The sequence below is a fragment of the Harpia harpyja genome, chromosome 4 (genome assembly GCF_026419915.1).
Source record: "Harpia harpyja isolate bHarHar1 chromosome 4, bHarHar1 primary haplotype, whole genome shotgun sequence".
NCBI lineage: Eukaryota > Metazoa > Chordata > Aves > Accipitriformes > Accipitridae > Harpia > Harpia harpyja.
In genome coordinates this window covers 45,223,748-45,507,210 of record NC_068943.1, presented here as the reverse complement: position 1 = coordinate 45,507,210, position 283,463 = coordinate 45,223,748, and the positions used below count along the sequence as shown (strand labels likewise).

Below are 283,463 nucleotides of genomic sequence, written 5' to 3'. Positions count from 1 at the left end.
TAACATCACCACCCACCTGGCTGACTCATTGGGCACATGATCTGCTTTGACCCCACTGCTCCCCTGCTCAGTTACTTGTTCTACTTCTGGCAATTCAGCACTTTTCCTTCTTCAATTAGTCTACATTTTCTCCTAGAGTATCCTCCAGTTTATCACAACTAGTTTGAATTCTGACCTTCTCCCTGATGTGTTTGCAGCTGCTCTGCAATTCACCTGTTCCCTCTACACACTTTCCAGTCCATTATCAAGGCTACCGATGAAAACATTGGCTAACGTCAGCCCTGCAGAACTGCTTTTACAGGAAACTGTTGATGATTGCTCTCAGGCACAAACCATTTTTGCATACCTCTGCACAGTTTTGTTTGGACCATATTTCTAACAGCAGCTAATAAAAATGTCATGCCAAGTATAAGGCACACTGAATTCAAGAGCTACGAATACCCGAGTGTCCTCCCTAGTACAGAAGGCCTGCTACCCCACAAGGAAGCAGACTGAATGGGTCTGACATGGTCCACTCTTGATAAACTTATGTTAGCTTTACTTATCTCCTCTTCCTCTTTTAAAAACTTGCAATGAGCTTGAGCAGGAAACAGTTCTGTTGCCTTTTTTCTGTCTATATTGTGAACCCCCAGGGCTCAGAGTAGCCTTCAGGGGCATTTTATGCCTAGGCATTACTGGAATATAAATAACATCCCAATAATAAAAACATGGGTTGGTCTGAACCTAGCACACTAGTTAGTTTGCCTGGAAAAAGACACAGACTTTTGGAGGAAATATGCCATTAAGTGGACTTCCAAGTTGTTAAAAGTAAAAAAAAAAAAAAACACACCACAAAAACCACCCACCAAACCCACAACTGTTCTTTAATTTAGGGCCAGTGTGACCTGGCAATTAGTCATAGGACAGGCTCCAGCTGAATTAAGACAAACAGCCCAGTGTAATGGAAATGGTAGTGTGACCAACAGGAGCAACCTGAGTTATAGTCTCAATTTTCTCCATGCCTGATGGATTTGAAGTAAGTTCAAAGAAGGTCAAGTGGCTGACTTTTCATTTGCTGATCTCACACAAAGTTTTTCTATCAGTTTCTCTCTCCTTGTGAACTCTCTGGACTTGTCATCATTGTTCTATCTCCCAGGGCCAAAGTCCCACCCCGGCTGTATCTATGCTATGAAGGAGGTCCATAACCGAATCTAAGGGAGGGTGACCTGCAAACTTTGAGAGCAGTCCAAGGAAGTGTCATTTCCCATTCTCTCTGCAGGTTATCTTCTGCCTGGTGTTTCTCAGACTTTTTCCTTTCACATTAATCAGCTCAGACTTGAAAAGGGAGCAAAAAGGAAAGCCCAGCCCTTGCTGATAGTCTTTGCAACTCTGACTACCCAGCACAATGCAAAATGGACCACAAAGCAGGGTCTAAAGCCACCTCAATGCACCCAAGAATGCAAGGGAGGTTTGGGATTCATCTGCCTCCTGTTCTTAAGCCTTCCTCTGTAAGCTTGAGGGGTGGCCAATCGCACCTTTGTCAAATGCAGGCTGGGAAAATGGCACAGTGTCCTGTTTCATAAGAAATGTGCCCAAGCTGAAGGATTTGTGTGCCATTCCCTGCTGGAGAACACTTACCGTTACATGCAATGCCTCTTTAAATTAATAACAGAAGGAACCAGCCATAGTGACAGGAGAAAGCCAGCATGAGTGCCATTTCAAAAACCTCTGTCCCTGGAACCAGTCCCTTTTTACCTCCCAGATCAACGCAGCCCCGTCAATATTTGTGCAAGGCAACAGTGCCACACAGCGGTTGCCGGTTCTGAGCCCAAGGCCCCCCCCCGGGGGGCAGAGCAGTTCTATTTCCCATCTGCTCCAAGTCAGAAATCAGTTATCACAATGGCTGTCCATTGCTGCAGAGCTGAGTGAGCAAGTGGTTGGGCATTGGCACAGACAGCTGTTATTGCAATAACTTTGTGTTCTCCATCAACACTTACTTTTGTTGCCTGCTCAGTATCCCTGAAATTACACAGTTGAATTTGGGAAGCTTTACAAGGCAACAATGCAAAGGGATCTCTTGCCATACATAGTAGCATGGCAAGGGCTAATTTTGCAAATGCATGTTTCAGCCATCCAGATTGCACTTGCTAAGTGTCACAGGCAATTAACCCTTTTGCCAGCTTGACCTTCCCCTTGCCTTTAACATGCTCATTGCAGCAGTTCATGGGCAGCCCATCCCCTGCACAGCTCTCCTGCAGTAGCAAAGGTCTCCACAGCTTCTGTACAGACCTGCTGTGGCATGCTATGGCTTATCTTTTGATTTTAGTTTTAACAACCTTTTCCCCGGTTTTAGATCTGAATTCTTTGGTTCCCAAGGCAGGAATTTCTGAAATTGGCCCCCTGATCTTTCACTGCCTTATTAGCTCTGCTGCTAATATCAGTGAATCAAAGCTTCATTTCTCCAGAATCAAACAGTTATCTATTTATCCAGGGCCTCAGTGGCAAGCAGGTTGCAGCCTTTTCAGTCCACACCTTAAGGATGCTTGACTTTAAAGGAAGTAACCACTTCCTTCTCATTCTGCCCAGGATTCTCAAAGACTGCCAAACCTGAGGCATTGCCTTCCTCTGCATTGGGCTCACAGAAATGCCATCTTCATTTTACATAGAGCCAACCAGAATTTTGGTTGTATTGTAGAGACCACCAATCACAGCAGTATTTAAATTCAAATTGAGAGAGTGCTGTCATTTTATACCAGGTCTGAAGAAAAACTGTTTCACGTTGGATAAACCAGATGCTCTCTAGGATATTACATGAGAATTTTATGTTACTCAAGTGGGTTGTTGGTCACACAGGAGACAGTTCTTAATAAGCAATGATGGTAGGCCTTGGAGCTGTTTAGGGAAAATAGAACTAGAAGGTATCTCAGTTATTTGGCATAGGATACCAGGTTGCTCCTGGATCAGATAGAATATGAAGCAGTAGCTGGACAGCAGAATTACACAAGCTTAGAAGAGAATAAGGCACCCATTTTTACAATGAGGGCAGTCAGCCGGTGGAACAGGCTGCCCAAAGTAGTAAGCGAAGAGTTCTGTTGCTGCTGAGATCCTGGAGTCAAGGTCCTGTGTACCTTCTTGGAAGACACCTGCACTGAGATCAAAGCAGGGCTCCTCAGATAGCCTGTGACAGAACAGTCTAGATGATGTAACAGTCTTTTCAGACATTAAAATGGATTAATCTGTGCTAATAGTTATCTTTGCTGTTTCCTTTTAATCACTTTGTTCCATTATTCCTCTTTAAAATCTTGCTCCCCTGTCCTGTGACTCATCAGGCACAGCTCTTCTACCTCATTAGTGTCTTCACTTTTCCAGTGTCCATGAATCTTCCATTTCTGTCACTCCTGTAAATATTCCTGTTCTTTTTCTACCCAGATGTTCAGGCAAAAGCCCTTAAAATTCAGAAGTCAGCCACAATGAGATGCTGTCCCAGTACACACTTTGACTTTCCAGGCTCAGCTCATTCCTTTACTATACACTTCTAAGATTTGGCCCAAAGGCTCAGCCCTGCAAAAGCCAAGAACTTCTTTAGAGAGTACAATCAGCAATAGCAACTTATCTTAACCCCACATAATCCAAACAGAGGGACTTTCAACTCCAAAGCAGTTCTTCCCAAATGGGCTAGAACTAATAAACAGTTCAGTAGGTTCCACCCAATTGATGCACAAAACCTGGCTTTGTCCTAATCTGACTTCAGACATCCAGTTGCAGCTTGTGATGTTTTGTGTAGTGAAACTTTTAGGGACAGATTCTTGGCTTATCTTAGACTTGACAAACTTCTTTGCCTTAGGATGATGCACATGTCCCTGGTCTGTGAAGCCCTGAGGCTCAAGGAAAGGCTTGCCTCATTGTATTTTCCCCTCACTACCTCCAGTTCACTCTTCGTACTTTAATCTCTTCCCAAGCATTTGCCATCAGGAACTAGGAGTCAGAGAAGCTGGGTCTGCAGGGCAAAGCTGGCTTTCCCACAGCTTGCAACAATCTAGCCAAGTCCAAGCACTCAGCACAACAGCAAAAAAGGAAAGATTTTCCAACAGGTCTGTAATGCCTGTTCCTGCATATAACAGTAGTGGCTGGCAGCAGAGGCAAGTGTTCTAGCTCCTCCATAGCTTCAGTTTGTAGCTATTTCAAGACCTCCCTCCTTTCCTGTCCCCTCTTTGGTCACCTCAGGCAACCAACAAAAGACCTAGTCTTACACCAACCAGCAAACTCATAGGGTCTCCAGTTCATACCATGGGTGATGAAGCTGGACCAGGCAGAGACCACCACAGACACTAGGCACAGCCAAGACCTTCCCTCACACTTACTGCTCTGCAGGGAGGCATTAAAGGAACAGAAGAAAACACAGGGAAGTGTATTTGGCAAAGCCCATGCCACACAACACAGATGTGCTGCTGTGGGCATTTAGCTAAAAGCCAGGTGTGAACTGCTGTCTCTGGACTGGACTCACTTGTCATCCCCTAGTATGCATGCCACATTCATTCATTGGGGCAGAGCTGCCTCTTTTTCCTCAGCACAACAGGGTCCTTGTCCACAAGTGTCAGGCTCTCAGGTGCTGCTGCTCTGAAATAGCAATAGAGCATGCTGAAAATCAGCCCAGATTACCACTGAAACCCATGATGTCTCCTTTCATCAAGGAAGTCTGCTCCTCACAGGTGCTGATACTCCCCCATGGAGAGGGTTTCTCCCCCCCTCCTCCCCACAGCAAGGATGTGCACTCAATGGACTGCTCTCAATATCTATGCTGGGGTACAGTCATCCCTGAAAAGTGTCTTTCAGTTTAAATCCATATCACTAGCTGAGAGCTGTATATTTAATAGAGTTGCAGTGAAGTAAATGGAAAGCGGAGGTCAGCAAGAGACAAGTGCACCACAGATGTGCATCAGTTACCCTTCTGCAAGTTTGGACCAAGAACTCATCCCAGCCATAAGCAAGGAGGTTTAAGTGCTGCTGTTGCAAACACAGAGCCAGAGCACCCTTCCCCTGGAAGAAATCAGGCCCCAACAGAGCCTTCTGCTACATACAATGACACCTATTTCCTAGTGCTCAGTTTGTATATTCTCATGTAAGAGATTTTAATCTGTTTTCCCTTCTCATGAAGGTGCACTTGTCCCTGGCTTTTCTTTTGCCTCCAGCCAAACACACTGAAGGGCCTATAGAGAATTATAACAGAGCCCCTCTCCCCTCTTGCTGCCTACCAACCAGCCTTGGCTTTTTAGCCTCTTTCCTACTTTGTTTCCCACATGATAACTATCCCCCCCCTCCCTGTTCCAGCCTTCAGTGGCATTGAGGTTGTGTTATCTGGAAGACAACTGCAAAGGCTACAGAAAACATTCTCTCTTTAATCCCCCTCTCTCAGAACTGAGATACCTCAATTGAAAATAAACTCCCTCCTCATCTCTATTTCTCTTTCAAAGGAGAGTAAACTAAGAGATGTGTTTACAGCATCTACTACAGGCATCTGCCTGCCTAAAATATCCAGTTAGGTAACACATGCCCTTCTGCACAGCTTTTCAGTATGTGAAAAGGAAGCTCCAAAAGTTTCAGCCAGTAGAAGCTCCCACACATGGTGAAATCTGTTCATATCTTAGCAGTAGCCAGCAAACATCACATCATTCAGTAGCCAGAGACAGCTCCTTAGCATCATGCAATAGCTTGGAAATTTGTAAGAAAACTGCTCCTCCCACATACTCCATGCAAAACATAAGACAGCCATTTCACCTGCCCCAATTTCTTTAGTTGCAAAGCATGTTGTCCCACAAGGCTTTAAAAATGAAAGAAATCACTTAAGTGCCCTACCCCACAGAGAGCTCTGTGCTGAATCTGGGCAGCAGCAAGCAGCCCCCCAAAGTAGGTAAAAAGTCAACTCGCTCTTATGCACACACAGAGCGTCCTTACTAACAGGTGAGGAGGGTTTGTGGATTGTTTTGATCTTTTGGTCAAGACAGCAATTTTCCTGATGCTGTTCAATTACAATATAAAATCGGTCACATTAGGCCAAGAATCCCAAAAGCTATTAATTCTTGAGAAAAGGATAATGAATCCAATAAAATTAGATTTTCCTGTTCCCAGAAGGCCACTGTGAGTTATATACAAGGTATAGACTGCCATGGTCCCATTTAATTGCATCATGTAGGCCTGGGGCTGATAGCAAATAGTTTGTCTCGGGGATTGTTAGTAGAAAGTATTCCATTTGTTCACACAACATTGTTTTTGAACTAGCCACAGAGCAAGCATTTGTAATGGTGAGGCAATCACAAAGAAAGGACTTTACATGAGAGTCCCTGAGACTAAGACTTATCTTTAAATCAGAGTGAGTTCAACCTTTTGCAGTCTCTAACTGCTTCAACCCATCTACCTGCTGCTATCATGGCATTTGGAAACTAGTTAAAACTCACCAGTAGAGCTGAGCCTTTTATGTAGCCATGCCTAGTGCTGACAAGCATGTGAAAAGCAATGCAGGAAGGGTCCCAGGCTGCAGCCCTGCTCAGAGGTACAACTAGCAGAAACGCTAGCACTGAAGATCAGGTAGCAGAGAGATACAGAGACTCGAACTCTCTCCAGAGCTGTGGAAGCTGTCCCAACATCATGTCCTTCCTGAGTGTTTATTGTCTCTGTTTTCTTCTCTGAAATAGGCAGGACAAGAGCCAGCAAGAAGGAATCTCCCAAGACAAACGTGGTACAATCCAGTTCCTATCACTATTGGCCTCAGATCGAAGTGAATTTCATTTGTTCCCACCCACAGGGGATGCAAAGCCTTAAAAGACTGAGAAGTGCACTGAATTCTGCAGCTGGGAGAGACAGGAGCACTGTCAAGATGTTTAATTCTTCGCACATCCTGCTTGTTTTGTCCTCTGCTCTAGCATCAAAGCTCCCTTTTGCTGTGGGCAGGAGGAAGAAAAAACCCTATGTCTGAGAATTTCAATTCAGGAGCTGCTTTTTTTAAAAAGTTTCCTGCCAAAATCCTTCTACCTGATGGATTTTACAATGTCACAGACAATGCTGCATACTCGGCTCCCAAGGCTTTATATGTGAACCACTGAATATCTGTTTAAAAATGAAGACGTTAAAGTGCCCCACTTACGAAAATCAATTCTGTGGATGTCAGCATATGATGCCATCTTATCTCTCCTGGAGGACATACCCTCTTCTGTCTGACTTCCTCCAGTCCTTTGTAGCCCAAAAGGTCCTTTCCTATTTAGGTAAGAGCACTTTCTTGATGCAGGGAAAGGCTTATGTTATCTATCTGCCCATTCACTGAGATTTGTAGGGTTGAACAGAAATGGCCATGGATGACAGAAGACAGGATGAAGCCATTTTTGCATCCTGAGAAACAATATGAAATGAGTCCTTCCAACTCTTCTGCCCAGAGAATGACTGCTGTCAAGGCAGAGACCTGGAGGCTTATACAGCCCAGAGTATGTGCTGACCCTATGCAGAAAAGGGGCTGAAATGTTTCCACCTTCAAAAACTGGAAAGTGAAAAGCTGAGACTTGGTTGTAATGGCATTCTCCAAGACTGAGGTTCTCTGATAATAATTTATGTGGAAAAAAAGATCCTACCAAAAATTCCATTTTCATCCAGAAGTCAGTTTTCATCTCCAAAGTATCTTAGTAAAATGCCTTTTACCAGCATCACCCAGTGAGAAAGCTTCTGTACCTTCCCCACTTTGCAGCTTGTCTCTTTAAACACAATCTAGTCCTAGACATTGTTTCCCATACGCTACAAACAGATGATCTCTTGAAGGCTCAAGAATTTGTTTTGGGGAGAAATTTTCCTTCAAGAAAAAGGGCTGAAGTCCCAGTTCCAGTCTTATTTACTTCCTTGTGCTATGCAAAACACACACAGCAGTGCCATGTGAATGTGAAGGTGTGCTCACATGCCCTCCAGGCTCACCTCACACCACCCATTGCTGATAGTCTGCAAAATGGCTGACAAGGGTGCTGTTAATATCAAATGGCAACCCATCTGCTAAGCTGATTCACCCTGATTTCAAAGAAAAGCTGAGTCAAGCAGGACTAGTGCCAAATGAAAGATTTCCCTGCTAATAACAATGAGTGACTAATTAATAATCAATAATTCCAATAAAAATAGACATTAAATTCCATAACGGGCACTGTGCCAATAGCTGATCATTTGTGCTAAAGAAGCAAGAAAGCCTTGCTGGGTACAGACAGAAGCATGTGAGCCAGTTCGGACTGAGATGATACAATTTGAACAGTCACCCAAAGACGAGATGGAAGCTAACCTGGGGCTTCCTTTACCACTGATGTTTCAAAACATTTGGGGTTTCACACACACTTTCACTCTTTGCAGCCTTCACAAGCTCAAGATGCAGGTAGCAACATGAAACATCAGCCCACACTTTACAGTTAGCCTGAGCTCACAGTCTCTTCTGGACTTGAAAATAGAAGAGCATTAAGCCACCTGTCCAACCACAGGAGGCCCCAGATAACCCAGGGCACCATTGTTTGTGGCATCTCAGTCATCATTGATAATACAAGCAGCACATAGAACTGTTCCAGCCTCAGTGTGTTCACACACAGCCCACAGGAGACCACCCCAGTTCCCAGAGAGGCCCCAAGTACAAAACTGAACAGGTAGCAGCAAAGCAGCACACTATTCCCTGCTACATCTCAAAACTGAATAAGCTGTCTGTCCACTGCTAAATGAAGCTCCTCAAAGTTCAGTTACCAGCCCTCCTTTATAAGCCAGCCTGCTTGCAGGTGAAGCAGAAGCCTAGGAAACACTTAATCAGCTTGCAGCTTGTCTTTAAAATGCAAATAGCAGAAGGAAGAGCATAACAGACAATAGTTAAGGCATTGTCAGTACCAGTTCCTTGCTCTATAGCATAGAACATGAACATGGAAGAGCCATGATGCAGCAAGCAGAGGGACCTGACAGAATATTTGTGAAGATTGACCATAAGTTCTTGGAGAAGAACTGTGATTGTCCTTCGGCTCAGTGTAACACTTGGTGCTCCTGCACTAAAAATAATAGCCATCATCATTATCCGGATAAGCAAATCACTGCATCTTACTGACTCAAGAAATGCAGCAATTATGGCAATGGCTTTCTTGGCTCCATTTTAACCTAGTCACTAATCTCTTTGCATCAAAGTGATGGACAGCTCAGCTCCTCACAGCAAGAACATCCTGCGATTTCTCAAAGCCTTTATTCAGGGACAGACATCAGATCTCATAGGAACTCAAAAGGCACTTTTCTGCACTGCCCTCTCTGCTGCAGACTCAGAACCACACTCCTTCCTTAGCTGTACCAGGAGAGTGTGCATTTTTCCTGCCTGCCCAAAACCCTGAAGTTCGTGTTGAGATGCCATCCATTACAGATGACCTACAGTCAGGAATAAAGCAGGCAACCAGAAGGAAAACCCACCAAAGGCCTGGCACAGCCCCATGGCCCCAGCTCCAGCTGTCTTTTAGTTTTAACAGCAAAGGTTTTGGAAGGGCCTGCCTCAAACCTCTGCAGGAAATGTCCATGACAAGAATTTGCAAGCAGTGAAACTGGTGGGGTAGCTCCATCCTCCTAAAGGAACAGACTGGAAGCAGCTTCTATCAGCGCTACAGGGATGGAAAGGAGGTTTGCATTCCAACCTTGGCAGCCTGAAGGCTCAGTTTCCTCCCTTGAGATAATGCTGCTATTTGGGCCAAGGCAGGGATTGATCACTTGAATCCTCTTCCCTACAGAAACAGTGCCTACTCCCACCCTCTCTCCACACTGCTATGCTACCTTACTTGGGTAGAGTAAATCATGGGGCCAGCACCTAAGAGGACTGACAGCATCCTTCTCTCCATAGAAGAGCCATTTGTAACCAACTTCATTAGCAGCAGTCCCTCTTGAATCCAGACTTTGTACCAAGCACAAGCAAGAGTTGGGGCTCTGGGTCAGGTTATTCAGACAGGTGCAAGGCACTCGCTTGACAGCCTGCACTACTAAACTCTTGAGCATGGTCAGCTATGTAAAATTGACTGTTACACATCCAATGCAAGAAAACAGCAAAGGAAAAAACAAATACTCATGCCTCTGTAATCAAAACCTTTAACACACCCAAGCTAACTTTACAGTTTGAAGCAACCATCAAGTTTAGAGTCAGAAGTCTGTTAATTTCTTACACAGCATCTATGTCAGGGAAGCCAGTAATGGGACAGGAACTTGTGCCAGAGCAAAATAAATTTGATCAGAATGAGAAAATGAATGGAAAGGGCAAGCAGCTGGCTCCAGTTAGGGCCTTATTTTTAGAAAACATCTGTCAAGGGATTCGAAGTAGAATGGCAAGCTCCCTTGAGCACAGATGAGCCCAAGTGCAAACACTAGTTTGCATTATTTAAGAGATGTGCGATTTGCCATTAGGGGGCTGTTGGCACATGCAGAGTACAGCTTGCCCCTTGCAGATGCTGCAGGCACAGAGAGCCACATCAGATGCCTCTGTGGGACAAGCCCTTCGTGGGAGAGAGGTACTGCACCAGCAGGATCTCAGATCCCCAGGAGACAGGGCTAAGAGGGATTACTGAAGTCAGTTAGACCACCATCATGCCACCAGACTAAAGAGGAAGAGCATCTGGGACATGAATGGAAAAAGGCACAAGGACTAGAACTTCCTGCAGTTCCTTTTGATACCATCTGTGCTTGCCTTGGTTTCACTGAGCCTGAGCACCGAATATCCTGGAATGCTGGAGAGGGGGAAACTCACACTTGCCACTCCTCTAACCAGGTTTTAGCATGGCAGACTCTCCTGCCCTGGTATGCCACCATTGCAGCATGGCTGCACATGGCACTGCCCACTGCTCATTCCAGTAGCTTTGTGATAGGAACATGAAGACTCTTGTGAATAGAGCATGGCTGGGGGGGTCTGGAAGCTCCAGAAAGCACAAACAGCAACAACAGTGCTCTGAGACTGGCATGTGTCAGTGGCACCCTGATTAACCTGGTACGAGGATCCAGCATACATCCATGTGCAGCTTTCCCAGGTTACCCACATTGGGGAACAAAGCACAACCTAAAAGCAAAGGGTAGCCTATGTTCTAGACTTTATGAAGGAGGGAATGGTGTTATCCTTCCCATACAGATGAAGAAACCAATACCTTGAGTGAGGAAGTCCCCTCAAAGACTTTGCCAATTGGAGCTGGGAATTAAGCCCAGGTTTCCTGACCTGGCAGCCACATCTGTTTTACCTACTTGCCTATTATGCTTCTCAGCCACAGCCTGCACCTCTCTGCTGCTAGCCATGACAACTGGTTTCCCAGGAGACCTGGTAGCATCCAACTGGAAAACGGTACATAACTGTCACAGATACTGTCTTCCACCTTGAATGCTGATGGCCTCTGCAAGATTCAGACATCTGGAGAGACATTTGATGAAATGTTTGGGCCAACAGCAGAGAAGGTACAAGGAAATAAGGGCAGTGAGTGCACACTAAGCCCCTTTCCTCCTGCTTGGGGTGGAGGGGAAGGGGGAGAGGGACAAAAGTATCACAAAGCAAAGTGACTCATTAAGAAGTATCAGGATTTATTTACCTCCAGCAGCATAAAACAGTGCAGTGATAAGGACTATTTAACTTCACACTCCAGCTGGCCTCCATGGGACTCCTGAGGTTAATGCCTCCATTTAAATGGAAATTGAGTGCCAAATTATTAGCACCTGTTTGCAAAAAAGGTCCCAACAAATTATAAAGAATCTTTGTCAGTACAGTAGTTTCCAGCAAGTGTTCCAGTTACTGCATCTCAACAGGCCAGACCTGACTGAAGGTCAGTCCCAGTCAGCAGAAGGACTGCTCTCCAACAAGCTGAACATCTCTGCATGAGTAGTGTCCCCATTAGATTTCACCTGGGCACAGAGGATAAACTCTGGAGGAAGAAGCCAATTCAGAGAGATGAGGTCAGCCCCTGAGCTGGGTAGGCAGTAAGTCAGCCAAGAGAAATGGGTTATATGCAAGTAGGGACAAGCCAAACTGAAAAGACTCTTAAAGCAGTTTAGTGCTGCCTAGAAGGAAAAAAAGTCTGAGCTGAGATTATTACACTAAAAACATTCTTAAAGGAAGAGGCAGATGAAAAATTAGCAGTTTACACATTGATTAAATACCCAGTTACCTCTGATGGAATCACACATGGATGGGTATACTCTTCACTGGGTAAAAAACTGGCTGGTTGACTGAGCCTAAAGAGTGGTGGTGAATGGAGTTAAACCCAGTTGGCAGCCAGTCACAAGTGGTATTCCCCAGGGCTCAGTATTGGGGCCAGTTCTGTTTAGCATCTTTGTCTATGATCTGGACCAGGGGATTGAGTGCACCCTCAATAAGTTTGCAAATGACACCAAGTTGGGCCAGAGTGTTGATCTGCTTGAGGGTAGGAAGGCCCTGCAGAAGAATCTGGACCAGCTGGATTGATGGGCCAAGGCCAATTGTATGAGGTTCAACAAGGCTAAGTGCCTGGTCCTGCACTTGGGTCACAACAATCCCATGCAACACTACAGGCTTGGGAAAGAGCAGCTAGAAAGCTGCCTGGCAGAAAAGGACCTGGGGGTGTTGGTCAACAGCCAGCTGAATATGAGCCAGCGGTGTGCCAAGTTGGCCAATAAGGCCAATAGCATCCTGGCTTGTATCAGAAACAGTGTGGCCAGCAGAACTAGGGAAGTGATTGTCCCCCTGTACTCGCACTGGTGAGGTCACTCCTTGAATATTGTGTTCAGTTTTTGGGCCCCTCACTACAAGACAGACATTGAGGTGCTGGAGTGTGTCCAAAGAAGGGCAACAAAGCTGGTGAGGGGCCTGGAGCACAGGTCTTTTGAGGAGCGGCTGAGGGAACTGGTGTTGTTTAGCCTGGAGAAAAGGAGGCTCAGGGGCGACCTTATCACTCTCTACAATTACCTGAAAGGAGGTTGTAGCGAGGTGGGTGTCAGTCTCTTCTCCCAAGTAATAAGCAATAGGAGAAGAAGAAACCACCTCAAGTTGCACCAGGGAAGGTTTAGATTGGATATTAGGAAAAATTTTTTCACCAAAAGCATTGTCATTGTCAAGCTTTGGAACAGGCTGCCCAGGGAAGTGGTTGAGTCACCATCCCTGGAGGTGTTTAAAAGACATGTAGATGTGGCACTTAGGGACATGGTTTAGTGGTGGACTTGACAGTGCTAGTTAACAGTTGGACTCAATGATCTTAAAGGTCTTTTCCAACCTAAATTATTCTATGATCCAATATTGTAGGAGAGGTGGACTCTGGCTGGCCATAAAACTGTGTCAGAGCCATTGGCTATCCCCAGGCTGGATCCAAGCAACACTGCTCATACGAACACAGCTGGCAAGGTCTGACTGCAGCCTGTCAAACTCAGTGGGTCTCTGATACTCTCCCATGTTGCAGCAAAGGGTATAACCAAAGAGAATATTGACCCAAAGCTTTTCTTCAAATTCTTTTGAAATAAATCTGGTTAGAAAGTAGGAAGAATCATAATGCCACAGAACACTGATACTTTGTATCAAAAAAATGCAGAATTAGTGGTTTTTCTGCTTTGACCTGGAATTCAGTAGTTGAATATGATGAAAATTCAAAATCAACAATAGGATGCAAATATTTGTCACACAATACAGCCAATGGAAAATCCATTCATTAAAAAACCCAGACAATTAAAGTTTAGCAATCATTTACACATAAAGGGAGTTAATTTTACAGAGAAGAAACAAATAACTCAATATGTATTATAGCCATGTTTCATCTGTCTTTAAAAACTCCCCAAAATCTTCAGTAGGTAGATCTGGAGGGACTGTTATCCCATGTTAAATCATAGTGAAGCGAGGCAAAATTTTTAAGGAATTGTGCAGTGGGTTGCAAGACCCATGTCTATGACACTAACAAATCTTTTTATAAGAAATGGTATAAAAACCTAATTTGACAGTTTACTTTTAACAGTCATCTAAAATCAAGCTATTAAGGCCTTTTTTTTTTTTAAAAAGGACACATAATTAATAGCTAATAAGTTCAAAGAAAACATTTTTCTCAAGTACAAGCCAGAAACATTAAGAAAGCAGTAGGGTCTGGGGTTCCTTCTGTTAGGCCCTACTAAAACAACACTTCATCTGTTCCACCAGGTGAGACCTTTGCCCAGCATTGATCAAGTTACTCACTGCAAGCAAATGACATGCCAGAATTAGTCATTTGTCTTTTTTTAAACTCACTCTTAAGACCTGTGAGATTCCTGCCAGTGTGGTTCCTAATTAATTTTATTCCTCATAATGAGAAATCTTTGCATATTGCTTTGGACTTCTGTTGTTTCTCACTGTTCACAAGGAACATCTCTGCTACTCAGAGCCAGTGGGCACTCCAGCCCTGTGGTAGGGTTATTCTTTAGACAATCTAAACTTTTACTGACAAGAGCTGATGCTTGAGGCAGTTACTGGCACACTGGACCTTTCAGCAGGAGGGAAAGCATGCTAGAGCAATTTTTTTCCAGCCATCTCATGTACAACAATGAGCATCATATCTAACCACATACACAGACCCCAGATGTGCAAACAGCTGGGAGCCTTCCTGACTTGGAGGAGAAATACAAGCCAAACTTCTAAGCTCCCTAGCTGGCTTACATTCATCTTGTCTGTCACCTTCCCAGCAAGTCACTGGTTTGTGGTACAAATTTCTTCCATGAGTTTACAGCTAGAGCAGTCTGAAATAGGGACTAAAGGAAAGGTTTTAACCACAGTTTACTGACCAGAAACTGAGGCACAGATTGATCCAAGTGATTTGCCCAGACTTGAATAGGCATCCCTGGTGGCGATACATGCTATGACAAGGTCAGGGCTGGTGCAGAGCCTCCTGCCGTAGCTTCTTCACCACCTCCTCTCCTGAGCACAAGAGGCTAAGCCTTGCACCACAGCCTGAAGTTATATGGCCTTGGGGACAGCATCATCTGAGAACTTGATCCTCCACAACCTTAAATCCTATCTGCAGCTCAGCCAGCTGAGAACAACGAGAAAGCATGCAAAAAACAACAACACTGCCTCCTGTCCAGAATATACTTACAGCTTCCAGTAACCAGGGACCTTGCATGTATGAGAGAAATTTAAGGCTGGAATCAAACATGTCCCTAAAGGCATCACACAACTCCCCTCCTGGCTCTGGTCTCAAGCTTCCCTCTAACCTGTTTTTGTCAAAGTGCTGAGTACAGGGGGAAACACCCTGGGTTTTGCCAACAGAGAAGACCAAAACCACACCAGCGACTGCATAGAAGAGGAATTTGGGTAGAGAAGGAGCCTTAAAAGGGAAATACTTGGAAATGCTACTGCCAGGAGAAAAGTATAAAATAGTTAGATCATTTTAGAAATATTTACAGCTTCACTGCATTGCTGCAGAAAAAGCTCATGCTGCCATGTTTAATTTATTTCAGACTTGGAAGAATAAATCTCATTAAGGGCTAGTACTTTCTTTTCACAAGGAGAAAGCATGTGTTCACACTTAAGATAATTGCAAACATCCATGGCTTTAAAAATAAACCCTTGCACATCAGCACGAGCTCTGAATCCATGCCTGCAAGTGGCTCCAGTTCAAGCAACCCTACAAGGATGCTGTTAAAGGCAGCAAGAGGGGCCCAAACTGAGGACCAAGTACAGGCAGGAGGAAGCAACCTTCTTAAAGGGAGAAATTGCTCCCTGTAAGCATGGGCACTACTGAAGCAGAAACTAGAGAGGATATTGTCCCCCACTTTGACACCACCTGGCAAAACAGAACTACACATTGTTCAGTGCCTGGTTGTCAGCGTCTCATATTCAGCTCCCACTGCACTGAGCCCTTAGAGAATCTTAAAACCCCTGTACATATACATCTCCACATCCTAGAAACAAAAGCACTACATGGTCTTTTTCAAGATACTGCTTTCCTGAAAATAGGGTTAATCCTCTACGGCTGCTATAAAGGAAGCATTAGATCAGGCCTGAAATTATTACACTGTCAGTTCTAAAGAGAAAGAAATCACTACATGTTCAAAACATTGCATGCAGCACTGCTCTTCCCAAATCATTCATATACCCTATTCTTCCTGCTTGTCTGCCCCCATCTGTTTTCCTCTGTGGACTCTGCAGGCATTTGCAAAGGGTCTCTATGCTACATGCAAGAATTAGTTGGCCAAAAGCATGGATTATTACTCCAGAGTTTGTTAGCAATTTTGAAATTGTGATGAACAATGCAATGTATCCTGATCTGGAAATAAAAGACCAATTTTAAATGTGTCCAAAGAATCAGAAGTTAATGAAAAAAATCACTTGGCTGTGTCTGTTTTGTAAGGTGTGGTACTTTTGATCATTAAGCTTTTTGTTACCTTGCAGAAATAAAGTTACACAGAATTTTGAGACCAATTCATTTGAAAATGAAAGTTAAACATTTCAGTAACAGAATATTGAAAATAACCATTGTGCTTTATTTAGGGATACACACAAATTCTGACAAAAAATTATGAACTTTATGTCTGGAAGTATTTCAGTACCAAATATGCATCTCAGGAAAAAAGCTTACTGACTCCCTCAGCTGAGCAGTATCCCAGAGAACCCAGAGTTCAGGATTATCCCTGCTAGAACTGCCTGCAAAGAGACTGAGGGGAAAAATGCCATGCCAGGAAGCAGCTGATTTAACATAATGATCACTTTTTTGTCTGTGGGGCTTATATCTCACCTGCCTCTGTTCTCTGTAAGCATAGCAAGTTTATAACTTCATCTTAGATTTTGCTCCACTCCAAAAGGAGTGCTGCTTTCTCAGCCTTCACATTCTAAGTTTCTTTTCCCCAGATTAAATAGAACAGAAGGTAAGATGCAAAGAAAGGTGGATGCCAGGTAGCACAGTCAATGCAGAGGCAGTACCCTCTGATCTGTCACCTGAGTGTGATATTCTTCCTTCAGTTTTCAGAATGCCCCTTTTATCATACGTTTTAACTCCTGCAGAAAGCTGACTTGCCACTGATGACTGAAGGAAGCAATATGAAAAGAGAACACAGAGGTGTAACAAGAACTTTTTTCTCTTGAGAAAGTTCTTTGTAGATCCCCTGTTTGGTCCAATTCTAGGATCTTCAGCCCTTTGAGCCATGAGAGAAAACATGTCAGCAAGTAATGATAGGAGGTTGTCATCAGGCGAGTTAGAGTGAATGCGATATACCCAAAGCAAGTATGCGTTGCCGTGTTTTGCCAACACACTTGGCTGTGTACTTCACACTAAGGTAAGTCTGTAGCAGAGGTTGCCATGTGATAGATAAACTTAATGAAGAAGCTTTTGCAAGGAACCTTTTAGAGATCAAAAGCTTTCTCAGAATTGCATCAATGTTTGCAACCCAGCTATCACTCAAGGTCATTAAGCCTGTGATGTCTTTATTGAAGTAACATCAAGTAAGCATTTGCAACTTTACCAGGGGGTTTTTTGTCCTCCAGAGATCAGAGCCAGAAATCAGGACAATTGCCATCTCAGACCTGCTTCTTGGCCAGATTATCAACCTCAACACTGGCATATATCCCCTAATTAGAATAAGCATAGAATAGAATCTTTCAGTTGGAAGGTACCTACAATGGTCATCTAGTCCAACTGCCTGACCACTTCAGGGCTGACCAAGTTAAAGCATGTTATTTAGGGCATTGTCCAAATGCCTCAAACACTGACAGGTTTGGGGCATTGACCACCTCTCTAGGAAGCCTGTTCCAGTGTTTGACCACCCTCTCAGTAAAGAAATGTTTCCTAATGTCCAGTCTAAACCTCCCCAGCACAGCTTTGAACAATTTCCATGCATCCTATCACTGGATCCCAGGGAGAAGAGATCAGCACCTCCCTTTCCACTTCCCCTCCTCAGGAAGCTGTAGAGACTTGCTTGCCTGACTTACAACACAGTCAAACTGCCTGCTCCTGTGCTTCTAAAAGGTGGTTCTTAAAGACTGACCAGCACTTGTGGACTCCTAAACCCTCAAAAGCAGATTCCCAGGGTACTCTGTTAAATAGCTCAAAGTTTGCTCTCCTGAAGTCCAGGGTAGCAACTCTGCTGTCCTTTTTTCTTATTACACCGAAAATTTTAAACTCAACTATTTCATGATCACTGTGGCCAAGACAGCCACCTACCATCACATCCCTCACAAGTCTTTCTCTATTCACAACTAGCAAGTCTAGGAGGGCATCTTGCCTAGTCAGCTCACTGAGTACTTGTGACAGGAAGTTATCTCCTATAAGCCTCAAGAATTTCCAAGACCTGCTCATCACAGCAGTATGATATTCCCAGTTGATGTCTGGGAAGTTGAAATCTCCTGTGAGAAGGGCTACTGATCCAGAAATTTCTCCTAATTGCCTATAGAACTCATCAGTGCTTACATCCCAGCTGGGCTATCAGTAGTAGACACCCACTACCACATCTCCTTTGCGTTCCATCCCCCTAATCCTCACCCAGAGACTCTCAACCACATCATCACTAACTGTAAGGGCTGTACAATCAAACCTCTCCCTTACATATAGTGTGACACCTCCACCGCACCTGCCTTGCCTATCCCTCCTGAGCAGCCTGTAGCCTACCACCCCAGCATTCCCATCGCTGGACTCATTCCACCAAGTTTCACTAATGCCAATGATATCATAGCTCTAGGAGCTGACCCAACACTTCCAGTTCATCCTGTTTGTTTTTCATACTGCATATGTTGGTGTACAAGCATTTCAGATATTCCTGAGCCCTCTATGCTCCCAGAAGCAGTGTAAATGTTCCCACTAGCATTGCCATGCCAGCCCTTGGCTTACCTACTGCAATCCTGTTGGTATCCCCTTCCCCTGTCAACTCTAGTTTAAAGCTCTCTCAATCAGTCCTGTCAGCTTATGCCCAAAGATGCATTTTCCCCATCAGGACAGGTAGACCCCATCAGGCCCAAGCATACCTTGTACCTCAAAGGCTCTTCCATGGTTTAGAAACCCAAGGTTTTGGCAGAGGCACCAGTCCTAGAGCCAGATGTTGATATCCTGGGCTCATCTATTTCTTCTAAAGTTTCCCCCCACTACCAGGAGGATTGAGGAAAACATTATGTGTGCTCCCAAATTTTTTAGCATTCTTCCCAGAGCTTTGAAATCTGTTTTGATTGACCTCAGACTTTTTGTTGCAACATCATTAGTACCCATGTAAAAGTGCAGGAATGGATAGTAGTCTGAAGGTTGTACTTCTGGCAGTTTGGTGCTGCTTTTGCAATCCACAGGGCAATGTGCTCCTCCATGCTCTTCTGCAAATGCTACTTTAAGACTTGAACACTAAATTAAGCAGCAATTAAACTTATTCTCCTTTACTGATTGCATCTGTTTCAAAACAGTTATCAGTGCTGAGTTATCAAGAAGCATCCAAAAACATATCAACTTTTGCCCGCAGCTCTTGTGAAGCACCTGATTAGTCTCATAAGTCAGTTACATAATTTCTATACTCAGCAGGTGCCACAAATCACTTTGCACTCTGGCTCCCAAAGAGTAAATGCTAGAAGAGCAAATCTCCTCTTACCTATAGGATATGTTACCCACAAAAGGAAACATGACATTCACCATTAGGTCAAACTTCTTAAACTAAATAGGACTAAATTTAAGTGGGATGAGTAAACTGGATATTATTGATGGTATTACCTCACTTTAATACTACAGCAGCACCAAGGCAGCCTGCATTATGTTGGGTGCCATACAGAGATAGAGACAGTTCATTCTCAAAAAAATTAGTTACTATTGCATAATCTCACAGAAGAAACTAGACCTCCTACTAAAGACAACTTCACACACCACAGACAAGTATTTTAAGGCATGAGCAGAGAAGTCAAACTCCATTTAAAGGGTTCTGGCTACCAAAGTTCCATTACTTGAGCAGGATGCTTTTCCCCCAGTGGAGAAGAAATTTGCCTCCTTAGAAGTCTCCACTTCAGAGAAGTCAGTCACAGTCGCAGTTAATGTAAAACTGCAACTATGGCATAATTTGGCATACACTTTCAGCCTAGTCAATGTGAATAACAGCAAAGACAGGGTGTCACACACTGTGTTAGCAATCCAAGTATAGCCTGCCCAAGGATCCCACTTTCACCATCTCATTGCTCACTGTCCTGGTTTCAGCTGGGATAGAGTTAACTGTCTTCCTAGTAGCTGGTACAGTGCTATGTTTTGAGTTCAGTATGCGAAGAATGTTGATAACACTGACGTTTTCAGTTGTTGCTCAGTAGTGTTTAGACTAATGTCAAGGATTTTTCAGCTTCTCATGCCCAGCCAGTGAGAAAGCTGGAGGGGCACAAGAAGCTGGCACAGGACACAGCCAGGGCACCTGACCCAAACTGGCCAACAGGGTATTCCATACCATGGGACGTCCCATCTAGTATAGGAACGGGGAGGTGGGGACAGGGATTCACCGCTCGGGGACTGGCTGGGTGTCGGTCAGCGGGTGGTGAGCGATTGCACTGCGCATCATTTGTACATTCCAATCCTTTCATTATTGCTGTTGTCATTTTATTAGTGTTATCATTATTAGTTTCTTCTTTTCTGTTCTATTAAACCGTTCTTATCTCAACCCACGGGTTTTGCTTCTTTTCCCGATTTTCTCCCCCATCCCACTGGGTGGGGGGGAGTGAGTGAGCGGCTGCGTGGTGTTTAGTTGCTGGCTGGGGTTAAACCACGATACTCACCCACACCTAGCCCTGTGCTGTTGCATCCACACTGCCAATATTACCTGTGCGGGCTCCATTAAGCTCATGTTCTACAAATATCATCTTCTTCTGCACTAACACATCCACAGTGATCCCATCTCTGCCCTAAATTATACTGGCAAAATCTAGGGCAATATTAAGCACAAGGCCACAAAGCATCCTTACATATGCTGACAACTTCAGAAGCAGAGAAAACCCAAGTTTCTTTTAAGTGAGCTCACACTGCTTTTTTTTTTTACTGCACATTCACCTGAGTTATATATTTTACTGTTTAAACACGTGCAGTTCAAGCCACAGAAGTACTTTCTATGACTGGAACCAAGAAACCATACCCATTTCATGGCTCTGTTCAAGATTTTTACTGCAGAGAAAGTCCCTGTCTACCTATATACATATAAAGGCCTCAGACCAACAGTCCAAGGCACAGATGTTGTCTTTAGCAATAGAACTGAGGTAACAGAGAATGAGAGGGGAAACTTCATACACACACAGAAGATATATATTATGAGGAGACCTATCTGAGAAGCTGATGCCTGCCTTGCTTTGAAGAGGGCTAACACATAACATGCACTGTGGCTCACAATGCCTCTAAAATTATTATGTAAACTGCCTCTTAATGGAGAGTCTCAGTAGGAGGAGAAATCACTCATGCAGTAATGAACTCTCTGCAACACAGCTCTGGCAGCAAGAAAGTTCATTAGGAATGTGAATCTGTTGTGCCAGGAGCAGGAGGGGTATAGGTTTCTTTTAAGTACCCTCACTGCAAACCATTTGGAATGGAAAACAGTGACAGTGGCTACTTCAGTTTGAGAGGAGCTGAGGAGACAAGAATTTCCTGCCTTGGCAAGAGTCCTATCCCAACCTGGCATAAGAGCATACTGCACCAAGGCAACATGGGCCCAAACACTTAAACGCAGTTGGTTATTGATATCACTGACAGATAAACCAAGTCACCCACTTAAATTGCTCCATGCACATGGCTTGTGAATGTCAGATGGGACAGAATATGACAAGGAAACATTTCTGTTACACAAAGCAGCCTCATCTCCCTCTCCAAACACCCCTGACAAACTTGTGACTGATGATCCTCGTAATTCTGGCCCATTTCTGTTTATCACTGCTTTAACTGTGCCTCCATTTGAACACTGAAGACAAAGCCTATGTTCCCTTTAACCTGACATTGAGTGTTAAGCTTGTTTTTAATTGTTATTCTAGTTTTGACAGATTAGTACATTGAAAAATATGGAGGCTGCTCATCTTTATTTTGAGGTCTATCCCCAACTTCATAAAGACAGTTGCAATCTGGTTTTGTCCCCTTCCTACCTGGCAGCTAGTCCATCTCTGATGAAAACATCAAAAGTGTGACTGAAAGCTATTCTCCTTGTTCTGTGCTAAGTGCTTCTCCAGCAATTTAAGTGCTTGCAAGAGAGATAATTACAAGCAAGGAATATTACAGGGAGTGAAAAGTGATGTGTTCAGAGTTTTGTTTTGTATCTTTAACAGATCATCAAAACCAAGTAATTGCTAGGGAGAGAAGTCTCCACATGCCACCTTCCTGCTTCAGTGAGCGCTACTTATGTGTGGCTGTATTAAAGCAGCTGAATGTATGTATTTTTTAATGCTCCAGAACTCAGATCTCCTAGAATCACAACTAGCCACCCTGCAGACTCAATCTCCTGGTCACTGATGGTGCCTCAGTGTAGATTTGACATCCTATTGCAGCATCACTGGAGAGGGGAGAGCCACAGAAGCCTCAGTTTAAGGAGTGCAGCAAGGAGCTCAGCTGCACCATGCTGGGGTAGAATTAAGCCACATATCCTGCACCAGCAAGCTGATCCCCCACTGCCTACCAAGCCAAAGGAAGGTTTTACTTCAAGGCCACTGTTGTGCCTACCTCTTCATTCCTGCACCCATGCATAAGCCATGAGTAATTTCACAGTAAGCAACAGTTTCACTAATGTGAAAGCAGCTTGAACCAGCACCAGTGTTTTCCTGCATTCTCTTACTGCCTCTCTAGCTCATAAAACACACCGCTCAAAAATGGGATTTTGGTTTTTTTTCCACACTGCCAGGCCTACCTGATTGCCACCCAGGGATTTTTGGTTTCTCTTCCTCCTAAGTTTGCTCCTTTAAGTACATTACAGCTCTTAGAATATCTTCTTGCCAATTACTTCTGCACATGTGAAAACATCTACACATTTTCCTTTCCTACTTGTCTGCCTGCTGATGGATCTGTCTCTCCGGCACAATAGAAAAAGCCATTTGTGGTTTCCTTGACAAAAAATAAGAGCTGAATTTAACCAGCCACCTATGTTGAGTCAAATACCAGCCTGCATCACTGCAAACTGTAGATACAAGTTTCCCTAAGATGGTGTCCGTGCTTAGTGCAGAAGACATCAGAACAAGAAATATTAAGGATAACTTTTCAATCTGTTCTCCTCAAATAGGTACACACACAGCCAAAGCAGTAAACTGTTGCTCAAAGGAACATCAGTGTAGCCAGGGAACGGGGTTATTGCCAAAGAACAGGCTAAAGCATGGAATTTTACATGAGCTATGGTCCAAGACCCTGCATGCTGCATATTTCCTGGTAAGTCAATCCCACTTACCTTATAATTCTTCACTGAACATATCACTGGGTCCTTCTTGGCAAAGTCCTACAGCCAGCTTGGCTCAATCCTCTGACATCAATGCATACAAACAGATACCTGTTGAAGGTCTCAGGCAAAGGTTACCCAGTCATCCACACACACTATACAGTGGCTGTGGATAAATTTGGCTGGGACAGCAAAAACCTACAGCTATTTAACACAATAGCTGATTTAAATGAGAAACCATGCATCTGAGAAAGAGGCATATCCCTGTAGTTTTAACATCTCTTCAATTCTCACTTACACAAACGGCTTTTACTGTCTTGTGGTAAACCCCCAGACATGTAACAGAATAAGGATAGAAAGCAGCAGCACATCACTTCCAGGTCAACTCATGGCAACTTCAGTGAATACCAAAATGTGATGACCATCTACACCAGTGACAGTTTGGCCCCCAAATTCCCCACAATCCTACAAGACATTTCCCAGGTTCATTGTAAACTTTGGAAGTGACACCAGTTACTAAGTTCTCTGCATTCCTCAAGGTGCAGAACAAGCTTGATGCACAGGCTGTACCACTTAGCTCTGAAAAGTGCTTGTACACAGCTATTTCCTCATTCCAGCAATAGAGGCTCTGCTGCTTTGGCAAAGGAAGGTATCTCCACAGGCAGGAATTTAAATATGAATGGAAAGGACAAGCAATTCCACATCACAGAAAAACTCAGTGTGCTCAAACAGATGGATTTTACAGCTTGAATTATTGCATTTCATTGTCTTGTGCTGGCAAAGCCCAAGCTTCATTATGATACAAAAACAACCATTGGTTGCTGACAGGCTGTTATTTTGCAAGAGAAAAGCAAGTGGGCAACCACAACATGGGGCATTCTGTTCAACCCAGAGGACAATGCTCTAAGGTCAGCCTGGGGCCCAGACTAGTCAAAATGTTACATTTTGCCCACGAGAGATGCTTTCAATGAAAAACTTAACATTTCCCACAGGGAAAAAAATGAGAAGACCCAATCAAAATTCTGAAGAGAAAGCATTGTGTCACTTTTGTTTTGACTTCAGGTAGTAGCTCTGTCACATTTTAGCACCTTGCTGCCTTTTCAATTCTTCCATGCATGGCTTTGGAGGACCTGGAGCCCATCTGTTTTTTTTTTACTTACTCTCCCCTCATTGAAGTGGAAAAACAAGTTCCAAAACATTTCAGAATATGCCTTCAGCCTTGTTCTTGTTTATTCACCCTTTGTGCTTCAGGGCAGAGGCTGCTTCATCTTTTTGCTCCTGCCACCTGCCCTGCACTGGAAAAGCAAGGTGGTAAGCCTGGAAGCAATGCAGTAACCATTTTCTGTGCTGGACTAGCTGCCTTGGGATACTGTCAGACTTCCAAGAAACAGAGATATACTTGTCAAGGGTGACCCAGGGGAAAGCTGCCTAGACCAGCAGGAGGGACTCAAAGCTCTCACAGTATCAAATAGACCCAATTTTTATGGTACTTTCAGGCAAAAATTAACAAGAGACCCCCAAAACAGAGAAGGGCTGAGAGGGGTATAAAAGCAACTGGCTTGTAGTATCTTCAGTACAAGCTATGAGAGGCCTATGTCCTGACCCTAGCTGGTTTTCCACATCATGGAACACCAAAGTTTTGACACCCAGGGTAGACACAGCCTGCAAGCAACTTTTCCTGCCCTTTGTGGTCCCCTTCTGTTCTCCCTCTCTCCCACTTGCTCCCAGAGGAACAAGGGCAATCTCCAGTATACAACCAAGTGCCAGTACCTGGGAGCTGCTGTTTGCCCCTTCCTCCCTCCCTACAATACCACCAGCCTGTTTGGCAGCAAGCAGGCTTCCTCCAGCAGACACGCTCCCTATCCGTGAACTAACAGACAAATACTGCTGTTCTGTGGCTGAGCAGCAGAGCCATTCTTTGGGACAGTGCCAGCACTTCACATACTCCTTTTATTTATAGCTTCTGTGACAATTTGTCTTCCTAAAACTGCCACTGTATTATATCTATTATTTAATGTTTTGTCTCAATGATAGTCTGTAATTTATACCAGGTCTTAATAACACATTAAAGCCTTGTGCTGTTTTCTTCACCATTGTGCTTTCCAAGAGCATGAGTACAAAGCCACAGCTTCAGAGCATCCCTGGTATGTCTAGTCTGGAGTATTTGCTCTCCTGACAGTTAAAAGCACTGGTGCTCTGCAGTGGAAGAATTCCTGCTCTGTCATGGCTAGAGGAACAGAAGTAGATTAATTTCTCCCCCCTATAAATGAAGTTAAAGGCACAAGCAGTGGGCAGGCCCTCTGTGGCAGGACATGACAGTCTCAGTAGCAACAGAATACTTTACTCTCCTTAAGTGTCAAGCCTTTCTGATTTTCAGCATTGGATACACCACTGACTTTAGGATTTAAAAGCAAGCAGAGTCCCGAGGCATTTAAAAAATGAAATAGTTGTTTTTCCAAACCAAGAAGAAACAAAGTATTGAGAAATGGCAGCTTTTTCACTGAATGAAGCCTCTTGGAAATATTTGTTCCCATTAAAGTGAAATAAAAAATGCTGCTGTTCCTCTAAAACCTGAAGGCTTGAAAGCCTTCCAAACATGGATCAAGAAGATTATGTATTTCCCTTATCAAAGTCCCTTGATAAACACATTCTTTTATAAGGGATCTCTTCACAGTCCTTGCTAATTCAGTCATCACAACTTCCAGCCTTACCTGGAACCCAGCTGAATTTCTTGATCCCAAAAAATCCCCATAATATCAGTGTCTCAGAACTTCTGATGGTTAGAAACTGCCTTTGAGTTTATAGACCAAGTTTATTCCTGGCCCATTTATCTTCATTCAAAACAGTATTTGTTAGACACTCCACAGAAGATATCGCAGGTACCTCTGTGTTACTGGAGCTTGATACACTACCTACACACTACAAATACAACCCTTTATTTGCCCCATACACTCCCATTGGATTTTATTTTTTTGGAAACTGTTTAAAATTTCTTTCCCCATATCTTAGGCTCCATCCTCCTATGGGAAAAAGCATACTGCTGTGGTCCCAATTGTCGTGGTTTAACCCCAGCCAGCAACTAAACACCACGCAGCCGCTCACTCACTCCCCCCCACCCAGTGGGATGGGGGAGAAAATCAGGAAAAGAAGCAAAACCCGTGGGTTGAGATAAGAACGGTTTAATAGAACAGAAAAGAAGAAACTAATAATGATAATGATAACACTAATAAAATGACAACAGCAATAATGAAAGGATTGGAATGTACAAATGATGCGCAGTGCAATTGCTCACCACCCGCTGACCGACACCCAGCCAGTCCCCCCAGGCGGCAATATCCCTGCCCCCACTTCCCCGTTCCTATACTAGATGGGACGTCACATGGTATGGAATACACCGTTGGCCAGTTTGGGTCAGCTGCCCTGGTTGTGTCCTGTGCCAACTTCTTGTGCCCCTCCAGCTTTCTCACTGGCTGGGCATGAGAAGCTGAAAAATCCTTGACATTAGTCTAAACACTACTGAGCAACAACTGAAAACGTCAGTGTTATCAACATTCTTCGCATACTGAACTCAAAACATAGCACTGTACCAGCTACTAGGAAGACAGTTAACTCTATCCCAGCTGAAACCAGGACACCAGTCCTCAACTCAGAGTTTATTAATCCCAAGCACAAATAAAGCCCAACATAAGCATGCAAAGGCAGATGAGAGAGTTTAAACATGTTCAGCACAGCTCTACCATAACAGGAATAGCAATTGCTCCCACAATCCACTAGCAAACATCTGGAACCCAAAGAGATTCCTGCGTGTCAGTTTTCCTTGAAACATAGAAACATGCAAGATCCAATCCATTCCCTCCAATCCCAATCAGTAAAGTTGCTCCTGAACATCTCATTATCCAGTGCTCTATTCTTCCCACCCTCAACCCTTTCCTCTCTACAGAAGATCATTATTTCTTCTTATTCTTCATTATTTCTTCTCCAACTCTGACACCACAGCACCATCCATGGATACCCTCCTCCAAGTGTGAGGAGGGGAGAACAGGACTGTTCAAACCAGGTGCCAGGGCAGAGATGCTAGGATCATAGGAAATTTGTCTACTCCATCTGAATTCAGTTCTAATGAGAGGTATCCATTCATCTGAGACAAATTATGTCCATTTACATATGATTAAGTCCACATGGAAAAAGGTAACAGTGAGCCACAAGATGCAAACTCCTTTCCTTCACAATATCCTGGACTGACCCCGAGACATTGGGTTGCCCTGCTAGAGCCTTGCTCAACTAATTGTGGCTACACTGAGGCCAGTCAAAAAAACACTGGAAAAGGGCAGTTTCCCTACTGAGTGACTAACTTTACGGCTCAGAAAATGTTTGTTTATGAACCAATAATATTCCTCCTAGGCCCAGTCTAGCGGGTAGCAAATCCCTGTAATACAGCAACAGCACTACTACAGCTATCTGGTCAAGGCTAGAGGAGACCATAGCAATGTATCAGGAGACTGAGACAAGAGCATACAAGTCCCTCTCCTATCAGCTGGGACACATTTCATTAGGGAGAACTCTTAAGGATGTCAAGTTATTATAGCACAAAACACTGGGACACATCCCAGGCACCCTAGACACACCTGCCCAAACACCACACAAGCATATAGACAATATACAATACAGGAAGAGCTTTGCAATCTGACTACCCACCGTCTGCAACACTTTAGATACATACTACTCCAAGTTTAATCCCCACACTCTTCACATCTTGGAGCATAGCTGCGCACCAACCAACATGCTTGAACAACACAGATACCAAAGACATTACTTCATAGGTAACACAAACATAAAACAAGCACTTCAGTCCTACCTTGCACAGACCTTCTCCTGATACAGTGAAGACATCAAGTCCCAAACAGCCAGCCTACTTACAAACAGAATGAAGCAGCATAGCAAACACCCTTGGGAGTGGTTCCTTATAAAGGTCTCGGGAAGGCTAAAGACAATTATCTATACCTCTCTCACCTACACCTCCCACCAGCCTTCAGTTCTTTTCTGAAATGGTGAAAGTGCTTGACATAATTAGCTCTTAATTGTTAGCAGCTGTACCCATTATCAGTTTAATTCCTAATTAATTGTTACAATTAATGTTGCATTGCCTACCCTGTCTTAAGAAGTGTTTGTTAGGGAGGGAAATCTTACATGTTAATTAACTTGCTACCAAATTTTAGCATTTAATTAAATATTCTAAATCTGTTGCTATTTCCCCCTGTAAGCAATTAATGAGGCAGGGGTCAATTAAATGTGAGTTAACCTGCATCCTAGTCTGCTAGCATGACAAGGCAGAGACCTTTATTATATCAGCAGGAAATTTGAAGTTGCTTCTCATGCTCAAAAAGATGCCTGCAGCAAAAGTGCTATGAACACATTTTTGACTAGTAGTAGCTGACCATCCTTTCCCTTAATCTACCATTGCCTGTAGCATACAGGCCCAAACTCACTGCATTTGTAGTATTTAAGCAAGCAAGTCAGTAATAGGAAGGGACTCTAGGGTATCCCAGTCTGTTTTAAGAGTCAGCACAGCTACTCTGCCATTGCTGATGGCACCTGGTGCTGGAAAAGGGGCAGGATCAGACAGCTGAGGCTTAGCAGGGATTTGCAGCACACTGCCATGTTACAAAGGCCCTGCTTGGCTTCAGGTTGATGACAGAGCCTGTTCCCACACCAGCTACATGAAAAATCTAAGGACTTGTTAGTGAGCCTCAGGGTGCTTCTACAGTCTTGGCTGAAAATGGATCTGGGAACTTGCACTGTCAAATAGAATGTGTGAAGGAGGGACATGTCTCCCTTTCTCTGACTCTCCCTGCTCTTTTTGTCAGGTCTTCAGTGGTTATTCAAGTGGAAACACCACCAAAGCATGGGGCTATAAACAGGCTGGGGCTTATGCAAGTCTGCTGCTGAGGGCTCTCGTGCCATTAGAAATACCACTCACTGCGGCCATGAGGGTGGTGTATAGGCCAGCACTGCACTAGGCAAGGCCAGAGTTAGAGCAACAAGAGAGAGAAGATATATCAGGTGGCCTGTGGATTCTGTTTGTTTGTTTTATTAGCGTTCTCATGCTCCAATTTTCTCATGGAATTCTGATGAAAAAAATATACCATTGTTTGCTCTAAGCTTTTGTATAAAAGTAAAATGCATTTCTCAGTCAGGTTACCCATCTCCCTACAGCGCTGCCTGTGCATCTCAGAGCAGGATACGGAATGAGCTTTCACTGCAGCAGCCAGGAATTAACACATTGTCTCACAGAATCACGTAACTACACCCACTGTAACACAGGTATGTAAAATTCTGGGTACACTGCAACACGCAACACACAGAGCCCTTCCTTCTCTGGCGTTCATGCCAGCGTCACATGCCAGACTTGGACACTCACTTGCCTTCTCTCCGCTAAGTCTTGCTGCTTGCTGCTGTCACAATCAGTTCATCCCTGAAAAGGATACCTCTATACCACCCAGCTGACTTGACTTCATTTCTCTGAATGTTATTGTCTTAACCAAGAAGTTGGTTCTCTGCTGCCTCACCATCCTCCCACCAACTCAGCCCACAGAAGTGATTAGCTGCTGCTGTGTTTTTCACTGACCCTGGCAGCCAAAGCACTCTGTTTCTCTCATTTACCCTGGTTAGTTCCCAAAAGATCATTTACTGCCACAGCACGGAACAAATCAATTACCAGACCAGGTCACTAGCTATGTGTGGGATCTTAAACAAGCTTAAGAAATTTGTTCTCTGAGCTTGGTTTAAACTGCAAAAGTAATTTAACAGGTGCTGTGCTTGGCAGAATCACATGGAACCACAAGATTTAACCCTCCAATGTGTCTGTTTTCTCATGTGTAACAGCACCTCTCACCTGCTTGTTGTGCTAGAGAAAGCCCTTATTTTCAAGGGTGTAGCCTCCATGTGCACACCAGCAAGTGTGTGACTGCTCTCACGTTCAGACATGTCACTTTATGCAGGCATGTGCATTCTTGTTTTCAGACTAACATGATTTCATCTCTCTTGAAGTCTGTCCCTACAACAGCGCTGCTCTTTCTGAGCAGGGGACTTCACTTCCAATGCAGGAAGACACTGGTGATGAATATTAATTGCTTTAACATCTTGTTGTGATAAGGCCAAGCACATTTCTGTGCTTTGGCTCGTTGCTAGGGAACTGAGAATAGCAAGTCATGGATTTCATTTGCTTCAGGGCCCACTTGGGTTGCAAAACAGTGTTAAGCCACAGAGCAGGATTCGCCTGTTAATTATTTAGAGTCTAATAAAAGAAAGGGGAAAAAATATTCAGTGTTTTTTCTCTCTCCTCCCAATTTGGCTTTCAGACTACATAGGGTCATTAATCCCCAGGGCCAGACAGCTTTTTGGTCACACATGATACCTTCCCCTGGAGCAGGACAAGAACGCCCCTGCTTGTTTAACAGAGCTCTGCTGAACTGCACCTTGCAGAACACCACAGCAAATGACTATATTTAAATTTAATTGTCCGGAAATTGTAAGCATAATATTCTCTCATTTCATTCTAATTTTAGATGTAAACAAGCTGGCAAGTCAAGCTCATCCTGTCGCTTCCACCTGCAAGCAGCACTGCTGGCAGAGCTGCTTCCCTGAGCAGGGATTGTGCCTGCTGCCGTGTACATCCTCCTGCCACTGGCTTCGCAGCACAGCCATGTTGGAGGTCAGCTGGAGATCAGCATCCTACTGGGTCTGTGTTTACTGCTTTTCCTCTGCCACTGCAAATAGCATTTGGGCTACTCTAGCTCTACAGCTTTAGGATTGCTGTTCTTATAGTGGGGATGTCCCATGTGGGAATCAGCACACTCCCAGCGAGTGTGATGCTATGAGGGATTGTCAGGTTTAGTCTCTGTCAGAAAATTGGTCTGCACATGGTGAAGAACTGAAGAGGAATTGAGGCACCGGTACGTCTAGGTGTGCACGTGTGCTCTGCTTTCTGCAAGGATGCCAGGGAAGCAGAGCTTTGCAAAGGACTGTTGTGTGTGCAGCATGGAGATGTTCATTCTCAGCCCAGCTGTCCCTTTCTCCTCCACCTTCACACCCACTCAAGATGTTTGGCAGGTCATTGGCAATAGCACAATGTCTAGCTGGGCACACACTAGTGACTAGCTGACTGCCCCCAAGGAGAGCACAAAGGAGGGGCTGCCCCAGACAGCTGCCTTGCCTGGGGACCACCACCAAGAAGTGGCAGGCAAGCAATTAAAAGAAACATCAGAGGCAGAAAGCAATGATGCATTTGTGAGCAGGAACAGTGTTTCACACCCAGGGTGTGCTCCAGGGAACCATCCTGATGTGTTTGTTAAATCTCCCAAACATAAAAGTTCCCTCAGCATCACACCATGTTGAAATGTCTCCCTCATGCCTTCCATTTGTCCTGCAGCATTCACAGATTTATGTACTTGCTTCTTACTGGAGCTGAGCAAGTGATGAAGGTAATTTATTCATCCGATTGTTTCTTTTAAAATCTGCTGTGGAATCCATCTGATTAGCTGTTCCCCAAATGCCGTCCCGTCAGAATCCATACCTTTTCGGGACATCAGAGTGATCCATCTGCCCCATGGCCACCCTCCTTCCTCAGAGCACAAAAGTCGTTTTACATGACTGCAAATCTACAGCAACTCCCATTGCTGCAGCATCCTTGAAAAGCAAGACATCTGAGGTTTATCATCCTTGCAGTTGATCCTCACCCATTTGAGGGGTTTTCTTTAGCTAAGGCTAGGCAGGGTGCCCCTCTGAAACACACCTCACCCTCAGCCAGGTTCATAGCTTGCAAATGTGACCTCTCATTTTATCAGAGAGTATTTCTACTTATGTAGTCTCATGCTCCTTTTTACTTACATTCAGACTGAAAACCTCCAACTCCTTAGCCGGGCTTCTCAGGAGATTGGTTTTTTCCAGGGATTGGTTAATTACTAGGAGACAATCAGAGATAATGGCTCAAGATTGCTGTATCACAGCCCCTCTTGGAAATGGTGCTCTCCTCCTTCACTACAGGTTGCTATGCAGTGTGAAGGTGACTCTCAAAACAAAAATTACAATAAAATGCAAAGCTCCCCAAAATGGACTGTGCGTTCACGGTGCAATACAGATTCTCACTTTCTCTCACTGAAGGCAAAAAGGTTTGCAACACAGAAGAGATATGAGTTGCTTTAGCCATACAAGAAGCATAGTTTGAATTAGTATGATTATTACTGAGAGGAAATGATAACACATGGGAATGGAAATCAAGGGAAGTGAATTCTGTTTTCTATCTCCGACCAAGGGGTTAGTGTGTAAGGCTATTTGTCTCAACCTCTCTGCATATGTACTGATAAAATGGCTCCACCTCTGCAAAACATGATGATGTCCACAGCTGGAAAGGTCTATGCAAATGCTAATTACTACTATGGTTTTTGTTCTATTGGATGTTGCTTTTATAGCTACGAGGCTGTTTTAAATGTGCTTTCCAAGCTTCCACAGGTGAGGGAAAATAATGATCAACCACAATAATACATGTAGTGCTCTGTGAGCTGTTGCACCTGGTCTGCTCCTAGCCCGGGTCTGACAAATCACAGCACATGATGGTCATCTTTGCATAAGTAGCAGCTGCTTGAGATGCAGTTATGTACTCAGGAATAAGGGTTACTGGCCACTATGGGAGAAGAGCAAGGAGAAACAGCAGACCTGATCTTTGCCATATAGGCTTCTATGGTACCACTGTCTGATTGTCACAACAAAGAAAGCCCAGGCAGGTAAAGCAGAAGTGCATTTGAAACCCGCAAAGGCACTTACATAAAGCCTTTAAAGGACACTAAAGGGTAAACTGTCTGCTTGCACAGTGTGCCATAAATATCAGCCAGATATCAGCAAGGCAGAGCAGAGGAATCCAGGATTGCTCTACATATTTTCTGTGGCTCTACCGACTGGAGTACTTTCTCCGCTGCCTTTCCCTTTGCATGCCAGTCATCAATCACTGCCTTGGTTGAAGCAGGGAGTGAGAGCACTTGCCTTCGGGAAAGGCTGCTGCAACTAGCTGTGCAATAGAGGAGGGGAAAAGGGCTGCCCTTGGGAACAGATGGCTGCAAGAACTGGCAGTGCTTAAATACACAGTTTCATGTCTCTGGAGCCTCAAAACAGAAGATCCATCCCCATCCTAATAAAGCTAGCAATGCATGTTGCATCATGCATCCAGGTGTTTCTGGGTGACAGAGGCACGAGGAGGTTGGACCTCATTTAAGCTTGCATCTTGGTCTACTTCTCAGCCCTGGAAAATTCAGGTTACATCTGGCTCCTACTCTAGGCTACTCCACACCAAATCCATCCCCAGGCTGCAGCAACACCCTAGCACTGTCTGCTGATGCCATGGTCCACACCACAGGCTTTAAAGGAGGGCAAATGGGCAAGTGTGGGGTTCTTTCTTTCCCTCCCTCATCATGCTGGAAGGGCACAGGAATGAGAGCAGGAATTCTTTCTAACAGCTGGTTGAATGTTGTGTAAACAGGTGCGCCTGGTTAAGCACCACTTCCATGGATCCCACACACAGCCAGTGTCGCAAATAACAGCATTTTGTCAGTGAGGCAGCTGGCTGCTGCCAGCAGGAGACTCAGAAATGCCAATTGTAATTACAGCTTTTATTTTGAAATACAGTCCAGACCTCATTCCCAATGAAATGCATCGTGCTGCTAACCATGTGAGCCTTACCTGAGCCAAGTGCAAACTCACTTGACTTTGAGAAACACAAGGTAGCCTATTCCTTCATCTGCAAGTGATTGCTTGCATCCACCATCACAGTACAGAGCACACACAAGCTATGCTACAGACTCTGAATCAAGCTTGGGAAGGGGTCGGAAATCTCACCAATATTCAAACAGCACATGAAGAAATAGGCTATTTCCAAAGTATTGATTGTCTCTCTTCTGCTTCTATTAGTTCAGACAAGGAATGAGTCTCAGCAGAAAATCACAGCCCTAGCAAGAGTTCCAGTCGGCTGAAGAAAATGAAGTGCCAGCTCACTCCCAACAATAAGTAAACTGAGTTTCTGTACGCACTGGATAGATGCATCTGTTCACCTCTGTCTTTTGGTTTTAACTTCTGTAGGCATGAGTGGGCCCGACATGAATGACATGTCCACAGCAGTAAAGCTCACCTAGCTAGAGGAGTCCAGAAATCAAAGCAAAACCACCACAAATTGAGCCAAAGAGAGATAATTTCACAGCCACCCAGCCCCCATTCTGAGGTTCGGGATGGAGTCTCAGGGGCCAGAGCCTAAGCCAGCATTACCTAGCATTGGCCCATCAAGTGCAGTCCCGAGCTGCTCTGCTGTTGTAAACCAGGGCACTCTGGTGAATCCAAAGGAGGTGAGCTGATTTGCTACAGCACAGACCTGGCTTCAAGTAGCTTTTGTGACAGGCATTGTGGGAGCTATTGCTATGTCCAATCAGCATATATAAATTCATCTATGGATCTACCTGAGTAAGTATTTCCAAGCTTAGGGAAGCCAATAGACAAGATAAATCACAAAGCCTAAGAAACCAGTACTGACAAAACAGAGAGATCTCTTGTGTTCTTTGTCTCAGTTTCATCACACACTGGAACTGAACTCTGCTTGCAGAAAGCGTTGTGGTGCCAGTTCAAGGCATTGCAAGAAGCAAGTGTCGAGGCACACCAAGAAGCTGCCTGCCACCCAGCACCAAATGAAGAATCTGTGCACAACAGCCTGGAGTGGAAAGTTTGCTCTGAAGTTCTGTAGGTTTGGGGGATTTTTTTACAACTGAAAACCTTGTAAGAGAAAGTGTCCTCAGCCCAGAAACGCTATTCTCATTTTGCTTTGCTCTCAGCACCCATGCATTACCCTGTGTACTAATAAGCACAAAGTATTAAGCACAGAGAAGCAGCAGATGGAAATGATGACTCACATGACCCCAACCTCCTGTGCTACCCATTGTCTCACTGGAGAAATTGGGATGGACTGAGTGTAACCTGTGGTGAAAACTTGGTACTAAAGCATGGAGAAGAGAGTTATTTGGTTTAAGTTGACCCTGGAAAAGGGGAAGGAGAGGTGTTTACTTAGGTATTTGTTTAATTGTTTTCTTTTTTCTTAATACCCAAATCACTTATTAGAAGTTTGTGTTAATTGGCAATAAATTAAATTAAGTAAAACTTTCAGGAGTCAAAACTGTTCTGGCCACAACAAACCGCTGTCAGATTCTCTCTCGCATCTTCTCCCTAACCCATTTTGGAAGGTAACTCAAACTCTAATGGGATCAACTGAGAACCTGTCAAAAAATCAAATCATTTGCAAAGCAAGCATATGAAATTAATTAAGGGAAAGTATATGGACTACTCTGGGCATAGGAACATAGATCAGTAAATTCTGAAAGTTCATTCAGGGAACGTGACATTAACCATGTGGGAACTAATTGTGTTGATGAAAAGAAGCCAATGTAATGAACTAGTGCAAGTGGAGTTACATGTACTTGTTTGATACACTTTGCAAACATTATCTAATGAATTCTTCATGAAGCAGAGAAATTGCTTCCAATTTTGCAATGGAATTGCTATGCCAAGTTTCAAGGGGTGAGACAGAGAGGTCAAATGGCTTGCCCAATTTCACAAAATAGAGCAGCAGTAAAATGGGGCTACACCTGATATTTGTGCTAAAGAAGTTGCAGTGTGGTGCTTTGGTGGTAATTAATGAGATGGGTGAGTAATGAGCATATGACTATGACAAGCCCTTATCTCTTAGTGGGTTAACAAATATCAGATGTAAAAGCTTGGGGAGGGAGACGTGTCTCGCTCAGGCTGCTACCAGCAGCATACCAGGAAACTTCCCTGAAGAGCTCCTAACTTAAATAGCTGGATCACACAAAGGGCTGTGGAGGAAAGAGAGGCACAGAAAGTTTTGCTGGAGATGAACTCATATTCTAGATCAGTGGCAGAATTAGGAGTGAAACCTGTCTTTCAAAATCCTCATTTCATGTGCTAACCTCTAGATGAAATTTCCTTCCCAGTGATTCCCATTGACCCCGTTACCTTATTCTACATAAAACAATGTTTTAAGCATATATTGTTGGTATTTCTGTAACATGTTCAATATTGAACTAGTTTTATAAGACCATCTCCTATTTCTCACAGTAAGGTTAAATTTGTAGAAGAGGAGAAGAATCATTCACATCAATAACATGCCTTTGACAAGGGTGTCCAGTTCCGGGGCAGATAGCAATAGAAGGAACACAAAGCAATTAAAATACATGCAAGTTTGTGAGTACTATGCTCACAAATAGAAAGCCATGGAGAGAATCGGGCAAACTATAATCAGGAAATACATATTGCAAAGTCCAGTTAGCATCCCAGTGTCCAATTACAAGCTCATTGAAGCTAATGTGGGTGACAGCAACAGAAATTTTTTTTTGCCTACAATAGCAGTCTGTTTGGAGAAAGGATGCAAACTTCCTGAAAAACACATCTGTTTTGACATTAAAAGGAGCACAGTCTCCAGCAAAATAGCAAGGCTATTAGAGAGTGTCAGGACCTCACTGAATGTCGCCTAGGATTGGTTGTGCTTCACAGTTCATGCCAAATTTCAAGGAGTAAAGACTTCTATTTCCTTTCAAGGCAGGGAAGACTGTTAACAACTTGTCTAAGCTACCTACTTCATCAGCTATGCTCCTTCACCAAGGGAGAGGAGGAGCGTAGCAACATCTATTGTGGTGCTCAGGGTCCACGGTTCTCACGCATCCCATGTCTGCTGAGTGAGATATGTTACACAACACATTGGCAGGTAGTCTGCATAGTAGGCCTTGCCGATATGTCTGCTCACGTGGGCTCTGCACGCCATTGCTCTGTCCTGGAAGAGGCAGACTCAGTTTGCTGGGGACAGCTGTATGAATTTGTATGTTTAACACATACATGCTATCTTAAGTTCTAGGCACAGCCCAAGGAGCCAGCTTTGAAATGATCTTGCATTCTGGGGATAGAAGAGGAGAAACAAACTTCTTTTCTCCCAATGGCTGTTAAACTATAGCTAGAAACCTGACATTTTGAAAAAAAAATAAGGAGACAGGCCCTTTTGCATCTGTGTCTGTGTGGTGGCCAAGCTGCCCATGGATGTATTACAAGAGATTGTGAGCCATGCAATGCCCTCAGCAATATCCAGAGCTGATTTGTTTGGTTTGGTGAAGGTTCAGAGGCTTGCACACTTCACTGTCATGATAGATGTAAATATAAACAGTCTTTTAATATGTATATAATGTGTCATTAGTCATTGTCATTCTGTGCCACTTATAGTAATATTTATCCTATTGACATAAGTTATTTTGCACCTACTTGCTGAGAATTGGTTTTACAGGGATCCTTGTGCTTTGGCAACGAGTAGATTGATCATAGTTATTACTTTAATAGTTAGAAAAATGAATTTTATAACAAACAGTGTGTTGGTGCTCCATGCTGACTTGCCATGTGCTTTCACTCACAGTCATTAGACAGAACTGTGCATTTAATGGTGGAACCATTTAGCTCCCAAAGCCATGTTAAGGAACGCACTGTGTTCTCTAAATTGCTAGAGTATACCTGTTGCCTCCATTCACCACACATTGTCAGTAACACTGCAGTGGAGAAAGAGAATAGGGCAGGAAAGAGATGCTGGTCCATTCGCTCAGGTAACATCAGAAGATGGCTAGAGGATCTCCTCTCTCTGTCCTCAGCATCACGAAAGCAAAGCCGCTTGCACGTCAGGCAGCTTTCATTTATTGCTTTGAAACAGCTTGCTTACCACAAGCACTGCACACAACAGCGCATTTGGGAAGCCCAAGTCTCAACTACCCTTCTACCTTTGGTTTGATCGCAATGTTTCATTTAACCTCCACATCTGATGGACTTCATCCCATGCCCACGAAGTGAGAGAAGACGTAGCACAATTAATAGTGAAGAGTCTGAGGGCATCAAAGCCTGATGCTCTGTTCTACCATAGCCCCCACACCGGTGAAGACAAATCTTTTATAGACTAATTCTAATACCGGATTCTTCCATTCATCATCAGCAAAGAAAAAACTGACAGAAAACTGGGTCAAATAAAATATTTTCAATCTGGAAACATATGCTTAATTTTTCAGGGCTTTTTTTTTTTAAATACAACTGAAATTAACTTTAAAATGCAGTGATTAATTTTTTAAAAAGATGAAACAATGTACTTTTATTTTTATGATGCTTTATGAAATAAATAGATGAAATTTACATACATTTCCAAAACACACCAATAAATCCAAACAGTAGTCTTCAGCCAAGAAAAAATTTGATCAAAATTTCCCACCACCTCATGTTTTGTCTCTTTGTGTCTCAATTCTGTGTTTGTAAAATATGGCTATTTTTGATTCTCTGAAGTCTTAAAAGTTTCTGTCTGCATTTTGCCCATGAAGGAGGGAGATGTCTCTCGCAGACCTCAGGACTGCTAAGCGTAATAGTAATATGTTAATACAATAACAAATAACATCTGTTTGGCAGTGATTTCAAGGGCACCTGATTTACAATGTAGGTATACAGATGGGTAAGGCTGATGTATTCCACTTTTTTTTCCTGATTTAGTGGGGAATTCTCTAAAATTCCATCATTACAATCCATGAGTGAACTCCTGCCACCTTCTCGGCAGTGGGATTTCTATGTTGGCATGCTATTAGCAGAAATGGCCTCCAAGCTTTTTAATTGACTCCTGGTGCTCCTTTCTTACAGTCATTGTTCTCCAGACCTGCCTGCAATTTTGGTCTGAAAAATAATCAAATTGCATGCGGCTTCAATTAGGGAACAAAGTATCTATCTATCTGGGGCTCTGTGTATTTTTCGCACCTGAAAATACTTGGTAAATGGCAGTAAGCAAATTCAAGGGACATAGAAGCTAAGAGGAAGCCTCTGTAATTGAGGAGCAGTGTAATAGGAAGAGGCTGAATAATAACATCCATTAATAACGAGACTGTAATTAGAGGTCAATTGGAGAAAGGCTCAGTGTGTTCCACTGACTGGCTTCAAGGCATGCAGAAAAACAGCCCTGGAGGTTTACCACAGAGTAAGATGTGCTGTGAACACCTTGTTTATCCAAAACACCATGCTGCTACACCATTAATTACCAACAGCACTCTGGCAGACAGTAGGTTTCAAAAAGCAGCATTGGCTAATGCTCCACTGGGATATTGGGTCTGGCAGCGGGGCTGATCTAACTGGATCCATCTATCAACAAGGGGGATGTGTGGGTCTCTGTGCTATTGCTGATTTGCCAGAGGTTATGTAAAAAGAGACATGTTGAGCCCTTTGAGAGCAGGAACTGGACTATTTTCTGTCCATGGTGGGAGCAATGGAGCTGCATCCCCGTGCTCAGTGATGTTGGCACATGCTGAGATACCCAAGAGACTGCACTTGCCCAGTCATCCAGAACAACAGCCAGAGTGAAATTTGGAGTTGGAATGAGTGCAGCCCCATCCTCTCTGGAGTGATGCATGGATAGGACTTACCTCTGGAGTTATTAATTGTGCACTTATGAAGCTACCCTGCTCGCGGTTCTGCCACCAGCTCAGCTTTGCAGGCCTCTGATGGCTCATCTGCAAACTAAGTTACTTGTTCTTGCTTTCTGTGCCTTGTCACCATGGTTTGCACAAACACTTCAGGGAGGGGTCATCTCTGGATAGATGTGCACGCAGCAGCTAAAACAAGAAGGACCACTCTGTCCATTCTGTGATACTACCAAAAAGAAGAAATCTTTCATCCTAAACAATTATCTCAGTGGCTATTTGGCTAGAAATAATAGAAGAGTGCTATTCATGTGCAGAGTCAGCAGTACAAATGTTGAAGTCACTAATATCCCGAATAAGAAATTAAAGCTTTCTGAACAGTGACCCCATGCTCAGCTAAACCTCTTATGAGGAAATAGCTAACACAAGTCTCTGTCCTTATCCAGAGGCCTGAGAAGAATACATGTTAGTATTCTTTTCTCCAAATCAATAACACTTCAATAAGGGGATTATTAGAAACACAATATCATATTTTCCAGAAAGCTCATTATGAAACACAAACAGCTTGGTAACATATTTAAAATGTTCATTACCAAGAGTTGCCTTGGGATTGTAATAGATTTTTCATTTTTTTCCCCAGAACAGAATCAGATGAGGATGATTAATTGTTTTTCCCACAACAGCCAGGCAGCAGGGCAAAAGAATCACCATGGTTTTGCTAGTGCCTATGCTTAGACTAGGGCTTGTGGAAAGATAAATCCTTTTTCTCCTTTCTACCATATCTTCCAGTCAACTGCTTGGAAATACAGGCCCATCAGCATGTGTTTTTCTCTACCTGCCCTTCAGGACCAGAATGCTTCAGTAGCATCACTGACAAGAGGTTACTTTTATTACTGAGCCACTGTTGGGGTCATTCATATCGCTGAGGCCCAAGCTCTGTGTGCCACCCAAGGCAGCTCCTACACTAGCAGAGAACTGTGACTTGTCTGGAGTGAAAATCACCATAAAGCAATTTAATACCACGTAGGAAGAAGGGCAACTCTGGAAACTCTGAAAAGTCAACTGCAAGCCTAGTTACCCATTTTATGTGAAAGTGGCTTCAAAACCACAATGCTGGGCAACAGTTAAGATCCTAAGACTACAGATTTCTTCCCCACATTTCACAGAAATCACTACTCTTACAGACAAAGGGCAGTGTTAAAGAGACTGCTCTACCCAAGGGAGTGGGCCCCTGCCAGATTCCTTGCAGACAAATAATAGACTAGTAAGAAACAAAGTAACAAAGTCCAGCACTGTCTTCTACATCAGTACTAGGGGAGGAGAATAACCAGGATGAATTTCTGATGAACCATCCCCGTCTTGCACTGTCACTCCTCCTTAGGAAAGCACTTGTTTTATGCAGATATAGATAGATAGGAGACATAAAACACTAAAGATTTCAGCCAGCTATTCAGCAGAGAAACACACTAATTTATTAATGTGGCCATGGTTCATAATGAAAAATATTCCTCTGTTTCTGTCTGTTTCAGAGGACTGTGAGGTTCTCTTTCTGTGTCACAAGAAACAAGTCAGAGCTGAGGCGGAATTTCACCCAACACAGGGTGTGGACAAGTGTACTGGGGCATATAGAGGTTCTTATTGCTGTCTGTGAAGGGGGTTTGCAGATTGGGACACTGAAAACAAGCCAGTTAAGTATTTGTGTACTGTACTCCCACCAGTTCTACTGGAGTTTGCAGAAATAAAGTGTTTAACACCCTTCCTGAGGGCTCTGCTGCATTGCTCCCTTTTTCTCTCATCAATAATAGAAGAGCCGGTCAGCCTTTCCTGCTGAGTTCAGAATGGGCAGATGATTTTTTAGTGATAGCTTTTTCAAGTTATTTTTTTTCAGAGCCATTATAAAATACACAACCAACACAGCCAAATCTCATTGCAAGTTGAACTCACCACCCTGAAATCAAATTCTCATGGAAATTAAATGGCTGACCCAAAATCTCCAGAACATTGGATGAGCCCACATGATAAACAACTTTTAATGGCTCTGCTGGCACCACTGAGTCTGTTAAATGTCACTGCTTTCCTAAACACCTTTGGGGGGATGACTGCTTTATCTGTATACTGCATTTTCCCCCTCTTATTATCAGTGTCTGCAAAGATGCCATCCTGGAAGCCATTGTGTAGGGACTGCAGATCCCCTCACGCTCATTTTCCTCTCTGTTCACATCATCTATTCCTCAAAATCCAAATAGAATTTTTGCTTGGGACAATTTTAAAGCAAGCTGCCTGTTGCATGGCAGGCTGAGCTGGCACAGACACCACATTCCTCCTCTGGAAAAACAAGACACATCCTCATGGAGACGCATCTGCTGATCCCTGCTGACAAGCCTGATTAATGTCAACCCTAATCCAGATTTGTTTTATAGTAAAATACAAGTCACCACCATCAACAACCTCTCCCTAATTCCCTTTTGGGACTACTTCTTGCTTTCTTTTAAGTCAACAGAATATTTGCACTACCCTCATGCTTTTATTACACAGGTCTGTATTTGAGGTGGTGAAAACAACTTGAATTGTTAGTGAAAGCAATAAAGGTAATGCCAGACTCATTGCTTTGTTAAACCACATGAGCAGCACCAAGCAGATAACCCAGCCCAGCAGTATATTCACTGTGACATAGCAAACCCTGCATTGTTCTCTCTAAATGTTGCTACAGTCTGTAGAAACAGGTCTAAATACAATCAGGGAGCACTGAAAGTGAAAGATTGGGGCATTTGCATCCAGCTATTAGCCTGAAGCACAAACTGCTGTACGCAGAACTCAAGGGTTCAAGCATTGACCAAAATAGCAGTAATACAGAGTTTCACTGGGTTTTGCTTTGCGGTTGACTGCTTTCCATAGTTAGAAATTGTAGCTCATTACATTAACTGTACTTTTCTGGATTCTTTCATGGTGTGCATGGATGGCAAGAAATGGCTTGCAGAACAAAAAGCAGCATTGGAGCACGTTATGTTTTAACTGTCACTCTCACGGGAAAATGCTTGTATTTCCTATGAGTTTCTTTTTTTTAACCGTCTAGACTACATTTTCAGGATTTAGAAGAAAACTGGGTGCCTGGAATGGGAAAAGGTGAGAAGTTAGAAACTCTTGCACATTTGAAAAGGCAACACGTATCCCTAGATTCTGTCCTCCTAAGCAGTGGCCAGATAGCCAAAGCCATTAATGTCCCAGTTTTGCCTTTGATTACATCAGACTTTGCCAGGTGTGGAAGGATTTTAATTAGGGTGTAAAAGCAATATATGAAAGGTAGGAAACTCTGACAGTGTCATAGAACAAGTGGACGGTGGCGATCTATTCCTTTTGGTTCCACAATACAGTTTGAGCTTTGGCCTCATGCTGCCTTTCTCTGCAAGGAAAATGTCACCCTTAAGATACAGGCAGTCAGGAGTACTCCAAGATCCCAAGGAGATTTGGGGATGCACAGAAAGCTAGTATTGTGGGGGTCCAGAGGCTTCCCATTACTCTTCCTCCCTGTGGCAGCCCCCTCACCACTCCTCGTGAACACCCAACACCCTTTGCAAGTCTCTCGCAAGAGCTGATCAAACACTTCACCAGCATTAATTCCTTCCCAGCACCTGCCTTTGCAGGGATGGACCACGTGCTGTGCGGGCTCCTGCAGCCCCATGGCACACACACTGTTCCCTCTTATCAGCAGGTAGTGCAGCTTAAATTCCCTCTCTGAGAAGCCTCTGTTGTCACTTTGATGTTGCAAGTTTACGTTGTGTCCTTGTCACAGATAATATAGTTTCTTCTGTTTCTTTCTCTGTCACTGTCTCCCCCTCTGGCTCTTTTTCTAATTCACAGTTTTCTTTCTGCTTGCTATTGTGTGGATACAATAGCCACTCTCAGTTCTCCACAGACTACATTGTCCTGTAATTGCTCTCCTATCTCTAAGGAGGGGAAAATTCATTCTGATTTGATCACCTTATTTTTCTCTGTATAAATGATAAATGCTTCCATTAATCCATCTGTTTTCAGTGGTGTATCTGGGTGAGGCACGAATAAAACTTCTTACATAACAGCATGTCAAATTACAAATTTCCATGTAACCCATTCTCTTGGATACCATCGCTGTTAACACACCTACTTCCTTTATCTACTTAAACTAATTCTGATGCTAAGCCTTTGAGACCTCTTCCAGAGCAGGTCTGTCAGCTGGAAACAGGAGCAGAAAATGTGGAAGCAGCTGCTGAGCAGGCCATTCTCTCCTAGGTGAAAACCTCCTTTGAAGTCAGGGGAAAAATTTTCCTAATGCCTTCTGAGAATGTGAGTTTTCAGCACAGGTGAAGACAGTGTGACAGCAGGGGAAGAACCCCATTTCTGAATGCCACAGCAGTATCTGTCAGGTGTAGGTCTCTGGTCCCCCCATGATGGGGTGGTCACAAAACTGAGCAGCAGCAGACAGCTCTATCGTCTTGTCCCACTGCTTCACTTTGCGGAGGATTATTCAATGTTTCCCCAGCTACAAACCAGTCACAGTAAATTTCATAATAACAATATTTTTGCAGCAGAAATTGTATTACAATAGAATCACTGTCATTAGAGCTGTTATTATCCCACGATCACTACCATGATAAAGCTGTGCTCATTACACAAGCAGTAAACTCAGTCTGGGGAGAGCTTAGCATAAGCAGCCAAGACTAAATCTGCCCTGTGGGGATTGGAATTTCAGGTTCTTTCTCTCCCACTTGTTTTTCTTCTTTTTCTTAACAAGTAGAAGGAAACCACTGTTGTTGCTTGTCACCTCTTAGCTGGTATCAAAACTTCGCAGTGCTTCATCAAGCTGTGCGGTTGAGTGGATGAATGTAAGAATATAAACTAGGCCATATCAGTACAGACCAACCAACAGTCCATGTAGCTGCATACCTGCCTCTGTAGAAAGGGTCTCAGACTAGGGCAAACAGAGAGTGAGACTTTGCCCAGAGGCCAGCATCTCACTTCCTTTACTTCCTGCCTTCCAGGTGATATCTTTGCGTTGGACAGGTGAAGGGATTTTTGATGAGTCAGAAAATTATTAGACCTTGATGGGTTTTCCTGCCATTAGTTTGTCTCGGCACTCTTTACATCCACATAAGCAGCCCTCAAGGAGGACAACAAGGATGGTTCAGATATCAGAAAAGCTCATGCCAAGGGATGGTTTGGGATCCTGGGGAGAAAGGCTCAACAACAGGCACCTGTCAGCAATGCAGACCTACTGGGCCAGGCCTCCCCTTCACTCTGGTGCCTGCCTCCACCAGTTCCCATATAAAGCTAAAACGGCAGCACAATTTCAGCATCACAGATAAAACACTCTCAAGTTTTACAAGCAGAGAAAGTATTTTATTGGCGCAGACTCTTTTTTACTAACCTGGCATAAAAGCTATCAAACTGTATAAATAAACCTGGGGAATTATCTCCTCCCTCAGCCAGGACCCTCACTGGGCCCTGAATGGATTCATTTAAAATGGGTTATAAATTTCTGATAAAGGATATTTCAACTCCAAATTGCATATTTAACAATGCTTTCGCTGCAGTGCTCCTCCACCTCTACAGAGCAAGGCCAGATTCTCAACAGGGCCAAATCGGTTGAGCTCTGGCCTGGGCCACGCCACGTTAACCACCCTGCACCTCCAGTGTCCCTCTCTGCATCGCAGCAAGGTGCTGGGGAGCCTCAGCACTCTGCTAGAGCTGTACAGGTCTTGCTCACCATTCCTGCCCCGGTGGCAGACATGCACTGCAGTACCTGTTTCTCACCTGCCCCATGCGGGGTCTGCCCTGTTGATTTGAACAGTGAGGTGCCTGGGACCAGAACTAACCCAGACTCACATTTGCAAACTGTTCAGGTGGGCTGAAATGCTGATGAACTACGCTGTTCCCCAGGGACCACAGCAGTGACAGCTGTGCAGTGTGTGCATCTTGCACCAGAGCGGTGTCTAGGCTGCCTCTGGCCTGTGACCTTAGGAGACAGAATGCATCATACCGAGGCATGGGCTGCTACTGTACTGGGCACAGTTTCAGTTCCTACTTGCACTTTCCCACTTCATTTAAATGCAAATTCAGAAATGGAACATCATGAGGAGAAGGGAGGCAGAGGGAGAGACAGACAGACAGAAAAAAAGTTCTTGCTGTGCCTACACCTAGCAAATGAGAACACAAGGGGACCAAATAAATACAGGGCATTTTGGCAGGGAGAGAGCTACATAAGCTTTCAAAGCAAGATAAGTATCAGTGATGTAGGCAGCACGACTGATTGTAGCCATCACACCTCTCTCCAGCTCCTAATCTATTTTTTCCTGATCCTTTTTTCCTTTATGCAAAAGCTCTATTAAATGCTATAGAGGAGTAAAAATGGAACACAGTCAGAGGCAACATACAGGGAACTAACAACCATTGTCTGAATTCCCAGTTCAACTAAAAGGAAGATGGTGGGAGAGGGAGAAGTAATGTATATGGTACTGTGCAGAAGAATGGAGCCCTGAGCTGTGTGTTTCTCCTCAGGCAAAACAGAGGCAAAGCAACAGCAGTATACCTTTTGTGCCTTTGGGATGGGAGTTTGCTCCCAGCAGCAGAAGCAGCCTCAAATTCATGCTGGGGAGATTCCCAAGCAGATTCCCTGCAGCTTGTTGCAGGCTGCCACTGGCCTCACCTGCCTGGAACAGCAGCACTAAGGGCACTCTAAGGGCACATAACATCCCCTCTGTGTGCAAACCCTCTTTTGGATTTGCATTCAGAGGAGTTTCCCATTAGCACCTTTGTCTGCCAGGTACAGACCTTTCCCATTTTGGTTTTACAAGCAGCACTTTTTGTCTGCAGCAGGGAGAGTGGGAGCATGGAGGAGGGAGCTTGACCCCAGCGTTGGAGCGGAGTTCAGCCAAGGGCATTTGTTTTCCTGCGCTAATCAAGCACTTCCTCTTCCCACCCCTCCCTGTTGGCCATCAAGCTCCTGTTCCCCAAACCACAAACCACCACCTGCAGCTAGTTCAAGTGAGATGCACTCTTCTTCAAAAGACTTGGATTTAGTCTGGAGGACTGGGTTTCTTTGTTGTGACCACACACACTTACTAACATTCAATCTGCTGCTCTCTGCTGCAACTCTGGATAGGGGGGGATGTAAAAGACTGCTGAAGTCCTTTGCTTTAAATCCCTACCACTGTTCAGCAGGATGCTGATACTGATGCCTGATTTAAACCATTCCTTACTATACACTCTCTCTTGGCTGGGGTACCTGATCTAAAGCACAATCTAAGCAAGTCAGCCTCTTAGCAAAAATACCATTAGCCTCCAAGAACCCATTTGCTGGCCATCTTCTGAAAGTGAGTTTTGCAGATTGCTGAAGTGTTAATAATTTCCATGGCAGCAGGGGCAATGACAGAAATGGATTGGTCTTAGTAATAACACAGTGAAGGCAAAATCCAGATTTGATCCATCCCTTCTCCTCTGTTTCCCCAGCATCACTGTTTTAAGGGCCCACCTGGGGACCCTGACTATTTCTGTACAGCCCACATGGGAGTAAGTAACCCCTAAGTCTGATGTGGCACTGGGAGACAGTCAAATTGTTTTGAAAATATTGCATTAGTGTTAGTTGAGAATGGCTAGTGCAAGTACAGAAGCTTCTCACCCTTTGCTTCACAATATTTCTCTGACTAACGCAATACAACTGTTCTGCTGTTCAGCATCTTTTAGCTTAAAAATTCAGGCAGTGCTCTACATCTCCTGCTGGACACAGCCTTAGTCCAGGGGAAATTTTTATGGCCAAGTTATTCAGGCTGGACCTAAATATAACAAGAGAAAACCTGACAGCCCGTTAAATACAGAAGTAGTGCTAGGTAGGACTGAAACTCCAAAGTGCCTGCAGCAGTAAAAGTAGGAGGTGATCTCCAACCAAGGCCAAACCAGCAGTTTTTGTTATAAAAAGATTGAGGGAAGAAAAGGCTGAATTTCCCTCCAATTGCCTGTTTATTATTTTATGTGGCACTGTGGGTGGAGGTAACAGTTAAAGACATGTAAAATGACAGTCCCCACAATTAATAAATAACTAACATTGATAAGCTTTGACAGATATCAGGATAGCAAAGTTTTCTAGATAGTAATCCCTTCTAATGTTAACTTCATTGAGAATAAATGGGTATTACACATTTGGAATTGAGTTAGACTCATTCCGTATGTCAGGCCTGGCCCAAGGTACTTGGCACTGTGTGGTGCAGTGTGGGACAGGAATGGCCCAGGTACTGCGAGTCTTCCCCGCTCTGCTACAGACCCGCTGTTTATCCTTGGCCACTTCCATTTCTCACCCATTTTACCTGGTTTGTGAGATCTTCAGGGCACAGCTGCCTGCTGGGAACTCAACCCCTCAAGCCCAAATCAGCCTGATCGGAGCTTAGGGCACATAGATTGTACCACAGTGCAAATAGTACTTACATGTGGGTGTTGAAATGATCTTTCTGCGGCCTTAAAGAAGTCCTTGAGGGTCTGATTTTAAATCTAGTGCAGTCGCTGGGAAGAAATGCTTTTATCCCATGTCATGTTATCCCCTTTGCCTTCTGCTACCCACCGGTGATTTACTTCTCCTGGAGTGACTGACAAACGATGGCAATATATAATCACCCTTTAAGCACTTTGGCAGCTGTCAAGCCCGGAGAGATAGATGTGGCCTTCTGATCACAGTGGACGTTTGCTTTCAGAGGGCAGAGCCCTCAACTTAAAGAATGGAAACATGGTTCAAGAGAAATGATAGTCTCATACTTGTCTCCTGCAGGACTCTTTGCATGTATGCTTTCTTTTTATTTTCACTTCATTTTCACCATGTGTCAGTTGCCCACATTCCCCAAGGACCGTTCAATAACAAACAATACTAATAACATCCAGTTGTTTCAGCCCAGAAGGGAAACACTGGCACTCTCCAGAGAAATCCCATGTGCTTAGCCCTGGGCTGGCAGCGATTCTGGCCAGGAACTTCTGGCCGTGGTTAAGGCACCTACCTGGCACAGATGCTTCAGTCTTGGCTCTGCTGTGGAGCTGCTCTGTGAGCTTGGGGAAATCAAAAAAGGCAAGTACCAAATTTCCATCTTGCTATCTATATTCCTCATTCATTCCCATGGGAAGAGAAGACCCTAAATACCTTTGCAGGCAAAAAACCCTCTTCCTTTTACCCTTTTCTCCTTGCCCCTCCAAGTCAGTTGAGACTGTCAGCTTCTTGAGACAGATCCTCTGCCTAATGCTGGGCCACATTCAGCTCAGGCTATCATCACACAGATGATAAATACAGTTTGTAATGTTTGATGCTTCCCCGAATCAAACCCTGCTCCAAAGCTTGAGATTTCAGCCACCCCCTTGGGTTTCACTTGGGTGAGTCTCGAGTCCACTTGAGTCTTTACAGGAAAGTGTGAACCCACTGGGTTTAGCAGGATTTACTTTCAGAGCACCAATGAACTGGAGCCTGAGCTTGCAGTGTCCCTTTCCTTGCCCTCCTCAGCTTTCTGCATTGCTCATCTGCCTCCATCAGATACAGAACCCATTTGCAAGGATGTACACAAGCCATAGGATGGGCTCTGCTATCTGGTTTATTCTTCCCTCCTGGCCCCCTGAAATAATTTAACGTAAAAGTGATTGATGGCCTCCTTTATCACTGCTTGAATTATTAGGAAAATAACTATAGCGGTGGCAGCACCTGAAGGTCTCATGCATGCAGCCAAGATGCTCCATCCCCACACTGCAGGCTCTCTGGGAACTGGCAGGTGTTGCTGAGTCGGCTGCTGGCCAAGGCTGCAGAGCTAGACCAGGCTCTCTGGCATGGCCTTGAACTGTAGCCCAGAAAACAGGCAAAGGCACTCCGTGCAACGGTGATTTGGAAGGCTCTAAACCAGGTTTCAACCCTTCCCGGCTTTGTATGCCTGCCACTGTGAAGTTTAGGGATAAAATATTTCATCTTTAGCAGAACATGCCACCACGTGGTCACCACCACAATAATATGAAGATGCCCTACATATGGGCATCTATATACATAAGCATAGATGTAGTATATCTTATTGATCCTTTCATAAAGGTGTAGCTATCTTTACGCAGTCGAATTTCTACTGCTATAACTGTGTCTATGCTATGCAGGTCAAGAACAGCTTAAACAGATGGCAACCCTTGTATGTAGAGCAGCCTTTAAATTCATTGACAATGTTCTCCCAATGACTAAACCTGCCAAATAGCTCAGCATCTACATTTGGCTTTTGATTTTCCAACAAATTCAGTTGATACTTAGGCATGGAAATGCAATCTCTAGATTTTCCCGAGTATACTGCCTCCACCACTAGTACATCACCCTTATTGCCTGAGTGTCTAAAAAGGCTGGCTATATGAACTGAAGAGTGTCCCAAGTGATTTGACAGGCTGGTTTTCTTTTTAGCCATCACCATCCTTATCTGTCTTGCATTTTGCAGCAGTAGAATGTGGGAATCGAAGCTTGTAGTCAAGCTTCTAATAACAATAGATAAAAATAAAATAACCATAATAATGATTAGCTATATGCTCAGATATTGCAGTAGTGAGGAACAAAGGGAAGTCTATAAACAAATCAGTCCAGGGTTTTTCATCTTCAGAGTTCCCCAAGTGCCTTGATACAAATTCTTTTACCTTCAGGATTAGTAGCATGTGGTTTTGATTCAGATCCATGCTTCTTGTACTTTATACTGATTTTTAATTAGTCTATGCTACATGGGGAAGCAGAGCAGCCTCCCTATGAAAACAAAGTTGCCACATTTCCCTGTCATCTTCAGACAGGTTTTTGTTTGCATATGAACAGCCATTGTCAAGGATTAAGTCTGGCGTAAGTTTAGTAAATGTTGCCTTGTTGTTGACTGTCTGTCTTGAAGAGCAAATTTCTCAAATGCCAGAAGACCTGCACCAGAGACTGCAAGACTATCATGCCTGGAAGCCCCCATAACAAAAACTACGGGGGGGGGGGGGGGACGACACCAAAACCAGGTAAACTGGTTTTTAAAAATTCCAGGTTAAAGTCTATTGCTCAGTATATCCCTCAGTTTGGACGTGAAATGCCTGGGAATGTGAGGTTTTTTAATGGGCAGCAATCATTATCCACATTAGTTCATTAATTCCTCAATTTCCAAACTCATTAAGGTCTCTGAGATTTCCAAGAAAAGAATTTACCTTTTAGAAGTCCTGGAGTAAATATTTCTAAGGATAGAAGTTGTTAAAAATGATGGACGGTTCCTTGTTTGTCAGTGCAGAGGGCCATCTGGCATAGAGCCCCTCTCCCCTCTTAGGCAAGGAGCCCAGGGCACAGTTTGGAGGGTGTTACCAAAGGACAGAGCTCAGCTCTCTGCTGCTGGGAGCTGTACCATTTGGGCATCTGTGTCATGTTGGTGCTTTCCTTCCCTTGCCTGAGACCCCTCCAGCACAGGCATCCAAAGTCCCGTAGCAATTTTATACTCTGCACATGTGGACATATAGTCACACATGGTTCCAAGCAGCAGAGAAGCCACTATACCAAGCTGATTGGTCTCTTAGATCTACCTATTAGAAGGTGAAAAACTAGACTAATTCTGGTGCTCCAAGGGTCCAGCTCCCCAGACCTGCTTTGCAGCCTCACTTGTACTCCTGCCCAGCCAATGTAACAAAGCAAGGTCTGGATTGACAGCACTGTACCCATGCCTCACATATATACATGCTCTTACCACCTTTCTAGGAATGGTGTTTTGTGACACCATGATTTTGTCACAAGTGATGTTTTCCTTGAACTGCTAGTGAGTTTCTTTGATATACACAGTGTTGAATCTGTTTGCATTACTCTTGAGAACCATTATATAAGAAAAGCATATGCTAATGAGTGTTGTTGGTTCTGCAGTGTTTCAAATACATGTTTTTCCTTTTGGTCAAAAGGTTCTTTTAACCGCAAAATTTTCAGGTGCACTTTACTCATACTGGAAGATTTAACAAGATACACAATTTTATTAGCAGCCGCTCATGATTGGCTTTAACTGCCAAATTAAACAGCAGTCAGTATACTTCAGAAAAACTTGTAAGTGATCTGCTCCTTTCCCTCTAAGGATTGCCTGAGAGTAGCTGCTTATGTCATACAAAGTAGGGAAGAGGGTGAAGCTACCAAATTTCAGAAGCAGGGTATGGAAGCTTAACCATTTTTTAATCTAAAACATTGCTTTATAAAGGTTGGATCCAAAACACATTGAATTCAAAATCCCACTGGCCTTAAGACTGTGCTGCAAAGTGTTTTTTCATATGATATTCAGGATCTTTATAGTTTTGATCTAGCTAGAAACACCACTCGAAGCCAGAAGCTCTGCTTTTGATATTTTCCTACCATCTCATCAGAGAGCTCACAATATCCAGCTGCACTGGTGCACATACCTTCCAGATTGTTTTCGGTGGAAATTTTAACCTATAAACTGCTGAAGTGTTTTAAGGAAGTACGATATAGAGGAAGGATGGATGACCCATTAAGAGGCTGGCTGCACCCTGAGACTCAATTGCGTGCTTGGCACTGGTACGAGGGACAAGCTCTGAGCATGCCTCTTGCTGCTGAGCAATTGTGCATCCCCTCAGCCTGGGCAAAGACAAGACTGCTGAGCTCCCAGCACGCAGGGGCTGCTCAGGTCTATACTCAGCCAAGAAACAGCAAGGGCTGCCTGCCTCCCTGGGGCCAATTAATTTTCCAGCTGTGTGTGTGTCTCCAGCAGTCCCAGGCCATCTTTCACCAAAAGGCACTCAGCCCTTCAAACAAATCAAGTGTAACAGACCTGGGAGCACCCAGCCTTTATAAAAGGGTCTTCAAATGCTCCCTTGCTCCCATTCAACAGTCCTTTCCCCAGAGGCGGTAGCTAAAACACCCCTGGGTCTCCCTGCCTCCCTAACTTCCAAAAGCAGCTCTGCACTGCCTAGGAAAAGCAAAATCACAAGAGCTGTTCATTTGACAGAGAGCTTGCTTGAAACCGAACAGGGTGTTGCAGTTAGGAATTAATGTTTTGGAACACAATATTATTGTATTGATTTTAAATAGATGTTTCCCTTCTCATTTGTAATAAAGTAAATGGTGCTAAGAAAGCCAGAGGAAATTATATAAACCCAGCCTGCCAATTGCTTTGGAAGTGTCTTTAAATATTTCCCTCCCACAGTCAGTGCTGAGTTGTGAGTAGCAAATGACAGACAGAAGAGAGCAGATGAATATCTATTTATGCAGGAAAATGAAATGTATGCATAGTTATTTTGAGGACAAATGTATTTTGACAGGTATCTAATTTCATTCTGTTGATAAAATGTACTTTGTCAAGTACTTTCTTGCATTCTGGAGTTGATGGTTGTTTTTATTTTTTTTAGTTTGCAATCTTTCTCTGTGGGTAAAAAAAAACAAATGAAAAATTACATTTGTCAAACATCACAAAGCAATTTAATTTATTGTCATCACAAATGTGTTTAAAAGAAAAAAAAAAATCAAATATCCAGGCACTATTTATTCAGCACAAACCCCAAAATTAACAAGGAGTTGTGGTAAGGCACAAACATATAGGGAAGGACCCAACTGTAACCTGGCAATGAAAAAGAGTCCACAAATCTCTTCACAACTTTGCATTCAAAACAAAAGAGAGAAGAAACATGGATGTTGAGTGCTGCTGCCAGCCTCAAATAGCGGTAAAGCTAGAATCAGTGCTCAGCTCTGCTGTTGGCCTAGTGTACAGACTGGTATCTGCCTGCGTAACTGTTCTCCCTCCCCTCCTCTGCCTGCTGAGACTGTAGAATCTTGGGTGCTCTGACTGGGTCTTTTCATGCTAATATGCATCACTCCGCAGCATGGCACTCTCCACTAATACAAATAATTCCATAATGCAAATAACAGGGGCAGCTCAACTACCATTGTAATTGCTTTTATTACTGTTGTGCTTAAACTGAGAAAATGGTTTTCTGAGTGCATGGAATATTTTCTGTGTCTGCTTTCCTTTGAGAATTTTCTTTGAAGGGTATCACACACACACACACAGGTCAACTCACCTATATTTGGAGGACATGCACTGTTTCTCATCACTAACCAATTATAATGTCTGCGAAACACCAACATCCTTCAGCAAGAGCAGATAGGACACAGCTTCAGACCTCACTTTTACTAATAAACAACAGTGAACGGAACAATTGAGCAAACATGCTGAAGTCTTCTCCCCTGTGGGAACAGAAGATAGGAGGAAGGGACAATATTCTGTTGTTCAATGCACTGCTGGTGGGCACATACATATTCTGCTAATAGGTCTCAAGTAGAGCCCTAGATGAGGTAGATTCTGCCGGTCAATAACAGCAGTTTGCAACATTCAGCAGATGAGGCCACGAGCAGAGTCCCTGGGTGCTGCTGTCCTCCACAGCTAAGTCTGGACCACTGATGAAGAAGAGATTATTTTCTGCCACTCTCCCCAAGCTTGGAAGAAGCTCACAAATGTTACAGATAGTGGGCAAATACCAAAGGAAAAAAAAAAATCTGCTTCTTTTCTAACTTGTTCTCTGTAACAGTTAAGCTAGCACCTGTTCACTGAATGTTGCAAATCTCTTATTCCTCTGGTATCAATAACTGATTATCTTGATCCAAGCAACACAAATGTCTCAGACCGAATTTCAAACTCTGTTTAATACATCTCTCTACTGTGGTTATTTCACTGACAATGCACGGGAATTTCATGGCTTTTTAAAAGCAGGACAAGGTAGCATGGATGGATTTACTGCCAGTGAAATACTGGCATAAGGAAGTTCAATTTAGTGTGTGAGGCTGTGGGCTGCTGGTCTCGAACTCTGGAAGAATGATCACCTGGGAAACAGTTTTCCCTCAAAGTTAATAAAAAAATTATGATTGTAATAAAAGTTAATGACTAAATATCATCTGCCATAAAAAATGGCAGAAGTAGTGGTGGAAAACTCTGGTTTGGGGAAGGAAACTCAAAACTCGTATCTACCACAACAGAACTTCAAAGGAGAGAAAACATTTTGTCATGTATCAGCAGGAGACTGAGCTCTTGAACCTGGGCATCCCCAAGCACTTTTTTGTTTTGGTTGGCATTTCTACCCTGAGTCTTCAGATGGAGGAACAAGGCATGGAAGGACAAAGCACCTCATCAGAGGTTGCTTAACAGGTAAAACATAAGGCCTGTCGGGGGGTGAAAGCGTCCACATCTGCAGGACCTACCCAGCAGCACAGCTTCTCCTTGCATGTAAGACACAGGGCATGAACTGCAACATTTTTGCTGAAGAAAGGAGAGTGGGAGCCTGTCCCCTACTTATCCTCAACTGCAGATAAATATTAGCCCTCCCTGTTACAGGTTTGACCTATAAGTACAATCTTTGGTCAGAATCGATCTGCAGCTTATGACTCCAGAGGACAGTCTGAGGTAATTGCTGAGACTTTAGCTGCTTAAATTCCTCAGCTTCGAGAGAATATTGGATTACTGTGAATAGCCCTAGTATTTGGAAACAGTCCTGAGCAAATTAGCTGGCAGAAAAGGGGGGGGAGCAGAGGAGGTGCAAAAGAGGGAACGAGGGAAGGAGAATTTGCTTGCAGGCAGGTACCAGAACCAGCAGGAGCAGTCCTGCCACATAACCTCACAGCTGTCCTAAGCTGCCTTTTGTCTTGAACTCCATTCTTGTGATATAAAAGGGCTTGGATTTTTTGCTGAAGTCCACCCTTTACAACTCTGGGGCATTGTGGGCAGAGGATAATGCCTCCTCCACTCCTCCTTCAAGGCTGGCTTAGTGGGAACTTCATGAGTGCTCACAACAGCAATGCAAGTCACTGGCTTTTTCCTGCTCAGGGGTTGGGAAGCTTTATTCCCACCACTGTCAGGACTGTGGCTTTCACTGAACAGAAAGCCACCAAAGGGAAGTAATTTGCTGCTGACTCAACCCTTCCAGGTGACAAAGTGAAGGATGCCATAGGAGGACAATACCTGGGTGATGCTGCAGGGCAGTGCATTTGGGGCGCACACCTCACTATTCCCCCCAAGAGGCTCCTAGGAGAACCTGCTTCTAAGCCAGGGCTGCCCTGTATGTGACATACTAACAGGTTTTATGGATTAAAAGGCATTCAATGAACTATGAGAGCAGTTCATTGAGAAAGACAAAGGGGACTGCTTTCCAGATGCTGTCTGAATTTGTTCTAGCCTTTGCCCAGGAAAATCAATGGGTGCATTTTGCAGGCTCACCTCTAGCCAGCACCTTGCACCCAAGCTCACAGTCGTAGTGACTGCCCTGTTGCACCTCAGCAGCTTTTGCTTACCTCCCAGCCCGACCCTGTGCTTGCTTGCTTAGTTCTTAAGCACCTACAAACTACCCCAGCCCCAGAGCAGTTTCCCTGCTTGGGATTTCTCAAGCAGACAGAAGCTACCAGCGCTCAGCTGCCCATACCCGAGCAACAGCTCCTGCTTCAAACCTACCCCTGCACATTTCCCTGTGTCAACCGAGCGGGAGTGATGGGCACGGCTGGGGACGGACAGACGGACTTTGCCTGGGGAGAGAGGGAAGGCAGCTCCAGCAGGTGAGAGCATGGGATGGCTGCTGCATGATAATGGCGTTGCTTAGCAACCTCTGCACCTGCAGTTCATTTAATTAGGATGTTTCTGGGCCTCTGATGAGGCTGAGCTTGAAAGGGCTTCTGCCGGCAGAGAGTGACCATGCAGTGGTCCTGCTCAGGCACCAGCTCTACCCCATCAGCTTCAGGCTGCACAGTCAGAGGTGAAGCAGCGCAGGAACCAGCATACAGCTCCACTGCCCACATCTGGGCTCATGCAGAAGCAAAGCGCCTTGCCCCTATGGCTAGACAGCAGCCAAGGCCATTCGTCACTGCCTCCTGTTCAGCTCCACATCTGGAGAACCGCTTCAGGCTTTTTCTTTTCCCTGGAGGACAATTACTGCTCTCAACTACAGAGCTAACCTCCCACAATGACTTTTAAAGCAAAGCAGAATAAAATCTATGAGCTACTGTAAACCTAGCCAGCAAATCTGGCTAGTTAAACTAGCCCTATCGACCACTGTTCCTACCTTTCAACAGGTTTTGGGATCCCCTTAGAGGCTATGGCTGGAGGATGCACATCCTCATTTCAGCGTGCTATCAGCACATCTGCACTACCAACAGAAACATGCTCACTTCACCCACATACCCATGAAACACTCCAGATGGACAGCCAGTCACTCCTACTCCTCAGGAATGATCCGGATTACTCTCCCCTTCTGGGTTTAATGCTTAATCCCAAACATTTATCATATTCAACTCCAAGCCTCCTACTTCTGTGCATGTTCATTCTTCCTGAAAGCTGCTTTTTCTTTAAAATCTCTTTAATTATCTCTTCTGCAGTAGCATCTCCAGCTGGTATCTTCTGTTATGTTATCCTGTGGATTGTGCATTCCTCCAAGTAAAAGCATTAGACCTCTGGAGCAAGAACTCTCCCCTTCCTGGTGCAGTGAGAAAGGATAATTATGACATCCTCTAAACACAATGTGCCTCGAGCTGCATTCTGGCAGGTACCACATTTCAAAAAGATGCAAAGGAGACTTTTTTATTCCGAGCACGTAAGGGAGTTATCATGTGAAGAGCTGACTTAGCAACCCACCTTCCACCCCAGCCAAGCTTGCAAACTGGAGACCAGGAAAAGGAAGATCTGCTGGGACAGCCACCCATGGCTTCATATTTTGTGCTGGTTCAGGAAGACCTCATTTTGACCTCATTCCCATCTCTGATTTTCCACTATTTTCCTTCCTTTCATTTGGAGATTGCCTTTGGGGCCATTTCCCTGGGAGAAGCAATAAGAATCTGATACTGGTAAGACTACGGGATATTTATTTCTGACAGTTTCAATTGCTTTGACCCTGCAGGAACAGCTACAGTCTCATGAGAGCAGAGACATGCTTCTCTTTCCTTTACTAGGAATAGTAACACAGAACAAATTTGCTATTTTGCTTACAGGACAACATAGCTCCATGTAGCTACTGTCTGGTTGGGTTCCCAGCAGTTTTATTGCTGTTCTGTCCAGGGCCCCTTAATGCAAAGGCTTCCAGTCTGAAAAGCTGTGAAACCCAACCCTTTTGTGAAGCAATAACTGCAGAAAATAACCAGTCTTAGGAACACAAGCTGGAAAAGTGAACCCACAGGATACTGGAACAGATTTGGGCTACTAAGCCCATACTTGCCCTAGTGTGGAGAAGCACCCAGCATTTCTATTGCATTTTCTTTCCAGCCCGTATCAGAAGGTCTGTACAAGGTGCTTCTCTGGGAGTTGCTATGGTTACAGCACGATGTTGCATAGCAACAAGCTAAGCTGAACATCACCAAGGCATTTTTCCTTTCTAAATTCCTTCCCCTTGTGTATTCATCCAAATGAGTTAGATTTATCTCCAGCCCCAGCATAAACACACAGCAGGGAACATCTACCTATTGATTTTGTAGTAAGACCATCTCTATGAGTAGTGTGACAGAATGAGGTACGTGCTCCAGGCACTAGGAAAAGCACCGCTGCCTGCTGCCTCTGCCTAGGCACAGCACAGAGGCGGGTGGAAGAAGCTGGCACAGCCTCAGGATAATTTCATGGGGATGGCCACACTTCTGCAAATACAGATCGGAGATCCTGAGTGCAACACTGGGCTGTAACAGCCAGATCCCAGCTGAAGAACCACATCTACACCTCCAAGCAAATATTTAGGAGTCAGTTCTTGCCGTGCTCCCTGAGGCAGGGCTCGGGGGCTTGCTCAATTTCAGCAGCCTGCTGACACCAGGGGCCACGGGGGGGGGGGGGCACCCTGTGCAGAGCCAGGGAGGCAATGCTAACAGCCCCAGCACAAAAAGGCATCCGACACCTCCAAAGCACTTTCCTTCAAACCCTGACAATTTTTCCTTATGCCTTTCAGGCTGCAGAGCTTTTCAGCATTACCATTTCTGGCAAAGAAAACATCCATTCTCCTTCTGGTCCAGGAGGTAACTGGCAAGCGGGGCTGACATTCAGAAATGCAGTTCAGACTTCACTGTGCCAGGGGAGAAATTTGTTTTCTCACTAAGGCTTGTGCCCACACTGTTGCTTGCTCTGACATCCGTACACATCTGCACAGCTAGCCACACATGTTCAAACTCCCCCACACCTACGTACCACCCAGTCCCACGCGTTCCTGCTACTTCATATGTCCTCAAACACTCCCAGTACATCCATCAGTGTAATGGTATGCACATTTGCATTCCTGCAATCATAAGCACAAGCACGTATGCATTCCTGCCTGCATTTATTCATCTGTGTACACACCTCCTGTAGCCTTTCCCTGCAAGACTGCTGTCAACTACAAGTCCCTGCCATTCCCAGGATGACATAAACACTTTGGAAGCACGCTACAGAGGCGCATCCCAGCTCAGTCACTTGTTATCTTAGTCAAGAAGCTACTGTGGGAGGGATTTTTATTCCATTCTCCTGTTATTACTGCTTCTGTGAGGGGCTGCCTAACCAGATATAACTCAAGAATAATGGTGAGCCTAGCATTTATAGAGATTATTCCCTTTCCCATCCAAGAGCTCACCTCTGTTGACCTCCAGGCCTCTACCCTCCGCCAGCATTATGCTCCAGTTTCTCTGTATTGTCTGTTTACTATATTGACTCTTTCCATCTGCCTTCTGTTCTCTGAAAAAAAGAAGGATAAGGCTTTCTTCTGAAAGCCTGACATGCAGAATCGACTGTTTTTCTTCATGTGCTGTTCATGTGAGGGGGCCAGGCAGACGCTGAAGTTCTGGGCCCCTGTTCTTTACATGATTCATGTCCAGATAGAAACCACACCCTCCCAGGGAGGCACACGGCTGCCGCTGCTGCACATACCGAAGCAGGCATACTGGCTGTGCGTGGTACTGAAAGACTGTCAGCACAAAGCAGCCTGACCTTACAAGGTCCCTGAACAGTCAGGCATGAGGGGAAAAAAAAAAAAAAAAAAAAAAACAACAACAAGAAAACCTCACAAAGTCATTCAAGAAAGAAAAGTCCCCTTGCTGATTTACCTTCAGCTGCAGAGCAGAAACTTTTTTCCTCTTTCTTTTCTTATCAAACACAGAACTAAGGCAGAAAACAGCCTGGCTAGAAGTCCCTAAAGGAGCTTGTGAACTTTGGATAGCTCACACTCCTCTCTGGATCTCCAAAGGAAGTTCATATATTAAGACTTGAGTTCTTGGGGCACTCAGCACACTGGGCCAAGACTCCTGGTCTGTGCTGCAAAGACAAACACCAGAAAGGCTGGTGCATAAGACCTTGGGTTCAGCTGACCGAAAACGACAAAAGAGGTTTTGAGAGAGGGAAAGCATCAAAAAGGAATGAGGTAAAACAGGCTGGAGCAGGAGGGCTGAGGGATCCCATTGAGAATGGGTAAAATTAGATGTTTGGTTTTGGTAAGCACTCATGGTTTTAGAAGTGAAACATTCAGGTCTTTTGTGAGGTCAGCTCTTTCACTCACCCTCAAACAGGACACCCTGACTTCACAACCAAATAACACACCAAGCGCCACCAAAGAGTCAATTGCATTTCAGCAATGGTGAACATTCACACAGACACCTTTCTCCATCCACTACTGCAAACCCAGGCAGGCTGCTCACAAGCCCACAAACACCAGCGATGGCTGCTATCATCAGTTTCTCTGTGCCCAGAATTATTCAAATACTCAGATGAGTTGGATTATTTCTAATTATTGCTCTGCTGCTGTGACTAGTGTGCCTTAAAGATCACAATCTCTGTATGAGATGCTGTACAAACAGCCAAACAACAATCCTTGTGGAAGGGATAAGCAGAGTAAGGGCATCCTAGGTGACACTAAAGCAATTACAAACAGCAGAATAAGCTGTGACTGCAAGGCTGTGTATGTATTTCACTAGCATTTCCGCAATGGGGCGCGGGCAATTTGGAAAATCCAGCCTGATTTTCTTTGCGAAGCCTGAGGGGATCCTTGGCAGCATAACCTGCTGCCTGAGCAGTGGATACCGCTGTTACAATATGAGCTGTGCTAATGCAGCAGGCATGGCTGTATCGGACCCAACATTCATTGCTTCTGGTGTTATTTTTAACATGTATTCGTTATGCTTGCCTTTCTTGCGTGACAGCTCCTGACAGATCTGGTTTCTGTTGCACTGACCTAGCAGACAGGAAAGGAATCTCATCTCACTGGAAGCTGGCTGGAGGAACAGATTAATGAATACAGTTACCACACTTTGACTGGGTTAGGTGGTGAGCCAGCACCAGTCACAGCATGTGCTCCCCCTCTGTTTTAGTGCAGTGTCACTAGCACGTTTGGATGCTTTCCATAGAGAAAAGGAACATGTCAGGAGAGTTTAATAACATAGGGCTGCATCAATGTCAGCTATATCTGTGCAGTGCGCTTCCCATGTCTGCAGCTGCCACTCAAGTTGTTCCACCCTCAGAGGCTTGAAGATCATTTTGACACCATCTGGGAGCTGTTGTAATAGAGTTGGCACTGAACTTGCCTCTTGCAAGTAAGGCCAGCTACCCGCTAGTCCCTAGGACTGGAGGAGCCCCATGGCTTTTTTGTGGCCCTGATGACTGGATGGCTGGCACACGATCAGGCTGTTTGCCATGAGATGGGCAGAGAAGGGAGGCTGTGCCCTCCTGTGTCGTACTATCCCCTTGCATCTTCCTTCCCTTTATTTTGTTGTTGCTGAAGCTGGATGAAGACTCGAGGAAATCCCATTATACTAGCTGAGAAGCTGTGACCACTGAGGCTAGAAATGAGTGTGTTTCTAATTACTGGAGCTGAGAATTTCCCAAGAGCCTCTGTTTTGGCATCGCAAATCTGTTTGAGCAAGGACTGGGCTATGTGACTCCCAGCTGCCCCATCCCAAGCCCAGAGCTCATTCCAGAGAGGAGGCCACATGGTACCTCAAGTGTATCCCACTGTGTTTTGGCACAGAGGCTGAGAACAGGCACCTCCCAGAAGGGGACCTGTTCGTACACCAAGCCAGGATGCAGCCCCATTACAAGTGATCACAAAATCTCTCAGATAGGCCCTTTTCTGCCAGGAGTAGATGGGGTCAGAAATCTTGGTGGATAACTGGGACATATACCTAGACAAAGCAGGCTTACCTGTATCATCTCCAAAAGCTGATCTCAACTCTACTCCTGATGAAGTACAAAGACAGGTCTAAACCAGAAAAACAAGGAATTTCACAAAGAAAGCCTTACTCCAGCATGTGAGCCCTCAGCTGTGTCAGTGCCTTCTCTCCTGGCAGTGGAGGTGTTATCTGGTTTTAAATTATGCTATTTATTTTTAAGCAGTGAAAGGACACAGGAACTAATCAAGGGTGGAAGGAAAACACTTGAACATTTAGTGAGTGGTGATCTTGCTTGAGGGTTCATGTAAACAATAGCAAAGACTTACCAGTGATAACAATTCTGACATGTTCAAAACAACATGGACAAAAATACTTAGAGCTGACCCTCCCCTTAGCAGAGGAGCCTTTGATATCCTAAATTCCCTTCTTAGTGAGGGAATTCAGTTGCTTCTGGCAGCCCTGTGGCTCTGTGCAAGGATCACCCAAAGCACCAACTTCTATGCCAATGGCACCTCCATTGCTGGACAGATAGAACTACCCTGAACTTCAAGCCATAACTTAGCACCTGAGACAACAGTGTTTGCATTGTTCTTCCTCTGACAGATCATTTTCCATATTTACAAAAAAAAAAAAACCAAGATGACAAACAAATTATTATAATCCAACAAACAGGTGGCAAGGAAGCAGTTTGCATTAAATACTTATTTGTAACTAAGTAAATCTCCTGGGATTAGGGCTATTCTTGCAATATGAGAAGTTTATCTGTAATTTTCCATCCTCACAGGGGGTGAGCTGCATTAAGAACAAACTACAGTTATTGTTTAGTGCTTCAAGTCCCCCATCTTCACATTAAATCACAGTCTCTAGAAATCAGTAGTGCCTATCTCTCACAATGACACAGACTAGTTGAGATTTTGAGCAATGCACAAAGATCTGTGGTTATATTAGAGCCCTTGGATGTGCTTGGATTCAGTGGGCTATCATGAAGCTCCAGCCACACAGAGCCACTTGAGCAAAGCAAACAAACCACCATGCAATTCAGTTATAGCAGATTGCACAAGCAGCAGAAAAGGGCAAGCAAAAAAGAGCAAAAACCAAGCTGTCGTCTTCTGAGGGCTGTGGTAACACTCCAGTCTGAGTAGCCCAGCACAATCATTGCTTAAGTCACAATTAGTGTACTTTGGGGAAATGTTCAGAGAGTTCATTTTTAAGGGACTGCCTTGGATACTTATAGCAGGGGAGCACATCTCTAGCTTGAAGAGTAAGATACTGCCACTAGCAGAATGAGCCTTCCCTAGGGAAGTGGTGGAAATGAGTCTGTCTGGAAGCTGTCATATCACCTGCCTGAAAAGAAGGGGCTGGGGAAGGAGGGAGAGAGAGGAGAAAGCAAGAAGCCTCCCTTTCTGCTTACCTCCTGCCCAGTGAGTCCTGCCCAGTGACAACCACTTTCCTTCCAAATGCTGGCTACCTTCTCTTTTGATAAGATCTATGGTCCAACCAAAGGTGACCTCTTGGAAGCAGGTTTGCCAAACACATTCCCTCCCCAAGCCCCACATAGTGGTATTAACATTTCAAATGCGAATGTGAAGGCAGAGGCATCCAGGAAGCTTATTTCCTTGGGCAGTGCAGTTCTCCACAATGATCTCTAATAATAAGCCTGTGTGCTTTAGTGTTTGTCTCCAAAATGGACTAATTCAGGAAAAGTAAATATGCCAACTAAATTGCTAAGCATGTTAAATATCCAATGTCTTTTTAAGTTCGGGTATCACAACTGATATAAAACATGATGCATAATCCCCAGAGCCGAGCAGGATTTGTGAGACTGCAGAATGTCACATTAAACTCAAAGCTCCTGGGCCAATGATTGCAAGTCCATTTTGCAGTAATGAATTGTTTGTTATAGAACACGTCATAGAGCAGATGTCTCATCAGTCACTGCGCCAGAGACTACAGCACTCTGAGAGGCTCAAAAATCATTCCTGGATTATGGTACAAAATTATGAGAGATGCAAGTGTTCAATCTTAATAATAGCAATGTTTCTGTTCTGTTCCACGCGTTAATAGACAATGCTTATCCAGAAAGCAATTGGCACAGTTTTCACTGCCTTGTGCATTGGACTATAAACACTTTAGGCAAAGGCTTGGCTAAGTTAGAGCTCCGAGAGCCAGCCCCAGGGCTCAGAAAGACGAGAGAGGTGTTTGTCTTCAGCAAACAGGGTGTTTGCTGGAGACCATGCTCTCCTGGCCTTGTTCACATGATCACTCAGGGCTCCCACTGTGCCATAAGGAGGGACTGGTACAGATAGCAAGTGACAAAGCATTCACTTAGGAGCGGAGAGCCAAGATGAAATGAAGTAAACAGATGCAAAAGAGCTGGTGACATTTTCTTGCAAATTCACATGCTCCAGCTCCTTAATAATGTACACAGCTGCACACAAAGGATGCCTTTAATTAACACACTAGAGCAAACTAACAGTAACTGATACATGAGAATGAGCCATTAGTAATTCCTCCCTAAACAATCTTCTCATAGACTGCAGTGTTTTTTGCTTTATGATTTCCCCACTCCATGGGGAGTCCTGGAGGACTCCTGTCTTGCAGACCTTCCCAGGAATGTACTTGGCTGCTCCGAGCTCCCAGTACCACCTCCCCGCAGATGAACCCAGACTCCTCCTGTTTCAGCTACTTGTACAGCTCAGCTTCTCTTCTCCTCCTGCAGACTGAAATTCAGCTCCTTTCTTCTGCCTCTGCTCTTGGAGAGAGGGTGAGTGCAGCCTCACACATGCATTCAGACTACAGTAGGTGCAACAATGCTCAAGTGGGGCCAAACACGTATGCCCACCACACAGAGACCTGATGCCTGAGTGGAGAGCACTGGATTCACTTCTTACCTCCATCCTGGGCCTCCTGCATGACCTAAAGAATGCCATGCACATCCTAAAACCCCCAGCCCACTACCCCTTCCAGCTCTGCTCTGCCTTGTGGGCTCAGCCGGCACTTAACTCCACTGAGGTTACACATTCATATGCGTATTTACACTGCCCCACACAGGGATGACCCACATCTCAGCTGTGGTTTCTGAGCAATCCTGTCCTGGTTTTAAAAAAAAAAAAAAAAAATCAGTTCACAGCAGCCTTCTTCCAATAGCAGAGCATCAGGACAGCAATCATCTCTGGGGACCAGGGAGAGGAAGTCATTTGATCTTCTGCCTGATTTCTGGCACACATGTGGCTCTGGTATTAAGATGTATCCCCACCTCACAGCTTTAGGAGCATTAGGGGCTTGGCGGCGGGGGGGGGGGGTGTGAATAAAAATCAGGAGTCTAATATCTAGTTAAATCAGAAACAGTTAAAGGAGCCAGGAACTGTCTTTGATCCCCCACATAACACTTGGTTATTGTGCTGGTTTTGGCTGGGATAGAGTTAATTTTCTTCATAGTAGCTAGTATGGGGCTGTGTTTTGGATTTGTGCTGAAAACAGTGATGACACAGGGTTGTTTTCATTATCTCTGAGCAGTGCTTACACAGCGTCAAGGCCTTTTCTGCTTCTCACCCCACCCCACCGGCAAGGAGGCTGGGGGGGGCACAAGAAGTTGGGAGGGGACACAGCTGGGACAGCTGACCTCAACTGACCAAAGGGATATTCCATACCATATGACATCATCCTCAGCTGGAGGAAGGAGGTGGAAGGGGGGGAGTTTGGAGTGATGGCGTTTGTCTTCCCAAGTAACGGTTACACGTGATGGAGCCCTGCTCCTGGAGATGGCTGAACACCTGCCTGCCCATGGGAAGTGGGGAATGAATTCCTTGGTTTGCTTTGCTTATGTGCAGAGCTTTTGCTTTCCCTATTAAACTGTCTTTATCTCAACCCATGAGTTTTCTCACTTATACCCTCTTGATTTTCTCCCCCATCCCACCAGCGGGGAGTGAGCGAGCGGCTCTGTGGGGCTTAGTTGCCGGCTGGGGTTAAACCATGACAGTTATTTACTTCAGTCAGGATAGACTTTCACAGAAAAACTGCTTGGGGTGGTTTTGGTTTCGTTGTTGTTGTTTTTTTAAATGAAAATACTTTTTTATCAAATTCAACTTGAAAGTTATCTCCAATTTCCTGAGAGTTCAAAAGGAGAAGGCAGAGGGAGCACAAGGTACCTTCTGACATTCTTTAAGGTCAGAAAAATCTTGAAAGAAGGAAGAGGAGAATATGTCCACTGTGTACCAATACCAATTAAGTTCAAATTTAAGTCACCTAAGTAACTAGCCTAAATTTGGAGTCTGTTATGGTATTCGGGGGAGAGAAGGAATTGGCAGAAAGGTCAGATTTCCTAAATGCAGTCTTTTTTACCAATACAGAACACATAGTCAAACCAGAGAGGGTTTCCTTGCCCTGATCTCCATGTTTCCACATATCCAACCCCTAATGTCTTTTGCCAAGCTCTTTCCACACCACCACCCTACCCAAGCTCCTGTGGAAGGCTGGTTTTGAACACTTTTCTTGCCCAGGAATCCCTCTCCCTGCTCCTCTTCCTTATATCCACCCTGCCTGAAATGCAACATGCAGCAGAGCCCCTGGCTGGCAAAATTAACTCCTGAGCAGACCTATACGTCTTTCCTTGAGGTACACATATGTATCTGTGTATTCCAGCTGAGCCCCAAGGGATGACTTCTTTTGTACCTTGTCCCTCTGAGCCAGCCACTCTTCCACTCATGCCAGGAGTACCCAGAACAGGTTTTCAGATCAGCTTACCTGGCCTAGCACTACCGCCTCTGGATTAAGCAATGGAGAAACAAAACAAAACAAAAATCAGACCCTTAATCACCACTTCATTCTCAGCACTACAAAACAGTCATTATGGCTGGATTTTCCACTTCCTTCCACTTAGTGGCGATCAGCATTTTAATATACTTAAGGTTACCCACCAAGAGGCAAATTTGATAGAGTGTAATTGCACGTCTGGATATCAGCAGCCTGCCTCAGTGATGTCTTTCTCCTGCATCATCATATCAACAAATGGAGAATGTGACATAAAAACACAAGCCAAATAAGCCTGGATAACAGTCCTCCCAGGCCTGAGGAACCAGTGAGTCCTCTGGGAGAGAAAAGGGTCTGTCATCACTTGAATTCAGATAATGAAGTCAGTTCTGCAATGAAGTGAACAAATGCATGCACCAGTGATGTATGCTCATACCAAGGGATGCCCCTCCCCCCTACCATCATTGTCCTGGTTGGTTTCTCCTTTCTATTTTTAGTCTTTCTTCCTTCTTCCTCTGGGGTAAACTAAAGACAGCTTTTCTCAGCCTCCTCCCATCAGAGAGAACACCCAGCTCTGATATATATACTCACACTGCTCTGCAGATAAAGATGAAATTATATTGAGATGTGACACATGCCTACAGTCATCTCTCCACTATCTCCCCATCAGATATGTAGGGCAGAATCCCAGGTCTCTGATATCACACTCACCCATTGCCTTTCAGCTGGGCTGATTTGCTCCAGTTTTGGTGATGGCAGATAGGACCAGTGGCAGCACACAACTTCTTCCCCTGCAGCACATACTGGTCTGCTTGCAGATAACAGCATCCTTCAAGGCAGGACCTCTAAGGCCATTTCACGCTAAGTAGCGATAAAAGCTCTGTTTCCTGCAACTCTCACCTCTCCCTCTCTTGGTGTGATGGGTTAACCCTGGCTGGACGCCAGGTGCCCACCAGAGCTGTTCTATCACTCCCCCTCCTTCTCAACTGGACAGGGGAGAGAAAATATAACAAAGAGCTTGTGGGTCGAGATAAGGATAGGAGAGATCACTCACCAATTACCGTCACGGGCAAAACAGACTCAGTTTGGGGAAAAATTAACTTGATTTATTACAAATCAACCGGAGTAGGGTAATGGGAAATAAAACCAAATCTCAGAACACCTTCCCTCCACCCCTCCCTTCTTCCCGGGCACAACTTCACTCCCGGATTCTCTACCACCCCCCCCCAGCGGCACAGGGGGACGGGGATGGGGTTTACGGTCAGTTCATCACACGTTATTTTCTGCCGCTTCATCCCCCTCAGGGGAGGACTCATCACACTCTTCCCCTGCTCCAGCGTGGGGTCCCACCCACGGGAGACAGTCCTCCACGAACTTCTCCAACGTGGGTCCTTCCCACGGGCTGCAGTTCTTCACGAACTGCTCCAGCATGGGTCCTTTCCACGGTGTGCAGTCCTTCAGGCACAGACTGCTCCAGCGTGAGCCCCCCACGGGGTCACAAGTCCTGCCAGAAAACCTGCTCCGTGGGCTCCTCTCTCCACAGATCCGCAGGTCCTGCCAGGAACCTGCTCCAGCGCGGGGTTCCCACGGGGTCACAGCCTCCTTCGGGAACCCACCTGCTCCGGCGTGGGGTCCTCCACGGGCTGCAGGTGGATATCTGCTCCACCGTGGACCTCCATGGACTGCAGGGGGACAGCCTGCCTCACCATGGTCTTCACCACGGGCTGCAGGGGAATCTCTGCTCCGGCGCCTGGAGCATCTCCTCCCCCTCCTTCTTCACTGACCTTGGTGTCCGCAGAGTTGTTTCTCTTACATGTTCTCACTCCTCTCTCCGGCTGCCGAATACCGCCGTCCCAACTTTTTTCCCTTCTTAAAAATGTTATCACAGAGGCGTTACCACTATCGCTGATTGGCTCGGCCTTGGCCGGCGGCGGGTCTGTCTTAGAGCCGGCTGGTATGGGCTCTGTCGAACACAGGGGAAGCTTCCAGCAGCTTCTTACAGAAGCCACCCCTGTAACCCCACCCGCTACCAAAACCTTGCCACACAAAACCAATACACTTGGAAATCAGAAACTTCACTCAGACGATTGTCCATCGACCTGCTGGCTGTTACCACAAGGTGGTTTATCTGGCACTGTTCCTGACCTCACTGTATGAACTCAGCATAGGCCTTAAAGCATACATACCAGCAGTGGGACCGAGCATTTACCTTTCATAAATCCGCCACAGGATTATTGGTCTGATCTCCCTCCCATCCAGTGGTTGCACAAAGAGTGAATGATAAAACATTTATTGTAAACATTCACATATACCTATTAAAAATGAATGAGCTTTATACTGCACAGCTCTAGCATGCTTTGGCCTTGCTCCCATTATTAAGCACCTGCAAAGGTCTCCTTGATTTCAGCAATGCAAGACAAGATTCCAAACAATCCTGGGAGCCTCTGGCTAAAATGGGATTAGTTCCTTTAGCTCAAATGTTGCTGCATTCAGGCTTTTAAAGAGAAACTTTTCTACTACCATCTTCAACCTAAGGCAGCAAAATCTAATGCAGCTACAAGGAAGGATCAGCTAAGAGCAGGGGTCCTATTTTTTGCCAGCCAGTGGGAAAGAAAATGCAGGCAGACAGTGTGTGCCTGATTGGAAAAACCTTTACACTTTGTAGTGAAACTTATTCTGGAGCAAAGCAGGACTTCTTGAGGGAAGCTACATAATAGCTGACAAAGAAAAGCTTGGCCTTATTTCTTAGCCTGCGTGTAGTATCTTCTAGTAACAAGCTGTCACTGAATGCTGTCTAACACTGCCAAAAACATTTTAATTCTTACAGCTCCTCACTTTATCACATTATTAGGATATTATGCAAGTTTTAGGTTGGTTAGTTTCCATCGTTGGTTACTGGTGGTGCATAGCAAAGCAATAAAGTATATCCAGTGACAGGTTCCACCACTGGGCAACATTACAACATGAGAAAACTGATTAATCAGATTGCTGGACTAAGACAAATTATTGCTACATAAATGCATTAGAGATTACTGGAGCACTTGGCTAATTCTTTCATTTTTATCAACAGCCATTTCTCTTCCCTTCAAAAGCTCTTACAGGGGTTTACCCTCATGGAAACACTCTTTAATACTGTCATTGCATGCCTTTCCCACGTACTTAGTCATCAAATCAAATGGATTTTGTTAACTATTCTGTGTGTGTAGTAGACAAAACTCTAGAAGGTAGAGCTGTGCAAGCTCAATAGATCATTGATTTCTCATTGCTATGACCATTACTAGTCAGCAGACTCAAGTCAACGTTACAAATACTTGGACTGTTGGAGTACAGCAAAATTTGGAGCATAGTCAATGCACGTATCGAGAACCCAAAACTTAATTCCACTTAACAGCAGAAAGCCAAAATATTCTGTATACATCTATCCACATTTTACAACTAAGTTCCTGCTTATGTCTTATGTCATTTTAAGCAAAGCATTCCAACACCTCAGCAAGCTTGAAGACCTAACACTGCATCCCACAGCAGAGTGCATGCTATTCAGAAAAGCAATTGTTCATTTGAATCTGGTTTTCTTCTACCCCAGTCTCAGGATCATTGCAACTTTGATGAGATCAACATAGGCACAAAACATTGCAACTCTGATTCACACTTGCGTTTTGCAGGTTAAATTTCAAATAGGCCTTTCTTTCCTGTGATTGTATAAAAGTTAAATATTAATACATCAGCACATAACATTAAGCAGTGCAGCAGCATAAAGGATGTGCAGTGTAAATATGTCAACAGCTTAATTTTCTTTCACCCTTTACTTGCCACTGTAGAGTGCCAATAAGGAAGCCTTACTGCATAGCTGTTAAACAACTTACAATGCTTTAGCTCAGCAGTGGCTGCATTTTTTACTTCAGCCTGACACTTGGCTAACACAGGATGCACTTTAAAGGAGAAATGATTGTCTTATGATTAATCCACAAAAAGAACCCAGCAGTACTCAAGAGATCTTGTTTAATTTCTAAATTTTGCTGCAGGCTTCCTTAATTTCTCCCTACACAGTCTCTCAGAGATCATAACACTATTCCTTTCTCCCAGTCTCTGCACATGTAGTGCATTTAGTATATACCCTCCACTGAGCAGGGATTGTTCTTCAGTAGATGTCCATACAATAACTCCACAAATGAACCCTTTATGATCTCAGACATGGCTCTGGGTATACCTGCAGTGCCACTAATAGTCACTTTGGTGACTTCAGTGAGCTAGGCTTTTAAAAACAAGCAGCTGTAATAAGGGCTTAGTTCTTTCAGGTTTTTTATTCACAACTGATTGACCCGAATTTGTAATTCACCACACTGTTAAGATGGTCCCCATTTGACCTGCAGAAGTTCAGCAACACAGAAAGAAATCAGTTTTTTGGGCCAGCTTAGCTTTTACTGACTGAGTGTTGATGTTCCATACTTCTGTCACCCCTCCACATCTACCTCTGGAGATCTTCCTGGGGAGCCAGGCCAGACAGGTCCATCTTCCAAGATGCAGCTGCCACAGAAGGGGCACAGCTGTGCCGTGCACACCGCAGGAGGGAGGCAGGCAGGCAGGCCTGGGCTGCATCCTGGGACTGCTGTGCAAATACCAAGCCATTTTGTTCTATAACAAGTTGGAAACCCTGGAGACTTTCATCAGAAATGGCACTAATGTGACATTTATGCTTCACATTCTTGTTATTTACACAGAGATATCACTCAAGCAAACTGTCTCATATTTCTGTTTCAAATCCTTTCCCGCTCCTCAGACCTGGGGAGCTGGGCTTCATCCAGGTTTAGCAGGGACAAGAGGGAAAACACTACTCACTGTGTTTGCTTGATTTTGTCCTGTCTTACATTCCCAGCCTCACATTCCAAAGCCCAACAAGCACCTACATTAGACAGAGAGGAGGGCAAGGGAGATAGTTCATTCCAGAATTCCCCAAACCCCAGTTGGTGACTGCAGCATCCCAGAGCAGCTCACCATCCAAGGTGCTGTGGGTACAGCATCCTACAGCGCTAACCCCCCCATGCAGTTAACTCTTCCTTTGGACCACTGCAGAGCTCATCTCCGTGCTTTGCTCCAGCTATTTGCTTTCCTTTGGCTAAGTCAGGAGCAGGATAACAGCCTGGGTCCTCCACCCCTTAATCTATTTTGGGTGTTTCTGTGGCATCTTAATGCTGTTGCACAACAGCTGCTCTATTGCAAGTGTCTACCTGGGCTATTTTTAGCTATATTATAGCAAAAGGAAGCTTAAAGGAGGCAACTGTCTTCATTACAGTCTCAAGAGCAATTCCCAGACATTAGCCATTGCCTACATCAATTCTTTTATTAATTTGAGTGTAGTTTTCAGACCAGGGAATATGTATACATGCACTCTTAAGCTTCATGCTATCCTCAGCTTAGTTAGATCCATTTAATTACCTCCACTAATAAGCAATAAGGCTCTTAAGAGCAACAATTTCCTTCTGCTGATCATTTCTCAGGCTCCAAGACAGAAAATGCTGTCTTTTAACTGGTAGGACTGAGAGGGTAAAAAAAGCTTTCCAAAACTGTGGATCATGGAAGAAATGGCAAGCAACTTTAATGACTAGGATATTTTTAATGCAAATTCTGATGCACTTTGCTGTTTTAATTGCACTCGTTACTTAGAAGAAATTTACATAACCAAATTCACAGCCTGTTACTGTAGGCAATTTGTAACGAAGGATGACCGACATCACCACAGCATGTGCATCAATGCCACGAGTCCATGTCAACTATTGACAGAGAAGAAAAGGTATGGAGATGGGGTCTGTGGGACTGACAGTGAAGTCTCCCCAAAGCACAGGTCAGTCTTGGCATCAGTTTCCTCCTGGGCTGATTTAAAGGACAGGTAGCTCTGAAAAGCCCTGTCAAACATGTCTCAAACAGCAAGGCAAAAGTAGCTTTACAGGGATGCAATCAAGTGTTTTTTCTCTCTTAGATGTGCTCATTTTTGATTCTGTGATTTTATTTTTGTTCGCCTATTCTTTAGATAGAATTATATGCTGATAAATAGTACTAACCTGTTTGATATCCTGACTGATGAGTGAAGCCATACAGACAGCATAAAAACCCTAAACCATTCACTCACCATCCACATCTGTACTGCATACAGGGGATGATCTAGGCACCCTTAGATTCAACAGTCAGGTTTCCCAAGCAAAGCCAGAGCAGTGGCTCCCTAGCAATAAATGCAGATGCTGATCACTTCCAGCTGAGGCAAGGGTTGGGTTTGATGATGAAGGGTTTCAGCTGTTTTGAGGTCAGCCTTAGACACTAAATTAAAAAAAGAAAAAAAGAGGAAAAACCTTCCCATGCTTGTTTCACCAGGAAGAAACAAAGGAAGGTTTGGGGGTTTTTTTACACATCATACTAAGTGAGCTCTCAGGAGGCCAAACTATACACATATTTTGAAATGCAGATGTATTGATGAGAGAGCCTTGCAAGCTGCTGAGCTGGAGAAATGCACATACAATGCTGGGAGCAGGTGAGTTGCTAGAGTTGACTTTCCTCCCAGCTGCTGAGATGTGTTTTTACTCCTAAGGATCTAACATCAGGTATGTTGCAGAATCACTGACAGCATTGTAGATTTCCTACTTTTCCCTTTTTGCTACTGCTGGTTCCTTCTGCAGACATTTGCCTGCACCCTCTTCTTCCAGAGTACTTGAATGGGAGCTTAGTGCCTTTGCTATTCTTCTGCCACCTGTTAAATTAAGATCCCACTTCTTCAACTCTTCCATGCAGAGCAATCAAAGTCTGACTCAAATGTCTGGCACACAAGTCATAATAATACCCTGGGAGATTTTATCCACAGTACTAAAAACAGAAGGACCAAGATGCAAAATGCTACTGAAAATGTTTTGTAAGAAAAATTTGGCAAAAGAAAAATCCCATCCCGCTAGTTCAAACCTGGACAGACAAGCCTTTAGAGGATTCTTGTCAGAAGGAAGTTATCCAGGACATTTGCAATTACACAATATCTACTTGCTTTTAAATTCTAATGGTACCAGAAATGGTTGATCTACAGTCTAAACACTCTCTGGAAAATGTTTTTAATGTAACGAGACGAGAAATGTTTCAAGACGTTAGTGTAAAAGTAATCAGTATTTTTGTGGCACAGGCTGAGCAAAAAATAAAAGACTCCAATGGTCAATTTAAAAATATACCACTTTTCATAGCAAGAAGAGAGTTCCTGGCATGGAATCAGGAGTGAAGACTCACTCTCTGTGAGGGAGGCCATTTTAAACATGACCATAGAAACCCAGATAAGCCAGAACTGAAAATGCTTATATTAGAAAAGGGCACAATTCATCACTCTTCTGAAGCTAAGAAAACACAAAACATTGGACTCAGTTAGACTGCTAGGCCATGCTCTTGTCCATACAAATGCTGCTTAAAAAAGCAGGTAGTGCTGCTTCTCTGGTACCTGAAGGGTAACCTCAAGCGATCTCAAACTCCTGCTGAACACATGAGCACACACCACCAATACAAAACTTGTTTAAGAAACTGGAGTCTCCTGTGTGCCCCTGAAAGAGCATCAGGGCTCCTGGGTGAGTGAGTTTCCCTGGCAGAAAAGCTGCAGAGTCTGCCTTTGCTGATACATTCATGAGGAACAATGGTGGAGGCAATGCCATTTTCTGGATAACCCTGAAATACCAAAGCTGTGCATGTGGATAGCTGGGCTCCTGGGCCCACCTGTGTGTCAGCAAATTCAGAGTGGCTGTCAGGAGAAGGAAGACCCACTCTGCTTCAAGTAAGATTTTCAGAGACAAAACAATTGCAAGACTTAGGACTTTGTACCTCTTGCAACAAACATCATGGGAAAATGCATGTGCATGCTAGTCATTGGAAAAATTCACGCTCAGTTGCAAAGAGTTCATCAAAAGCTGCTGAAGCAATTGCTCCTTGATTTGTTGCCCTATGTTTTCATTTATTTTTCCCAACAACGGCAGCACTGAATATCAGAGTCACTGGCCCATGAAGAAACACCAAATAGTAAGGAAGAGAAGCAGAATATATTCCCCCAGCTAGTGGAGCTACTGAACTGAGAAACCCACACTGTGGGAGGTAAATGAGGGACAGTGTAAGAATGGATATGGTCTAATCACTAACATCACTGAGCAGCCCCATCCTTGCCTCTTCATATCCTACCTAAAATGCCCACTTCGAAAGCACTCCTGCTTTTGGCCACAGTTGCTGTTCATAAAGAACCCACAGCAGACTCAGTCAGCACTCCTTAGCACAGTGCCCTCTAAGTGGGCAGGGGCTGTACCTCTGCCCTGCAGTCAGAAAATGGAGGCAGACAAAGGCTAAGGGATTTGACCAGGTTCATGCAGGAAGTCTGTGTCGGAGCAAGTAACTGAAGTAATGGTCCCAAATTAGCACATTCCCCATCATACTAGCAATCCCCTCTTTCTTGACTGCCTATACCGAGGCTGTTCTTTCCCTAATGGTGAATTATATGCAGAAAGTTTGCTCAAACATCTGCAGACAACCCGACACTTTATTTTCCTTCTTTGCAACTTATTGATCTCAATTCTGTCCCTTTAAGTCTCCCGCCCAAAGCATATGAGTAAAGCAAAAAAATAACAGCATTTCTTCCCTTCATATTAATGTTTCAAAGCCAACTGACTTAGAATCACTGCAGCAAAGCTGTAAATTATGCATGGCAGACAACCCTTGCAGCCCACCCCCGATCAGAGCAGGAGGAGGTGGGGGAGTATGGCTTTGCCACTGCTGTTCAGCAGTCCTGCCTGCCCGCTTGCTTCTGCAAGGTCCAGTCTCACAAAAAAACATCCCACGCATCTCTCAGAGCCCCCTCTTTCCGATCTCCTTCTCGCTACTTGGGACCCACCAAATCCTTTGCTCAGGAGCTGCTAGAAGCTCCAGCTGTTGGGTCTGGGTTGTCATACGCTGGGAGGGTGGTTGGATTTACAGATGCACGGCAAGGAACACCTCTCTCATCCTCATGCGCTCCACATCGTGTAGACAGGGAAGAGGGTGGCAGGGAGAAGGGCTGCATTCCCCTCAACAGAGATAAGGAAGTGAGATGTAGGCTCGCCCCTGACCAATACTCCAAATGGAGCACGAAGGGGGCTTGCTTCAGCCGTCACGGTGAGGATGCCCAACTCCCGGCCCAGCAACTGGCTAAAACGCGCCGTTTCCTGGACTGATGGAGACGCAGCGAGCCTGAGCAGGGTCCCGATTTCGGCTGCCACGAAGCCGCCCTCCCTCCACCTTCCCCGCCCGCCGGCTACCCTGCCGGCTCCCTGCCCCTCCGCCCCGCGGCCTAGCAGGAACGGCCGCCCGGCAGCGCAGGCGGCCCCGCCGCCTGCCTTGCCCCCGCCCGGCTCTGAGAGCGGCCGGGCACTGCCTGCTCCGGGATTGCCATCTGCTGGCGCTGGGGGGAAAAGCCCGCGGCCCGGCCACCGCCCTCTGCCTGGGTCAGCGGGAGAAGACACGGCGCCCGGGCAGCAGAGCTGCGGGAAGGGAGGAAGCGTACGATCATCGAGTGGTTTGAGTTGGAAGTGACCGTCAAAGATCACCTAGTGCAACTCCCAGAGTGCTGGGATGGCAGAGCGACCCCCAGCTCTCCGGGCTCTTACCAGCCCTCAGGCAGCACTCCCATCGGGAGAGTGCCTGCACCCCAGCCCACGGCCAGCCTGCTCTCGCATCCTGGTACCTGGCCCATTACTATTATTTTTTTATTTACCTGGTGCTAGCCATTTGCCAGGTCTCCCTAGGACAATTGGTGCAGGCAGTAATTAATAGTGCACACTCCGAAGAGAAAAGATCAAAGAACTGACCAAGTGCAGCTGTATTTTAAGCGGAAACAGAGCAGATTGCAAATCAAGGAGGAAATGTGCACTGCAAAGCCTTTCAGCCACAGTCCAGGCTTAGGTTTCTATCGGTTTCTTTGATGCAGCGTGCCTAAGAAATGTAAATGCTGCCTGTAGCTGTTCATCACTTTCTCCTGGGTCAGGTAGGATGCTTTGTCTTCAACTGAAGTCTGTGCAGCTCCTTCCCCTCCAGGGGCTCTGTCCCCTGCCTGCACACCGCAGTTCCCCACTCCTCAAGCTTCAAGAGTGTCTGGGCACATAAACTTCCTTCTGCTTTAGCAAATTCCTCTCACTTTCCTCCCTCCGGCGATATTGCCGTACTTTCATGGTCATGCAGTGCCAACCAGAAGCCCAAGGCCTCTGCACATGAGAGCCTTTGCTGATACAAGCAAACTCGTAGGACCTGGGATGTCTGTGCTTCCTTCAGTAGGAGAAATTGGAGGGCCTTGAGCTCATACAGAATCAGTCCCATCCACAAAACTAGAGAGATGTAAACCACTTCTCCTTTCCATCAGTGGGTCCCAAAGCATTTGAGATGTCCAAGGGAGTTGGGTTCATCTCTATTTTACAAAAGGGGAAACTGAGGCCCCGAGTGAGGCACATTGCTCAGCTGGCCAGTCAGGGTGGACCTTGGAGCTGTTCCCAGCTCATATTGTAATACCAAGACCCCCTCATCCCCCACTGCTCTGAGCCTCTCTGGGCTCCTCACCCTGCAAACCATCAACTAGGAGGGCAGGAAACAGCCTGTGCTGTCTCCAGGCCCAGAGCTGTCTGTGAAACATCAGGCCCAAGGAAACACTGAATGTGCATGTTCACCCTGGTGAGCAAGTTGCCACGGTGATCCTTTGGTGATGTGTCATAGATACAGAGGGGCAGTGAAAATGACTGTAATTAATTTAAGGCATTAAGAACAATTAACTTTTATTAAATGAAGTTTATTGAAAGAAGCACAAAGCAAACAAACCAGATTCTTAACCCATAAAATAATGAAATCTGTTCTTCCTAATGCAGATAATGCTCAGTGGAGGAAATAGTCCACAGGAAGGATAAACTGTATTACCAACCATATACAAACAGCAAATCTCTTTCCTCAGCACAACAATTTATCGACCGTTCATCTGAAATGAAAACTATGGCCTGTTAATCCATTTCATCCAGAACAAGCATTTCTGAAGATTAAGAGGTTGAGAGGAGTAAGTTAGTTCCAGATAAAATGCCTTGGTTTATGGCCATCAGCAAAGATCACTCTGGTGAGGATTGATAAAGCATTACCAAAGAGCAGGAAATCCATCTGTCATTCTATCAGTCATCAGTAACTATTAAAGGTGATGGTCTAGAGGTGCCCTCCAGCACAAGAAGTCCTTAAGACACTAACAGTCTGACAGCAGCACTATATATACTCTATGCTCTTGCATTCATCCCTAAATATTCACTACTGCTATTGCCAAAAACAGTGTGTGAGACCCAGTACAGTAATTCTAAGCATTGTCTATCCATCCCCCTCTCTTGATGCTGGGTTTAACAGCATCATTTCTTTGCATAAGCTGTGATAGTGAAGTGTGTGTCATGCTCACTTTTAGTGGGTCACCTCAAAGAGATTGACAGTCTCCTCATGCTACAAGCACTCAGAATGGCTCCTGCTTAAACATGCTATTGATCTGTGCAAAGAGAAGGTCCAGCAGCCAGACCTGCTCTGCAGGGATCATTACATGACCATCAAACCGAACCCAATGCTTCAACCCAAAACCAGAGCTGGAATGGCTCATCTTCATTGCACTACACAAATGTGGTGGCTATAAAATCCACAGTCCTTGACAAGCCAGAGGGATAGACATTTCACAGGAAAGGGCTGTACTTTACACTGCAGTATATGATGTGCTCAGCTGAATAGCAGCTCTTCTTTGGAGCACTTTCCAGTGGACACATTTTTGCAGATGTTCCTAGCAAGCAAAGGGCCTTGAGCGTACAGCGGGCAGCAAACAACCTCTGCAATACTTTTGAAAATATTTGTCCTGCTTTATTCCCCAAATCCTCTTCCTGGGGGCCGCCCTGGGCTTCACAAAGGTCACTGGCAAGCATAGGGATATTTCTCCAATACTATGATCCCACAAAAGCAGAAATCCAAGTGTCCAGTCCCATCATGGGATGGTGTAAACTGGAATTTAATTAGGTCACTCCCTGGATACATTAAACACAGATGTCCAGATTCAGGAGATTACAGATTTATTGGGCATTGATTAAATGAAAAATCAAATAAGAGCTAGGAGAGTCACACATGACTGCTGCAGCCATTTGCCAGCTCTCCCTGCGGGCATCAGAGGCAGGCTATAATTAATATTACAGGCAAGATAAAAGTTCTGGCCAGGACGTAATTCAGCATCTATTTATTCTCCAGCATAATTTATTAACTTGAACAAACACAGTGCGGGCAGATTTGTAGCTAATATGTTATGATTTCTCTGTAAAGGGTGTCAGGAGCACACTCCGTGTGCTGCTGTTCTCTCCCCAGATATGGCAGAAAGCTCCACCGCAAACAAACAGAGCCTCCAGCTGAAAATCCAAGTCCGAAGAGAACTTCACAAACAGAGCTGCCAACTGTCCTCTGTGGGCAGGGAACACAGGCTTATGCCACTGCCTTCCCATCAATCCCTGGGAAGCTACACCAGCACCAAGCGCACTGCTGCAGCAGCAAACCTGGGCCATGCTGCTAAAATAAATGCTTTAGCAAACCCCTGCATTCACATGCTTAGATTAGTGCCTGCTTTTAACACTGTTAGTGACAGGAAATTCTGGCTCCAATTAAAGCAATGGCAAAAGTCCCATCGACTCCAATGAGCCAGAATTTCAGCCTCGTTCCCATAACCTCGTGCTGCAGCATATATAGGTCTGTCCAAAACCAGTTCTGTTGATCTCAGTACAGCCTTTGTGGATGGGTGAGTATGGGTGTCAGAGGCTGGCCTTTCAGAAAGCTGGTATAACTAACTAGCAATACCTAGTCATAGCTGTACAAGAAGGCGGCAGCAATTTCTAGCCAGCTTTCAGGTTCCAGCATTCCGCTTTCCTGTATATTTGAGACAGATACTATTTCTTCTGTGATGTTTGATCAGCCCATAGCATTAGAGAGGCATGAACTAGTCTGAGTCCTGCATTGACTGTCAAGTGCTTTCAAAAAATGAGAAGTTAGTGATGCACGTCCCCTGGGATTCATAGCTGCACACTTCCATTTGGTCAATATTTTCTCCTGAAGGAAGATAGGTGCGGCTTTACCAGAGGGGATGGAGTTTTTTCCTTTTAAAGCAGGCCTAGTTCCTTCTCTTCACTCCAAAGACATTACCAAAAATGGAGATAGCTGTGGAGGGAGCTGTAAGGAGGAGATTAAATTAGTGAAAAGCATGAAAAAATGAGGACTGGCATTGCCTGTGCCTGTGATGGCCACACGCTCTGTCTCCAACAGCCAAACAATATTTCAGTAGCAGCAACCACTGTAAAGCAGGGCTGTACTAATGTGGTTAATGGAGATGAAACAACTTGAGACTAGCAAGAGGTCAAGGAGCTACATTTTTGATTGATTGGTATCATATGAGTGACCCAGAAGTCACAGGGCACTGAAAGCCTGTGGTTGGCAGCAGCTGTCTTGTCCCAGATGAAGCAGACTGAAATATCCTAAATTAGTTCTACCAAAAAAAGGGGAGGGCAGTTTCTCAGGGGAGCTTGGGGGGTGAAAACATCCACTGGGAAGTAGAAAGAAATAACCTAAGATTTGGGTGTTATTTCTGAAAACCAGAATCTCCTCTTTCAGCAGAAAGATAAGTCACAAAAATCAGATTCTTCTAGCAAGAGTCATACAGTTAGTTGGGAGGGGAAAAAGAAACAAAACACAACACATCAAAAAAAACCCCAAACACACACACCCCCTAACCTAATGTCTGCTTTGCTTTTAGTTTCTTAAAACAATTCCTTATCTCTTCCTCCATCTCTACAAAAATACTCCCTACTTTCAGAGTCTCGACTGAGGTCCAGATTGCAGGCAGCCCCTACCCTGGGTTTCTCAGGTGGCTTGTTTCTGTTGTCATTGACAAGACCTTTCATAATCCTATTAATCAGGCTGTAGGCCATGCCAGGAGACACAGCAACTCTATTTTTTACTGTGTCTGTGGAAAGGTAATACCAGCTACACACAGAATACTGATTTGAGCAGCTTCTAATCTCTGAGTTGAAATGATCGCTAAGTTAAGCCTGTCTATTGAGTGTAGTGAAGCCAAACTTCAGAGCACTGGGCACTACCCTAGTGACAGCCTGACAGTTTAGCCTCCAAAACTTCTGGATCAGTTGTTAAACCTAGAGCCTGAAACTTGCATGTTTTGCAAGAAGAAGATAAAAGACATGTGGCCATGTCCATCCCTCAGCGATCTCTCCAGTCTGAAATCAGACACTCTGGAAAAGTTGGGGAGTTGGGAGGCGGAAGGTTTAATCACATAGAGTTTATGCAAGGCTGGCTGTGTCTTCCAGGTTGCAGGCAGGAGCAGCCACAAAGTTAGCAAACATCTCTCTCTTTTTCCACAATGAAACCCTGACTCCTGTAGTTTAGGGCTGTCTTGAAAATTTACATCAGACTGGAGCTGGCAACCCAGGTCCTGTCTCCAGGAATGAACACCAATAAAACCATCAGGGTGTTTACCACGCAGTTCTGAGGAAACCTAACTTTGTCAAAAGCTTTCTGTGTTGTATAATTTCCACCAGAAAACAGCTTGAACCAAGAGGAAGGTGCATCAGCATGGGCACTGTCAGGAAAAGGCTGCCACTGTGATGGCTGCCCTCCCAGAAAACAAACCTCAGGCTGAGCCAGACACTTCCAGAGCTTAAAAAAAAAAAAAAAACAAAAAAAACCCCACCAAGCTGAGCCAGGTGCAGCAGTGGAATTGAGCCTGCCAACCTGTGATTGGGGCACAAGACAGACCAGACCCACTCTCATCCATCCATCACAGACATAGCAGATAACAGAACTTGTTTCTCCCCTGTATTTAAGACTGCTGCTTAAAAATTACCCCCCTTTTTTCAGACACCATGGATTTTGTGCTGGTTGTTTCCTTTAACAATAGAAGTTGACATACTCAGCCACGGAAGAGTAAGTTCTTGTCTCCTCTTCCTTCTGGCCATGAAGCCAAGGAGACCACAGTGGGAAGAACTAATTGGGATGTTCACAGTGGATACTCAGTGGGTCTGGAGAAGAGAACAGCCTAGCAGTCTTCCATCAGCTTGGGACTCTGCAGGTCAGTTTTTCTGGCAGCTCCCCCCACAGACAATCCCTGAAGTCTGTCAATCTCCACACCACAATTCCTTCTCCTCCACAGCTTAAGAGAAGTAAAAGAAACCTCCCTTTGGCTAGAAGATCCTGAGGGAAAGTTCCATGCAATGTCATTTCATCTGCCTACATATCAGTCATCTCTCTCCTGTCTGCCCACACAGCTCCTCATCAGAGCATTTGAGGGGTGGAATGTATTGGGTTTGTGTGGCAAGGTTTTGGAGGCAGGGGGGGTTACAGGGGTGGCTTCTGTGAGAAGCTGCTGGAAGCTTCCCTCGTGTCTGACAGAGCCAATACCAGCCGGCTCTAAGACGGGCCCACTGCCAGCCAACGCCAAGCCAATCAGTGATAGTGGTAGCGCCTTTGTGATAACATATTTAAGAAGGAAAAAAAGTTTCAGGACACACAGAAACAGCAGCCAGAGAGAAGAGTGAGAACATGTAAGAGAAACAACCCTGCAGACCCCCAGGTCAGTGAAGAAGGAGGGGGAGGGAGGAGGTGCTCCAGATACCAGAGCAGAGATTCCCCTGCAGCCAGTGGGGAAGACCATGGTGAGGCAGGCTGTCCCCCTGCAGTCCATGGAGGTCCACAGTGGAGCAGATATCCACCTGCAGCCCATGGAGGACCCCACGCCAGAGCAGGTGGATGCCCGAAGGAGGCTGTGACCCTGTGGGAAGCCCACGCTGGAGCAGGCTCCTGGCAGGACCTGTGGATCTGCGGAGAGAGGAGCCCACAGAGCAGGTTTTCTGGCAGGACTTGTGACCCCACGGGGGACCCATGCTGGAGCAGTGTGCTCCTGAAGGACTGCACCCCATGGAAGGGACCCATGCTGGAGCAGCTCGTGAAGCACTGCAGCCCATGAGAGGGACCCACATTGGAGAAGTTTGTGGAGGACTGTCTCCCGTGGGAGGGACCCCATGCTGGAGCAGGGGAAGAGTGTGATGAGTCCTGCCCCCGAGGAGGACAAAGCAGCAGAAATAACATGTGATGAACTGACCATAACCCCCATTCCACGTCCCCCTGCGGCGCTGCAGGGGTAGGTAGAGAATCCAGGAGTGAAGTTGTGCCCGGGAAGAACGGCGGGGTGGAGGGAAGGTGTTTTGAGATCTGGTTTTATTTCTCATTACCCTACTCTGGTTGATTGGTAATAAATTGAGTTAATTTTTCCCAAGCTGAGTCTGTTTTGCCTGTGATAGTAATTGGTGAGTGATCTCTCCTGTCCTTATCTTGACCCACAAGCCCTTTGTTATATTTTCTCTCCCCTATCCAGCTGAGGAGGGGGAGTGATAGAACAGCTTTGGTGGGCACCTGGCATCCAGCCAGGGTCAACCCACCACAGAGACTATGCAGATAGAAAAGAGAATCACAAAAGAACTTCTTATCATGGTCAATTTAGGAAAGTGATTTCCTCTCCATTATCAAAAAATAATTGCCTACCACCCAAGCCACACAGTGCAGTTCCAGCTGTATCTTGCACAGAGAGGGCTTGAAAGGCAAGTTCATGTGTGATGCTCACCCACCAATCATTTCTGAAGGACATGCTTTTCTGCACTGAAGGTACATGGAAGCCAGTGCAGATGTATCCTCTCATTTGTGTGGTCTTCTCTTTGTATTTCCTCTTTCCCTGTCTCTGCACCAAACATACTTTCCATGAGGTGGACATGAAGCTGCCCTTAAAGAAACCCTGTCCGGTGTCTTAAAATCTAATTCCTCCCAGCTGGTACAGGCCAGGACCTGTGTCTCGGTGTCAGTCTCTCAGGTCAACCAGCTTCAGGTGAAGACCCCTCTAGTATCCTGGGGACTGCAGCACAATATGACCTCATATTGGGTCCTTGGGTTTACTATTAGACACAGAGCTGTATATCACAGTTGGACAGTTATTGGTTTTGCACTTCCTGCTCATGTTGTTTATCCAGTTCATTAACCATTTTCCTGAAAATACAATTATCCCTGCCATGTTCTTGGAAAGGTAGCAGGGACAATCCCCTATCAGTGAAGAGCAGCATCCCACAAGATGCAATCACTCATACAACTGCTGGTCCGGGATAGAAGACACTGCAATGCATATACTCAAGAGTAAGCCACTGGCCCAACACGAATGGAGCATGACACAGCCTAGCTCCTGAATTTGGCTGTGTATACACAACCATGTGCTCATTTTCCATAGAGGACTTGAGAAACCCTCTTGATGGAAGTTATTACAATAGATAAATTTCCAGAAAAAGCTTCTAGCACATAAAATTGATATTTACCAAGAAAAAAGCCAATTAGGGCTGAAAAATCCCCAAATGCTTCTGGCCCCTCTCTGGTCTTTTTAAGCACAGGTCTTCCTGCCTCCCTGATCTCATGATGAACACTTACTGTATAAAGTTACCACAGAGAAGACTTGGTTGAAGAACAAATGTTTGTTTTGTCTTTAGAACAAAAAAGGTATGTTTGACAGCTGTGATGAAAACATTTATCAGCAACCTACTTACCTGAGAACAGGGTAAATGTGTCTTCACATCACAGTAATATGTGAACACACAGACTGTGCCTCGCGTTTGGCAGGATTACAAGGCACGCAATTAGTCAGCAGCCAAAGATTGTTCCCCATGCCATTAAGTCCTTTGTGAGCTGATAAGAAAGAAATGCATGCCAAGGAGCAACAAAAAAGCTTGTTGAGACAGGACTAAATGAGGTCTCTAATGAAATCGGCTTTTGCCAGCATCCACGCCCTCAGGTTCTCAGTCAGATATACACTGCTTCAAGCTGCATCTGCAGATGAATGGGGCTGCCCAACTCAATAGGGACAGTGCTTACCATTTTTACTCATTTTTAAATGATGTGATTTATTTCAGTGACAAATGCCTGATAATTTCCAGCAGCTGAAGCACATTCTACCATCTCCCACAAAAGCAGCAGCCAAGCATCCCTGCACTGGGGCACTAGCACTCAACTGGCATGAAGGGAAACTCATGACAGCAGCCCAGGCAAAAAAGGCAGATAGGCTTGTCATGGACAGCTGACTCAAGATGGAGTTTTTGGACAGTCCAAAAGTGTCCACTGGGCTCACAGAGGATGTTTGCTCCTGACTTTGTCATTAGGAGGCTATGTTCAGGCTGTTCTTCATTATTGGATTTGAGTCCTCTTCCACTCACCTTTTCCACTGAGACTGCAAGGTCTCCAGGGCATAAAATTCCTCCTATGATGAGTTTATGCATGAATTAAAAAAACAAGCCAATGCCTTTCTTGACCTGGTACACAAAAGTAGATATCTTAACTAATAACAGTAAAGTTAATGTTCCTGGAGAAAGAAGGTGGTACCACACAAGAACACGAAGTCTGGCCCCAAGTACCAAAGGGATCTAATAGAGTATCAGTGTTTTGACATCCCCACGCTTCAACCTTCCCACTGTTCCCACAAGCTAAGCTGAACTGATCCTGATTATACCACTTAGCGGTAGGAGCAGTGTTGTACCTTTAGATTAGTCTATGTCTGGGGAGCTTAACCACCAGTTATGTGTGCTTCACTGCCATAGACCCGATGATAACAATTATTATCATTTATAGGGGTCTGTGCTCGTTTTGGCTGGGGTAGAGTTAATCTTCTTCACAGTAGCTAGTATGGGGCTATGTTTCAGATTTGTGCTGAAAACAGTGTTGATAACACAGGGATGCTTTCATTATTGCTGAGCAGTGCTTACACAGAACCAAGGCCTTTTCTGCTTCTCACCCCACCCCTCCAGCGAGTAGGCTGGGGGTGCACATGAAGCTGGGAGGAGACGCAGCTGGGACAGCTGACCCCAACTGACCAAAGGGATATTCCATACCATACGATGTCATGCTCAACATATAAAGCTGGGGGAAGAAGGAGGAAGGGGGGGACATTGAGTTACAACATTTTGTCTTCCCAAGTAATCATTATGCACGATGGAGCACTCCTTTCTTGGAGATGGCTGAACACCTGCCAATGGGAAGCAGTGAATGAATTCGATGTTTTGCTTTGCTTGCATGCACGGCTTTTGCCTTCCCTATTAAAGTGTCTTTATCTCAACCCATGGGTTTTCTCACTTTTACTCTTCTGATTCTCCCCCCATCCCACCGGGTGGAGTGAGCAAGCAGCTCTGTGGGGCTTAGTTGCCGGCTGGAGTTAAACCACAACAGGGTCTTTGCATTTTCAGAGCTCTCTGCAACCATTGACTAATTAACACCGTTAAAACTTTTGTTTAATTTAGAGCATCTTTAGATGGAGGTCATTCCTCCAGCACACAACTGCTAACATGAGATGTCTCTGAAAGCAGCTCTTTCATTTGATTTATATGCATGTGCATGTGTTCCCACCTTTTCATTCTGGAAGAGAAATTAAAAAGGTGGCAAACAGGTTCAGATACAGCTGAGACCATACACTGCCTTTTGATGTTTTTCTGTGGGCTCCTCTCTACTGCTTCATGCTCACTAACTATTAAGGTTCTTTGAGAGTAAATCTATGTTTCTGCAATGTATTTAGCTGAAGAAATCTCCCAAACAATTCCTTCTGAACCTGTTCCAAGAAACAGGAGCTAAGCCAGGCTGTTTTATGGGAATGTGGGTTGACTCACATCTCAGTACAAGTGCAGAAACATGCTGATTTCAGCCCTTTCCTGCATTAGGAAAGAGTCTTGAGCCAATGAAAAAAATATTTACATTCAAGCAGTATCTTCTGCTGTGCACAGGCCCTCCATGCACAAGCTCTCCTCATACTCCTCCTCTTCTACACTTATCACAAAGAGCCTATCAACAGTTTTATGCTTTCATCATGGCCTTCTGCACACAGGAAAAGCCCTACTTCTCTCATCTGGTAGCTCCTGAGAATACACAGCTTGGCATTCAATCTGCAGTGGCATCCCACAGCCAGAGCACCTGGCAGAAACCTACCTCTGCTTTCAGCCTGCCTGGATGTGCAAGAAGTGTGGACGAAGGAGTCACTGGATTTGCAAAGGACTTGAAGAGGAAGCTTGCCTTAGAAACCTTATATATAATCCAGGTAAATTTAGCATCTGTTCATGCCAAACAGCATTAGGGTAAGTCTTCCAACCGTTGCAAATAACAGGAGCTATGCCAGGTCCTGTATAGCTTAGCAGATAGTCCAGGACAGTATATAGGTATAAGAAATCATCTGCATAGTACAGATGGCTATATGGACAATAGATGAGGGAGCATGGCAGGAGAAATGGGATGGATGATCAAACTGAGTGGCTTGAAAATTAAGAGGTTTTCGAGAGAGAAAGGTACACAAATACAACATAGAGACTATACTGAAAACCCCTACAGAAGGAGAAGCAAGTGGCCTGGAGTTGGGTTACACGGGATGAGTATCATCTCCATTTCAGCCCAGATGGCCAACTGACAAGCATTTGAGTGGGACCAGCCATGTTTGTACAATTCCCAGAGAACTTCATCACACATGCACCACTGACTCTATGCCTTGTTTTCCTCCTGATCAGGGACCACACCAACTATTCCCTTCCACACATTCTCCCCTTTCTCTGTCCTGCATGATTTATACAGCATTTAAATAATAAATTGCATGAACATTGTGGAATTTATAGCAGAGTAGGTCATTAAATAAATCACTGTATCATTTATATGAATGAACCTGGATCTTGCAGTGGGAGGATTTAATTGGAAAAATCAATCCACAGAGTTTATAAAACTGAAAGTCAGGGATTTGCAACATTTAAATACTGTGTATATTTAGAGTAAGAATGTGAGAGTGATTTATGCAGGATGACACCTTGGTTTCCACTCACTCAGCTGGACATCTGGCTGTGTCGCCCAGCCTTGCCTCTGAAGGATTCTCATCTGGGGAAATGATTGCCCTCTGAGGGAAACAAACACTTCCTCCCTAAATCCTCCAGCAGGAATCTTACAGTAGCCCTTATTAGAGCTGTACAAAAACAGCAAGGCACAGTACATTAGTATTTCATTGGGTGTGACTTCGCTGTGAGCACATGGGCTGATAAGCTCCAGCAGAAAGTACTGGAAAGTCTCAATGCTCAAACAAACCCACTATCCTCAGAAAAGGGTCAGTACAAGAGCCAGGGTAGGCCACACCAGGAGGTAGAGACAAGTTGCCTCTAAGGACAGAGCAAAAGTCGTAGAGTACTCAGCACAGAAGTTGCACTTAAACAAAACTTCCAAGAAACAAGCTTGCATCTAGCAGCAGCTTAGTAATGAACACTGAAACATGAAGAAATAAAAAGAGCTAAAGTTTAAATAAGCATGTCTAGTAAGAAAGAACTGGTTTACCTGAAAATCCCTGGGCCAAAGCAAACAGTAAAGAAAACCTGGGACAAGGCGAGCTCTACTTTCCTCTAGGACATGATAGCAAGTCAGAAAGATTTGCATCCCAGGGAACTAACAGGATCCAGTACCTGCGCACTGAAAAACGAGGCTGTGAGAGGCTTAACTAAAGCCCTTCATGTTATATTAATGTAATTCTTGGTATATAATTAACTCTGGTCCCTCTTCACCTTTGATAAATTGAGCACTGGTGCCCACATGTGCTCTCCAAATAGCACCATTCATTAGTTTGTCATTCCTGGATGCTGATATTTCAGAGGAGATGCTAAATCTTACCCACAGGCAGAAGGATCAATCACAGCTAGCTCTGACTGGCCAGAGTGGCTGAACTGGAGCAAACAAACTGATCACACTGTGCCAGGCAAACAGCAGGAAAGAGACCAGGTCAAGTCTCTAAGCTGGGGAATCCCACAGGCCCCCAAAATCAGCGAAAGGCAGGAGTCCCTCCCCTAATTATTCACCAGGTTTCAAAGTGGCAAATGTATCCTTCTCACATGAGGTCAGCTCAGGTCCTTCTCTTGTGCAGAAAGTGGAGGTATTTGTTTATTGGCTTTATGCTCTCCGTTGTTCTTCCTGAGCCAGATATTCCTTTTATTCATGGTTGTTACCATTGAGGTTAACTGCCAGCTGCCTTTGGTGTGCTTAAAGTTGCTCAGAGCTTAGCTGAAAGTTGGCTGTGCAGTTAAAGCACAGGACTGGGAATTAGGAAGCAATTCTTGGCTCTGTTATAGACCCTCTTTATGGCCATGGCACATCACTTAATCCATCTGCCCCATGCTTCCACCTCTGCAAAAGGCGGCAAGAATAGAAATTTTCTCCTTCTTTCTATCTCTCATATCCAGATCAAAGCACCTAAATGAAAAGACAAGCCTTATTTCTCTCAGGACAGCAACTAACACGACTTCAGGAGAGAATTTTCATGTTTACTATAATATTACAAGTAGGTGATGATAAAGGGCAAACTGAGTAACTTCATTTTCCCTGGTTAGGACAAGGCAGCTGTGTTCTGTTTATTTCCTCAATTTGTATGCTGGCACTGGCACAACTCCGGGCATTTACAGAGCTCACAGAGCAGAATGCATTGATCTGGTGGGGGTTCTTGAATAAAAACATTTTTTTAAAAGTTTCTCCCTGACAGAGTAGATGTTCACAAAATCCACAAAGGCTACTTCTCAGAGTACATGCCATTTTAAGGAACATTAAATTTAAAGAGTTAAACCTAAATCACAGGTTAGGCTCTTTTGAAGCACTGCACTCTTGAAGTACAACATGGTGAAATGTCTCACAAGTGGTTCGCTTAATGAGGCTCAGTTTCATGCTGTGCATTGGTTGCCAGTAGAGCCAGGAAATTTTAGGAGTTCTGATCTCCCTAAAGGTCTGGGATACCATCCTCACTGTTAACCAGGTCAACCCAGAAGGAAATACACAGACAGATAAAATTTTTGTTCACAGTAGGAAGCTGAAATGTGAATCGAGCAAGATGTCCACTGTGCCTTCCTGTCACGTGGTGAAAAGCAAGCTCTATGCCCCCCTCCTTACATCTTCCACTCCAGTAAATTTCATCACTGCAATTTATGCCTGGATTTGCCCAGCTCAGTCTGTTGTGCCTGGAGTCCTCCTCCCTTGGAGGCCTGACAGGCTTCATGCTTCTTAAGAGCCCTGGCTTCTTCTCTGAAAATAGCAAAACTGTGGGCATAACTATTGCTCTGTGGATATAAACCTCCTCTCTACCCACCGTACACACTGGCTAGATCTAGGGAGCTCAGAGACCAGGGGTTCACCTACTGTAGCACATCATCTGCCTCTCACTGCTCATAACTGAGTATCAAGAAAGGCTTTTGGATTAATTCTCAGCTTCCCATGCTGCTTCTCTTCAACAGCACTGGACTGTGCTGGTAGATGAAGGGAGGGAAAGTGAATAAATGAATGCAGAGCAAGGTATTTGCTAAAGTACTGGCCCAGGCACAATGGTTAGTACTGACAAGAGCTTTGTCCTGTACCAATAGCCAACAAAACTGCTCCTCACCCCCATGGGTGCCCAATTTAAGTAAACACAGCAAGTAAAATAATAGAAGAGGGACAATAAGTGTTTTAGTCTGCCCTTACTGCATTTGTGTAACTTTGAAAGTATCACTGGAACACAGCAACTCTCGCAAATGAGCCTTCAAACATCATTGTTTAAAGCTAGTGAAAACAAAGCATCTTACTGATATTCACAGGGTGGTAAAGTATTTTTGGACCCTTTTTAATGTTAGCACCTAAGAAACAGCAGGTAATTTACATGTAATTTATCAACAATGAGCAGAGGTGTTCTCTGGTTGGAAAAGGGAGCACACATTGTTCTGCTCCAACAATTTACTCAATCAATATTGTCAATAGCTCTGCAGTCCCCAAGCAGGAAACAGAAGAGACTTGTGGAAGACAAGAGAGTTGAGAAATACTGCAGTGATATTGGTCCCCCATGCTGGGCTTTCCATTATTGAAGATTGATTTGCTGCTCATGGTTAAACTACAATTTAAAGAAACGACTGTACTTTCATCAGCTGAAATGTGTTTAGCCAAACCGTAAAAGAAGATATATTGTTGCAACTCATATTCCATCTTGCACTGCATTCAACCCAGAGACGGGCTATGGGTTTTCAGAAGGTAACTAGGCCTTGCTAACACTGCCTGGGATTGGGCTAATCAGGTTAAAGCTAGCTCTTTTATATCCTGAGGGGTTTATGCTGTTGTACACTACGAACAAGTGAACCCCATCCATGTCTTTATAATTGGGGTAGTCTATTAATATATTTGAGTAATCACTATGGTTGTTTTGGGACTCTCTAGCCCTGTACCAGAGCCACCCTAGAAGGCCAAACGGGAACAGAGATGGAGTGGATAGTCCATGCAGCATTTACGTGTGCTCAGTTGGCTATGTCCTGCCTTTCCTCCCTGGACCCAAATCTGACCTGGGGCTCCTCTTAACCCTCCACACCCTTCAGAGCTCCTGGTGCCAGCAGCAGAGAGCAGAGGTTTTTCTCTTTGTGGTACCACTGAGGGTATTTTTGTGATGAGCCAGCTCCCCCCAGTGCCAGCACCTCTCCAGCTTGCCCTGCAGCAGATGGGCAGCCCTAGAGGGTCAAACTTGCCCATGTGCCTACTCCCTGAAGAAATCCAATTACTCAACCTTTCCATACACCAATAACGACCCTGCCACATGGAGAGAGGAACATGCTAGCATTCCTCCAAAACACCATCAGTTACTGTAATCTGCACTTTGCTTCCTGCTGCCTTAGGGGAAAACTGCCTTTTTTTTCCCTGATCTGGAGAAGGGATGTGTTTCACATAGAGATGCTAGGAAATCCTGTGTCAAAGAGGGGATGAAGCAAGCAAGGATATGAATCTGCTGGATTTTTTCTGAAAAGAGTAAACATATCTCTTTAAATCAGAGCCCAAAAGATTACTGGGACAGCAGCTCAGGAAACAGATACATCCCTGGGGGAAGATGTCTCATATTGAACAGTCTGCTGTTGATCAATAGAGATTTACTGAAGACAAGAGCAGCTCTCTGATTTCCCCCTGCTGAGGGACTTCTTCCTATGGTGTCTCACCCACCCTTATGCCTACATCCATCACTGACAGCTCAGCAGATCTGCCCATACCATTAGCCTATTCCGCAGTCACACACATCATTCGTGCACGCTCCAGGCACTAAGACCCTGGTGAGGGAGAGCCTGCCCCAGACCTTACTGCGATCAGACAGGCTGAGATGGGAAAGGCTGACCAGGCTGCATGCAGTCAACACACCGCAGCCTTCTTGCTGCTACAGCCACAAGCACAGTACCCCTGTGAAATGCCCTGTGCTACATCTCACTGCAGCTCCTGCAGCCTTCTGAGTTTTTCCATGCTATTGTCGGACAAGGCAGTCATTGATGGATAGAGACTGCACTCACATTTTCCCATCCCCAGACTGTGAAAATACCCTTTAAACTCTGCACATAGCAAAGCAGATGGGAAGTCTGCATCCAAACCTGGCACAAGGCAAATAATCTAGCACCTTCTTGACTCAAGTCTGATCTAGTTGTAAGATTAGTTCCTTGTTCTCTACTTTCTTTTTTTCTCCCGCTACTCTTCTCCATCCTAACACAGTTTAAACTCCATCTGAATGATACTTAATCACAACTGATCGCAGCCCCAGCTCATGTAGGGACTAGGGACTGAAAGAGTAATTGTGCCTTGGAGGCACTGGAGGTATTTGGGTAACACTTCATATTGCACCATGCCAACATAATGCTGCAACCTTCCTTTAGAAATGTCACTGTCACTGGCTGTTCAAGCCTCATCTGCATGAGACCATTTGTGAATGGGCACTTGTTATGAAACAGGCTCCATTTTCTAAATAACTGGGTCATGTGCAAGGTGTTTGTTCAGAACTATTGAAGAGAGCAGGGTGTAAGGTTTCTCACAAAGTCTGTTATTTGAGCAGCCTTCTGACTAGTTCCAGAGCACTGCCCTTCTTCTATTAGGCTCCTGCTTCCCACACGTGTCCAGTTCAGCCTGCACCAATGCCACTGTAGTCCTGCTGGCAAATTGCCTGTAACCCCTCATCTCACTGACTTGGCTGTTCCTTGTCTCCCACTGCCTCAGCCAGCATCAGGGACATACAAACCACCTGGCAGAGGAAGTAGGTAGGGCTGTAAATGCTGATGACCCTTCCCTGTGAGCAAAATAGTATCCTAGGAAATCTGTTTTTTCTATGGCTTCATTCTTCCTGTTTTCTATTTGTATGTCCATCTGAGCAATTTCTCATCTGGTTTGACTTTAAGTTTAGTGACATTTTCATTAATACCTGTCACATGTGTTACTAGACCCAGACTTGCACAGACTCCAGGTCTTGTCTCAGACTTTTTTTTATCTATGCATCTGTAAATCCTCATCCTGGCCTCTTTTCTTCTTACAACTTTTTGAATATAAACACAGGCAAGACTCTGAACCCAGGCCTGTCTATAGCTTGATGAGTCTCATCTAAAAATCTATCTGGTTACATCAGAATAAATCACCAAAGTCTATATGATGATATGGACCAGTGAACAACACACATCTCGTAGGGATTTCTGCTATCTCAAGTGCTGTGTGTCTCTCTGCCTCCACCAGCTGTAAAAAGGAAGACTCATGCTCACTGCTTTGTAAAGCACCTTAAACTCTACAGATGAAAAGTATCACTGCAGTTCTGGGCAATATTATTACACCAATTAAGCAAATTAAATGAGGATTAAGCTTATTTAAGTGTTCCTAACAAAGACCAGCACTAAGGCGATTGCTGCATCCTTTGCGGCTGAAGCAGCATCCGCACATTTCTGTTCCCTCAGCTTGATTGCCCATGCTAGGGTCAGCTGAGACATCCACCTCAATGACCCCCAGCTCCTCATCATCTTTGGGAGTCCAAGGTCAGGGACAGGTGACTCCTCAAACAAGGGAGAGTCCTTGAGACCCACCAGAGCCCATCCTACTGCACACAGAGAAAATCAGGCTGCTTGTGCCAGTCTGTACAGACCATGGCTCCTGCTGACAATAAGTGTTTTGCCACTTCTGCTAAAATAGATTGACAGTGATTGTGCTTCCCGTTACAGCCAGCCCTGATCTCGATGTTCTCCAGTATCTGGGCAGATGTGTGTATGTGTATCAGTACATGTGTGTAAGCATAATCTGCATCCAAATATGCCCTCACCCACCTGTGGATTAGTTCTGTTGCTGGAGCATATTTGTACCTACACACAAACAGCTCCATGGCCAAGCAGTCTGCAGGACTGTGGGGAGGAAGGATGGAGGAGGAGGAGAAGCTAAGATTGAACAGTGATCTTTTAAGTGGGCTTTTGATGTATATTCTTATGTCAAGCAGCATGGTAAGCCTGGGTGTCCAGGAGCCCCTGGTGTGCTGCAGAGATCTGGGTGCCTTTATTCCAGCCATTTTAGAAAACATTTTATTTGCAATGCCAGCTTGCTTTCACAGCTGTGCTGCCTTCTCTGAGACTGAGGTCCTTGTCACTTTGAAGATCCTAGCTATTTGACTGCTTTGAATTCATCTGTTTAATGAACCTCAGGGGGCCAGTGCACTAAAGCATTCCCAAAGATGTTCAGCACTTTGCAGTTTCTCCACTAATTAGGGACTCCTTTGGGGCTAAACACAAGAGGTTCTGCTGCAGTGTTTGAAGACGGCAGAAAGCCAAGACAGTGCTGAATCTCCAATTCAAGCAAAGCATTTTTAATCTTTTTCCTCCTCTATTTTTCCTTCTCCCCAGTCAGTGCAAAGTTGCCAGCCACAAACACAAATGACTCAGGTGAAGGTGCTCTGAGACGAAGGGAAGCATTTTATCGAAGCATGAATAAAACAGCCAAGTTCTGCAGTGTGCTTTTTTGCACATGTGCACTTTTCTCAGTAGACATTACACAGTCCTCCCTCCCTTCCAGAAGCCCTTTCCTCTGTGCCTGTTAACCTACTTACTTACTATTAAAGGCTCCTAGCAGCTAAAACTGCAGATCAGATTGGTCATTAGTCACTATCCAGGAACATGCCAACCTCAATACTTGCAAGGTCATAGCATGGCCCAGCTGGCCAACCTTATGCAGCCAGGCACAGGCCACATGTTGCATTACTTACAGGGGCTTAGGGTGGGAAAACAGGAAAAATCTCCTTCTGAAGTGCCCCAAGGATGTGGGAGTGTCATGGCTGAGAGATGCAAAGCAAAATCCACTCACAGCAGCTTTTCTTAATGCAAGAGCTTTCTCTTTGCCTTACTTCCTTTGTAGTGCCTGGCCCTTTACAGCTTGCCTACCAAAAAGTGACACACACATCTCCTGGTTTAAAAAAAATATGGATTCATACTTGTCAGAGGGAACCAGGTATCTGGTTCCTTGGTATCTTGGTATATGTATTCTTTGGATCTTGGTTTCTTGGTATATTGGTATCTTTTGCAATTCATTACAGCAAACATATTATTCCTCAGAATTTCCCAAAGTAAGAAAGGTATGCTTAAAATCCACTCCACTGTGGTCAGGGAACCAAGAGCCCTGCAGAACTAATTGCCAGGAACATTAATTAATGATTAAATAGGAAGTCCCCAAATACCATTAGAAACTGATGATTAAACATGTACCACTGATTGGACACAGCCTCCCTCCCTTCTGGTCTCACTGTAAGTCACCTTCCTGTTGATAAAGTTCAGAAGGACAAATGTATAACAGGAAGCAGTAGTGGTAAATAAACACAGTCTTACCAGAGAGCTGGAAACCACCTTCCTAGGACAGAACTGCAGATACCTTATCCAGGACCCCACATACTGGCTGGAGTTGATCTGAAGCCAAGAAAATTGCTCATTGCCCACCCTCAATTTGGCAGCTGTATCAGTAGCATCAGGTATTCTTCCAGATGCTGTCTCCTGTCTCAGACAACAGCTTTTGATATAGTCTATCTGCCTTATCAAGTGTTACCTTTCCTGTCAGGTGAGGTAACAAGGCAAAAAAACCTCACAGGTTCTTAAAACGTCTGTGCCCGCAGAGGGCAAATCTAAAGCTGTGAATGGGCTCAGAGTTAAGGTTCATGTTTGGGAGAACAATTCCTGCCCCGAGAGCTCACTGTTAGAAGGGAAGGCAGAGCACAACCAAGTCAGGGACTTGTACTTGCTTACACAGCTCTTCCTAAAGAGAGATACAAGGGGATATAAGCAGGATCAGTGGTTTGTACTGGAGCTATTTAACTTGCTCCCCTCCGAAGTGGGGGATCAGGACCTCAGCAGGTGTTTTACATCCAAAAACACAAGGTTGAGCAATGCTCTCTGCAGCAGAGCTTCCTCAGGTCCAGACACTGCCCCCACACTCCTGCAGTCCTCCCCATCTCCCCATGCTAGCGATCGTGGCATTCCCACAGGCTGCAGGCTGCTGTCCCGCCTGGAAAACCTTTGCCAGCTGACAGGCAAAGGAGCACCAGCCACTGGAGGAAGGCTCTCCATCCAGCCACCATCTCCCAGGCTGAAGAGAGCAAGATTAGAAGCCGCCAGGGTGGATGGTAATCCTCACAGCTCTCACAAGAGGTCACTGCTGTCTAGGTAAAGCTATCAGTGCAACCATACTGCTAAATCCAAGCCTCAAAGCAGCCTCCCAGCTAGAGCCTGCAAGCCCTTGGACTAATCGTTGGTCCTACCAACTCCCGGGACCTACAACGTCTCCACAACTGGCTGCTGTGGCCAGAGCCATCTCCAGCACATTCTGACACTTCCTTACCACCTCCAGAAATAGCTCTTTCAACAGAAAAATGGCAGACGAACAGCTTCCCACACCATCCTGTCTCCCTGTGCATACACCCACCCTTCTTTGCTCCCTCCACCTGAAATTTGAGCATCAGAGAGGTTAAACTTGGGGATGCACCACTGGGAGGCAGGAAGGGACCACAGCAACTAGCAGAGATACCCTCCTCCCCAGCCTTTAAAGGCAAAGCTGGTTATGGCAGGAGTGGGGGAGTAAGCCAGACGAATTCCAGCCCAAGACTGCAGTCTCCAGACCACCACAGCCACATTCTCTCACTTAAAGCCCCTCTTGCTTCCTCCCTCTTCCTTCAGACCAGATTTCCCCCATACCTTTACCACGGCAACAGAGGAAACAGTACTTCTAACTCTCTCACAGGCATAGGAATAGCACAGCTCTGCCCCAGCCCCACTCATACTCTCAGCAGCACTCACACCTGTTGAAGTTCAGCCTCAGCCCTCTTAACCCTTTCAGCCCCTCACACAACCACAGCAGCCTTCAGAGTCTGCAATGAATAAGAAATAGAAATCCCCCTTCCCAACTACACCCTGCACTCCACTCAGCACCTCAGGCATTTGGCCATTGTTGGAAATGTGGATATAGATAAGGGCTATGGACTGCCCACATGAGGAGGAGAGTGCACGAGAAGCAGAGCTGGCTGAAGAGACATCCTCTCTTTCTCCTTTGCTCCTTCCCAAGGGTTGTTTGTGTGTGGTCATGGCTGGGCTCGTCAGAATCCCTGCCTCCTCCAGCCCAATGCTGCCTGCTCCTGCCACTGCGTGACAGGTTGTATGTAAAATGTAAATCAGGCCACAGTTGAAAGAGGTTTTCCAGGAGGCAGGAGGCACTGGGGCTGGATCAGAGCCATGGTGCCACCTGGCAGCCAGGTTCCCTGCAGCGTGCCCTGCCCTGCTCCCCACTGCCTGCCAGCACCCCAACTCCCCTTGGCATGGGGCAGAGAGGGAGCAGACAGTGTGTGGGGAGAAACCTGGGGGCTGGTGGGGTTTCCCCACACCCCCTCTCACTGAGCTGCATCAGAGACTTACTGTTGGGATTAGCATTTGACTTACCAAATTGCATGGGTTCCCACACAGCCACCAAGGAAAGAAAGATAGTTTCTAGAGTCAGCACCCACCTGATTCCCCACAGGACAGTGTGGCCCCCATTCCCAGGAGTGCTGGGCCTAGCTGGGGTGGTTGCTGAGCCCCTCTGCAGTGGGGCAGGCAGAGGAGGGCACGTTGTTACCTGCCTCTCTTCTTGGCCCTGTGCCAGCACACACCGGGACCAGGACAGCAAACCCAGGCCCAGCTGGTGGAAAGCTGCTGCCATCTCCTGGGCAGCCTGTCTCCACCCTGCACCCTTTCCCCATCAGCTGCTTTTCCCAAGGGCTACTGCTCCCTCCTGTCCCAAATCCCTACTCCCAGGACTACCTGCCTTCCCCTGTAGCGCACTCGCAGCACAGGAGCCTCTGACAGCTGCCTGTGCCTGCGGCACTGAGGCAGAAGCCATCACCCCTGCAAACAGGGGTGTACCCTCTGCCTTGCACGATAACGCTTCTGTATAAACACGCTTCCTTGCAAAGGCAAATAAACCATGTGACACGGTGACAGGGTGCCAGCTGAGATCCTGCTATGCTCTGTTTGGATGTGCACGGCTCAGATCCCACCTAGGCAAACTCTGTTCCCCAAGAAGGTGTCACAAGTACCTGCAACCCAGTGCTGATGTCTGTCCTCATACCAGACCCTCTAGAGACGGCACCAAAACACCTGCACTGCTCTGGAGAGATTTCTCTCCCTTTCCCGTGGACAGGTTTGGGGACAGAAGGGACTGTAGTGGAAACCCCAGGAAACCATCCAAATGCTGAAACAGGAAGGAGTGCAGTAGTGGCACCGGGACAGCCAACAAGGCTTTCTTTCCAGAAAGGCTCAGCAGACATAAAAAGAGGACAGGAATGACTATAGCAAGGGGTGGTGTCCTGGTTTCAGCTGGGATAGAGTTAATTTTCTTCCCAGTAGCTGGTATAGTGTTATGTTTTGGGTTCAGTATGAGAAGAACCTTGATAACACACTGATGTTTTCAGTTGTTGCTGATATGTTTAGTAATGTTTAGACTAAGTCAAGGATTTTTCAGCTTCTTATGCCCAGCCAGCAAGAAGGCTGGAGGGGCACAAGAAGTTGGGAGGGGACATAGCCAGGACAGCTGACCCAAACTGGCCAAAGGGATATTCCATACCATGTGACATCATGCCCAGTATATAAACTGGGGGGACTTGGCCTGGGAGGCAGACTGCTGCTCAGGAACTAACTGGGCATCAGTTGACGAGTGGTGAGCAACTGCACTGTGCGTCACTTGTTTTGTACATTCCAATTCTTTTATTATTATTGTTACTATTTTCTTCCTTTCTGTCCTATTAAACTGTCTTTATCTCAACCCACGAGTTTTACTTTTTTTCCTGATTCTCTTCCCCATCCCACTGGGTAGGGGGGAAGTGAGTGAGCAGCTGCATCGCTGGCTGGGGTTAAACCATAACAGGGGGTTTGTAGGTGACAACAGAGACCTCATCTCCATTTTGGGGAGAGAGAGGAGGTAAAGGAAGCAAGTAAACTCAGTCACTGTTCTGTAGACCTTCAAGTCACAGAGAGAGCAAGCTCCTAGCTGCTCTTTCCCTATCTCTTGTAATCAAGGATCGTTTGGAGACCAAACTTCTTGGGCTGTCCACAGTGCAAAATAAGAGATTTCCAGTGATCTCCGTGTACCTGCCAGGAGAGCTCCTGCACCAGGGCTGTCCCACCTTTCTGCCTTAGGCAGGTTTGCATGAGCAAACAGTGTCCATTTGCATAAGGATGTGACAAGCCTATTGCTCCAGAATGACGAGGCTCCATTTACCCAAGTGCTACACATACCCTTCAGCAACAGGCCCTGCCTTCCAGCACCACATGATGTAACTTCATGCACATTTTGTCTCATAGGTCGAGTTGTACTAAGGTCTGCCTACCTCTCCCTGCCTCCCCAGGCAATCCCATCCTTTATTGCCTCCCGAAGGAAGCACCTTGTGGGTTTAGGGCAAGAGCAAGGGGAGCTGGCTGAGGAGGTGGCGTGACGGGAAGCTGTACCTGTAAAACCCACTGCAGGAGGGGACAAATGGCTAGAAGTTTACATGAGAAAGTACAAAGAAGCAATGGAGGCAAAGCAGGAAAATTCCCTTGTTAAACCGCTCACTTTAGGGAAGTAACCTTTTGCAAAATGTTTGTCCTTCAAACCAGATTCCTCCCTTCCCAACTGCCAGTGCAAACGTGCCCTCCCTCTCCCTGCAGCCGACAGCCCTTCTGATGTAGATAACAAGGAGGCTTTTAGGACCTTATCCCTCAGAGGCAAATGCAGAAAACAATGCACCTTTTCTTATTCAAGACTGGATAAGGCCCCTTCAGGGCTCACAGACTAGGATAAAGCACCTTAAAGCCGAAGGTTCCTTCTGCTGTTTTTCTGTGGGAAATCCCAAGTCAGGAACACCCTGAGAGCCTAGCTGGCAGAGGACCAGGACTGAGGCATTTCCCTGCAGCAAACCTGGGACATGTGGGGGGACTGGAAGCCTCTCAGCTCCCTCCTGATGCAAAATGCATTCCTCATCTAATCTGCAACTCCAGCGAGCCACGAGGCGATGCCTGCCCTACTCCCTCCCCTCTCTGTTTTTCTCTCCTCTCCTGTATGGAGGCAGAGATGGTGTGTGGCAGGGTCCTCCATCTGCTTTCTAGAAGCTGCAGAGAACTGCTGTGACACTGGTAGCTCCAAAGCCCCTGTACAGATCAGAAGTACAGAGTCCATCCTGGCAGTGGTAACTCAACCCACACCATGAGCAGGACAAGGAGTCTTTTAAAGCCAGCTGAGCAGTCCAAGTAGTAAAAAACATGCTACATTTACAAAACAGAGTTTGCAGAACAGGCCAGTAAATCTCATTTGCCCGGAGTTCTTCACCCAGACCAAATAGTCCAATAAACCCTTTAGAGGAGGAGCTCAGAGCAAACATACCTCTCCTTGCCCTGAGCTAGGCATAGTCCCCTTCTGCCATGCAGGGCCAGCAGCCAGGTGGAGAGGATGTCTGAGCTGCACGACGGATTGTTGTCCTGGGGACAAGGCTGTGCTGCCCTGTTGTACAGGGTAATTGCAGCACAGACCAGACTGTTCCATCCAGCACTAGGACAGGGAATATAGAGGACTCTCCTGTGTTTGCTGTCTCTGTTCCTTTCCTCAGCACACTGCCCCGGCTGTAGCTTAGCCTCTGCTTGACCCAAAAGGTTTTGCTTGCTGCAACCACAGTGCCAGAAAGACAGCCTGATCCAGTTTAGCTGTGACTCACGTTTCCGTGCTCTGAAGCAGGTGGTTGCATCCAATTGTTTATTCTCTGCAAGACTGCTGCAGTTTTGCCAAAAAGACCCCCCCTCACTTGTCATCTCCCTGCCGGGTTGCATGTGGGAGGAGGTTTCGCTTTCCCGGCTTCTGATCTTCCCCAGACTATTAACTCTCAGCCAGTACACCGAAGGGTTTCACCTCCATTCACGAAGCAGAGCCCTGAATTCAAAGCGCTGCTGTTTGCCTGGGGGGCCCAGCCCTCCACCCACAAAAAGGAAGGTTCATTTAACTCTGGGGAAGACAAAAACGAGTGGATTTCCTGCAGGGAAAGGGAGCAGGGATCAGACACCCTCTGTGCCAGTCAGTACAGAAGGCTCTGAGCTGAGCCAAGTTGCAGTGCCTCCATCCCCATGCCCAGTGATGCTCAGCACCATGAAGCCCCACTGTTTGAATGAGATAGCATCAGGCTTCCAGCAGCTCCTGGTCTGCAGAGATGGAGCCATTTGCGAATCTCAAAGATTCTCTGTGTGGACATTCCCCAGGGACCAGCAGACCCAGCAGTCTGGTTGTACATGGCAAGGGAGCTGCTGAGACACCTCCCTTCCAACTCCTAGGAGCCAGATCGTCATCTCAGGCCTTCAGGAAGCCCCTGGAAGACATGAGCCATGGGGGCTGCCACCTCTGAGTTACTCCCTGGGTCACTCCCCTGGGGAATACAGAGAAATGCAATGCAGAGTCTGAGTCATCTGTGCTCATACTTGCTCCCTCAGCACGAGTGGTGCTGGGGAGTACTGTAGCCCAAGGTCTCCCTGCTGCTCCTGTCCACCTCCACCTCGCCCTGTGTGGCATCGACAGGAACATGTCTGTCGACAGGAAAATGGCTGTCCCTGCCGGTTCTGGGAGGCAGAAATCACCTGTTGCAAGGAAGCAGAGAATGGTGCAAGTTTTCTCAGAAATGGCCATGACTTGACCTTGAAAGAAGCTTGTGGAAATTGTAACTCTAGCTTAAGTTTTGCCCACAAATACACAAAAAGACAGGATAGGGAACCACACCACTTGTGCTAGCAAGGATAAAGACAGACAAGAGGATAATTTCTGTCTGCTTGCCAAGAGGGAATAAAACCCAAGTCATTCCATATGGCGTAATGCCTGTAGTGTGGGTGGGAGACAGGGAAACACCCCTAAATCATTTCCAAACCATCCTTGAGTTTACTGAGGAACCATGGATTAGAACTGTGGCTGGAGAGCCCAGTGGTTGCTTGTTACCCAGAGGCTGTATTTATTTTGGCATCTGAAAACCAGACTTTTGAGCTGCCAGCCCGGAAGGGGCCAGCTCCTGCTCTCCCCACCCTGTGTCTGTTTCTGTTACAGCCAGAGGAGCCACGAGGTGCGCTAGGCTCCAGCTGGCCCCAGTTGGGGTCCTGCAGCTCCTTGGGGGTGTTCTTCAATGCTACTCTGAGCACAGCTGAGCAGTCTAGGCCCTACCAGCTTCTGCTCGATCCGTCCTACTGCTCTGTCCAAATATTTTAGGCACTTTGGAAGCTCAGACTCCTTATGAGTCATGTGATTCAAACGCCTCTTTGTAACACGCATGAGAGTCTCCCATAGTAATTTCTACCCCCTGCCCTTCCTCCACTGGACTTCACACCCATTTGATTTGCTTCATTACATGGGCTTATCCCTGGCTAAATTAATGACTATGAAGTCACCTTTTGGGCTACAAATACTAGTTTTATTGCTTCCCAGAGCCCTCCTCTTCACAGAGCTTTCTGGCTATACCCCCTTCCAAAGGCAGCCTTAGCTCCCACTTTCCCACAGCAAGTTCAACCTCTTCAAGAACCAATGAAGAACAAAACTGAAAAGCCCCATTGAGTGTACATCATGTAATAAACATTGTCACTTCCATCATCACTTACAAAGATCTCTTTTGCCCTGGATAAGTTTTTGTAGCAGAGTCTTCCTTGCTATATGTGACACGATCCCATCTTACCTTTTCTTTTCCAAAATTAATTATCTCCGAGAGGCAAACATACCTGTTTTCAACTCTGTCTGTTCCAGTGACATGATATTGAGTCATCCTCACCGCCTGAAAGATGGCACAAAGCTTTTGCAAGGATACTTCAGATGAAACTGCCAAGAGCAAATAGCATCACAAGTGAAGTTATGCTTGCACAATCCTCTGCTTCCATTTTTATTTGCTTTTTCCCCATTCCTTTTGCTCTCGTTTTGCTAACTTACTTTCCATGTTCCTTAAGGTGTTTGCAGAAGAGGTTGTGAAACAAGTGGGGGAGAACAGTTCCTATTTCCAGGGGATTTGCAGCCCTGTGGTCCCTTTGGAGCACTCTCTCCTGCTTCTTTGCATTGGGGGGAACACGCAGAGCATTTCTGAACTTAGCACTGTGCTGCCCACTGACACCGGGCATCAATGCAGCCGCAGACACTGCGCAGAGAAGCTCCCAGTAGGGCAGCAGGCAAGGAAGAAAACCACAAGTAAATGAGGCCATGCAGAAGTATTTGATTCTGTGAACTTAACAAGCCCGAAAAGCTCAGTTTCTCATCTTCTCCACACTCTCTGCATTAGGGTCAAGTTTACCTCCGACCAATGTTAGCATCACTGAACATGTATCAGCTCTTCCAACACATCCTCTCTTTCTCTGGCCTCTTGCCTGCTGCTCTCCTTTTACTCTGCTTGTCCGGAGTTCATCTATTCATTGTCTTGCACTTGCCCTTTTTCTCCCACTTCTGTTCAACTTTTATTTGAAACATTTAACACAACAGCTTCTTTCTAAACCTGGAGGCCACTGGCAGGGTGGTGAGGCCTGCCTGGGCAAGGTGCTTTCGGGCTGGAAAACAGGCAGATGAGCACAGGGAGGGAAATCCAGACGTCCCGCTCACTCAGCCACACAGGTGACTCAGCAGAGCCTGGGATGAAGCGGAGGAGGTGGGCTTGGGTGGGCGTGACAGAACTACAGCACAAGGGCATCAAAAATGCCTCCAGGAGCTTCCTGTGGGCTGCCAATGATATGTCTGCAAGTGTAAGGGAGATGGGGGGAAAGAAAGGGAATACCCTTCTCTTTTTGAGGATCCAGCTCATCTGGAGTACCTATGCATTCAGTGTATTGCTCATTTTGACCACTGGAAATAACTGCCCTCAGTGGAATTAGCACTGGGAACAGGTTCTGGAGTGATCTCCATTTCAGGGGAACTGATTCAGGGTCATCACCGTCTCTAATTACTGGGTGTCACACACTCTGGGTTTCACTCTGGACTGTACCCGCTGCACCTTTCCCAACAAGGCAGAAGGCATGCAGGAAGAACCCTTGCGGCTCACAGAAATGGGGTGGTGCTCCCTTTCTCACCGATGCTGATATAACCCATCACACATCCGCACTGCCCCAATGGCTCAAAGAGCGCTTGCAAAATCAGCTTCTAAAAACCCCAGCCAATGGTCTGCAGGGCAGAATGGGGAAATCCAGGCAAGAGGAAGGAGGGAAAAGAGAAACTCGATCTTTTTTTCCATATAATATTATTTGAGGGGTACAGCCAAAATGACTCTTCATGGTACCGCTCAAGAAAAATCACATAAATGATCTGCCCCCCTAACAAGATCATGCTGTGTTCATCAGTGAAGTGCTATGAAAGGGGGTTATGGTCCACGGTTAGAGAGATCATCCTTTCACAGGCTCTTGGCCCTTCACTACCCAGCTTTCTCCAAGCAGGATTAGAGGCTATATTTGAACATCTCTACAAGGATGTACCCCTGCTGGGTTTTCCACACTTTCTGGAATTGTTTGGCCTTTAAGAAAAGCCTGGACCAAGGCTGGAAAAAGGACTGCAGGTGCTCTTCCACATTTCCAGAATGTGGGCTTCTGCAAGAGGTTACAGGGACTATGAGCATGCAAGCACAAAACAGTGTGTTCACAATGCAAAGGCAGCTCAAGGAATACAGGCATGCAGAGACGTGATTTCCAGCCCCTCGGTTCCTCAGTGACATGCACACTGTCCATTTTAATCCCTCTCAGCTGGTCACCCCTTTATTTTAATCAGTTCACTCAGAGGCTAAGCAGGTAGAAGTAATCTCTAAAAGCATGAGTGAAACCTCCCATCGGGGGTGTGTACATGTGAGCTGGATGGGGAGGAGGAAATATTTGCATTTACTTCACCAAAAATGGAGTATAAATAGGCTGGAAACTGTGAGGCTTTCTCAGTTCCCAGGTGCAGGTGTGTGGAGCAGAGACATCCAAGTGGATCATGGCAACTTTCCTCTTCGTGGTGCAACTCCTCTTCATTGGGACACTAATCGTCCCAGCATACACTGAGACAGAAAGATGTAATTTGCTCCTGAATGCAACTGCAAGCAATTTCACTATAACCGTGACACCTGAGGCATACCAGGCAAACACAACCTACGTAGGTAAGCCATCTCTGTCTAGATATCAGTTTTCGCACTGCACAGAAACGCGTCTCCTCTGCCTCTAACTCAGCTGGTTTCTTGAGCCTTGTGGTGTTCTTAGATTTGTTTAAAATGTGTGAGGTCTAACACTCTTTTTAAAAAAAAAAAAATTCAGGCAGGAGATAGGTAAATGGCACTAGTTGTTACCTCTTTGCTCCTATTTCATGTTCATGTCTACAGGATCATTCCCAAATTCTCTTTCCTTCCTTACAGTGCTTTTCTCTCCCTTAATCTTTTCGCCTAAACTTGCGTAGAAGGACTTGAATGCTCTTGAAAACACAGAATTTGGGGGAAGTTGTTTTGTGGTTTTGTTCCCTTTCCTTCTTCCTGAGAATTTGCCCTTCCCAGTGGCAATGGCTGTACAGACAAAGGTGAAGAGGTTACTTTGATGCTGACAGATATTCAGCGTCAATCATAGAAAATGGTTTTCAAGACTAAAAAGAATGTAGCCACAGAGTAAATGGCAGCCTGACCCTGTTTCCCAGACCTGAAAACAAATCTCCCTTTGCCTTGAGATTCAGCAAAACCTAAATGCTGAGAAAATAGTGGAGGAGAGACATCCTGATCCCTTCCTGCAAGGGGGGAGATAGTCTGCTGGTGTAAATTGGCACAGACTCCTTCAGATCTCAGCCAAGGAGCATCTACTGCAGTTGGTTGTTTTTTTAAGAGAGGTGTTTTGTTCACTGCTGTTATTTCATTTTTTGAGCACAGAATTCAAGTTTGGTGCCAGCTACTCTCACATCAGCTCCTGTAGCTTCTGATAGTCTTGGCAGCCTCCATGTGAAACAGTCCGGACCTGAAGGGTGCCAAGGGCCAAGAGGACAACAGCAGTACAGCAGGCACAGTGACCTGGGCTGGGAGGCACAGCTAGGGAGTTGCTTGTTCCTGGCAAGCAGATCCTCTTGCTTCATTTCCTTATTGTTCAACTTCTGCTTCCAACAAAAACATCATATACAGCAGCACTGTGCAGACTAGTCACAGCTGTGAAACAGCAACCCAGAGCAGAGACCTGGCGAAGAAAGGGTGGGGTCTGGCACACTCAGCTATGGGCTGTGACTGCACAAAAGCTTGTCCCCTTTAGCTTTTCCACCCCTGCCATTTGCATGGGATCCAGAAGAGATTTACTTACAAGGAGCTCTGGTTTTTCTTACAGATATGGCACCCACAATAGCAGGGGCTGAATCTGGTGACTGAGGAGTTTCTCCTAGTCTGTTCCCTAACTGAGAGGGGGCAGATAAGGGAGTTCTTCTTCCTGTGGTTGGGGGAGGACTGGAGTGTATCACCTTCTCTTTGCAGGCTTCTGGTGCACTTGTGTCACACAGAGCGCACTGTGCAAGCAAATACTTCCTTGGCTGAAAACCCTGAAGCCATGGAGTCTGGAGACAGCTGTCTTACAGAACAGACAACTTACTTTGCCTAACCTGCTCTGTTTCCAGTTACAATAAGGGACAACAGCAATCTCACTGACAGCAAGAATGAGAGCGAGTATTTACTGCAAGCCTTATCCCCACAAAATGTCTCCGTGGGAGAATGGATGGTGGTAAACAGGGACAACTGCAGTTCTATTGACACAGCAATATTAAATGCCACTCAGAAAGCAGCAAACTGGACATCTCCAAACAGTAAAATAGCTTCCGTGGAAATAAGGTAAGACCATACTCCACCTTTAAGTATTCAGTTGGGACAGTACCTGTCTGTGTAAGCTCTTGGCAATGCCCAGAATCAAGAGCCCACCTCTAGAGCAGGGGCTGAAACAAACCTCTTGAGCCTTCTCTAGATTTTCTCTTGAAAATATCAAGGAAACATTTTCTGCAAAGCCCTATCTAGAAGTCACCCCATGGACAGGACAGTCTCATAGTTTAAAGACTTGCTCACATTTAGTAGGGGTGTAGATTAGTTCTATGGAAATGAAAGGATTGAACACCCCTCTTGTTTCCATTAACACTAATGGAGTTGCATCAGTGGGAAATATTTATCAAAGGAAACCATAGCCATTAGCCAATTGGCCTTATCTGCGGGAAGGAAGAATGCAATAGTTCATGACAATAGTGATTTTAATTACAAGGAGCAGAAGGTCACAGTAAATTGCCACCCAGTTACAAGGCATTCCTGTCCTGCTCAGAGAAGGTCAGTAAAGCAGCCAAAGCATAATGAAGAAACAGTGTTTCAGCTGTTAAAGAAAAAAAAAAAAAAAAAGTGCAACATGGCCAGAGGGCAATCTAAGTGAGCTCAGGATGACTTCATAGTTTCTGTCTCCTGATCTGCTTTTAATGTCCCCTTTATATTCCTACATGGGTCTACATGAGAGACACTCAGCTTCTCTGAATTTGTTTTCCTCTCTCTTCCCTCCTTCCACAGGGCATATATCATCTACAGTGATAAATCTGCCAAGTTCAAGACTGTGACTCTGAACAAAGGTAAATAAGCTTCAGTTGGGCAGTTCAAGCAGCAGGGTGAATGACACACCAAGCAAGGGCTTCATTTGTGCTCTGGTGTTTTGGGAGAGGGGAAAGCTGGACTCGGTGTACCTCCAGCTGAAGAATATCTCATCTCTCCAATAGTCAGGAGACAAGGCAAAGACACTGGAGTGCTAGAGCTAGCTAGAGGTTTTTCAGGTTATAATGTTGAACTTAAACCTTTTCAAGCTTCCTTTTTGTTTTAAGGGACATTGAACAGCTACAAACAAGAGGACAGGCTTATTTATTTCTGCAGGTATTGGCACAGGCTTCATCCCCCTATTAACTCTCTCATGCAGATTCGAAGTGGAAATTGTGGCTTTGCCATCACAGATAATGTTTCTGGTACTCCAGAGAATTCCGTACCACCCAGGAGCCTTGAGCCTATACTGATGATGCTGCATTGTTGTCAGTGGATATATTCAGACCTCCCGCTCCCCTACCATGGGTTTGACCCCTCATTTCTGAGAAATCAGAGTTAAATGCAGCCTCTTGGAGTAGGTCTGTGGCTCAGCTGGTCCTCTGGACTTCTAATCACCCCTGGGGGTTTCCTTCCATTTCAGGATCAGGATCAACCACAGCACCACTAACCACCACACCCAACTCCGTCTCCATGGTTCAGAGCAGCTCCTTCTTCATAGCTGTCATTCAATTGCTGCTGCTCCTTGTCACAAGCAAACTGCTCTCCTAGAAGTCAGGAAGAGAAGATGACCCAGCTGTGCTGCACCTTTCCTCCTTGCTTGTGGTATGTGTGGGAGGGCAGGCAGCTGATTTACTCAGGAAAACTATTCACTTTTTCTGTGTATTAGCATGGTAACTACACTTCTACATTAAATTACAAAGGTCTGTTTGACCACAGAGCTGATCCTCCCCTTACTCCCCTCACCCAGGGCCAGCAGTCTCAGCAAGATGAAATGTTTTGTAGCAAGTCAGAGATCACTCTGTTCTAGCTTTTCAGCTAGAAAAGCCTAACATGGTCAAGAACAGACCCCACCTAATAAAGGAACGCTGCATGAATTAATTCCTTCCTCATCACCTGGGGTTCTGTGAAGCACAAAAAAGCATGAAAATGCTTGGGAAGGAAAAGGCCGCCTTCTCATCAGGCTACCAGGATCTGCTGAGAAGCTCAAGGAGAGGTCTGCTTTTGGCTGTGCAGCCTGGGACCTGTCCTCACAGCATGCATGTGTGTCTGTGCATGTGTGCATACGTGCCTCAGTGACAGTCTGGCACAGTCCTCCACAGTATATTCACCAAAACTGTTGGGAGCAGAATTGAGACTGGGAGAGGAAACTATGGGTTTAGGATTCACATGCCTCAGCCAGTTTAAAACCTCCCGTGGAAGCACAGAGAAAATAAGTGTGCCCACCAACCCTCCACCTGGGGAGGAGACCCCCCTCGCCAGGACAAGCTGGAGATCCTGCTGGCAGGGTATCCTCCATAAAGGCCCAGGCCTTGGGAATTTATGCTCCATATTGTTATTTGGACCAGCATCCCCTAAATTTTGTTATTTCAGTGGATGCCTTATAAAGTTCCTCTGGTTTTCTTCTGGCTTTCTGGAATGGCAGGGTGGGTATTTTTTATTCTCATTTTTTAATCAACAGCTGATTTTGCTGTAGGGCAAGATTGTATGGACCACTGAATGTCTTGATTTTATTATTATTGTTTGTATTTTTATATGGATAGTGTTTATTTAGGAATTTTAAAACTTCTGGAAAGTAATTTTTTCTTAAACTAATCTAAATAAATTAAGGAATGAAAGTTGGCTCTTGCACCTAACATTATTTCCTGGCTTCACTGTGATGTGGTGGGGGGGTTGAAATGATTCTGAATACTGTGAAATATTTGGCTTTGACCCCACAGACGAGCTCATAAAGACACAAATAAAGGTGAGGCCTGTACACTGCAATCCTGTAGAGGGTAGAGTTAGAAAGGCATCCCTGCCCAACTAATCCTCTTGCTGTTCCCTGTTCAGAAGACTGAGCCCCCAGATCATAACAGTATTTGCATGGTCATGGATCAGAGATCTGGCTTTAACCTGGCCTTACTAGCCCAGAGTTTGTGATGTCCCTAAAATTAGCCCTTATTTCTGTTGAATAAATTCTAACTACCAAGCGATGAAAGGTTTACTCCAGAGTACTGAGAGCCTGGCAGTAGAGGAGCCTTCATATTCCTGAGAACTTAACACAGGAGCTGGGCACAACAGGAACGAATTGTCCCTGACCATCTGTATTTCTCAGGCATTCAGATATCAGGTGTGGTTTAAGAGGGATTTTTTTTTTCTTCCTACAGAATTGTCTGAAATATTAATAGCTAAAACTGGACAGTTGTGATTAATACCTGACTCTTACTTGTTACAAACCACACCAACATGCCTGTCTTGCTTCACAGACCTGCTTTTGTTACCCAAATTTTTCAAGAGATGTTCCATTATCCTCCTCTACCAGCATCAGATGTCCCCAGGGCCACCAGCGCAAGGGCTGTTCCCCTGTGTCAATCCTTTGTCCTGTTCATTTCTCTGCTCTTTTGGCATCCCGTCCTCTCCAAATAGTGCTGGGGATGAGATAAAAGGACTCTCCTCTCACTCCTGCCTTTCTCTGATAATATTACAGGTTTAAGTGAAACCCTCTACTGTTTAAGTGGGCAAGCTAGCCATGCAGGATGGCTGCTGGCTTTGACCTCACCCTTGGTGCTCCAAGGCCACAGGGTGAGCAGGTGCTATGTGCCTGTATGCCCGGCTCTGGGCTGTGCTTTGGCTGGGCAGCCCTTGACCACAGCAGACAGCAATGAGGGCAAAGGAAGGCCAGTGGTGGTCCTGCCAGAGCCCTTCCGGGGTCTCAGCTCCAGGCCAAGGGATTATCTACCCTTTGGAGTTTATGGGAATGACAGGAAGCTTTAAAAGGAAAGCTCCTGCTTTATCACCATGTGCAGACTCTCTGGGCCCAGATTAAGCATATGTACCCAGCAGGGACGACAAGGACCAACCCAGCATATAAACAAGCCTGCAAGGTTTGCATTCAGAGTCCTCCTCCTCCAAAGACCATTTGCACATGCATTTCACCATACTGGGAAATGCATCCCCCTCCCACACACACAATTCAAAGGGAGGAAGGAGAAAGGACTCAAAGCTGTGTTATCTTTCATGCTTATCAGAAGAGTCATTAGGTTCTTCAGACACTGGAACGGGCTCTGGCCTTCCCATTAGGTATCGGTGTAAGGCCCAACTCAGAAGAACATCTGAGGTGCAGCTCCAGTGCTCAGGGTCAGAGTCAGGCTGCCCCTGCAGACTCTGGTCCCAGCAGCGGACACACATACAAATACACAGACTCTTGTGCTCTCTTCCTGATCCTCCGCACCCTCTCAGCCAGGAAGAAAAGTAGTAAACTGAGAGGTGCGGTTTATCTGGAAATACTAAATACAACCACTGCATGACCTAATTTCTCCACCTGGTTTGGGCATCCGATCCTTTCTTCAGCACTGCCCTATTTTCTCAGTGCTTTACAGATGCCAGGGCAGCTGCTGGGACAGGGACTGGCTGCCCAAACTCAGCCCTGCATGGAGGCAACGGGTGCCCTGGTCTGCCCCCTGGTCCTCTTCCCTTCAGAGGTCTGCTCTTCCAAAAGGCAGACATGACATCGGATAGCCTTGTCTTCACTCCAGTCATCTTCTCTAGGCTGTTTTGGTCTCTGCAGCTCTTCAGAGCTGATGCTACCGATTGGCCCGAGTCAGTTGGCACTCACCAGTGGGGCAACTCAGAGGCACAGGTGCAAACCAAGACAGGCGCAATCTGCAATAGCTGTGCTCAGCTCTGTTTCAAGGAGGGAGAAGTATGCAGTGACGAATTGGCCTACACCTATCCTTGGACCCAATGCAAGGTGACTTGACAGTGGTCTGTGACTGTTGACTCCAGAGATCAGTCCCCTTCTACCCCTGAGCCATGCCCTTCTCCCTGCTAAGGCTGGTTTTGCTTTAAAGTGGAAGCACCTTACTCAACTCTGTTGCTTGTTCAAATTTTATCTGTCTCAAAAAGCCATGGTTTGCATCAAAGAAAAGATATTCCTCCCTCTCATACCATTAGGCTTCTCAATGCCTAACAACTTACACTTGTTTCATAGTAATTTCCACTTATTTTCCTGTTTCCTGGTGGGTTGTAGAGTGATTGGTTTGTAAAGTCAGAAGTCCCAAGCACAATTTCACAGAAGAAATTCTAACTACCTAGTGCCTGGAGTGATGCACTAATGCAATGTTTCTGCAGAATTTAGTAGAAATAAATTTTTAGGGTCCAGCTATTAAAATTGGCATCTGTTTCACAGGCAGGGTAGTTAGCAGAGATCTGAATATGCTGTATGTTCTGCTACTGCAGTGCACAACACACAATAAAATTCTAATTAGTGCTGTAAACTACTGTTCAATTTTAATCTCACTGTTGATAAGTCTATCTCGTAAGATTACAGCTGTTTGCCTTGGATAACACTTATGAAATTCCTTTTAAATATCCCTGTGGCAACTCACGTTTACCATATTATCTGTGAGCACAGGACATCCAGAGCAATACAGTTTACCTCCATAGAGGTGAACTCCTGATGGCTCTGTCCCAATTACAAGCTTCATTAGTGGCATTCTCATTAACTTTTACACTATTCAGCAGCAAATACTAGCATTTCCTTTTACATCCCTGTCGCATTTCCCCGGTAAAAGTTATTTCACAAACATAACCAGGAAAAGGAGTGCATAGGGTACGGCATTGTAACTGGGAATTTGAACCCAACATATGGAAATTCTCTTGCTTCAGCAGGAAGGGAAAGAAAGGTGAGGCCTGCAACACCGAAGAAGCTCACATCAGTGGGTAAAAGACACTGCTGAGACTAAAACATGTAAAATTGCTGTAGATAATTATAAAAAGAAAAGCCAAACATAATAGCTGCAATAGCACTAAGCAAAGACCTAGCATCACCTCCATTTCCAACCCTGAAGTGCAAGCAAAGCAAGACCCTCCTTTGAGTCAGAGCTAAATGTCCAAAGAGACAAGAACATGCCACATTATCTGGCCCTGCCACCAGGACAGCTACCCATGTCCTCCTTTTTTGCCCCAAAGGCAATCATGGAGCCACTCCACCACAGACTCTGGATCAGGATGTCAAGTGTTTTGCTGAACTTGTGAGCTGTGCAGCAGAAACATATGGCAGAGACCAATGAGGTCCTACAGCTGTGTGGATGCATGTAGAGGACAAATGAGTCATCACATTTAAGACAACCCTTTCTCCTAGAATATGTCCCCTTGGCAGCTCTCTCTCTAGCCTGTCTTCACTTCTGAGAAAGCCACAATGCTTTCATGGATGGCCAGGTAGGCTGATATGAGGAAAGTCCATGGAAATGAGACAGTTTGTCTCCCTGGCCCATTTCCAACACTCACCAGAGAGCTGCCCATAAAGAGCAGCCAGTGTTAAAGTGCACTGTTGTGGTGCTGGGAGGTCAGGGATCACTGGTGCAGTCAGCCAGGTCTGCTGGATCTGGGGCTCTGTGATCTCTCAGTCCTGGGCTCCCTTCTGCTAGCTTAATTCACCCAGGACCCAAAATCTAGTGACTTAGTTCAACCTTTGTTCCTGTGACAATCTCTGGGTCTCACACTGGGGAAACTTTGGGTCATTGTTTGAAAGACTCCATAGCTGGCAGCAAATATGGACTGACAGTCTGATCCATGGCCTGAAACAAGCCTAGGACAAACACAATTCTTCTTTTCTTTTGTGTTGTAAATCACTCAGTTCTGTTCACAGCACGGCATAGAGCTTTTCTCTGCACATTTGGAACAACTTCTGGGAGCACCTGACAGCTGGAGGGTGGTACCAAGTCAACGACATGGCATCTGACAGGGACTTCACTGTCTACAGAGGCAGAGAAGTGGCTCTGAGGGTGTATCAGATGAGCCCTGAAGCCCAATTCTTCAGGACGTATCTATGAAATCTTGAGTTAACCATGAGTAGGAATCTGTTACTGGAAGTATTTAGCTTTAAAACATTGATTAATAATTAACAGAGTGATTACAGCAAACAGATGAAGTGCCATTAAAAATTTTCCCACCCTTCCACTGACTTCCTGTAGTTCCTGAACTTTTAATAGCCGTTGTGCTACGCCAGGTGATGCACACTGCCTCAAAAAAATCAGCAGAACCCCAACTTCCTGGACTACAGATTTCACTTCTCATTAATATATCTTACCCTAGATATAGCAGGAGGAAGTGCATCAGTCATTCTGGGAGTAACCCAACAATCAGGATTAAACATTATTTTCTTAATTTACATCACTCCAAAATCCCACTGCTGCAGAACAAGATGTAGTTTCAGCCCTGGGTCTCTTGCTGGCTGCATCCATTCCTTCCTGGTGGAAATATGGCAATGTTTGCTCTCTCAGCAGCCCACTGGGGAGGGATAGGGGTAATAGGAGAGTCAGGTGATATCTACAAATCTGAAACAGAAATATTTGCCTCAGAGGTGCCTTATCTTGGGACAGCATTGTTTAGTCCTTTGCCACATCCACAGACATTTCTATGTAACTTTAGAGCAGCCATTGAGTTTTCCAAACCAGCGCTTCAGCGGTGTCTGAATAAACAAATCCTACCTCTGGTACAGTAAAAGCCTGCTATCCCTCCCATCCTAATGACTGTTGTACTTACAGACACCCACACCCACACCAATAAAAAGAACATTGGAGTGGGCAAAGCACGCAAACATCTGAGAATGCCCAAACTATGCTTTGCAATAAAACAGCTCCCCTTTTACATATGTGGTATGACACACCCTCTTTCCGCCAGGCCCTGGCCTCACTGGGTACACAGGACAAATAATGCTCATTGCAGGGGGAAAGCCACAAAATGCCCCTTAACCCCCTCACTTGTTCTTTTCACTAGCACCACTTCCCCTGTGGCCTTATGCTCTACTTCCAATCGGCCTCCCCACTGCATGCACGGAGACTACTGGTAATTAGAGCCAGGGATGGAGCAAATATCCTAATGAGCTTTGAAGTACAGTTTGATACATTACTGGGTAGCCTAAATGATGACTGCCTGCAGGAGGAAGGAACTGTGTTTGAGGGCCCCTAGGCTTCCTCCCATCTCTGGCTTGGGTCTCTGCAGACACCCACCCCAAGCAAGGCCTCTGGAAAATAAGGAACATGCAGTGAGCAGCTAGGAAAATGTTAGCCAGCAAGTCAGCCCTGCGGCTCTCAGCTGGGAATGCTGGGGCAGAGGCAGTGATGGGCCCTCTCTCTCGGCAGCTCAGCAGCTCTTACTGACAGCAGCTCCTTCTCTCCCGACAGCCCGCAGCTCTGTCCACAGTGACCTTCCCAACCTTTTTGCAGAACAAAGCTGGGAGCACTCTGCTGCTTCATTCAACCGTCTCATTCCCTCCCAAGGCACTGCCAGTCTTGGGCACCGATGCAGGCAGAGGTCCTGTGAACACCCCCCCAGTCTTCACTGCCTTCCAGGCACTGGGCACGTATACAAAGAAGCCATGTTACAGGGGCAAACTTCAATTCAGGAATTGTAAGATATTGCCGGTTGTCTGAACTTGGAGGAACAGCTCCTGGTCGGGGCTCCATGTCCCACACATAGTTCCTCATCAGAAGCAATGCCTAGATTATTTATTAACTCGGTCATTGTTGGGGCTACAATGAACTATAAATAACAGCCTAGGGAGTGGCACGGAAGACTGAGCAGCAGAACTTGGCTCAGTCCCAGCTGCTGTTTTTCTATTTGCTGATCCTTTTGTAATGGTGTCCCTTTTGCTCTGCACTGTTTCATAACTTCAGACGTCATGCGAAAACGGTCAATTCCCACTCCCCACACTGCAAAAGCTGGGGCTGAACCCAGAGTCCTCTTGGGGTCACTGTGTTTCAAGCACAGAAAAGAGAAGACGACTTTTTCTCCTTGCAGTGAGGCAGAATGGGAAAATGTTCCCTAGAAACAATTAATAAAAAAGAAGAGCTGCTGCTAAACAGCTTTCCTTTGGAACTGGGCAGCCTCAAACTTTGCTTTGCTTCTACCTGGCAGAACCAAATCGTCACATTAGCTGAAGCACAACGTGAGCACAAGTGCAGCGCAAGCAATCAACATAGCCAGCTTCTTGCACAGGCTCCCCATTCACTCAGTCCCTGGCACTACTCCTCTTCTATATAACCTGATGAAGGTCTTCCAGGTTTTTCCAGGTGACAGGAAGGCAGAAATGGGTCTTCCCCCTCAGTCCCTACTAAACACAGAACACAGCATATATCTGGTCGTGCTGTCATTATACTGCTATTTACATTCGTGTGCACTGAAGCTGGAAGTCTTGCTCCTACAACAGCTCTCCTGGGATCAGCTTTGACCTTTTAATTGCTGTCTTGGACCCCACCATCACCTGAACAGTTCTCCTTCAAACAATTTCATCACTTGGTAACTAAGTTACAGCACAGAGATGCTTAATGTTTAATCATGTGAGTTAATTATCTCCTTATATAACCCTCCCTCCCTAACCTGTGAATTTGGAGGCTGATTCCTACAGAGACTTCCCTACATGGACCTCACACGCACCTGCAAAGATCAAGGCCCCTCTAAGCAGGATAAGGGACAGAATACACTGTAATTTCTTGGGACATAGGCAATTACAATTCCAGCTCTGATATTGCTGACCCCCTTCACCCAAGCCACTACCCAGTCAAGCAATTTATTTCCACCGCCCCAGATCTGCTGCCATTTAAACTGGAGAGATCAGAATAAAGGATATGAATACATGTCCAACAGGCAACCCAGCAATAAATATAAATGCCCAAGCTATTGTGGGACTTTGTCAGGGCTATGTTGCACTGCAGTAAAAGATCAGGAATCTGGGCTACTTTTTTCTGGCCTAGCATCTGACTTCATGCTAATAATAGCAATGGGCTGTGCTACATACATGTAACCATTTGTATGCTTGCTTTTTGTCAACATCAACAGCTAAATTACCCTTCTGATAAAGACACCACATGATATGTTTTAGTCTCCATGACTCACTGAAGACACCAAATGCTTTGTGAATCACCATCATCAGCTATCATCCAGTATGAGTTACATCACTTTAGCAAACCAGAAGGACATATCACACTAGGGAACTACAGACCAGCAGAAGCATTCAGATAAGCTGCAAAACCTCCCTGGCCACAGCCCACACTGAAAAAAGCCAACTGATTCCACATCTGGGGGGAAAAAAAGGGGGGAGAAGGGGCAACAGTGTGTCAACAGCATGTTCCCTTCACCTGATGCACTGAGCACTCTCTACTTGTGTGACACTGGAATGAGCCTTCAGCCAATTATTCACCAAAGCACTACCTTTAAGAAGGAAAAAAACCCCAGCACTGGAGCTCCCATGCCAGAGGTCTTGCTCTGCCAAAGAGGGAAGGTTGGAATATCCCTCATCTCCAGCCTTTTCTCACTACTCTCTTTTAGATGCTCATCCGGAAAGATTGAGCAAAGACGGATCAAGGCAGGAGACAGCACAGAATTGTCCTCATATAAAGCACTCACAGTTTAAAAGAAAGCAGTCAAAGTATTTTTTGGAACTGTAAAAACTACTTTCTAGCAGAACTGGTAGCTACAGAAGGATACTTTACCCTCAGCCTGTAGTAGAGTGTGGCCAAGGTTAACTATTAAGCAAGCTTCATTAAGCCTTTCTAAATGGTGCTTTTTGCTACCATTATTCAGATGCATAATTTCCTTGTAAAGCAAGGGAATTATTACACTGGATATCACTTTTTTAATTATATGCATTAAGTTATTCTTCATGGCCATACCTAATTACTCTTCAGAACGTCGCTTATGTGATAAAGAGAATTGTTCACAGTACTATCACTTCTGCCTCTGGACAGACAGGTTGATTTTATGGCTATTAACCACAGGAATTGTAAAATAACTGTTCCCTAACTGGTTTTACATGCATTCCTCTTCAGCACTTTCACAGAATGCCTACAATTTCACGAATCTTCAGAAGAATTTGGTTAGTGTTCATTTAAACTCATCTCACAGCCTCATCCTTTTGTAACAACCTATGCTGAACAGTGTTGCATCTCCTAATCTGCACATGACAGCAGGAAGCTGCAGCCCTGATGACTGATGCATAACAAGTGCTTCTTTTGTCTACAAGGCCTTCCCGACATGGGATTCTGATGATGAAAATACCAAGTAACTGTTGATCATCGCAGCAGGAACATGAGCTGACTGCTTTCCCCGGAAAGGCTAAAGAGAGACCTTGATCCTGTTCCTACAGAACTCATAAAAACCTCCCTAAGAAAAAAAAGCTTGATCTGGCTGCTTGTGCCAACGAGCTTTCAGGAGGCTTCAGTGGATAGGGACTCAAGGTATCACAGGTCTTCCCCTACTATTTTAGCTTTCCATGATCAGATGCAGAATGGAAAGTCTCCTGTAGCAGGGATGAGTCCTCAGCAAGATGAGGATCACATCTACATGTCTGTACTCACCCTGAGCTGACATACCACCAGAGGGTATCAAAGAAGTGAGTACTTGCACTACAATGAGACAAAGTCAGCCAGAATTTTCTAAGATGAAAAGCCTTCTCCCAGCAAAACTTCACAAGAGTGGTATCTTTGGGACACCAACTGGATAACCAGTATTTAAGGGTTTATTCTCGCCTACTTCCACTTTCACCCATGCATCAGGGCAGTCTGACACCACCGGGGCCTGCGGTGTTCCAAATTCGCAGTTTCCTCAGCTTCCCATGCTGATTCTCAACAACATACTGTTCTCTTTAGCTCTGCAGTTTGGATTAGGAATTGCTTTGTAAACAACTATATTGCTCACTATACCAGTTCCTTATACAGAGAAAGGCCTGCTAGCCACAGGAAGAAATGAGTCTGTAGCAACATAAAAAAAAAAAAAAAAAAAAAAAGGAAGAAAAAAGAGAATCATGTAGTTCTCATTCTCAAGAACGTTTCTCTATTTGTTCAAGAAGCAAAACAACACCAGAGCCCAGGTTATTAAAAATCATAAATTAATCCAATGTTTAATTAAAGAAAAATCAAAGCCTTTTGTGACTGGACAGGACATACACTTTGCCAGGCCATCTTCTCTCTAGAAGGCTGCTTTACTTATCACGGCACAATTGTAAATTTCACATCAGCTTGGTAGTTGGGGTTTGCAAAACAGGAATGTCTTGAGAAAAAGCAGACAAAATCAACAAATTCTGAGAACCCAAATTGCTAGATTGCTGCAAGAATTCTTGTGAAACATCTGTATTTACCCTTATGTAATACGTAACCAACGTCTAGGTGCAAGAAATACTGTGGGCAGGGTTGAAGCAATCCACTGATCTGATCATGCAGCAGAGTTTCTGACTAACTGAGCTTAAGCTCATTTCACTTCTCAGAGATTGTTTCTTCTCCTTTATAAACGACAATGTTCTGGTCCGTTTCATACACTTTGACTTTATAAAGAGTTCCCATGGGCAGGAGCTTCTTGAGGTTTTCCCAGATGAATACTGCAACGTTCTCTGTGGTGCTAAGAGTGAAACACGAGCAGATTCAGAACTGACAGCAATGATATTTGGGGAAGCTGTACCCAGAATGGGCCAGAGGGGATGCTAAAGGCCACAGGGAGCCATCCGGGTAGCTTTCACATGATGACACCCTTAACCCAAGTGGGGCTTGAACCATTGCCAGCAAACATGGATGAAGTGAGGTCTAATTAACAGGTCATATCTGTCTCCCCAAGCTGTCCACAGAGCAGGCTCATGTGAAAAGTCCAAGTCTGCAAAAGGCTTCTCAGGTGCGAGCAAGTGGCACCTTCCTTGGTATGTGGGATGGCAGCTGCCCCAGGAGGCCTGCACCCAGCCCAGCACAGTAAGGCAGCATGGCAGCTGGGCTAGAAGGCAAGCAGGGCACCCACCACCTGACATGCACAGGTGTGTGTCACAGGTGTGTTACACACACCGGTATCAAGGCTGCTCTTTCAGATGTAGGACTGAGCCTTGAAGACTGTTCCTTGATCCCACAACCAATGCCACGAGGAGTCCCCATCACTCACCTCACAACTTCAGCAAAGTACGGCACATCCTTATCCAGGTTTTTGTGGTCAAGCGGTTCCATGATCGCCTCCTGCAGAAAGAAAACAGTGACAAACTTATCCCAGTTGGTCAGTGGACTTGAGGTTCAAATTATCATGCACATGGGACTGGAGCAAGGCAACAGTATGTAAAAAAAGGGTTAGAGCCCTACATCCACCTGTTAACTTCCTAGCTGGAGACACGGTACTGCCTCACATCACAGTGCTAAAGCATTTTAGTCTTAAATCATTCCTTAATTTCTTCTTTATTTCCTACTATTATCAACTCACCATGTCTCCACCCTGGTACTAGACAAATTGCTAAGCTCTAACCAATTCTCCCAGGGGATGTGTAGGAAAATAGTGTTATTACCTGCATATATTGTTTCAGGTCTGTCAGGTTTATAACCATTCCTGAGACCGGGTCAATCTGCAGGGAAAACAAAAGGGAGATTAGTAGCCTAGCTACACATCCTTATTACCAAGGCTGCCGTGAGCCTGTACAAATCTGTGTGCTCAGGACATCTGAGCCACAAGAAAAATATCTTTCCACCTTCACACACTGAGTTCCAGATCTACTCCTGTGATGTTTCCCAAAGGCTAGATGCAGCATACAAACAACTCCAGTGGTTCCACTCTCTCATGAAAGCTGACACCAGGGAGGAAAAACTCGCTGAAACACTCACTCTTCAAGCAACAATCTAGCATGGTCATAAGCAAGAAAACAGGCATTAAACTGCTGGGTTGAACAACCAGGGACAAAACAGAGACCAGCCTGAGCTCAGGGCATCCTCCCATCCGGAGAAGGCACAGCTCCAGAACAAAATCAGGTTGTGTAGTTCACAGCGTATTTGGGGAATGTAGAAAGAAGAGGCTTTAAAATTTTAATTTCAGATCTGAATAGAAACCCCTTTCTATGAGCTGGAAATCCTCAAAAAGTTGCTTGGAAAATGTCAAAACCAAAGTGCTATCTAAACAACTCTGCAGAATACACAGAACAATGACACGATGAAGGGTGAAAAACAACTGCAAAAGCAGAATTTCCTTTTATATTTGCAGCAAAATACCTTGATAAAAGAGCAGACAGAATCAGTTACTGGAACTTCTAAGCCTCCCTGTGGCTCAGTAGTCATCCAAAGGTGCCCCACAGATCTGACCAGAACCTATACATTTTGCAGTGAGGCTCTGGCAGACTTAAGTTACATACCCAGAGGATGATTACAAACCTTGGACTTAAATATGGTCACCTGCAAATCCTTGTTAGAGGCAAGGTGAATAGGACAGTGATTATGAAAAACCTTCTTCTACAGTGATACGTACAGAGTTTCCACAAACACCCTGGGAAACCTAGCAATTGAGCTAGAACTTCAGTACTGTGGAAGACAGGGACTCATCTATCCTGCCACCCTAAGGAATGGAAAAAAATGTTGCTTGCACTTACCTCTCCACGTACAGTGACTATAACTGAAAAAAAGAAAATATCAGGTCACAATAACACCATGACACCATGAACCTAACAAAGTACACTACTGATTGGGATAGACAACCCATTCATCGCTAATCCACAAGGACTAGTGCAAGCTTCCCACCACTTAAAAGTGGCACTGTTTTTATAAAATGTGTATCCACTCCATAAAGAATAATGGCTCAGAGTCACCCAGCTCCTCGAAGAAGTCATTCTCCAAGGTCTGATGCCCAGAGGCACACCACTATCCTTGAAGTGCCCTTTGCAGGCCAAGATAAGACTAGATGAATTCTTAAGTACCTACTCCCTATGCCTACATGCCTGTGCGCTGCACACTCAAGGTCAGAGTCTCTCGATCAGCAAAGTCTTCTAGACAATGCAGACACCCTAGGTGCCCATACAATCACCAGACCACCGAGACCCTAAGATGTGGGGTCAGCTTATAAGTCTTCTGACATAACGGAATACCAGAGAAGGAAAGTAAGGGATGAAGTGGCCGCTAACTCTCTAAGTACTAGAATTACTGCAAGGTGTCATTTCAACCCAGAAGTCCTTTCAACAAAAGACATAAACACTTGGAAACATTATCCTAATAAGCTCAGCATTCCTTCCCACTAACTCCAGGAGCTGAGAACAAAATCACAGCTCACTGGGGAACTCACAAAAATAGAAAGACAGCGATTTGAGCCTGGTTGTGATTCTCCTCTGGAGTGGAAAAGCCCCTTCATGCTCTTTTTCTCACTCTCCGCCCCCCACTGGAACAGTTTGAGAGGCATCTCTCTAGCTTTCCAGCAATTTTTTTTACAGTGGGAACGTCCTTCTTATATGAGAAAGCAAGAACTGTTGTGCCTGTAAGTCAGCTTTAAAATGAGGGACAGATCTTCAGTCCAGCAATCTGTCAACCTGTCTTCCCTGGTAAAGCTAGTAGCTCTGTAGCCAAGGTTTCAGGGTACCTACAATACACAGTTCTAAACAGGGAGCCAGCCTAATAACTGGAGAGATCTGATTCTATGTGCACGGGGTATAGATGGTAGGAGAAGAACTTCTGAAAACAACATTCAAATAAAGTTTACAGGCTGTTTAAATTGCATGTCTTTTGCTTAGAAATATCTTCATTCAAAACACAATGATTTTGCAGATTATAAACAAGTAGATTTGATTCATGAAGTGACATTTTGAGATAAATATTTATTATGTATTTAACTTAATAGCGTGCAAACCCATGCCATGGTTCAATCCCCCTGCTGCTGAGGATTCCTTCTAATTCTAAAAAACCCCAAAACCAGCTGCTAAAAGCCATACCAGACTGCTGAGACACATGACTGGCCCAGGTCTCCCATGGGTTATTCCGCATTCAAACCAGCCTACCTGAGAGCAGCCTCCATCCATGACTACATGTGTAAGCATGGAAGTAAACTCCTTACCTTTATAGTTGTGCCCATGGCCATTTGGATTGTTGCATTTGCCAAACAGCTTCAGGTTTTCTTCATCACTCAGTGATTTACTGTGAGAAATACAGACATGGCATTTCAGGATCCATTACAGATGTTCTAGGCTTTGCTTCAACCGTGATTGCTTTCTAGCTCTTCCATCTGTTCACACTCCCAAATTTAACCCACTAGCTTCTCCTACTCAGGAGGTACAAACAGAACCAGAGTATTTGGCCCGTGAAAAGATGTTGTCGACAACGGGGGTCTTTTTGCTGTGGTTTTGTAGGTATATATGCAGGTTTCATAACAGCTGCCTAATACCACTGCTGTGTAAACACTACCAGCTATTCACATATGAGTATGGCAAAATCACTTGGGCTCCTAGGAGGAAGCGCCTGGAGCAAACTATGCATATTATTATTTACCTAACAAAGCTTAGGAAGCTTCTCCAAGAAGTACAAAGGATGACTTCCCTCTCTGAATCTTTCCTTTTAAGAAATTCAACTGCTGACTCCAAGGAGTATTTCAGGTCAAAGCACTCTTTAGGAATATGTAAGTTTTGAGAAGGAGGCGACAGGTTAGAGGCACAGTGAGTTCCTTACGAACTGCAAGCATAATTCGCCCCATCGAAAAACAAAGCTTCAGTTCTCGTCAAACCTAGTTACGCACTGACGTCTAAAATCGGGTTTGGCTACTACGGGCTGCCGAAAACGGACTGCAACAAGGAGGACCGGGAAGCGCTCGACAGCAGGCGCGCATACCCGCACACCGGCGCTCGCCTCCGTACGGAGACGTCACTTGCAATGCGCTAGCGCAAACGCCCCGCAGCTCTGCGAGGCCTTTGTGCCCTTCCACCGAGGAGGACGGCTCCCCGGGCCGGGCGGCGGGAGGACAGCCGGGCTGCCGCGGCCGCCCCGCGGGCGTCCCCGCGTCCCGGGGCGGCGGGACCGGGCGCGCCGGGGCCGCTCACCTGTGCAGCCGGTGGCAGGCGCTGAAGGAGACGCTGCGGGAGAGCCGCGCCAGCCGGGCTGCGGGCGGCGCCATGGCAGGGCCGCCGCGGCGGCGGGGGCTGCTTGCGCGCCGGCGTGGCCGGCTCCATCCGGGCCCCGGGGCGGGGCGGAGCGGAACGGAACGGAGCGGCGGCTCGGCAGCGCCGCCCGCCTGCCGGGCCTGAGTCTCAGCGGGTGGCCGGTCCCCGCGGTGCCAGCCGGCGCGGGGCTCAGCTCCTCGGGCTGTTCCCCTCGGCCGCCACGGCGGCGTCTCCCTTCGGCCCGCCGCGGCCTGTGGGCGCAGGAGCCTGCCCCCGCCTCGCCTCGCCTCGCCTCGCCTCGCCTCGACGCGCAAGCGGGCGACGTGCCTGCTTTGTTCCTTATCCCTAGCTGGTGTCTCCCGCAAACATCCTGTGACCTTGTGTGAGCCAGTGGTACGGAGGGAAAATAAAACAGGCTGTTAAGAGCCGCGGTGTCAGCCCTACCAAATGCACAGGGTATTACAGCAGCTCCCATGGACAACTGGTGTGATACGCTGTGGCAAATGCTTTCCTACACCAGCTGTTTACCAGCGCACTTCTCACTAAATCACTGAGCGATACAGAAAACTGGAAGGTATCTGAGAACAGCAATCAAAATCATGGGAATCGCCATGAGGATGAGAAGCAGCTGTTAAAACGTTTCTACGTGGGCTTCCAGGGGAGGAGAGGATCAGCTCTGAAGGATGGAATGTGAAACTGAAAAACACAGATTGCATTTTCCGGTTTAAATCACTGTGTTCATCTCTGTCCAAGTGGGCTTGGTACAATGGTGCGGGTAGAAGTGACACTGCTGAGTACCAATGAGCTAACCTTTCAGCTTAGTTCAAATTCTGCTTTAGAGAACACACACAAAAACTATCTCGGACTACATCAAAGTTCCTCATTTGCATTATCTAGGCTGCTGGGCTGGTGGATGTGAGGCCCAGGAACAGAATGAGTTGAGCTGTGCACTGAAAAAAGTGCATCAGTGAAACAACACAAGCTCGAACAGCAGAGGAGCATTCTACAGAGCAGGACTGGGGTTTGTTGTAGAACCAGACTAGACACCTGAAATTTGTGCATTCTGCCTTTTGTCTTTTCATTAACGTTCCTCTTTCAAGGCATTTCATCCTCTCATTCATCCTGTAAAGCTAATGTCAGCAACTATTTGGCCTGCGGGCCAACAGTTTGACTTGCTTGTTTTTTCTTATATTATGACCAATTGCAAGAAGTGTGTTTATAAATGCATCAGTGTGCAGGGGGTTGGCCTGCCAAAGGAAAGCTGGCAGGCTGTGAACGCATGTGTAAGCTGTTTACACAGCAATCCAAAAAGAAGCAGTTTACAAAGCAATACTCACCCAAAGGAACTGAGAAAACTTCATGGATCTGATTCCTACCCACCTAAAATAACTGCGCTCTCTCCCTTCCACAGCACTGTGGTATCTGAGGAGCTATTGTTAAACCTTTCAGAATGCCCCACTCCCTGGTCATGTGCCTGATTTGAGATGGTTTAGGTAAAGTAAGTGTACACAGCAGTCCCTCCCTGCACCAGTCACAGGAAGGGGCTGCCAGGCCTGTTGTTTCTCTTTCTATCCTGGTGAACTAATTTGACCTCTGGGATGGTTATGACCCTGACAGACTTGAAGGAATGCACTCTGGTAATAACATTCATGGAGTTCAAGCGGAGGAATCCCTAAAGTGTGGTGATTTCCTGAAAGCTTTGGGAGAGAGGGTAGAACCTGGATTTCTCAGTGCTGCAGGGATTTCAATGGAGGTAACTGCATCAGCATATTCCCTTAATTCATGGAAATTCTTGGTGCCTCAGGGATACCAGAGTGTATCTGCCAGTTTGTCAGAGTGGGAAAACGCCAAGCCTCAGGGCAGGATCTCTGTATAACAGGAACAGGAGAAAGAACAACTCTTAAGGTAGTGGAGTACAGCCTGTGTGCACGCAACACAGGCAGGGGCTAGGATTGCATGATGTTCAAGTACAGCTTTATGAACACAGCACAGACTTTGCACTGCAGGGTATCTTTCTTCCCCTGCACTATTGATCTACAGCCCTGCCTTAGGTATTCTGGCTGGTTGCAGTTAACACAGGGTTGCACATGAACCTCTGATGCTGCCTTTTCCCTTCCCACCTTACCAAGAAAAAAAAAGTTTACACAGGAGCAGCGATGGTGACAGAACTCTACCCCCCATCATTAAGCACTTCCTTAGCATCATTCAGCTTCCAGTTCTGGGGCTTGTTCCCTTCCCCTGTGGGTGACAGGCTACAAGAGGGCAATTCCACTGGCTGAGATGGCAAGTTACAGACGGGACCGGCTGCAGTAGAGGCGGCAGGCGATTGGCAGGGCTGGAGCACCAGCAACGGGAGGTGTTTGCCATCTAGTGGCTTTGTGAGATCAGCTTTGGCGTGAGCCTCTCCCTCTGCCTTCTCACAGTGCTGCAGCCCTGGTGTACAATCCCTGTTTCTCTCCCTTGTCTTTTCCCAAGACCTGTAAGGAAGGTGAAATAAGGTCAGAGAGGAGGTAAAGCTGGGCTGTTTGGGTAGAGTGAGTCAGCTCTGTTTGGTTCTGTTCTGTCTGGGCTGGCCTCCAGAACATCAGGCGTCCAAAAAAAAAAAAAAAAAGGCAAAGCAAGTTTGCAAATAGGAAGCAAGGGCTTTCCTTCAAACCCTAGGGCACAAGGGCTCATTTTTTTTTGCTTAAGGAAGTGGTTCAAAACATTCCCCAGGCTTCTCACAATGAAGCAATGTAAAAAGTCCTTAAGCCAGGAGGAGGATCCATTCTCCAGGAAGCCTTCACTTTTCACAGTGTCCTTAAAGGCCAAGCCTGCAAATGAACTGCTATAGAGGGCTTCCCTCAACACACCTATCCACCTACACCTCAGAGTTAAAGAACTGTAGGAGCCTGGATGAGGAAGCAACCATATGAGAGGGTGTTTGAGTTTGATCTGCTCAACTTAAGAGCAAAGGTATATCAAGGCCACAGTGGAGTTCTACATGTTTCGTACTGGGTGAATTAGGAGGTAGGCAGGAAATGTTAGCCATCACAGCTGTATCCAGCTATGCTGTTTAAGCAGGAGCATGGTGGAGCCATGTCGTGCATGTCTACAAAACCATGTAACGTAATAAGGTATGTGTCAGGGTTGCAGCTGTTGCCTCCTGTGGCACAGCACAAAGTGGGCCATGGGTCTGGTGAGGGCAGGCAAAGAAAGGAAGAAACTTCACAAGGTTTTATTTGAGGGCACCATTAGCATACAGAGAAAAGCACTACAAGTACAGCTTCTGTGAGTCTTTGCATCTACCTTCGGGAGTTCACTGAAGGCAATCTTTATGCAATGGGGGTGAAATTACATCCCTTCATTGGGCCTACCTGTTACTAGTTGGTTTTACTCCTCTCTTCTGCTTTACACATTTCAGCCAAAGTCACTGCCCTAAGCACTGATATTCTATTCCCTTCAGAGCGCATTGCTACCCAGGGAAGGTAATGGTCATCTTAGTTTCCATTTTCTCCCTTGCAAGCCTTATGCATGGCAGCCTTTGTGAACTGCTGCTAACTGGTCTAACAAGATAGTCAGAAAATTAAGATAAAGCAGTGGGCTGTCTGAGTGAAGGCTTCCGTCTTCCTCAGACCCTTTGCTGTATATTGTTAGGAATACAGCAGTAACTCAGAGGTTATGACAGAGATAAAGTAGTTCCTTCATCTGGGGCATAATGCAAAGGTCAGAGGTAAAAGAAAGCAGAGGCTTCTTTCTGAGCCTGACCTGGCCCTGAGTTACAGGAGGTGACAAGATCTTCAGTCAGTGGGAAGCAAAGATGCCATGGAATCCATAAGGCATTTGCACTGCAACTTCTGCTCGCCCCAGTTCTCTGAAGGTCTCTGCGTCCAAGACAAGCAGGAAAGCACTTTGGTTCTGCAGGATGAAAAGAAAGCCACAATGAATGCCCAGGCTGAACTTCATTCCACTGTCCAACTCACTACATCTGTCACACACAAGGGAGCCCAAATGTACAACCAGGCCATATGGTCAGGTACAACCAGACCATACAGACTAAACCTGCAAGACAGATGGCCAGGAGCACTGATAGTCACAGATGGCACTCAAGAAACACTAACATTCCAAGGTACACTCCTACTTGAAGTTTGCCTGGCTGTGCTTGGCAGTTGCAGAGGCACACACCTTGGGGAGCATGGTGCTAGAACTATCCGCCAGAGCACGTCAAATTCAGTTTTGTGGTTTAGAAAGTATACCTAATACTATGTGACTTTGACAAACTAGTAGCAATAAGTTACCTCCGTGGGAGAGACCACAACAGACAAGATGACTCCACTGTCTTCTGCCGTGGCATTAGGCACTGGCACAAACACAGGCTCTGATGGGTAGGATCCATCCTCCTGCCAAATCTAGCAAGCACAGTAACATATGGATGTGTTTCATTTCATTACTTGTCTACTACAGTTAGCAGAGTTGCAAGTTGGAGTGCTCCCCACAAAGATACTCAGGCATACTCTGTGCTCCATGAAACCTATAGTTCATCCTTTTAATGAATTCTTTTGATTCCAGTAGTGTGATGGTGCCATTGTTGTGACAGTTTGCCCATTATGCCAGGCATCATGCAAACAGGCAGTGAAAAGGGTTCCTATTACTCATTTCATCCAACAGTTTGCGCTGGCACAGGTGTAAGCTACAAGCAGAGAAAACACCACCATCCTAGCCGGCACAGCCATCTTCACGCCACACCAGTGCAGACCATGTTGTGCCCACAAAGCGTGGAGAGAGAGGTACCATGCCAGCAGAGAGGCGATCTATCACCATCACCACCTGAGGGCATAGCTGCTGCTCCTATTGCAGGCAGAGCCATAGCACCCCAAAGCTGCGCTGAAGGAGGGCACTCGCTGCAAAATGAGTATCCAGAGCAGAACAATTAAAATGGGCATCTCTTTCTGAGGATTCCTAACTCTCTCTAGCCTCTGGGAAAGTCTCTGATTAATAAGCATTTAACACTTTGGAGATCATTATTCCCTGCTTAAGGGAGACACAGGAAAAATCCCAGCTTGTGTTGGCAGTTGGAAATATACTAAACCTTGTTTGTTGCCTGAGTCATAAATACTTTGGCAGTTTATCTCCAACTGTCTGTGCTACTTGGGTATTTACTGTACTGCGTGGTAAGGGATGATTCTTCTTTGGCCTGGAAGACATATGCACGCTTTATCCAACCCTTTCTGTTCTGTCATCTGTCTAGGAACCTGGAGTGATATCCTCTCCTGTTTGGTAAGTGTGCCACATTCCTAAGGTGCTAGGTGAAAGATGAAATGAGTAATCTCATCTCAGACCCATTTGAATGAATACCCCTAAAGAGTAAAGTGCCTAGTAAATGACATATCTTCAAGGCCTTTTCAGTGGAATGACTCCTATTGCTGAAAAAAGATAATCTCATTTCACCTCACCTTGAAATTCTTGGTCTCAACATCAACCTTAATCAAGGAATCTCCAACCAAATGCCGAAAACCACATCCATAGAAGTAACGGTACCTCCTACCATTGTACTGACAGTAGTTGATCTGGGGGAACTCCAAGCCCCCAACTTTTTCAAAGCCCTCAGGGTGGAGATTTTCATGTGTGCACCAGACCTAGAAGAAGTGTGCATTACATGAGTGTCAGTTTAGCTTTGACTGGGCAGAAAATCTGACTGGTCCCACCAACCCACTGCACAACCATTGTGGAGAAGAAATGTTTAAAGATGAGCCTGATGTTGCACTGAGGCAGGTTGAAGCACTAATTCAATTCCGTCTCCTGTATCTGTTTCACCCAAAGAACTGACTCATCATCGCAGACCTTGGAAACGTCAAGAATCAGTCTAATGTGAAAAACAGGAGCACGTCCACGTATTCCTGCACTGCTAGCTCAGAAAATCCCAGGTCCAGCACTCAGCAATCTGATGTACAAAGTATGCACAGAGATGACTCCACTCATAGTGGACAACACATGTTCTATACCACCTCATGCCACTATGTAGGGCTGTTCAGAGCTGGAAGCAAAGAGCAGTTCTGTACCCAGGTGAAAGCGTGGAGAAGTTTGTCAATGAAGAAGCCGAAGTTTAGCCAATTATCGTAAAGGCTTATAAACCACTTGGGCATTTTTGGTAAGACACAATCTGTCTTTGCTCTCTTATTTAAGGCAATGTGATAGTCTTTGTACTAAAACACCAAGTCCCTTCTTAGTAATGACCAAACCTTGCTCACTTCCTTGGTGGACAAGATCTGAGAAGGTAATAACACGGGATGATAACTGTTGCAGGCAATCTCACCACAGCCATAAATGCAGTTATAAGTCTTTAATACATACCTTGCCATCTGCATCTTTCACAGCCCTTGCCAATGTGTAAGACAGTGGGTTCAGATTCTTCCCTACAGGTGTGTCTGAATTCACGTTCAGTGGGAGAACAAAGCGACGAGGGAAAGCTCGGGATATTGAGTCATAAACCTATTACAGAGACAGAAAGTTATGGTGATGGAGAGAGGAGAGTGGCGTTTCAGGCTAAGTGACCTTTTGGGGAACAATTCTGGAGTTTTAGACATTCTTCGCACCCCTGAAATCTTCTTCTTTCTATTATGTATTTTACCAAGTTCTGGTAAGGGCTCTGCTTGTTCCAGTACTTTACAGAAGAAAACAAAAAGACAACCAATTAAATGGGTCAGCACTGCTTTCACAGTAATTAATGCTGAGTTGTGTATGCAAATCACTCAGTTATCCTCCAAATCCAGCATTGGAACATATGCTGCGCTATATTTTATTCAGTTAGAACAGACTTACACTGATCCTTTTTACAGCCTGTCCACTTATGCCCCACTGACTGTGTGACTCAGGCCCTTCTTGCCCAACCAAGATCATGAGCTATTAGGGGGATTACAGAAAATGGGACCTCTGTAGCCCAGAGCAAGCAGAGGAGATATACCTGCTGGAAACCCACCCTCTATAGCCGTATTGGTATTAGTGACAGTCCCACTTTGGAAGCCTGAGGCTGAGCAAAGCGCTGAGAAACCTCCACACTATTTTAAATAATATGAACCATGCATGAAAGAAGAACTTTATAAGTATAGAAGCTGCATGTGATTACAAAGCTTCAGAAGAAAAACTGCTTGATTGTAGACTGCCTCAGATCTTTGTGGGAGACAGCATGACACGGACACCAACTGTACTGCTTGCTGTTAATCTCGGAGTGTAAATGTTGTCTCTCTGTGAAATTAATGGAAGGAGCGGCTTGTGCAGAGGACGACAGGACATATCTGACTAAATGCTCTGTATCGGTCTCTGGAGGAGCCTCCCTCTCCCCTGGATGATAAGGTGAGCAGAAGGAGACTACTGTACCTCAGTTCAATGCATGAAGTTAGCCTGCATGATTTTCCTCTTCTGTTCTCAGGTACACATGGACTTCATGTTTGGAAAGTCTAGGGTAGTGGTGGATTTACTTGGGGAGCAAAGAGGAGAGAAAACTAGCAGCCCCCAATGTGGCAGACATTCAGCAATTTGCATGAGAGGAGTAATTCCACCATTGCCACTGAAGTTCATTCCAGCCAAGTTTAGAGCCCCAAATACTTCCAAATAGTAAGCCTTCTAAATAAATTAGGTGGCAATGTCCCTGTTTTGGTGTTTTTCAGTTACTTCAATCTGTAACTCACCAGTTCAATGTGAAACTTCTCTTTAATCATATGTGTTAATCTTGAAACCCTATTTTCAAAACTTCTATGTTTTATGTAGCCACAGTAAACTGATTGGTTGAGGAACGCTGCCAGACAAAATATGGTTTAGTCAGCAGGCAAAAGCACTAAACATGATTCAGGGAAAACAGACAAATCATGCTCAGGCATGCCTGAGTCTTTCAGCGTAAATTTAAAATTCAGTTCTGAAATGACTTGCACTCTTGTGTGTGTGTATACAGTTTAATGGCTATGCTACTTGTCAGTTAAAGAACGTGGGTGTTGGAAACACATGCCTAATGTTGACATAAGGACACCTTCAGAGAGATCAAATTATAGCTCTTTTGTGCTCAGAGAAGGCTGAACAAAAGCTGGAATCAGCTTGCAAAGAAAATGGTCCTATTAACACTATGCTGTACTGAATTAATGTTCACCACATCTTTGCAAAAAAACAACAAAGGAAAGCAGAACAAAATGACCCTACAGGGACACAGCTATACACTTTTCAGATCAGAACTGACTTGCTTCTAGACAGCTCAAAACATAGACAGAGGAAGTTCAGATTTGTCTGAACATGTTGTAGAAATGCCTGCCCTTCACCCACAATATGGTGGGTTTCCAACAAACACATCTGCAGTACAAGAAACTGAAAGCACCCCCACTTTTCCAGTGTATGACCTATGCAAAATAATGACTCTTACACAGCTTTAGATAGTGCTTTTGACAGAGTTGGATATAATAAGTAATTTATGAGTACATGCTGTTGTGAGGTGAATGTGAGGAACAGTGTAGGGGTTTCTGTGATGTTTGTGTTTCTGTGATTTACATAATAAAGGCTGGTTTTCTGAAGTAATGCCTTTAAACAACAGGGTTTCTTTTCTTTTTCTTTTGCCCTTTAAAAGTCATGCCAAAACTTATTTTGCATACTTTCTTGGAGGAAAAATTTTATTACACAAGGATATGGAAAATGAGTATCATTAAAAATGAGGTTTTTAAAACAGAAGTACATTCTACCAGGCTGAGGGAGATGCGTGTCACACACCAGTTTTAAAAGTTTCAAGGAAACTCTCTATGGAGATTATCTGCTAAGAGATTTAAAAGGAGAAAAAAATACCAACATATCAGTGGATCATAATTTTAATTTTTCCATATAGTTGTGGTTCCTTTCCCCAGTTCACATCCTCTGCCTTGTGGTCCCCCATAGTGTTCTCCATTCTACTAACCTGAGCCTTGCTTCAGAAAAGTAACTCAACCGGCGTGGAGCCCCGTCAGATCCTATGCAACACAAATGAAGAGATCTTACCTGATCTAGACCTTCCCCACTCCTCCGCAGATTCTGAAGTTTGTAAGTAGCCAGAGTTGTTCCATCATCCTGGCAGCACAGATCAAGGACCACACAGCCATGATCTTCAAAGGCATTGATTTGATGGAAAGTAGCAAAGGGCTTACTGTACCACTGTCCTGGAAGCACCTACAGTGACCATAAGAGAGGCTAAATTTTCTCTCTAAAGATCCTAGCCACACCTCAAAGAGTTTTCTCTTCTCTCCCCCATTTAATTCCCTGCTCATTCCTTGGTATTTGTCTTGTGTCCTTGTGTTACTACAGAATGGCTGGTTTAAGCCAGTAAGTAGGCAAAAACAGATGAAGAAAAGCCAAAAAATAAAGCAGCCCAGAATAGGCCCCTTGCTGTCATGACTTCATCCCTATAGCATCATTCCCAGCCTATGACTGACCTTTTCATACTCCATAGTACTTGGGATCTGCATTTCAGTCCCTGTGCTGCAGTCCCAGGACTCCCAAACTGCTTATTTCTGCCTGTTCTTTTAGGGCTGGCAAAGAAATGAATCAAGGCATGAAGTAATCCCTCTTATAATAAACCTACACCCATGCTTATAAAGCTTATATTGCAGTAACTTCTGGGTTGATTCATACACCTATCTGTGGCTGCTACCCAGCACTCTTCTCTTGGAATCTAAGATTCCAGCTACAGCTGCACAGCTGCTGCAAAGGCCGAAGACCCACCTACCTCCCCAGTGTGCTTATTCACCACATGGAAGCAAGTATTGTACTGAGGCTCCCAGCTTATCCCTTCAGAAATGGCTTTCCCACGGAGTTTGGAAGAGATAATCTGCAACAGATTCAGCTTGATGGGTTGCTCAATGAAAATGATGTAGTTTTCACTCATTCCTCAAAAGAGAAGGAAGGACATATCATCCAAGTGTTAGGCAAATGAGACAATAAAAAATCTCGGGGGCAGAGGGCAGTGAACAGCCCTTTCTGCCTCACAGTAGGCAAAATCCACAGAGTTTGAGATAGAAAGCATTCTTACCAAAGCTGTGATAGTAGGAGGGTTTCATCTTATCCATTGGAGCAATGGAGCACAGCACTTTCGCTCCCTCTAACGTGTCACTACAGTTTGACTTTTGTGGAGGGACCTGAATGATATTATACCTAGACCCTGGAAAGGAGAAAGGGTTCAACACCACTGAGATGTGAGACTGTCCACATCATGAAACGACAGTCGGGCTCTGTTCCTTTTTGTTTCCCTAGAATACTAGGAACCACGGTCACAGCTAAACTGAGCAGAAAACAAAAAGCCAGTTATCAAGTCAATAGAACAATCTACAGAGGATAACCTAGCAAAAGAAAGAAGCTTGAAAGGAAGTAGAAGGATCTTCTCAGTCTGCTAGACTGCCATCTAATTTTACTGTCTGCAATGCATTCCTTATGTTAAATTAGAGTGTCCTATAATAACAGGCTCAGGAAGAAAACCAAGTTCATAGCTTGTGTATCAAAGGAAATTAAAACTTTGAGCCTTGGTGATGACTGATGCTCATTTAATAAATCTGAGCATATGGAGAGAATGGCACATTTGAATAATAATCTATAGTTTGGTCTTTCCAGCTGAAAACAGCATGTGCTGCAAAGCTAGATATTGCTAAAGCCAAAAGGAAATGAAAACAGCAAGAATGAAAAATGATCAAAACTGGGCAACTATTCCGTGAACTGGAACCAGCCTGAGGTATCATAATAAGGGGCAGTGGCTGTTTTCACAGGCCTCAGGCACCTCAAAAAGAAGGCTTTCATGTAACTAATGGTGAATGCTAGCTCTGAGCAGCCACGTCAATGTAACTAGATCCCAACTATATGTAAAGCTCATAGTTTCGGGAAGAAGAAAAATATCCCAGAAAATTCAGCTTTGCTGTAAGAAAGCCAGGTCACTGTAATACATTCCACCTTCTCTCCTGTATAAACCCTTATGGTCCTTATCAAAAGCCAATTATTTTAAATGGAAAACGTGTGGCTAATTGTGAAAATTCTTCGGATGAGGCTTCAGCACTGGATGGGACTTTAAAAATCATTCTCCTGTTTTCCATCAAAGCCTGGGAGAGGAAGAGGGGAATCTGTTGGATATTCATAGGCCAAAGTCAGAAGCATCTGAAACTAATTGCTGAGAGAAGCCATTTTTATGGGACAGATTGATACCCTGAAATAAGAACTAATCCGGTTTGCCATCATTTTGACACAAAGAGAAACAGCAATTTCAAGGTCTCTTTAGAGACTGAAGTTTCTTCAACAACTACTCGTTGAAGCAGCGGCAAGAAGCAGGCTGTACACCCTGCCCACAAGCCAGGCCTGGTCATGCCCAGTCTTACCATGTTTCCCATAGGAATTGCCCATGTTGTATGTCGTCCCATCAGACTCATAATGAGGATGAGCAGTGGCCCCATTCACTGCAACAAATTTGCCCCAGTCTACCTGCAAATGCCAAAGATTTTCAGTCAGTATAGAAGTTTCCTATTGCTCTGTAACAAGCCACAGTCTTTCTAAATGTCGGTTTCGTGAAAGTCTGAGGAAGAATAGCTTGATGATTATGGCCCTAATGTGGGACCTGGACTTAAGCCTTCATTTTGCCTGTAATCCTGGAATCCTTGAAAATTAACAATGTTTCTCTCTGTATTAGTCTTACCAGTAAAATGAGACTAACAGCACTAGCCATTTCTCTGGGAGACATGAACATTATTAATGGCAGGAAGTGCTGACACAGTGGGGATGTTGCCCATATAAGCATTTTAGCTAGGACTCCATGTAATAATCACAGACAGACATGCGTGAAGAGACAGTCACTGCCCCAAAAAATCACCAAGTTTTTTGAAAGCACCCATAGCTACTTGACAGTCAGTGTTTACTCTCCTCAGAGAAAACAGTTTAGCTTCACTGCCTACAGCTAGAAGGAAGAGTTAGGGCAAAGGTACAATTGTGACTACTGTTAACATGTATTCCTGGTTCCTGGGTTAGGGTGTAGTTTGGACTCAGACAGTGGAGGGGATGTGTTGGGAAGAAAGTCTGAAGGAAAAAGTTGGAGGAAGATCAATCCATGCATTGAAACATTAAAGCACGGAAGATATGCTTCTTTTCCAAAAGTTAAAAAAAACGGCTTTCAAGTATCCAACCTGAGACCCTTTGGAAGGCCCCAGTAGAAAAGAGTGCCACACCACCGGAAGCTTAGAAAACCATGACCTTTTAAGGCATCTCAAATCAGAGTTTAAATGTGAAATCATCCCTTCCATTTCTTCACTTAGCCAAAAAATACCAGTCTGCATCTAAAAAGCAGCTTAAGGGGAATTTTTTTTAATGACAAGGTGGCTCAACAGAGCTGAACATTCAAACTAAAAATACCCACGCATCTTTTCATCCCTGCATTATGGTTTACAAAACAGATAAAATAGCAAATTGTCAAACTCTCCATTTCAATATGCAAGTAGCATACTATACTTCATAAACAGAGTTTCTTCATGAATCACAACTGATCCTGTAGGGAGGGAGGGACTCCCTCGAGATCTGAGTGTGCGCTGAGCCTGGTATTTTGTGGTATTAAATAGTCCATGGTAACATATAGGCACAGTAGTTAATACTGATTTAGGAACGGCAGAATCCTTCTTCAGTCATTCTTACAGTTGTCCAGCCCAGCAAATACCCAAATCCCCTCTAAGGGTGCAGGCAGGGGGGCATATAGCTTATGCTGTCATATCACAAGTCATATTTTTCCCTCAAATACAGCCACACTCCTGTGAGATGATGCACAGAACATACGGGAAGACTTCTACTCTGACTTTTTGTTCACTTGCTAGCATGGGAGAAAATAAAGTGGCAGCTGAACTTTGACTTGACTTTACATTGACTTCACCACCCATTTGCAACAGAGGTTTTAGTCAAGACTTTGAAGGACCGTTTTGGAGTGTTTAAAGCTGGAGGTGTAAGAAGGAGATAACGGGAACAGATAGGAAGAATGAAGAGACAGGGCCAGAATACAGATCTGAGATCAGTGATGTTAACTTCTTCCTGTATGCACTTTTATTCTTCACACCCTGGTAGGTACAGACAAGTCCAGACAAGTAGTGAGTGCACTGGAAGAATGCCAGCTGTACCCAAACGGAAATGAGTCTATATCTGTCTCTCCCTTTGCTTGCTACAGTGGGCAGTGACTGAATCTTCACTCATGAGAGCTGCCTTATTGCTAAGTAGATTTTTCAGGGACTCGAGCACACCATGAAGAGATGCTTATGGCTATGGCCTAGAGCTCCACTGATCATTTCCTTTGGAATCTGGGTTCCCCCTTGCTGCTCTTAGAAACAGCAAGGAGTGATTCTCCTGTACCATGAGCTAACCCCCTTATCCCACCTGCCCACACCTTTTCCTTTGTTTCAAGCGTTTCCGGGTCCACTTTGTACATGAAGATGTTCTCGTTGCTGACATAATAGTCTCCTTTATACATGACGTAGTTCACGCTGGCATTGTCACTTGGTTCTGAAATGAAATCCCGGAGTCGTACACAGCTCTGTTTAAGCTTGCGTGACATTATAGCAAGTTAGACATGTTTAAACAAATAAACCCATTTGCAATGACACTAATCCCTCTGTGATTGATTAGAAATATCTCACTAATCTACAAAGGCACTCAGGAAACTGTCTGCACAGGTGAGTTCAGGATAAAAGGACAAGGACTGGTTCTAGTGGAAATCACTGCAGTGAAGCCAAGATAATCTTCATACTTCCATACGCCCTTTGTTTCTGACCTCTTATTTCTTCATATCCCTCCCCCTTTCCTCCCTAGCCAAAGTCATCCTCTCCGACAGCTGTATGAAGAGTGCCATGTTTGATTTACAGCATTGGAAACAAGAGAGGCAAGACTTGAAGCTACAACTTGGGCTGAGGGGAGGGCAGGGATGCTATTTGTGTGACAGGGCTTGGACAGGGAATCCTTCTTCTTCCCCTTCTTCTTCCCTTTCTCTTTAAAACTGAGTCAGGGAGATGCCTTTTGAGAGCTGCACAACAGCCAGAGCTGTTCTTGCTACTCCTAGGGAAGCTGAGACTCACTAGCCAGGTGGCCGAGAAGAGCTGAGAAAAAAGCGATTTCCCCCCAGCTGAACATTGTGTGTGTGGTCAACACAGAGCCTGAAGTTGGTACAGCAAAAGCCCGGAGGACAGGCGTTCTTGTAGTGAGGAATAGCCTACATGTGTGTAAAGAATCAAATAGGCAAGGGTGTGCAGGAACAACCTGCTGGAGCTTGGAAAAGAAGATGGGAGATGTAGATAGTTCTGAAATTTATTGAGAGAGCTGGGGTGGGGAGTTGGGGAGCTAGACAGACCAATGAGTGAAGGTATGAGCACCTTTAAGAGAACAGATGACATGGCAGGACAGGATCCATCTCCTCAGGGAAGATAAGAAGCAGAAGATGGTCACACACATAAGCAACAAGTTGCAAACTTTAGGTCTGTTCTGGTTTTAGTGGAAAGTACTTTGCTTGCATTTAAGCCTATTTCTTTCCTAACATACACAGAATCCTACAGGTAATGGTACTTCCGTTCCTGTGCAACACCGTCTCTCACCCTACTCATATCACCTCCTGCACCTTAGTACAGGAAGGGAAGGATTAGCCCACTTACCCTACAAGCTTAGCAAGGCAAGGGCAAAGCTGTGTCTCAGGTAGAACGGCAGATTGTAACGCTCATTATCAGGACTGCACAGGGTGGTTTTGGGGGAACAATTTCTGTTGGAAATTTGCAACAAACTCTGGAATGGAGTGAGCTGAAGTGGCACTAAAACATTAAAATGAATGTGCCTCTCCCAGCTAAGTCTAACACCAACTTGCGTTTTTGTTGTTGTTGTTGTTCCAAGGGGTCATCTTCTAAGAAAAACATGGGCTCAGAATAGGCCTACCAGACTTCCTCACATCTCCCTTTAAACGTAACCACAAATTCCCCAAGAAAATCTCAGAACATTTCTTATTTTTTAGAAACCCTCTTACGTGGCATCTCAAAGCGTGACATGAAGCGCCCAAAGACACTCTTGCATGGGTCTGGCATTGCTAGTGTCCCAAATTCTGAGACCACGATGCGGTTGTGCTGGGTGTTAGTCAGGTAGGAACTGCTCTGCAGAAACTTGCTCCGGTATGTCACTGTGCCGTTCTCCAACTGGAATTGATGCAACAGGGCCATGCCATCAAACCAATGGTTAAATCTTCAAGAAGAGATAAATATGAGAACAAGAGTTGGGCACTATATGATGTTCTGCTACACTGTTCCGTCTTGCCTTTAGGTTTATTATTGTTTGTAAAAAGCTACTGCCTAGATCCCATGAACATTTAAACATGCATAGCCTTGTGATGAGTCTGGGAAAACATTTGAATTCAGTGAGATGAATCAAGTGTATTTGCAGCTGTGGGACCTGAAGTTAGATGCTGACTTTCAGTGAGATTTGGGCTCCCTGTATTACTTTTGAAAGTGGACCTCAGGGACTTCTGAAAATGCTATGTATAAGCTTTGGGGGGAAATAATCTATATTGGTAAACCAATCACTCTGCAAACTTCTACATGGGGAATAGAAATTATGCTTTACTGTACAATAAGAATAGAAATTATTACTGAAAGCCCAACCGCACAAGAAGGAGCCTTTAGCTCTCAGCTCTTAGCAGGATGCTATTCTCTCTGAAGTGAGAAATCTCTGAGACTTTGAGAAAAGCTTATGGCCTACCTCTGGAAATATGATAAGATGATCACCTTTGGCCAGTTGCTGCCATCAGCTTTGTTGGAGGAAGAGCTAGGTTTTTCAATTAGCTAGAATGGCAGATTACAAGCCAAAGGCAGTAGTTGCCTTCTTGAAATATTTTAATATATTATTTTTAAAATTAGATGGATTTGCTTCTAAAGCAACTCACACAATTTAGTGCAATCAACTTTACAAATCCTGTCCTGGATTTCAGAGTGCTCGTGGGATGGACTTTTGTTAATGACAAAGGACTAGGAGTGTGGATGTTTTAATCCCCAGCTCTGTTCCCTCATTATATCATTCTGAGTAGGTCACTGCCTCTCTGTGACTCAGCTTCTCCAACCTTAATAAGTTAACCATGCTCCTATTTTCAGAGAGCCCACTGGGAGTTTCCAGATGAGGGAGCAACTGTTCTTAAAAGAATGATAACATAAGCATTTCTTCCGTGCCTTACTTAAAAAGAAACTAAAAGGTGCTCTAAACAGTGGTGAGACATTTGGGGAGGTCCCCGTTAGGTTTAGGCAGCACTCAGGCCAGAATCATTTCACAAACTCACCAAACCTGGACTTACTTCTCCTCGCCAAACTCAAACTTCCCGGGACCATTCCTCAGAAGATTGCCATTAATCCATTTGGGAATATGTCCTTTGATCTTTGCTGGGATGGGCTGAGGGGTCTCCTCTACTGTCTGCATTAAGGGCGAGATGCATTGCAAACCCTTGGGGCTGTGGAAGGTGATTTGCTCTTTTGATGGGCTGGGCAGGAAATTCTTTAAACCTGCAAAGAAAGTAGTGAGAACAAAAAGCAGGTAACTAAGATATTCACTTGAATAAACAGACAATTGCTAGAGCTTGAGTTTGGATGTCTCAGAGAATAGCATTCAACGTTCTGCAAGCAGCCAAGCTGTAGTGGATATTCAAACTAAAGCTGTGTTCCCATAATATCCCACACATCCACAGGGAGCTGAAAATCCAGTGGATTTAACTCTACTGTAGTTAATCCATTAGAGACACCTGTTCTGCAGTCCGAAGGAGGTAATAAAATATATGATGATAGGAAAGAAGCGAACTTTTATTTCAATTAAGGAAGCTTATAGTTGGAATTTATTTCAATAAATAACTGGGAGCAAGTAACATACAGATATTTATTATAAGAACCTGTGAGGCTGCAAAAAGAAATTGTTCCAAGTTGGGATGAGACACAGAGTAATGCTGAGGGGGACAACTAAAAATAATCTCCCAGTGATTTCTGACAAGCAGTCTGCTGAAGAAAGTGACAGAAAGGAGCTAGTCTTACTGCTGCAGACCAAAGCTACAAGCAGAAAGATGTAACTAGGCACCTTGTGAAGTAGTGCATGTTGCCTTTATACGACAATCTTGCCAAAACCAAGGCAGAGCTGGGCACACCTCAGATAGAAAAACTGCATTCTAAAACACCCTCTAACTCCACCTTGGTATCACAATCATGGGTGAATTAAACAGACAAAAGAGACTGTACATACTGGGACATTTTCCCAGGACTTGTAATCTAATCGGCCACCACCCAAGGAGTTTCCAAACATAAAGCAGAGCGCAGAAAAACAACACAGAACACATCAGAAAGAGATCAGGATACTTAAGCAGGATACGCTGCTGGCTTTTTTTACTTTTGCTGCATTTAAAATCTTCCTAAGGTCTTTCTACTGTTCAGTCACTAGTGCTTGGCCTTTAATCTTTATAGCCATATTCATTATTGATTCTTCTGTAGACCCAGATTTTCGCCCTTTTTGTTTGCAAAGTAAGAGAAGTTTTTTGTAAAGTTCTTGACTGCAAAAGCTTTTGCAGTAAAGCATAAACAGGAAAGAAAAATCAATGCAGCATAGAGCAAGCTGAATACAGAGGACAGGGACAAGCACTGTCCATTGCTTTGAGGTTTGGAGCACTGCAATTAAACATATGGTTCATGTCAACTCCATGCTATCAGATTGGATGCAAGGATCACTGTGCATGGCCTCTAGCCTGCGCTATGCCATCACAACCCTCACTGTGCTTATGCTCACTGCTGCTTATGGATGAAGTCACTAATGCAGCAACATACAATTTAACAAGAAGTGGTAACCAGGTGAAATCATGGTCAGCGCTGCCTCAGACACCTCTGGCTAGGACTTAATCTGAGCTGGGTTTAACCAAGGGTTTCTGAAACAGTGTTGAAAAATTGTGCTATAAGGTTGCTCACAGCAAGAAGCAGCATTTTTCACAGCTAAAGCTAATGCATGGTTTTCCTAATGCTGGCAATTTCACAGTGGAGAAATTTTATGCTACCAATATTCCTTTTAACTTGAATAGTCAGCCAAAATTCAGGATCTCTCAGCTTGGGAGTTTAGGGGAGGGGATGTACTGTGGTATTAGGTTCCTTCAAAACAATGTGCTATTTTTAACAAAACTGTACAACATCCTCCACTGAATTAAAAAAACCAAAACAGTTTTTCTGCCTATAGTACAAAGGCTCTTCTAGAAAAACAAAAATAAAGGAGCTCACTAGGAAGAACATCCCACGGGACAACCAGGAGGAGTCCCAGTGGACTACTGTAAATCCAGGCAAGCCATAGCTTGTTACACAACAAATGTTACATATATGATGTTAAAGAACCCAAAGTCTTGGAATATAGGTTGTCATGTTTTCTCTACACTGCACATGGATGACTCTGCTAAGTTGGCATTATTTGAAATGCAGTAAACCAGAAGCTCATAGGCTATTGAAAGGTTTACAGGTCAGTTCTCAAACTCACCAGTACTATGATTACAGAAGCTCAAAAAGGCAATTGCTGGCTTTTCCCCTTGCACAAAAAAAAATACAAAACCAAAAATAACCGCACCCCCCCCCAAAAAAATGGAAGTCAGGAAGAACGCAAATGAAACTGAGCTGAAATACATTTACAGGACAGGACAAAACATATTAAACAGATTTACTTGGTAAGTAAATATGCAATAGCAGAAAAGGATAATTTCTGATGGAGCCTCTTGTTTGAATGCAATATCCCCCTTACATAGTTATAGGACAAAAGCATCAAGAAAGTGTGAACTGATTGGAATGCTGTGTACTAACAGCACACAGTTAGTTATTGGCTCCAGTAGCCTGGCTTGCAAAGCCTCATCAACACAAGGATTGTTTCAGCAATCCATTTAGCTGCAGAGGTGGATTTACCTAGAAAGTACGCAGGCTGTTGCCTTCCCTCCCAATGCTATCACCTCCTCACCTGTCACAGGCTTCATGTCCACAGGTCAATGGAGTTCCTTTGCTACACTGCTCCATGCTCACTGTAAGACCATTGAGTCCTGATGAAGATTTATGTGTAAGTGAAACACTAATAAAAGGGATAGTGTGGCATACAGAAATCCATTCCTGAACCAGGTCTAGTACAGACAAAACCACATACTAGAATCCAGGCTGATACTGAACTTCATTCTGACTTTTTGATGTAGCAATTTGTTCTGGTTATACTAGTCACTTTCACCACTGCTTCTTCTAGCCTACATTCCTTAATCCAGGTGATTAAGTGAAGCTGCTGCACAATTTACCTGTGAGCCTCTGAAACCATGTGTTCACATCTACAGAGGAAATTTGCTGTTTCAGACAGGAGAATATCTGCAAAAGAACTGAGTTGGCAGGCAGCATTTTTCTAAGCTAGCTTCTTTAGAACAGCCACAGACAGAATGGGTGTTAGGCATGCAGGAAGCTAAATTGCAAGATCCCTTCAATGTGGTTCTCTGGCTTGCCAATCCTCAAATCCTTCTTTAGATCTCTAATATGGTAAGTCAGCTAGATAAAGAATTCAGGCTGCAGGGCTAAAGCAATTAACCTCAAACCACCAACATCCTCTCCCTCTTAGAATTCAATTAAGTTCTGATTAAATCCTATATGAAGCACTCAATCTGATCCCAACACTAGTGCTTCAGAGTATTTCCTTAGACATAAGGAAGTAGAGGCTTTTCACATCAACCAACACCTGGCAGGTTTAGTGACTGCCGTCAGTATGTGCAAAAATGCAGCTTTAGTAGGTCAAGCTGCGGTTTGTAAAGATGTAAAATACGCAGAAAAAATGAGAGTGTGTCCCTAAGGAGACATTTTTGCATCCAAGCAGACACAAAGTTGGCATGACCAAGGATGGCACTACATTGAAACTTCCTGGAGAGCAGCATAATTACACACAGGAATTTAGAAAGATAAACTTCACAAAAGAGCCTGAACAGGACTGGAAAAGACCTCCTGGGTCATCTCCTCCCAACTGCTGCTGCAGAAAGTCATATATATGAACTCTCTCTTAAAAGTTACTATGTTTCCTGGCACTTATCCCCTCTTTGGAAGACTGCTCATTGTCCAGATGATTAGAAAAATCCTTTGAATTTACAGAAGGACTTTATTCACAGGACAGTTTGTCCCCCTTGCTCTTCTGTCAGCACTGTTATGTGGCTTTGATAGTTCTCCCTCTCTTGTGTTTACCACACCTTGTATTTAGAGTGAGGAATCATTTCACTTCCTAAGCTAAGCAAGCCAAGTTCTTTTCATTTTCCTTCTCCTGTGATAACCTTGCCATTCACATGATCATTTTAGTAATCCTTCCTGAAATCTGGTCTAGTTAGAATTCATCTAGTTAGAATTCATTTCAAGACATAGTCTAGAAAGTGTCTGAGAACAGGCTATAAACAACAAGAATGTGTAATACCCTGTCCTATCAGACCAGAGACAAAGAAACAAGCACAGCAAGATAGTGTACTATCTTTCCTTCTGGGAGCCACTCGAATTTGCTGAAGATCCTGACAGTAATGCATGCAAAATGTAATCAAATCATGATACCCAGATGAGTCAAAACAACTTTTCAGAAACATGACAAGTCATTGTAAGACAATTCTGAAAAGCCAGGAGGAGGGCAGGGGTGCAAGGAGAAAAAAAAAAAAAAGGCAGGTTTGCTCTAGTGAGTTTGTTCTGAAGAGATTCAGGACAAGAAACAAGACAAAAATAAGCAATGACCTCCTCTAAACTCGGCACAACACAAAAAAAATGTGTCTTTTACTTGCATTACGTAAACTGCCTCAGTATTGCAGACCACTAGTCTGATATGGAAACAAGATGTCAGGGAGTTCATTAGAGACTATCATCTACAAAGCAATGCAGCATTTGAGGAAGGCAAGGGTGGTTGGGTAGATGTGATCAGTCAGGTTCTTTGCAGGGACTTTATGCAACCTGCCCCTTTTTTTCTTTTTTTAAGGAATCATTATCTGTGCAATGTACTGAGATTTGATCAATAGCAGCAGCAACAAACAACACAGGCTAATTAGCACATGGCGCTAAGACCAGAAGGGCCTAGTGCAACTCATTCCCTCCTGCCAGCACAGGAAAGGTTTATATTCATTCAAAAAAAAAAATCAAGCTGCTGCAATACATATGCAGGACAGTACAATACAGAATAAACACATCAAAGGAATGAATTTTGTTGCTGATCTGTGAGTGACCATAGCTGTGTTTAAAAAAAAAGGAAGAAAAAACCACCATGGCTGCACATCCTACACTTCTTCCCTATTAAAAAAATAATAAATCTGAATAAAGTCTACCCTCCAAATTTAATCATAATTTAATACTAAAAACTGTTACATTTATCTGCACGTACTCTGAAATGCACTGGGCAGATGGAACACAAACACCTGCTACTTGAATGCACTATTCATGAACAATTGTAATAAAGGTGTATCACCTTCAGATAAGAGCTCAGCCATAAAGCTTAACTTATTGTAACATCTAGCTACCCAAGAAGACACCAGTCTCTGCAAAGGACAGAAGACACACTGGTTTTTAATGTTGACCAACATGTAAATAAAATGAAATACTGACTCTGCTCTACTGTTCTGGCTACACTTCGAGACAGAAGAACTTGAATAAGCAATAAATCAAAGGCACTACAGTCCCAATGGGGCTTACTGTATTTGCTTGAACATAAGCACAGAAAATAAGCACAAGATTACAACCTGTCATCTCAAAAAACTCATTTCCGGACTACGATTTCCATTTTACCTCAAACCTTTAAAAATAGGCTTAAGATCTATACTTTCTTTGGCACATCAGAGCAGAGGCAGTGCCAAATAGAGCACTGTAATTTTTCCTCAAATCTTTTCTAAAGATTGTAAGCAATTACTACAGAATTATCATAGCCTGGCATTGTTTGTTCATGTATTGTTTCCATTCAAAGAGCTGTGTGCCATGATTTCTCTGCCTGTCACAAACTGACATCCTAGCATTGATTATTTATATCCAGAAACAGTGGAACCAAGGACAAGGATCTTGAAAAAGTTTCTGTACAGAAGAAGCCACCCCACCTGCTTTAGGTAGGGTAGCAATGAATCAGAATTAAATTGTACTCAAACAGCAACGGGTGGGGCAGAAAGTCTTAAGAGTAGATGGAGGAAACACAGAAGCCATTTGCTAGCCGTGAAATTGAAACCACATTGGATATAGCAAATCCACTTTGATTTTAACCTACATATTCAAATCCAAGGCATGGGGACCACCAACATTTGTCTCCACATGCAACTGCACCATCTAATTGCCTGACTCAGAAGGAACATCCAGGACCAGACTTAAGGGCAGACTTTAGTAAACAGAATGCTCACAGTTGGTATTCTTCAAGCAGGGAGAGTGAAGCAAGAATTCTGTTTTCCCTGAGGATTCAAGCAAATTCAGAATAACCATACAGCTGATTTGGAAATCCTCTGCCACAAGATATGGGCCACATTATGGTCCCTATAAATCACAGATTGGAACAACAGGGCAAGCAAACCGGCTTTCCCCATGCCCCCACTCTGCACTGAAGTTGCTGTAGCTATCGATTTCCTTCATCCAGACTCTAGCCTTCACCCTCTGCCTTCACCAGAGTTGAACCCCTCAGCTCACCTAAGTGTCCCACACTGATTTCTGAACTGAAGTTGTTGCACTTGCCTTGTGTCTGCTGGGAAGTCCCCGTACTTGACTCCTTGTTCCATCCAGCTTGTTGATTTCCCATTGTCAAGGGCTCAGCCACCCACTTCCTTGCTAACAGGCAAAGAAGAACATAAAAGAAGTGACAGAAAACACAGGGAGAAAGAAATGGAGAAAAGGAGTGGAGAAAGGCTTGTCAAGGGAGGTAAGGGAGAAAAGCAACTGTGAACTGTGCATACTCTTGCATATGAAATATCTGTTGATTCCACCTGTAGAAATAGATTCTATACTTCAGGGGTGGGTTTTTGATGTGAAGAAAGTGTTTTTTCTTTTATTATCACTGTTTCACTCAAATGCCTGAACAAATAATAGAGGGCTTTCTTTTTCATGATTCAATATTCTCACCTTTTAGCTAAATTTAGACAATTCTATATCAGCATATATCAGCAAGCTTTTTCAAGAAGACCTTAGTAGAAGTCACGGAAAATCCATAATTTTCAAAAAGGTACAGAAAATAAGGCAAGGAAATTTGCAGGCTTTTCCTGTCACTCAGGTAATCAAGACAAGAAACACAGCTCTTTCTGTTCCTATGCAGTTCAGCTTCAAAGTATAATGAAAGAGGCAGAGTGCAAGAGAATTTAAATTTAGCACAGAGCCCCAGTTTAAACAAGATTATACAGTTGTTGCAATCTGCTAGCAGATCAAAAGAACATCATAAATGTAGGCATATAGGCTTTTTTTCCCAGCAGGAAAGTGCTTTCTCACACCCTGAAATGCTAATACCATAGGGTGTTTTATATAATATTCCCAATGCTACAGTTAGTACTTGGTCATTTAGTTTGCATTAATTACTCTGCCTCTGAATTTTCTGTCTTCCATCTCACAGATGTAGTTGATGACACATGCCTTACGCCAACTTAGTAACATGTGCAGCGAAAAAGAAGCCTCCTGGACTGTTCCTAAATTTGTATCCATGGATGTGTTCTGGTGGCACAACAAGGCACGTTTGAGAACCTTTCAGATCTTTGGATACCCCAGAAGCAATCCTTTGATTCTAAAGGGGAGGAAAACACCACCACCATCAGCACCAAAAAGCAGAGATTCCTGTGAATTAAGTCATGATCTTTATTGGTTCCTATTTTGTAATAACAGATCTCACTCTCTTAGACAAAAAAAAAAAAAAAGACAGCTCAAGCTGTGCAATGATGGCACAAATTGCCGAGTTCGGTGGTGATACAAAATCCCTTGGAGTAGTTTCCCACTTGTATGTTCAGATCAAAGCTTCAGTAATGTCGCTGCTCTAAACAATCCTCTCCCTTTCACAGCCCGCTTACACGTCTCACAGCAGGCTCTCTCGCAGAATCTGCTGCCTACTGGTTTTCCAGCGATAAACCATCAGTATCTGCTAGTAATCCGAGGGAATCTGTGCAATGTACTTGCCTCTCCTGTTTATCTTTTCAATAAATAACAGAGAATTTCTGGCTTCTAACAAACACGTCAAATTGCTTAGTTCCTAATTTCTGATCAATAGAAATGAAATTGCTCTACCGACCCGTGTCAGCAGCAGCTCTTAACAGCAACCGAAACCCCCTTTCCAAGAGGATGGGATAGAAGGATTTGTTTGTTTATGTATTTTACCTGGAATGAATTGCATCAAAGAGCAGAGGAAATGCCGCAAATTAGCAAGCAGGAGGCTGATGGCAGACAAAAGGATTTTGGAAAACATATTCCGCTGGGAAGAAGGCATCAGATCGGAGATGGTCAGGCAAAGGTACCGGTGCCAGGATGATAGTGTGCAGCCAGCACTGATGGATCGGTTGGAGAGAGCTGCCTGACATCATCATTTCAGAATAAAAGCCAGGAATGTCTGCCCTAGCAGGGCAGGATGAATGAGCCAGCCAGCCAGCCTGCCTGCACTTCACTCCACCGCTACAGCCGGGCCAGGCAGGCGCAGGGCATGGGGGAGACCTGCCTCCAGCCCGAGGAGCTCAGCAGCCCTTAGACCCTTTCGGCAGCAGGGCCAGGTGAGTTGCTGAAGTGCCAAGACATTACCACTGGTAGGAAAAATGCTTTATCGCTATTTGCCAGTTGGAGCTGGAGAAACTGGAAGAAAAGGGAGAAGAGATGTGTCCCTATACTGAGGTAGCCAGGCTTCAAGGCAATTCTTTTAAAAATTCTTGTCACCGTCTCTTGTATTTTTCACCTCTCAAAAATACTTTTTGTTTTGTTTCAAAATCTGAGTAACCATTTTGCACCTTACAGAATCTCAGGGCTTTAGGATTACTGGTTGCCACACCAGATTGGGCCATCAAACCAGGTAGGGGAGGACCAGTGACAGGCCGTGCTCTGCTGCTTCAAACTAAGATGGACCTTAGATGGACTCTTTCCTTCAGGATGCCGAGAGGAAGCTGCTAGCACTTTGCAAAAACACTGTGATGACTATGTTTCATGTTTTTAAGCAGCTCTTAAAAGCTGCCCTATCCCTTGAGAGAAAGCAAGGCAGCACACAGAGTACTCTGGGTAGCCCATTCCACTGTCCTTAAAATGGGACAGATTATTACTCACCCTAAGTCTTCTGCTGTAAATTAAGCTGATTTCTTCTTGTCCTTTCTACAACACACGGTGAACACCTGACTACTGTCCTTTCTATAAGTTATCTGTTATCATGCCTTCCCTTGATTTGTACTTTCTCTGAATTAAACAAACTCAACTGCTTCAACCTTTCCTCACAAATCATGTTTTCTTTGCCCTTTATTATTCCTGTTTCCCACTCTGCCCATCTTCCAGCTAAGACCAAACTAGCAGATAGTAAAGGAGAACAACTATGTTTTTATGTCTTATCTGCTACCCTGTAGCTAACACATCTCAGCTCTGTTTTTTTCACCACACAATAACATCACACCAACTCTAGCTATTGTTCTGGTTCGTAACATATATGATTCCCCTTGCTAAGCATAGTGCTTTTCCCTTGTCTTTTTTGAATTTTATCTTGATTTCAGATTGGCCCTTCATCTTATTGAGATTATAGTGAATTTTCAATGTATGTTATTAATAGCATTTGTGACCCCTCCTAGCTTGCTGCTGTTTGAAAAATGAACTGTGTTCTCTAATGTTCTTCTAAATCATTCGGGATAATATGGAATAAGCGAGGCTTGAAGCAGATCCCTATAGGATGCCACCTAGGCTGACCTTTCAGAAAAGATGAGTATTCCTTTCACTGACTTTTTAACTCATTCATGTAGCCCCTACTTCCTGATTGCTCTCATTTTTATATAATATCATACAGGATGGTGTCAAGTATCTTACATCAAGCTATACCCCATCTGTCATTTTTCCATATTAAGTCAGCTACTCTGATAAAGGATTTTTTTTTTTAAGTGTATTGTTCCCGGGTGATTATAAAGTCATTGTTAAGAAATTTACTTCAGAGTCTCTATAGGACGGGAGATAGCCTGATTGATCTATGAGTCTTTGCCCTCCTTTTTTCTGGTTGTTCACCCTGACAATGTAAAACACCCACTCTGCTCTTTTCCAATGCCTTCATCAGCAGGTTTTCAAAGACAATGCAAAGACAAAACATAAAGATTCTACAATTAGCAAAATTGAATACTGATGAGTTCTAGACAGAATGCCATGAGCCTTAAACACATCTATTACCTGCTCAATTTGGTCTTTTTCAATTATGATCCAAATTCCTACATCTATGCTAAAAGGCAGTATCATTTTAAGTAAACAGTCACAATTAGCCTTTTCTCAGGGAAGAATTCTCTTTGCTGAATACACTAAGCTGTCTCTGTTATTTTCCATTTTTAGCTTTTAGATAATAGAAGAGCAATGAGAGGAACTGAGTATTAGTTTTTCATCATTTATGCTTTCCACACTGTGGAGGTACTCACAGCAAGCTCAGAAATGCAACTGTCAAAAATCCCCTTGACTTCAAGAGGGTTGGAACTTTGTCTAAGATGTTTCCACATTTTTTTAAAAAATCCATTTATATTGTGTTACTGATCTGTCACCTTAGACATTCTTCTTAATTTACTAAGGCACTGCAGCTTAAACAACAGGAGGAGAAGCTTAAAGAAAACGTAGTTACCAGCTGAGCTTTGCTGATCAGATTTGGCAGCTTTAAAGCCAATTAATTTTCTGTTCAAACCTCCTTCAGTAAAACTGGAAAGCGGATAGTGATGGGATAGGTGCCAGTTGGATTTCATGTGTAGCTCATTCCTCAGAGACAGAATGAATGAACTTTCAGTTTCACATCAGAAGAGAGTAAAAAATGTGGCTTGTTTCTCCCAGTAAATACTAAAATACATGAGAGAGGCAATGAGTGCAGAAACATCATTAGCAGGGTAGGCAAATAGTAGACAAATAGGAAAACAGTAAAATTGTATTTTCTAATGGTTTAGAAGAAAAACAGTGTGTAATGAGTCTTCCCATATAGAGAGATATTGAGTGGAACACTGAAGGACAGCCGACAGAAAAACGCTCTATATTTTTAGCCAGCAAAGTAATTATGGAAGGCTCCCTTTTAAACATTAAGAGATTTATGTGTGAAAGCAACCAGTAAGTGGATATTTCCATTGCTGAAATATTTTTTAACTTCAAAAGAGAAGAGACTGGTTTATTTTCAATGGATGTTTTAAACTTTCTGAACTTACCACTTCAAGCTGGAACTTTATAAAACTACATATTTTATTCATTTTACTTGGTCAGTGTTTATTTTTGTATATATCCTGACATAGATTTGTGCAGCAAAAACAGAGGCTTTATAGCTCTTAGCAATTTAAAAACATTTTATTAAAACACCTATTTCAAATTCTTACAGAGCTTTGAATGACTTCCCTTTAATAAGCATAACCACACTGTTCATAATCTCAGGTAGGTTACTATGGCTGTACCTACTGACTTTACTTTCAATGTCTCTTCAAATTCTAAAATCCCCTTACTACCAGAGATCCCACTCTAAATTATAACATGTAATGACAACCAACTGCATAAGAAATCCCTGTAGAAAAACAAGAGTCATCATTTAGACTTGATGTCTTGAATTTAACTGCACTTGAATGCCAGACAAAGCAGTTCTGCATTCTTCTAAGAAGTATAGTTTTACTAATCTTTGTTGGATTTTATGAAGTTTTTAATGGAGCAAACTGCTGCAACAGTAACACTATGGGTCTGTGCCCTCTTGATCCCCCAAGGGAAGAAACTTAGATTATGTGATCCAATAGTTTTCTAAGTTCTGCTTCTTAATAATACGTAATACTAGAGCCAAAGGTTTGCAATTTAGATATATTAGCCACATAAACTAAATCTAGATGATCTAAAAAGGTTGCATAATTTTCCCAAGCACAAACAGATAAAATGCAACAAGCTTCTGACTTCGATAACAGGCAGATATTTAACAGTAATGAATTTTGTGCAATTTTTCTTTAAAGGCTTGCATAAATAACTATAGGTAAATTTCTTGCTTTTTGTCATTATTATAGATGATCGTAGGTCATAGACTTTAGAAACACTTAGCACAATACTCTAGAAAATTTAACTTCCAAAATCTTCTCTTTTTCTTTACTTTCTTCTGTTTAAACAGCATTACCACGACTGATTGCAAAATGAGATGCAATTATTAGGAAAAAGTAAGGGACTGGTAAATATGATGTAGACTAGTGGCGAGATTTTTGAAAGACTTTAGATGCTAAAGATGCAGATAGGCACCTTACAGGATTTTCAAAAATTCCTAAGCATGTAAGGCGCTTACATGCTTAGGCACTTTGAAAATCCTACTAAGTACATATCTGCATCTTTAGGTATCTAAATACCTTGGAAAATCTCACCCTAGATGTCCAGTTTCTCTCATTATTTGTTTTAAATAGTATCAGTTTGACAGGTAGCACATTTGCTTGTGACTTTTATCTAATAAAGGGGGGAAAGGAGGATTGATTAAGTCTGAAAGGATTTAAAGAGAAAATTAATACATAGTACTGGGGTAAAGATATATTTATATCTTATGCTAGTAACAGGACTATCTAGCACTTTATTACATTAGCCTCACAATTTGTACAAATGATGCTTTGTACATTTTATGTTTCATCTTTTTTAAGAGTCAAATGACATGAAAAAAGTGGTGCTCAAAAAACTCCATAAGCATCCTTAAATAAACTGGATATGCAGCAAACAATACTGAAGTATCTAAATAACAAAATAAAAAAGCAGTGTAATTCTAGATTATGTTAACATTATCTAGTTATTTATTGACATTACCAGCAAAGTTTTGATGATGTGCTTTTATGTTTATATCAAAAAGGCCATGGTTTCATTTGAAAAGCTGTAGAAGTATTAAAATATATTTTCAAATTAAGACTTTATACCTCTTTCTACATTTACCAAAGTTGTATTCTTAATAGAACTCTCCTATTTCTAAGCCGATCTTTTCAATCTATTTATATTCTGAGGCAAAATGGAAATGAGATTGCAAGTACATTCTACTCAGATTTTAGCACCAAAACATTTTCTAAAGTACAAAGGAAAAAACAGAAGATGGTTAATATGAAATAATCTGAGGTCCTTTTCCGCTTATATTGCAAAATTCTATGTTTCATAGAAATATTTCTGTACTATGTTCCAGAGCGAAAGACTGGTTGTGACAATAAAAGAAAAAAACATCCCTTAGCAGTGACAATTAGAAATACCATGGCTGCTTCTGAATTCAGTTGTATTGAACTTCCATAGCCTTAAAGCCAAGCAATACAAAATTCATTCTACTTTCTTTTTCAAATGCTTCCAATATTTTCTAGGGATGGAAGCATAGGGGCTGCCTAAGCAATGGGTCAACAAGTGAAAAAAGATGTTTTAATATGTAAAATCCCTACATAGTCATAGGATTTAAAGTGGATGTTTATATTGTTTTTTACTGACTACCACTACCCTATTTATTGTATCTACTTATTTTGAAAAATAAGTTGCTGCTTAAGTTGTTGAAATTTTCCTGAACTGCTAGAAATATTTACATAAGACATTTATGAAACATTCATCATAGCACTCATCATAGTTTATATTTTAATACATAAAATATACTACCAGTTTTGCTCTGCATTTCTGCAATCTAACAAGCTCCGTTTAGCTTTGCAGAGTATTTGCGATCACAGTGAATCTCTGTTTCAGACTCTCCCTTTTCTGTTTTAAATGGTTTTCTATGGTCCTCGCTTCTTTTAAGATTCCATCAAGTTCTTGGACATAAGAAGCATCCATCGCTGCTCTCTCACTTAATTGAAAAAATCTGTAGTTAAAATCAATACTAACACCATTAACTTTCTCACTACTTAGAAATGCTTTTAAGCTTTTCTTAAAAATGTGTTGTCTATCAATACTTAGTTTCTGACCAAATTAGTTCTCTGTTGTAAGAGAAAACAGCATTTTTCTTTCAAGATCTGTGTTCAATAGTTTTCAGTGCTAATTTCTCTAACCTGCAGCCACAGTAATCCATCTTACCTAGAGAAGTTAGAAAAGTGCTGTACAAATAGGACAAAGTTAACTTGCCTTAAAATGTGAGCATATTTTGATAACAAGTTCATAATTTCTTTGTTCATCTCTGTTAAAAGAAAAACATAATTTTATTTAAACATTTGAACGAATTTTCATCTCAACATCAAATTAGGTAATTACATAGTTACTTTCAGTATGTTTAATACATCACCATTTAAAACTTTTTCCAGTGGTTCAGGTTTGTAAAGGGACTGCAAGCCTTCAGAAGCAGCCAAATCTGTTTTGTCAAGGGAGGACAACAGAGGATTTTCTGAAGCTTCATTCTAATAACAGAGCACATAGAAAAATACAGATTTTAGGACTTAAAACAAGCTTAGTACAGATAGATAGAGATTAACTGAGAAAAAGAAGAGTTTTAAAAGGATCTTGAGAGACAGTTTTCAGAGAAAATGCAAGCGTTGTTGGCTTCACAGCATCTACATTATCCATCATGAAGAGGCACAGCACCTAGGGGCGGGGGTGGGAAGTAGCAGCTTAAGATCTTTGCTTTTATCAGTAAAAGCTGGTGTACTGCAGAAGCTCACTCTCAAGAAGCCCCACATAACTGCGTTGCAGTGCATACCCAATTTTGTTGATCTTCAAACACTAAGAGAAATTTTACAGTCTCCTCATACAAGAAAGCCATATATGTTTCCCATAACCTACACAAACTGACATGGAGCTCTCTGCCCTCTCTCGACAGGAACCCATAGGAATGCGAGAAGAACTTGGGGGTGGGGGGTTGCATCGCTCCTCTGGGGCCAGAAGAAGGGTCCAGGCCCTCCCTCCCTTCCTCACACAGTACTGCTCACCTCCATCTCTTTTTTACGTTTACTTCTATTTTCATCAGATTTTTGTGTGCTGCTTGTCATCGTTCCCTGATAAAAAGTACAACGTCGTATTTGGTAAGCGGTTATCCTGTGCAACTGGAAAATATATCTGTATATTAATGTGTAAAACCAGTGCCTCTATAAGCTCCCCTGCAAAGGAGCTCTCCTCCTCGCTGGAGAGAGGCAGAGCCTCAAGGCAGGGCGAGAACACCGATCGGGGCTGGAGGCAGCGGGTCCAAGTCCCCAGCCGTCCCAGGCCAGCCTGGGCCGGCCTGGGCAGGGTAGGGGCTCACAGCCCAGGTGCTCTCAGGGGTGCCGAGGGGTGCCTAAGGTCGGCCTCCAGCTGCTGAGGTCCAAAAGGGGTCTGTCCCTCCCCAAGCTCTACCTATGCTTCCCCAGTACCCCCTACCCTTATGGACGTGGGGGCACCCCCTCCGCCCAGGAGGTCTCCCCGCCCCCGCCCCCCCCCCCCCCCCCCGCCCCGGCCCTGTCTCCTCAGGTAGCGCTGGCCCGGGACGCTTTAACGGTCCTCGCGGCCGCTGGCAGCCCTTAACGGCCGGCGCGCGAGAGGGCGGCCGCGGCGGGGGAGCTGAGGGGCGATCCCCGCTCCGCACCCGCCCGGCCGCTGAGGCAGGCTGGAGCCCGCCCAGGAGCCCTGCCCCGGCCGCTTGAAGCCCTCGGTTTGCCCGGGACGCGGCGGCTGGAGGAGGGCCGGCTCCGGGGAAGGGTGGGAGGTGGGCCGCCCTGCCCGCTCCTGCCGAGGCTTCGACAGCCGGGCCCACCTCTGGAAGGCGGGCTAAGGAGAACGCCTGCGAGGCTGACGGCTAAAATCTCTCCTGTTCCAGCTGTCCCAGGAAGAAGCGTTTCATCCCAGTTATGTGTCTGAGTTAAAGCGTGATGAGGCTACCTGTAGCTACTTAAAAGTGTTGCACTGTCCACTCAAACAATTCCGGTCATATTTCGTCTTCTGAGCGGCTGTGATGGATCCAGTCACGGTTTGAATCACTGGAACATTTTGGGATGACAGTGAAATACCAGACGAGGCTAGATTAATCCATTTCAAAAGGCAAGCCATGAATTAGTAAAATCCGAGAGATTACTGTCACTAAAATGAATAACGCCACTAAAATTAGACAATGGCGGAGACCAACTTTTTTTCCTAAACAATGGAAAATAAGAGTGCATTTTACTTATGTTGTGCTTCATTTCTGTAGGTAAGCTGTATTTTGTTTCATCAAGATATGACTGAGTCAGATTGCATGATGAGGAGGCTTGCTTACAAAAGGCAGAAACTAGACACAATGATTCAGCAGAGCTCTTTTGGTATTTCACTTTGTGTGGCCAGCCAAAAATATTAAATGCTATATCAAGTTACTACTTTCCTAAATCCTGGCTTCATTACCTACAGTGAAGAAAATCATTGCAAGATTTGAAGTTATCCTGGAGTAGAGGGAATTTTTCCTCTGGGTTTTTTGCATCTTTAATTTCTGTTTTTAAGGGAAGAAAGGGTCTTAACCTTACATACGTTATCCAAATAAGCTCTGAAAGTCAAAACTCAGGACAAGAAATGAAACTGCTGAAAGAACAAGAACTAAATACTTCCCCAAAGTAGAAACAATATTCAATATGCTGCCATGGCCCACTTCATTAAATTCTCCAAAAATATTAGAGATTTTTATGTTATTAGCAACACTGTCTAAACATTAAGAAACAGATATGAAAGAATCACTAGGAAAATGTTCTTAAAGTGTTTCCTAATTGAGTTACCATTAGTATGTTAAGATATTTTTATTAACAGACCACCTGAATTAAAATAATTGAAACATCTGAATTGTTTTACCACTTTCAGTACCTTATGGATGTGATAGTCTATGGAAAAAGCTCAGACTAAAAAAAAAACCAAACAATCGGAGCCATTACTCTAAATGTAGTTCCAGTTCCTTTAAGATTGGAGATATTAAAATGCTAGGAGAAAAGAAAGCTTAAGACTTACAATAGAAGCTATTGTTATGAGTTAGACCCTGGTCCTTATAAGTGCAACTATGTACAGACTAAGAGAAGAAAACTCCTTTTATTCAATGATGTGCTAAATAACCTAATTGAATTTTTAGGATCTCAAAGGTTGACAAGAAACACCAAGTCCTCCTTCTTGATAGTTTTGTATAGAACATCAATACACCAGCGGTTAATACAAAATAAACAATGTTGGCTGACTGGCATTGGTTTTGGTGCTTTTGCACAAATTTTGGTACCAAGTACAATATTATTTAATGTTTCACTAGTGATCTGAATGTAAATTTAAACTTAATGAGAAAAAATGGCTAAATGATAAATAATTATTACAGCTTTTTATTTTTTTTAAAGAATATATTTTTGCAGTGAAATGAAAAGTTAGGTGTCTGGGAACAAGAAATGCAAGCAGTATCAGCCAAATGGAGAACTCTCCTGAATAAAGCTCTGGTGCCCAAATTTTCAAAAAATGTTAAAAGTCAACTGGAGTGAAGAAAAGAGACATTAATATTATTTTGAAGCTGAAGAAAATTATTCAGAGGTAGAAACTTAAAGGGCTGAAGATGTATATTTTAGTTGAAAGAGACCAAGAGGCAGTTTGATCATCTTCACGGGAAGGAACCCTTTGTTACGAAATGGCTCTCAGGAAAATGTACAGAAATGGGTGACCAGAACCAGAAGCCAGTTAAATTTAGAAAGTTTGTTTTTTTTTTCCTGTAAGAATCAACCATTCAAATAAAGTACCAAGAGGAACAGTAGAATTACAGTTGTTGTATATAGAAATCAGCTAGACCTAGGTGTTTAAATCAAATTTGGATCTCTCACTGGTATACAGGTTTAGGTAAACACAACTTCACACATGTACTGAATGCCATGTAACAAAACAGGAAGTTGAAAGGGGATGATATAATATTGCTGTCTGGTTGGAATTCAGTCAGTGTAACTGAGTGTCTGTAAATAGTGATATATACTTATCTGAAAGCAGTAGCTGCCAAAAATGTATTTTTCTTTGTTTGTCTGTCAGAAACAGGAGGTTTTACTCTGTTGCTGAATTCCTGTGCTTTTTTAAATTCTTCCAAATCACTTTCATTAGTTTCTTTCAACAACTTTAAAGAAAGAAGATAAATTTCTGTAGCACACATAGTTTTTGTTTGTCTTAACCTGTCAGAGAAATACACTGCTCCCTGTGTGTAGAACAGTCGAAATCCATGGTTATTAGTAAAACGGTCAGTATTTTTAGGATTATTATTTCAGATGAGGTTGAAAGATGCACTTTTGACCTCAAAATGATCTCCCTAGATTTATCATATAGACATTAAAGCATTCCCTACAGACCTGTACTGCACTTCTTTTGCTGTTGTTTTCCTCCAAGAACAGTAACAGGCATGCAGACACGCGAGAGAAAGTCTTAGGTTTGGGTTTGGTTGGCGTTTTGGAGGCGTTGGGGTTTTGGGGGGGGGGGGGGGTGTATCCCCCCCCCAGTGCTAAAACTTGAGCAGTTTACTGAGCTACACAGCTGAATACTCCAATGCCTTGGCTAGTCAGCATTATAAACAGAAAATCAAGGCATGGAGATTCCAGTTAACACCTCCAAGTTCTACAAACTATACAAAATGTTGGTTAATTATTCATTCCCAAGTTCGCTTTCCTGTTTTTTATGGCCTTAATTGTCCCATCGCTACACAGCGTTTGCCATTACAGTTTACAGCAGCATTTGTTGCATTAAGTGCTTCGCAACCACCAAAGGCAGCACTTAGATTCCAAACAGCATCACACTTTGGGACTGCAGCAGGTAGGTCTAAGTAATGGCTATCACCGTTTTATTTATTTGCAATTAGTACACACCTGGGAAACAATTTACAGCTGGTAAATTCGGAGCTATCTATTAATCTGGCTTCGACTACTAGCTAGTTTCTGGCCGTCCATTTCCCTGAGAGGAACATAAATTCCTCCCCTGCAGCTACTTATGTACAAAGGGATGGAAGATAATTTGAAGATTTCGCACCAAACGGCAGTAATATATTCCTCAGTACTGTTGTTATAAAGAGCTAGATACACGCCATGTGTTCTCAATCCTAAACTGACTTTCCCCAGGGTAGACGCAATGTTTACGGGCAACTTGCAAGTGTGTGGAGAAGGGAAAGTCTACGCGCTGACGGCTGGTACCTGTTTCAAAACTGCTGCTTGAGACTTTATGAACCAAGCAAACGGACCGTAACACGCTGGTGTAGAAACAAGACGTGTGTGCGAGATAAAGGCAGTCGCAAAAAGCTCCCTTTGTAACCTCAGATTTTGCATGATGCGCTTTCTCCCCCGAGGAGGGGAAGTGCCGCAGAATAAGTGCGGACGTAGACAGATATCTTGGGAAAGAGTCCCAATTTCCTCTGCAGCTTGTTCAGTCGGCTCATTTTGTCGTACGGTGATGCAAGCCGCTATAAAAGCTCCCTCTCTAGATCGCCCTGTCAGCCACCACCCACGGCAGCAGAGATCGCCCTCCTCCTCGCTCGCAGGAACGCACGTGAAGCAGACACGGCGCTGACGCCCGGCTCGGGAAAAGCCGCAGCGCCTCAGCCAGACGGGACCGCGCAGCCCCGCGCCTGTCGGCCCCGTGTCTGTCCCCCCGCCCCCAGGTACGCGTGCGAGCGGCCCGGGGTCGCGTCCCGGGGCTGTGGGGGTGGTGGTGACGGGACACCGAAACGGGCGGGCTCCGGCTGTGGGAGCGGGAGTCGGCCGTCCCCGCGCCTCCGCCGGCCGCGCTCGCCCTTCCGTCCCGCGGCCCGCCGAGGAGCGAGGTAGGCTCGCCGCCGCCTCTCCGCCCTCGGCCCGGGGCTGCAGCGGCGGGGCGGCTCTGCCCGCCCACCCTCAACCGCTCGGCTCGAAACTGCGAGAGCAGCCCGGCCGGGGGAGCACACCGCACCCGGGATCGACTGCGTGAGGCGGAGGGCCCCGCACCGCTGCCTCCCGGCGCCGGGCAGGGGCTGGGGCAGAGCAGCCCGCCCGAGCCGGCACGGGGGTACGCCGCTCCCCGCGAGGGGCGGAGATGCTCGCTCCTAGCGCGTTCGCGACGCGGGTGGGACGTCCCGCTGTGGGACCGGCAGCTATCCCTTTCTTGCGGTCGCAGCAAGCGGCAGAGCCCTGCACTCCGCCGGGGCTGGCGACGGAGGGCGTCCCTGAGCTGGGCCGCAGGCAGGCTGCGGGCAGCGGCCCCTCCGCGGGCAGCGGCCCCTCCGCGGGCAGCAACTTGCCCTCGGGGAACCCGCGGTGGCCCGGGCTCCGCTTCAGCACAGGCGCCGAGCGGGTCACGACCCGCCGGGGCGCGGCCCTGCTCTTCGCCTTCCCTCCGTGGCTGTCCGCGGGGCAAGTCATTACACGCTGCCTCGAACTGTCAGCTAAAAAAGCCTTATAGCTTCTACCGTTCCTTTCGAACATGCTCAGTAAAAGGTCTAACCATTTCTTACTACACATCAGGGCAAGAAGTGTAGTCGTTTATGCATCTTGCCCATTAAACCAAGGGCCACCTTTTCCTTTAATGCTTTATCAATAAGTCCTGCCTGTGCCCTCCCCTCTGCTTTAGAGTAAGAGAGTAGCCCTTGACTTCTTGGTTTACCTCACTACATCTGAGGCATGCACTGTTTGGTATTGTGGTATTTCATTTCAAAGGCTTGGGGTACGCGTGTTTGGAAAAAAAGATGCAGTCCTCTGCTATGAACCTGGGTGTCTCTTCTGCACAGACCAGCTAGAACTATAGACCATATAAAAAACAGGATGAGGAAAAAAATTGCTCTCAAATACATTCCTCAAAGTGCTTTACTAGAGGGACAAGGAAATCACCGTGACTCTCCCACCCCAGTCCCTAGGGTTGATGTGTGTGCTTATTTACTTCTGTTGGCATTGCTCAGTTGTTATGTATAAGAAGTCTTTCCCATGTGGTGAAAAAGAGCCTTGGAAGTAAGCCAGATGTTTTGACTGCACAATAAAATCCCAGTGCAAGAGCCAGGTCTTCCCGTTGTTTGCCTAGCTTTAACACATTTAATACATTTATTATTTCTGTGGCTAGTGCAAGGGGAAAGAATGCCTTGACAGGAGTTGGTCAGTTTGAATTAAGCACTTCATATTCTAGACTACTTACAAAAAGTGACTTCAGTGTTTTTACAATCACTGTTGTTGGCTTTGTTTATTTGATGCTGTCTGATCAACAAGTTTTCGTGCATTCTGCTGTTACTGTCTCTTCCCATGTATTGTATACAGAGGCTAGGCATATAGCTCATGGCTGAAGACTTCATACAGATGCTAGGCTCCTAAAGGTTAGATGCAGTGATGGTGAATGTCAGTGTGCCTGTTACTTTGTCCATCTGGCCAAAAATTTTACACCAATCACAAAGCCAAGTAAATCAGATCCTGCAGATAGTAAAGTAGCTAGTTGTTATTTTCAGAAAGTAAAATGCCTTTATTTCTAAAAACGTAGATAAAACAGGTAAGAACATTCATACACAGAAAGCATTTTAGGAAAATGAACAAAAAAAATTACTAAGATGCAGACCAAAATGAAACAGGAAGGAAAGTGACACCTGCATTTCACAAAACTAGTGGCATGGAGGAGGACATTTTAAAACTGTTTACCACCAGAGAAGAGAAAGAATGAAATTCTTTGCCACATCTTCCTCTGTTGTATTATAATTCCCTTCATTCTTACTCTCACTTTTCCTTAAAGGTAGGAGATGCCATTTTAATTTTGAAGAGGATATCACCATCAGTTTTAAAATAAAAATATTTTAGTGCTTATTTCTTAGAATTATTCCTTCCAATGGCAACCATCCCAACAGCAGTAAAATTACTGAAATTCTAGACTTTACAGTTCAAGTCCCAGTCAAGACAGGTGACTCCACAAAACTTTTGGTTTATTTTGTAATTTTTTCCCCTCACGCACTGCTAGAACTGAAGATATGGAGACATTTGTGACCTGCAAAGCAATACAATCCATTCAGATTTATCTCTTTTCTGCCAGCATAACCAGAAACTTTATGATAGAAGAAAAGGGATGGGTGCACTTGCAGGTAAATGGAATGGGTATAGCAAATTTATGACCATCACTGTTCTTTTGTTTTATACATTAAACATATACATTGTTTTACCCATTAAACAGACTGAAAGTGTGACGTGGTCTCAGTCACTATGTCAGAAAGCTAAAGAATATAAAGTTAACCTGTCTGGCTGTTAACTGTATGAGGTTGAGGATATGAACAAAGCTAAAAACAATTATTCTTCTGGAGTTCTTGGAGGGGGGGTGTATGTTGACATTAGAAGCAGAGCACAGCCCTGGGCTAGTTCTAAATTAACCCTGAAGTGTGTAGAATGGGGGGCTGGAATCTCTGAGGTGCAGATGCTGGCTGGTCTTTAATGGTAAGTTCGGGGGTGTGGTGGTAAAATGACTGTTGTTATTCCCAAGGGAAATATATCTTTTCTTCTTCACTTTTCTGTGTGCCACTCTTGAAAGAGAACAGCTGTGAAATCAAGCTCAGAATTCAACCTGAGTTAAAACAAAGTTAAAACACCATAAGCAAATCACTGCTACTGCAAAATAAACTACATCCCAACTTCTCTGGGAACCTACACAATTCCAGGTCAAGATACAAAAGGTACATGCCTTTCCAAGGGGCAGTCAAAGGTGGACTAAGTTTTGGGTATTTTGGAAGCTCTGTCTTTTATAGAGGGAACCTGGAAAGATCAGTCTGTGTAGGCTTAATATAACCTTTACGGCTTAATGGCCAGTAACAGGGTGCTTAATCCAGTCTTGGTCACTTCCCTATTTGAAAATTAGAAACAGAAAATCAAATGGCCGTGATATGAAGATAATTTTTGCAGGCCCAAGAGAAGAGAACTAATTTGATGAAATACGTTCATGGAGCTACTTACTAACATTCTCATAGAAAGAGAAAATGGTAATGAGTATGATTTATTCCTGTGTAACATTACATAAGTCAATGAAAAGTTTTGTAAAATAACAGAACTTGAAGGATGCTCTGTGTTATTCTAAATAATGATAAAAGGCAACAGAGGAGAGGACACCATTTAAAGATGCAATTTTTCAACAGGTAGTGAAACACGCCAGCCCTATTACAGTATTGTGCACTAGACGAGAACTAGCCCAAGGACTCCCTTGCCTTATAGACTGAGAAGCATTGTTCTTAACTCTGAATCCTCTCCATGTGTTTTTGGCAGAGTGAAGATGAGTGGTGAAGAAATTCTTGTGTGTGCAGTACAACTTGGAGAAAATTTCTGCCTCTATTTTGCAGGTAATTACTACTCACTGCTGAAAGAGACACACTGTGTCTTCTTTCTGCATAGAAGATCAAAAGCTGATACACAATTCAATCCTTTCCTTGGGCTGGCAACCCCTGGTTTTGTGGAATCCTGTCGTCCCCCGTCCCCCCCCAATGTTGCCTGAGCAATCCTCAAAGCAGTTACAATCCCCACCACTTAGAAGAATGCTAGTTCTTAGATTATGGACCCAGGCTGTTCACTGCAAAAAGAATCTGAGACAGCTGTCCCAGTGTTAACAGGTCAGTATCATATTATTGCTGAACACCTTAAGCATTTAATAACTTTTTCTGTTTGAATACTGATTAAAAACAATTCCTTTATCAGTCTGCTTTCACCTAATTTTTCCATAAGCTTCAGTCTGAAGTATTGTTAGCCAAGTATCTGAGTCAGTGGAATATTTGTTGCTTCATACAATACATTCCCGTAGACGACACTCGGAAGGGTTGCAATACTGTGGGGTGGACTTGGAATAAGTGGATAACTTCCAGTCTTACAGGATAAAGTTAGTTAGAAAACAGTCTATTCTTTAGAAGCAACTTGTAATGACTGTTTCCTGTCCTTTTGCTCACTTAGAATAAAAGTGCTGATGAAAACAAAACTTTGCACGCCGTTTATTCCTTGGTTATAGGCTTAAACTGACCTAAGCTGCTCACCCTTAAGTAACCCTAAAATATTTTGCATGCCTCTTCATTTAGTGGTAACTCCAGTTCTCAAATGACTGGTAGTTTCATCATTCTGTTGAATTTGTTATGCTCACAAATAAAACACACTCTGTAGTTAGAACAGCTCAGCTTGGCGAGTTAGTGATACTGGGGAGTACAACTGGAAACGCGTAGGTGGCTGGCTGGCTTCCAATCTCACAGAACAAAACTGGGTAGAAAGTAGTTTCTTTTGTGGGTGCAGAGCTTAATGTTTTTTTCTTTCCTTTTTTTCATTGCTCCCTTGGAACCAAGACGACGATGGTAAGCTGAAAGCTCATCATTTATTAACGTCATTATCAATCTTGCCTGAACTAACCTGCTCATGCTTACTAACTCATAAATGCTTTGTGTGCCTTGGAGAACAACTTTTCAAACTGATAATAGCTACTGTAAAAAAAGAGAGCTACAGCTCATCTTCTCCTTCTGAAGTTGATGTTGCTTTATTTCCTCCTAAGGTACAGGGTAGTGGCTTCCCTAACAGAAGGACCTTTTAATGCAATTCTAGTTGCTGGGCAAAAGAGGGAACTGGTGCCTCTGAACTCTCACTAACAGATAGAGTAGCTTCTCTTGCTTATATATACAGACTGCTATATTCTGGGAAATACTTGTCTTGCCTGGGTTGCTACAAGCCAGAGGTGTAAAGAATTACTTGGCCTCCATTCTGTTTGAGATTGCCATTCTAAGAACTTATTTCACCTGGTATCCTTAATGAGAAGATTAAGCCTGTAGTGAACTGTCAAGATCTTAGATTACAGCTAAAATATTTGACCCTCTTTGCTTAATATTTCTACAGGGCTAGAATGTGATGCCTTTTGTAAGGAAAAAATTCTCCACCGAGTCCTTCGAAATGTAAATAGCCAGTTGCTTGTGGTTCGACCAGATTTAAACATGGCAGCTTTTGAAGATGTGACAGATCAGGAGATGAAATCTGGTACACCATTTTTCAAATATATACTATAACCACTGCACTATTTCTTTATTCTAGATGTGCTTTTGTTCTTTGTAATCGCTGACTCTAAATGATGAGACTGAGAGTAAAGACTTAAACTTCATTTGTAAGAATAAAGCTAAGCTAAGAAAGCTGAAATTTTGTGTCTTCTGCATTGGTAATGGATTAGATTCCTGGATTAGACTTGAGGCCTGCAGAATGTCCCACGCAGAAAGGGGCTGCTAAGATTTTTGGTTAGCTCCTATCACAAACTGTGTTCTTAATTCCTTTTTTTTTTTGTGTGTTGGATTACAAAAAAATCATTTTTAGGTTTAAACAGACAATGTATTTAGCACTAAAAGCTCTTACTTTCCTCTAATAGCAGTAGTTAACAATGTACTTACGGGTTTGGCTTTGATTTTTTTGGGGGGGGGGGGCCTCAGCAATTAATTCAGAACTGTATTTGTTGAACATACTTATTTACAGATCACATGTATACAGATATAATCTTATTTACAGATGGCTATTTACAAATCCAATTCTCACTTCATGCATGTAAAAGGATTTGAACATCCTACCCATACTAATGGGTAACTTCACATGCTTTCTTGCAAGTTCAAAATCTTGGTTATTGAATGATTGCAGAAAGTCAAGTATGTGCTACCAGCAGTTGTAAAAATCCAAGTCCTGGCTCTCCTGTCAGGAAAAGTATCATGGGAAGACAGCAGTTGCCAGCGGAATGGTAAAACATAATACTGTTAAGTTGTTGCAGCTCTCTCCTGAGCAGACTATTAATAATAAGCAATTTACATTTAGGCAATGGAATGCATTTCAACATTCACTACTACAAAACTACCACACCTTCAGCAGGGATGCCTGTTGCATTCAGCGTCCAGGTAGAAGATAAAAGTTATTACATGTGTTGTGAGAAAGAATGTGGAAAAATGATAGTTCGATTTAGGGTAAGTATTGCTTTCCATACCTTATGTATCCATAAGTAGGAGGCAAAATTAAGAATTCAAACTCGTGAGCTGAAACAAAACTGCTCAGGTCTTATGCTGGGACTAACCCATTCCCTGTTTGTTCCTCAGGAAGGAGAAGTTCCCAAAGAAATTCCTGGTGAAAGCAATGTAATCTTTTTCAAAAAGACGTTTACATCTTGTAGCTCCAGAGCATTTAAGTTTGAATACTCGCTAGAACAAGGAATGTTCTTGGCCTTCGAGGAAGAAGGCTCCTTAAGAAAATTAATTCTAAAGAAATTGTCAAGAGAAGATGAAGTGGATGAAACCACGAAGATAAGTTTCTAACTTCAGTCAGAAAGAAAGTCACAACCTATAACATACTTCAACAGACTGAAAATATATTTTGGCTTTTTATAAAAGAAATCTTATTCTTTCTTCATCTGAGGCAAGCCATTTTTATGTTTTTAGCTACCATAAGTCAGTACAAAAATGAGCATCTTACAAAGAAAAATAAATTCAAATTCTTGGCAAAAAGAAGCAGAAGAATGTTTTCCAGTCAGAGGGAAGGAAAGAGAATTGCACAATGAAGAAACAAGAATGTGCATGCCTGTATCATCCTGTATAGTTTGATCCCTAAAATCTTTGCTGCCTGTTGATCAAACAGCTTTTGACTTAGGTGTCTCATAGATGAAGTAGACCTATTTTGGGGAGGGAGAGAAAACAGCTTAAAATAACAGATTTCATAAGCAGACCATGCATCTGGCCAATAAACACTTTGACATTACTTTTTTGCATCAACATTATTTCCTGAGCATCTTCATCAATCTCAGTTACACAGTGACATTCTCACCTTCAACTGAAGTAGAAACAACAGACAATTTTTAACTTAATGGAAGTCTTTGCTCAGAGAACTGCTAACTTACCTGAACAATTAAAGTTCTAATACAGCTGTTTGTCCTCGGAGGGCCCAAGGGAAAAAAAAAATTATGCTTTTATGTAAAGGTTTTTAAAAGTTAACAGTCAATTGTAGGTTAGTGATGAAATGAAACTAACAATTTGGAACATGTGTAGATATGGCTGGCTCCCATAAGGACCCTATCTTATTTTGTGCATGTGACAACACAGCACATGTTGGGGTCAAGCTGTGAACTCCATTTCACATTTGGAGCTGAGCAAGCACTGGATTTCACCAAAACTAGAATTAATGTAATGCATTCTGCATATTTAATATTGAGGAAATTGATATGGCATATATTGTTCTTTTTTTCTACATGTAAGTGTTGGTCTTCCTCTTCTGTTCCAACTCCAGGTAGTGATAACCTGAACATTGATTGCAGCTGGGGTCCTGGGTCTTCAACCTGCCATGCAGAAGAGCTGGTACAATTGTCCTACCTGATACAGGCAGAAGTAATCAGAGAAAACAGGAAGGCCTCTATCTGTCATGAAATGGAGGAAAATCCTCAAACTTGCAGAAAAGATAAGACAAGTCTCAAGACTTGTTTTGGTAAAAACCAAACCAAAACAAAAATATAATTTCAGGGGCTTTAAAAAAGCACAGAGACACGAAACTGCTCTGATAACCCTGTCTCATCTTTTCATGTTTTGCTGCCCCTGTCACTTCACCTATCTAGCTGCTACAGGAGCACCTAGAGGCAGTAAGAAACCAATTATTTAGAATCAGTTACAGCTACCACTGCGTGCACTACCACTTAGGAAGAATTCACTGGAGGGGCTTAAACTCAAGAATGTATTTTAACACATCCGGATACCCAGTAGGACTGACTCCTAGTTTTATATGCCTGATGAATGTTCAAAAATGGGATTAGACCAAATGGTTATGGCCATCACAATAACTAAGATCAAAAGTTTTAAGATCAAAAGTAATTACAAGAAACTGATTCAATTTCAACAGGACAGAGGAACATGTGATTCGTAGAGAAAGCTGTGGTCATTACCTTTTAATTCTTGCCTCAGAAACACAATGAACTGGTCTCAGAGCTGCTAGCCCCTAACATCATAGGTCTGGACTACTACATTCCCTGCGCTCTTATATAACTCATTTTTCATACAAGATACCTTAAATACCACATACAGGTGCATCTTGTGTTTGGTCTCGAAGAAATGTCAAACATGTTCTATGATACGTGCTTAGATTTTACAGACGTACTTACCAATGACTCATACATACGCATCTTCCTCACTACGACGAAATAATGAATGTTACATTGGTAATTAAATCAGACCACATCAGACAGAAGCAACCATCTCAATTCTGACCACAAGATTAGCAAAACAAAAGTGGCCAGCTGCATGGTATTTCCCATGGTTACATGAATAAGTACATAAATAAAAATTCCAATCCAGATTTAAAAAAAATTAGATCAAATCAGAAAGTCTTGTAGAATTCAAATAGCAACTTATTCATTCTGTTTATTGCATAATCAGACTAATGGTAACACACAATTCTCTTCCTCTTAACTATTAATAGCACCACAGAAGTACCATTAGAACATGGAAACAGTTAACAACTCCTTACTACTGTGAAAGTCAGAAAAGATAATGCAGAGAAGAAAGTTAAAAACCAGAATCTCATTTCCCCCCTAAAATGCTCTAAAACCTAAAGACATAGAAAAGAACACTGTCTCAGTCTCATGTCAAGCTATGACAGAAAGGGTAGGTTTGTGGCCTTTTCAGTCACACAGGAAATGTGTACCAGTGTTTACTTAGAAAACAAACCCCAAAAAATGTTGCAGATGAACATACAGGTTCCAGGGAAACTATGAAAGCCATATGCTATTTATGGCTCCTAAAACTAACCTGCAAAAGTATTTTTCTTCTAAGTCAATTATGGCTGTATTTTCTAATAGACATTACTCAAGTCAAGTCTAAGTCAACTCTAAGTTAAGGACAATACATATTAATAAAAATATTTTTTGTTTTATAACATCTGAATGAAGTAATGCAGAGTAACAGTATGAACAGTAACATAACAGTATGAATTAGTATTTGAACCTGATTTTAGAAAAAAAAACCCCAAACTATCTGCAAAGAAAACATTTCCAGTTATCCAAAAGTAGTAAAAACCGTTCAGAAGCACACACACACAATTTCTGTAAATTCTTTATTGTATGGATTAAGAAATAAGTATTCCCTTTTCTACATCAACTCTCAGGGTCCAAAGAGTTACAGGGTGTGCCTTACATACAGTTCAGTTGTTGTGGTCAGAAATAAAAGTTCAATTTTCTGCAAGCGAAGTTTGTTTTACAAGATAGGAAACCAAACAACAGTTATTTTAGAAAAACACTCATCAAAGGTGCCATTACAAGGAAAGTTACCTTCAGCTATGTAAGTCTGTCATTGACATAATTAATTCCTCCCAATTTACAGTGCAGCTTAAATCAACTCACTCTCACCTGGACGTTACCCACTTTAAGTCTACTTTTTCTTTTCTAATATTTTTACTGCTGTTGGATATTTATTTCTAAAACACTAGCTCTGAACTGGCTGCAGTATGTACATACTATGGACCCTTGGTTATTTGTTTTGCATCAAACATGTTGGTAAAAATATGATGAAGCAGAGGCAGCAGTGAACCATCGCGTTTGTCAGGGACTCGGTTGCATCTTAGAGGCTCCACAGCATGGCAACAGCCTTGCAGATACCAACATCATAATAGTTAAAGTAGCAGAGGCCAGCAAAGGTAACAGCCGACAGTACGTACAGACCTGTATTGGCCAGTTTAATGGATGTATCTCCATGGATGTAGTCAGTTATAACCTGTCCAAGACCCCTACAGAATAAGAGGGAGAAAAAAGCTGAAATCAGAAAAGAGCATTTCTCACTGAACTCCACCCAGTTTATGTGAGCATTCTACTAAGATGGCTCAAACACATCATCTTTTTCACACGCTATCATCCATCTTTCCTAAAGAATGCCCAGTTCCCACTCAAAAAGAAGATGCATCTATTTAAAAAAAAAAAACAAACAACATTCCACATATTCTATTAAAAAACATACATATTGGCTCAGAGTTTTCTTAGTGGTACTGAGGAAACAAGGTGTTGAGCACAGCTCTTTCAGACAATAGAATCTGCCTCCAAAAAACAGTGGGCAGCTTATCTGACTTCCAAGGACTGAAGAAAAGAAACCACAGGACATAGCCTTCTTGCTTGAACAGCAACGTGTGGCTCTGGGACCAGCCTTGTCACAAACGCACAGAAGACTCCAGGATGCATATTTAGCTTAGAAAATAGTGACAACCAAAAAATTAGCATACTCTGGGTTTTTTTCTACATCTGTCAGACTGGAAGTGAACTCTTGTCCAGATTTAAACTACCCAGCAATAGGAAGACAGAGTATGATATTAACCTAACGTGGTTCTCTTCCTGAAAGTACTATTATATTTGCTTTCTGCAATGACAGATGTCAACTTGGTAAAAGAGAGAACCGTATTTAATGCAACAGTTTTCTTCCTAGGATTTTGTCTTGGTCTAGCCTGAAGCTGAAAGACCTGTGTCCCACAAATTAAGACACACTAGTGACCTAGCAAGGTTCAAAGTCCTGCAGCAGATGCCACTGCAAGTGAACACTGAGCTCAGTTTCACTTAGGTGGTATCCTAATACCATAAAGATGTCAAAAGCAAGAAAAGGGGTGCAAGGAACCCCTGGACACACAGAAGAGAAGCAGAAAGTGGAAGCGGTCTGAAAGGCAACTACTCTCAAACTATTATAGCTATTTATTACAACTGGACAGTGGAATAAGGTCAGAAGTGCAAGCAGCACTTACCCACACTTCAAGCCTTCCAAAGTGCAGATAAATAAGGCATACTCAACTTGGGATTCACAGGCTGCCCTTCAACTGTAGTGTTGATAAGGGATTTTCATAAGATCTTTTCTTTGCATGGCACAACATGACTGAGCCATGCTAAGACTTCTCAGAAAAACTGGTGTGTGACTTTACAGCACACTAATTAATTCACACAAAGCCCTCATGGGAAAAGACCAGTGGCCCTGAGCACAAGGAAGGGAATTGGTGAGAAATAGCTGATGTGTGGTAGACATACAATCTACCTCACAACACAGAAGGTTCACTGCCCAGAGAAATCTTTATTACATGCCAGCAAAACCAGTACAAGATAAATATGACATCAGGTATCTTGAGTAAGTCTATTATTATGATAGTGTTTGGACTGATAGCCACTTAAGTATCTAAAGCGCTATTTCCAACATATTTTAGGACAAGATTTCCTAAGGAACACGCACATACTAAACAAGTGAAGAAATGCTCCAAAGGCAGGCAAGCTTAGCTTTACGTATTTTATATTTGAAAGAGCTCTGCCAAATATGTTCAAGGATAGCCACATTTCAGATTAATTCTGTACTAGATCTGTGGGCTTTGGGAAGAAGCTCCCAGTCACAGTAAGTAAGAAAGTACAAGAATCCCTGGTACAACTTTGTAAGGGCAAAACTGAGATTTAAGAAAACCTGGCATCCCAAAGCACCATGAAGTTGCTCATCTGCTTTATCCCTGTGGCAAAGAACTACAGACTAGCATCACCTCAAGAGTGTAAACGTTGCTAGTTAGGCCAACCATGCAGCTGGAACCACTCCTACTCACATTAAAGATCACAGCAGAACTACACTTAAGAACAACATGAGCAAGCATCCATTTCCCAGGAATCAAGAAAATAATGATCAAAGCCTCAGCTGCTTTAGTGGAATATTTGCTATGAACTCTTTATTATGCAGAATATCACCACCATTGAGATGTACAAAACCAGCCCACAGCATAGAACCTCAGAAGAACAACTTGTTTTATATAGATCTGTCCTGTTTCTGTTCCCTCTGTTTATATAACATTGTTTCTTCTACAAGATAAAACGTCCAAGATTCTACATAGCCAGTGGCAAGGAAGTCCTCCTAAGGTAAGATACTGTGTAGAACACTACAGAATGTTTATGGATTCCTTAACAGTAGTTAAGTATCCTGCCTTCTGACTGAGAGTACAGTGTGACAAAGGAAGACCAAGGCACAACTAGTCTTGTCAAAGACCATGACTGTCACAGAATTTGGAGAGTAAGGACTTTGTTTGCATCTCCTTCCAGGTGTTTTATACTAGATCAGGAAATAAGTCAGTAAACTTACTGCCATATACAGATTTAAGACCTAAGGCTTGGAGCCACCCTGACTATCAGACTTGACTTTTAATTCTGAGGGACCTATTGTGCTTACCAGTGGCCATGGAGAGTGAGGGCTGCAGCCAGTGAATAGTCCATGGCTGGTCCAGGATACAGGTAGGCTGCAGGAAGGAGACCCAGCAAGAGGACACTGACAGCTCGCTCACCTGTCCAGTGCAAAGACGCAGCCTTGGAAGTGCCTGTAAGGAGAAGTATTTTCAGTGCAAAGTTCCTGTTTGAAGTACCATAACCTTTAAAACAGATACCTCATCTTGATCAGCACCACACAATTACGTATTTTCTCTGACCTTATTTCTAAGCTTTCATCCAAGCAAAACCTAGATGCCTTTGAATTACTGCTATAGAATATGTATCTATTTTACAATGTCTAAAAGGTTAATTTTAAATACTCCTCTCTTTGCTGCTGCTAAGACAGAGAAGCTTCTTTTACTACAAAAGAAGAGAAGCTCAACAGGTAAAGTCAAAACAAATACCAGTCCTACTTTCACAACCTGCAGTTCAGGACTAGGGTCCAAGTCGACCACCACAGGGAGAAAACATCTCTGAAGGCAAAGCCTTTTTGTCTAGTGAATTTCCTGGCTGGCATACTATTTACTACTCCCACCTTTTGAGAAATGGCTTTGAGATCCAGATGGACACAACTACAAGTTCCAGTGAATGGCACATCATGATAACTCTGTGCACCGTTCTGGCCAGGAACCAATATTGCTATTTTTAACTGTAAATAGCAGATTAAACTTCTGGGACCATCACAGTTATATATGGCCTAGAAGTAGCCTGCAGGCCAGAGGATTTCAGTCCGCCATTGACACTCAGCTGGGTACAATTTGAACCACATAACAGATGACTCTAGAAATAGAAATACCAGCTAGGGAGCTCTGTAACCAACTCTTACGTTTTGGAAGCATACAAATACTATCAGGGAGGAAAAAAAAAACCAAAACAAAACACATCTAGAAGGTTCTGGAGCAAACCAAAACCCTAACATCATAAGCAATACTTTGAACCAGAATGTCAGCATCAGCCCAGTCTAAAAACATCAAGAATTGACTCTGTGAAGTTACCTATATAATACAATACCCCCAAAAGTGCTTACCTAACACAGAGACATTATCCATCCATCTAAACAAAAATGGAAATGTTTTTCTTCATTTTTGCAAGGAGGAAGAAATTTAGAAAAGTGAGAAGACAAGGAAAGCAAAGGACCTGAAGTAAAACATGAAAGGGACCTAGGCTGTGGACTAGTAAGCTGTCCCTGTAGAAATCCACAGCCACAAACGCTTCACAGCACATGCATGAAATCTGTTGTTAATATGAAGTTCAGAATAGAAAGGAAGGAAATGGCCTAGCTGTATTTAAGACAATTTCTTTTACAAGCATTTCTTCATCCTTTCCACTTCTAAGTTGTATCATAACAGCTAAAAAACATCCTTAACCTCCAGTCACAACATTTCTCATATTTAGTTGCGCAACTGACAGACCAGAGTTTTGGTCTTGGAATGGTAATCTTTTATCATCTCTGTGTAGTCTAACCACACAGAGAGAGGAAAAAGCAATCTAAGAAATACTCTCTGCCTGTAGATCAGACTTCTCAGACTAACCCCAGTGAATCAGAAGCTCTGCTGTTCCAGGAAAAAGTCACAGTTGCAGTGTTTTCATATTATTACTGCTACTGAACCATAAGAAATGTTAAACCTTCTTCCTGATTTCTTTTAAAATCTTTCAACCTTTTTTCCACATTCGAAAAAACTACACCTTTGTTAATAAGCAGAGATTTACTTTTTTCAACATTCAGTTAATATCGCCTATTTAAGACTTGCAGTATTCGCACGCTTGATACCAACATCGCAAACATCAGTTTCAAATTCAAGCAGTGTGAAGTCACATGTACCTTGTTCACACACACCTTGTTTTAAATCAGACCCGGGCAGACTGCAAATCAACAGCCGTGCTATCAACCGAAAATGGTACTGTTGAAGGCGATGGCAATACATTCTGGTAATACCAGTAACCCCACCTCACCCAAGAAAAACTACTGTACCACACGTCAATTTTTTCCGCCTTTGGTTACTGACACCTGCCATTTAAAATCTCCCACCCGGCTCAAAAAATCGGCAGCCCTGACCAGACGTGGGTGGAACGGGCACACGAAGAACACGCCGTTTGGCTGGACCGGAGAAATCGTTTGGAGGACCGGGGGGAAAAACGGTTTCAGCGCCGGCTTACAAACCGGGTGCCGGCCACGGGGGAGACGAGACCCCCGCCCCGCACACCCACACCCACCCACGGCGGGGGCTGCCCCGTGGCGCGGGACGTACCGTGGCCCTGCTGGGGCGGACTGTGGCTTTGCCGGGCCGGGGCGCTCCGATCGGCGACGGCCGCCAGGACCGCGGGGCGGCGGCCAAGGCTCCTCCCGAGGAAAGCTGCGGAGAGAACGGGGACGGGGTGTCAGGGCAGGGCAGGGCGGGACGCCGGGGCAGCCGGGAGCGGGGCCGGCGGGTACTCACCCATCTGGGCGCCGCGGGGCCGCGGCAGCCCCGCCCGCAGCAGCACCAGGGCCGCCATCGTCCCCAGCCAGCCCAAGGGCACCGGAGCCGGAAGTCGCCGCGGCAGCCCTTCCGCTACCGGGCGGGGGGGGGGGGGGGGGCGGTGGCAACGGCGGCGGGGCACGCTCTGCTGCTGCGGGGGGTGGCGCAACCGCGGCCTTTCCCGGAGCCGGCGGCGGCGGGAGGCCGAGACGAGGCCGCGCCTGCGACCTCCGGGCCGCCCCCGAGCCAGCCGTGGCTGGGCAGAGGCTTCGGTCCTATCGAATCCCCATTCGGAGATGCTTGGTCCTATCTCAAAACCCGCAGGAGTGGCCACAGGGGATCCAGGCGCTCCCCCTCGCCCCCCTGCTAATGAAAAATCGTTGTACGAGGGGAGCTATACAAAATAAACCCCTTTTTGAACATTTCCTATGATGTACATAAAGCGGCTGCATTGCTACTGTGCGACTGACCAGCAGAGAAGTGGCTGTGATAAAAGAGCGAGCAGCTGAAAGCACGCTGAGCCTGCAATACTGCTTTCTCCAAGCCTCTGGCATTAGCCAGCAGACAAGGGCATGCAGAGAACATCTTTTCACTTGAAACGGAAAGAGGGACTGTGAGCAGGACCTGGAACGAGGACCTAGGGACAGCACTGACACCGTTTTGTACTTGTTCAGGCGTAGACTAAAGCTGGAGCTGTGCTCGGTCACCAACACACAACAGTCACATCTGCACAGTACATTTCCCCAATGGCTGCTTTCCACTCCAGCCTCCCTTACTTCATCTCCTCCGAGCCCTCCACAGCCACCTGGTCTGATTGGGCAGAAACGTGTGGCACAGGGAGAACACAAGGACCACCTAGGCTTCTCAGGCCTGTGCTCTGTCCCCGGGCTTTATTCCAAAACAATGACAAAAGCATCGAACATGTCTGGATTTATTTATTTTGTTAAAAGGCTTGGCTGTTCAACTGCAGGGAGAACGGCCCAGTACCAATTTCTCCAGGAATACATTGGGCAGACCAGAGACAGAACACAACACCCACCGAGGCTTCTCTGTCAGCACAAATGGTTTCAGCATCCCCCTAGAGAGAATGAAGGAAAGGCAGACACAATGGCCAGCCCATGCCAGGATTTGGAGAGAAGTCTAAAACAAGCAAATGCACCGGTGTCTTTTCTTCACCATTATGGAAGGAGTCACTGCACCTTCAGCTCCCTTCTGCATCCAGCTGACCGTGTGCATGCCGCCACACAGGTCTGCTTTTGTTGGAGGATGGGAAGGCAAAGCTACCGTAGGGTTAAATCCAGTGACATTTCCTCTGTTATCAGACTTTTTGTCTCTCCCCTCTCCTATTGCAAGTCTTGGTCATTGATTTGGTAACCCAAAAAACCAATCTGTTAAAACTTAATTTAAAAAAAAAAAAAAAAAAGGTGCAAACATGCCTGTTTTCCCCCTGCAGAGAGCCTATAACGTTTTCGTGCCTCAGAGGTCAACCTGGTCACAGAAAAAAAATCTGAAGTTGGCAGGACTAGCCAACCTGTGAGACAGGCAACTGCTCCCCCGGTTTTCTGAATGTCAAGTCAATGAAAAGCAAGGGGGCACCTACTGGAGGCTGCCAAGGCTCAGTTTCTCCCCTGTGGGCTGGCAGGATGTATATAAACCACAGTGTTGAAACAAGTTGTACCACGGGGCAGTGCTGAAAGATAAATACCTGTCTCTGTCCTCTACCTTACTGTTTGAGCTGCAGCCTAGACTCATCAGTCCTCATCTGAGCTATCCTCCGATTTTTCATCAGCGGCCACCTTCCAGTTCTTCCTCTTGCTCCTCTTCTCTGGTACTTCACTGTGCCTCTCTGACACGGAATTCTGATGCTTCTTTCTCTTTTTTGGGGGCCGTTTCTCTTTTTTCTCCTCAGATTCACTGTCCTCAGAGCTGCTGGTGGTTGAGCTGCTTGCATGAGAAAAGTCACTTTCCTGCCCAGAAGAAGAGGTAGGTTCCCTGGCAGGCACTTTCCTGGTCTTTTTCTTGCGCTTGTGTTTCCCTTTCTGGGTGCTTGAAGTCTCCTCTTCTGAGCACTCACTCTCCTGGGAAGAATCTGATGATGTTCTCCCCTGCTCCCTTTTCTTTTTCTTTCGCTTTTTGTGCGATCGCTTTTTTTGCTTCTTCTTGTGTGACTTCTTTGTTTTTTTCCGTTTGTGCAACTCATGGGCAGTTTGCTTTCCCAGATGAGATTTCTTCTTCCCATTGACAGCATTTTGTTCATCTCCTTCTTGCTGGTCACTGTAAAAGAACAGAGGATGATCAAAAGGAAGCAGAGAGGCAGGCTCATAGCAGTTGAGCCTCTTTCTGTCTCAAAGTTTTAAGCAAGCCCAGTGATTCATTTGGCTAAAGCAGGGAAGCAGACACTGTGACAGTCATGGTAGCTGCATTTTTGTTTCAAGTACTTATTAGCAGCTTGGGTCCACACCTTACTAATACCCCTGTTTAAAGTATTTGAGCCAGAACCAAGGAGAATGTGTACTGAAAGCCACCAAGTGATGAAAACTCATTTATAGCAGGTTACTTCAAATCTGTAAGCCTGACAAATATTGTACTTGATGATTCTGTTAGGTGTAGTTTAAAAATACTGAATTTTGTCTAAGATCTTATTTTACAGTTAAGTCTCCACTCTCCAGGATACTGCAAGAATTTATATTCTCCAAATAAGGAGAAACAGAAAATACGGGTACACTATGATGGAAAGGAGAACCTGGAGCTGATATTTGAGAGGGTGTATACTGAGCTGATTTGGATTCAGCCTACTACTCTGGCTCTCCGTTGGCCCATGCAGACCCTCCATTTTAGTAACTCAAGCTAAAGCTGAATGTCTGATTACTATAAAAGATGCAATCCCTTCCTAAGACTCAGACAAGGGGGAACCACATTAATGGACTAGAATTTTTTTCAGTGGGTGTCTGTAACTAAACAGTGCTGCTTTACATTCAAGGCTGATCTATACTCAAAACTTAAAATTCAGTTTGTAAAATTCCCTGCATAACCTGACAGAAGTAAGATTCTGGATACATTAGTAAGCCTGCTTGCCTTACCTATCCGTATCAAATTCTTCAGGGTACAACTCTTTATAACCACTGTGACCCCACCTGGAAGAAAGCAGAACCATCTATTAGAAAGAGACAAGGCGTTTAAGAAAAAACATAATTCTGAAAAGACAGAGCCACAGAATGAACATGAGTTTAGATAGCAAAGAAGAAGGGCTATCAGAACCTTCCCAACAAAGAAGGAAGGAAATATGATCGATTGGTTGGTACTATTTAAATACACCTTATGTTTTCAGTCTCTTTTCCATGTCTAATTAGGGAAAACTACAACTCAAATTTCTTTAAAATAAGCCTGGAGAGCACTAACTTGCATTTCTCAAGATTTTTGTAAGTTCCTTGGGCAAAGTAATAAATACTAAGCTTAATTGCTAAGCTTAGGGCAGAACTTTTGCTGCTTACTGTGACTTAGGAACTCTATAGATGAACTCGAATTAGGTATTCTGCGACACTGCAAAAGTTCATGCATGTTACTTACTCATTCTCAAAATAAGATCAAGCATTATTTTATAGAAGCACATACTGAAAAAAAGAAATGTACTAACTTTTTGGTACAGGACTCCAAAAAGGTGTTCTAATTACAGTTACAATCACAGAATATTAATTCCCCCACAGACCTGTCTGGCATGTTGGCTTCACATTCATATAGCTTTTTATTCCAGGATCGGGCCCTAAGGAGATCATCTTCCACTAGGTCAAGAAATTGTGAGTTCTTTGTTTTCCAGTCAGCCCTGTGGCCCTCCTCATCAAAGCCATCACTGCGCATCCGACTGCTGCAGAAAGAGAACAGGTGTCCTTCAGCTGTCAGCTCTGATGGAGAAACTTTCTGAGCAAGGGGTTAGTCCAGCGAGAGGAGCAAAAATCCAGCAAGTCTTGGATGTCCATCTATGCAAGAAGACCAGCTATCATTTTAACAGACAGTCACCATTAACAGCTCTCACAAAACCAGTTCAGTAGCTAACACTGGTTTTCAAAACTTACTACGGTTCTCTGTGCACAGCAAAATTCTAGACAGAGGTGCTCACAATGCAAAATTAGAGGAAGGGGTTATCATGCTTATCACAACAAATGCAGTTCTCTTCCTCTACAGTACTCTGCAGGAGCAGACTAACAATATGCAATGAGACGTATGCTAGTAAAAGCAGCAAAGGGGACACTGAAGAAGTAGAACAGACTTACTAGAATTGCAATTTGATCAGGTACCAGGACTAAGACCCCAAATCCAGGACTAAGACCCCAAATCCACAGAAAGCCCCAACAGTTTTGAGTGATCTCACATGCCTGTGGCTCTAGTTTTGTTTCTCACTTGAAATGCTGCACTTCCTGACCCAAGCAGCAGCTGTGGACTTAGCATAAGTCTGAAAGGTGTTCTCCCCTGAGATACTAAAACCACTTCCTGTAACGTTCATGCTTCTGAAAAGTCTTCACGGTAGTAAGCTCTCCCCCTTCCGCCCCAAACCCCAACCCTCCCCCCAAACCCAGTTTGTTTTCATGTAGCTTGTGAGATCCTCAGGCATGTCAGAATGATTTCACAGACACCACACAAGCAGCGGTCAATACTGGTGTGTTACAATAGCACAGGACCCCACACCATAACGGTTTTGTTTACTGCTAACCTAAACGGCAATGCATTAGACTTTCCTCACAACATTCTGACATATTAGTCAAGCACTTCCTACCCATGTTGCTTCAGAGTGCCTGGCCTACTTAATGTTGTATTTTGAAGACTATACATCTAGATAAAGAGATAAAAGGTCAGACTTAAGCACAGGTCTGACCTCTTTCCAGGGGCTCATTAAGGAGAAAATAAATATATCTGTAGTCTATGTAGTCTTCATATATTGTAAACACATAGTAATCACAGAATGTTCTTAAAGTATTGTAACACAAAAGGGTTCAGCAACTAAGCAACTAAGTCAAGCCAATTATCTCCACTACACAATTAAAACCCACCTGGAGGTGTCCGACAGCATTCTGCTTTGCCTTTTCCAGTAAGTCTCTTCTGTCTGCTTCTCCCACTCCCTTATTTTCCACATTTCTGTCTCTTCCTGAATCTGAATGTCACAGATGGGAAACAAGTGTAACATTAGGGAAACGTTACAGACACATAGCATGTAACATCAGCTCCTAGCTCAACGCTCCTGCTAACAAAATTCACAGCAAGCCTTCCTACCATACTGGAACAGATTATTATTTCTAGCTATAACCAAGGTAACCAAAAGAAGAACCTCTTGATGGTAATACCCTAACAAAGCACATAAGGATAACGGCATCAGAAACGTTGGGTTTGTCTGATTTTGCTATCTCAGCTGTTCTGGATACCCTGCCTTGTCATTCATTACCATCCCAAACATACGTACTGTTAGAGAATTCAGTATATAAATATCATCTGGAAGGACCAAGCCAAAATGAGAAGTTACACTACAGGCTGAAAAAACACAGCATGCAAATACTGAGTGGTTTGGCACAGATCTATGTTTATGGACACTGACTGTGAGTGATTTTTATAAGCATATGAAATAAATGAGTTGGACCTGCTGAATTATGTCAGGAATTAAACAGTTTGCTAAAGTTAACAGAGTTCCTTAATCTTGCACTAAAATACTGCCTGTGCCCACTAGCACAAAGTTCAAATTCTTTGATGCAATTAAAAGGACATACGCAGTACAACAAGAAAAAAACCCAAAGAATTGCTACTTTTAAAAGGCAAACCGTAGTTTTCATGAAAGTCCTGAGAGACTACGTCTTTCACGGGGCAAATTTTACAGGTAAATGCATATATGCACACACACATTCCCTCACCAGGATGAGAACTCAAGAAAAAGAGGGTTAAACCGAAAGCGAGACTAACGACGTTTACGTAGCTGATTTCAACAAGCTCCTTTCCTCTCCGAAAAGCGCAGCTGCTCTCCCCACCTCCAGATCACAACTCGGACGTTCCGCCCGCCCCGCTCCCCGCTCCGCCGGCGGCTCCGCACCCCCGGGCGAGAGGGGGGACGAGGGGCCGCCGGGGCCGGCAGCCCCGACCCCCCCCCGGCTCCGGCCCCGGCCGTACCTTGTTGTGCGCGCCCGTGTGCCGGATGACGTTCCGCAGCAGCACCTTTCCCACCGGCACCCGGGACATCCTCTCGCCCTACGCGGCCCCACCGGCACCCCAGGGGCCGGGCGGGGGCCGCTCACCGGGACCCCCCGGGCAGGAAGGGACGGGAGAGGCCGGGCCTGCTCCCGGCTCCCAGCCGGAAACGGTCCCCACGAAGTGCCTCCTCCTGGCAGCACACGCCGGAGCGGGGGGGGGGGACGACGGGTCGGGACTGAGCCGCCGCGGAGCCCCGAGCCGCGGCGACCGCCGGGCGGAACGGCCCGGTGGCGGCTCCGGGGACAGGCGGGCAGCGGCCAGCTCCGCCGCGGGGCCTGCGGGGCCGGGACGGGGGCGGTTGCGGGGCCGGCTCGAGCGGAAGCAGGAGGAGGACGGGAAAGGCGGGCGGACCCGCAGAGCGCGGCCCTTCCGGTCGCTCCGTCGCTAGGCGACGGCGGTCGCCATGGCGGGCGCGGCGCTGGTCTCGCAGCTCTGGTCGCTGCTGGACGAGATGGCGGAGAACGAGCCCCAAGCCTACCGTCGGTTCCAGCGGCAGCAGCGCGCCGAGGCTGAGCGGCTCTGCGCCCCGCCGGAGCCTCACCTGTGCCTGCGGGCCCGTCCCACGGTGGGTTGCGCGGGGTTTGGCGTTCGGCCTCTCGCCCGGGCGCTGCGGCGGGTAACGAGGGCCGAGTGCGGGGCCGGAGGGGGGCGGCGCGGGCGGAGCGCTCAGCCGCGGCTCGGCCTCTTGCAGGGAGTCGTCGGGAGGCCGCTGTTCATCAACGTCTGCGGCTGGAAAAGGGTGCCGGCGCCCAAGGCCCCCACTGACCCCACTCCTATCAGTGCGGGGCCGCTGGAAGAAGTATCTGGCGAAGGAGGTACGTCCCGAAGGAGTTGCGCTTCGCCCCGGATGCATTTGTTGCTGCAGTAGTCCACTCCGTGGCAATCAGACGCAGACTCTCGCTGTCACAGAGGGTGGTGCCGCGCCGTGGCCAGCAATTAGCCCGGGGAGGGGGGGGAGGGATGGGGGGGCAAGGATGTGACAGGCATATCCCAACAGGACTCTAAATGAATCCTTCCCTTTTGAAAAAAAAACAACAAACTGAAGAAACACAAGAGTTGCACGCATCTAAATCCTGAAGAGTACTAGGAATCTCTTTGACCACGTATACTCACGTTCACTTGGACTGTGTTCCCACGCTTGTCCTTGAACACACAGACTGCTGGTTCAGCACATGTAGAGGTGCTGACTCTAGAGGAGGATGACAGAATTAGCTCTCTGCCCAGAAGCCACAAATTCATTTCCTTTCCTTTTAAATCAAGTGATTATAAAGAATGCTGGCACATGGTACATAGCAATGATTCTGACGTGTAACTTATTTTTATAGACCTTTACAGCATTATAGATATTGCATATAACCCAGATGTTCTTCAGAGGGGAGAAGAAAACCCAGAAAAAATGGAGCACTTGATCCATTTGACACTTAAATTTGTTGAGGAACGATGCAACCTTATCCTTTCTGATTTGTACACCACTGAATCATTCAAACTGAAAGGAAGCCTGGAAACAATGCAGCAACGTCTGAAAGGAAGGCAGATGCCAACTCCACATCTCAGTCAGAACACAAAGAAGGGTATGTAGAGACCTGCTGTCACTTTTCTTTGAGGACCTATCAGATTCTCCAACAAACTTACTGAAGTCTCATCTCTCTCACCCCAGTTCTTGCCAGAAGCATAAACCAAATGCTTCTCTCTAAGAATTCAGAATAAGGCAGCAGTATTCATACCAGACGTTAGTTTAACCCTGCTGGCCTGTCTGCATTCATCTCCGGTGTTTTACAAGTGAGAAGCTGTAGTGACACTGGAACAGCAAATTCCCTTTTTCCTATATCCACTAGACATTGGAACTCTGCTAGGATTTGATCCTTTGAGGTGCTAAGTTTCTTTTGCGCTAATCTGAGTAAAAGAGGTTGCTGCTGTAACTAGTAGTCTGAAAACAAGAACTTTTAACCTGTTGGCAATAAAACCAAATCATGGGCGAAAGAGAATCTGCCAGTAACAGTATTCAGCTGACAAAATTGCTCATTACAATTCATTACAGTTAAAACTTTCGTGATATATTTGTCAAGTGGCATAACATTACAGTTCTTAGTAACCGAGTGATACGTGTGAAAAACTTATTTTTCTTCAAAGAACTGACACTTGATCAGCTGCTACACACTATGGAAGCTGAGGACTGCAGCAATGTTCCTGTGTTGCTGAAGGATGAAAACATGACACACTCTAAAGTGCATCTGATAGAAGAAATTAGCAGTACTGAAATGCCAGAGAAGCTAAGTACCCCTGTCTATGAAATGATCACCGTGAAGGACACAAACAAGAAACCACTCAAATTTGAACTAAAAATTGAATTGCCTAAGGTTAGCTCTGTTTCTGAGTGTGATCTGCAGATTTCAAAGGTAAGAGAGCAGAAAGAATAACCTTGCATTTTCTGTCTAGCCTCCAGTTCCTAGAAATTCTCACTGCTAATTTGTTGTCAAATAGTTAATTAAGTATTTTAATTTTCTTGGTTTAGGATGACATAATCATTGAAGTCCCTGAAAAATACAAATTACAACTAGATCTGCCAGAATTGGTGGATGAAGAAACAACTACAGCAGTATTTAACAAAGGAAAAAGGGTATTGTTTATCACAGTGCCAGTTGCCAAGCCTGATCCTTAAAGACTGCATTCTGTCCAGTTCATGTTCACAGATGACAGAACAAAACAAAAGCCCAGAATGAGAATCCTAACTTTTAGATGGTGATGAGTTGGTTTCTTTTTATTGACCTTCTAATCTTCAGGGGTGAATACCTCAAATGCCTTCAGAAGACGCATGTAGAAAAGGACGTCTGGAGGAATACTAGCACCACCAAACTTAGGTAAAAAATAAGTAAAGATTATAAATATTCAAGGCGTACTTGAATATGTTAACAGCTGTAGTAAAGAACCATAAATGCATACATGCTTTACTACATCATTCATTTTGCCTTAAGGTACAGCAGTAACAGTTGTGAAGTCTTTTGGTAAATAAACTGATTACTGGATTCACATGGTTAGAGCATCTCTCGTGTATTTAACATTGGAACAACCAGCAGAGGGGTGTCATACAGTTCCACAAGTTGCCCTGCATGCTGTTGCTGTTCTCTTTAGGACAGTTCCTGCTGATCTTAACTGGAATAGGCTTGGTAGTCTTTTCAGTTACTGAATATGCTTGACCTCGCTTCTTACCAGTTTGGTAATCTCCGAATGAGACCATAAAACAACAGACCTATTCTGTACTATTCAAAACAGCATATAGAGATTCAAAGCTCAGGAACGCTCAGTGCGAAGCTAGCAACCAAAAACAATCTTGGAGCACTTCAACTAGAAAAAGTATCTGCATTAGTTTACACTAATACACAAAATACAAAATAATACAAAGCAACACAAAACAACTTTAAGGATTACTAAGCATTACTAGAATTAATTGGGAAAGGGACAAACAGAAGTTTAAGTAATCTTAGTTTCACGATTGATTTGGTAGTATGTCGTTCTTACAGCTTCTCTGACACATTTGCACTACAACCATGTTTCTGTACCGATACTCGTGAGATCACAAATGGAAACAGACAAGTTGGTTTTGAGCTGCAACTTTAAAATACAGGCTTACAAAAGAGCAGTAACTCCTAGCTTTCCCCCTTCTTTATTTCAAAGAAACTTAGAAGGCTGCATTGAAATACTGTTCAGTGGTTATAGTTGCAAGCTGAAATTCTACCACTGCCTGAGCGGAGCTGGCCTGTTGCAGGATGCAAGCAGTACCAGAAGGCACTATCAGCACTCCAAACACACACACCAGATAGGATTTTTTGAGTTGCAAGTGTTCCAGAGTCTGACAGTCATTCAGAAAGCTTTTCCATAGGATAAACTATTTAGTGTTCTTACTGCAAGAAGAAAGTGAAAGGTCTCTGTAGCCAGAATTTGAGGTTCCAGTAAACACTGCAGCAAGGAAGCCAGGAAGATTAAAGTTCAAAGTTCACTGCTGCATGACAGTAATATATGTATTATTTTGGAACATCTGTGATTACAATTTAAGGTTAATAGTGTGAGTTTCACTATCAGACTGAAAGGCTAAACAGCTCTGATTGTGCTATAGTAGCACAGTAAGCCACACACAACTGAACAGAAAAGCACTGGAACATGTTTTAGTAGTTGTCAATTCCAAATGTTTAATAGAATGCAGGTTCACTAGAGCAAGTCTGGAACCAAGATATTTTAGATCATTAAAGAAAAACCAAAACCTTAATGCACTTTTTGCTTAAGCCAGGCATGAAAACCAGGTATCACAGCAACCAGACATTAAATGGTTCCCACAAAAATATTTAATTTCCACAGTATTTTCTTTCAATATCTTTAGTGAATTTTGTATAACTTTACAGGAGACAGTACTTAATGCAATATACAGAATAACAGATCAGCTTTTTCTTTCTTTTTTTAAAACTTCTCCCCCCTGTTTAATTCTCCTGGTCACTTTGTAATTACTAAACATTCGTCCTTTTTACATTAACGTTTCCATGTGGAAAGTGGAATTCAAGAATGGTCAGCACTGCACCCCTTTCAGGATACAATGACTGGGGTAACTGGACACAAGTCCAACAAACTATTGAAGCATTTTACATACAATATATACATGGATAGCACATTCTGCAGCTTACTGAGGCTGGGACAACGCAGACAATTCAGGGAAAAACCACAGTACCAGTGACTAACTCAGACCTTCCTATGTGAGAACGCCTGAAAAAAAAATTTTCAAACATTCGAGTCATCACATGATTAACATCCACTGATGGGATTATTAGTGTGTGTGATTTGCCTATATTGGGTTCCAACACACAGATTCTCTTGAACATTCTGCAAAACAGTTACTTCCATGGCATCATAGTCTGATATTAACTTAGCAAGAGGAATAGCAAACATTTTCATACAAAAAGCACATGTAAGTGAAAGTCCACAAGGAGACAGCACATTCCCTGTAGTATCTGAGAGCTGTGACCCCACAGATATCAGTGCTCTTTCACCTTACTTTAAAGTGCTCAAAAGGGATCACACAGCTGAGAAGGTACAGACCAGTGCCAAATTCCAAGAGAGATTTGGAATGCCAGCACTTGGCCTTTGAGAAACTACTCCCAGGCGCTTCAGTCCCTTAGTGCATGTCATACTCACCCACCCCAGCAGGAGAACAGGATAATAAGGGAATTTACCTTCTACTAATTTGTACGTTTCAGCTGAACTCCTGTGAAGAGATGTTTATAATTCAAATTTCTGAGAACACTGAGGTCATGAAATTGGCAGTATGCATACTGCCTAGATCATTTTTAAATCTGGGATGCTTAACTCTGTTTTGGAAGAGTTTGCAAGTTAACTAACTGTATAAAAATACAGTATAGCTGTAATATTGCTCTGAAAAGCACTTTTGCAAACTTTTTCTGTACAGACTGGTAATAACATTACCAGATAATATAATACATATTTAAAATAAAAAAGGAACTCTTTTAATAAGTCTGAACACTAACGTCTAAATAGGTTGTTTAAAACAAAACAGTGTGACCCAGGAAAATTTTGCTTGCATGGTTAAATTATAGCAGCATGGTTACTGGCTTTTCAAGGAAATTCTTGAATTCAGCAAGCCACTGTGCTCCAACTGCTCCGTCTACAACACGATGGTCACAGCTAAGTGTAACGGACATCACACTGGCCACATCAAATCTGAAAGAAAAAAAAAAGAAAAAAAAAAGGTTAACACAATCCTCTGCAAGTCAGTGCCACTAACAAAGCAAAAAACTTTTATCAGAGAACCAGCAATAGCAGTTGGTGCTTGGTAACAAATGTTTCTCCCTGTGACTCCTAGAAAAGATTACATTGGAGAGCAGATCGTATTCATTCCTTTTCTGCAATTAAGAAACACATTTCTGTGTTCCCTTTAGGACAGGAAGCTCATTCTTGGTATCACAAGAACAGCCCCACACGATCAAAGAAAAAGAGCCATTTTACCCAGTAACCTCCAGTTTCCCCATGTGTCAGTGATAGATACCCGGGACTGTTAACAATTTAAAATAATCCTAAACATTCTCCTGGGTCTATGCTAGTTCCAGCTCCAAGCAAGGCAATACTATATACAGGACATTTGAATTATAATCGATCCCTTAGGTTTTCTTTAAATGCAAATTTAAGCAAGTTGTTAGAGGCACAGGTGCCTAAACTGCTGTGGATCCCAGACTCTTTTCCACAGCTTAACCCTATCCCTCAAAGAAAGAAACAGCCTTTCCTTAACTTCAAAGAAGTTACAAGAATAAATGTATGGCAGATCATTCATCAGTCACTGCATTTCTCTTTAACACCTGTGTGACCCTTTTATACAAGATCTCACTGTACTTCTTCAGAAGGTACTGAAAGCAGTATGTCAACAATTAATTTTATTTTAAATGATAATCTAATTAATGGAAGTGTTAGAAAACTAGCCCTTATTTAAAAGTTTGAATGCAGAAGCTCAGTAGATGCAGAATCAGATGAATACTTACCCTTTCTCATTATCAGCTGGCACTAGCCTTTTCTCTGAGGCACCAACTGCAAGGATGCAGGCCTGAGGTGGATTGATTATGGCAGAGAAATTCTTAATCCCATACATTCCTAAATTGGAAATTGTGAAAGTACCACCCTACAAGAAAAACACATTCATAGTCAAATTCACAAAAGCTCTTTCATGTGGAATATTAATGAACATGGCTGAAACATCACAAAATAGGCTTTGATCATTCTAAACAGGGCTTCTGAACAGAAGTCAAGGGCAGCAATGTTTAACAGCAATCCGAGTTTCTCACCTGGAATTCATGAGGCTGAAGTTTACCTTCTCGGGCTTTAGTTGCCAAAGAAACCACATCCTTACTAATGGAAGCCAGGCCCTTTATATGTGCATTAAACACAATAGGGGTTATAAGCCCCGCAGGAGTACTAACTGCAACGCTAACATCCACTACATGATTTCTGCAAGACACAAAGGAGATACCAGTTACTCTAGCAAGATAACAAAAAAATTTTCGGAACTATTCAGGTAACTCTAACATTAGTCATGCAACAATTATTTCACCTTGCACACTAGCCTTAAACGCAAGGTTCTTGCACTTTAACAAAAGCCTCTCAACCTTTGCATTATACCTGTTACCCTCCCTCCTCAAAATCCCAGCAGAATGTCTGCTATTTTGCCACGAACTCTCTACTGAACAAAGAAAGTTTCTGGCTTCGACCGTACCATAAACTTACTGCCTAATAACTGTGTCCATCCATGAAGAATTTGCCTCAGGCACCTTCAAGCATGCCAGAGCAGAAGCTTTAATTATGAAGTCATTGACAGAAAGCTTAATGTTATCCGAGACCTCCTGTAAATAAAGAGATTTGAGGTGTCAGTTTGTCTCTTACACATTACCTCAATTAACTTGGGTAGTCACTGCCATGCAGCCTTGTTTAGAGAAAATGTTAGAAAACAATCACGCTGCTTGTAAGCATTAGTATTTGAAGTGCCAAGATAATTAAGGAGATGAATACATCTCCTTCATAATTTAAGAAGGTACAATCTTTTTTAATGACTGTTTTTCCCCAAACTTGGCTTAGCATTATTATTTTGCTTAAATTTTCTACCCTTTTTACTCTTAAAAACCTTTTTACCCTTTTGCCCTACTTTCCAGCTGGAAGAATTGAACACCAAGCAGAGTACAAAGTGGCCCTCTTAGGGGAGTCAGAAATCAGTGCACAGTACCTGGGTAAAAAGTCTCATTCTGTCACAGACAATCCAGAACCGATCCACAACGGGTAGAAAAGGCACTGAAAAGACTTTTTTCCAAACCGAAATGGCATATCACCAAAAAGCAGGGTGGGCAAACCTGTGAGAGAACGCAGCTTTCCCCACACACACACTCTCACCATGCCCAAATGCTTTACCTGATTGAGTTCTTTCCTTAGCACCAGTACTTCTCCCATGTTTATATCAACAGAAAGGTAGTAGTGAGGTATTGTTTGTTTAGACTGCATCAACCGCTGAGCAATGACCTGCAGGTAAACAATAGAAGTGATGAAAATAAATCAATTTGGAAAATTCATGACTGCAAATAATCACCTCAGAAAAGAATAAAATCTTCTTACCCTGCGAATGTTGCTGATAGGGATATCTGTGAAGGTCCCCACTGGTGCTGCTGCAACCGCAGCAGTGGCAGGAACTGCCTCTAGTGCTGGAGCCTGCAATCACAGAAAGACAGCATAATTCGCAGTACTATCCAAATATCAATTGTACAGAGTAATTCAGTATGTGGGACAAGCGCTGAGGCTAAGTTGCCTCTTGCTTAAGAGCAGCAGATATTTCTACTCTCTAGCCTCACCTCTCCAGTACCTACTAGATTCTTTATATGTCCTATATTCCATTACTAAATGTAGTACTTGAGTGATTTAGAAATGCAACACTGATACACACTGCTATGAAGCTCCCAGAATATTAAGTCGTGCTAAATGGTTCTTTTACATACAGCAGAGGGGTATGCTAGAGGGCACTCAGCCATGTCCCTTCCAGCAGTACACAAAGCAACACTTCCATCATCTCATATAAAAGACAAGCAATGGTAAAAGAACAGATTTGTGGCAACAATGACAGCAGGCTGTTGGTTCATAAGTCTGGCTTTCATTCTAGTTGCTTCTTTCCAGCAATGTTAGATCAGCTGGGACTGGGCTTACCTCAATCCATAACAATGTAGCAACCAAATGAAGGGTTGAGAGCACAGGATTTTTCTCAGTGAAATACCAAAGGGACAAGTAAAGGAAGAAACTTCATCCGTGTTTCTCACAGGTTAAGCTTTACAACCTAACAGTCACCATAGCACACGCGGCATCATAACCCAACCAATCCGGCAATAACAGATCCATATAGTAATTGCATCTCTACAGAGCGTCTTCATCACTATAATAAAAGATCCAACAGATATTTTACAGATCTCAAGCCTACTCACTGGAGCAACCTTTGGTGGCACAAATGACTCCACGTCTTTCTTTGTGATTCTACCATCTGGTCCAGTACCTAAAAGGGTCAAAGAAAAACATAAGAGGCTTTCAATTATTTGCAACAGGGCATTGCTTCTAAAGGTACCAGTTTTATTCAACAGAGAGAAGTTACTTAACACAACCTCTGGTGAGGACAGCTGCACAGTCAGGATTTTCCCGAGAAAAGAATAGGCAAGTATGTACCTAGAGGGACAGACACTTGATAGTGAGAGTAAGGAAGCAGAACGGCAACCTACCTTTCACTTGGGCAAGGTCAATTCCTTTTTCTGCTGCCATTTTCTTTGCCAGGGGACTAACCAGGATCCTTCCTTTCCGGGGAGGTGGCCCAGCTGTGGGGACTGCTGGACTGGAAGGAACAGCAGGCTGGGGAGGAGGAGCAGCAGCAGGAGTTGCCACCACCTTAACAGAAAATTCAAAGCCATTAGCTTCAGGATCATTCAGCAAAAGCTTTGAAGGTACAGTAGAAGAACAGGACCATCTAATTACCAGTCAATAGAATAGCAAAAATAGTCACTAGTCTGAAAGAATTTTCAGATTCAGAGTGTTTCCCAGCGCCAGAAATTAAAATTAGAAACTTCCTGGGAAAGAGGCCAACTAAGCTGCTGAACTATACACCAAAAAAAAGGTGAAATAAATAATTTATGCTCCCAGTTTTCAAGGATGAGGCATTAGAACTGGCACAAGCAACAGGCTGGAGAAGAGATCATAATGAATGACTATCTGCTCCAGTTTTTGGAGGGCAAACTAGCGATCGCTCCTTAGGTCACTTATCACCAACACGTTAGCCTTACATTCACAGAATCATAACTATCATTGTTGGAGCCAGAGCTTCACACTGTCAAACCAGCAGAAAGTTCAGATCAGACCTCTTAATAGTTCCCATAACTTCTCTCACATGCTAAGAATGGTCCTTACTAGAGGAGGAGGAGGAGGAGGAGGAGGAGCTTGTGCCTTCATGTCAGTTACTGCAGTGTCTTGGTAGTCAGCAAAGGCTGGAATATCGGACTCTTTCTCCACAATGATGCAGAGAGCTGTTCCTAATGGCACATCTCTTGTTCCTTCAGGCACCAAGATTTTTGCCAAGTAGCCTTCTTCCTGCACTTCAAAGCCTGTAAGGGAAAGAAACAAAACTGGTTTGGTGCCTGATGCAGCTGAAGAGTTCCTCTAAATGCTACTTCTGAAGACTTCAGTAGCTAAAGCCCTACCCTACATTTAGTAGGCAAAAGAATCCTTTTCAGCGCAACTAGTAGGGAAACATCTTCACGCACTGTACATTACTAAGAAGGACTGATGAAGAAATAGAAGTGTTTTTAGGAGCTCCGATGTTTAGCTCTCCAATGGAATGAGAAGTTAACAAAACTTGTTTTAGTTGCCCCACAGCTTCACATCCTGAGCAGCTAGGAGACAGCTGGCACAGAGGCTACTCTGGATCCTCCCCTTTTAAGGGCACGCCATCCATTCTTGGCTTCAGAGTTGACTCACCTATTGTGGCTTTATCTGTCTCAATTTCTGCCAGTAAGTCTCCCTCATTTAGTTTCTCCCCGACCTTCTTCTCCCATCTCTGCACTGTGCCCATTGTCATGGTAGGTGACAGGGCAGGGAGAGTGACCTGTGAATCCAGAGAATACAAGAGAATCAGATTCTGGTAATTCAAAAGGAAGAGGAACAGGAACACAGTTTTAACTCCTGACTAAATGATGCCAACCTAAAGAAGTAGCCAGCCTTTAATGCACTCCTAGATCTGGCTCCATTACAGCAAAGCACAGTGCTGTCCCATATTGTTAGTTTGGCTTCTTTTATCAAGGCCTAAGCAAGAAAGAAAACAAAAGCAAAGAGCAAGAAATCTATATATCAAAATAATTATTACCACCATCCCATTGGGAGTGTCTTGCAGCTGCTATCTGCAAGGCTAAAAGGAAGACTGAAGCAAGTCGCTTTGTTTGTGACAAACAGGTTTGGCCCCTTTAAAAGCTATACAGACTTGTTTTCCCAATAAGCACTCAAAAGATGCTGTAGGTTTGCACATGCATATTGCTGTGCAACAAATACAGCACACGTGAGTACAGCTTCAGAGCAAAACTGGACAGATAAGTCAAGCAGTGGGAAGCAAGCAAGTTCAGTAGCTAAAACACAAGTCAGATTAAGAAGCCTTTAATTAGTTCTTTGTTCAATTACTGACTTTGCATAACATCTCAGACAAATCAGTTCCCACATGTATCATCTGTGGAATGAGATTTAGTATTTCAAATTTTCTTTTTCAAAGGAATGTCACAGAAATACCCTGCTACAAAGTGCTCAAATATAACAACAGTGGATGTACACTTCAATATCTCAGCAAGGTAAAAAGATTATCCACAAATACAACTCATTATTAGTCACCCACAAACACATCTGTGTGTTCATCAGAGTATCACACACTTGAGTTCTGCTCTGAGATGTAAGCAGGGCCTTCAGAGCTTATTCACACTTAGCACAAGGTCTTTTTATACCAGAACTATCTAAATAACGCAAATGTAGCAGGTTTTTCTAGACTGTGTAACAATCCTGGAGAGACAAGTCTCTCCTGTACAAGCAGCTGGGATGCTAAAATAATTTTCTTTAAAAAAAGCTTTCTGGGGCCTCCCCAAACACCTGCTTCAAGCATGCAATAATTCAAGTAGCACACACTCCTGCAATTATAGCTAATAACTTCCCACTCCAGACAATATTTACAACAAAATGCCCTAGAGCTAGCAATGGCAAAGACAGAAAAAAGAGTGCAACAAGCCTTAAATCATCAGCAACGCTCTCTTACCTGCATATGAGGAGGATAAGAGCTGCCAGGAGCCTGAGGAGAAGGCTGAGTTGGTGGTGAGGGAGCTGCAGCTTGAGGGGGAGGCACCGAGGCTGCAGGGGGGGCAGACACTGCAGAATCCAGAGTATAATTTTTAAAGGCATCAACATATTCAGGCCTAGAAGGAAACAAAGAACCGCAAAACCAGTCAGATGACTGTCTCTAAGCCTTTCACACAAGGCACCCAGGAAGCCCCAAGAAAGAAAATTCAACTCAAGGGTTAGAAAAATACATACTTTTCTACTGTGATACATATTATGGCCCCGATAGGAACATCTCTTGTTCCTTCTGGCACCAGGATCTTGGCCAAGTAGCATTCCTCCACGCTCTCAAAGCCAACTGTTGCTTTGTCTGTCTCCACCTTTGAGAGAGAAAAGGATATAATTAAAGCAATGGAAAAGACCAGTGAGCTCAGAGCCTTCCAGTCTGATAGCACAGGGTCACAATACACACAGTTCTGGAAAAGTTACGCTATGGCACCAGCTCTAGCAAAGTATGGTCTCAAAGAGGTTAAGTGCTGCTCCTGCTCAGAAAGAGGAAAAGCAGCAACCAGCTTTGAAAGGCTGTTAGCCACTCGTTCCCAACAGCATCTGTTGGGATCTGTGATCTTGAATCCAAGATCTGTGTTCAAGTGAGGGCAACCAGGGACAGAACCCAGGATGCACATGCAGCTCATTAGAAATGCAGCACAGCCTGTACCCCCAGGATACCTCTGCTATGAGCTCCCCTTCACCAATCTTGTCACCCTCCTTCTTTTCCCAGCGTGCAATGGTGCCCATCTGCATCGTGGGGGACAGAGCTGGCAAGGCCACCTGTGAAGAATAGGGCAGCATTACAACCCAGACAGCCCTGAACCGCGCACACAGGGCAGAGACAGATCCTCAGCACAGGCTGGGACAGGTGGACACAAAGGAGAGCCTGTCTGCAAATCCCCAGCAGGTCAGGACTGCCTCCAACCTACTGGTAAGAGCCCAGAGTGAACCAATGCTGGGGTGCTGAGATGGGGCTGACTGAGAAAGGGAGAAGTTATGCTAAGGGACCAAGAAAGATACAGGGAAAAAGGACTAGTGGTGAAGGAGGTGGTACCCGATGATGGTACAAGCTGCAGTTCCCCAAGGCAAACCGAGCTGCCCAGTGAGGGAAAGCAAGACCTGAAGACAGAAAATGAAGGGGCTGCCTCCGAGGCGGGGGACACGGACAGACGGACGGGACGGGACACACGAGTCTGTCCTCTGGGGGGACCCCAGTGGCTATAGGGACACGACCACCAGCGGGTGTGGAGGGCACCCAGCCCCCAGACTGCCCGGGGGGGGGTGGGGGTGGGAGCCTCTCACCTTCTGGTGTGCTGGAAGACTGCAGCAGCGACACGGGACGAGCCGGGGCCAAGCAGGAGGCAGCAGGAGCCCGCCAGGCCGGTGCACGGGGCCGCCCCACGCTGGCCCGCGGCCCAGCGGCACAGCCCCGGCTCCCACCGCCGCGCCGCGGCCGGCCACAGCGGCGCTGAACGTTCGGCAGCTCCGCACCAGACCAGGAGCTCCCGCCGCGCCCCGGGCTACACGTCGCGCCAACACCCGCCACATGCTGGAGCCGGAGCCGGAGCCGCGGCCCCGCCGCCGCCGCTCGGTGACCTCCTCCGTCCGGGCACGGCGCCGCACAGCCCCGCGCGACACTACCGCGCTGCCGTAAAGCGCGGCGGACAGACGGCGGGGCGGGATCGCCGTGTAATGGCGGTCGCGGGGGCTGCTAGGCCGCACTGCGCAGCAGTGGGACGGCCCGGGGCGGTTATGCGGGGGCTGCAGCGGCCGTCGGAGCCCAGCCCATGCAGGGGAAGGTACCTGGGGGCTGTCCCTGGCGCCTCCCCCCCCCCCGTCTGCGGCCCGGTGCGCTCCTGCGGAGGGCAGAGCTGCCGGAGGCTCCTCGGGGCACTCGGGAGACACGCGCGTCCCGGGCCACTCGTAATGCTGCACGGCCCGGCGCTTCTGCAGCCTCGCGGTGCCAGAAAGGTGCAGAGAAGCCTGGCTGGTAGAGGGTGCAGCCTTGTGGTTGACGCCAGCCACAGGAGCTCGTCCGGCAGTGAGAAAATTGGGCTGCAGCCAAACCCATATATCATACCTTCGTGCAGTACCCACCCAAAACTGCAACAGGCTCTCTTAGATTCTCCTTGTCACTATCACGAGGCCTAGATTTTAGCAAGGTGCCAGTTCTGTATGGGGACACGTGAATCCAGAAGCTACTCGGGGCAGTGGTCATGATGATGATGCCTTCTACCCAGGACTCGGCAGCACAGGTTCCCACAACCAAAAACTTAGCCTACACTTTGAAAGCAACAGTGTTGGTCAAGGGCAAAGCACCATATGCAATAAAATCCTATCACATGCATTGTTGCTCTTCTAGCCACGCTAAATGATTGAGGAGAAACTGCTCCTAAGCACGTAGGACTCGTCTCAACTGAGCTCAGCCAGTTCCAGCAGTTCACGCAACCTTGGGAGTGGAAGCAGTGAAATTCACTGTCAGCAAGGCAGCTGAGCAGAGCTTGTGTTTTGATTGTGTATTGTTCATGCCTGTTTTAAAAGTAAATGTAAATTTTACTAGCACTCTGAGCCTGCTCTTCAGGTCATGCATTTCTAAGTCTGCTAATCTCACAAGTCTCCAAAAATATATGCTTTCCTAAAACATTGTGGAAAAGTGATAGAAAAGGTTTTCTCCAGGACCAACAGGAGGCTAACCTTAAGCACTTTAAGTGATTTATGTATTGCATGCTTATATGTGCCTTCTCATTCCAAAGCCATCTTCCCCTTCACAAGCACTGAACAGACTCAGTTCGCAAACCCCATTTTATTAACTGCTTGGTCCACTAATCCAAGGCTTAACCAGTCAGGTATGTCTGGTTTAGATGTACAGATAAAGCTCCACTTTCATAGAGAACAGGATTTAGAATAACTGCCCTTTTTAAGTGATGAATGCAAACATCAGAGTTTCTATGAAAATGTCATTTTACACATAGCATGTATATTACATAAGCAAGTTACAACTATAGGAATAGGGAAGTAACTTTCCTCAAAGTTGGACAGAAATAAACAGATTCAAAACAGTGAAAAATATGAGTCCTGGGTATGATACTAACAGTGCATCCCCAGAATAAATCCACTGAAGTCAGTGTTACAGCAGTGCCAAACTGATTTAAAAGCAACATCTTTTCCTTTTGTCAGAGAGCAACATCTGGCCAAGGTCTTTTCCACATGATACCTCTCATCCCCCTGACTTAATATTCCTTACCTCCTCCAGACCCCTTTCTGTCAATCATGCAAAGGTAGAAAGTCTGAAGAAGGCTGCAGTGTCAACATAGAAATAAAGCTGAACCAAACTGTGCATGGGATAGAGCTTATCAAAGCAGCAGTCCTTCAGCTTCAGTGACAGCTATTCCAGCAATTCTACCTTCGCTGTCACAGAGGGGAGCTGCGTATAGGAACCCAAAACCAGAGCATTGTTATCAGCTCTGTCTCATGGGATGTCTTCTTTTGTCCTAGCTTACATGTGATGTACGCAGGGATGAAAGGTACATGACTGCCAGCCCCCAAAAATCAAGCCTTTTGTCCAGTCTTGCTCCTGCTCAGACACAGCCCATTAGTGCTTTGGAGAGCATGTGTTTCTATATAGGATTCAGTCCTTGGCGCTCTGGTGGCAGTAAGCATATTAAATGCGACCATGGTTAGTTATCTGAACTGATCTAAGAACAAGAACAGGCTGTCTCCTGTATCAGCTAACAACTAGCTTCTTCGTGGGAAAACTGGATAGCTATGGGCAAGGCTAGATTGAAGACTTATCCATTAGAAGCTCTGATCATATTAACAGCCTGCTGTATCTTCAGTGCTGCAAAAATCAAACTGCTCATCTTTGAGTAGCAGAGAGGGATACAGAACTGGCAACTACAGACCTTGAAAACTGTCTTATTTTTCTCCATAAAATTCTAGCCTGGGTGCATGGCTCTTGCGGAAATAAAATTGATGAGTAAAACCTGAAGAAAAAAAACACTTGAGAAAAAATTGCAATTCAAATACAATTGATTTCAGTGTAACAACCCCATGCTCTCTGTACCAACCCAATAGAGATCTTGCAACACCAAAACTATTTCCAGGGAGGAAGAAAACCTGTTTCTTTTCCAAAAGAGATGTCTTTTCCCCCCTGCAGTCCATTACCGAACTTGTTCATTGATGAACTTTCCTACTGCTTTCTGTAAGGGGAAAGTCACCGTAACAAATTGTCCAGAACAGGAGGCATGTTGTGTTGCGCCAATGTGGCACAGAGCCACATAAGAGCCCTGAGCTATTTCCTGGAGAGTGAAGCAGTGAGAAAATAAATAGTATTGTTGCTGCCTATTAAAGCTGGCAAAAATATAAAATCCAGTAGGAACTAGTTGGATTTCCATAGTAAAATAAAGTTATGAGCCCAGTGCTGTGTTAACAGGAGACAGTACAAAACATCTCAGCATCCACTAGAAAATGAGTAAAACACAGTATAATGCGTGCAGATATATACAGAAAGCACTTGCACTAGTATAAAAATATCCACAGTCCTCAGACAAATGTAAACTGGTACAAAATAATTCCAAGAACAGGAATATGTTTACAAAAGGACATATTAATATAAAACAGTAAAACCAGGTTCACCCCCTCCCAACCTTATGCACAGCACAGACACACAGGTAGTCCACAGAAGGGCCACGTGTACTGAGAATGAGCAGAGCCTTGACTTGCCATTTGACCTTCTAAGTCAGTGCCTGCTGCACATCGCAGCCAGCACTCTGGAAGTACAGTTGACTGGCAGCAGAAGGGCAGAGACAGGCAATGCAGAAACAAACCAACCAACCCACAAAACCAAAAACAAAACCCCACCCTCAGGGATTTTCGGGCTTGTTCTTTCCCAAGCAGTTATTTATTTCCTGATCCTTCAGGCACCCCAGGAGCTGGCATACCAGGGAACCGGTGGTGTAACTGACGGGGTTTATTGTACTGGTGTGGATAATTGTTTGGTGGCCCTGGCAATGAGTGGACAGCAGCACACAGTGATGCCTCTGCACAGGAGGTGACAAACTGTCTGCCTTGCTGAAAGAGGAGAGGGCAGGAGTGCAGGGAAAGAGGCTGAACAAGGAGAGGGGTTATAAGTACCTCAGGGAAGCAGCTGATTCCAGCTTCCCCACAAATGAAATCCTTCAGCAAATACGCAAGCACCAAGATCCCACAGTCCCCATGGCAACAAAGCAAATCCAGAGGGCCTCAGAAGTGAGTACAGCTTTGGAGAACAAGTGGGAAAAGCAAGGCTAGGAAATCAAAGCCTGAGTTTGGAAGAAAGGGAGCTTTGCCAAGCTGCTGATCTTTGTTTTAGACCATGTGTAAAACCTCCAGAAGACTATCTTCCCTCCCCACGTCAGATTTCCATACTGTCAGTCTGGAATGTCCAGAAAGTTCACTCTGCTCCTTTAGCATGTGCATGTCCAGGACCAAAGTTGGTCAAACCTTCAGCTCACATAATCTAGCAGCTTCTAACTCATGAAGGCAAAGCTTCACATTTTTGCCATCAGTGCAGATTTATGTAATACCATGTACAAGAAACCAGACTTGAAATGCCCAGATCACAGCCTGCACCACATATTACAGAAATGGAGAAGCAGGGGAAGGGAGCAATGCATCATTAAGGCCTTCAGGGTTTAGTTGACAGGACAAAGCAAGGTGTTTCCTTCCCACAGACCTGTCATTTCAGTCTCAGAACACTGTCTGCATTTGGGCATGGAAAGTCAGATGCCAGGCGTCCATGCACACAACATGCATTACCCGTTGTTTGCAGAGAAGCCCTCTTTTTTGGCAGCTTGAATTGGACTCCTAGCACACGTGCTTTTTGGTCATTCTTTGAGCTCAGCAGCCAGTTACAGGTTTCCATAGTGACAAGACTTAAAAGCTTGATTAATTCTCCCCATGGTCTTCTTCCACCCAGGCCACAATTTTCCCCTCCCAACCAGGAATGATGTCATCATCATGGAATACCTACAAAAAAAAAAAAAAGGGAGTCCAGTCATGTCTGGAGTCTGGACACCGCTCACCTACAGTGTGAGTGGCATAAGAGGCAGGCATCAACTCAGAGATCCCAGCTCGGATTTCACTACACAGCCCAGAGAACATGTACCTTATCCATCATTCACATGTCTAAGTAATATTTTCAGGTTTTAGGTAAAAAAAACAGATTAGGCCCCTTCTTTAACCAGTAACCGTCAAGATTATTATTGGCATGGTTTTGACAGGAAAGGTAAAATAAAGGCAGAAAACCTGTGTTTTCTGATCCAGAGTACAATCTCCAGCTGTTTCTGCAGAATGGCTACATAGTCAGCTGACTGTTCCCAGAGAGGGTAACCCTTGGCACTTGTCTTAATTTGTGAAACAGGAACTATCCCAGTAACCTTTAATGAATCCAACCCACACCAACACCAGCCTGAGCATAAACAGGGCTGTAATGCAGTACACAGAGGAAAAGATGCCATAAACACAGTTATCTCTGAAAAGCATTTAAAAGAAAGTAGGAGAATGTTTCCTGAATAAACCACGTTTGCCTAAAGTGTGTCTCATTGCAACAGGTTTCATAAAGCCACTTGAAGGGTTAGAAGTGTAGTCTGGGTTTTTGCCCAGTGTCCCCTAAGCAATGCTGTGTCACAGACTGTCTTTGCCAATAGCCAGCTCTTTGCCCAAGGGGCTCTGCAACCCCCAGGCAACTGCAATCACATTCATGTAATCGCTCTGGCTGGGGATGAAAACATCCCATTTTAGCACATTACAAGAGGAGCATAATCCACAGTTGTGAAAATACAGTCTGTTTGGGGGCAAGTTCAAAGATTTCATTAGTTTAGAAGTGAGGTGACCATGGTCTCCAGGGTTGTGCGGTAACACTGAACCCAAAGTGGCTGATAGCTAAATTCCACACTTACCTCCTCCTTGACTGTGCCAAACTCTGGATCCAGGGCTTTGAAGTGGTACCGGTGGGTTCCTTCACGATCAATAGCTACCTTAAAATCCTTCAGAGTCACTTCCCCTAACCTGCAAAGGAAGAGTTCAGCACTATCCCATGGTACACTGTTACCAGATTTAGCTCAAGTGTTACTACATGGCATGCAGAGCTACAGCACAAATCTAGCTAGGCATGTGGCACCCTGACCACAGGGATGTGAGGAGTGTGCCCCTCCAGGAACACACCTGTCAACCCCAATGTCCTCTTCAGAGGAAGAATTGCCTCCTGATTGACTAAGAACTGCCTCAAAACAGCCTTTTTCACTTTCCCTTTTGCATTGACAACCACAGTAGTTTTGAGAGGAGCATGCTGCACTACATGGCACAATACAACTGCTTGGCTGCTTTCTCTTGCTCTTGGAAGTTAGTAAAAAAAGAGATTAATCTCTTGGGGCTCTAAAGCAGCTAGGAGGCTGCTTTAGGCAATTTTCCGCAGACAATGGCATGAAATCCAATGCCCAAGTTAATGCACAGCAACCCTGTGCTAGTTGTGACCATACCCGGAAGAGATCAGACTAATGCTTTAAGGGAAACAAGCACCTCCCACATCAGCATCAGCAAGGCAAACCCAGACCTCACCTCTTTGGTATGTTGACCATGAAAGGTGTGAGGGAGCGGTCAGTGAAGTACAACACTTTGGTGCAGGCACTGGTGCTCATCACGGGCGTGCTGTGAGAATGAGGCAGTTCTGCAAAGACAAGAGCACTATCATTGGGGAACAGCCTGTCTCCTGCCACAACAGGAGACAAAAGGGGTGGTCTGAGCAAATTTGCCATCACAGCAGACAACCTGGTGATAGAAGAGATTCTTAAGAGGGTGGCTAATCATCCCTGTTGGGAAGGGCCAGGCATTCCCCTTCTTACTGCAAAACTTTGCATTTTAAGGTAGGGTCACCATCCAGCTGTGTTGTTAGCATGGAAGATTTGCCTAGCACTGCCCTCCAGGATTACTGTGCCATCCACAGAGGGACTTGTTGCCACCATCTACTCCACAGACACTCTATTCACTACCTCAGCAGTGACAGGAGAACCTTTCTGGAAGAGAAAATGACTGAACAGTACCCCATTCAGTACAGCTACCTTATCACTTGCCTTCACTTGCAGATGGGTAGAGCAAGATGAAGTGACTGATCATCATCAAGGCAAAAGGCTATCTGTCTCTCCCCATCTTCCCATTCTAGTTGGCCAGGATGGGTGTTGTGCATGGATTTTTCTTTGCTCATTTGTGTTTCTGTCTCTCTGGCTACTGCCTTGTTTCCTGCTTCCCTGCAATGTGCTGTGCCAAAGGCTGAAGCAGAGGAAGGTTCACACTGAGTGACTCTACAGTTTTAATACTCCTAGCATGCAGAAAACACTATGGACATCCAGTCAAAGGCTTTCTAATTTAACAAGTCTTTGGAGCCACCTCTTAGAGCTCTTTACACCCAAGGCATTCTACATTTGTGGCTGCACAACTCAATTTTTCTGCTGCAGTGGAGGGGAATGGAGCCTGCTAAATGGAGAGGTACAGTTTGCATGCAGAGAACACATGACTGTGGCTGCTCTAGCAACTGCAGTTTATGGGAGAGGAGGGAGAACCCAGCAAATCCTCCCCACAACCCACTTCAGGCTTCTGAGTTCCTCTCCTACCTTCCCCCACATCTTGTACCTCCAGGCTACCCTGCTGCTGGACACTACGATGCAGCTGAAAGGTGGGGGCTTCTGTCCTTCCCGAGTACCTACAGTCTCCTACAACCTCATAGACTTTCTAGGTGACATTTACAACCAACATTGGAAAAAACAGCCTTCATGATGAAAAGCAAACATGGAGCTGCTGCAGATGGAGCCAGGAAACATGGTGTCAGAAAGGGCTGTGCTGTTATGCATATATGAAAGGAGCTAGGCACTGATGGGGAAACAGGGGAAGAGGCAACTGTACAGTTATCTGTGTCCGCTAGATGGTGCAAATCAGCAGGAAAGCTGAAATAACATCACATTTCCCACTCATCCCAGGGATAATTGTTTGTCATATTTATGCTGCAGTACTACCGAAGTGGCCCAGACAGACTCCCACTGTGATGGTGCTTTACAAACAAGCAGCCACAGATTGTCTCTGCCCCTTTTCCTTTGCAGTGAAGTCTAATCTGTACAGCAAATGACTAAAGGGAGGAAAGTGAGCTCTGGTAAAGGGAGTAAGAAGCTGGAGGTGACAGATTCCCAAGCGGATGCTATGCCCTGGACTCTGGCCAGGAAACCAGAGCAATGAGTTTGGCAGTGGGAGTGCAGGAGCTGAAAGGCACTTACTGGATTTGGGAGGCCAGGAGTCTCTACACTCATTTGTTGCTCTGCTTGCCGGTGATTTCCCCCGGATCTAGGGTGCAAAGCCAAAAGAGTGAGAACAAAGTGTCACTTCCCAGTTGGAGCTCTCATTGCTGCTTAGCTCTGAGTTATGTGAGGGGCAGAAGTTGAGAGCTAAGTGCCCTAGGAAGCCTTTACCCTTCTCTCTTGCCTCTTCTGTGCTTCCATGCAGTACAGCCGTTCCATCAGGCTGGAGATCCCCTGCTCCAGGCTGTCAATCGTGTGGTGCTGTGGATCATGGCCACTGAAACTGTTCCTGAGGCTGCGAAGGGCATCACGAACCAGCTGCAAGTCATTTGTCTGCCCAAAAGACAAGAAGTCAGTCAGACTTAACGCCAGGCTGCTTTCTTCCCATCTAAAGCCACAGGTCTTAGAAAGGGGAAATACGTCTTAACAAGATAACAGCTTCCAGGATATCTGGAGCCCATATCTGCATCTGGCTGGGAAAGTATCCCTTAGGTGCACTTACCCCTCGGTGGGCTGCAGGAGCAGCTCCTTTTCCTGCTGTCTGGAGGAAGCCATTGCTCTGAGCACTGTGACCACTGTAAGCCATTACCTGTTCAGGGGAATATGCGTGTGCCACTAGGAATGTAAGTGTTAGGACCTCCCCAAAGATCCCAATTTGTGAACTTCAAAATGACGAGAGGGCATGAAAACTTTCCACATCAGTGACATAACTCCCATCTTCTACCAGGTAAACACACTCACTAAGGAGTGTGCAGGCAGTCCTATAGGTCAGAGCACAAACATGATTCTTCACATACAGGTAGAGAAAGAGGCAGAGACAGAAAGGGGCTTGCTGCTACATCATAGAGGGCTCCGTACGCTCTAGTGTGCACAATCAGCATTCAAGTAGCACTGTGGAGGGACAGATACTAGGGCTGGCACTCTTTCCACCAAGACAGTTCCAAGTGCTCAATACCAGTGTCAATAGGAAAAGGAGGAGATAAGAAGCTAAGCCCTGGTCTAACCATTAGCCAGTGTCAGAGCTGAAGCTAGAAGCCAAGAGTCTCTGGCTTCCACTCAGTCCTGTGATCCCCTCACTGTTTCACCCTTAAAGATTTTGACACAAGAGGCTAAGACAGTGCTCAATGCTGAGAGCTCTGGTAAGTTGGATGCTTTGTGGAGTCTTCTGGCTGCCTTGGTTAGGGCACTGACAATGAGACTGCAGAGCCAGGCCTTTCTGGGATGAAGTGGATGATTTCTGGAGATGGGTAGCTAGAGGGTGCTGGACAGAAACATCACTCCAACAGTCTGATGTTTAGACCAAGGCTTCCCATACCTCTTCAGCTTCTCTCTTCATGCAGTGAGCTAGCAGGGCCTCTTTGTGCTCCAGCTCCCGCTCCAAATCCACCTGTGAGGGGAGTAGAAGAGTCAGCACAAACTGAGTGACCAAGGTTAAGTGCCAGCTCTCAAGGCATCAGTGCAGCCCACCTGCTCCATACCTGTTGGTAGCTGGCCTCAGAAAGCTGCCTAAGCATTTCATCCAGTTTGGTCTGATGCTGCTGTAAATGCCGATCCTTCTGGCACAGTTCTTTCTGCAACACAATAATCACGAGAATCAACAGAACAGTAAGGCTCACAATCATCTTCCCATTGCCGGGAAGGTTATGTTGTCTGCCAGGATCAGGTTCCTCTACAGGCTGACTTACGCAATGTGTGTACTTATAGCTAGATGTTAGAACTGAGTATCAAAGCTTTTTTTGAAAAAAATCGGTCAGGTTGTTATTGCCTGGAGTCCCCTTGCCCAGCAAAGATCCACTGCTGAGGCCAGACAACTGTCCCAGAGAAAACAGATTCCTGAGGGACCAGTGGACAATCAGGTGACCCAACATAACCTGATAGCCATCACAGAAAAAACATGACAGTAAAAGATCTACTATAAAAAGCTGTGGACAGAACACAAAGAACATCTGATCCCTCCATCTCATTGCAAACATCCATGGCCATTGCAACTTATTCACTATCCACAGTGCCATTCCCATAGGTGACTGAGTGCCAGGGAGACAGCAGTCACATTCACAAAACTGAAGAACCACCAGATGCTGCCCCCAGCAAAGCCTCCAGTGAAGAGAGGTCCCATTACTTTATATTCTGCCAGTAGCCGGTTTCTCTCTTCAACCTTCCTCTGAAGGTCAACCTGCAGAAATAACACACAGGTGTGAGGTAGGTATTCTTAGAGAGTTAGTGACAACCTCTTTGCCCCTTGTGCTAAAGGGTGACCTGAGACCAAATATCAGCAGAGTTCAAGGGAGCTGGTGTCTAAGGATGGCAAGCTTTTGGACAGGACAGTTCCTTCCTTGCCCTTCTTTCTCTCCCGAGAGATACTGTACATGGCAGCTTCACCTGTCAAAGTGCCACCTGCTAACCCAGGGAGCACAATGAGGAAAGAAGAATGCAACTGTAATGAAAACATCATGGGTAGCCCCTCCCTGTTTCAGCTGAAGGTCTTGGAGGACAGGAGGTGGGAGTGAAGAATAGGAAACTCCAGTGAGTCTCACAGCTGGCTAGTAGACTATGTGCAGTTTTTACTATGCAGAGACCTTTGACTGGTCATTCACTATCCCACGACCCCAAGAATTACACTGCAACCACCCACTCCACCCTGTGGCTACTGGAGCCCTCAGGGCCACCAACCTCCTTCTAAAATAATCTAACCCTCAGCAGCACAGTGACTCACGTTCTGGTTGTGCAATTCCTCCTTGTCCATGTTTGCTCTCAGCAGTTCCTGCTTTAGCTGAAGAACTGAAGCATCCTGTTGAATCAGCCTTTGCTGTAAAGCATCCTAGGAAAAGATGTTATCTGTAGGAAGGTGCAAGACAGAGGTAGAGACCCTTCCCTGGGAAGTGAGTGACCTAGATCAGGGGCCATAACACAGTGGGGCCACTCACAGGGCTGAAGTGTTGCCAAGAGCCCAAGAGAGCAGGAGGTATATAGACATCTGCGCAATGGGCTCTCAGCCCTTCTGCCTTTCTCTTACCCAAAAGTGATTTCCCTGCCAACATTCTAGCCATCTGGGACAGAGGGATTTCTGTGTTTCTACCTGAACTTCCTGCCCCAAAAGTGGCCTGACAATTTGCTCTCATGATAAAAACAGCAGTGTCTTTGGAAGGTCTTTTCAGTGGCCTACAGCTAGTGTCTTCAGCCATGCATCTGCAGCATCCAGAGGGCAGAAAGATGCCAACATCAGCCAAGGACACAAGGAAACTTAAGCTCTCAGTGTGACCTAGTTGTGCAATTAAATCCTTTCTGAAGAGGCCAAAGTCAGGACTAATTCTGCACCTTTCACTCAGTGTTACCCAGAAGCCGAGTGCTCTACATTGGACAGCTACTGCTGTTTGCTTCCTTCACAGAAGCCTGACAGGCAGCTCTAAAAATACCTCTGCTCAAGAGTAGATTATTAGTGTTCAGAACTCCAGAGGGAGAAAATGAGTAAACAGGAGCCAAAGTTGTGAGAAACACTGCAGCTGAAGACGACAAGGATACCCCCATGCAATTTTTCCTCTGCTGTGAAGAATGAGTTCACTGGGCCAATCCTACTGTGCGTACCCCAAGATAGAGGGGACAAAAAAAGAGCCATGAGAACAAAGCAGGCATCCTATGCCTGATATTTTGTTTAGGGGAAACAGACAGAAGAGGGGACATTTGAGCACAATCCTACAGAAACAGGATCCAGGAGAACTAACTCCTTGTGCCTGCCTTAACTGCAGTCTCTCCCTGGAACCAGAAACAGACCATAGGATCTCCCACCTCCAAGTCCCCTAATACAACTCCCTCCACAGTCTGAGATTCCTCAGAGGTGTATGGTTGCTGTTGGCCCTGGCCCTACTCATGGGCTGCAGAAGACTCTAAAGCTTTGCTATTAATATTTGATGAAGTGCCCCTTTCCTCACCTTTATTCCCTGTAGGTTTCGAGCTTCCTGTTTGTATTTCAATAGCTCCTTCTGTAAATGCAACATAATTTGATTAAATGGCATCTTGTCACCCCTTCAGAATCAACCAAAGTTAGTGTTCTCTGTCCCCAGACACCTGCTTCAGAAGAAAGCACATCCCACCTTTTCCCATGGAACAAAGAACATGTCAGACCCCTGAGCCATTTTAATGAGTTACGAACACGACAAAACAGTTGAACAGCTCCCTAAGCCCCTGCTATTAAAGCCATGAGAGAAAAAGATTGCCTAGTCCCCCAAATCCGTCCTTCAGGTCAATGTCAAATACTTCTCTCCCAGCACCAGAACTGGTCCTAGAGCCAGCATCAGCAGAAAGCTGTACTAAGGCAGGCTTGACAGGGCAGGTTCTTCTTACCTGCATTTATTTCCTACTTGAAAACTTGTTTATATTCAGACACAAGTAGAAACTTAACAGCTGTCGTGGGCAAAGTTTTGAGAAGCTAGTACAACCTGGATCTCTGCAGCTTCAAGAGCATGCAGGAAAAATCCATTTCAGGGCTCATTTAAATTCCAGTAATACTTAGATATTTGTTTTGCCAGCAACTGACTTTACCGGCATTGGCTTGAGGCAAAGTAGGGAGGCAGCATATATTTTTCTGGTGCTATTCCACAAACTTTTATTAACTGCTAATATGGATACAATAAACACTTCCCAGCCAAGTATTGTTGAGTGCTCTCCAGGTCAATGATTTATGGTCTCAGGGAAGCAGGTATCTACACTCCTGGAGGGATGGAGATCCCACACAGCTGAATATGGGAACAGAGTTGGAGCCCCAACACAACATATTCCCCATGTCATCTGTTGTGTTGTCCACTGCCCTGTCCCCATGCCCCTCCTCCCCGCCCCCCCCAAAAAATCAAGTAGGACAGAGTGTGCAAAATCTCCTGACCCAAAACCTCTCCTTCCCCTTCATCTGTCCCCTTCTAACCTTTAGGTCTTGATTTTCTTCCACACTCTGGTCCAGGCGACTTCGAATTATGATCTGAATATAAAAATACCATGGTTATTATTGTGCAAGACACCTGCCTGTGGCAGAACAGTGCGAAGGGCAGCTTGATCAGAGAAATGTAGGTACAGCAGTGTGCTCACCAGCTGCTCTTCGGGGCAGGCTCCATGTTCACAAAGTTCAAAGGAACCTTCCTGCTCATCCTCAGGTAAAGACCCATTGAGCAACAAAGCCTGGGAAGATAAAGGAAAAAATCTCCTCTTCAGGGGTTTCAAAGGAAAACAGGCTAGCTGCAGTTCTGGCTAACAGTCATTCATATCAGTCTCTAAACAGTTTCATTTTCCATTTCTGCTGACTTATTCCTCTCAAAAATTAGTAGAATTTTTCAGGAATGAACAAGCAAATTTATCCCCTGAAAAAGCTCTCCCAGAGATATCTGTCAACCAATGCTTTTCCCCACAGACACCAAACAAGGACAATTACTCAGATTTTCAGGGAGTGAAGTCTGTCTCAGGCTTCATTCCAAGGGTAGCCTTCACTACAGTAACAGACTTGAAGTCTAAAGCAGAGACTGAACCAGGTTTATATTGTAAGGCTTCTCTTCTGCAATGAGACTGAAGTGTCCCCTGCTGAAAGAAGCCATTCTCCTAATCACATATCTACAAAAGACTTCAGAAACAGGATATTCAGGGAAGCCTAATTCTGTTCTACACTAGACAAGACCAAGACATATTCAGAACTGTTGTCCAAGTGAGGGCAGAGCCCTCACCCACACAGACAGTGAAAATCTTAAGCTATGCCCTGTGCTTGAGGAAGGCTACTAGAAGCACAGTATTAACTCCTTCAGCAGCTCCAAGGTAGCCCAGATGTCTGCAGGAAGATGCCAGAAGTCCTGTAGTAGACTGAATCCAGCCTGAAGGAGGGAACAGCGTGCACAGTAGGAAGTGTGACTAGCAGGACCAGGCCATATCTCCAGCACGGTATACCATACTGGTTTTCTCTAGCTGATGGTTTTTACATTGACCTTTCTGTCTCTAACTCCCAGGACTCAGGGCACTTGGTATGTGCCAAGATGTTGCATACAACTGGACACATTGGAAAGAGTCATGCCTCTTTCAGTTAGCTTTCTAGTTTATTTCTATTTGAACTCCATGGCTAAAACCAAAATATCCCATTTGCAGTAATACTCCAGTTTAGCCTTGAAAGAATTCAAGGCTGACAGGTCAGGTTCTGCCTGCTGACAGAATCTTCCACCAAAGAGCTACAACTGCTGCCGAATAGCAAATAGCAATCTGTATTCAGTTAATGCAAAAGCTCTTTGGAAAACTGTTTTCTGAGTGCATCCCAAAGTCTTCCCAGCAGGACAATCAAGCAGGAATCACACAGGAACATAAAAAGCTGCCATGGTTTTAGTGCTTCATGGGGTATATGTACATCAGGTCCCTGATATTTCAATCAAACTGTCATGAACTGGAAGCTCTTAAGTATCGAGCAAGCGGGGAAAAATCAATTAATCAAATCCAATCTCTGGGCTAGCAACATCAGCTGCCTCTTCTTATTCCCAGGGGATGAGGGGGCAGCAATGCCAGCTGCTCGCCCTCACTCCTGAAACATGGGGCCAGCCAAGGCTGGAGGAACAGGACATGCCAGTCCCTCCAGTGCCACCTCTCCCTGCTCCCAGTGGGCACATAATGCAACTGTATTTTACCGGTGAACCAAGCAATTTTGTTTTTTTTCTTTTGAGTCTTTTGTTTCCTGCCCATTGTCCACAGGGAAAGCGCCTGTCCGCCCACACCCCACCCTCCACCCTGGCTGCCTATGCTTCTCACACAAGCTCTGCTTTGTTTACTGGCACATAAATATTTACAATTCAGAGCCAGTATGGTTCCCAGCACAAACAGAAAGGAATATTCCTGAGAGAGTTCAGTATCTTTACCATATGGATCAGGGGCTCTACTCCCCATGCGGAGTCAAACAGATTGGGCTGAGGGTCATTTGGTCAGGGAGTGACTGGAACAGGGCAGCAAGGAAAAGGTCCTGCAAATAAATAGTTGTGTAGAGAATGTGCCAATTATTATAGTTCAGCCTAGCTCACTGAAAGACTGATGCAAGACTGTGTGACCCCTGATCAGCTCTGTGAATCTTGATTGATTTCCTGACATTCCTTGTCTCACTGCATTACTTCCGATCACAAATCACAGAAAGACTACTCTATTCTCTCAGGCTGCTTACAAAACCTGCAGGCTGCTACGTGCCCCAGTGAAGAAGGGGAGTCCCAGCCCCAGCACGTGGGAAAACACTGCTGCATCTTTATCATTTTGCACAGTAACATAGGTGCTTTGCACAGTGACAGCACGTACAGGAGTTAGTATAGCATCACAGGACAGGGGACCAAGCCGATGAACCCAGCTAGGATCTGGACTCCAACCAAAAGACTACACAGACATAATCACCTTCGAAACACAGGCTTTGTTTTAGATTCTCTGCAGTGGTTCCATTCTTACCTGCATTCAGTGTGCCCTTTGCCCTCTCACAGTCCACTTAAATTACTATTAGTGAGTATCACTGATCTTCAGCCTTCATAGCAACATAATCTTCTTTCTCTCTCCACACCCTTCTCTGTCCCTCCCTACTGACTAAGAGCCTCAAATCATGTCAAGATCAAGTTTTGGAGAAGCCTCAGCTAAGAAGAAGAAAAGGTTGTGTCTGAATTGCACAGACTGGTGTTAAAATCCTTTCTCTGAAACCCTGGTAAATATACTGGGGCTGGGGAAGCTGCAGCCATCTTTCCTCTTCCCCCGGGCTCTCTTGGTTAAGCATGCCACACAATGATGGGGGACAGGCATACCCTGCCCCAAGCAAGACTGTGGCTGGATCCAGCTGTCTTCTAAATTGCATCTGGGACATTGGAAAGGACGGTTTTGGCATTCTCCATTCTGGAGAAGGTGACCATCACCAAATCACAATTGCAGTAGCCAAGAGAGCCTAAATATCGCAAGAAAGGAAGATGTCAGAGTGCTTAGTCAGCATTCTGTTGCTGGATAAGGTGTCCGCACAGGCTGCAGCCAATATATCCCAGTACACACTATCCACACTATCAGAAATACTTCCTCATTCCTGAGGAACTCTTCCTGAAGGGACTCATCCCACAGGGTGAGACACAGGGAAAAGCCACTGTCCCTATTTAACTGAGGTGACCCAAAAGACCAACTGACTTCTTGCACAATCACCCCAGGAGACCTCACTGGACCAGGACTCTGATTCAACTCTCTCAAGTTCCAGGCCAGTGTCAGCTGCAAGATAACCTGTCTTCCAGCTACAGCTGGTGGGAAAAGAAATGCGTGTGGAAGGGAACAATGGCTAAGAAGAAAATCTATTACCTGCAAACCTGAAATCATCTTCTTCGCTTCCTCCATTTCCTTTTCCAAATGGTCCTGTTGTTCCAAAAGCTGCTCCTCCCATGAATTATCCAAATATGACCCAGGGTTCCCTTCTTGCCACTCAGGCTGGAAATGAGATTCTGTCTCTTCTGGAAGAGAGAGCAGCTGAATGTGGTCACAACAGACAGAGGAGCCCGGAAAAGACTTGCACCGCACAATAATTGACTGCTGTCCACACTAGCCATCACTAACAAGCAAGCATGTCTTCTAGCCGGTATCAAGGAAGTTGTTACAGGTGTGACATCTTGTCTAATCTCAAGGATTTATGCCTCATTCTTTATGCAAAGGAAGCTTTCCTGCATACACAAATATCAAAGATAAGCATCCTTCCCCTTTATTAACTTTGCTGCATCTGATTCCTCAGTACTGGAGGCTTCAAAGCACATCACAGGGGACAACGCAGCGCACTGTGTGTGGCAGAAAATACCTAAGGAGAGAAAAGCAACTGTGGGTTTGAAGAGAATGTCTTAGTGTTAGAGAATGCACCAAAGACCCACTGAAGGCAACATTAAACAGTATTTCTACTTGTCAAATAACATGGCTTTCTCAAGGTGGATGACACACTTGATTGTGAAAAAAGACTTTTCTCTTAATAGCAAGTTTAATAGCCTTGCATGCCTTTTCTGATCCCCACAGCATAAACTGGGTTACTGGTTAACTATCATTCACTGGCTGGCCCAGGAATGTAGATTTTTTCCTTTTTTTTTTTTTTTTTTTTTTTTTCCTTCCCTAAGAAGGGATGAGGTTTGATCAGAAGTAATCATAGCAGTGCTTGTTAGCTAGTTGACCAAAAGTGAAATTGGCCAATGCAAGCTGCTGTAGATCTGTAGACATGCAGCTGCAATATCCTACTGTATGGGCAGCAAGCAGACAGAGTACTGCTAAGAATTTAAGGAAAAGCCACAGCCTGCCAGCTACTTCAGCCACTGAGATAGTCTGTCAAATACTTTTGAAGGAGCACTGAAGCAGGACTACACTGGCTGAAGCAGCAAAGCATTTCCTAGGAGAGTTTCTCTGTCATTTGCTCTTGGGATGGATGCTAACCAGAAAGAGCTGTTACTAGACTGCATTCCTGAGAAGGAGAAGACACAAACAAACAAAAGCACTTCAGGAACTTCTTTGAAAACCTCTCCTTTAATAGGCATGAAAATTTTAAGTGTGAACTGACCATATCACAGGGCATTTGTGGCAATACAGCAATGACTTCTCAATGCAAACACCAAAACAATACTACAACTGTTCAATTCCTTGCAGAGAGCCACTTGACCTATGTACAGGTGTGCTGCAAACACAGACCCTTACGCAAAGTCAAGTTATGCATCATGGGCTTAACAAGCTCACATGGACTCTTTCTTTAACGGAATTTTAAATGTTTTTTTCAACATGGCCTAATGAGGCTGTGATAAAAGCATTCACCCTACAGTGAAAACTATATATGACCCTTAATCCATCTCCAGAGCTTTTTATTTCCCTAGTGTTATTTTGCAAGCCTCACAGACATTGCCATATTATGGCTTTATTGTAGTGTTAAAAGTTTTGGGATTCAGTTTTATGTGAACAGATACCCAGCATCACATTCATTTCAGTCACTGGGGAACTTTTCAGCAAGTTTATGATACAAACAAATCCCAATGAAAGTATAATCTGTAAAGCATTGTCTGCAAGGTACCTGTTTTTGTTTTTGTTTCTGTTTCTTCGGTGTGAATGATCACGAGTCTTTCCTTCTCCTCTGATGGTGCTACAGTGGATTCACTCTTTGCACTATGGATAGGACTGGGTGATGTAAGACTGCAGAGGAAAGAAGAAACAATTACTTCTAGTGCTGATCATATCCTCATCTAAGATAAAAGTGAATACACAGACAGGCTTGTTGAAACTAAGAATTATCTGCGTACTAGAGAGGCCATTAACAAACCAAACTGGGCATGTAACTTTTCCATCACTCTCCATCAGTGTCACAGCAGGCTAACTGGTAAATAGCACAATGTGTCTCTGCATTTTCCTTAACAGAATGCAAGTTTGAGACTGCCACCACAGAATTCACATACACTCACACAGGGTAAGACCACGCTCTACTGAAGGTCTGCTCAGAAAAAATTTACTGCGAGTTTTATGTTCATACTATAAGCTGAATAAAAAGCCACCCTGGCTTGCTTCATCTCTTGCCCTGGCTTTCAGAAGCACTGCTTCATTAACTTGGAATTCCAACAGCAAAATATTTTTGGAAGTCAGATACCACTCATGTTCTTAAGGTAAAACTTCTTGAAAGTACCCACATATTTTCACTGGAGCCATCTCAGCTGACTGTGAGGTTCAAGCAATCTTTTTTCAGAAATTCTTCCTAAATGCATCACCCAGACAACATCAAAAGGTGGCTGAAGCTCACTGACCCATTCAGTGTACCTCTAAAGTCACAGAAACTAATCCTTGCAAGTGTGAGCAGGAGTTAATTTTTCATTCTCCTCAACACAGAAACAAAGGACGGAGAACAAAAAGAAAACAGTGTGGAAATAATATAATAGGTTTAGAAAAATAAGAGGCTTTGACAGCTCACCTTCCCCATCTTCCCAGCACTGCTGCTACATATTCCACAGCTCTCTCACAGAATCAGAAAAGCCTTGCAATAGGGACGGAAATGATTTGCTAGCAGCTTCCGTCTGGTCCACTCCCACAGCCAGTGCTGGCCTACTTCTCATTTATATTACAGACCTTCAAGCAGTCTAGTTTTAATGGTCCAGACTGAATGGACTTTCACCATGTTAAAGGACAAAATGAATACAACTTACTAAGTAAAAGAATAACCATCTTCTAATGGGGATCTCTAACAGCTACAGTACCTGTTCTTTCCTGCTCAAACAGGGCGTGCATGATTTTTAAAGGGGTCCAGGCCACCTGGCTTTGCTCAAGGATTTAACTTCAGGAAGGCTAACTCCATTACAGCAGTCCCTGATTAGGCACATTTTGTATACAATATTTGTAACCAGTGCCCTGCTCTTGCTTGTCACTGAATGGGTGCACAGCATAAAATTAAAATAATTGTTTGGGAGTCCAGAGAGTACTATTGGGTTTGCATTATATAATAAGGGTCAGAGGAAAGGATGAAACTTTCAAACAGCACAGGTACAAACAGGAAGCCCAGCTGATCTAACATGTCCAGTAACTCTGAGAGGGATGTTACTTCCTTCTAGGAACAGATCTCAATATTCTCCCGCATATGCTCAGCTGATACTCTGAATGTGCCATCATCCTGATAAGGCCACTGAGAAGTACATTACTGATTCTCATTCATGCAAAAGATGAAAGAATGAGAGCTGTCCTAGAAAAACAATATTAGCAACTGTTAGGTGAGAAGACAGTGAAACTGAGGGATGGGCAAGAGCAGGGAACTGGAAAGAAGAATGAGCAGGACAAAAAACAAGGAGACACAGAGTCTGGAAATAACATTCCCCTCTTCCAGAGTCTGGTCCTCTCAGCACTGGATCCACAGCCCAAAGGAAATACAAAGGATCCCAGCTGGGGCAGGGGGGTGGGGTTGAGTCATCACTACAGGTCTCCACAACATACACAGTTTTACAGATAATTGCTTAGGCATTCCTATGTCCACAGTCTCCTTTCCAGGCAGTTTCCCTATTTTAAAAGGCCAGTGGGTTCACGTGGCATCAGTGACAACCTCTAAAACCATGCCAAACAGTGAAAGAGCCACTGATATGCACTCAGATGAAGCAGCAGCACAGGTCAGGTTGCATCATACATTATGCCATCAAGTTAATGCTGGAAACATTTCTACAGTTTTTCTATCAGTCACCAAACCCATTACAGTATGAAATATCCACTGATGTAATTTGTTCTTTAAAGTACATAACAATTTGTGATTAAAGCATGCAGAAGTAAGTGCTGGGAAATTAAAGCTATTTAAGACAGATTTATGATGCAAACTCTTCCACTTTATTTCTTTTACTAGTTGGTTTCTTAACCCATATCCTTTCTCCACTGAGTCCCAGAGTTGCCAGTGCCTGCACAGTCAAGGCTTTAGGGCAACAGCCCCAGTGATAAGTTTGAATTCTCATAATTTTAATAAACACCCCATCCCTGCTGTTCCAAATTACAATGGCAACAATCGCTCACCATTTGACCTGCTTCCCTCCCATGATCCCACTTTAACCTTTCGCCTCACTGAATCCGTTTCCCGGGAAGCCTCAGGATTCTGGCTACAGACATGCCTTGTCCCTTCACATGCTCAGAATTCAGTGCAGAAGACGCCAGCTCCTGTCAAACTACTGGAGAAATATTTGCAAGCCAGACCGCTTCACATTAGCTGGAAGATTCACAGCAGAAACAAAAAGAAAAAAAACTCAGAGTCTTTGCAAGAAACCATCAGATGGCACATATTTGATTCCAGAGTCAGGGAATTCTGCAGCCTGGGTTTTGCTTTTGCTGGTTTTCCTCTCGGGTTATTTGTCTCTTGCTGCTGCATTTTGGTCAGCTGCACACCCAGTTGTTTTCACCACACGGACTGCCATCTGGATTGCCAGTGGTGTTTCTCATCCTATTCTGCCCTCTTTAGACTCCAAGCACCTGCTGCAGATGCCAACAAACAGCCAAGAGAAGGTGCTCCTGCAGGCAGTAGGTTCCCTGCTCTTCCAGGCTTGGATGCGGTCTCGGAAGACGGCATGCAGCACTTCCCAGCCCTATGCACGGCTTCCTCTTCCTCGCTATCTCCAGCTCCCTCTCCCTCCTGCTGTCACACAGGCTGTGCAAGGCAGAGCCTTTTCTCTGAGATGCCTGGCTCAGAGTGGGGGAGGGAAGGCTGGTGGAAGGGGAGGGGAAAGGGAGATGGATGGGTGAGGGGCTCAGGTGGCCTGGGAATCCATCTGATTTTGGCAAATTTTCCATGAATCATTTCAATTGCCTTTGCTTATTAGAGCTTTTGTCCTGGGAATTCTGTTATTCAGGCTGTGAGCTCTCTTACTGAAGAGTTAATGCAGAAATGAGCTGATGCTAGGCAGGGGATGCTGCCCTGGGACGGACACGACAGCAGCACAATTAGATGGAGGGGGTGGCTGCAGTTAATAACCACATCTCTCACTAATAAAAAAAGTGGCTGGCTTCTCCCAGCCAGTTCTCATAACTAAGCTAGTACATTTCTCTCTGGAAGGAAAGAGAAACAAGCATCTTATTTTCATCATGAAGACTGGTGTCAGCAGAAGACATCCCCAGGAGCTGGAGGTGAGATTGCTCCCAGTTTCTTTGGGTAGATCACTGATCACTTATGTAAAGATTCTCACCATACTATGTCCTATCAACAATAATATCACCATTACCACATGGTAAGAGAACTCACATGATGGGGAAAAAACAAAAAAAACCCCCACAAAGTGATTGAGGATGTACAGAGAAATTTTCACTCACCACCAAAATACAGCCACATACGAGCAACAGCAGTTGTCTGACAATCCATTATAGGGTAGAAGAGTACACATAAAATACTACAGCTACCTTAAACTAAGGAATGAGTGCAGGGAGCAGCATGTTTCACTCACTGTCCTACTGAGATCATGGTTCAAGAGTCAACACCAAAGTCCTGTGACATTAGCCATGATACCCTGTTGCAAAGACCAGAATTTTTACATCTCCCCTGGAACGACGGCTTCAAAAGTACACTCTCTACTGACATCATGTGGAGGCAGTGGTCCAATACTGGCTCACATGGAGTTCCCACACTCTTCCAAATGTGCATGTCTGTATTTATAAACACGATCTCACAATGATACACAGCAAATTTTGGGGATAAGTACAAACTATTGTCCTCTGTTGGGCCAAGCAACCTTAATTCTCAGGTACACAGAGGCCTCTTTGTACTACGGAGCATCAAAAGTGGCCTGAGAAATCCTGTGGAGACATCCTGCCTGCTGAGAAACTGTCAGTGGCAATCTGTCCTAGGAAAATGAACCTCTTCACTCCTGCACAAATCGTGGGGTGGGGGGTGGGATGTCTAGTTGAGGCACTCTCAGGGAGCAGCCCAGGCAGGACAAGGAGACAACAAAGCAGAGTTGGGGCTTACACTGGGAACTGTGAATCAAAGAGAGCTGCAGCTATACCCATGCAGCTCTGCCCTCTTAGTCTGTTCCAGAAGAGATTAAATGGAGCAAAGCATAATATCCAGAGGGAGATCTAATATGTTCAGTTACACAGTCCTTTGTCTTCAAGCTAGTTTCTTGTTGTCTGGGGAAAAAGGGAAAGGCTGTCCTTTACCATGAAGCTATCCATGCTGGATCAGCTCCCCCACTGTAGTACAGTTTTTCTTCAAAAGCCCCTTCAGCTACACTGTCTCTCCTATATCCATGAAAACAAACAACACAGCCATGTGTCTTCCCTCTCCCCTCCACTGCTCAAGTAAAGTAGTAAGAAGAGCTTGTAAAGCACCAGTGTAATGTGTTGTAACTGGCACATGCTGCTCAGGTCCACAGCTGGAAGTTGTGGCACCTCCTATTGGAAGTATATTAGATGCTGCCATTCTAACCAATCCTGTCTTCTACAGGTTCCATTTCCTTAGAAAGCCTCCACTTGCACCAGCTTGACCTTGCTTAACTTGTGCAGTCAAGAACCCCAGTCAAGGCTGCAGGCTGTTTATAGCATAGAGCACACACTTCTCAGGATCCAAGTCCTACTTCAAAGGCAAAAGTCACCTCCAATGGAAACCATACTGAACTCTGACTTTCAGGCTTCGCAGCAGTATCCAGGAGATTTTTCAGTAAAATAATTAAATGCTGCACTTTAGAGTGAAGGTGAAAGTCTGGGGGATGGAAGGGTAAATTAGATAACTGTAAATCTAGGGACAGTTAAAGGTGATGGATGAGGGCATGATGGCAATGAAGACACAGCTGCAGATCCCCCTGGGACCATATATCTTGATTAAAGACTGGTGTGTTCCTGTAACTGCTGTTCAAATCCACATGCCCCCTCATCTCCATCTCTCTGCAGGGCACAAGGTTTGTTGGTTTAAGTTCCTTTCCTCCATATCTTTTCCATCAGCTCTGAAATATTCATCCCTTGCATCCTAGCTACTCTGCCTCTTCCTTCCTGTGAAGCAGGCCACAAACTCCATTTCAGCATCCCTCATGTCAGCACTCTCTCAAAAGGCTCCACCTGTACATTCAGGTTCACAGTAAAATCTCTAGCTCTGTCTTTCCTAATCCTATTCCCCTGGTCTCAGTGATGGATGCTCCAGAGCTTTAGACAATTGTAACTCAGAAGTTCCTAACCCTTACCTATGCGATCACATCACGAATTAGATAAGTTTTATTTGTGGGAGAAGTGGCAGTAAACCACTGCTTCATGTTGGTTCATGAGGCTTCATTCTCCAGATCAGGCAGGAGACTATATGCTGGGAATTCTCTTTTCTATCAGAGCTAACCAGATCACAGTGATAAGAAAGAGCACTTTAGGGAATGTCAGACAGGACCATGAGGGAACACATCTTGAATTCCTTACCTGGAAGAGTGGGACTCCAATGGCATGTTCTGCTGCCCTTCATACTGCTGCACCAGTGCCCGGACACTCCAGTAGGGGTTTTCAATCTCCTCATCCATGCTGCTATTTCTGGAGATAATAATCATAGAATGAGGGAAGTCCCACCTGATAGGAGCAGAAATCCTTCTTGTCTCCAAGAAGGAGGGTAGAAAAGCTAACGAAAGGAAGGTAAGAAGGAGAGGACAGCTAGAAAACTGCCAATTAAGAAAACTCTCCTATCAGGGAGCTCCATCCCATCTTCTTGGTGCAAGGGAAACATAGGCAAACAGGCCCTCCCCTTTTAAACTCATGCCTAATTCTGAGATTGGAAAACTACAAGAGCTGTGGGAAGGCAAGGAAAAGAACAGAATTTGCAAATAGCACAAGGACTGGCTTTTCTGAAAAACTCCTGGCCCAAGGCCTTTGCAAGAGAAACCTTTAACATTTGATTTTTCAACAAAATATACCATTTCAACCTCATTTCCAAACTGCTTCATGGGTACTCCCTTGAGCCAGTATAATATGGGCGAATGACCTTCAGCTGTGTAAATTAAACCCTCAATAGACCACCATCTGGCTTCCATTTAAATGTCATTACTATTATTATTATAATCCACATAGCACCTTTTGCAAGTGTTAAATGTGCCTTGCAGAATTACACATTCCTTCTGTACATGGTTCACCTCCCTTCATTATCAGCAGAACTCCTCTGCTTACATGGTAGGCTGCATCAGCTGATTAACAGCACAAAACACTCTGCATCTGCCTGTATAGCAGTAAGTGTAACATTGGGTGAACAGCAATGTAGAAGACAGAATGGACTTGTACAACAGTCTCAATGCCTCAGTTCTGGAAGTAAATGCTCCCAGATCTGTAACCAGTACCTGCAGTTAGGACCTTACTTTTGTTTCACTTGAAATGAGAATGTCTCGAAGTAGATAGCACCAAGAAAGGGCACTGTGCTCAAAATGAAATGGGGAAAATGAGGCAGCAGAGTTGCCTCTGGCTTGGCCATAAAGAACTATTCCAGTGAGACAACAGAGATCCGGCAGTTCTTTTACTGTAAAACCTGAAAAGAACCTGGGATACCTGCAGTCTTCATCGTCAGGCAGCCAGGCTAGGTCAGTACTCCCCTTTGTTAGGCCACTATCTAGGTTTCAGTGAGACAGCAGTGGTTCGTCTCTGTTTCCACAATAGGAGAGCTACCTTACACCAGCAATTTTCAGGATAAAGAGGCACCTATTTTAAAATAAATTGTGTCCATCTGCTAACATGACCTGACCTCACATAACCAGGGAAAACTCATTACCTCTGCCTGTGCTGGAAAACATCCCGGCCAGATTGCGAGACATCTTGACGAACATCTGCCAGAGCAGCCACGGCCCCTTGGGCCACCGCAGCAGCTGAGCAAGGCCTGTGACTGGCAGGTGACGCTGACGAGCTCTTCCCCACCATGCCAGCAGGGCTATGATTCATTGCTCTTCCAGAGCCTGGTTTGAAGTGAGCAGCTAAGGCCAGGATCAACCTCATGATAGATTTCAAGTTCCCATCAACAATATCTGCAAAATGCAAATAAAGCCAAGGATGATGCCATTAACATGAAGTCCCAACAGAGCTGTATCTGACCAACAAGCATGAATATAATTAAACCCAATGGGACCATGCCAATAAACAAGGACTATGAAAAAAGGACTGCATTACAGCACTGATGTTTAGCTCTGCTTGTTTTGTACAGAGCAGCAAACTGACTGCCACCTACAGATCACAAGTTTAAGTGCTTTGAACAGACCTAAGCCTTCCCTCTATGGCCATTTCCAGCTAACAATCCAGTAGGTTATGTGACAGCACATGATAATTACTGAATGCTCACTGGAAAAGTACAGCGGTTACTGAAGACTACCACTGTACCAGCAGTCACTTCAATTAGCACATGGAATTTGCATTTTTTTAAATACTAAAGACCAGAGAACAGCAATGTATTTCTTTAGCAATAGCGTCCTGTACCATAAACTGTTCATAGCACCTTGCAAATGTTAAATTGTCAGTTTTAATAATATTATACTAGGCATTTCCCCCAGCATACAAACTTCCTCAAACATGTTGATCTCAAGTTCACTGCAAAGATCAGACATTCTTTTAGACTAGGATTTCTCAAAACGATTTAGTAACTGAGATACTCAAAGTCCATTAAAATAATAGGAATAGAGTTTCCAAATATCAGAGGCAGACTAAAAAAAAATAAATCATAAGCACTGGAGGCATGAAGGCTGGTTATTACTTGCTTTAGTATCCAAAAAATTAGAAATAGCCAAAAAAAGTCACAGTGACTGTTACCTCCACATCATTCACAGAGAACATGAAGCCAAACGTTTGTGTGAGTCATTTGAAGTCCTAGAATGAGTCAATATCAGAACTATGACCAGAGCTCTAGAGCGTGCATACCAGTCTTGTGCCTGTATCCTATCCTATGACCACATGACATCATTTCATTGCATATCCAAGTTGATACCTTTGCTTATGTAAGACTTTTACCAATATTGCTATCACTTCTATAGTCATGAGCTCATAAGACAACTTGCAACATTACTGAAAGAACTAGTACAGCCTCCAATCTGCCAGTAGCAGTACTGTGGGAACAGTACTCATTACTCTGTATTTAAATTCAAAGCCTTTCACCAAAGCCTATAAACCAACAGCTTGTACTCTCCTTCTAACAAGGGCCATGCACTCCATGTAGTCCATCTCAGCATTTTTCCTCTCTCTCTCATCTGAAGGGCCACAAACAATCAGAACTGTATCCCCTCCCAGTACAGTCAGCAAACAGTAAGGATCAGGGCCTATCTTCAACCTCATAGATCTACACACACACACCAGCAATCCTTGTGATATCTGACTAAACCATGCCATAGACGTGATTTTGCATACTGAGTCTCCTCCCCGTTAGAGGCCATGTGAAACAGTTTCACAGGCTTCCAGTGGACCAGAAATATTTTCCCCATGTCTCATTTCACATGGTTTATATGTCCTTTCAGCGAAAGATCCTGTGTCTGTATTCCTCATGACACCACTACTTGATCTGACTGCTCAGTAGCAGGAGAAAAGCCACTTTTGTTTGTGTACTGTACTGCTACTGAAAGCAGTCAAGAACGCAGTATCATTCAACCCCAAACCTGTTACTAAACCACAGGAGGAAAAAAAACAACACTCCCCCACAAGCCAATACATTATCTGTTTGATATGAAACAAAGACAGAAACAGACCTTCAACAGATAGAATCATCTGTGATGACCACCAGGGGCACATACCTTTTGCTGATGTCTGATGCATGCGGATCTTTTTTGATGCCACGAACTGCAAGACTTTCTCCACATTTTCCCTCATCTCCTGCTGGCTGGTGGGGTTGACCTGAATGCCATTCAACTTCTCACCAGCTAAAGGAGTGAAAAAACTTTATTAGAGAAGAACTGAAATGCTTGGTGCTGCCACAGGAATTGCTATAGGTGTAGGGCCTGATCTTATCTCTTGTCTGGGTACTGCAAGGCTTCTTGTCCTGCTTATAAGGTATCCAGTGCCAGCAATAACTAGGTTGGAGACTGTATTGGGTTTACGTGGCAAGGTTTTGGTAGAAGGGGGCTGCAGGGATGGCTTCTGTGAGAAGATGCCAGAAGCTTCCCCCATGTCCAACAGAGCCAGTTCCAGTCGGCTCCAAGATGGACCCACCACTGGCCAAGGCCAAGCCAATCAGCAACAGTGGTAGCACTTCTGGGAGAACGTATTTAAGAAGGGATAAAAACTGCTGCACAACAGCAGCCAGGAGAGAGGAGTGAGAACATGCGAGAGAAACAATGCTGCAGACACCAAGGTCAGTGAAGAAGGAGGGGGAGGAGGTGCTCTAGGCGCTGGAGCAGATTCCCCTGCAGCGTGTGGAGGACCCCACGTCAGAACAGGATGTGCCCCAAAGGAGGCTGTGACCCTGTGGAGACCCCATGCTGGAGCAGGCTCTCGCAGGACCTGTGGACCCATGGAGAGAAGCCCACGCTGGAGTCTGTTCCTGAAGGACTGCGCCCCGTGGAAGGGACCCATGCAGAGCAGTTCGTGAAGAACTGCAGCCTGGGGGAATGACCCATGTTGGAGAAGTTCATGGAGGACTGTCTCCCATGCATGGGACCCCCACACTGGAGCAGGGGAAGAGTGTGAGGAGGAAGGAGCAGCAGAGACAACATTTAATTAACTGGCTGCAACCCCCATTCCCCATCTACATGTGCTGCTCAGGGGGAAGAGGTAGAAAATTTGGGAGTGAAGTTGAACCCAGGAAGAAGGGAGTATCTCAGCAAGCAGGTCACTCTTCCAAAAATGCCACATACTAACACCATTCCTCTACAAGGTAAATCCTTTCATAACTCCATTCCAGCCTTGTGGGAGTTAATATGGTCCTTGACAGGTTTTAGCACATCTGTTGTAACTGTCTGCTAAAGCATAAGGACTTGAATAGAATTGCATTTATGATTTGCTTTATGATTGTTTTCTTTTAAAGTCACTCCCTTCCCCCCTCCCCCTGCAAGCTCTGACACCATCATTAACATCTGCCAGTATGCCTGACAGATGTCAGAGCCAAGGCCAGCCTCTTCTACACAGGATCTAAAACTACAAGATGAAAAATAGTGCCATATGGCATTACTGACCTACAATCTCAATGAGCAAAGCAAGAATGACTCCATCTCTGAGATCTTGTCTCAGGTCTTGGACTGGCTTTATTGTTGGCTTCTTCTTCAGCTGGGAATTCACCCAGGCCACATATGCCTGTAGTTGTTGCTGAAAATAGAAAACAAAATGCTTGCACATCACTGCCATTTCTGGGGAAAGTTGCATAGCTCTCACTCTTCTCTTTCACCTTCACAGATCTCATTGTCTTTTGCCCTTGAAAACAAACACCAATGGTCTCACCCCAAAGCCTGCTGAGCACTAATTGACATCACTGCACACAGTGGTGCAGCTCATTCCATGCCAGGACAGGAAGAGCAAGCAGGCAGGACAGGACTCATGATCTAAGCACAACTGAGAAGACAGCTTTACATTACATTTAATCTAGGTTGGTGCCAAACCAATGCTGTCATCCCCTCATTTTTGGTGCCAGAATTGGTTCACTCACAGCGTTTAGTGTCCCATCCACACTATTTTCTTCCACTTATCAAGAAAGTAGAAAACCCACAATGCAGAAGCAAGAAACCCTGTGTTATTTCCCATTAAACTATGCCACCTACCAAAAGAAATAATCAGGACAGATTTCCTGGAAGAAACAACAGCCTCCCTCCTTAACGCTCCCAGCATGGCTCATTTGTAACAGTTCACACAACAGGGAAGAGACACCCTCTCCTATAGAACCCTTCCTCCATTTCCATGGAGCTGCATCAGCATTTCTAATGGCCCAGTTTCTATTTCTGTACATGTGGAAGCTGGCTTGCCACAGCACTTAACACCTGCAAGACCTGAGAGCAAGGAGCACTGCCTTTCCAGCAGGTCATACTGGTTGCTGCTTCATAGAGCTGTGTGTGTTGCCACAAGGGGAAGACCATGGAAACTGAAACTCAGGCTTCTGGTGAGTGTGGAGATCCACCTGGCATTAAGTGACTGAAAGGCAAAGAACAGACTCACATGACCTTTCCCTTTCCATTCCCCTCTCAGTAGCACTTCCATGGCTAGTAGGAGCACTGGTAACACTGAAATCCCTTTGGGCAGGGCTGGTGTGGTACATGGAAGGTAAACAAACTGATCCATTTATGGGATTACCTCCTTTTTCACTAAGCTTCCCATTATTCTGCCAATGCAGCAGGTTTTAAGTCTCCATTCCATATTATCTCAGCAATGTTAGTCAGAGTTGATGCTTTTACAGCCCATCAAAGTCACAATCTGATCACAGCTTCACTCTTAATTATCCTGACATAGGAAATCCAACTTTAATCACACCGTGGTTCGGTCTGCTGGTTCAGAAAGGTGACTGGACCTGTATTCAATCAGTTCCACTCACTCAGCAGAGAGCTGGAGAGCAGAACAGAGATGAGCTTGGGGGACTGCCTGATGGCTTTTGAAAAAAAGGAAGAAGTGGCAGATCTGATGCATGCTTGCTGGAGCAGGCTTGGCCTGTCACGTGGATTGGATCTGCATGCTCTTCTTTGGCTGTAATGGCAACGATGCATGTCAGTTTTGCCTGCCCAGTTTCAGAGGTCTTTATTTTCTACTTAATGAAACTGGGCACTGTGGAGAATCAAGAAGCCTTGACTTTCTCTCTCTTGCACAAGTTGATGATCCTGTGCTGATCTTTCAGGAAAGCAGTGGTAACTCTTGCCAGCTGCAAAAAGCACCCCCACCTCTTGCAATTGTATTTTAACTGATCATGTGGGTATTGAGGTTCAGTCTCACAACAGTAACGCCAGAGCCAGAGAGACCACAAGCCTTCTATTACACAGATTCAATAAAGCTTTAATTTATTCAAACAAGTACCAGAGAAAAGAAGTAGGTTTGTTTACAGTAATACAGCATCATTACAGAAATACCTAGATTCATAAGTAAAGAGGTACCGAATAGGGTTGCAACATGAAAACTGCATCTGAAGTCTATGTAATTTAGGGAAATAAACTTATTACAGTTGTGTTTACTACCTTGTTGTAGTTTTTCAAATCATTTTACAAAGTTCTAAACCGTTATATTGTACTAATTCCACAAGGGCACAGCCTCTTCCAGCCTACAGCAAATTTTATAGGAGTCTGTATGGTTCTTCCATTCATACACTTCTGTTTTCATTCAAAGGAAAAAATAGACCCTTTCACCAAGCAGTTTGTTTTCTAATTCTTTTCTCTGAACATTCTTCGTGCATTCATAAGAAAGCATTTTTGGCAAACTTTTAGTCTCTCTCTTAAAAGCATGAGAAGGTTGACATTGCTATTATTAGAAAAAAAAAAAAGTAAGTGCACTGGGATTTGGAGTAACATATTAAATAATGATTATTAAAGGAAGGATTTTGAGGCAGTGGAATATGGATGTCACCATTACAAAGTAATTTCATATCAGTAGTTGCTGTAATACTGCAGACTTACACTTCACTAGCAGACTTACTATGTTGTTTGGTTGGTTTTGCTCCCCCCCTCTCCCAGTGTAAGATTTTCCTGCAGAAGTTCAGACTGTTGGACTGATCAGCATTTCCTGATTTTGTATCCAAAAACTAGAAGATCTAATGACTTTAGCAAGAGACTTGGATTGCTGCAAAGCAGAAAACCCAGGGAGTAAGCTGTCACTTCTGGCAGCTGAGGTGAGCAGGTGACTGAACTTAACAAGAAAATAACAGATATAAAAGTTTAGTGACCTAAAAATGGCAAAGTGGTGTTAAATGCATGAAGGAACAAAGCCCCCCAAGCTACTCAGCAGAAATCCCAATAGCAGTTTTTAAGCTAGTGAGTCAAAAATGCTTTGCTTCACCATTCTCTGTGGCTTCCCCAACAGGTGGCATGAACTGGGCAATAACAAGGACATTGCGGGCCATACCTTAAAGCCCTACACCTCCAACACAAGCACAAGGCCTTGATCCACAGCCACAGATTCAGTTTAATGGATCAGACCCATTAAAAAAAGTGAAACGCTTGTTTCACTCCCTCAGAATTCCATTTGTTTCAAAACCCAAGACAGCTATCTCAATTCACAACAGAACAGCCCCAAGTACTATCACAGCAATATGATCTGCTACTTGGATGGACATAATTCGTGGTATCTATTCTGGAAAGTACTCCAGGTATCTTCCAGCACAGAGAAAACAGAGATTTGCTAGGATGTATTCTGCCATGAGAACAGAAGCTCTACATAGCCTATTCCACCCCACAAGAATACTCCCTAGCCTGTGCTTGTCACTTGTCCACAGAAATACTCACACCAAAAACACATGCTCAATCAGCATTTGTGGCTGCAGGCATCCCAGCTCAAATGATGCATGTGTCCCATCCAGTCTCAGCTCCTCTTAGCCAACAACACTCCAAGGACGAAAGAAAGGAGGTTGGGAACAAACAAGGTCACGGATGACACATCTCGAAAGCACTCCTCCTTTCCTTTTGCAAGGCTGTCCCCCCTGTGCTTTCACACTGCTTCCTGACAACAGAGTAGGCCATTACATTTTGTGCCTTTTAAATAAAAAAAAAGAGGCAATAACCCCAGAGGCAGAGCAAACAGGAGAACACAACCCAGACTGAGTAAAGGACGCAGAGTGAGCCTTTGTGCCTAGGAGGCTGGACCCAGTAGTCCCCCAAACCTGCTCAGGTCCCCTGCTCTGACAGCTTCTCAAATTCTTAGCACTCCTCTTGATTAACTTTTGTCTTTCTAGTTGAAGGGAAATATCCTGTGGGACCTATTACACCAATTTCTGTGATACTGTAACTATGCTACTACAGCTTCCTACAGAACCTCCAAACTTCATAGGATTGAACAAATCCCTAGAGCATCCCCTTGTTGGTTTATAACCTGGTATGGCTGACAGCTATAGCCAAGAGTAATCAGAGAGGGAACAGCTATTGTTCTATCTAGCTCATGCTCTTCATTGAATAATTAGCTGAATAATCCTCCCTTCAACTATTGACTCTTCAGGAGTTTTCCGCTTCTCCCTGTGTTTTGGTTTGAGCTTCTGTTCAGTCAAATCTTAGACTTGAGAGGGCTCACGCTGCTCTACTCCTGCACCAGTATTTCTTTCAAAACCAGGATTTTCAGAACAAAAACATATCAGCCTAGTCTAAGATATACTATGCAGAGCACATGTTATTAAGATTATGGTGGAGTTAAGCTTAATCCTATTTATGTTAACACAGCTTTGCATTCCAAAAAAAGGCCAGGTTTACCTGTACCTTGCAATGGGAAGAGCAGCTTTCTTACCTGAAGGGAGTTGGAGCCCAGGTTGCTTCAGCTCCTAGGCACGTTATTGCAGGGTATTTACATCCAAGTCACTCTGGAAGTCTTAAAAGACTTTGCAGGACAGGAGAAGATTTTTAAAGCAAGATACTAGGGGCCACCTGCAGTTGTAAGGAATTTCCCAATTTGCTGGCACTTCTGCTGGCAAATTACAGATTAGCACTTCAGTAAGCACAACACATCTCAGAGCAGGATTTTACTTTGGATCACTTATTCAGCACATACCCTGAAGAAGTGCCTCAGACCTACTGGTAATAGGGAAACAGCTGTGGAGGTCAGGAGCATAGATCTTTGTGCTTTCAATTGACAGCCAATGATACACAGGAGGAAAACACCCTTCTAGGGTCAGCACATTTTTCTCAGTGGCTGTAATCCCTTACTGATAATTACAGTTACCTGTCACTATCTAGTATTTTCCACAGGTGGAAGAAAAGCAGCAACTCTATTGCAAATCTCCTGCCAGTTGTAGGTGTCCTTGCTATTCTCATTTAACCAGTGCAATTCACCACCTGCTGCTTACGGCTCATGTTTCTCCCCTCTCAGCCATCAGTCCAGTCTGCCTGACAGTAAATATAGGTAGATCACAATGCCTTCATATGCTACTCTGTCCTTTATTATCAGTGCCATCTACATTACACTGTATACGGTTAATTTTCACCTCCTCTGAGATTATGGTATTGCACATTTTGAAGTTGGCCAAATCTTCATTCTTGGACAAAATCATTGTTTAGCAGGCAGATGCCTTAAGAGGGCCTGACCTCCTTGCTATCATGTTACAGTAGACTCCCACGATACTGTCTGCTTCTAGGAAGAGATTACTTTTCTGTGTTCATTCGATGAATTTGTATCTATCCTTATTGTTGGATTTACAGAATCAGCCTGGAAGAATAATATTTCTCATAATCTTTACTCTGCTCTTCCTTTATACCCTACGGACACTGCCCAAGCACCAGGTCTAACAAGGTCAACAGCCCTCATGCTATGAGGTTGGTCCCAGTATGAAAGGCATTTAGTGTCCTGTCTGTTCAGAGCACTGAACCAAATGTCTGCAACAGCAAAGCTCAAAGGCTAGCCTAATTGCATCAGGATGTAATGTTTAAGGCCTTGTATGATTTGTAAGCTTTCTGACATTACCTTAATTAAATGGGAACTGTAATTTTCCATCCAGTGTTCCTCCAGTTTGATTTTTTTTGTTGTTTTTGTTTGAGAAGGCCTTTGTAAAAGCAGAAAATAAAAACTCACAAGCAAAGAAAATGTTCCTCTCTGCTCTCAAAGCCAGCAGCAGATTTATTTTTGTTCAGAATTGCTGCTTAAATGTGATTCAGGCTGTTTAATGTATTGAGATAGCTCCTGATACATCCAACAGTGAAAACCACCCAATTATGATCGCAGTGATGCCAGAAAGACCATATGCACCCACAGGACTTCTCTTTCATAAAACTCTTACGTTAAAGCAGAAGGTGTAATTTCATTCAAAATAACTTTTGGTCTGATGTGTGTTTTCCAAATCTTCTATAAACAGCCTGTCTCAAGCACGGAAGATGCCTCAATACAGCAACACAGTTTGGAAAAGGAGGTACCCATGCAATCTGGTGCACACCAGGAGACAGAAATAGTGTGTGAGCTTCAAAAGACCAGGAGCTCCTTAACCCTTCACCCATATCTGAGTGAAAACATGGACATTTCCAACACCCTAACATGTCCGGACAAGGATTTTTCACTGATTTGCTGAGACCCAGAAAGAAGGATTATCCTGAACTCTCCATGAAATTCTAGCCAGCACATGTTTTCTATAATTTCTAAGGTCAATTTCAAAGACTCAAGTAGCACAAACCTTTGGGAAGAGCAGCCCAACAATGCCCTTAACCTGTGCTGTTCTAGGCACACTGAGTTGCATTTTCCTCATCTTAATATAAACTGTTTCTTCGGTTCAGTGAATTCACCTCAAGCAGTAGCCATCTGTTTCTCTAGCCAGATTCAAGAATATAAAGGTCAGTCTTCTGCTTTCTGATCTCTTAGTCCAGACAACATTTTTGAAACCACTGAGTCTGACCACCATTCATAGACTGTTCAGGATTGTGCAAAGATTTTAGAAAGCAAGTGCCTGCAACTTTAGAAGGCTTTGGCCAGATCTTTAGAAATACTTTAGAGACATTCCTGTCATCCTGGGTGTTCAGAACAAATATAAAGAACTAAATCCTCTTCTCTGTACGCAGGTTTCTAAACACAGATCTCACACAGGAACTGCTTCTGCCATTCATTCACAATGTCAGGATGGGGAGAACACTGTCTTCGTCTCCAGAGGGAGAAAAGCAGCAGTTTTTGCTCAAATCCTGGCAGTACTGCTGGGTTGAAATGACAGTTGCCTGTGGCATCCTGGCTAAACTACCACTTGTTACTGGGAAGGGAACAAATGTCTGGTCTACTAAGAGAGCAGCTCACTGGCAGACTTTCAGATGCCAGCTCAAGTGCTGGAAAGTCTGTGAAGGATGAATTTTAGAGCTGAAGGTGTGTTTCACATGTTGCCTGAATGCAAACAATAGCAAGAATTTCCAGAGTGCCCAGCTATCCAGCAGGACACGTAATTTTTGACTGAAAAGTTTTCCACATCTTTCACAGTCTTCACCCATTAACAGGAAGAGCTTACGTGTTAAACAGCAAGACCCAATTCCATTCAAACTCCCTAAATTCTTTCTACCGTTTTGATGTTTACTTGTTGTCGCACAGCCAATAGCTGTCATGCTCCATTCCAGAGACATACAACTTTCAGTACAGGATGAAGTAATTCTTACCTGTGCCTATATATACTGGCATTTTATTAATTTAGTGTTGCACTTTAGAGTCCCTTTGGAAGAGCTTAGTAGGTGGAAATGTATGATCTCTTTAAGCAGTTCATGAAGCCAGCAGCACCACTCACATGTGAAAGACAGTTATGCTCAGTAGTTTGTTGCAACCTAATAATAACTAACCTTGAGTCTCCTCCCAAGAAACCGGGCCTAGATGGGCAAATGGCAAGAAATGCATGTCTGACAGCTTTTTATCTGTGTAGAACAAGAGTTATTTAATTTGTGAAGAACAAAAGCCTGATGATTCCATTTTCCCTTTTAATACAAGAAAACTTTTCCTTCTATTGATCTTTTGCCAAGACATATCCTTGCTGTCAGACAGTGATCTCACTTGTGCCACCCATCTGCCAGATAGGGATATTTCTGTGAGTGGTATCCAAGTGTGCTTCCTTCAAACAGTAATTTTGCCTGTCACTTTCAAAACACACACAAGCATTCTCCCTGCAATTAATCTGTTTTCTACCTATACCTCCTTTAAATCTGATCTCCTGTTTGTAAAAATCCTGGAATTATTCACTATACCTTCCACATCCACAGTGGCAGTTCTGTGCACCCTTTTTATGTTCAGAAATCTGAAGATGATATCTGTTCCTTAAACAAATTCAACATCATTGCAGGCAGCAACTACTCCAGAAGTCTAGGAGGTAGAAATTAATGTAAAATGAATCTTGGTAGAATGTGTTTCTTTGAATCAACAGTCCAGACATCCACACCCCAAAATGTCACTGCCATCTGAAGTCAGGTTGCTGCTTCAGGGATAATTTCTGGCACTTTTCCAAGATGTTTTAGTGCCTCTGCATTTTCCCCAATCTGATATTTTGAGGCCTTTTTCTCGCACGGGCAGTGTTTCTATACAAGCATACAGGCAAAAAGCTGAGCCACAAGAGATCTTTTAGTGTAAACGGCCAGTACTTGGGAGCACATGATTCACCCTGAATTATCAAATGGTTCCACTACAACCAAACGTCTAAGGTCTGTCAAAACAAGTTGCACTGAGACATTCCCTGATGCTTCAGGAAAGAAAAGAAGCATTGTTCCTTATTTAGCAGAATGCAGTCAATAGCCTTGTACAGACAGGGAAAAGAAGCTTCGTGGAGAGACTGAGCATACAGTATGACTGAACAGTGCTTTTTGCAGGCAAGAACCTTTTGTATGAAGAAAAGGGGAAGGGACACCCAGTGAGGTTGCCTGGTCCAGGATGAAGGGCACTAAAGGCACATTTAAGACACAGACTCTGTTCCTCACTCTGCCAATGACTTGCTGTGAATTTGGCAGCCGACTTTACTTTTGCGTGCCTCAGTTTCTAGCTATAAAGCAGCTGTACTAATTTTTATGTTCCTTGTAAAATGCTTTGATAACAATAAATCTTTGCCTGTTACTGTGCAAATGCACTGTAATACACCCTGCCAAAGGACAGCCACTGCTCTGCAACCACGTAACAGCCTGGCTTAGACATACAGTGAACCTCAAGCAGGGACTGAATCCTAACTGCTCAACTCCTAATCCTATATAACAGCAAATACATCCTTCCCTTGCTGATAGTCCTATTGCTGGCCAGGCACAAGGGCTTTGAGAAAAATTGATAAGAATTCCTGCTAGAGCAAGCATTTGTCTGCTAAAGTACATCTCCATGTAAATCCAGGTGTGGGAAACCCCAGCTGTGTTTTCTGATGTCCGTACTTGAGGCTTAGCAGAATCACAATGCAGCAGCTGCCCAGCCTCTTGCAGACCAGACAGGCAACCTGGCAAGGTTCAGGTGGTTCTTCAGATCCCAGCCTTTCTCACTCTGGCCAAGCCTTAAACAAGTATGCCTGACCATCCCATAGCTTTAACAGTGTAGAACAGATGTAAAATACTAGTGGACTCATACCAAAACAAAGCTGATGTGAAATGAGACTTGGCCCTACTATGTGGAAAACAGCAGCATCTCTGAAGAGTGTCATGTATTCAGTGAAACCTGGGCTCTGAGGGATTCAGTACTACAGGGAGCATTTAGTTACAGGCTGGTCCTAATGGGCTGAACTGGACGAGGGAGACAGGAGTCAAACCAGCTCTCTTCATAGTGAATCCTATTAGCTATAAATAGCATTCATTGCAAGGAGAGGGTGAGTGCAAGTTTCTCCTGCTAAGATCGCAGTAGCAGAGACATTTTCATCACAGATCATGGATATTACACCAAGGGGAACAGAACAGCTGCCAGAACAAGACAGTAGGAAGTCTATACTGCCAGAAAATTACTTCAACCAGAAAAGCAAACCAAAATCGAACCCAGGTCATTTACCACAGGAAGGATTCAGATCTCTCAGATATGATGTCATCTAATCACCTCAAGTCCACAAAGAGATACAGCAAACCTTGAAGAGTGAGGGAGAGAGACTGTACATGTGGGAAATCCAGGAAATACCTATTGCAGATGCCACTCAGCTAAGAACCCACTACTTTAGGGAAAATATTACATGAAGCACTTGGTGAGGGGGCAGGCAATAAGCAGCCTACTAGGGAGAGAACACAGAGCCCTACCTGCACTGCACCACTTCCTGCGTGCGTACGTACCGCTGGGGAGTAGCAGTTCTGACATAGCAAAATGCGTAGGTATTTCCCCATGTAGACAGACCCTTTTGTGGTAACCTTGCATTTCACTTTGCTGCTGTTGGGAGACCCCGATTTCAAAACAACCTCTGCTTGGGCTTGTAAAAATTTCACCCTCTGGGGAGGAGCCAATCCCAGGCCTGTTGTTCAACATAATCTCAGAGGGAAAAAATAGCTATTTCAAATGACTCATTGCACACAAGCAACTACATAATTAAGATTGCCAGAGGAAATTATCTTCCAAGTTGAAAAAGAGAAGGTATATTATTGTTAAAATACAGACACATTAATGTCTTGGAGCTGTCAGGCCCATTTCTGACACATTTCTGTGTGCCCCATCTGTTGTAAAGAACTGACAGAAGCATAAGCACGAATCTCAAGTAAACTGCATTTCCTCAAGGAGAGAGAACAAGCTGAGGCCACATGGACAGAGTCACCACAGGGGAGACCCTGCCCCCTATGGTTTCCTTGCATTATAAACTACCGCTTTTAGCAGCCATACATTCCTGTGCCACCATCCAGCTGTGGGACTGAATTATTTAGCTGCCTCAGAGCAGGATAAGTCTCAATAAACAGCAGGAAAACACCTTCAAGGCAGGTTAGTCCACTAATGAGAGACGGACAGGAGCTGCGTGATGCCCACACAAGTAGTTTGCTGCATTTCAATATTAAACAAAAGTCATCCTGATTTAGATGTCTGCAGGTGACACTGCCCACAACATATTTTGGCCGGGACTCTGAAAGCGAAGAGAAATACACTGGCCTGAACTTGCAATTTACAGGGCCCCTTTAGCAATCTGTGATTATGTTCATCATGGAGAAAGCATCAATCTAACAGATGATCTGTGAAGCAGAACAAGCATTAGCTGCACAAGGAACAACAATGCTGCGCTCTCCATCCACGCTCATCGGATAATGAGGCTGGCAGGGTGGCTTTCAGCCAGCAGGATGGACAGAGAGGGAAAAGGATGCAAAGGAACAAAAGAAACTTGTCTGTAGCATCTTGGTTGTATTGGGTAACTTTCCAGGCATGGATTATTGACCAAAGGTGCAATATAGAGACACACAATCAATATCCCTACAGAACTGGAATTATACCTGGCCTCTATGTCCCAAGCATGTATAGGGTTGCACCTGAGCTCTGCACATACAACTAGGAGCTTGCTAGCAACTTACTTGTGTATGTTAATGCACAGATTTGGAAAGTACATCCTTCTATTTCAAGGTATCTAGTCACTAAAAGAGCCACCTGGCCAGAAATTATGCTCTATCAAAAGAACAGACAATGAATCACCAAGGCAATTCCTGCAATACCCCAATTCACTGCTTTTATTAAATTAAGTCTGACGTTTTATCTTGAATCTGTTTTTATACCCAAACATTAGGTTTAGTAGCCACTCACTTCCAGCCTTCTAACATCAGAGTGCTATGTTGGGATCAGACACTTTGGGACACTCTTTCACATTCACAGACTTCTATAAATAAGCACCTAAGGTACAAAGAGATAGAGGAGGAAGTGTAGTTGGTGGATCAAAACAGAAGGCACAGAATTATGGGGTTTCTCGCTCATTTCCAACTATGTCTGCGACATGATGCATGTCCTTGGCAAGTCACTTAATCTCTCTGTACCATAGGTTCTGCACTTGCAAAACTGATTCTAATTTTATTTCTGTTATAATGTGAAGTGTGTGATGTGGCAAAGATCCCAAGTGGGAGTCATGAGAGTGAATCAGTTTTTATGGTGGGAGAGGGACTTTTTTTCCACAGCTGAGCAGTCTGTGGGTAAAACCAGACAGTCAGGGTGGGGCTAGCACTGAATGCAAAACTGTTCTTTGCTCCCATTATTAATTATGTTATTAATATACAGGTTACTATTAGCTTATGCCTGAGAAGGATCTGCTGCCCTCAAGCACATGAAGTGTAAACCTCAGCTAAACCAACACCTTTGCCAGCTAAAAATGAGACTGAGATACTCTGTGGAGGAGGGGATGGAGTATTTACACAGTTATGCAGAGCAATCAAAGGAGACCTGTGGCTGGCATGAAGCTGTGAGGCTCAAGTTTCATACCCACTTTGTTTTCCCTGTGATGACTGGTGCTGTTAAGCCCAAGAGGGATGTTCCATTTTCTGTGAAGAATGGAGTATGGGGCAGAACAGTCAGGTGGAAGCTGAGCTTTGCAAGGATGAAGAACACTGAACACAAACAAAAACAAGCTATGCGCTCTAAGAAAGAATAAAACACACCAAGAGACTATCGCTGCCACCAGGTGAGAAACCAAATAGCAGCCACTGTTTGGTTTCAGCACAAGCCCCCACAATTTTCCTTCCTTTTCAGCTTACAGACAGGAAATCATGCTCCAGCATGGTCTGCATGATGCCCAGCCAGGCAGTGGCTGCCCTGGCATTTTGTACTGAGTCTATAGAGAGTCCAACGGAACTAATTTTTGTGCACCCTAAAGAGGGAAGCTGACGGCAATCTGCACTCTCCATGCAGTTACAGGATTCCCACCTCTGGAATTTCTTAGTACTTCTCACTCCTTATTTTATGATTTATTAGTCTCCCTAACAGCAGAATAAGCACATGAAGAACACTTTTAAGATTATATTTTCCTGACCAAGACGAATTTCAGTCCCCAAGAGATTCAACCTACAGAACAAGATGGGGAAAAAAACCAGCCAGCCTGCTCTTTGTCAGCCTCTCCCAAAAAAAGTGCATCCACGAAGCTGATTTACAGGCTTTCCAACAGCCTTCAGACATACAGACTTCATATACTTGGGAGAGGAGTCAATTCTATAAAATAAACTGTGCTCCATAACCTTGCTGCAGTTTACATTATTTACCGGTACAACAGTAAAGCGCTGCAAAGAGAATAAAAACTCCAAGCTAAAAATACCAGCTGTAAAACAGCCACAAACTCTTCAAAAAACTACCGATTTGCAGACCCCTGGCTGAGCTGCCCAGTATGCCCTTCTGTTAGTAAGCAGCAATCCCACCCTGAAATCTTGCTCGTTTTTCTCCTCTGTTCCTCAAAGCACTCAAAGCACTGGGACACATAACAGTTCCTGAGAGATGCTGCACAAAAGCATGCTGCCTTGCCCCGGAAAGGTCTGTGTGAGACTTGGGACATGCATTTACCTCCGTGAAGCCCTCCTGAAGAATATCCAGTAAATTTCCCCTGGCCAAACAAGCGAGCATTCTCCACAAGCCCACCGACAGGCGAGGGTCTCAGAGGACACAGGGCAGAGCCGCCAGCTCTGGGCACGACCTCTTCCTCCTCCTCCCAAAGACAAAGAGTTGGAGCTCATCAGGAACCGCATTCATAGTCCCATACGTGCAGCCTGTTACTGCACACTGATAGTTGAACCAAAGTCAAGGCTTGCACTGGGCATGCTCGAGAGGGAGCTGCTGGGGGAGTAGCGGGAGAGATGTCATACCGTTCCTATAGAAACGCGTCAGCTTACAAGATGCAGGCCCAGGACTGAGTAGGGGAAACATCTGAAACCCATTTCCAGCAGTCATACTCACACAAAACCTGCTGCGTAAAAGAGATTTTCAAACCCACCAAACACAGCAAGCCCTGTATGGCGTGGGGGCAGGGAGAGAGTCAAAGAACAGCAAATAGCACATGCCTTGCTTAGCTAGAAAAGCAAAAGGCAAGATTGTAAGAGCTGCCAGCTTTAACTCTCAGCGGTCATTCTGCAGCCCCGAAGAAACAGCAGCGTTGTCAGCAACCTGGCAGAGACAGGAAGCTGCAAACCAGGCCACAACACAGCTAGTAACATTTGCACAGTACTCGGCCCTGCTCTAGCTGCCCTGGCAATGAAGTCAGAAGAAGAAAAAAGACAGAAAACTTTCAAACTAGAATTAAATACAATCCCCAGCAAATTTTCTAAATCAATAATAACTGCATTTGTTCCAGAAACAAGTATCAAATATCTCCAGGCAATCTCTCAAACTTCATCTCACCTTACAGGAAATGCCCAGAAAAAGAAAAAAAAGAAAAATCTCTCAGAATGGATGAAGGCTGCTTCTGCCAGGGGCTCTGGCTGCCAGTCCACAGAGCAACACTGCAAGTACTGCCCAGTGATATCAGACTGTGCCTTCAGATTTCAAAATATCTGGCCAAGCATTTCTAAGTGAGAGAGACATTTAAAAACAAACATGTTTTTCTGCCTAAGTATTGAAGCATCTGGAGGAAAAAGCAATTGCATAATTTTACCATTTTACCCTGCCACATGTGGAGATGCAGCTAAAATACAGAAAGACAAGCAACAGGTAATTTCCCTCTGTAGCCAACCCAGGTAACTCAAAAAGGAGTCAGCCCCCATGCCTCTATGACATGTTTTAAATTATTTATTCAAGTTTGCCTTCCCTACTTTTCATAATTCAGTGGGAATTGAGATTTTAATGTTTTCATTAATTGTAATATGACATCTGTGAAGCAAAACAACAGATTACTGCAAGGCTTTGCATAAAGTCTTGTAAGCTGGCAATGCTGATGGTTAGTACCTTGACACAGTTTACTTCTGAGGCTCAAAATGCCATTAAATAGACAGCAATAAATATTTACCCCCATTGTTTGTGATGCAATCAAGTAGCTTATGGCTTTGCAATTTCAATAAAATTTCATAGAAAAACTGAATAAGTGGTTTCCCCATCAGACAGAAAGTGTCCTAATTTAGAAAAAAAAAAAACCACCAACAACAAAACACACTCTGAGCCTTTTCTGTGGACTTTATAATGCTATTCTTGACTAGTAATCTCAAAGAAAAAGTTATATTTATTATCTGTTTTTCAGTGCTACATAGTAAACATACATTCATAGAAGACCACTAATATTAACAGGTAAGGATGCTGAGGTCATCCCTCCCTACTTCAATTTCTGGAGAAAAAAAAATTAATTCCAGATGTACTGAAGTAAAATCAAATGCACTCTGAATACACAGAGAGGTTGCAGATGGCTGCTAGGTGTTCTCTGATTGTTTTCATAATTTTTTTAATGAATTTGAGAGCAGATTAAATATTTTATGCTCATAATCCCTACAAGCTCTGGATATTCACCCTTGTCCTTTGAGGAGCAGAAAAGCCAAAGGCAGGCAGTCCCTAGCCACAGACTTTATACTGGAGACATAACCCAAATTTACAGGAGTAAAAAATTAAATAAAAATAAGAATAAACAGTTAATCTGTTCAAACAGCATAAAAATGCAAAGCACAAACAGGATTTAAATATAAAATGTACTGTTTAAATCATGATAAGATGATACACTGAGAACACCAGTTCATTTATCATGGTCCACCTCAGTGGCATTTAGTAGGTGCCCTGTTGCATTAGTGATAGGCAACAATGAAGCACTTTTAACACTTGTACCCTCAGGACTACAACACATTTGGGCAACAGCAGGATATAGAGACTGCCATTAAGTCACTGCTTGCAGTGCAACCTGCGTTTGTCTGTAGAGCTTGTATGTTAAGTCTTGGCAGGCATCCCTAGTTTGTCAGGGATGCAGACTGGCATTGTTCAGAAGTGGGACATGGCTATTTGATCATCTAAACTCAAACCAATTCCAAGGTCCCTGTACAAGCTCTGTGTGGCACCACACCCAATTACAGATTAGCAGTCATACGAAATATATAACATATCCTTCAATCATAGTGTGCTGCCCATGCCATTGCATAGCAGGACACGTTACACAGCGTGATGGTGAGGGGGCTGTCAGCCACATGGATTGAGCAGCTGGCTTTGCATATAAATCACACAAAAAGTCCTGGACTTCCTTTCAGAAGCATAGTGATGGATCTCTATATGTATACCAGATAAAATAGCCAAATGTTGTCTAGAGAAGGGCACTTTCTCCTAGGCCAACCAAATACAGCAAAGGACAAAAAACCCCCATGTAGTTATTAGTACTGGGAAGCATTTCTCTCACCCCTACTCCCTATACCCACATTTCCTGGCACAAATCAGAGGACCTAAAGCCAGAGGTGTCACCCATAGGACAGTAGTGCCATCCCTGAGAAATGCAGAAATACTATCTCAGCTGAACATATTGGGGGAACTGTGAAGAAGTTGGTTTGGCTTGGAAAGACTATTTAAGCCAGAAGCCCTACCCTGCCTGCCTTTTTGGATCAACCAAGAAAGTTGGGACTGAAGTCTGAAACTCAGGTGGTTACTTTCAGTTCCATATCCCTGTTATAGAGCTTCTACCTACTAGAACACCAATACAGCAAAAGGCAAAGTGTTCTCATTATACATGCCACGTTCAGGTACAGGCCTGCTCGCAGTATGTTTTCCATCAGAGATTTTGTCATCAAAGATTTGCTTCGACATGGGGTTTCTTATCTTTGAAACAGAACTGCCTCACTTTGACGTCGTCAGAGAACAGAAACTAGGCCATTTCTGATGGTTAGACTGAGAGGCAGAGCATGCTGAGCCATTCTTCTGTTTATTGTGGTAACACAAATGTAGCTTGGGTGTATCTGTGTTCTGAAAATACCTTTCACGTATTAAATGCTAGTTCTCCCATCTTTGTGTTTCACTCTTAAATGTCAAGCTTCTCGTAGCAGGCATATTTTTCTTTCAGTTTTATAACATCATAATAGATGCCTTTGAATGTTATCTTTGCAAGAAGCAAACAAAACAGCCTGTCACTAAAACGAATGCTTCATAATTCTCCCTGAAGATGATTCCAAAATGAAGAGCACGGGGCAATGGTATCAAAAGGGTGTCTGCATCAACTGTTCCTGGTGTGAGTGACCTTCAAAACATGTAGGATGGTAGTTTGGTTGTAGGATGGTAGTTTGGTTGGTGGCATTGCCCTCTCCTGGCCAGTTTCAGCATAACCCTAACCCTTGTACTTGCCCCTGTTGAATTCCGGGCAAAGTACATAACAAAGCCCTGTTACTGCTCCATTTCCTGTTGTTGTGAAGAGACTGTCGTCGTGTCACAGCAGCACCACCAGTATCAACACATAAACTTTCCTTCAAGACTTCCATCCAAGGATTTTAAGGCACTTCATCAACATTCTCTGTTTCTCTAATTAGCTCTTGAGAAAGAGAGAAAGATCAATGGCCACAGTTCAGCTCTTGCTAATAAAATTTTGGTTGGGGAAATAACAGCAAGTGAGGCTGATTCAGAAACAAAGGCTGTAAGGCTTGTGAGGCCATGACTGCAGTAACAGCAAAAAGAGCTGCCTAATGCAACTAATGCTTTTGTGTCACTGAGTGTCCCCTCCCAACCTCCCCATCAAGCATCCAGAACAGAGGTCAGACACAAAAAGGACTCCTGGAAACTCACGGAGGATGCAGCAGGCTGTGGTGTGTGTCGGGGCACCACGTCCATCAGAGTTCCCATGCTGGATGCCACAGCTCAGCTCAGTGCCAAGGGGAATGTACCAGCACTCCTTCCCCCTTGAAGCCTTAGGGACAGAGGCAAAGGTATTCAATACAAAGGAAAGAATTTTCTTAGTGGGAGAACAGACTTACCAATGAAATGTCTGAATATAACTAAAACAAAGGAGGAAAGTTGCCACCTTCTTTCATCGCCTGTAGGAAATATATCAATGGGCTACAGTCTTAGGGCAATTTACACATTTTTGTATTTTCTTCCACATGCAAAGTATGTCTGGTGGACAGAATTCCCCTGAAGCACATGTAAAAAAGATTCCTGATTACGTTGGCTTACACTGCACATAGGATCTAATTATCTCTCCTCATTTGTGGAGGGGAAATCCAAATTCAACAGAAGTCAAATATGCCAGCCAAAGCTGTATTGGTCCCTAGTGTCAAATATTCAGGGTATTACTTGATTCCGTGCATTTAGCCCAGACATCAAAGATTCATAAATAATTTTAGGAAACAATTCCACATACTGACATTTATATTTAGGAATTTTCTGGTAATCTGTATTTTCTTTGCTTAGTCTTCATTTAGAAGTCCAGAGTGAAGTCTGGTGAAAGGAAGGGTGGCGGAGTTCGGAAGAGTTAACAGAATGGATAATGGCAAGATTCCTTGAGAAAGACTGAATGACAGTAGGAATTGCTGGTTTTAATAATCATTTAAAGGTGGGCAGGAGCGTAACCCTTAGGCAGATGGTCAGTTATCTTGGTTGTGTCATCCTGGTACATCTCTGGGGACCAAAGGTCAGGGCTAGGACAGGACGGGTCACGGAGGCAGAGCCAAGGCGGGTTGCTGCATCTGCTCAGGGTGGAGGCATTTGGGGGCCCATTCTGCAAAGCGGGGCTGAGAGTGAGTGAGCAGGGAGGCCATGAGGTGTGGGGCAAGGACCTGAGGCCTCGTAGGGGCCATGTGGCCCCAGGTGTCTCCGGTTTGGAGCATGGGGATCCCCAGGAGCAGGCCTGGCTGGGGGAGACCAGGGTATGGGGAACAGCAGGCCCGGAGTGGGGGACTGGGGTATTGGGAACGGACCGCCATCCCCAGCAACAGTGTGGTCCCGGGGGCTGAGGAACCCCTGGGGAAGGGGTGGCACAGGGAAAACCGAGGCGCCCCCCCCCCGTGGGGTGCGGTGCCGGGCCCGCCCCGCCAGGGCCCCCCGCCCTGCGGCCCTACCTGCGCTCGGCGCGGGCGGGAGGGTGCAGGCCCGGCCCGGGCCGGGCCCGGCCGCGGCGCGTCGCCGCTTGCCATGGGGACGGGGGCGGGACAGGCCGGCCCCGGGCAGGCCCCGCCCGGCCGCACCGGGCCCGCCCGCAGCCGGGGCGGGCCTCAGGGCCTGGGAGCGTGAGGGGGGAGCTGGCGGTCAGCACCCAGCGTGCCGGTTGTCTGCAGCAGCGGCACGTCCCCGCCCGCCGCGGTTAGGAGAAGCGTGAGGAACCCGCCGGCCGGCCGGGCCCAGGCCCCGGCTCTGCAGGCGCTCATCCGGGGCCGCGCGTGCACCCCCAGAACCCACCCCCAGAACCCCAGTGCAGCGAGCAGGCAACGGCCTCCCTCCGAAGTGCAAAGTTATTAGTTAAAACTAAAAATTAGATCTTTAATGTTCAAGGAACATTTGATACATTAACACTCATTTAACACCTAGACATAACAACCTCAGGAAACGCAGGAGATGCGCTGTTGGAAGCTTTTAATATTCAGTGCAAAACCAAGTCCTTTACAAGAACGCTTATTGCAGAACATGTGGCTTTCACATTTTATCTATTCGAGGCCTGGTAAACAGGCAAAACTAGTGTACTACTCCTGTTCCTATGCAGAGCATTTGATTATCTCTAAGATACGCTGTACTTCAGAAACAACACCAAGTACTAGCTAGGTATGGAAGCTGGAGCTCCTTAGGGAATAGGAGATAAACTACCATTCCAGGCTTTGAGGCACTCATTAAAAGAGTTTCTATTGTAGCTCCCATGCATTCAGAATACAAAAGGGCTGATCCACAAATCAACAGAACTAAGTGACATGACTAAGTGAAAGCAAGTTCCTCTGAGCCAAACCCAGTCCTACCTATGTCTGCAGCAAAACTGGTTTAACTTGATGGATGTGCAAATTTACACCACTCAGGGCCCAGGAGCTTGACCTTAGCATCTGCGCAGCTTACTGTCCCCTGCCCCAGCTCTCCTGCTGGGTGAGGAAAAACTTCAGTACCACACACTGTGCATGCCACTGCAATAATGGGCTGTTTCACTTTAATTAAATTGTTTTTAAAAATGACCTGTTGTCTAGAAAACCTCCCATCTCCTGAACTACAGTCCGTATTTAATTATGTTTCCAAAAAAATCCAGTTTCTTCCTATGGTGCAGAGGGCTTGACTAGAACTGAAGCCAGTGTCCCTTTCTAGCTCTTGTACCAGTGATTCACTGCAAGGAGGTACACAACTGCTGCCCATCATGAACCATCTGACAGCAGGGCTAGCAGAAGTGAGTGCTATAGTGTCCCATGACTCCCTGACACACTCTTGTAAGTAAATCCTGTGCCCATTCAATCCTCCTCAGTCCAAAGGACAGGTTTTCATGCTGGGCATGGAGTACAGAAAAGAACTTGGAGGAACAGTAAGAGGAATCCTTGGCACTCAAAAGAACCAGCCCTTCCAATAACATAATGCTGTACCCATTATAAATGAAGGGCCTTCTATTGCAGACCTTACAATAGCCCCACTGAGGTCAGCTAGGCAAAAAAACCCTTTTCAGGTAGAAAAATATCCTGTATCCATTATAAAAAAGGGGCCTTCTCCTGCAAATGTTACTCTGGCCTTACAATAACCCTGCTAAGGTCTAATGGATAGCACGAGCAAAAAGGTAGAAAAATTGTAGGATTGGTCCTCAAAACACTTCCATCTTAGCAAACACTGCCCATATCAGCTTTATTTTTTGTAATGAGCAGGAACTCCTTCATGCTTTTTAGATTTAGCTGAGCCATAATATGCAAAATTATGTATGTTTATAAAATGTACCAGGATGTCCCTTTTTAAACACTGGCAATAAACAGGTTGTCCCACGATCTACATTTAGCTATGCAGACCATTATTTAGGAACAGAACGTGCCAAGCATTGATTTAGTGCCTGAAGATACTTCTTGGAAGCCCTGTTCAACTGCCAATGCTGCAACTGCCAAATTCAGACCAGTGGCAGAAGCCTTTTGGACAATTACTATACTGCATTACTAACACTATTTTAAATCCATAAAAAAATTCTGAGAGGTGTATCTGGGAGGGTTAGCAGAAAACACCACATGGTGTGTGCTTTATGTCACTGGGTTTCATAACTAGGGCTGACAGTATGAAATAAAAAATGGAGGAAAAGTCCAAAACCCTCTCTAAAGTTGACCAGGATTCATACCCAGTACCTCAGGCATGCAGACAGCTGCTGTACTCTAAGAACTGGATAACTGCCCTAAATATAGGCAGTGGCTCTTAAGTGGCTGCCTTGCAGTTAAATTGTGAATTTTCCTTATTTCATTTCCAGTCAGAGCCAAGAGGTCACTACTCACTTCTGTGCATGTTGGGGTAGGGATGCATTATCTGTACAGCCCTTCAGTGAAAGAAATTGTTCTGTACCCCTCAGTTAATTGTGCATTCCTGGCCTTGGTTTTAGTGTGCTGTGCATAGTTATAGAACACTGCTTTTTGAGAAAAGGGGATGCACATAGTGCATGACTGCAGTTACAGTGGCAGGTGTTGGAGGAAGACGTTGCAGTAGATACTGTTAAAGGTTTCATGCCATTTCTTCACAGTGTCATCCACATGTCATTCTGCACATTGCAGAATTTTCTTAACATTGACATAAAATCCTGTGGCAACATCTTCCTTGTCCCTTGAATCCTGTATGCCATGTTCCCAAATCCATCTGCAGAGCAGCACTCAGCTGGTCCTGTGCCACAGCAGGAACTTTCTCACTGAAGCTCTGAGCTGTGGTTTTAGCCTTCATCAGCCAAGGAGCAGCTCTGCCTTCTCACAGTGCTGAGAAGAGATGGGTTGCCAGCTTCAGAGTCAACTCTTCCAAGGTGAAGAGGTGTTTTTTGTCAGCAGAATCAGATAGGAAACTACTCATCGTGTGAGAATAAATATGTCTGTGTCCTCCGAAGAGAAATGCAGGGGGAAGACACAGCCTCTCTGCACTTTCTCAGGGAGACTTGATGTGTCCATGAGGTTATCTTGCATCTACAGCATCTCTAAGTCTGTGAAATCCTTTTGCTGCTGAAGGAGGAGGGGACCACCAAGCCTTTTATACCAGGGTCCCATTCTTACTGTCATATTTCAGCCTGGGCCGGGGAAAGTTGAGGGTGGCATACTCTGTGGCATTCTGCATTTGTAAGTTCTTCACCTCTGCTACAGAGCGCTCCCGGACCTTGGTGAACACTTGGATGTCTGCGTAATGAATGCTGTCATCCTGCTTCACACTCTTGGGCTTACTCACAGTGGCATAGACAGGAAACTCCAGGACATCTTCGTACGTTGGACCCTTTGGGGAGAAAGAGTTCTGGAAGGTCAGGTCCCAGGGCTGCTGCCACAGATGCCTTCCCCAGACCAGGCAGAGTAACCCTGCACATTGCTCCCAGCACCATCCAGCCCTCTGACACCTCAGGCTCTGAGAGAGATTTCATCCTACTGCTTCCACTGCACTTTAGGGGAAAAAAATGGGCCCGCATCACTGTGCAGCAATGCACATTGTTCCCACAAGCCATTAAAGCCTATACAGGATGAGACGATTCATGGCTCTGAATAAGCTGCCCCATGTCCTCCCAACCCATCTATCCTAGGAAGTGGTGGTCAGCGCTGTCTTCTCAATACACAGTTAGGAAAACAACTCTGGGAAACTGTTTACCTTCCTGCCAGGCTGATTCTGTTGGCTCTCATGTCTCACATTAGTTCCTGAAAAAGAAACACCAGTGGATCAGGTTAACACAACTGTTTATTGTTCCACCTTTGAATGCAGAAATGCAGCATCTGGCCCATGGGCTCTACCCACTGGACACAAATCAAATTTCCACCTCATCTGACACCCTCAACCCTAATGCTGTCTCTGAGGCCTGCCTCCAAGAAGAAAGCCTGGGCTTGTTTCTTTGGAAAAAATAAGGTTTCCCAGGATGACAACATGCTGTGGACCGCAATGTTCTTGGCAGAACCTAGGAGGACAGACACAGCACAGAGAACTTCCTTGTCAGCCCCTTGGAGAAGTCAGATCCAGTTTTAACTTTGTTATTTCCTTTGCTGCCTGGCAAACATATTTTGCCCAGCACGGTCCAAAGGCCACAGGGCTACTTAGAGAATGCACTTTATTCTGGGGGACTGATGTCAGATGGATGTTTGCAGCTCTTACAGGAGTTTGATGCAGCTTCTGCTATGCTGCCACTTGAGAGTGCTCACATGTGTTTTGATGTGAGACTCTGGTATTTTAAAGATACTGCTGAAGTCCCTTCCCTCCCCCTTGCCAAGTCCCATAGCACATCACACCCCTTGCTTTAAGTTTTAAAGAAATCTTGCCTCTTGTGGTTTTCTACCAAACTTCTCTTGAGGAAGGTTAGGTACAAAAGAGTATAGGAAGGGACCTCAGCCTCAGGGATCCAATTCACAGTCAGCACTGACTGATGTCAGCTAACCAGGGGCTCAGTCACTCTACCTCTTCTTGTCCTCTAGAACGTTTTCATAAATCCTTACCTTGCTTTTCTTTCTTTCTTTTAAAAGGCGAAGGGCAATTCCTGAAATCAGAGAGAGATGTCAGCCCTGAGAAGCCTCAGCCTCTGCTCTCATAACATGCAAACCGAAATGCACCACCCCAGGGTACCATATCTGTGGGTAATGAGAAAGGCCCAAGAAGTGTCTTAGAGAAGAGCTATGGAGCCAAGCCAGAACCTGAGTGACTCTTGCAGGGAGAAGGTCCAAAGGGGAGATGTGGGGATGTGTTTCCTTCTTCTGTGACACACCTACCATACCCCACAGACACCCCCAAGTCTTGTTGCCTTTCAGCCCTGCCTGGCTGTCCAATATGCATACGCATCAGAGTGAATCAGAACAGATTTCACTGTAGTTTGGCAACTACATTTCCACAGCTGTATGATCAAGGACGCGGGGTGCAGGGCATGATCTCAATTGGCATGAAACCCTTCTCTTAGGGCCAGATGCTCTGATAGCCCTCTACCCTGCACTTTGGCCACCTTGCCCAAGGAGCAGCTCTGCACAGACCTTGTGCTAATTTAGTGTTTCAGACGGTTTTCCTGTTCTCAGTTTTCCACTTAAAACACAACCAAACCAAACAAGCTGTATTGGCTTTGTGTGGCAAGGTTTTGGAGGCGGGGGGGGGGTTACAGGGGTGGCTTCTGTAAGAAGCTGCTGGAAGCTTCCCCTGTGTTTGAGAGAGCCCATACCAGCCGGCTCTAAGACGGACCCGCCTCCGGCCAAGGCCAAGCCAATTAGCGATAGTGGTAACGCCTCTGTGATAACATTTTTAAGAAGGAAAAAAGTTGGGATGGAGGAAAACGGCAGTGGGAGAGAGGAGTGAGAACACGTAAGAGAAACAACCCTGCGGACCCCCAGGTCAGTGAAGAAGGAGGGGGAGGAGATGCTCCAGGCGCCGGAGCAGAGATTCCCCTGCAGCCCGTGGTGAAGACCATGGTGAGGCAGGCTGTCCCCCTGCAGTCCATGGAGGTCCATGGTGCAGCAGATATCCACCTGCAGCCCGTGGAGGACCCCACGCCAGAGCAGGTGGGTTCCCGAAGGAGGCTGTGACCCCGTGGGAAGCCCGCGCTGGAGCAGGCTCCTGGCAGGACCTGCGGATCTGTGGAGAGAGGAGCCCACGGAGCAGGTTTTCTGGCAGGACTTGTGACCCCGTGGGGGACCCGCGCTGGAGCAGTCTGTGCTTGAAGGACTGCACACCATGGAAGGGACCCATGCTGGAGCAGTTCGTGAAGCACTGCAGCCCATGGGAAGGACCCACGTTGGAGAAGTTCGTGGAGGACTGTCTCCCGTGGGTGGGACCCCACGCTGGAGCAGGGGAAGAGTGTGATGAGTCCTCCCCCTGAGGAGGATGAAGCGGCAGAAAATAATGTGTGATGAACTGACCGTAAACCCCATCCCCGTCCCCCTGTGCCGCTGGGGGGTTGGTAGAGAATCCGGGAGTGAAGTTGTGCCCGGGAAGAAGGGAGGGGTGGAGGGAAGGTGTTCTGAGATTTGGTTTTATTTCTCATTACCCTACTCTGGTTGATTGGTAATAAATTGAGTTAATTTTCCCCAAACTGAGTCTGTTTTGCCCGTGACGGTAATTGGGGAGTGATCTCTCCTGTCCTTATCTCGACCCACAAGCTCTTTCTTATATTTTCTCTCCCCTGTCCAGCTGAGAAGGAGGGGGAGTGATAGAACAGCTTTGGTGGGCACCTGGCATCCAGCCAGGGTTAACCCATCACACAAGCTATGCACTTAATAAAAGCCAAGCTAAACCCTGACCTTGGCTGTACCTGTGTGACCAGAAAGACACAAGCCAAACACAACTATGTTCCAGCCATGGAATGAAGAGGAGCCAAATTCATTCCAGCTGTTAACAATAGAGCCAGGAGCTGAGCTGCTGCAGGCTGGTGCTGGCAGGGGTGCACAGGCTGTCTGGCAGAGCACAGACATGTCACATTCTGGGCCAGATGCACGAAGGAAATGTTATCGTTGCATTGCGCTTGGAGGGCTGGAGGAGAGCAGGTGCCAGCCCTTGTATGGCTCCTCCTGCATACGTATGTCCATCTGGTGCTGGCTGCCGACCAACACAGCGTGCAGCTGAGGGTCTCACACGGGCCTGTGTCTCTGCCGCAGCACAGGCAAAAGCTGAAAGTGGGCAGCTAGAGCTTTTAATGGGGCTATAGAGTTACCAGATGGTTCCCAAGTAACATTGTATGTCCCGCAGCGTGTGCATTTGCCAGACAGTCCTGCCACAGGCAGGAACAATGCAGTGCCTGAGGCAGAGCTCTCTCTGCCTTTGCTGGCTTTCAGAGGCAGCTTCAGTGGGCGAGTAAGCAGGACAGTGTGTGTAGTAATGCCTTTGGCACTGTAATGGCAAAACAAAAAAAGCATGAATGCAGGCAAAGAACTTGGAGACCTTCAAAATGGTCAGTAATGATTAACCAGACTTGCTAGACCTGGGAAGTCAAAGACAGCTTTGGGGAAGGCAAGGTGGCTGGCTGTGTGCCTGTGCAAAAGGATCCAACACTGCTTCTCGTGACTCTGCTGTGTGCTGCCCCGCAGAGGCACCAATGGCCCTCCAGTCCTTGACAGACAAAATCTGGGGGGCTGCCCCCAGGAGTTAGGGGCCTAGCTTAAGGCAGCACTGCTTTGTCTTGCAGTGGTTCTCAGCTTCCTCCTCCACTGTTTCTATGAGCTTGCAGGGTCTCCAGGGCCCTCCTTGCCAAGGCTTGTGTGCTAGAGCACTTTGCTGCTTTACAGCGTTCAGGCAGTTGTACGATGTAATTAAAATAGCACCATTTGAAGCAAGATCAGCAGGGTCCCCATCCTCTTTCCTGTGAGGTAGGCTGCAGTATCAGCTTTCCAAGCTGCTCTTGCTTGTTTTGGTTGCCTGCCTTTGTAGAGAGAGCATTAGCAGCCAGTGTGTAGGCTGGAGCTATTCTGAGGCTGTCTGCAGGCTAATCACACCCAGGCAGGAGACGGCATCTCCCAGCCTCAGATCTGTGGTAATTAGAACGGATGTGGCAAGGGAAACGAGCAGGGCAAACCTCTCCCCTCGTCTCAAAACCAGGTCAAACGTTGTAACTAACTCACAGCCTGCTAGAAGTACATTGTATTCTACATGACAGCACACATGTCGCTGCTCCTATATTGCTTCCTCCCCTTTCCCTATGTCAATGCCAACCCGATTCTGCCCTACAAAAGCCTGCTTCACAGTGGGTCCTAAATTTGGGCATCTTTTGCTGTCCGTGCACACCAGAGGCCCTGAGTACTAAACCAAGTGGTGAGAATACCTGGGGCCTGCCCTCCGCAAGACCATATTTGCAGAAGTACCCAGACCTGAGGGCACGCTTTCCTTCATCAGTAGCTTTTTTCTGTGAATAAATTTGCTGTAATGGCTTTTCTTTAAAGACTTCAGGAACCTCCTCAGTCTCTTGCTCTTTGCTCTGTCTCCCTTAGGGCTCGTGCTTTGGTAGGGATCATGACAAGGATCTTCCGTCCAGGAGAAGGTGGGTGCCTACCCCCTCTGAGCCCTTTTGTAAGTCTCAGCTTTACTTAGGAAGCCCAGCAATTTGCTGACACAGCTGTGGTGCTGACAAAATCAGAAATAAAAGCAGTATAGGTGCCTGGAAACACCTGTACTAAAATTAAGTACCATTTTTTTCCCTCTGTCACCAAGGCAAAGCTATGAATAATGCAAACTTCTGCAGTGGGGCTTCAGTGCACCAGTCTGCTCTTGATTGTGGTCCTCTGTAGGTGTCTCCCAAGCCCATGTTACTAACAGCACATTCCCATTTGCCTTCCTCTCCTTGCTCAGAGCCCATTTGAATAGCTTGTACAGCACGGGGACAGCCTGGGAGCCTGAGCCCTTCTTCACCCATGTGTTTCCATGTACAGGACAGGGGATGATGCTCCTGGGGAGAGAGCTCTGCTTTCTCCTTGCTGCACAGCAAGGAGATGTTAGCACTTGAGTTCCACGGGGGTACTGGGGTCGAAAGTGTCTTTGGCCAGGGCTTTGTCCTCTGCTGCAGGAATGTGCCAGAAGGTAGTAGTGACACCACCAGCAGAAATGCCGTCCCAGATTCTTACTTTCCATGCAGCCTCTGGGAGAAAATCAAGTGGGACACAGGAGTCCTGGTCCAGTAGCCCTGGGGGAACAGAATTTGATATTGCCCCAGAGAAGCCAGCATGCCACCACGTTGCTCCGAAAGCTGCTCTCCTGCCTGGCCCTGCATACATGAGTGACCTTCAGATTCTGGTTTATACTTCCTTGTGGAGGCAGAAGTGTTTGTGCATGGCCTGGCACTGTCTGGACATGAAAGTGCCACCACAGCATATGCTGTAATGGTGGTGTTTGTACTCCGGAGTCTCTGGCTTTGCCAGTCTGTGCTGTGGCACAGCTCTCCCTGCCACGCAGCATCAGTAGCATGCCGGGCAACTGCAGCTCTGCTCAAGGGAACCAGCCTGTGCCCCAGGCATTCCATGATCAGGCCCTTGTCCGCTGCAGTAATGAAGCTGATGCCCTGGGTGCCTCATTTACCCTCTGCCACAGGGTAGAGGAAGTAGAAAATGGGACTTTTGGGGGGTACATGTCAAGAACCAGCCTTCCACCTCCCACCTCCAGCTCCTATTCCTAAATCCCAAACTCCTCTGCGCTCCAGCTCAGGGCTCAGGTTGGAAAGACCTCGGTGTCCTGCACCTCCTCCTCTGCTTCAGCCACTAGGTGATGCTGTGCCTCTTGTAATTATTAAAAAGCGCTGATGAATTTCCAAGACTTTTAACAAATGCAGTGTTGGAGAGAATGTCCTCGGCGCTTCATCTGACGTTCATAGGTCTCCCCCTTGTACCACGCTCAGAGCCGAAAATATTTCCGCTTGGCACCGAACGATGCTCCGCTGTGCCCTTTTTCTGTAAGCAGGAGGTCCGGGGCACAACATGAGCCAGGAGGGATTAAACTGTCATCATCCCTCCCAGGGAGAAAGAGCAACAACATCTGAAAAACGTGGCCAGGATTTCCCAAGCACAAATGAAGTCCAGACAGACGCAGGCAGGGAGAGGGGCCGGAGGAGCTGAGAGAGCAGGATGGGGTAGCTGACCCGCCAGCCCTCAGTGCCACCACCACTGCCCCAGGGCCCCCTCCCTGCAGTATGCCAAGGGGACACCTTACGGTGTCTACCTGGCCAGAGACCACTGGGGCAAGGACAGGGATTTTAACTAGATCCTTCCTAGAACTAAGCTATTCTCAGCTGCTGGCATGGCTGCGGGAACCCAAGCTGCCAGTCCCAGGAGGTGCCACAGCTCTGGGCTGAGAGATGGGAGCAACAGAGCCCCTTCACCTCCCCCCACGATGCCTTTGGCAGGCAGGGGCTTCCCCAGCCTCCCGCCCCCGCCGGCACCTGCACAGCAGTGACCCAGGGCCCCTGCTCGCTTGCTCTCCGTTTCTGTGTGAGCTGGCAAGGTGCGGGGCTGAGAGCGAGGCAGGAGCCCTGACGAACCCAGCACTGGGAAGCAAAGCTTGCAAAGTCCACTCAAACTTCCGCTCGGGCTGCCCGGAGTTTCGTTCGCCATCCCCGTACCTGGCGGATGCCGTACTCACCACGGTCGCCCGCAGCTGCAGAGATTGCCCATGTCGCTCCTTCCTCCATGAAGCAGAAGCGTTTTCTGGACAGGGAGAGCTTGTATTTCCTGGTTCCTGCTCGGCCCCTGGCTATTCCAAGGGAGTGTCTGGCAGTGTCGGATTTCTCTCCATCGCTGCAGTGACTCTCTGCTAGGCCCGTGCGTGCCATCTACCGGAGGGCTTGCCCGTGCCCCCGGGCCTGCGCTCACCTCTTGCTACTCAGGGCGGAGAGGGCAAGGAAGCAGCGAGCCGCCAGGCCTCAGCCCTGGGGCTAAAATTATGATTTGCACAGCGGGTGTCCCTCTGCTATCCCTCTCTCCCACCAGCGCCGTCCTGCTGATGCCAGCAGTGATGCAAAAGAGGATGGAGGAGGGACTTCAAATGTTCCTAAACAAAGGGAGAAACACCAGGGTGGGAGCAGTCAGTGCTGTTCCTGCTGTTCATCATTGCCTCTCAAGCAGGATGTCAGAAAAATGTGTGGCATGGGCTGGCATCATCCAGGGAAGAGAGCGTATCTTCTTGGGAGGGAGGTGATGCCCCACTGAAGGTGAGAGCAGGCTTGCAGGTCTATTCTCAGCTGAGGTCTAGCGCTGCTGCTTCTGCTGCAGGCAGAAAGGCATATGCAACCTCAGGGACGTTACTGAGAATCCATTTTTTTTTAAAGCTACCTAGATGAAAGTGTACAGATTTGTGCTTTTGAGAATGACAGAATCCCATGGGGGACCTTGCATCATTAAGCACCTGCAATATAGCTCTTAAGCTCAACCCTCAGCATGTCAAACAGGAACATTAATGTGCATTTTACCTCTCTACCCCTGTTGAGAGCCCTTCAGACTGTGGCTGGTCATTCCTGGACTGAATGACAGGTAGCTGATCTCTGGCGGCTCCAAGAGAGCTGATACTCAGTACTGAAAGATACCATGTTAATGTAGTCCTCAGGCAGAAACTGTGCTCCACAGCTTTGATTTGGCAGTCAGCCCCAGTACTGTGCAGGCCTGAATGCCTCATGGGATGTGCTGACAAGTGGGTAAGTTTTAATTCACGCTTCTGGCGGACTATCTCAGGAACCAGCCCTAGTCCCCAACTCCAGCTGTAGCCATGCTCTCAGCCAGGCTTACAGCACCATTTATCATCTGCCCAAGTGCAGAGCAAAGCTTGTACCTTTCCAAAGGTGGCAGGAGGAGAAAGGTTCTGCTTTGGAACTCCAAAACTGCTCCTCAGCATGTGGCTGGAGAAATTGCACAGCTCAGCCCACACCACAGCACACCGGGGAGAATTTAGGATGAGATTTGTGCAGGCAGATGGGATTCAGTCCTCATCCCAACAGGACCATGTTCTCAGGGTCCTGCAACAGACAGGGTGGTCTCAGGAGTCTGTCCCTGCTTGGGAAGTTGCAGACTGTGTGTCTCTGGGTTCGCCACAGACACTGTTGGTTTAGTGACCCAGTGTCTGTTTTGATTTCTGGGATAACTTGGGCTTTGTTGCTTTGTGGAGAAGAAAAAAAAAAAAGGCTGGGAGACTGTTCCCATCAGCCCCTTTCACAAATACTGGAGCTGCTGGTTTGAGGTCCACCAGAGAAACAGAAAGGCATCAAAAACATTGGCAGAGCTGGAGAGCATTTGGCTGCCACTCTGCATTCCCTCCTCAGTCTGTGTCTGCAGGGATGAAAGAGAGCATGGCTTCCAGCGCTCCTGCTCAGCAAACCGATCAGGCTATTTTGTGCAAAGCCTGCCAGGGTGCAGAGGAACAGCGCAGTGGCTAACACCAGGCAGTGCCAGCCCCTCACTGCATCACTACTCGGGGCAGCTGTCTTCATGCACTCAGGGACATCGTCTGGGTAACAAGCTGTGCAACTGGCACAGGACGAGCCTGCAAGTGCCCAGCAATAGAGAATGAACTCGTTTGAGAGCAAAGACAGGGCTAATAAAAGCCAGAGGAGGAACAGAACTGTGTAATGACTACTAATGCTGTGCATTTCTATTGCAGTAGTGTCAAGGCACCTTAGACACTGAGGGACTGGGACCACACTGTGATAGGTGTGGTACAGGCACACAACAAGCTGGCACTGTCTATAAAAAATGAAGGACAGAGAGCTCTGAACTGTTTGGGGCACTTTTGTCTTAGAACCCACTCCCTCTGCAGTGCCAGCCCTGGCCACATGCTGTTTTCAGCCACCAGTGGTTCAGCAACCCACAGCCCTTGTGTTGCAGTCAGAGCAGAGCCAGATGGCATTCCATGCTCTAGCATGTGCCATGTCTGTATTGTGTATGTATGTGCACTCCTTCAGACAGGTACCCTTTGCCCAGCTTTCAGGTCATATGTTGGCCATCCTCCCTATCCCCAATCCAGTGAAGATGTTTATCCTAGTGACAGGAGGCCTGCAGTGAGTGAGAGGACCATCGATCCTTCTTACCAGCACAGAAGATGCCAGATCAGAGGCAAAGAAAAGCCTTTTACAGTTGCTGCTCTGAAGTGGCTGTGAGTTTGAAGATTCCTTTTATGGCAGGGGACTAAGAAATTTATGGCCGTACCTGAGCCCATACACAGACACAGGTCTCTGCCCTCACCACAGGGATATGGGCTTGGGAACTCAGTCCTCCTGGGACTCAGGACACGGGTGGGTGCTGCTGTGAATGGGATGCGGTATGTATCTGGTGCAGTGCATGAGGCTGGTGTGCCATGCACTGAGGAGCAGAGAGAGGCTTATATACAGGGGAGCAGTTAAGGACTGGGCTGTTCCTGCCCTTACAAACAGCTGCTTCAGGCGATTGAAAGTCACTAGCCCAGGATTATCTCTGGAATTATTATTAATGACTTAGACAAAGCCGGTTGTAAAGGTGATTTTTATTTTGACAGTGTCTGAAATACTTACTAGCAGCAGATTATCTGGTCCTACTTCACGAGTAAGGGCATCCCTCAGCAGCACAGACTGTGAGTATGGGTATCTGATCTGTGCCGGGGGGGATGGAGGCTTAGCCATCCTCCCACTTTCTCTCATGAGGCTGGCAGGCAGGGCTGCTCTTAATTTAACTCTGGTCCTCATTGCTGGCAGGGGCCCTGAGAAGTAGAAAATAGCTGCACAGTGGTTCACTCTGGTCTGGATCCCACTTTGCCCGGCAAGGGTGAAAGAGCAGCCTTATACCACTGTTTCAGCAACCAAGAAGGTATGCTGCATGGGGTAGACTCCTGAGCAGGGTATTTCTGGCCCTATGTATTCATGGAGGCAGAGTGCAGAAGCCTGCAGGTCACATCCCAGCAGGGAGAGGGAGAAGCTCTGTCCACAGGGACCTTGGAACCTCCTCTCTTCTCTGTGGGAGGGCTGCAGTCAGGCATGCCAGGGACCCCCATATTTGGCCAGTGACACAGCATTTTGGCTGCTTTAATTGGCTCTGACAAGACAAGGATTGCAACTGGCACCTGCTGAGCCCTCGAGGCCATCCGAGGCAGCAGCTGCCACCGACAGCAGCACACATGATCCCTGGCCCAACATCACAAGACTACAGAGGAATTTCTCATGTAGCTGGTAGCATCATGGTGTCTGCAAAAAGGCAAAATTCATCCCCTCTGTGACTCTACAGAGTGCTGGGATGACAGCAAGGCACTTGGGATCTGACTAGAGCCTTTCCCTTCAGCATTTTGGGGTTCACTCTCCTCACAGGGACTGAGAAGGTCTATGTGTGAACAAGCCTTATGTCCCATAAACTAGAGGGCTGAAGCAAGCAGAGACCATGGCTTGGCATTTGTTTACTTGGGCTAACTCCAGCTGCAGGTCTGGAAATGCACGGTGAGCCTCCAAGAGCCCATCACTCTACATCTTTTCTCCTCGAGGCTGCTGCCCACTGTGGGCTCCCTACAGCAGCAAGCAACTCCAGCTGCACCTGGGCCAGGAGGGCCGATCACAGAGGTCCCCCGGCTGCCCCATGGACAGAGTCCCTCCAAGTCCTCACTGATGCCATTTCCACAGATGGGCTCAGTGTGAACATCTGGAGCAGCTAAGGCACTGTCCCTCCTTCCTGCTGCAGAGCGGCTTGGCCAGAAGCGACATGAATCCAAGGCAAACAAGAGAAGATCAGAGGCAGATTTATTCCTCTTTCCTCCTGAGAGCTGCAGGCACTTTTACAGACCAACAAGTACCTTCCATCTCCACAACGGTCAGCCACCAGCTCAGAAGTGAGGCACTGGGGTTATCTCTTCCCTCTTCCCAGTACCCTTCTGGGCTAGAGCACAGCAGCTGTTTAACAGTCCACTGCGACACAGCCTCACAGTTTAGGGTGAGAGTGACCCTTGCTATTTGGGGTGAGAGAAGAGCACCCTGTGTGGTGCTCAGTGAGCACTTGACCTAGGAGAAAACTTGCATTACCATCTCTAACACTTTAGTCTCCCTCTTTTTTTCAGTTCCAAGTCCCTTTTTCCAGCCATCAGCCTTAAGAAGCAGAAGTCTGGCATATATATGGCTGCCTCACAGCCCTGCTAAACACTGATGGTGAGAAATCGGGGTCTGGCACCGTGGATTCCCCACCCCTGTCCCCCCCACCTTCCCTGTACAAGCCCAGATCTGGGGCCTTTAGGGCTCTTCCTTCCCTTTTCCTTCCTCAGACTGTTCTTCTTTTCCCACTGGCTGCTCCTGTTGGGTTATCTTCACCTCGTTGACTCTGGCCTTCACCTCCTTCCCCGTCCGGGGAGCCACAATGCTTAAGATGCCATCGTGGGACAATGTGGCTCTCACCAGCAACGGGTCGACATCCAGAGGGAGGATGTAGGTCCTGGTGAACTCTCGGGAGATGAAGCCATGGCGGTCAGCCTTCTGTGGGTGCTGCCCCATCACCTCCAGCAGGTTGTCTACGGTGCGGACAGTGAGCTCATCCGGCAGGAAGTGACAGACATCCAGGAACACCTGGAATTTGTGCTCATTGAGGCTGATCTCAGAGGTGCCTCGATCCAGCTGCTTATTGATCCGAGGCCTGATGTAGTAGCCGTGGTACAGGGCAGGGGCTAAAATCTCACATGGGGACACACCTGAAAATGAGACTCAGTGAGGAGTGTGGGGTTTCCAGGCGAAGGAGTTGGAGAAGGATGGTTGGCAGCAGATAGGGGAGGGTGACAAGAGGAGGCTGGAACCTGGCAGACACCTTGGTTTTGCCACCACATCAGCACAATACGGATGGAGTCTCTCGCGATTCCTACCTTCATGTCTCTAAAACACACACAGAGCCAGATGCCTGCCAGTCACTGCCTCCCACCACACAGCCGGCAGCTGCCAGCAAGCCATAGGCTGTCATCCAGCTTTCGCATGTCTGCTGGGTGGACAGGGAGGGACTGGTAGGTGCACTGGGCGGTCTGCAGTGCAAAGCCCACAGCCAGGGATGGGCATGGAAAATGCTGATGGTGAAGAAACTGCCCTGAAGAAGAACTAAAGGCCTTTTGTGTGCCATTGTCCAGGGGGCTTTCCTTGGAGCTTTTTGCCTTTTCATGCTGTTGTGCTGGTGCTGAATGGTTCTGCTGCTGCCCACATTCCTTCCCCTCTGCCAGCCACTGCCTGGCTTTGTGCTGAACACCCCAGCTCAGCTTTTCTCCACAGCCTCAGGCTGCAAAAACTCCCCCCTCCCGGGAGCATTTTGCTCCATGTTTGCACAGCATATGCATGAATGCCAGACCATTGGGGGCATGAGGGAGGGACAGGAGAGACAGCAGTAGGCATGGATGGAGAAAGTGGACCTGAAGAGAGAGCCCTGGCTATTCCCTGGATATTCCCTGCTGATTTGACCTGGGTTCTTATGCTCAAATTTCCTTGGCTCCGGCTTCCCTAGCCTGCTCTGGAGCTCAGTCTCCCCAGGGGGACTCTACCAGCCCTCCTGCACCAGAGGAGAGAAAGGTGTCGGGTGGGGGGGGTTCCCATCTCCTTTCTTACCTTCTCCAAAGTTCTGGTCGTAGATCTTGCTAGGGTTGGCAAACTCGTACTCCGAACTCATGGGGTAGGCATGGGGGACAGTCCGTGCAGCCATGGCGTGTCCGGGAAGGGGACCTTCCAAGCACTCACTGCCTCTGAGAGTGAAGGCTCCAGATTGCAAGGTTTTAATTGGGTGAATTCCACAGGGAGGAGTGTGTGATAAAAAGATGGACCAAAATAGCCACACACACAGGCCCCAGGATGCCTCGCCAGGGTGACGAGGGAAGCTTCTTGCTGCATTCCAGCAGGGAGTGCAGGCACTGCCTGCAGTCAGGGACGGCTCGGGAAAATCCCACACCTCCTCCCAGCCTCTGAGATACCTTCCTTGAGGAGGGGGTGCAGGAGGCAAATGAGTAGCCAAGTCCAGCAGGGAGGCACAAAGGTGAGCTGAGGGAGGCTGAAGTAGGAGAAAGCAGGACAGACCTCAGGCTCTGCTGCCTGCGGTGCTCCCAAAGGCAAGGGCGAGCAGGCAGGCTCATTGTAAGCAGGTTCAAAGAGTCTCTGACACTGGTCCTGCTGGCCCTGAAGCCCCCTGTGGGGACAGGGCAATAGCTAATGCTGTCTGGTGCTTAGTCAGGTTGTGCAAAGTCATGTGAAGTCACTATCACACCCATCAGCCCACTGGGAGCTTAGGGCCCAGATCAGACCCTCCTGTGCCCTACACAAAGGAGCTTGATTTTCCCAGAAGCTGAGTGGATGGCTCAAGCCTTTTGTTCCTATGAGTGGTGAAGTGCTGCAGGTAGTTAAGCAGGGCTAGACAGGATCCAGATCCCACTGCTGACACCTCCACATCCCAAACCATGCTGCTGCAAGCTGGCTGTCCAGACTGTTCCCTGGCCAGGGCTTTGGCAGAAGGTAATGAGACCCCGAGAAATGCTTGTGCCAGAGATCATGAGTTAACCAGGGATCTGAAGCTGGCATAGGTCCAGGTTTATTGAACTGGGGAGGGGGGGGACAGGGGGAGCAGGGAGGGGAGTAGTGCCCAATTAAGCTCCTTATACCCTGAAACCAGAGATTTCCTTGGGTCCATATCCCTGCAGTATGAGAGAGCAGGTGCGCTGCTGTTGATGTAATGGGGAATTGGAGAAGGTATTTATGGCCTGCGCTGTTGCACAGAGCAACTTCTGCTCCCTATTCTTGCAGGCAAGCTGAGATGAAGAGGGTCAGACCTTTTTGCAAAGGACTGGTGGCGCTAGCAGTAAGAATTATGTGCCTCTGAGCCAGTAATTGTATTTAAGTTGCCAGCTCTCAGAGGCAGAGACTAGCTCTTGCTCTTTAAGGACAGTTGCTAGGCTGAACCCATTCCCATAATTTAGGTTCACAGGCGAGGCAGGAATTAAAATAAATGTGTGAATTAAGATGTATTAGGAGCATAATTATAGGAAATCACCTTACTGCAGGGGCACAGGGAGACAGAGGTAGCTTGCACCCCTGAGAAATCATGTCTCAGTGTAGCACCATGGATGCCGTTGACACGCCCAGTTTATCTCTGCTCACAGCCCTCTGGAGTACTCTGAGGTCACAGAGTGTCGGGCTCTTCTGCTTTCTCCAGCAAAGTGGTTTCTGTAGCGGGCAAAAGATGAGAGGTGTTGGGCTGAAGCACTGCGGAGAAAGCCATCCTTCATTCGCACACATACCAATGGGCATGCACTAAGGCAGTGAGGCTTACTGGGCTGCAGAGAGCCGCACTGCCAGGGTATCTCGCAAAGACCTCCTGGGATCTTTCCTGCCTTCTAGCTAAAACAGACCTGTGGCTTCTCTTGCCTTAAAGAAAGGCAGAGATCTTCCTAGACTGGTGGGTGATGTGGGGAGCTGAATTCTCAGTGCTGACAGTGGGAACAATTGCCCCTTGTTATTTTCCCTGTGAGCCAAAGATAGGAGCTGCATTGATTCTGCTGGCATCCAAAGCAGCTGGGAACATCTGCCAAGCCTGCCTGGGACTCTGCAGATAAACAGCACGTGGGGAGCGGGGAGGGCGGCTGGGCAGTTTGGCTTCTTGCTGCCCCATTAGGCTCCTTTTCTTCTTCTCACCTTCCCCCTCCTCCTCAGCAGTGTGTTCAAATCCCCCAGACAGCTACTGGGCACCACTGAAGGGACCAGCCCAGGATTGGGACAATAAAATCCCTGACACCACTGTTCAAGAGGCCTCGGGGGGGGGGGGGGGGGAAGGCCAGGCCAGCTGCATGGGTATAAAGCTGTCCCACGCTCCCGGCACAGCACTGCAGCACAGTTGTTTGCCAGGCTCCTCCAGCGCACTCCAATGGATATCACCATTCATAACCCCCTGATCCGCAGACCCCTGTTATCTTGGTTGGCACCGAGTCGTATCTTTGACCAGATTTTTGGAGAGCACCTGCAGGAGTCAGAGCTGCTCCCTGCTTCCCCCAGCCTCAGTCCCTTCCTGATGAGATCCCCCATTCTTCGGATCCCCAGTTGGCTAGAGACAGGACTCTCTGAGGTAATCTTCCCTTCTTACTGCTTTTTGTTATTGCTGTGTGCACGTCCTGATGGGTCTGGAGCTGCAGACCCATGAGACGTGAGAGCTTGGAAGCTGCTTGTAGGCGGTTATTAGGAAAAGGCTGGGGAGAAGGGTGCTGTGTTTGTGCCTCTGCTCCTCTGCATTAGGCAAGAACCTCTGCATGCTCTGCTAAGCAGTTGTGACTGACAGCAACTATTGCCATAGTGTTGGGAATAGAGGCAAACTGAGCTGAGTGTGTGCAGCAAATGACTGTAAGAGCTGACGGAAGAAAGGAGGAAGCCTAATTTCCCTGCCTGCTGTGCAAAACTTTCAATCCCACTTCCTCCTGAGAAGCAAACAGCACAGGGGTAGTGGGCAGGAGTAGTGTGATCCTCATGTCAGGCAGTGTGGGAGCTCATGGCTGCTGAGGAAAACGGGGCCTATTTTAAAGAATCACTGCTAAGAGCAGCATTTTAAGTAAGTTACAGGACCCAAAGGATCATGAAGCAGCCACGTGCCTGCTTCAGGGGCTGAGCCAAGAGGCACGCAGTTCAAACAACCTTGCCTGTTCTGCGAGTCAACTGTCTTTACAAGTAACTTGTAGAGCTATTCTAAGCCAAATGAGTGAGAGGAAAGTATTTTTTTAATCTTTGCATAATGTTTCCCTTGATTTAGTGACCTGGCTCTCGCTGTCCGCTGAAGCAGCCATAATAAGCACCACAGATAACAACATCTGACTATCACAGTGGAGAAATCTTCGCAAATAATCTAGAAGGAAGAGGAAGCACTTAGACTTCCAGGTCAAACTGCGGAAACCAATAAGCCTAGAGCTGGCACAGAGGCTGCCTCCACATCCCAGCTCACACGCTCCCTGACCACGAATGCAGCAGGAAGGCAGAGACAGCCAGCTCATATAGCAAAGTCCCCCAAACATGTCCAAGACAGGCAGAAAATGCAAATTCAACCTCAGGAAGCAGCAAAAAGCAGTATTTGTTAGAGGCGATAAAGTGCAAAATGGAAGGGAAGGAGGTGAGATTAGCAGCAGGTGACTCAGAGTTTCAGCAGAAGTCCTGCTGCTCAGATAACAGAGGTGAGCAGTGAGGCAGTACTGCTTGCCAGTGACACATTATTTTGGTAACTAAAGAGTGATGATGCAGGGGTAAAGCCTGCAAGCCTGCAGATGAGCTGCAGTCAGCTGCACAGTCAGGGTTTCTTGCTTGAAAGACTATGCAAAATCCAGTCACAGAAACTGGAAACCTTCAGACATTCTGTTAAAAGGATTGGATGCAAAACTAAAGAGTCAGTTTTAACAAATTCAGATTGAGAATCTCTTCCTCACTCCCAAGGAAAACATTTATCTCATGTGATCAAGAGAAAGCATTCACATTTTAGATTCTGTAGTGATGGGCATTAATGTAACAGGCCAGCAAGGGACAAAGCCACCCAGATCAGAATCCCAGGATTGAGTGAAGGTCAGACTGCATGTGTAGATAGAAGCTTGAGTCTTGAACTGCTATATTCTGAGAGCCTTTTTAAGCTGAAACCCTCACCTGCTCTTTTCTGAAGTCCCTTCCTTGTTTTGCAGATGCGACTGGAGAAGGACAAATTTTCTGTAAATCTTGATGTGAAGCATTTCTCCCCTGAGGAGCTAAAAGTGAAGGTGCTTGGGGACATGATAGAAATTCATGGCAAACACGAGGAGCGCCAGGTACTTCTACTTTATCTGTGCGACTGATAGTCAGTGTGAGCTTCCTCATCTATGGTTAAACAAGGAGACTGCAAAACAATCCTCTCCTGTGCTCATCTCAAATACTTCTAATGTTTTTTATCAACCAATCCTAATGGAAGATGCTCTGTGCACACACCCCGCCCCCAGCTGATCCCAGACTGGGCAGCAACAGGGTGGAGATTTATTGCTGATGTTACATGAACTGTGAACTGAACTGGAAAATCATCTTTGAAATGGGCATTTCTGGGCCTCCTTCTCTCTGGGAAGAGGCCAGGAATGCAGCGAGGCATTCAATAAGCTAACAATGAACTGTAATAATTAAACCACATAATGAATCAGTGCATTGCCCTGTTCTGTTACCATAAGGCTACCTCTTCCTGAAAAAGGCCCATCTATCAGTTTGTAATCCTTAAAGGTTGTGTTCCGCTGTCAGTCATCCCACAGCTTGCTGGCTCTAGAGACCTGTGTGGCAAGTGGGCAGACAGAAGTCAAAAGCCACGTCCAAAGCTGTATGTAACAGGGCTTGCCAGACCCCATCTCCCTCCCAACCCCCACCCCTGCCTCCTTGCCAGAAGGAAATGAATATGCATGATAAAGTAGCTATGTCACTGGAACTGTCAGCTCTAAGGGCTTCTGGGAGCACAGAATCTGTCAGTCAGGAAATAACAGCATTACTTGTAGCTGGTGGAAGCCTGTAATCCTGACATAGCCTCAGCAGATTTTTTCGGCTAAGAAAATAATCAAGCGCTATAGCAGAGATCAGCTCACTAGAAAGCTGTGTATTACTGGAGCTCTGGAGACCCTCAGGAACTGGTGTGGTTGGCACTGCATGTAGGTCTAGCTGCTGAATCTTAGGAATGACAGCTCACCACTGTGCAATGAAGCCAGTCTCTGGCTGGCACAAGAGCTGGAACATAAAGCCTCCTCCTGTAAACACTGCACCTGCAGGCACCTGCAGCCTAGGCAGGGCAGTGTCTCACCTTGGCCAGTCCTGGCTCTTTAAAAAGGGCATCTCATAATAAAAACTCTTTTAACTTTGAGAGCTGGAGCTTCCTGATCTCAGACTTTATGCAAAGGGCCCATGGTTTAGGTAGAATGGAGTGAACATTTCTAATCAGGGCTGTTCCTTCTCTTCTCCTTTTGAAGGATGAGCATGGCTTTATTGCCAGGGAGTTCAACAGGAAATACAGGATTCCAGATGATGTGGACCCTCTGACCATAACCTCATCGCTCTCTCTGGATGGTGTCCTGACTGTGAGTGCACCAAGGAAACAAAGTGACGTCCCTGAGCGCTCTATTCCTATCACCCGTGAAGAGAAGCCTGCCATTGCAGGAGCCCAAAGGAAGTAGGCTGCTATTTAAAGTCACCCCGGGGGGCCATTCAAGAGCACTTTTCATCAGATGCCAGCTATACTGAATGGCTACTTGTATTATTTATGCTGAGTAAGTTTACTAACAAATAAAACATGAATAAGCAGTTTGTATTTTTTTGTTTTGAGCACTGAGGACAGGGTAAGTGTTGGGTCAAGAAAGCTGTGTAAGGTTGCTGTGGAGGGAAACATACCTGGCATCATTCTTGCTTACACAGTGGCAGGCAGGTGTGTCCAGAAGAGCTTGTCTTGGTGTTCAGAAACACTTTGCTAGTTTCACTTAGCGTACTCTAATGTTTTGCAAACATCTAATTGCACGAGCCTTTTCCTTCAATGTTGCCAGAGGATTTCAGAGTGTTTCACAAGCAACAGAAAAGTTTCTCCAGTGGAAATTAGACTGGTAAAACAACTTCATGGCAATCGAAACCCATTCGAAGTGTGGATATTAGATAACAACTGAATGGAAGACAACTGTATCTTAAATCTCTAGAATGACTCATGTTATGGAGAAGCATGCAAGTGCTGCAACCAATTCAGAGCAGTTGCAGATGAAAACTGCATAGCTGCAGTAAACACAGATATATCCAGAGAGGACAAAAATGTCCCGCTCTCATGGTGCAAATCACATCACTTTGAAACTATGTTGTCAGTGCCCTTCAAACAATGAACAGGATCTGACATCTACAGTATTAATCTGATTTATGCTAACATTGTTGCGTGGTACAAAACACTACTAAGTCCTTTGCAGGTGTCATCATCTGCTTAGCACCTCTCTTCAAAGGGATATGAGCATAAAGGAAAGTCTGTATTACTGGAATTGAATTTCTAAAATTCATCTCCAGAAAGGATGGAATGCCATAGATCTGTCGCACAGATCATCAGACTCAGTTATGACCTATTTTCTATGTTCCTTATAACCGCTAAGACAAAAGTTACATTAGAAGGGATCAGTTTAAATCTCAGATGAACTGTGAGGACATCCTTCTTCCATGGCTTTAAGTGAGAAAAAGAAAATGAGCACTCAGTGATGTGGGGTCATTGTCAAATACCCAAAATCCCACCTAATTGCCAAAGTCTAGTGTTTCCTATTAGCTGGTTCTAATAAGCTCTTCCAGTTAAGGTGTTAGTTAGGCTTGACTGACAAGGTGCAGGGTGACTGGTGGCTTGCAGTCACCTCTGCACACAAAATAAACAACAGAAACACACATAGGTTACAAACAATACAGCTTAGAAAGCAGGAAGAACTTTTTTCACATAATGCTATATTTGGCTTTAATGTGTGACAGGTCTTTTTGCTTGAAGGATATCCTTGTAGCACTGCTGGCAGAGAGGCCTCCTGTTTTTCTGAAGGCATAGTGTGCAGATTCTTTCCATCTCTGTTACATTTCTTGCATCCTTCTTGTTCCTTCTCTGAGTGTTGGACACAAGCAAAGAAAATGCTGCATATGGAGGCCTGTAGTCTATTGTGTAGCAGGACTGAGCAGTTGGGTTGAATGAAGGAGGTTCCAACTCAGGGTGGTGGCCCGGAATCCAATGAGGTTCTCATTCAAATCCTAAAAGAATAAACACAAAAAACCTTGAGGAAGTAAGTGCAAAATAGCAAGAATATATCCAGAAAGTACAACTGAGGGAAATGGGAATTTTGAGTGAAAGCTCATTGGGGACAAACGTGATGAGGTTAGCTAGACAAGAACACCTGAAATGCAAATACCACTCCCTGAATGACTCGAAATACCTGTTCTGTGGTGGCACAGGAGCACAGCCCAACAATGAGAAAATGACAGAAAATAACTGTGTCATCTCTAAGCACAAAGGTCATTCAGAAGCTCCTCTTTTGCTACACTACAGGTCCAACAGACTATGTTTCAGTTATGTGCACATACTTTTTATTCCCTGATGCTTTCCCTTGTTGTAATCTGAAGAGTATGTTGTTTCAAAGCAGTGAGTGTACTGAAAAACTCACATTTAGCATAGCTAAGTGTAAGTAAAAAACTTTAACATTTTTTATCTTACAGGAAGACCAAAGTATCTGCAATTGCACTACTACTTTCAAATCAGTCTAACCTAAGATCACAAAGCTTCAGTGATGACTTGTGATTCACCATCTGAACAGCAAAGGAAAGAGAGCTGGACTGGGGCCACTATTAGGAGTAAGACTGAGTTTACACAAAAAAGCATTCCTCTCATCTTTACTGCTGTAGAGGAACTGTTGTAGGACACTCATCAGAGAAAAGGGTGCTGACTGTTGCCTTTCTGCATTTTTAAAAAACAGTAGAAAAGACTAGGAGCAGGGCTGCAGAAAGGGAAGCTACTCATGGGACGCTTACCTCTGATGCATTCGTAGCTGGGGATGGAAAAGATAATGCCCTGTGTGCATGACAAATTAAGTGATCATCTCAACTGAGATTTGCTATATCCACAATAAGGAAAAGCACAAGGACGTACCTGGGAAGGAGGTGGCTTGGGCTGCACAATTCTCTGGGATACCGTATTGCTCTTCATTCCAGTTCCCTGTAAGGGTTTTCGTTGAGTAATCATTTTCATTGGTGGTGCACCTCCAGCCATACTGGGAAAACTTGTAAGTGCTGTCCCAGTCCATCCACAGATCCCCACGGCCAGTAGCATGCATTAAGGCGCCATGGAGGGACTTATACAAACAGAGCTTGGACATGATCTGGCAATAGAAATCAACAATTCCCTAGGATCAGCTTGTACCTTAAGAGCACGTAACATGACATGGAATGTTGTTCCTTCCACCCCCCTGGTGACTGGAGAGGGACCTCCTATACTTCCACGGGTGCCAGTGGGCATCAGAGAAGAACTGTGTTCCTTCTTGATGCCAAAAAGCGTTTTTTTTGGGGGGGTGGGGTGGGCATGGGTAGGTAGTAGGGCAAGTACATATTTTCCTAAACTGCGATACTGCATTTCTCAGCTTCACATTACTGAATACCCCTCATAGTAACTTACCCACCCTTTGAAATAGACAAAGTGATTTACGCAAGCCCACAGGGACCTAATGCCTGAACCAGGACCACACCTCATCAACTGCAGGCAGTAGGTCTCTGCTGGAGCTTGCCTTTGCCAATTTTAAACCTTCCGCTGTCATCACCCATGTGACTCCCGAAACACTGTCCTGGCCCAGTGCAGCAGCTGAGGGCACGCAAATGGAACAGGCGACAGCAAAGCATGGCTACTCTCTCCCAAGCCATGACTCGCAGTCCTGGGACTGCAGCGGCCCGCCAGTGACAGCTCCTGGCCTCGCCCGGGCCGCCGGCAGCCATTTGGGCCCTGCGCAGAGGGTCCCTGAGGGGGAGCGGCTGCCGACAAAGCACCGGCGAGGCCCGCAGAGGCCCGGGCCACCCCCGAAGGGAGAAGCCCCTTCCGCGGCGGGCCCAGCGGAGGCGCGGAGGCCCGGGGCCGCGGCAAGGCGCGGCTCTCCGCCCCGCCGCCGACCGCCCCGGGCCTCGCAGGGGCCGGGGCCGGGGCCGGGGGCGGCGGCGGCGCGGCCTGACGCCGCCAGCAGGCGGTGAGGGAGGGCGGCAGCGGCCCGCTGGCCGGCAGAAACGTCATGAGGGAGCGCCGGCGGCCTCCGGCTCTGGCTGCGGAGATGGAGCCGGCGCGCCGCGTCCTGCTGCTGGGCGAGGGTAACTTCTCCTTCGCGGCCTCCCTGTGCGGAGCCGCGGGCACCCACATCGTGGCCACTTGTTACGAGAGCGAAGAGGAGGTGTCCGGGCGGGGGCGAGCCGCGGACAGCATCCGGCGGCTGCGGGAGAGGGGTGGGTCGGCGCCTGCGGGCCTGGGCCGGCCGGTGGGGAGGGAGGGGGGCGGTGGGGCAAAGCGACGTAGGAGGAGGCCGGGACGGGGAGGGAAGCGGTGTCGCTGGTAGTCAGCCGTTAGCGGTAACCGCTCTTCTGGTAAGGGTGGGAGCAAGGCTGTGAAGCGGCACGCCTTGCTTAAACTGGGGACCTGGCGCTGCCGTGCCTCGGGAGGAGCTGTCCCGTCACTTCATAGCCCTTCACCACTGCAGGCATCTCGGAAGGCCACTTTTGCAGCGAGGAATTGGAATTGTCCGAGAGGCTAAATCAAATGCCCTGAAATCTAACCAGACTGGAATACTACTGAAACAAGTAGCCAGTCAGCAGAAGTCTCTGCAAGAGAGCAAAGGGACCCCAGGCTTTCTGGTTTTCCTCTTGCACGTGACTGGCAGCTGCTGCTCCGATATGCTTAGAAATGGACTCGAGGACTTTAATTGCTGCCTTCGTAATTTTCTGTAATGATAAACATCAGAGTCTTGTTTTTCATCCACTTTTGAAGGAGCTGAAGTTCTGTTTTCTGTGGACTGCACCAAGCTGAAGGACTATTTTTTACCAGAAAAAAGAGACTTTGATTGTATTTATTTCAACTTCCCTCACTGTGGGAGAAAGGCTGGGGTAGTGAAGAATAGAGAGCTTCTTGCCCAGTTTTTCCATGGGTAAGTAAACCAGAAGTAGTTCTATGCTAATTGACTGCTGCGATACAGTTTTCTAGCTGTGTTACAGGTGTTTTTCTGGCACTATAAAATTTCTGGATGCGCTAGCAGGATTTTTCTTGTTGCCTGGCTTTTCTTCCAGCTCTGCAGAAGTGCTGACAGAGGAGGGAGAGATCCATGTGGCTCTTTGCAATGGGCAGGGTGGGACACCTGCTGATCAACCGAGGAGAGAATGGCACAACAGCTGGCAAATAGTGGCTGTGGCAGCAGGAGCTGGATTTATCTTGAGTAACGTTCATCCTTTTAAAGCAGACACTATCCATGGATATAAGTGTACAGGCTACAGGTAACCATCCATTTCAGAACAAATGTCAATCTTGGCCTAAAGACAGCAGGAGGACTGTGGTATGTGCATCTGCTTAGCAGACAATCACAGAATCACAGCATGGTTGGTGTTGGCTGGGACCTCTGGCAATCATCTAGTCCTACCCCACAGCTCAAAGCAGAGCCAACTAGAGCAAGTCTCTCAGAGCCGCATTCAGTCTCCATGGATGGAGACTGCGCAACCTTTCTGTGCAACTTGTTCCAATGTTGGACCACCTGCCCAGTAAAAGTATAGTAGAGTTGCATTTTTGTCATCTTGTAACAAGACCTGGGATTCAACAAGAGGTGTGTTAGTGTTACACAGAGTTATCTGTGTAATGCATACTTGTGACACATTAAATATAGGGAACAATCAATGACTTTGCTCTGCTTTTGTGTATTGTCAGGAGCCAAGATAAATCTTTCTGTGTAGAAGGAGCTTTAAACCACATTTTCACACGAAGCATGCCACTTCCATATTTCAAACCCACGATCTGTGAGATAGAACTGGAAAGCCGAAAAGTTTCTTTTCAAGTACCGCAAGTACTTGTGGACAAAATTAATAGGTAAGTTTTATAATTAGTTTCTGTTTGGCAATACCACACACTCCTGCTCTCAGTGGGAATGACCAGCATAAGTATCAGATAAAATGGAATTGCTTCACTTTCCCTCCCTTCCCCTTTACAGAATTTCCTGTTCCATCTCTGCTTCAGGTCTCCTTCATGTTGGCTTTTGGTTATGGCCTACTTAAAAATAAGTCTACAGAACAAAAAGAAACTTCATGGTTGAGACCAAGCTGCTATATACTCAAACACACAAATAAAGATGAAAACTTTAATCTGTTTTACTGTACTGTGGAAGAAATTCAGGAGCTGACATGGTGTCTGCTAATACCACAATACTAAGGCTAGCTAGGATAAAAAATGCTAACCTCTTAGGCAAACTGCTGCGTACTTTGGAGACGATCCAGGGCTAGCATAATTTTATTCATTTCTGCAGTGTGGTAATGCTTGTGCTGAGTAGAAATGGTGATGCTGACTGTTAACTCTCATTCCTTTTTTTACCAGCAAAAGTGCAGTTAATTCTTGATTGCAACCTGGAGACAAACATCACTGTCCTGAAAATGTGTTAGTCATTGCAACACCTTTGATGAAAGGCTTGGCTTGTTCAGGTAGTTCCTAGAAACTGGCTTAATATCTGAAATTGTTTTGGGTAAATTGCTACACTCAAGTTATGATCACAGGAAGGCATTTCAAGGAAATCTGTTTAGTGGTGTCTGTAATTTGCACTTTTATTTTTCACAGGGGTTTCCTAGAACTAAATTCAAATCATCCAGTACGGACAATAAAGGAAAAGCTCACTGCAGAGCTCAGCCAAGCCTTTCCGTTACAAAACATTGACTACTGCCTTTCTCTGCTCCACCAAGGTCACCTCAATGGTGTTTGTCACTCAAACATCTTTTGGATCATTCTGAGCCCAGAGGAGACTCCAAGCACTGAAGAAATGTCTAATGGACTGGCAAATGCAGTTTTATTTTCCCATATTGATTTTTGCAGGGACACAGATAAGAATGGCTGGGTGAATGTACAAGAGGGATGCCACATTTCAAAACAGTATTATCTTAGACCTTCCCTTCTACCTTATGCTCAGGCAATAATACAAAGAGGAGCATTTCTCCCAGGGACACTTCATGTTCTTTCTGGCCCAGTTTTCAGGAAGTGTCTTATCACTCCTTACTCCATGCCTGTTTTTCATGAGGTGGTTTTTGTATGTGCAGTTAACAGGGGTACAGAGAACAGCTGTATCCAGATGTTGATGAATACCATTCAAACCAGCATACATTCTTTTCACCAGGCTATTCCGGGCTTTAAAGTGAATATCAATCTGCAGGAAGCAACGAGCTTTGAAACAACTGAGCTAAATGACTTTGCTGCTTTTGAATCTCAGCTTAGTAAAATTCAGTACTTCATCTGTATGGAGATAGATACTTCAGGCTCCTGTGAGAAGGGCTTCTGTGTGGGAATTATAAGGACAGCTCATTACGAACTAGTAAGCAGTGAACTGGTGGTTGTCTTTGCTTCATTGAATCTTGACCTCCTAGCCATGCTGATCTGTGGAATATCTGACTGGCGAATGCTCTGGACATCAGACACACGGTTCCTCCGTCAATTTCCTAGAGGAGAGTTAAGGCTTTTCAAGAGTTTTTCTCTCTATCCACCTTCCTATGTGCATGATGTCAGCTTTTGGGTTCCTGATGGGGAACAATTTGATGAAGTTGCTTTTCACACAGTTGCTAGGCAGGTGTCAGGTGAAATGGTCGTCTCCATCCAGTTAATCGATAGTTTCCAGCAGTCCGAGACCGGACGGAAGAGCCTCTGCTACCGGCTGACCTTCCAGTCCTGTGACAAGGCACTGAGCCGCCAGGAGGTGGCAGGGATGCAGCTGCTCTTTCGAAAGGAGATAAACCAACGCTTGCGGGTAGCTCTTCGGTAGAGCCTTCTCTGTTGTTTTCAGGGGCTTGAGCAGCATCTGCGCTTGTTGCCGATCCGGAAAATGTGGCCTACATCTTGTTGGACCTGTGTGTTATTGCAGTGCCTCTTACAAAGGCGGTGTGGACTTCAAGTACCTGCACACATTGTAAATGTGGAAATTCCTGTTAATGCAGACCAAGCACCTTCCTGTTCTGCGTGTGTGTAATGAAAGCTCATTTTAACCAGTGGAGCCTTTCTTTGCTAGGGTCCTGTGAGACTGGGCTTGATCTCCTTACTGATGCCAATTCACTTTTCCTACTCTCGCTTGTGTTTGCCCAGCGCCTTGTGCTGGTGGCAACTGTATCGAGTACACTGGAAGAGGGAGGATCTTGCTATTTCGGAAGGGTTGCGTACAGTTTGAGCACTGAAAGCACTCTGCGCAGATGCTTGGTCCCTGTGGGACGATGGCGTGTGCTGGGTTGCCCCACGCAGCCCGTCTCAGAAGGGAGGCCCATGCCAGGCGTGCACCCGGTGGGGCCCCAGCCGCGTGCACCAGCAGGCTGTTTTCTGAGTAATACCGATGGTAATCACAAATGGTGATTCCATTACTAGATTCTAAAGGATACTGTGAAATGTGTTCACCTGATTCGTGTTAATATAAAACAATGCTAGAGTCGCATAGTAAAATGTGACCCTTGCTGAATTTATAATCTTTAACCACTTTGTTGGTCTTTGTATAACCGCAGACCAAGGGGAAACAGCATGTATATAGTTCTTTTTCTGCTAGCTCAAAACTGGTTTTGAGCTGATTAACTACACAGTATTAAGCAAGAGATCTTAAGGGAGAACTGAGGCACTTGTCATGATGTTGAACAATGTTGTGAATGGGGTGACCCTTGGTATGTGTGAGCATGGGGTGTATTGAGATAACTGTGTATAAGCAATTTGTTATATGCATTTGTTAAAAGAGAAGTGTCTGTTATGTCTTGCTGTTGAACTTGTTTGGGTTTTGGTAGCCACAGCTGGTGTTGTGCAGGGTGTCGGCTGTTACACAAGATGTCTGCTGTTGTGTCTGGGCAGTGGGGAGCCTAGTCGGAGATGCATAGGCTGGAGGGCCCCTCGGTTGCTGGGGGGAGTTCGAAAAGATACAAAAAGAACTACTGCACCTGCGCAGCCAGGAGGTGGAAAGTTTTTTAGGGAGAACACGCCTATTATATGTAACTAATGCTAGACTATAAAAGAAGCTGTGTTGTTTTTCACAGTGCATGTCTTGGTAGAGCAGAGGCTCCTGGCGTGCCCAGCGCTGTTTGCTTGCCTTTATTCATTTAATAAATTGTAAACTTTAATTAAAATCCTGTTTGGGACTAAATTATTTATCACAATACTAACTGGTCCTAAAGGGTAGCTGTACCGCCAGTAGTGCATTAATAGCTGCAGCAGATGTAACTGCTGACGGAGAACTCCAGTAAGAGAGTGAGCTACTGGGATCTGTAGGATTACACTGGGGAAAGGTAGCAAGAAGCCTTTCTTTTAACAAACATTGAAGACTCGCAAGACGTGAGGTCATTGCTGACACTGTTGCCGAAATTCGGAATAAAACTCCTTAACAGCAATGAGAAGTTAAGAAGCAGGCACTCCTTTATTGCAGCGCTGGGCACACGGGGGATCGCTCCACCTATCGTGTGCACCTGTCTTGTCTAACGATACAGTTAAATACACACCTGTTACACATATTCATTAAGTTTCTGGGAAATGTTATACATAATCATCAACTTTCCAGTAAATCATTAGCATATGTATATGTCTCTTCACGCAGGCGCAGCAAAGGTCTCTGGTGGTCTTCAGAAGCCCTCTGGTGGTCTTTCATAGTCTTCCTCACTTGTCCGCTTCTTGACCTCCTTTAGCTGATTCTGCGCAGTATGATTCTCATCACTATCTATATTAGTTTGCATAAAAATGTATACTATGTTCTCTTTTGAAATCCAACCTTTTCAATGATTGGTCTTTCAGTTTGTTATCAAAATGGGAAAGGTAGGGAGTTTTCAAGAAGCAAATCTTCTTGGCTTCTTAAAAGAAAATATAAGCCAACGATAATCAGCTAAAAGTACAGTACTGCACATTTTTTAAGTTCTTTATCTACTATGGTTACACCCCACAACTCTATATTCCTAATATTTCAGTTGTAATCAGATTTGATTTCTTTTAAAATGTAACATTTCCTCCCTTTGAAAGTTTTGAAAATCACTTCGATACTTTCACTATAATTCTACTAATTCTACTGATCAGTTACTATATATTGGAGGAGGTTCTGGGATTCTTTGTTCATTTTGTTGTTTTGCAACAGCTTGGACGATCATGTGATTAAAAGAAGTTTCACGAGTCAAACGCGTTAGCCGATTCATCATTCTCCAAGTTAGGATATATAATATTGCTGACAGAGTCAAACTGATCAAAACCAATATCAAAAGAACCACGATGGGGTGACACAACTTGTTCAGGATGCCTGTGGCAGTAGGTGACCATCCGAAAAGTGTGTCCCACCATTTATGTTCTACATCTTTTTGCACTCTTTCAAAAATTCGGTGTATTTCTTTCACATTGTTATGAACAGTTATTAAGGTTTTCTGTCCATTTTCCCTAATTTTCTCCAAAATCTCAACTAAATCCTTGTGTTGTAGTAACTGTTTTACCAAAGCGAGATTCATTCCGATGGGTATAGGTAGTAATTCATGAATCAACATGTAGTTAGATTGCAAAAGTTGGTGAGACGTGACCGGGGCCGAATAGGAAAAGTCACATCCTACAATCTTAGTAAAATTGCAAACACAATAATTTGAATGATTTTTAGTCTCTACAACTACCTCGTCTACAGATAAAAAGTCACAAACAGTCCTCAAACATACACAGCCTTTGCCGATATATATAAGTACTGTTTCAGGGTTTTCATTAGGATGAATCTCGAAATGGCAAATATTTTGTTCAGTATCTAAACAAATATCTTGTGCCTCAATTGCATTACCTTCACAAACAAATCCTTGTTGTTCCCGTACAATGCAAGATTCCAAATTAACAGTTTGCCATTTTTCATTCACCTTTCGGGCCCATACTCTGTGCTCAAAAGGATAGAGTATAGTTCCGTTGTGGTTCAACCCTAATGCAATAATGGGATAAATTGGGTATATGGTAGCATTATATATAGTAAGTACAAAAGTTGTAGCTGTGTTTGTAACGGGATCATAAGTAAAGTTTACCAAGTTCCACCAGGATTGGAGTTCCTTCTCAAAATCAGTGGCACTGTCCCAAATTATTTTCCGAATTTCAGTAGGGAGAATGCCTTCTTCACCTTCTCTTATAATTGAGGCGGCTACTGACTGCATCCATATTTGAGCCTGGATACAACTAAGAGTCAAAGAAAGGTTATTTTGGACCACCCCAAGTGCATCAGTAATCAATTCGTGGTCCCTTACATTTACCTCTTCCCATTTTGGTAATATATTGGACAACAGCCACTGGTTGGTTCCCAAAGCCAATAACGAGGATCGTAAAGGTTGTTGCAATTTGGTCAAATCACTAATTGAAATAGCCAGCTTGTTCATTATTACTTCCGAATCGATGCTATTTAAAACTCCCAATCCTGTTCCCAAAACACTGGTTAGGTCTCTCCGCGTTCTTCTCATGGAAAGAGTTCGTTTTTGCAGCCAGGTTGTCCATCCCTCGTAAGAAGTCTTTAGGAAAGGTGAGCAAGCTGGCTGAATGTCTGAAACATTGTTCTGCATCGACAATTCAACCCGTTTGAGAGACCATGCCGGGTTAAGCAACATTTGTTGTAGGCCCGTATTTCTGATCACATACGGTCCAATTTCAAAGATTTTTGGGCTAAGTACAACAATTGGCTGAGTAGTAGGTATTGTAACATCTATTTTAAATCCTCCCCAATATTTGGTATTGTTTTTTCCACACATGACTTTATAAGGATATTGTACAGCAGTCAAATTTAACCAACAGTCTAGATTTTGATTTTTACACAACAAAGTAGGGTCATATGGTCCAATCCCATAACTTTTTGTGGATTCAATGTGAGATTCAGTGATCAGTCTACATCTTATTGCGATGTTATCTCCTTGTATCACCGTAAAAGAGGGTATAACTTCATCTTTGTCAGTTAGCGGAAAGAGGGTATCTATGTCATCGTGTGTGACTACTGCAACAAGCATCACTATAGGTCTAGTTACAGTATTCATTTTGAATTTAAATGTTAGGCCTGATAGTTCTCCTATCGGTGGATTAGATCGCCAGTTGCACACCACATAGACTGGTTTGGTCAGAGTGAAATTGTACCAACAATCTCCTTGTTCCTTAATACAGGATTTGGTAATTTCAACATTGCTGGTACTTGGGTCTAGGGAGTAGTTACCGACATTCTTTTGACGGCAACACATAATGATAGAATCCTGTTTGTTACATCTCCATTCTATAGTAGGACAGAGTTTCGTAGTGATGTTGGAACTTGGGTCCAATAAATTTCCAGAGATGGTAATTGAAGAGGCTTTCTCATAAAGAGATCCTTCCACTTTTCTGCATCCCACTTGAATTTGTTCTCCAACCGTTCCAGTCAAGACACGGACCCAGTCTTTTCTGTCCCATTCCCCCCATTCAAATGGGTGGTACACTTCAGAATCATGCATTACTACAGTGGCTAAGCTTGGGAAACGGCCTTTGGGATATCGTCCCATACTCTGAGTATACTGAACAATAGCTTGTGACCATGGCCATTCTGTATTTCTTTGGCTACAAATTAGGGGTGAGATACAAAAAGTGTTATCAGCCTAATTAAGTGACTCATAATTCAATAAACAACATGCCAACTATTTATAAATTTTCAATTTTAAAGGACCAGTTTCTTTAGCCTTCCAGTTCCCTGTTAGTGTTTTCTTTACTCGAGTATAATGAATCCATGCATCTGACTCCGCAATCTTGACAGCGGTGAAGGTGGTCAACAATATTTGGAAGGGTCCTTTCCAGCGTTCCTGAAGAGGTTCAGAAGTCCATGTCTTCACATAGACATAATCACCTGGCTGGAAATCATGTACTGGATTTTCCAAAGATAAAGGTCTGTTCCAAACAATTGCACTCCGAAGCGCAGTTAGAGTTTTTCCTAAAGAGAGCAGATAGTTATACACATCTTGCTTTCCTTTTAAATGTATGCTCAGATTTGGCTCAGGAGATTCATAAGGTTTACTATATAATAGTTCATAGGGACTGATTAATGTCCCACTCTTTGGCTGGACCCGAATTCGTAAAAGGGCTAGTGGGAGGGCCTGAGGCCATTTCAAATTAGTTTCCTGACATATTTTACTAATTTGTCTTTTCAATGTTTGATTCATTCTTTCCACCTTCCCACTAGATTGTGGTCTCCAAGGTGTGTGCAAGTCCCACGTAATTCCTAAAATTCTACTAACACCCTGGACCACTTCTGCAACAAAATGGGAACCTCTGTCAGACGAGATTCCAATAGGTACCCCAAATCTCGGGATAATCTCTTGTAATAACCATTTAATGACTTCCTTTGCTTGATTAGTTCGACTGGGAAAGGCTTCCGGCCATCCTGTAAAAGTATCAACCCCCACTAGAATGTATCGATACCCATTCTGTCGAGGTAACTCCGAAAAATCTATTTGCCAATAATCCCCTGGTTCCATTCCTGATTTCAACATTCCTATTTGAACTTTCCTTTTTACAACTGGATTATTCTTTAAGCATATCTCACATTTCGCAGTTGTCATTTTAGCTATTTCTAGCATTTTTACTGATATTACTTGCCTTTTCAAAAGAGTTATTAATGCTTCTGCCCCCCAATGACATTCCTTATGTTTTGTCTGTATTATTTCCTTCATTACAAATGGTGGAATTTCACCCACCATCCTTCTAAATTTTTCCTTGTATTTAATAATCTTCCCAATTTCTCATCCTCTTCTGAATATATAGGTTTTTCTTTTGGTAATGTAATAGTTTTTGTAGGAATTAATGTCATTTGTAGGGTATTCCTTTTGGCTGTTTCTCTAGTTGATTTATCTGCTAATCTGTTCCCTACAATCTCTTTTGTATTCCCTGATTGATGTGTTTTACAGTGCATGATTGTTACTGTAGTTGGTTTCCGAACTGCTTGTAATAAATGCAAAATCTCCTTTTTATATTTAATGTTGGACCCCTGTGAGGATGATAATCCTCTCTCCTTCCATAAAATCTCACGGACATGGACCACACCAAATGCATATTTCGAATCAGTCCAAATATTCACTTTCTTTTCTTCACTCAATTCTAGAGTCCTTGTCAAAGCTACTAATTCCGCCTTCTGAGCTGAAGCTGTGCTTGGCAAAGCGTTGGCTTCTATAACTGATTTTTCAGTTGTTACCGCATATCCTGCATAGCGGATTCCATTTTCAACGAAACTGTTACCATCTGTATACAATTCCCAGTCCGGATTGTCCATAGGTACATCCTTCAGATCTTCTCGACTGGAATATACATACTCAATGGTAGTCAGGTAATCATGTTCTAGTTGTCCTTCTTCCTGTATAGAACTCAAAAAGACTGCAGGATTAGTCAAATTAGTGGTTTTCAAAAGTCATCTTGCTCCATCAAAATTACCTGATATTTCATCATTCTGCTTGGGGAGAGTCAATGGCCCCCCTTTTGCTCTAACACTGGTATCACCATATGTGGTACATATACCACCATCATCCTTCCCAAAGTCAATTTTTGGGCCTCCTGTATTATCATCACAGTGGCTGCTACTGCTCTCAAACAAGCAGGCCAGCCTTTACTTACAAAGTCTAATTGTTTGGAAAAGTATCCAACCGGTCGTTTCTAACTTCCCATCTTCTGAGTCAGCACTCCCAGTGTAAGGTGTTGTTTCTCATGTACAAATAACTGGAAGTCTTTAGTCAGATCCAGAAGTCCCAGGGCTGGTGCTGTCATCAGGGCCTGTTTTAGATTCTTGAAAGCTCTCTGCTGATCTGGACCCCATTCAAATGGTGGATCTTTAAGAGCTTCATATAATGGTTTAGCCAACAGACCATAGTTCATTATCCATAGTCGACACCACCCAGTCATTCCCAAGAAGGTTCTCAATTCGTGGGTATTTCTCGGCTGCGGAATACTGCAAATAGCTTCTTTGCGGTCTGTTCCCAACTGTCTTTGCCCTTGTGAGATTTCAAAACCCAGATATATCACAGTCTGTTTTGCTATCTGGGCCTTAGTTCTAGAGACTTTGTATCCGCTTAACCCCAAAAAGTTTAAAAGATCAATTGTTACCTTTATACACGCTGGTCTCTCCTCTGTTGCTATCAATATGTCGTCTACATACTGTAGGAGCAAATGTCCAGGTTTGGGACCATCTCGTTTCTACATCTCAAGTTTTTTGTTAATTGGCTCCCAAAAATTGTTGGACTGTTCTTGAATCCTTGCGGCAATCTTGTCCATGTCAATTGTGTTTTTCGTCCTGTTTTTGAATTTTCCCACTCGAAAGCAAATAATTTTCGACTTCCTTTTTCCAGGGGTATACAAAAGAAAGCATATTTTAAATCAAGCACTGTAAACCACTGGTGATTCTCCCCTAGAGCTGTTAAAAGTGTATATGGATTGGCCACTACAGGATGTATGTCTTTCACTATCTGATTTATCGCCCTCAGATCCTGTACTAATCTATATTCTCTTGATGTTTTTTCACTGGTAAAATTGGAGTATTATATTCAGATTCACACTCCTCTAAGATTCCATATTCCAAAAATTTATCAATTAATTTCTTGATTCCCAATCTAGCTTCAGGTTTAACTGGATACTGTTTTAATCTCACTGGTTTCACATTTTCCTTCAGTTCTACTTTTACAGGCTGTGCCATTTTAGATTTTCCAGGTATCTCTGTGTTCCAGACTGTAGGGATCACAGCATCATCAACTTCTTGTGGCATCTCCTGAATCTTAACCTTCTCCTGTATCATCAGTATTTCTCCTGTCTTTGATTCTGGTATTTTTAAAAGAATTTCTCCTCCCTCAAAAGCTATCTGTGCATTCAATTTGGATAACAAATCTCGACCCAACAGGGGTATCGGACATTCTGGTACATACAAAAATTCATGTGTAATTGCTTTATTTCCAAATTTTAAATCAAGGGGTTGAAAGAATGGTCTATTCTCCTGTTTCCCAGTCGCTCCAATTATGTTCGCTGTTTTATTTCCCAATTTCCCTTTATAAGTATTCAAAACAGAATATACTGTTCCCGTATCAACTAAAAATTCAACTTTATCATTTCCCAGCTTAATTGTAACCAGAGGTTCAGCTGGGTTCCCCTCCGGTCCCCTTCATTCATTTAAAGTCATCATTTTTGCAGCCTCCTGCTGATTTGTTTGTAATTTAGGGCAATCCCTCTTCCAATGTCCATCCTCCTTACAATATGCACACTGATTCATTCCTAGAGGTGCATTAGGTTCCCGGTTACCAAAGTTTCTAAAACTTCCTCTTCCTCGAGCTCGTCTTCTTCCTCTTGCTGCATTCCCTGTTAAGACAGCTATTAATCTACTGTCTCTGATCTTTTTTTTTTCTTTTTTTTTTTTTTCTGTTTTTTCTTTCTTCTCTTAATTATTATAGACTTTCCATGCTGTTTCTAACATTTTATTTAAATTTCTTGAATCCTCTCCTTCCAATTTTTGGACTTTTTGCCTTATATCAGGTGTTGACTGCTTCATAAAAAAATCGAAGCCAATTGTTGTTCTGCTTCTGTCTCCAATTTCAAATCAGTATATTTTTAGTGGTTTCCTTCAATTTTTCCAAAAACACAGAGAGAGATTTATTTTTATCTTGATTTATTTCATATAATTTAGACCAATTCAAAGCTTTCGGCATTGCATGTTTTATTTCATACAATACCTATTTTTGATATCGAGTTAACCTTCTCCTGTGTACAGGGTCATTTGGATCCCACTGGGGATCTCTCAAAGGAAAACTCTGTTCCAAAGTTCCAGAAAGCATTCCATTCATAAGTGTTGCCTCTGCTTGTGTTTTTCCAGTTTTATTACCATCTGTTTTTCAGTACTATCCAATAAATTATTCTCCCTGACTCAATACTCCTTTCCCGTGAATGTGAGGGAGAGAGATCCTGCTCCTCCCTTGGTGGGGCTATTTCTAATTCTAGTCTCATTTCATCCTCCTTTGGCACCGTACATCTAATGTACCTCCTTCCAATATCACAAGCTGAACAACAACTCTTAACTTTCTTATTTTCTGAAGTCAATGTCATCACCAAATTGTCTCGACTAATTAACTTGCATTCTTTTTGCCAATCCGTTCTCTGCCTCAAATAAAAGAACAGATCCACATATGGCACTTCACTCCATTTACCCTCTCTCCTACAAAATAACATTAACTGTAATATAGTATTATAACTTAAAGTTCCATTTGTTGGCCATTTTTCTTGATCTTCCAAAACATACAAAGGCCACCAATGATTGCAATATTCAATCATTTGACTTTTACGTAAATCATCATGTAATTCACTCCAATGTGCCAATAAACATCCTAATGGTGATGTTTTTGGTATCTTTTCATCAGTGGTTATATTTCCCATACTCTTACTCTTAAATAGTTTGGCTAATGCCATTATGCTTATATCAAATACCAAATGCACCAAATATCAATTATCAAAGTTCCAAATATCAAAACCCAAAAACCAAATACCAAATATCAAAAACCAAATACCAAACAAATGCAAATGACAATTGTCCCAAATACACAAATGTCCAACCCAGCAATAGCTTTCGCTTATGACTTACGGGCAGACGCCTAGGCTTCTCCACAAACGGGTACCCTCTGAGCCCCAACCCTGCGAAGCTTTCGCCGCGCCTTACGGGCAGGCTATCCAAACAAATTCCAAAGAAGAAGTGCCTTACCCTTTCTCCAGGGAACGTTGCGAGGAGCTTTGCGAGTTGAGAGCGATGGTTCCCCCCGAGAATCCCTCGGTGCCGGCTGGAGTTTGATCACCACTCGATCTCGTCCAGTCTCACTCGCAAGGTCCCATCTGGGTCGCCAAAACTGTTGCCGAAATTCGGAATAAAACTCCTTAACAGCAATGAGAAGTTAAGAAGCAGGCACTCCTTTATTGCAGCGCTGGGCACACGGGGGATCGCTCCACCTATCGTGTGCACCTGTCTTGTCTAACGATACAGTTAAATACACACCTGTTATACATATTCATTAAGTTTCTGGGAAATGTTATACATAATCATCAACTTTCCAGTAAATCATTAGCATATGTATATGTCTCTTCACGCAGGCGCAGCAAAGGTCTCTGGTGGTCTTCAGAAGCCCTCTGGTGGTCTTTCATAGTCTTCCTCACTTGTCCGCTTCTTGACCTCCTTTAGCTGATTCTGCGCAGTATGATTCTCATCACTATCTATATTAGTTTGCATAAAAATGTATACTATGTTCTCTTTTGAAATCCAACCTTTTCAATGATTGGTCTTTCAGTTTGTTATCAAAATGGGAAAGGTAGGAAGTTTTCAAGAAGCAAATCTTCTTGGCTTCTTAAAAGAAAATATAAGCCAACGATAATCAGCTAAAAGTACAGTACTGCACATTCTTTAAGTTCTTTATCTACTATGGTTACACCCCACAACTCTATATTCCTAATATTTCAGTTGTAATCAGATTTGATTTCTTTTAAAATGTAACAACACTGTAGCGACTCCCGGATTGTGCTAGGTAATTCATGGCTGCCGCAGACACAAAGAAGCGCTTCCAGGTAGTTCTGTTAGGCTCTTCCACCAGTAAGTAATTCTACTGCTGGAAAGTCTGCTCCCGAATTCTAACAGTGGAGCCCCCCCGGCTCTTTGGGAACAAAATAAAAACCTCCTCGTCGTAAGCGCAAGAGTCTTCGCGGCGGAGCAGAAGGGGGGCCCGTCCGATACTGACCGATCCCGTCAGTTGCCGACAGACTCTGTCGCGACCTGCAACCGGCGCCGTGTCCCAGAGGAGCCCAGCGGGCTCCGCCGCAGCGGTGGGAGCTCCGCCGTGGCGCGGGGAGCGGGTCCGATGCCGGCGAGAGCCCCCGCAGCTCCGCCGCAGGCCGGCGCCGCGCAGACGGTCCCCGCTGTGGGGCGGACAACGAGGCGCAGGGCCTGCGGCGGACGCGGGGCGCATGCCCCCTCCCCCAGGCGGCGCGCGGGCGCCTCGGGGGGGCGGGGGCGCGGGCGGGCGGGAACAGGCGTCGCGCGGGCGCCTCGGGGGGGCGGGGGCAGGGGCAGGGGCGCGAGCGGGCGGGAACAGGCGTCGCGCGGGCGCCTCGGGGGGGCGGGGGCGCGGGCGCGAGCGGGCGGGAACAGGCGTCGCGCGGGCGCCTCGCGGGGGCGGGGGCAGGGGCGCGAGCGGTCGGGAGCAGGCGTCGCGCGCCTGTGTGAGGGGGAGAGCGGGCGCCTGAGGGGAAAGGGAGCGGGACCCGCCTGGGGAAGGGGCGGGCGGGGGTCGGCGCCGCCTGGGGAGGGTCCGCGATCGCCTCAGGGCGGGCGGGCGGGCGGGGGTCGGCGCCGCTTTCGTGGGGAGCGTCTGCGGTCGCCTCCGGGCGGGGGTCGGCCACCGCCTTCAGGGGGTCTGCGAGCGCCGTGGGGAGGGCTGGGGCTCAGGCGCCGTCCCGGGGGAGGCGCGGTCAGCCATCGCCGCAGGAGGTGCGGAGGTCCAGCGCCCGCCGAGAGCGGCCAGGAGCCCGGAGCAGCAGAGGGCACTTTGCACTCGTCCCTGCAGGGAGCACCGGAGCACCAATTCGGTGAGAAAAACCGATCTGTGAGGCTTTTTCCGGTGGGGGTAGTGGAGGGGGGCTTAGGGTATAGGGAGTAGGTGTGGGAGGACGGGCGGGCTTCGGGTGGTGCTGTGGAGAGCTTCGTGCGGGGCCGGCGTCCCTCGGTCCTGACGGCGTCCTCCTGCCTATGCAGCAGCTGGTGGTGGAGCAGACAGAGGAGACATCCATCGTGTGGCACTGCGAGGCAAGAGCGAGCGAGAAGAGGAGCGGAAGAAGCCCGGGAGACTGAAGTGGAGGAAAGAAGGGCACTCTGGGCAAAGGGACCTCGCTGTCACCGGGGTTGTGGTCACACAAGGGTGTTGCCAGCACCTGTGGTGCCCTGGCTGGCTTTGTGCTGGAGGATGACCTCCCTGTAACCAGGGCTTGGGTCCTTGCTTTTGTCGGCCTTTTGCCATGTTGCCCCATGATTAGGCTGCCTGGAGAGAGTAGCAACCCTGTAAGGAGGGTGAGAGCCACTGTCTCTGCACCTGGGGGGGAAGTAGAGCTCCTGAAGACGTGATGTTGTGCTGCAGCCAGGACGGCCAGCCCATAACTCTGGCGCAGGTCAGAGCCTCAGGCTCCATGGGGCTTTTGAGCGTGCCAAGCCGAGGGGGACTGCCCTGTAAGCAGGGCTGTGCACATGCCCCGCGCTCAACGGGAGGTGCTGGGAGGGACCCCCTGTAAGCAGGCAGGTGTCCCTGGCCCCAGCCTTTCAGAAGTGTGGGGCTAAGATGAGTGGGGCTGGGCATGCCCTGCCCTAGCTCTCTTTCTGCTCTGAGCCCTGGGAGCAGCTTGGGAGAAAGAGAACCACGGGGGAAGGTGGGAGGCTGGGGGGAAGGGGCCCCCTCTGGGGATTGGGGACGTGCCTGCAAGCGGGGCCCAGGTCCTGCCTGGGCAGCCCTGGCACTGGGAAGCCTTTTTATTTCCTTGAGCTGGGCTGCTGCCCTGGAAGCAGGGCTAGGGCCTCTGCTCTTTTGCCTCCCTCTGGGTCACTAGGCACCATGGCGGTGAGAAGGGTGGGTGAGCCCGGGGGGGTAGAGGGTAGGAGGGGGGAAGGATGGCTGGGGGTCGGGGAGTGCTGTGGGGACCTCCCTCCGGGGGCTGGTGTCCCGCTCTCCTCCAGGTGGAGGAGCTGGCGCTTGACTGTGCCCTCCTTCCTTGGCGGCAGCTCCTGGACAAGAAAGACAAGGCATTGTGTGGAACTGCGAGGCAAGAGCGAGCGAGAGGAGGAGGGGTGGGCTGAAGAGGGGGAAAGAGAAAGGTGCTCTGGGCAAAGGGATCTCTCTGTCACCGGGGCTGTGGTTACACAAAAGCATTGCCAGCACCTTTGGTGCCCTGGCTGGCTTTGCGCTGGACGACCTCCCTGTAACCAGGGCTCAGGTCGTTGGCCTTTTGCCATGTTGCCCCATGGTTAGGCTGCCCAGAGAGAGTGGCAACCCTGTGAGAGCCACCGTCTCCACACCCAAGGGGGAAATGGAGCTCTCTGGACCCCAAGCCCGCCCTGTAAGCAGGGGAGGGCTTTTTCCCCGCGCCCTCGTCCTCTGGCCCTGGTGGCTTTCTGCCTGCTGGTGGCCTGGCCAGCGTGACCCCCCTGGAGTTGGGACGTGTCATGGCATTTGCCCTTTGGCCACCCGTGGATCGCCTTGGCATGTTGAGGCTCCTCTGGCCTCCATGCAGCCCAGGGGGCAGGTCTGAGGCTCTCCTCTCCTGCTTGGGGGTAGGGATGGCTCCCCAGAGTTTGGCTGCACAGAGCTCGCTCTCTCTTCTGGGAAGTTCTGGTTTTCCCTGCCTGTGTCTGCGTCTGAGTCTGTGTCTGCATCCGTGTGAATGAGCAAGCGAATGAGCTGCTTGTTTAGGCCCCTGTTAAAATTGCTGCAGTGTACTTAGCTTAAACTTCCCAGGAGGGAAAGAAGGGCTCTGTGCAGCAGTGGGGGGTCCCCTCTGAGCCCGCGAGTGGAGGGAGAGTCCAGGCTTGCCCCTTCTTTGTAAGGACAGAGCGAAGCCGCCTAGTTGTAGCGCGGGCAGCGCGGCCTGCCTGTAGTCCAGG

General features: G+C 45.1%; 14 protein-coding genes across 24 annotated transcripts; 4 read left to right on the top strand and 10 right to left on the bottom strand.

The window, feature by feature from the left end:
* Nucleotides 1-118,686: 118,686 nt before the first annotated feature.
* On the bottom strand, nt 118,687-123,787 carry PTS (6-pyruvoyltetrahydropterin synthase). Its single transcript, XM_052786590.1, has 6 exons — nt 123,618-123,787; nt 122,642-122,721; nt 121,194-121,216; nt 120,126-120,182; nt 119,735-119,805; nt 118,687-119,209 (listed from the first exon to the last, which is right to left on the bottom strand). Exons 1-6 carry the CDS (start codon nt 123,689-123,691, stop codon nt 119,068-119,070), a joined length of 447 nt encoding a protein of 148 aa, XP_052642550.1. The 5' UTR covers nt 123,692-123,787; the 3' UTR covers nt 118,687-119,067.
* A 3,091-nt stretch (nt 123,788-126,878) lies between these two features.
* Nucleotides 126,879-148,149, bottom strand: BCO2 (beta-carotene oxygenase 2). Of its 5 annotated transcripts, XM_052786574.1 has the most exons (13): nt 147,992-148,149; nt 146,375-146,467; nt 139,981-140,185; nt 138,670-138,881; nt 137,053-137,168; nt 135,017-135,119; nt 133,690-133,818; nt 133,387-133,547; nt 132,663-132,830; nt 130,008-130,145; nt 129,110-129,292; nt 127,955-128,065; nt 126,879-127,574 (listed from the first exon to the last, which is right to left on the bottom strand). In XM_052786574.1, the coding sequence occupies exons 1-13, from the start codon at nt 148,098-148,100 to the stop codon at nt 127,461-127,463; spliced, it is 1,842 nt and encodes a 613-aa protein (XP_052642534.1). In that variant the 5' UTR covers nt 148,101-148,149; the 3' UTR covers nt 126,879-127,460. The 5 variants fall into 5 exon arrangements, with proteins under 5 accessions (XP_052642534.1, XP_052642536.1, XP_052642537.1 ...); XM_052786576.1 differs by lacking the exon at nt 146,375-146,467 and having other exon boundaries at nt 147,992-148,148; XM_052786577.1 differs by lacking the exons at nt 146,375-146,467; nt 147,992-148,149 and adding an exon at nt 142,644-142,666.
* A 5,111-nt stretch (nt 148,150-153,260) lies between these two features.
* Nucleotides 153,261-155,156, bottom strand: TEX12 (testis expressed 12). Its single transcript, XM_052786594.1, has 4 exons — nt 154,684-155,156; nt 154,044-154,155; nt 153,887-153,938; nt 153,261-153,611 (listed from the first exon to the last, which is right to left on the bottom strand). Exons 1-4 carry the CDS (start codon nt 154,741-154,743, stop codon nt 153,467-153,469), a joined length of 369 nt encoding a protein of 122 aa, XP_052642554.1. The 5' UTR covers nt 154,744-155,156; the 3' UTR covers nt 153,261-153,466.
* A 3,958-nt stretch (nt 155,157-159,114) lies between these two features.
* On the top strand, nt 159,115-166,407 carry IL18 (interleukin 18). Its single transcript, XM_052786591.1, has 5 exons — nt 159,115-159,341; nt 162,931-163,011; nt 164,525-164,664; nt 165,478-165,623; nt 165,753-166,407. The coding sequence occupies exons 3-5, from the start codon at nt 164,622-164,624 to the stop codon at nt 165,966-165,968; spliced, it is 405 nt and encodes a 134-aa protein (XP_052642551.1). The 5' UTR covers nt 159,115-159,341; nt 162,931-163,011; nt 164,525-164,621; the 3' UTR covers nt 165,969-166,407.
* Nucleotides 166,408-168,730: 2,323 nt separating this feature from the next.
* Nucleotides 168,731-174,442, bottom strand: SDHD (succinate dehydrogenase complex subunit D). The gene is made up of 4 exons (XM_052786586.1): nt 174,328-174,442; nt 174,139-174,243; nt 171,855-171,999; nt 168,731-169,413 (listed from the first exon to the last, which is right to left on the bottom strand). The coding sequence occupies exons 1-4, from the start codon at nt 174,383-174,385 to the stop codon at nt 169,248-169,250; spliced, it is 474 nt and encodes a 157-aa protein (XP_052642546.1). The 5' UTR covers nt 174,386-174,442; the 3' UTR covers nt 168,731-169,247.
* Nucleotides 174,443-175,550: 1,108 nt separating this feature from the next.
* On the bottom strand, nt 175,551-180,664 carry NKAPD1 (NKAP domain containing 1). 3 transcript variants are annotated; one of them, XM_052786581.1, is made up of 5 exons: nt 179,798-180,082; nt 179,391-179,491; nt 178,055-178,210; nt 177,429-177,482; nt 175,551-176,622 (listed from the first exon to the last, which is right to left on the bottom strand). In XM_052786581.1, exons 2-5 carry the CDS (start codon nt 179,471-179,473, stop codon nt 176,100-176,102), a joined length of 816 nt encoding a protein of 271 aa, XP_052642541.1. In that variant the 5' UTR covers nt 179,474-179,491; nt 179,798-180,082; the 3' UTR covers nt 175,551-176,099. The 3 variants fall into 3 exon arrangements, with proteins under 3 accessions (XP_052642541.1, XP_052642542.1, XP_052642540.1); XM_052786580.1 differs by lacking the exon at nt 179,798-180,082 and adding an exon at nt 180,493-180,664 and having other exon boundaries at nt 175,552-176,622; XM_052786582.1 differs by lacking the exon at nt 179,798-180,082 and having other exon boundaries at nt 178,055-178,322.
* Nucleotides 180,665-180,950: 286 nt separating this feature from the next.
* On the top strand, nt 180,951-183,602 carry PIH1D2 (PIH1 domain containing 2). The gene is made up of 5 exons (XM_052786579.1): nt 180,951-181,138; nt 181,265-181,388; nt 181,899-182,144; nt 182,704-182,969; nt 183,086-183,602. The coding sequence occupies exons 1-5, from the start codon at nt 180,977-180,979 to the stop codon at nt 183,230-183,232; spliced, it is 945 nt and encodes a 314-aa protein (XP_052642539.1). The 5' UTR covers nt 180,951-180,976; the 3' UTR covers nt 183,233-183,602.
* Nucleotides 183,603-184,731: 1,129 nt separating this feature from the next.
* DLAT (dihydrolipoamide S-acetyltransferase) lies at nt 184,732-194,131 on the bottom strand. The gene is made up of 14 exons (XM_052786572.1): nt 193,795-194,131; nt 193,171-193,272; nt 192,697-192,821; nt 192,422-192,578; nt 191,110-191,236; nt 190,543-190,736; nt 189,864-190,026; nt 189,576-189,643; nt 188,722-188,814; nt 188,521-188,628; nt 187,846-187,961; nt 187,407-187,569; nt 187,107-187,243; nt 184,732-186,294 (listed from the first exon to the last, which is right to left on the bottom strand). Exons 1-14 carry the CDS (start codon nt 194,038-194,040, stop codon nt 186,165-186,167), a joined length of 1,929 nt encoding a protein of 642 aa, XP_052642532.1. The 5' UTR covers nt 194,041-194,131; the 3' UTR covers nt 184,732-186,164.
* A 1,145-nt stretch (nt 194,132-195,276) lies between these two features.
* On the bottom strand, nt 195,277-240,723 carry DIXDC1 (DIX domain containing 1). 3 transcript variants are annotated; one of them, XM_052786570.1, is made up of 21 exons: nt 240,635-240,723; nt 239,364-239,484; nt 222,374-222,503; nt 220,997-221,122; nt 219,001-219,250; nt 217,674-217,781; nt 211,852-211,970; nt 210,123-210,271; nt 206,886-206,975; nt 206,725-206,778; nt 205,739-205,789; nt 204,526-204,630; nt 203,932-203,985; nt 203,291-203,383; nt 203,128-203,199; nt 202,315-202,401; nt 201,984-202,145; nt 201,792-201,858; nt 200,089-200,197; nt 199,431-199,539; nt 195,277-198,498 (listed from the first exon to the last, which is right to left on the bottom strand). In XM_052786570.1, the coding sequence occupies exons 2-21, from the start codon at nt 239,418-239,420 to the stop codon at nt 198,418-198,420; spliced, it is 2,073 nt and encodes a 690-aa protein (XP_052642530.1). In that variant the 5' UTR covers nt 239,421-239,484; nt 240,635-240,723; the 3' UTR covers nt 195,277-198,417. The 3 variants fall into 3 exon arrangements, with proteins under 3 accessions (XP_052642530.1, XP_052642529.1, XP_052642531.1); XM_052786569.1 differs by lacking the exons at nt 239,364-239,484; nt 240,635-240,723 and adding an exon at nt 235,203-235,436; XM_052786571.1 differs by lacking the exons at nt 217,674-217,781; nt 219,001-219,250; nt 220,997-221,122; ... (1 more) ...; nt 239,364-239,484; nt 240,635-240,723 and adding an exon at nt 214,308-214,937.
* Nucleotides 240,724-242,350: 1,627 nt separating this feature from the next.
* C4H11orf52 (chromosome 4 C11orf52 homolog) lies at nt 242,351-251,124 on the bottom strand. Of its 3 annotated transcripts, XM_052786588.1 has the most exons (5): nt 250,767-250,879; nt 248,464-250,078; nt 245,168-245,208; nt 244,335-244,381; nt 242,351-243,971 (listed from the first exon to the last, which is right to left on the bottom strand). In XM_052786588.1, the coding sequence occupies exons 2-5, from the start codon at nt 248,529-248,531 to the stop codon at nt 243,735-243,737; spliced, it is 393 nt and encodes a 130-aa protein (XP_052642548.1). In that variant the 5' UTR covers nt 248,532-250,078; nt 250,767-250,879; the 3' UTR covers nt 242,351-243,734. The 3 variants fall into 3 exon arrangements, with proteins under 3 accessions (XP_052642548.1, XP_052642549.1, XP_052642547.1); XM_052786589.1 differs by lacking the exon at nt 248,464-250,078 and having other exon boundaries at nt 250,767-250,948; XM_052786587.1 differs by lacking the exons at nt 245,168-245,208; nt 248,464-250,078 and having other exon boundaries at nt 250,767-251,124.
* Nucleotides 251,125-254,851: 3,727 nt separating this feature from the next.
* HSPB2 (heat shock protein family B (small) member 2) lies at nt 254,852-256,895 on the bottom strand. Its single transcript, XM_052786584.1, has 2 exons — nt 256,696-256,895; nt 254,852-255,803 (listed from the first exon to the last, which is right to left on the bottom strand). Exons 1-2 carry the CDS (start codon nt 256,787-256,789, stop codon nt 255,352-255,354), a joined length of 546 nt encoding a protein of 181 aa, XP_052642544.1. The 5' UTR covers nt 256,790-256,895; the 3' UTR covers nt 254,852-255,351.
* A 1,913-nt stretch (nt 256,896-258,808) lies between these two features.
* CRYAB (crystallin alpha B) lies at nt 258,809-262,398 on the top strand. The gene is made up of 3 exons (XM_052786585.1): nt 258,809-259,192; nt 260,778-260,900; nt 262,068-262,398. The coding sequence occupies exons 1-3, from the start codon at nt 258,995-258,997 to the stop codon at nt 262,269-262,271; spliced, it is 525 nt and encodes a 174-aa protein (XP_052642545.1). The 5' UTR covers nt 258,809-258,994; the 3' UTR covers nt 262,272-262,398.
* Nucleotides 262,399-262,550: 152 nt separating this feature from the next.
* CFAP68 (cilia and flagella associated protein 68) lies at nt 262,551-265,121 on the bottom strand. The gene is given in 3 exon segments (XM_052786592.1): nt 262,551-263,844; nt 264,737-264,772; nt 264,774-265,121. Coding segments are annotated over 3 exon segments (318 nt in total). The 5' UTR covers nt 264,963-265,121; the 3' UTR covers nt 262,551-263,751.
* Nucleotides 265,122-265,844: 723 nt separating this feature from the next.
* FDXACB1 (ferredoxin-fold anticodon binding domain containing 1) lies at nt 265,845-269,838 on the top strand. Its single transcript, XM_052786573.1, has 5 exons — nt 265,845-266,067; nt 266,606-266,762; nt 266,902-267,105; nt 267,530-267,688; nt 268,427-269,838. The coding sequence occupies exons 1-5, from the start codon at nt 265,860-265,862 to the stop codon at nt 269,613-269,615; spliced, it is 1,917 nt and encodes a 638-aa protein (XP_052642533.1). The 5' UTR covers nt 265,845-265,859; the 3' UTR covers nt 269,616-269,838.
* The last annotated feature ends 13,625 nt before the right edge of the window (nt 269,839-283,463 follow it).

Excerpts from the sequence above, each read along its gene's own strand:
- FDXACB1 (XM_052786573.1), top strand. The coding sequence starts at position 265,860 with ATGAGGGAGCGCCGGCGGCCTCCGGCTCTGGCTGCGGAGATGGAGCCG. Across the intron at positions 266,068-266,605 it reads CCGGCGGCTGCGGGAGAGGG|GAGCTGAAGTTCTGTTTTCT; the intron begins GTGGGTCGGCGC and ends CCACTTTTGAAG. Across the intron at positions 266,763-266,901 it reads CTTGCCCAGTTTTTCCATGG|CTCTGCAGAAGTGCTGACAG; the intron begins GTAAGTAAACCA and ends CTTTTCTTCCAG.
- DIXDC1 (XM_052786569.1), bottom strand. The coding sequence starts at position 235,262 with ATGCTCGCTTGTTTGGCCAGGGGAAATTTACTGGATATTCTTCAGGAG. Across the intron at positions 211,971-217,673 it reads TTGGAGTCCCACTCTTCCAG|TCTTACATCACCCAGTCCTA; the intron begins GTAAGGAATTCA and ends TTTCCTCTGCAG. Across the intron at positions 202,146-202,314 it reads CTCCTGCAGCCCACCGAGGG|ACAAATGACTTGCAGCTGGT; the intron begins GTAAGTGCACCT and ends TCTTTTGGGCAG.
- BCO2 (XM_052786574.1), bottom strand. The coding sequence starts at position 148,100 with ATGCCTTCTTCCCAGCGGAATATGTTTTCCAAAATCCTTTTGTCTGCC. Across the intron at positions 146,468-147,991 it reads TTTGATGCAATTCATTCCAG|CAAGGAAGTGGGTGGCTGAG; the intron begins GTAAAATACATA and ends TTTGCCTGTTAG. Across the intron at positions 135,120-137,052 it reads CGCTTGAAACAAAGGAAAAG|GTAGACTGGGGCAAATTTGT; the intron begins GTGTGGGCAGGT and ends TGGCATTTGCAG.
- PIH1D2 (XM_052786579.1), top strand. The coding sequence starts at position 180,977 with ATGGCGGGCGCGGCGCTGGTCTCGCAGCTCTGGTCGCTGCTGGACGAG. Across the intron at positions 181,139-181,264 it reads GCCTGCGGGCCCGTCCCACG|GGAGTCGTCGGGAGGCCGCT; the intron begins GTGGGTTGCGCG and ends GGCCTCTTGCAG. Across the intron at positions 182,970-183,085 it reads GTGATCTGCAGATTTCAAAG|GATGACATAATCATTGAAGT; the intron begins GTAAGAGAGCAG and ends TTCTTGGTTTAG.
- DLAT (XM_052786572.1), bottom strand. The coding sequence starts at position 194,040 with ATGTGGCGGGTGTTGGCGCGACGTGTAGCCCGGGGCGCGGCGGGAGCT. Across the intron at positions 193,273-193,794 it reads GTCTTCCAGCACACCAGAAG|GTGGCCTTGCCAGCTCTGTC; the intron begins GTGAGAGGCTCC and ends TATTCTTCACAG. Across the intron at positions 186,295-187,106 it reads CCAGCTGATAATGAGAAAGG|ATTTGATGTGGCCAGTGTGA; the intron begins GTAAGTATTCAT and ends TTTTTCTTTCAG.
- SDHD (XM_052786586.1), bottom strand. The coding sequence starts at position 174,385 with ATGGCGGCCCTGGTGCTGCTGCGGGCGGGGCTGCCGCGGCCCCGCGGC. Across the intron at positions 174,244-174,327 it reads GCCCCGCGGCGCCCAGATGG|CTTTCCTCGGGAGGAGCCTT; the intron begins GTGAGTACCCGC and ends TTCTCTCCGCAG. Across the intron at positions 169,414-171,854 it reads CTCACTCTCCATGGCCACTG|GGGTCTTGGACAGGTTATAA; the intron begins GTAAGCACAATA and ends CTTATTCTGTAG.
- NKAPD1 (XM_052786580.1), bottom strand. The coding sequence starts at position 180,561 with ATGTCCCGGGTGCCGGTGGGAAAGGTGCTGCTGCGGAACGTCATCCGG. Across the intron at positions 179,492-180,492 it reads ACACGGGCGCGCACAACAAG|ATTCAGGAAGAGACAGAAAT; the intron begins GTACGGCCGGGG and ends TGTGACATTCAG. Across the intron at positions 178,211-179,390 it reads ATGCTGTCGGACACCTCCAG|CAGTCGGATGCGCAGTGATG; the intron begins GTGGGTTTTAAT and ends CTCTTTCTGCAG.
- CRYAB (XM_052786585.1), top strand. The coding sequence starts at position 258,995 with ATGGATATCACCATTCATAACCCCCTGATCCGCAGACCCCTGTTATCT. Across the intron at positions 259,193-260,777 it reads TAGAGACAGGACTCTCTGAG|ATGCGACTGGAGAAGGACAA; the intron begins GTAATCTTCCCT and ends CTTGTTTTGCAG. Across the intron at positions 260,901-262,067 it reads GCAAACACGAGGAGCGCCAG|GATGAGCATGGCTTTATTGC; the intron begins GTACTTCTACTT and ends CTCCTTTTGAAG.
- IL18 (XM_052786591.1), top strand. The coding sequence starts at position 164,622 with ATGGCAGCTTTTGAAGATGTGACAGATCAGGAGATGAAATCTG. Across the intron at positions 164,665-165,477 it reads AGATCAGGAGATGAAATCTG|GCAATGGAATGCATTTCAAC; the intron begins GTACACCATTTT and ends ATTTACATTTAG. Across the intron at positions 165,624-165,752 it reads AAATGATAGTTCGATTTAGG|GAAGGAGAAGTTCCCAAAGA; the intron begins GTAAGTATTGCT and ends TTTGTTCCTCAG.
- HSPB2 (XM_052786584.1), bottom strand. The coding sequence starts at position 256,789 with ATGGCTGCACGGACTGTCCCCCATGCCTACCCCATGAGTTCGGAGTAC. Across the intron at positions 255,804-256,695 it reads CGACCAGAACTTTGGAGAAG|GTGTGTCCCCATGTGAGATT; the intron begins GTAAGAAAGGAG and ends TCTCATTTTCAG.
- C4H11orf52 (XM_052786587.1), bottom strand. The coding sequence starts at position 250,956 with ATGGCACGCACGGGCCTAGCAGAGAGTCACTGCAGCGATGGAGAGAAA. Across the intron at positions 244,382-250,766 it reads TGCAGCTGCGGGCGACCGTG|GAACTAATGTGAGACATGAG; the intron begins GTGAGTACGGCA and ends TTTCTTTTTCAG. Across the intron at positions 243,972-244,334 it reads AGAATCAGCCTGGCAGGAAG|GGTCCAACGTACGAAGATGT; the intron begins GTAAACAGTTTC and ends TTCTCCCCAAAG.
- PTS (XM_052786590.1), bottom strand. The coding sequence starts at position 123,691 with ATGGCGCCGCCCGCAGCCCGGCTGGCGCGGCTCTCCCGCAGCGTCTCC. Across the intron at positions 120,183-121,193 it reads TAGTCACTGTACGTGGAGAG|ATTGACCCGGTCTCAGGAAT; the intron begins GTAAGTGCAAGC and ends TTTTCCCTGCAG. Across the intron at positions 119,806-120,125 it reads ACCTGAAACAATATATGCAG|GAGGCGATCATGGAACCGCT; the intron begins GTAATAACACTA and ends TTCTTTCTGCAG.
- TEX12 (XM_052786594.1), bottom strand. The coding sequence starts at position 154,743 with ATGACAAGCAGCACACAAAAATCTGATGAAAATAGAAGTAAACGTAAA. Across the intron at positions 153,939-154,043 it reads ACTGGAAAAAGTTTTAAATG|AGATGAACAAAGAAATTATG; the intron begins GTGATGTATTAA and ends TTCTTTTAACAG. Across the intron at positions 153,612-153,886 it reads AAATATGCTCACATTTTAAG|TGAGAGAGCAGCGATGGATG; the intron begins GCAAGTTAACTT and ends TTTTCAATTAAG.